Below are 251,192 nucleotides of genomic sequence, written 5' to 3' on the forward strand. Positions count from 1 at the left end.
TCAGTATTGTTCATTCGGTAATTTTACCGATTTGACATGTCATTATCTTTGCTCTCTTTTTATTTTTTTTTATTTTGTATGTGTGTGAGTATGTGCATGAGCGTGTGTATGTATGTGTGCGTGCGTGTGAGTGTGTACTCATTAGTTCACCTAACCCCATAAAAAAAAACTACCATTCACCTAAACCGAATACTTCAGAATCCAGCCAGAGTCATGAGGTTGTCAGGAGACCCGAGAAAGGATCAAAGAAAAGAAAGGAAAGTGAAATCCAGCACTGACCAGACATTACCTACTACCCACCGGGTTACCAACCAGAGTCTTTCACCAACCCCAGAAACATCTAAATTCCAACAAATTAGGGAGACCTCAAGAGACTAAAGGAGAGACTGAGGAAAGAAAGGAAGGATAGATGAAGCCGAGTGAGATTCACAGACATCAGTTTCCACCGATTTAACGACCAGAGGAAGAAGCAGATTGTGTTTGAATTTCGATAGATGCTGGTGTGGTGGATCTGGCATGCATGAAAACCTCCACCAAAGAGGGGACCCGTCGACCCCGGCCAGGACAGAGCAAACACAACCCCCCAGGGCCCCCCAGGCCACGGCAGCGCCAAGGGACAACCCCCGGAGAGCAAACCCAGGAATATATTAAATGTAATGAACATTAAACTTAATACATTCGCTTTGGATTAATTCAATTCAATCGTGTGCTACCAATTAAAACAATTTCATTAAGTTGGTCAACAATTCTCTTTTTAAACTTAATTCATTCATCCAACCATTTTCACTGAAGCAACCCCCTTCGCTCCTGGCTGTTTCTATGTATTTTGACTGATTTTGCAGGGCCCACACAATATTGTGTTCTATTGTTATGAAAAATAAAAAAAGATTAGAGTCTCTTCTTTCAGTAGGAAAAAAAATATATTTCTATCTGTTTCTGTTTTGCAGCAATTAGCATTAGAATATAGTTAAGTTTCATCATTATTCACAAATCTGTTTAAAAAACAGTGGAGGAAGAGCTTTTTGCAACATGGTAATGGTTGATCTCTTATACTGTGCTGTCACCTGCTGGCCGTTTTTGTAATAACTGCCATTGCTTCAAGCATTCCCTTCAGTTCAGAGGTTGCATCAAAGCCTTCTCTATGCTCTAGCATTAAAAAAAACAACAACAAAAAACATTCTAAAACGTATAAATACGTTTTTGGGAGCATGGTAATTAAAATTGAACGTATTTATAGGTTTTTGGGAACAAATGCCCCACAACCCTTGTGAGTACTAAGCGGTTGACAAAATGGATGGATGGATGGGAGCAAAAGAGTTAAGTTGGTTCAACAATTCTCTTTTTAGAGTGTACAGGTTGTGGCCATTTCCTCACCTTGCTGTCAGGTTGCTTCATTATCCCTCCCTCCCATGCATCTTGGGTAAAGTTAGCGATCTTCACAAACGGGCATCTTCACCTCAGGGCTGACTGGAGCTGTGTGCAAACTGCAAACGCGCTTCTATCACTTGACTGATGATTTGATCAGAGCTTTGACAGTCTGCACTGGGCTCCCATGGTAACATTTAACTGTCTGCCGTGTCTGCCGTTTGACTTGAAACACAAAACACTCGCCGGATCACTGGTTCCGTTGTTTAAATATCTCACACGGAACAAACAGCTTGTAGCAGACAGCTGTGAAACAAAACAAAATGTAGTTTGTTTCCTTTGTGAGTACATATGAGGAGCAGATGTGGTCTCGTTATCCAAAAACAGTGGCCAGGAAGCAGAAGAGAACCATAATCAAACATTAGTATGCAAAAACAGCTGCCGCATGGTGGTAGATCATAACAGTTAGAAATTTTACTTATTTTTATTATTTTTTATTTTTTATATATATATCGACTGTAAAGTTAATACAGGTTTATGTTGGTGACACTTTGACACGTTTGTTGATCATGATTCTCTCCACTGTGAGGCAGACATGTTAACCACTAACTCGCCTTGCTGACCAATTTGTAATCTAATTTAAATTAATTTACTTCTAATCTAATATTATTTGATTTCTACACCACATTTCCGCAGCTTATCCATGCTGACATTGGGCGAGAGGCAGAGTACACTGTGGACTGACCACTGAGTAGCGGTTAGCCTGTGGCTTGTGGAGAGTTTCCTCTGGTATCCTCATGTTCCGAGAACATGCATGATAGGTTCCTTAAAGATTTTAAAGCACATAAGTGTTAATATGTGTGTAGTGCACTGCAGTTCACAGTCCAGCTCCAGCCTACTCCTCCTACTACTACTCGCACCATTTTTACAAGCAATAACATTCAATGCAAGCTTCTCTTTTCTGCTGACAGCTGTCTCAGCTAGTTGCCTAACCAAAGCCTGCAAACCCCTTTTGAAAACGCTGTTTTGCCCTCGTTTTGCTGAATTAAGGAAGAGCAATATGACAGTTTGTACCGTATGTGTACAGCCATAATCTTAGTACACATTGCTACTCGTGGGCTCACTCGCATGCTTTGTGTTTGTGCTGTAGTTGTGTAAATAAGCATTAACCATTTAGATGCAAATTCATCAGCAGTGTAAGCAGAAAGTGAAGTGTCGTGCATTTATGTTTGTGTATATCAGCATGAGGCCATTCTTTGTTCCCCTCACCATATCATCAGCAGTGGAATTTGGATGCAGCACGACAGACTGGCTGGGATACCCATGAATTATGAAGATGATAGACACGAAGCTTTCCAACAAACGCTGCTAACCAACGCTGCCTTCACGATCACTGTCGTTTTTCAAATGGGGATTTTGTTCAATTACAAAAAGCTATACACTTTGTTGTCACACTTGATGGAACTGCAGATGCAACTTAATGGGACATTATGTAATATATTGTGCCATCTAGTGGTGAATTGATAATTCATTAATTTAAAAAAAAATCCACTATTAATTTCAATAATATGCAAAAAATAGATGTTCTACCACATCAATGTACATCAGAGGTGGCAAATCCATGTTAACAAAGTAAAAACCCTGGCACAGTTTGGCTTTAGCACCTGATGCTAGATAGCTAGCTCTCCAGCAGGTGAAAGAGCACCAACGGAGCTAGCTAGCTAGCTAGCACCTTGAGCTAAAGCCAAACTGTGGCAATGTTTCTAACTAGCTAGCTAGCGCTCTAGCAGTTAAACGAGCACCAATGGGGCTAGCTAGCTAGAACCTGGGGCTAAAGCCAAACTGTGGCAGGGTTTTTAGCGAGCTGGAAGCAGCAATGGAGCTTGCTAGCAAGCACCTGGGGCTAAAACCAAACTGTGGCAGGGTTTCTACTTTCTGGACCTGGATTTGCCACCTCTGATGTATGTGTTTTTAATATAGTCGTAGTAATCTCATAACTGCTAATTATATAGGTCATGCCGCACCTTACAGAAGGCTGACGTTTCACCACCGTCTTTCTGCTACAGATAATCAAAGGTGAAAAACTTTGCAAACGTAGTGAGCCTCTGGTGGTAGTGCAGCTCATGTCGGACCCAACTAGTCGACCGCCGCTTACAATACACAGCGGGGGCCTCCAGGTGTCCGTCGCTGAATGTCGTTATTCAGGCCCCCGCTGCTTGTCTCCTTCTGCTTTGCTTTCGTTAGCTTTTGCTAGCCTCTCCCGCAGGCTAGCTGCTCCAACTAGTTATTGCTAACCGCTCTTGTTTGCCGCTCGGCGCTCACTCCAAATAATAATTATAGTAATTGGTGGTAGGCTTGCCAAGTAGGCTTTCTCTGAGGCACCGTAGTGTGTGCTTGAAAATTGTTGCATTCTATTAATTAGCCACTTGATGGCACTAAATCCTACACATGTAACTTTAAAATGTTTGATTTTCCTTTTTTTGCTTGCTTGCCCCCCGCCCCTAACCTTTTACATTTTAATTAAATTATGAATTCAATAAATTCAGACACCCCACCCCCTAAAAAATGTTTGAGATAGATATAGAGATAAATATTAAATAAAATTACTGGTGTTTGAATGTAATCTGATTTCCTTCCACACAAAAAAAAACATTCAAGTTAAATTAAATAATAATTATTACCTAAAATCTAACAGTTGACTTGATTTAAATGAAGTTGTTTCCATGTTTGCCGAAGGCAATTCACTCTCACGGGCTACCATAACTCTCTGATGACATCCATTACAAAAGATGGAAATACATTTTTCAGTTTTTCTCCCTTTAAAAGCAAATAGAAGTGCACGCTATCTTATGCATCTTTTCATTAGTTGCTTTGGGGAAAACATCTCTAAACATTTGACACAGGTCTTCTGTAGTGGATCTAATTAGGCTTTGAAGTTGAACCTAATGTTTTGTCCAATGAGTGTACACTTGGGCAGGTACGTGCGGGGGTGTATGGGTGTGCCGGGGCACATGCCCTTTTGGCACTGATGTATAAATTGCCCCTTTGTCCATTTATTTATTTATCTATTATATATATATATATATATATATATATATATATATATATATATATATATATATATATATATATATATATATATATATATATATATATATATATATATATATATATATATATATATATATATATATTTATTTATTTTTTACAGTTTGTGAAAGTAGTTTTGTTGCCTTTCAAAACTGAAATTCAGCAACATAATTTACATAAAATCAATTATTATTACGTTATCCTTGGATGACGTGATACGAGACACGCCCCATTCTGCCAGGTCGCTCGCCACTACACACCTGCGGTCGGTAAATTGGTCGCTCCGTTTGTATTTACGTAGTCTCACTCACAGTAAACAAAAGCCAAGGTCATAGAATGCAGAAAACTCAAGCAAACCCAATGCCTTTATTTGGTAGATCTTGTAGCCATGATCACAGAGCATGCTGCGTGCTTGCCTAGCTTTAATTGAAATGTAGTGACACAAGTTGTAATCAGCCTCGCAACTACGATGAAGTCTGACATTTGGGCGCAGTTGGCTCTGAGGAAGCGGGGAAGATGTCGCCCTCAGTTTCATAAAGACCACGATCCTTCCCATCCACTTTCGCCGCGGCAAAAATCCCCGGTAAAACTAACGTTCCTCTTTCATTGGGACGGGCATGGAGCTTCTGCTCCAACTACTGATGCGCTTAGAGTACACAGAATATGTCGGAATTTGTAACTCTCGCTCAGAAATTTAATAAAATCTTCCTGAAGACTACAACTTTTAGCATGTACTCAATGATAGCTGAATTGAAATATACTTCAAAATATAAGTGGAAATTGCTACAGGACTTGGTTTTTATTTTAACTTTAAGAGCTCGTTTTGGGGGGTTTGCGGTGTGGTCAGAGTAAGGTCCTAATAAGAAACAGGTAGAAGTGTGTTCATAAATTAGGGGGACAACGAAGAACCCCCCCCCCCCCACACACACACACACACACAAAAAAGAAGAAGAAAAAAACAACAACAATCACAGCGTTTTATCAAAAACAAACAATGGAGCTTGCTGAGATGTGGTAGTTACAGTAATACAGAAATATTAACATCTACACCTCCAGAAAAATAGCAAAAGGTATTTTTGCTCTTACCTGAATCAAGATTAATGTAAAGTAAGACATTTTTTATGCTACTTACACTACAGGAAAATCCTAATTGTGTTATTTAAAATATAAATTTCATTTCGTTTTAATTCATGTAAATTTGTTGTTCATAAATGATTCTTCATACACAAATGTCAAAACGTTTTTATGGTAATTGGCATTGCAGACAAACAACAGTTTCATTATGTGTGATTTATTGTTTAGCCATTATTTCAATTAAGAATTTTACAATGGATGCCCCCCCCCCCCCCACACACACACACACAAACACATAAACACATCTACATAGACACCCTCTAATAATTTACTGAGTTATTAATTTACTTTAAGCACACACACCCAACCCTCCACACATGGCGGCTCGTGGTGACATGGGTTCGAACCCCCAAGTGGTAGTAGATAGTAGGGGTGTGAATTGCGTAGTGCCTGGCGATTCGATGATTAATCCCGATTTGAATCTATAAATTGATTATTTCTATTTTTTTCTTTTACTCAAATTTAGAAAATACTTATCTCTTAACAACTTGTACATGTACAATGTAAGATTTGTATGAAAATGTATTAATTTATCTGAAACTTCAGGTTTATAAGCCACTGTATTTAACAGGTTGCAGTCTGTTTCATGTTTGAACAGCACTGAAATAAAATATCAAGTCTTAATGTTCCATTAATATAACATTCTTCCATGCTGAAAGTGTGAAGCCTAACCCAAAGTAAGACATTTTGTTGAATATTTCTATTAAAAAGTGATGTTTAAAAATCGTGTGGCCGCATATCGAATCGATTCCAGAATTGCGCACTGTAATATCGCGATATATTGCCGAATTGATTTTTTTTTAACACCCCTAGTGGATAGTGAATGCACGTTATCATGTGCCCCTTTTTTTTTTTTTTGCTTTGAGCACCTGCCCCTCTAAAGGTCACTGCATGTCCCTGCACTTGGGCAACAGCTGCTCCATACATATTTGTTGGGAATGTTGTGGAGCAAAACTCACATTTAATCTCAGTGCTGCTCTATCAACTGGCGGATGAAATCTCAGTCGTCCATCTCTCACACACAACGCCATGCATGAACCATTAGCAACCGGTGTGTGTGATCTTTCTAAAAGGAGAAAAAGGCCATGTCTCCTGTCTGAATTTTTTATCCCCACCCTCTCTGTCTTTGTACAAACTGATAAATAAGCAATGAATCCTGAGGACATAAAACTGAATGGACTTGATTTTATGTCCTCCATTGCCAGAAGCGGCACATTTTCTCCCTCTTTCTTTCTTGCTCTGTGAAGCCATTCCTCTTTATGTGTTTTAAAAGCTAAATCTTTCACCATGTTCCTCTTCCTCCACTTACTCGGTGAACCGTGGTGATTGTGAACATCTCCAGCCTTCCAATGTGTGTTGGAAAAGTCTTAGCTCCTGCGTACGCGTGTGTCTTGCACACGGCACTTGACCTTTTGCTTTGTTAATCCACCAGTCCAGTGATTTAGATTTAGAGCACCGGGGCGGTGAATCAGTCTCAGAGGCAGCCTTGGAGCGTGAGATCTCTAGAGAGGCCTAGGTATAGATTAACACATGAATATATGTCAAAGTATCACTCTCCGATTATACAACATGCTTCTTCTTGGAGACAGGACTGAAGAGGGCACAGGGAGAAGGCCTGAAGCGGCAGGATGAATTTAATTGATAATTTGTTGCCATCTGGTGGTTGCATTCAAAATAACCCTTTAAATCACAACTGTATGTTAGTGGCCAATCATTTAATGTTTGTGTTAATTTTCTAAACAAGTCTGCTTGCGTCTGTTATATTTTCAATTAAGCAAGATCTTATTTCATTTTAATAAAGTTTCGCTTTTGTCGGCCGCCGTAGTTTCCAGTCACCAAAGCCCCGCCTTTTAAAATTTAACAACCAATTGCATTTTAGTATGACCACAACCCGCCAGGCGCGGACTTCCGGTTTCTGTCTGCAGTTCGGTGGCTGCTGCTACAAACACAATCTAACGTAATTTCAGTACAAATATGAATTCTGAGGAAGCGTCTGAAGATATCGGGGAACAAAATACGTCAGCTAGCCCAATTTCGACACCAGAAGGGAATGACCTAAAAAGAACACCGTTGAAAAGGTCAATTTTATTGACGTACTTGATGTACTGCCCGGTAAAAGTTGGACCGTCGTTGTCATCAACCATATAACATTTCAAAGTGCCTTTTTATTTTCAAACGCAGTGGGTTTTTTGTTTTGTTTTGCCGTGACTGGTAACTCGCTACCTAGCGTTATATTGCCGTGAATCACTTGAGAACTACAACCACAAAGTCTGCGCTCGCCTCGGAGATGCGAGGTCAAGAGTTCACGAGTTCAAATACCACGCTTTACATGTTTATTTTCTCACTATGTTTACAATTTCTTGCAGCCAATCGGGAGTTGTAAGCGAGCCGTTTTGTGTCACGTGTTTATTGAAGAATTAAACTATTATTATTATTCTGAGAGTTAAGGTTTCAGTGACAAAACAAAATGAACACTTCGTGAAAAGAAACAGAAATGGAGTGAACCGAAAATGGATGGATTATTGCACTCATTATTTTATCAAGACAATTACTTGTCGATTATTTTTCATGGTATTTTGATCAGCAGCCATAAACACGCCCACTGTAAAAACAAAAAACATTGTCCTTGTAGAACTCCTTTCTCAAAGTTGAAGAAAGTACACTCCAACTTCAAATCACCGGTAAGTACCCACCTCAAATCCAAACACATTCCTCAAATATGAATGATATTATTTTTTTGCATCACAGGGTCAAGTAATCAAGCCTTCTAAAGTGAGTCCTGAAGAAGAAGTGGAGGAGCTGGAAACGAGGAGAATGCAGCTGGATGCTGAGATTGCACAGCTGGAGTTGGAGTGAGTACAGCTGCTTTTACTCCTTCAAAATGGAGTGAGCATGTAATGCAGGCGGCTTATTTCAGTATTTATTTCGAGAAGTGATAGAAAACAATACCATGAAATTAATTTTCCATCTTCATTCTGGATAAAATAAAGTTTGTGTTTTCCCAGAGGGTACAAAGTGGAGGAGCTGGACTGTCACATTGATATGCTGCATGAGTACAACGACATCAAGGACATTGGACAGTCTCTCCTGGGCAGAATAGGTATGAAAAATGATCATATACACACCACAGATCAATACTTTGATGGATGTACTCTACCTGTAGGTATACAATAAAAAAATTATATTGTTTTTAGTACCGAAGTGTTTATCCGATTTTGTAAAGTGTCTGGATATGATTGTATTAAACCCACAAAAAATCTATATGCAGTACAGTACGCTAATTATTCAACTTGATTCCACTATTTGATTCCAACCTGTGAGGGGCGAGTTGACTTCTGGCTACATTAAAAACAAACACTACTCTGGGTTTGGGAACATTTGGGACAGCTGTTTAGACTGGAGTCATGATTAAACAGCCATCTTTTGTAAATGTCATTTTCAAAAAGGCTCATGTTAATGATAGTGACACCGCAATCTGCATGAATAATGTGAACATAAATTAAAAACAGTCTTCAGTATGGACAAACGTTTTGGGACACAAGGCTATTCATTGCACTTACAAGAAGTGAAATGAGAAAATATGTGTAGAATGAAAGAAAGCTTTAGACCGAGACATCAATATCACATACAGTATGATACATACATATAGATATATACAATACTCTATATATATACCCCCTTCCCCCCTAGTTTCTAGGAGTTCTAAGCATCAGCCTCATTATATCATTATAGGCACTGTTAGTTGGCTCAGGCTATTCTACCTCAATCTGCATCAAAGGTGAGCAGTGTTGGTATCCGGAATCTTATCAATTTCTGCGAAAAAGGCAGAAGCATTTACTTGCTGGGCCTTCTGTTACATCGCCCGTGCTGCATATTTGCCAAACTCGAGGGCGGACAGTGCTGATTATACAGAACTGTGACATGGAAAAATGTGCAAAAATCACTGTTCTGCCATTCATTAAAATTGGTTTAGATTGCAGTTCTGCAGTTAGCCAATAGAGGCCACCAAATTGTTGTTTTTATCCAGAGAATTTAAATACAGTATATAAACTCTGTTGAATATTACAAAGGTGCTTTTACTTCACCTAACACAGCACATCAAATAGCTCTTTTATAGTGTACAGTAAATGAAAATATGTTTCAAATAGTGTAAAATAAACTATTCACTGAATGTCTGTGTGTTTTTTAAGGCATAGGCATAGATGAGTCATCTGAACTCAAAGTTTTAATCAGATGATTGTGTGGTGCAATGTTTAGAAATGACAAGCTTCAAACGACTGCTCAAAAATGCGGAAGTTTGTCTAATTTAAGCCTTCCTAACTGTTAGGAAAGTTGTAATGAATCATAGCTGGGGGGGTGGGGGACTTTTTACCCACTTTTTTGCACACACTCGACAAGGTGACATCTCCACTTGAGTTCTATTTTAATTTTCACACATTTACAATTTTCTTTTTAAAGCTTGCTTCATCCACAAGTACACTGCAGTCACGTCAATAATGACTCCTTTGTAAATAGAGGTAGCATTATTTCCCCTACAGCACAATGGCCATCATTTACAACACTTTGGCACAATCACTATCTCTGTCCATCATTTACACACGAGTACAGTCTAATGCAAACACACAGAAACTTCCTCCCTTCTGACCTCGCTCATTCATTTTAAACACACGCTTTCACAAAGAGCCCACGCTTGGACGCTTGGCTTTGGCGCGCTACACGCCGTCATTCTGTGGGCGGACATGGGTGGGCAGCGTTTAGCGAGAGAATGGTGATGTGAGGAGATGCTCTGCAGTACTCGCCGGAGACAACTGTCACTTTGTCTCTCGCCGTATTCATCTGTCAGCCACGGCATTGTACATCTCTAGAGGTGCCTTTTTTTTTTTTAACCACAAACGCATGGATGTAGATAGGGATGTTTGATACCATTTTTTCCTGACTCATATTAGTATGAATACCAATACCACTAGTGCTTTTGATAAATGCCAAAAGGCAACCCCCCCCCCCCCTCTTAAATTTATATGAAATTAATGTCAATTTTCTATTCTTCTGATTTCTAGTTTTTGATTGTAATGTGGCCACAAAAGGGCCGTCACCAGTACCGGTACTTTGAAATAAGGCCTGGTATCGGCCCGATGTGATACCTAGTATTGGTACTTGCCCATCCCTAGCTGTAGATGATGATACTGAACACAGGTTAAAACCCACCGTGGCAGTAAATTACACATATCTACAACAGAATTGTCATTATCTCTAACTCTAGTTTGAGATAGCTACAATTTGATTCTGAGTAGTTATGATTCCAGATACCTGCAACTTCAGTTCGCCTATTAACTCATTCACTCCCAGCCATTTTCACTGAAGCAATGCCCTTCACTCCCAGCTGTTTTACTAGATTTTGACTGATTTTGCAAGTTCCCACAGAATATTCTGTTCTATTACAATAAAAACATGGATCAGCAGCAATTCGCATTAGAGTATAGCTAAGTTTAATCATTATTCACAAATGTATTTAGAATTGTGAGTAAATGAGCTTTTTTTCAACATGGCCCTGGTTGATCTATTTTGATTTGCCGCCACCTGCTGGCCGTTTGTGTAACAACTACCATTTCTTCAACCGTTTTTTTTGCAGTTAAGAGGCTGCATCAAAGCCTTCTGTATGCTCTAGCTTAAAAAAACAACGTATAAATACGTCTTTGGGAAACTTAAAACATTTAAAATAAAACATATTTATACTTTTTGGGGAGCAAATGAGTTAAAAGTTGATTTGCGATATCAAAAAATGGACATGTACTGTTTGTATATTAGATATAAATCATATGCGCTCATTACGTAGAATGTAGTCAAAGTAATTATTTATAGTACAGTATAAAACAAAATTGTGTAAGTAAAGCATCTTCATTTGCTTTCAACTGTGAAAACAAAATGGCGTGTGGACAAGTTTTCAGTAGCCTTGCCTATAGTCATTTAAAGCCATCGGGTTGTCAAACACACCAGACGTCAGCCTGGTCAGTGTTTTGTAGTTTGTTTTAAGAAGTTGGGGGTGGGCTATGAGTCATAGGCTGGTTTAACTCCTGCTTTTCTGTGTCTTGCAGCTGCTCTACGCGGTACCACCACACGAGACCTCTACAGCCTCTTTGGTCTGGAACTGGAGGATTGACAGTAAAAATGCCGTTTTGAAAAGTGGATCACATTGTTAGCTTTAATTTATTTAGATAATGATCTCAACAAGGCTGTATGAGAACACATTTTTATAATTTATTAAAATAAATAATATTATTTAAAATGTGTTACATCATTGTATGGTATGGGTTTTACTCTGACCAGCCAATGGTTTCGATTGACAACATCTGACAATTCAGCCACTTTAGTTCTAGTTAATTCCCAGCGTCGATAAAGCTGTGCAGACTGTACAGCCCCGTGGCAAAAAAAGTTTCTTCAGTAAATTCAATCACCAATTGAGCCCGGCCTGCTTGCCTGACATGTTTACTATAGACAGAGTTGGGTGTGTCCTTATCTGTCTTGAAACACAGTTTGTATGTTCTCTAGTGGAGCAGCACTGGCATTTTTGTGCAATGCTTTGTAAAGCCAGAATTTCCAGAAACAAAAAATATTGTTTGGTCTACTTTCAAGGATAAAGCAGCTCTTAAGTTCTTATCTTGATCTGTAGAATCGCATATCAGATCGTAGCAGATAATCACATATTAAGCTTTAAAGTTTATCTCTTTAGACTTTGTTATTGTTGAAAACACCAACAGCAACTATTGATAAGGTGCTGCAAGAATATCTGCTGACAGTAATGGGTATGAGTGCATTCTAGGCCACAAGTGGAGTGTATGCAAAGCAAATATAGCTGGTTTGTAAATAATTCTAAAATCAATCTGATTTATTTAGGTGTCAATTTTGACCTTTTTTTTGTGTCATTGCTCTTTCTGCAGTTAACCGATTCACTTATGGAAGCAACTCGTGGTAGTTAGGATCTGACATACGCAACACATGCAGTTTTGGAATTGCAAGATCAATTCCTTTGTTTTTGTTTTATAATGTAGTAACATTTGGGTTTCAGATCAAAAGAATGAATGAGATGAATTTTCAGAATTGTGGCTTTATTTCATGGTATTTGCATATAGATGTGTTAACTCATGACTCTCTCTGGGACCTAGTTTCAAAAATATTTGTATTTAGGCTCCCAAAATGTCACTACATCCAAATGCTTAGCTCCCCTCACCCTTCTCATTCTCTTACTTTATATGCAGACATGAATCGGGAAGAGGGTAGCAAAGCAAAAATACAAATAATAGTTCCTATCACAATTGTTTCAAACTTTTGCACCGTGACACTAAATGTGCGTAACCAACAACAAAAGCCAGGCACTTTTTTGCCTGTCGGCTTAGCACTGCTGTCATTGTCAGCTGAGGAGGATGGAGTAGCTAAGTGGAGAGCGTGACAAGTGACATTCATTATGGTGTATTAAAGTTGTGTTTAATGATAAACTATATTATATGTTATAAATTGCAATACAAGTGTTGAAATGGTTCATTTGTTGGTTAATAACCTTAAAGAAGCATTTAAGGACTAAATGTGGTTCAGGAAAGAGAATTTTCTTAATTTCAGAATCCACACATGCGCATTGGAGAACGCAGCGATTCTAACGCATGCGCAGTTGACAGTCCTTGTTAAACCCCCTTAACAGTTCCGCATCAAGGCCTTTTTCCACTACCGGGTACACAAATGCTGTGTGTCTCTCGTCAACGAACAGCAGCAGGCGTCGGCGACAGGCAGGCAGGCCGCGCCGCATTTTCCTTCCCGTCAAACTCCCCCCCCCTCCCAGCCGTGACGTTGACAAAAAATAGAAGGCGTCGATTGGTCGTGATCCCTGTCGATCATCGTTTATTCCCGCTGCGCTCGCGGCAAACTGCCGGTGGTGGGCAGGGCTTGTTGAGAAAACTATAAGGTCATTTGAATTACGCCAGCTAGAGGACCGCATTCGTCACAATGAAACTAGAAACCATAGCGCGAATCGTCAAAATGGACGGATGATGCTCGCCGGGTCAAAGTGGATACGCTCATTGAGGCCAATCGGAGCGGAGGCGCTGCGGTATTAACAACAAGAAGAGGGAGGGCGATCCCCGGTGCGCGTATCCGTCTTGGTGCGTCTCTTAGCGCCGCTATCGAGCTGAGCCGAGCGGCCGTGTGCGAGGCGGAGAGAAGCCGACCAGCAGGCTGGCCTGTAAGCCGATCAAGTCGCTTCGCGTCTGTGATTTCTACATTTGCACATTACATGCTGTGACCGGGCCAGGTGAGAGGCGTTTGTGTCTGTGTGTGTATGGAAGTAACAAAAGGTTGACGTCACGTGAGGATGACTGTGTGCTTGTCCTCTGTCAACCTTGTGGGCGATCAGTGCGCTAAACCCATTTGACTGAGAGCACATTCGGACGCTTCGTAGCAAACGGCACACCCGCCGTGTGTTCTTTTCACACTATTAAAACGCACAGCAGCTCCACCGAGCATCAATTCATCCATCCACCCATCCGTACAGGCCCTGAGTAAAAGTGCACATGGTACAGTGACATCCCACAACCGCAATATGATGCTACGTGCCTTTTAAATTTCCGGGTGCAACAGCAGCAGTTCTGTCGGAAACGCTTTGCTCTCGTGACTCACCTTTAAACGCTTAATGAGAGATTGTCTGTGTAGTTTGTCTAAAGTAATATCATAAGAATGCATCTTTCCACCTCGTTAGAGCCCAGTTGCTGCATCCCCCCCCCCCCCCCCCCAGCTATTACATGACTGCATCATGAAATTGAAAACTTAACGTCATCCTGAGGTGTCACTGGACACCATCCCAGCTGTCGCTACACACCTGTGACCTCAACTAAGGAAGCTCGGTTTTCATCTCCATGGTGGGGGTCACAAGCTGTTTTGTCAAATACATTGTAGATGCATGGTGCATCTGTCTGTTAAAAGGCCACTCTCCCTGTTGGTTTCGAATCACTCACTGTTTTAGAATGTGAGTGTATTTTGCTCAAACACAGCACAACAAAGAGTCTTATCTCTCATGTCACCTTTCTTCTACTGGGGTGTTTGCTCTGAGATTCTTGTCACAGCCTTGACCCTTTCACGTGCGTTTGTCATTTCAGGATGCTGCGTTTAGCGTGTTGCACAGCCCTGCTGTTCGTCTTGAGGCTGCTGATTGGCCTGCCCTGGTTCCAGGTCCTACCGGCCATCCTGATCTTCTACCTGGGTAGCGGAGGATGGCGCTTCCTGCGGATTTTCGTCAAAACTATTGGCAGAGACTTGCAGTAAGTTTTGAGATTTCTTGTGTGTTTTATCAAGTGCGCATGAGAAATCAAATTCATGAATTTAATGGGTGCCTTTAGTTTTTGTTGTGAGTCTGAGATAAAGAAATATCAGGATGAATTTGCATCTTGCTAAAAATTGAGAGGTACTGCCCTAATGTTAAATACACGCTCATCGTTTTTTGTTTTTTCTTCTTGAAGCACAAACATGCATTCACCTTCCCATCTTTGTTAAAACTATTGTCCATCTGCATCTATTTTACTCTTTCTAGACATTTTGGGATCATTATTTCCATTTCTCAATTCCACTGGTGGGGAAAATTACAATAATGTGGTTTCATCTGACGGTGGGATGCTTTCACTTTGTGGGTAACAATTCCCCTGCATTATGGGAAATGTAGTTAATGGCCTATAGCAAAAATGTTTGCCCATATGAGACATGTATCTCTTTTTTTTTTCTTCGTGCAATGTGAATAGTACAATTCGGATGTTTTTCATATCAAACCCAGGCCTCTTTCATTTGTGGTTATGAATCGGATATCACTACAACTGCAGTCTGGATGTGCGAAAAACTGGCGGACAAAGGAACAGAAAACAGTTAGTGGTGAAAAGAAGTTGCTTTAGAACTGCTAAAATATATATTTAAATATAGTATAATATGAATATAATATCAATATGGACTGACCAGTCAGTACAAGCACAAAATCCTTGTAATAACCATAAACTACTGCTACCAAACTATTACTTTAATAAAGGAAATGGACATTATGCCCTGCAGGCCCGCACTGTGAACATTGTTTATCAAAAATAATTGTAAGCAACTGTCTCATTTTGTGCAGTTTGAACACCAACACTGCACTCAAATATAGACTACTACTACTTAATGACTCAAAATAATGTTGGATGTACAAATTAAATTTAAAAAAAATACTTGAAAATTTAAAAACAAATAGTTCTAAAAGATTACATACAAATAATTGTACTAAAAAGTGAAGTGAACTTAAAACGGTACTGTATGTAACAGAGAGCTACTCGACTACTGCTTTGAGTTTTGCCTTTTATTTCATTATGGTAACACCTAAGTGGTTTAGAAAATGGATGGATGGATTAATTTTAAACTTTCACTTGTCCGAAATGATAATAGTGTATACCAGTAACATTGTAGCGGCGAGATTGCACTCGCATATCCCTGTGTGGTGATAAAACCGTTATCACACTCGTTCAATAGAGAATTAAATAGATTTTGCTGATTCATCAGTAATTACAAAATCCGGCACTCTGTCTTTTATCTGGATGTTTGCACCTTTGCTCCATATGTGAAATATCAAGTGCAATGTTTCCATTTTGCCCCTCGGACCCACCCTTTCCTTTTTCACCTGTGCTGTAACGTTTTATGGCAGGTGTTGTTATCGTCAATATATCCTAGGTAACAAATGACCTTTGGCACTCTTGTGGTTTGCGTAATGTCATCAACGTCATTATTTGGAAGCGGTTTGATTTGGTTGAACATTTTTACGATTTTGTGTTTTGATTTTTTTAATTCCAGGCTGATTTGACCACTCAATTATAGTTGCATGTGTCTTGAGTTTCAGTTGTCAGGTGCGGGGATACAATCATGAGTCAATATGTTGTGACTTTCAGCTCGTCCCATCAGAGGCCGTCACGACGAGTTACTTGCAAGATTTGTTTGGCACAGTTTTGTACGCTGAAGCCAATTGGAGGATGTCCAGCGAGATGCATTGTGGTCATCTAAAACCCTGCATTTCCTTTTGAAACCGTTCAACAGCGCGGCATCAGTACTGCTGCAAGTCAAGATGAACGTCAAACGCCACCTCCGGGAGAAGAACACGATTCCCGCCATCTTCGCCGAGACGGTGCGTCGTCACGCAGACAAAACGGCGCTAATCTTCGAAGGCACCGGCGAGACGTGGACCTTCCGGCAGTTAGACGAGTACTCCAACCAAGTGGGCAACCTGCTGCTCCAGCGTGGATTTAAAGTAAGCCACATCTATCATTGTAAACTGCCCAATCGCCCTGTGGTCTGACACTCTGCTTTATGTGTCTTCACCCTCAGGAGGGCGATGTGGTGGCCATTTTCATGGAGAACAGGTCCCAGTATGTGGGACTCTGGCTTGGCATGGCCAAGATTGGAGTGGAGGCCGCTCTCATCAACTTCAATTTGAGACTGGAGGCCTTGGTGCACTGCGTAACCATTTCCAATGCCAAAGCTGTGGTGTTTGGATCCGAGTTGACCGATGGTAAGGAGCAGTTGATGTCTATTGTATCAGGAAAGCTAGCAGACACCTACGTATGTATACGCTTTTTTAGGGGAGCATTTACAGTGTGCGCTGAGTGTTGACGTGCATTGCTGAGTGCTCTGACAGGAGACGTTAAGTAGAGCACAGAAAATGTACAGAGCTCTTATAAAATTGATGGCTTTGGAGGAGGGCCTTCTCTTCAGTATCAGCTAATAGAGCTTTTAAATGTCTCATAGATTAGATGAAAGTATGAAGTGATGAAGGGAAGGAATGTCACAATACACAACATTGTGTGTCTAAGGGGAAGTCGAGCCCCAAAAATTATTTTCAATTGTGTTGTATGTGCCTCCACTAGTCTTAAGCACGGCATTCTGATTAACACCCACCTCAGGGGGCGGCCATTTTGCCACTTGCCGTTGACTGAAAATGACATCATAGTTGCTCAGGGCTCAGAAGACAACCAATCATGGCTCACCTGTTTTCTCAAGCTGAGCCACAATTGGTCGTTATCTGAGCCCTGAGCAACTATGATGTCATTTTCAGACAAAATGGCTGCCCCCTGAGATGGATAGAAACGAGTAGATTCTACTGCTCAAGTCATATTCCACAAACACAGTATCAATCAGAATACTATGTTTACACTACTGGGGCTGCATATACTAAAAAAAAATATTTGTTGGCCTCTCTGTTAAAAGATTAAATTGCTCAGAGAACAGATGAGGAGTGCATTGAAAGATTTGGAATGGAGGGTGTGTGTACAGCTGAGATGTGCAGCAGAGCTGAATTACTGATTTGCATTAATTTGTTTTTTTAGTAAATGCAAACAGGTTTTTAACTTAAGTGCACAAAATGCAGATCACAGTTTTATTTAAATTACATTTAAAAGAGATACAAATGTCTTAATAAAATGTCTCTTGCATTCTTTGGTCAAAATATACAATTACAGTACAGGAAACTCAGCATCAACTTGTAACATTGGCAGAAATCACCTCACAAAATGATAGCAAAAAAACAAACAAAAAAAAGGTCAAGTTCATTAATTTTGCTATTTTTTGTGTGTTTTTGGGCTGCTCTTTTTTTTTCATTAAAAAAACATTTTGTCTTACATTTATGTTTAATATGTATGAAAGCCCTAATTATAAATAGCCATACATGTCTAGTATCATAACTACATGTTTGATGTTTCAAACAAACCAATCTGTGTCCAAATCGGTCAAGAATTCAAAGTTATTATGATTAACTCATAAGAGCCAAACATAGTTACCTCAAAGCAACTGATTGCGAGAGATCGCCGGTGACGCCCACTTCAAGATGGCGGCTAGGTCTATTCGTTCTCAACCCGCAGAGGCGTTCGCGTGGTTGTATATGTCTATGAGAGCGTCATTGCGCTTCTTCTACACGTTGCGCCAATGAGGCTCAGCACTGCCACTTGCTGGCAGCGGCGTGATACTTCCCTTGGCTTCACTTTGCACTATCAGTTGCTTTTCTTCCGATTTTCTGGCCGTTTAGAAAGTCAAAATATGAAAATATGTCACACACATTGATTACACGTCAACGCCTGACAGCATGTCCCTAGTAGATATGAGATATAATTGACTGAACTCTATTACAAACTAATAAATGAACAAACAACCTGTAATATGTTATCACCTTACCTGCAGTATTTTTGCTTTTAAACATCAGAGGCGGTCTTAGAGTTGAGAAACTGCAGCCCAGCATTGTAGAGTGCTCATAAATTAATCTTTTACTGCATCGTGGTGCTTTTTGGGTGGCTGCCAAATGTTAAAATAAAATAAAAAGGTGCTGATCTCAGCCTCTTTGAAGAGTGCTTTCCATTGAACCCTGGCCATGTTCATTTCTTAATGGTTGTATCTAATTTAAAAGGTAGTAGAAGGGAACACAAGAGCAAATTTGGAATAATACAAATAAGCAGTTACAGTATTTGAAATTCAGTGTCCTGCATCTGAGCTTTATATTGCAACTCATGATTGTTTTTCTCAAGTAAGATAATAAATGTGCCACGTTTCCTCCAGCTATGTCCGAGGTCCACATTTCAATGGGGAAGACGGTGCAAATGTTTTGCTCCGGAGACTGGGACCCCAAACGGGTACCGCAGGGTACCGAGTGCCTCGAGCCGCTGCTGGCCGCGGCCCCTTCGCACCTACCCAGTCGACCACAACGCTGCTTCACAGGTAGGAAGGCCGAATGTTATGTGTTAGCGGGCTGTTCTTAATTTTGCCTAAATTTAACTTTGCAATTCAGCCAATTTAAATGATACTGCCCCCACACCAAATTTGTTAGATAGAGCTAGGAAGGCTAAGCAACAACTTTTGTGGTCGATTATAACCAAAGGCACACAAAGAATTTAAAATTGATGTATGAAACATTCCCTGTCATACATAAAACATTTAACAGGAAGAGAAATAAAAACAGAAAAACGTATCTAAAGTGTTGTTATTGTTGTGACTATCTCATTTATTTACTTAATTAGAATGATTTTTTTAAATCCACAGAACAAATACGTTATATCTCTAAACATGAATAAAGAATATAAATGTACCACTCATTTACTTGCCATCTGCTCACTTAATCTCCGCATGTGTAATCAGTTATGACGACGATGCAATGGCAATAAAACTACTGACCTTCGCCCATGTTCATACTTGGTAAATAAAGGTCGTCCCCACAAAAGTGACTTGGATCAGCCACTTTAAGGTTTAAGCAGAGTCTCTTTATGTTGCATACACACATTATTGATTAAAAGATGATGAAGCACAGTCAGTTTTTTAAGGTAGTATGTCCAGTCTTCTCTGGTTTGTCAAATTTAGAGGATTATTTTCACTTGGCATCTTTTTGAATCTGGAAGGCCAAAATACTTGAAAAGCATGCTAACTCCACACAATTAAAAAACTTAGAACATGTTAAATATTGTGTTAATGACTATGTAGCGTCACCGACATACAAAAAACATTTATTGTAAGTAGAGCTGTCAAACTATGAATTTTTTAAATCAGATTAATCACATCTTGAAATTTTGATTAATCACAATTAATTGCTTAACAAACTTTTTAAGCTCTAAGCTTTTTTATCAACATTTTTCCCCGCCAAATTTGAAGAGCACCAGGTTATGTGTTAATTCTTTTGACATTTAATGTTATGAGGACGTCTTCAGCATTTTTTGATCCACTGCACACGCTCATCCATCAGTTAATAACTTGCATAATTTAAAATGGAAAAAAAATGACCCCAATATTTTGACATGAACAAATATTCTAAATGTCATAAGCAAACATGTATTAAATGTTTTACTTTAATGCATGTAATTATGTTTATTGCTCAAACACAACCTGTGCTACCTTAAACATAGCCAACTGCTTTCAGGCTAAAGGATAATCTATGGTCAAAATTAATTGCGCGATTTATCTACGTTAATTAATAATGAATGCGATATATTTTTTGTGATTAATTAATCAGTTAACGCTTTAACTTTGACAGCACTAATTGTAAGCCATTTCATGAAAAAAAAAACTAATCCATGACCTCACTCCACTGTTTTCCAGATCGCCTCTTCTACATCTACACGTCAGGAACCACCGGGATGCCTAAAGCGGCCATTGTTGTGCACAGCAGGTAAGACTTCATGTGGCCTTTCATGCGTGGAGCACCAAGAGTGATACACCAATCATAGTTTTGACTTGACTCGCATTCCTCTGGTCAAAGGTATTACCGCATGGCTGCTCTGGTGTATTATGGCTTCAGGATGACACCAGATGACGTCTTGTATGACTGCCTTCCACTCTACCACTCTGCAGGTAAACAAGCTACTATACAGTATACGTGAGGAGATACAGTACACTGTAAAAAAAATATAAAAATAAAAACAGGGCGGCTAGGGCGGCAGAAAAATACCGTACTGTGAAATAACAGAAAATTACTGTCTCACAAAAACACGTTTTTTTCCCCATAATTAAAGTATAGTTTTTAACTGTAATTTTAACGAGATTTTGCCTTATTTCAGTTTTTTGAATGTTTAATGAGAAGCATTTTCACATTTTAAATCAATTAAATTAACTAGAAAGATGGTAAGCAAACTTAGTTGGATGTTATTACTACAGTTATTTCTGGACTATAAGTCGCTACTTTTTTCACTTGCATTCGACCCTGCGGCTAATACAAAGGTGCGGCTTATCCATCAGATCACAAGGGGGCGCACTACTGTATAAAGGAAGCGCAAGAGCGTCAGGCAGAGCAAAACAAACCAAGTGAGCCCAAACACGGTAGGAGAGACAGAACGAGAGCGAGACAATTTGCGCCCTCATTATGGAAAAGAAAGTAGCGGGAACCCGGTCAGATACGCCGGTTTATACGCCGTGTGCGCTGTCCACGCAAACAGAAACCAAAGTGTGCTTAATTGTGCTTTTAGTTTAAGATCTCATCAACCTCATGTTCCAAATATGTCTCATGTGAATTTGTTGGCAGGTAACATTGTGGGAGTGGGCCAGTGTATCATCCATGGCATGAGTGTTGTCATCAGAAGGAAGTTCTCCGCCTCCCGTTTCTGGGACGACTGCGCCAAGTACAACTGCACCGTAAGCACACACATGTGATTTGTTTTATCGTCCTAATATGTATTTTATTATCATAAGCTACAGTTGCCTTCCGTCCATGTCCTTGTCCACCAGATTGTGCAGTACATAGGTGAGATTTGCCGCTACCTGCTCAACCAGCCAGTTCGGGACATGGAAAAACGGCATCGTGTGCGCATGGCGCTCGGTAACGGCCTGCGTCAGTCCATATGGGAGGAATTCATGACGCGCTACAACATTCCGCAGATAGCAGAATTCTATGGCGCAACGGAGTGCAACTGCAGTTTAGGAAACTTCGACAACAAGGTGGGCATATAAGACAATCGCTTGAGGTCTTGTGAATGGGCCCAAAAAACACAAAGCATTTAGTCAGCATGTTCTGCATATAATTGTGAACAATACAAAATAAGAAGTCAAAATGTCTAATTAATGGTCTTCCCAAAGAAATTCTATGAAAAATCAGCACAAATCTGAACACTAAACATTGAAAGGAAACTGAGCTGAGATTACTTCAGAATGTGAACAGGTTCAGGTTGTTCTGGGCTTTAGCACATGTGAAGTGGACTAGAAATGTTCTGAATCAAGTGGACCTGCAGTCTGAGTGCAAAAAGGACAAAGTCCTTGTTCTGATGGTGTCGTTTCTGTTTCGCATTAGTTGTATCAAATCATTTTAATTCAGGGGCTACTTTCACTCAAATTTGGTCTCAAGTGGGCCGGACTGCTACATTCATGACCTAATGATCTATAAATAACAACAGGTAAAAACATTTCCATTTATTTTTAGTGTGAATAATTACACGTTCATTCTGAAATATTCACATTTATATTTATCTTATTGCAGAGTAATCTGAAATGTTTTAAATGGGAAGTCAACCCTAAACATTCCTTGACAATAAGATGGTATATGTGATCTCACTAGTCTAAACGTGACATTCTGATTAATATTACATTTGTGGAATACGAGTTATGAAGCAAAATCCAGCCGTTTTTATCCATCTCAGGGGGCGGCCATTTTGCCACTTCCACTGTCAACTGAAGATGACATCACAGTTGCTCAGGTCCCAGGTAATGACCAATCACAGCTCAGCTTCAGAAAACAGGTGAGCTGTGATTGGTCGTTGCCTGAGCCCTGAGCAACTGTGATGTCATCTTTAGTCAACAGCAAGTGGCAAAATGGTCGCCTTCTTATAGTGATAAAAACTGCTGGATTTTGCTGCTTAACTCATATTCCACTAACACTTTAGACTACTGGGGCTGCAAAGAACATATTATTGTCAAGAAATTTATTTTGGGTTGACTTCCCTTTTAACAAATATTAGCGCAAAATGTTCTCATCAAATCCTAACAGGCAAGGTTCAGAATGTCATTTAAGCGGTCGTCAGTGTGTCCTCTGTGGACACAGCTAGCAACAACAGATAATTTCAGTGAAAATTTGCAGTTTGTCTTCTGTCCTCATGGGCCAGACTGGACTCCTTGGTGGGCCTGTTCTGGCCCACAGACCATAGGTTTGAAACGCCTGCTCTAAATGACTTTCATCGCCATTTTGGGCGTTGTGATGTCCTACAGGTGGGAGCGTGCGGCTTCAACAGCCAAATTCTGCCCTTCATCTACCCTATCCGACTAGTGAGGGTAGACGAAGAGACCATGGAGCTCATCCGAGGGCCCGACGGTGTCTGCATTCCCTGTAAACCCGGTGAGTGTCTTTATTATTTCTTGACGTGGTTAACTGAGACAAACACTCGTCTGCTCGGTCCTCACTTTCCAAACGTTCTTCTCGGTTTAGGCGAGCCCGGTCAGCTGGTGGGCAGGATCCTTCAGAATGACCCTCTACGCAGGTTTGATGGTTATGTCAACCAATCAGCAACCAGCAAGAAGATTGCTCAGAGTGTCTTTAAGAAGGGAGACAGCGCTTATCTATCCGGTAAGTGTGTATAGTACTGTATATGGTACCATATTGTATATTTAATGTTTCCTCCTCTCACCAGGCGACGTGTTAATCATGGATGAGTACGGCCACATGTACTTCAAGGACAGGACAGGAGACACGTTCCGCTGGAAGGGAGAGAACGTCTCCACCACAGAGGTGGAAGGGACCCTCAGCAGGCTGCTCGAGATGAAAGACGTCGTGGTCTACGGGGTGGAAGTACCTGGTAAAATGTTAAATACTCTTTCAGTGCCACTGACGGTTATAGATGTCAAAAATCCGTTTTAACTCGGCTGGCGGTGAATGAGTTAATGAGTTGGTTCAGTTCTCTTGTTCCAGTTAGCCGTCAGTACTAGCATCACATGAACCTGCCTGATAATACAGTCGATCAATCCTCTGCTTTTTGTATGTGTGTGTGTCTGTGTGTGTGTGTAATTAGGAGCAGAAGGGAAGGCTGGGATGGCCGCCATCGCTGATCCGAATCACTCCTCTGACTTGGAGAAGTTTGTGAAGGATCTGGACAAGGCTCTTCCTCCATACGCCAGGCCCGTCTTCCTCCGCTTTCTTCCAGAAGTCAACAAGACTGGTAAAAGAACTCCCCTATGAGAAGATTATATATCCCTGCACCTCAATAAACAAGAATATTGCATATTAGTTATTTATTTGAAGTGAAACTTGAATATTTGTCAGATATATTGAACTTAAAAAATGCCATAGAGTAGAGCGATTCATTCAGTTTCAAATATTGGGTTTTCGTTGCACGTTTATCATAATTGTGAAAAATTAAATCCAGCAATATTTCATTCTGTGTGCTGAATCTATAATGTATATATGTGAGTACTACAACTACTACTGAAAAGATCATTTCTCCTCAATATTCTCATTTATTGAGATACATCAAGTTTTGCAAATACGCTACTGTATGCCTCAATTTAAGCAAACTCTGGTGGTCACTGCTAGCTGACTACCCAACATCTACAATTTCATGAAAATGTATAGTAACAGGTTGATTTGTCTAATGCAAAAATGTACAGTTAAATAGGGCTGCTCGATTATGACAAAAATATTCATCACAATTTATTTGGTAATAATTGAAATCATGATTAGGACAACCATTTGTTTTTTGGTACAAAACAAGAAAATGTTTAAACATGTAAAAAAAAATATTGAGACGAATACATTTGAAACACTATAATTATGGAAATTCCTTTTGGACCAAACACAATGTACTAAATAAGTTATTTTAAAATAAAATTTAAAAAGTGCAAATATATAAATTTAAACAACTCAAAATTAGTCTTAATAATCCTTTATTTTATTTTATTTTTTTACTTTCAATTATGACGATTTTGTAATTGTTGAGTGTAATACTTGAAATTGTAATTGAATTTTGATTAATCGCACAGCCCTATGGTTAGATTACTTAACAAAATAATTAAAAAATAACAGGGAACATAAAAGCTAAAAGAAAGTAATTGCACCTGGATCTGCCGTCAGCCGATTTACTTGTTCTAAAGAAGAAGTATAAATGTGTTGAATTTGCAAAAATACAATAAACTATTATAAAATACAATATAATTGTATTTAAATGTGGAAATACAGGGCAGCATTTTATTTTAGTGATTTGCACGACTGATTCAAAGTCGAGAGGTCCTGGGTGTGAATCTAGAAAAAAAAAAGGATTTTTAATCCATCCATCCATTTTCGTAACCGCTTATCCTCACAAGGGTCGCGGGGGGCGCTGGAGCCTATCCCAGCTGGCTTCGGGAAGTAGGCGGGGTACACCCTGAACTGGTTGCCAGCCAATCGCAGGGACTTTGAATAATATTGTGCAAAATATCTAATCTTTTCTGTAAAATCTTTCATTTGAAATACTTACATGCATTTCCTGTCATCTCAGGAACGTTTAAGTTCCAGAAGACGGATCTTCGACGAGACGGCTTTGACCCCAGAGTGGTGTCAGACAGACTGTTCTTTCTGGATTCCAGCAGAGGGCGCTATGTGCGGCTGGACGAGGATTTGTATCACTCCATACTTTCAGGGAAACATAAATTGTGATAATGGAGCTTCCCTCGACATCTCCACGTGTATGTATACACACGCTCGCACACAAATGGATACGAAAATGAAGAGATGTTGTGTGATCACGATAGAAAATTGCAGGAAATGAAATAGCCACATACATTGCCACATTCCCAGATCCCTTTTTGGATTGCTCCAACACACACAGCAGTGCTCCCTTCATCCCTGCTCAAGTCCCCCCTGGCAACCCCTCAGCCTACCTCAGTACACACACACACACACACGCACACACACACACACACACACACACACACACACACACACACACACACACACACACACACACAGCAGCAGCATAAAGCCAGTAACCAGATATCTCTGGTAGCTTGAACCCAACCATCAAGTCTGTTGGCTGATGAAAGCCTGTTTTTGCTGGAAGCTGCCCGGGACCGCTCAAAGAGTACAAGGAACCACACAGACTTGAAGGATGCTGAGAAGGGTTGTGACCCAGAGACACGGTCTGTTTTCTTGTTTTTGTCTCTGGACTTTGTCTGGCGAAGAGGCACCAAGTGCACTATAAGCCAGCAGTGGCAAAAAAAAATAAAAAATAAATTGTAGCGCACGCTCTCTGCAGCCTCGCCGTGTGCGTTTCAACTTTGGCCATCACGAGACAACATCTGGAAAAGACATCAAGTGTTGAAGGTCCACTCGAGTGGAGTGCGTTACTCGTTTAAAAAAAAAAAACACCCCACAGGAGCTGAAGTGATTCAAAGCTTTCTTTTCAAATACGTTGCACCAAATATTTAGTTTGTTTACATATTTAACGAAAATGGAAATTATTTATGTTGGTCATAGCCATGAAAACATATTTTTTCTTTGACAAGCTTTATTTGAATGCAGAGTTGTCCTGCAAAAAGTGTGACTTGTTTCAGAGGGAGTAATGGAGACACACTGAAAAGAAAATAAATCATTATTATATGAACTCATTATATAAGTTGTCATTTCAAGAAACAAAAATAATTAGCTGCTTTTTGTGAATGAGGTTGCAATATTACTAGTCTTAGGACAATAAACATTCTGACTTCAATGATGGAACATTATAATGTTATTGTCAACTTCTTCTGTAACATTTCAGCTTTATCCGGCTTTTTATGATTATCCTGGTAAAATAACGTTATTTTCTCAAATACACCCATTTCCTTGTAACATTTTTGTAACTTAGTTCTCGTAAGATTACAATACTATTTGTTGTAAACTTACAACTTCTGTGTTAAGATATTGCCGTAATATTACCACATTTTTCTCATAATAATGTCTACTCTAGTAACGTAACAACTTGAATATCTTTAGTAATACCACTTTATTGTAATTATGATTTCTCTTAACATCATGACTATTCTCTTTTTGTAACATTAGGTATGTCTAATTTCTTAGAACAATTTGACCTTGTTTTAATAACGTTGTTTCTCGTAACAATATGCACCCTTAAAACTGCTGGGTCAAAAATAATCCAATTTTGGTCATACATTGGACCGACCCGCTACTTAGATCAATTTGACCCAACTTTGGGTTGAAGTTGGGTCAAATTGATCCAATTTTGTTTTGTATCAAAACAACCCAAAGTTGGATCAGTTTAACCCAACTTTGGGTTGTCAATTCGACCCAACTTAAGGTTATGTCGTTTTCATACAAGACAAAAGTGGATCAATTTGATCCAACTTCAACCCAAAGTTGGGTGAAATTGTCCCAAGTAGCGCGGGTCAGACCAATGTATGACCGAAATTGGGTTATTTTTGACCCAGCAGTTTTAAGAGTGTGACAACATTACGGTTTCATTCTTGTAACAATTGAACTGAATTCTTGTACTATTCTAGTAGCATTGCAGTTCATTTCTCTTAAGCTTCCAACTCTTATTGTAACATTCCAACACATATCAACTAAAATGAAAATATATTTTTGTTCCCTCTAAATTTCCATTATTTTGAGTGTGGCCCTAATATTCCTTTGTGAATAACTGACTTGGGCAAGAACCTTTTGTGTGTGTCTCTATTTGAAGATAAGTGAAGAAAACACAGATTTTTAGTGAACACCTTTCACTTGAGCCGAAAAAGATCCAAAGAGTTTGGTTCGAGTACGGGATACTCCAAATGTCTTTCTTTTTTGATTTTGTGTTTGCAGTGTCTGTCGTCAAAGGTTGTAAAATGAGCATTGTCAACCATTAGCAGAGCACTGTGCCTTACTGTGATCCACAGGCCCGGGAACACTCACATACAGACAAACAGTACATAATGACATGTGGTTCTCAAGGTCACTTCTGTCTTCAAACTTTTGGTCCCTTCATCTTCAATTTTAAATCTTGTGAGCACTACGTCGTGAGACTTAACCCCGATTCGATCCAACAGGCTAATGAACGAATCAGCCATGTTGTGTTTTTTTGGAACGGTTTCATTCACTGCTCCGTCCAGCCAACCTTTACATTCTTGCAACCGTAAGAAAAGAGACGAGAGCCATCTCATGTGGTTTGTTGTGGTGCATTTTGAAACTGAGGGGGGGAACACCAAGTTTACCCATCAGCTGAGTGCAACTATAGTTGTGAAATACATTTTGGTCTGCTTAACCTTCCACTGGTAAAAATAAAAAATAAAAAATATGAGTCTCTCGTGAATGTTCTTTAAAAGGGAAGTCAACCTTAAACATTCTTGACATTAATATGTTATATGTCTAAACATGACATTCTGATTAATATGAAATTTTTGGAATGTGAGTTATGCAACAAAATCCAGCTGTTTTTATCCATCTCAGGGGGCGGCCATTTTGCCACTTGTTTTTGACTGAAGATGACATCACAGTTGCTCATGGCTCAGGCAATGACCAATCACAGCTCACCTGTTTTCTGAAGCTGAGCCATGATTGGTTGTTACCGGAGACCTGAGCAACTGTGAAGTCATTGTCACTCGACAGCAAGTGGTAAAATGTTGAAATATTGATAAAAACTGCTGGATTTTGCTGCTTAACTCATATTCCACTAACACAATATCAACCGGATTACCGTATTTAGACTACTGGGGCTGCATAGAACATATTATTGTCAAGAATTTTTGCGGGGGTTGACTTCCGCTTTAAGAACAAGAAATGAAAAGACGGTGATGTATGTCGATGTTGATCTCATGGGAACACTTGAGAGTTGTTAATGATGCTTCCAAGAGTCAACTTTGACCAACAAGGGGGCGTGTGACTCAACAGCCTCACAAAAACAGCACAATGAAATAGATGGTTTCCATTTTCACTTTAAGTTTTTTTTTTTTTTTTATGATCTTAAATTATTCTTTCTGAGGAACTGTTAATTATATTTTGGTTGTTCCATCAATGTTTGTGTGTTTTCCATGTTGCGTGTTAAACTTTTGAGCTGTGTGATTTTTTTTTTTTTTTTTAATTGTAAAAGGGAGGAGGTTAATGCCTCAGTTGAAGACAATCTGCTGCAAATATAATGACATTTGTTTAATATTTCTGAAATGGTCTCAAGAGTATGGCAACTCAGACTGAAACTGCGGTAAAAGGCAAGGAGGGTGTTTAGATTTTGAGACTTGTTGGAGCAAAAGGGGCGCTATTTTCACACACAAAAATATCGTATTTAAAAGCATTTCAGATTGAAATGCTGAATCCTGATTAAAATCACTGTTTAGGGTCTGTGTTTTCCAATGCAAATGCTGAGTGAGGATTTTGGTGAAATAATGAGCAGTCAATTTAGTGTTATGAGACTTGTGGAAATATTCGGTCCTCTACTGCCCAACTGAACCTTCTTCTACATGTACACACACTGTTTAATTTTACATTTGATGGTTGGGCAGGCACTCCAGACACCAAACTATATACAAGCAATTAAAGTATTTTATTTCATAATATGTTTCAATGTGATTCCATGAGTGACTATGAATACATCTAATGATAATAATTTTGTTTCTATTGGCCTTTTAAATTATCGCAATGTGTAATATATTCACGCTTTGTTTTACATTGTTGTTATGAAATACACAAGTTAACATTATTTAAAAGTGATTTATACAATAAAGAGTTCCAGTGAAATCCATTACATTAATTTTGAAGAACTACTGTATGGCATAATATTTATGTAGCACTGTGGAGTCTCCCTCCTCCCCTCATGGCTCGAGTCAACACATCCAAACCTGATTCTTTTGCACTTGTTCTTTTCTGTTAAGTTCCTCAACAACATAAAACGCAAAAATAAGTTCGTGCACGAGTGCTTTAAATCTTCCTTTTGTTTTTTTTTTTAATTTAAAATATCACGTCCCTGCACAGGTGGCAGCTCTCGGCTCATTCAGTGTGTGTGGACTGTTAAAGAGGGGAGGTGTGCGAGGTGTGTTGTGTGTGCGCGACACACGCTGATGTCATCTTATTCGTCATATTGTTGCGTATGTGAATTTCAAGCAAATGAGAAAAGCTGTGCTGAAAAATGAAAAATCATGAATAAAAACTATTTAATTTGTTGTCTTTATAATGATGAATGATGAAAACTCATGTGTGGTTGCTAATCGTTTTGATCCTTACTGAACTGAAGTCACAGTGGCATCTTTTGTGTGACTTTGTTGTTGTTAAAGTTTCACTGAATATTAGTGAGTTTCCAAACGCAACAACATTTAGGTTCCACGTGCCTCCTAGCTTACTTTTCATAACACTAGGCTTCCTGTGTTCACTATGAAAGTGTTCCTTATTACAGCATTAACGCCCCACGTTTACTTATCAACGCTCATTTAGGGGCACACACTTCAAAAAATAAATAAATAAATATATATATAGTGACTTATTGTGTCTCACAGACTTGTATTTTGGACTCCCTCTCCATTTCGTGACGCAGAACATGCAATCGCCGCACAGCAACGTTGGAGCTGGTATCAAAACCCCTAACATAATTGACAGACCTGGACGTCCTGTGCTAATCACTCAGCCACCTAGTTTCATTACCCTGGTTAATGAATTTTTATGCTTGAAAGGCTGGCAGTAATGGTAATTAAACATTGCTTGTACAGTTATCACTTCAACTTGTATTACGGTGACCAAATGTGTTCACTATTGTAGAACATCGGTCAGCAAAATTTTGTGCTCGAGTAGAGGTACTTTTTTTCCCCATTTACATTTATATAGTAAAAATAATGAGCTAAATGAATTAAAGATAAATAATATAACCCTTTTTTTACTGGGTTCAGAATTAATATAACAGACTTTAAATAGTGTACTGTAAATAATGTGTTAGCCGTATTTTGCCCACGACCAAACTATTGAAGGAGAAGTTAAATGCGTGAGTCGTGACCCAAAATCTCGTGAAACCAAAGCGTTTGTGCTTGTGAGGTCCCCACATGAACCTCAGCTGATGCTCCAAACCACAAAGCACTGACTGATTTATTACTCCACTGAATTTATCAGAGCCAGACGCTTGTTTTGGCTCCAGTAACACTTGGCTCCCGTTTCCTGCTCCCTGTTGCTGCTCAGCCGTGATTGGCTGACCACTCGGTGGGTGGATCGCAGAGAATAAACAAATATCGCTGCAGACAGGCTTAAAGTCCACTTGGACCACACTCGCTCGGTTGACTCTCTTTGCACAGTTCGTCCACTTTAGTCCTTTTTTTCCCGGCCCCCCCTCCACGCCACCATGAGGACCGCCGTGGTGGCCGTTGTCATGGTGATGTTGTGTACATCAATGGTGCACGGTGATGTGAAGCCGCAGAGGGATTTCAACTTGCAGAGGGTACGTTCAACTTTTTTTCCTTATTTTTTTTTTTTACCTTTACGTCACCCTTTACCTCTGTTAACGCACACTTTTCATTTACTGTTTCCTAAAACCTGCAAGCGGGCTCGCTTTAAGAGAGATACTTTAGTCTAGTAGACGTGCTAGCTAAGTTAACTAACTTTTATAGCCGACTAAATATTTTTAAAATACTGAAAATTTTGTTGACTCACGTTTAAATGTCTCAAAAGCACTGTATATCTCAAATGAAAAAGAACCATACAAATCATGTTTATACTGTACACTAACAGTCACTATGAGAATTCTATTGAAAGGCTGAAATTTAGAGGATTTAGACACTTTTAAATTAAGCAATATCTATAATTGTCCAAATATATCCATTAATTTGATAAGTGGTTACTTGTAGATTAATTGAGCAACGTTTTTAAAATTTTAAACATATTTTACTTTTTTTTTTTTTTAACTTGTTTTATATCTTAAATGAGTAGAATAAAAGCATCACTAAAGGTAGCCTATAGGTTAAGATAGCGAATGAATTCACTGGCTAACTTTTGTAGAGCTGGCTAGCAAACTTGCTAACTCCCTTTAATAGCTAACTTTCACATTTTTATTATTATTATTATTATTATTATTATTATTATTATTATTATTATTATTATTATTATTATTGAGGACATTTGTTTTGCAATAATTGCTAAGAATTTGAAAAATAAATAATAAAAAATTCTCTTAAGACCACTAGGTGAATTAATAAGCTAACTAATGACTTTAATAGCTAGCTTGAGAAGTAGTTTGATCACATTTGTTTATCATTCATTGTATTCACTGCTAGGCATTGTGTCCCAATCTGGACATTGTCATTCAAACACAATAGCATTTGAAGCTTCCACGGATTTCCCAGCACTGTTGAACAGAAATCATTCTTGTCCTGTATTGCGCTGGCACAACACCTGCTTTCCTGAACACCGCAGTGCATGAAAACATTCAATTAAAAGGGAATTAAAATAGGCTTGTTAATGGAGAACCCAGAACTAAATATTAACTCTACATTTGCCGGATCCATGACAACATTCGATTCTATACAAGGTCGAGGAAAAAGCTCCCCAAAATTTAAAGCAGCTCTTTTGAACTGTGAGCTTGCGGGAATTCTGACTTCCTGGTTTTCACACATCAGCTTTGTTTCCGTTTCCTGTTTGCGACGTGTGGGCCGCGTCCCAGCTCTTGCGCTTCCACCTTTGTCCCCCTCGGTTGCGCGTTGCCATCGACGGGTGCGAGTGTGTAGTGTGTCTGTCTCAGTTGTCCGAAGCATTTCAGAGAGTTGAGACGGCCTGCGCGCTGCCGCCAATGGACGGGGGCACACGGTTGGGGGGCGCAGGGGTGGGGGAGCGAGTGTTGGAACGTGGCCATCAGTGGCTGGAAACGACACTGATGTGTGGAAGTCGGAAGACCGTGCCATCTCCCCCATTATAAAAACTGATGATGCGTACCAGAAAAACTTTGTCATGTCAGAAAAAAATGCCTTAAGTTTTTAAAGAACAGTTTTGCGTAACGTTGCCAATAGAAATATTGGTTTAAAAAATGCCTTCAAAGAGCCCATTACACTTGGGAAACACAAGCTAACTACAGTAGTCAACAAGCTAACTAGCTTCAAAAGAGCTAACTAGCTAACATGCTAATCAGCTGTAATAGCTGACTTTAAAAGCTTAACATTTTAAAAAGGTGTAAACTTATCTTTGTAATGTTCATTAACTTTAAAACAATTCATCAGTATTTTATCATAAATTCATATCATGTCAATCTGGACATTGTTTTAACATGTTTCTAATGTAATTTGAAACATATCTTTAGCACTGTTTAGGACTAATGTGTTTGCTTAGCATGTTGCTAAACTACTTTGATGATGCATATTACGTTCTTTTAGGTTGCATTTTTATCAAGCATGTTAACTCATTTGCTCCCAAAACGTATAAATACGTTCTATTTTTAATGTTTTAAGTGTCCCAAAGTATTTATACGTTGTTTTTTATGCTAGAGCATACAGAAGGCTTTGATGCAGCCTCTCAACTGCAAAGAATAGTTGATATTACACAAACGGCCAGCAGGTAGCAGCAGAGCAAAGGAAATGAACCATGGCCATGTAAAAAAAAAAAAAAAAAAACTCAATTTCTCACAATTCTAAACTGATTTGTGAATCATGATTAAACTTAGCTATATTCTAATACTAATTGCTTTAAAACGGAAACTGATAGAAGTATACTTTTTTTTCCTGATGAAAGAAGATACTTTAATGTTTCTTTTGGTAGGTTCCATGTTTTTGTAGCAATAGAATACAATATTCTGTGGGCCTTGCAAAATCTGTCAAAATCCAGTAAAACAGCCGGCAGTGAAGGGGATTGCTTCTGTGAAAATGGCTGGGAATTAATAATGAGGTTTGATGCCATTTTTGTTGTGTGTTGTTCTTGTGGTTTGATGACATTTTTTCACTATTTGCTCATTTGAGATGACTAGCTGACACTGACGAAAACTCTGCTGATACCTTAAATGACCTTGAGTGCTATCTGAAAAGATAACAGCAACATTTGAGAACAGACAGCGAGTATAAACCTGATTTATTTAATGTTGTTCACAAATGACCTTCATATAGCACTTTCACCACACTTGCATACTTTTTCAGGCAGCAAATGACTCATTGGTGTATGTGTGTTTAGTTTACAGGTAGGTGGTACCGCGTGGGCCTGGCGTACGACTCGGCGAGCTTTGTCCCATACAGAGAAAAACTGAAGGCCTCCCTCGGTGTTGTCACCGCGCAGGCAAATGGCAACGTTAACCTCACAATGTGGGATGTCACGTAAGTGTCTGTCGACTATATTGTATCTTTGAGGCAAAAGAAAAAGTGGGCAAAAGTTGGCATTAGTAGAGAGGTTTCTTTTTCTTATTTTTTTCAAATTTAATAAATGTGTACTAGGCCCGCGGGGTGTCGCAGTAAAATGTACTACTATGAGAAGACAAACATTCCTGGACAGTTCACCTACTTCAGCACACGTAAGACTCATCAATTTTACTGTAATGTTGCTGTTTTTGGATTTTTTTTATATTTACAGCTAGTCAACAAATCACTAACTTTTTTGTTTTCACAAACTTTTTTGCTAACTTTGTTGCGTTGGCATGTTTAAGAAATATTTTTCCATGTTTAGATTACATTCTGTAGAAACATTACTGTATACCAAAATTTGTAACTGCACAGCAAAACAAAATACTGCAAACGATAAACATGACAAGTGAAGCAGCGGAATTCATAAAAAACAAAATATGAGCCATAACTTTTGCGGCACAGGCCTTGTGTTCCATTGTTTTCTGTTATTGTTTTGTGGTCCATTTCTATGCTCAGGTCACAACATGGTGAAGGACATCACTGTTGTGGAGACAAACTATAGTGAATATGCACTGGTGCTCAAACACAAAGTGTTTCACAGGGAGTACACCCAAGTGGCTCTCTATGGTGAGACACACGTGCACACATTGCTGTGTCCGTAGCATCGCGATGACTGCGTTTTCTTGTAGGTCGCACTCAGAGGTTGAGAGCTGACATCATTCAGAAGTTTAAAGCCTTTGCTTTGTTGCGAGGGTTTCCGAGAGAAGCCATTCTCACCCCGCCATCAGCAGGTACGAAAATGCAGGGAGGGACATTAGAAGCTCCTTGTCGATAAGAATGGAATGGTTAGTTACAATATTTTTATGTTAATTTATATTTTTAGCTTTTTCTTTGGCTTTTGTGGGGCAGGCAGCGGTTGTAACATACACTGGAGAGTAAAATATATATATATATATTTAAAAAACATAGCGGATGAGTCATTAGATTACAATATTTTTTTTAATTATAAATTATTATTAAAAATAAATAATGTTATATCCTTACAAGAACAAAGCATTTTGTTTTTTAAACTTTTTTCTTGCTTTTGGCAGCAACCCATTTCAAAAGAAGGGACACTGAGGGAGAATGTAACGATACCCCCACATTATATTCTTAGCACAATTAATAGCTCTTTTTTTTTTATGCATGAACGCATAGGAATTATTATTATTATTTTTACAAATTCAAAAAGAACCCTTACCACCCCACTCCCTATTTTTTATTTTATTAATATTATTATTATTATTATTATTATTTTACATCATTTACTTCAAGAGAAGGGCCATAATGGAAAGAAATGCATAAATTCCAAGCAAAATCAGGGTAAAAGTTATGAGCAAAAATACTTGACTCTTAAGTAAATTAAGGGAATTTTCTTTTTTTCTTCTTCATTTTGTGCCTTTTTTTGCAAAAGGGACTCTTAAAAAAAAAAAAAAAGTTTAATTCAGAGGAAACTTAAAAAACATATTTTTATGAAAATTAGGTTTTTTGAAGCTTTGTGCAACACTTCAAGAGAAGGTTCAAACTGTAAAGAAGAAAATAATTAATGTACACAGTAGGGATGTAACGATAACGGCAATATCGTGATATCGCGATATTAAAACTGCCACAGTATATCGTTGTCGTCATGTCACGATATTAAAAGCAGCACATCTGTTAAAAAAATGTCAAGCACCCTCTGATGACTAGTTATTTTTTAGTGCAGTTTAATTTTCTGTAAGAGATGTTTTGGCCCTTCTATGTTAAAAATCCACGCTAATGAAGGAAAACGTAATATTCTTGTGAAGCGAGTCAATATGTGTACGTGCATTAGCAAGTAAGTGCCTCAATATTAAATGTTATTAGAGATTGTAGGTTGGTTATATGCATTGCTGTTATGTAGCCTACAAAAGCACAATATTGTGTTTTTTTTAGTATGAGCTCTTTTTTTTTTTACAATATTGTACCTATTTTTGTATCGCCAACCTCCCCACAATATCATGATAATTATCGCATCGTGACCTTCATATCGTGATACAGGGATGAAAAAAAAAATGAAAACGAGGAACGTAATTTTCTTCCAACAATGACTATGTCAAAGTCAATGTTCATAGTAATGTACAAATAGCTCACTAAAAACCGATAACACACACATGTAATCATGGATTACAGTTATTGCATTTATCATTACTTTTTTTTTTTCTCTCACCAACAGACAACTGCCCTCCATCGCCATCTGGATAAGTGAGTTCCTTCATAATCAACCATTTAAATACATGCGGATTTAAAGTGTATCCAGCACCTTTTGACTGTAATGTGTTACATTCTGCAGGTCTCTTGTCTCTTCTCTAATGTATTCAATTGGCCTTTTACCTGCCATCAGTGACTGTAAACGTCTGTCTCTCAATAATAACCTGACGATGAGGATGATAACATAAGAAATCTGCTGTTTTACATTTACATAAATAAATCATTTACAAATGATAACACTATCCTCTAAGCTGGGTGTGTCATTGTCTATGTACATTCCAATACTCATTAGAGAGATGAGAGTTGAGATCCCTTAAATAGCCACAAGGAGGCAGAGTTTGCTTGTGGTAGTGTCCCAATACCCAACCAGTGACGGTCAAAACCTGGAATAAAAAAAATGGGTGGGTTGGGCTGCATCAGGACTAGTCGAAAGTCACAAAAACAACAATTGTTGTTGCTTGAATATTTAACATAATGTCACCTCTTAATGAGCTTCAACAAAACAACCGTGGCATTCAAAGGGCTATGTCAAATACATTGATGGTCTGTAAACAAAACAATTATGATTTATGAATACATATTAACTATTGCAATGGGCGTATTTAAACATTGAAATATTATGTTTCTTTTAATGGCTTTATCGATTGCAACAAAAACTCAGTTGCTAAAAAAAAAAAGCGCATAAATATTCCATGTGGACCACTAGTGGTAAACGGGCTCCCTCTAGTGGTATAAAATATTTTCATTTTCTTTCTTTGTTTTCTTGGGGGGGGGGGGGGGGGGGGGGTCACCTCTAATGGACAGGACATCCGTAAAATTTAGAATTATTTAAATCTTCGAACTGTTCATAATGTTGTAATTTAAAATAATAATAATCCAGAACTGCCGTTGTCGTATTTCAGTTCATTTGCATTTAATTTTAAAGTTTGCATTCATTCTTTTAGAACAGTTTGCTTAAAATATGGATACATTTTTATTTAATTTGACAAAGTAGTTTTTAAAGTCTGGGAGGTAATTACCGGTACCACCGAAAGTATGACGCAGGGAGTTTTGAGTTTCCTGTTTCTGTTGGCCTGTGCCCGGATCCTCCACGGAAAAAGTGTAATCGCCCCTCAGGAGAACTTTAATTTGGACCAGGTGACCATATCTCAACTCTTAGTTTGATTGTTTTTGTATACAGTTCATGCTTAATGATAATGTGCTTCTTTGCAGTTCATGGGGAAATGGTATGTAGTGGCGGTTGTTTTCCGATTGTCCGCACTATATGCAAAACAAGATGGAAACCCCTATCATTATTGTGCTGGACCTGAAACCGTCTGAGCAGGGTAACATCACTTTCAGACGTAAGAACTGGGCCCCTGATCGGAAGTGTGCAAAAATGCTTGACTCCATTTTTGAAACACGTTGCTCTTATTCTGAACAAGTTACTCATTAATTGTCTTAAATAATCACATATTGATTTGTCAATTTTGCCAGAATTCTGAAGTCCATCTGTAGATGAGTGGCAGAACTTTGCTCTTTTACTTGTTTGTTTTGTCGTAGGCCGAGGCACACTTATAACACGGGTCAATGCCTCTGTGGGCTTTATGCTGAGATTTGCGCACGGAAAGACTGAGATCATGCAGAAAGTTGTTTTTCTTGCTTCTGTGCTCATCCTGGGATGGACACGGACCAGTCAGGCTTTTGCTGTCCCAGAACCTGCGTATCCTACGCAGGAGAACTTTGACCTAAGCAGGGTGAGTGGCACGTCCTTCCTCAGGGTACTTCATATTACTTAAAGGTGACAAAATACACTAATCCTCACTAATGTGCAGAATTCCTGCCACTGAGTGTCAGATATGTTTTCATTCCAGTTTTTAGGGCCTTGGCATGATGTCGCTGTGGCAAAGACATGTCCACATATGGAACACCACAGAAAGGATTCGGCAATCGGAAAGCTGGTGCTGCAGAGGGGACTCTCCGACGAAAAACTGGATATGGTCAGAACAGTGCTCAAGTCAGTATATGTGGATATATCACACACCAGCAACCTACAATCAGCTTTGTTGTCATTTTCCATATGTCACAAATACTTTTACAACATCCACAATCATTCACAAAACACAGAACCAGAACCTTTGTGTTTACAATTACAAAGGACCATTTTGACCAATAAAAACACAATAAAAAGGTTATATACAATAAATAAAATAATTGATAGGTACTGTAGATGGATAGGTAGATCAATCGACTAAACTCAGATAAATATATATGTTATCCAATCAAAATAATGTATCACAATGTTTTTACTTTGAATGCTGAAAACAACAACAAAATCCTCATATTTGATTCTCTATTTTGGAAGGAAAAAAAACACTCACTGAAAATATACACACAACATCTATATTTCCCCGCTGCAACACAGTTCAATAAAAGTCTACAAAATGGCTTTCTTTCTGAAACCGATTTTTAATTGTACCACTGTATGTGATTTATTGTGTATGCTAAGATTTTTGCATGTGTGTGTTAAGAGATGGGATCTGTAAGCAGAAAAGTGGAGACTATAATCTGACGACAACACCAGGACATTTTCGTTTCACAAGTATGCTTCTTTCTTATCATAAATAAGCCACTAAGAACCAGTGGGGGACAATATGCGAGTATAAAAGTGGTTGAAAAGGTAAACTATATTAAATGTTGATTATTACAGTAAACGTGTTGAAATGCTTAATTTGACAAATATCCTCAGGAAGGATTTTTAGGACTTTTCTCGTGGAATCTTACATTCATACTTTTGAAATCATGCTCAGCATGAATATTTCAAGTCTTTGGATGTAAATAGAGCTTTAGCATGCTAATTTAACAGATTTAAAAAGCAGGACGATGTCGGCTATATTTCATGACCCACGGTTTGTCAACATTGAAATAAAGTGCAAAGGGTCAAGGGAGCTCTGACTAATTGTTTGCCTTTGGCCTCCAAATGACCAGCTACAGCCTTGGATTGAGTCAGTCCAAGTGTGCACATTCAGGACTTGTGCATTGTAGTAATAAGTCACACTGACATTAATATCAATGTAAGGAAGCTGTGTAGCACCCTATCATGTAATAATTTCCTAAAATTGTAAGGTAATGTAATAACATTTGCATTTAACTCAATCAAAAAAATGTACTACATTATTTTACCAACAATGTAATACTTTATTGCCTTATTGGGGATTTATTACATTTTCAGGTGCCCCAACTCCCCCCAACAAAACTGATTATGTAAAATGTGTTATTTTTTAGTCCAAAGTGCTACATGATCTATTTTGAGAATTTAAAGACTGTTATATACATTCACAGCAAAAAGAGTGTTAACATTTTAGTGTTAAATGAGTTGACTTGACAACCCCCAAAGTGTATTTTTAACAGTGTCTGAATTACCGCTAAATGGACGACAGTGTTGGAGTTGACAGAGTTGATTGAAGCTCCGCCCACTTGATTATAACTGCTCTGCTTAAAGGCTTCTGAGATATGTAATGATATACTGTATATGATGTTATAATGTAAAAAGGTATGTGTTTGTAAAATCAGGATTTTGTGTTGTTATTATTTTTAAACTATAACATTATAGTTTTGATTTGTTTTGTCTTGTTTTACATTTTTGAAATGGAAATTATTACAGTACAAGCTGCTTATAGGACCCGAGACCTAACGTAGTGGGTGCCTTCGACGGAGAGCAACGTCCATGTGACAATCTTCCGTTACCCTTAAAAAAGTAACTTAGTTACTTTACTGATTACTGGAATTTGAAAGTAACTAAAGTAGGTTACAAGTTACTTTAATAGTTACATTCAGCCGACAACCCCGCTTAACATCAAAATGACACCCGGTTTTGCCACTTACGTAATTGGAAGTGTATTTTTAACAGTGTAAAGTTGTTTTTTTTAATTAAAAACAAAATAAGAGAAACTTTTTTGAGCTAAAATAATTATTTTCATTATCTAATCTTTTCGCACTTGCCTAAAAAAGAAATCAGTTAACCCACTCTAGTTCTCGGTGGCTGAAATGACTTTGACAGCCCAGTGTCTGTTTGTGTGACTATGCTTATTTTCCATGCAGGGTGGGGTGCTGAAGTGGACGCCTACGTGGTGCACACGAACTACGATGAATACGCGCTCATAATATCGATCAAGGATAGAGGACCGGGCCAGATAAGCATCGCAGTGAAGCTTTACAGTATGTGGACGCTCGTCGCGCAACATCACCTTTTTGGGCGTATCCTTAGCTGGATTGTTGCGAACTTCCCACAGGTAGGACCATGGACGTGAGGGACACGGTTCTGGATGACTTTAAAAGGCTGGTTAGAGAGCAAGGGATGAGTGACGACACCATTATCATTAAACAGAACAAAGGTATGGCACAGAGCAATAATGTTGATACTTTCCAAATGGACGTGAGTTGATAATCATTTTTTCCCCCTGAAATATCAGAATATCCCAATATGTCGGAATAGCTATCTCCATCCATTTTCTATAGTGATTTTCCTCATTACGGTCACCCCTATGACAGCTGGTTTTGGGTGTGTGCCGAGTACCCCAAAGACAGCCGAGATATGCAGCAACTCACCCACCCGCTTTTTTGCCTTACTTTTTTTTCTCTTTTTTTTTTTTTTTTACAGGTGACTGTGTTCCAGGAGAACAAGTGGAAGAGCTGGAAACAGTTATAGAGGTAAGCTAACTTTTTAATATGCTCTATGCCAGGGGTCTGCAACCTGCGGCTCTGGATTTACATATGTCTCTTTAGTCCCTCTCCTGTGGATCTCCCTCTCTCTCTCTCTTTATATATATATATATATATATTTATTTATTTATTCATTTATTTATTTATTTATTTATTTATTATTAATTAATACTTTTTTTTTACATAATAATTTTTTTTTTTTACATATTTTTTAGATTAAATAGTCTTTAAATGAATTAATGTCCACATTTTTAAGTTGTCAGAAAAAGAGAGATGAAAAAGGTTTTTAAAAATACCTAAAAAGGTCAAAAAATGTATCATAAAATGTCCAAAAAGGAAGAGAAAAAAAAATGAAAAATACCTGAAAATGTCTATGAAATTGCCAAAAATGTCAGATAATTGAATAAAAAAAGCCAGAAGAGAAAATCTTTAAAAAGTAACCATAAAATGTACAAAAAAAAGAAATCCCGAAAAGTACCATATAGTGTCTTTAGAATTGCCAGAAAAGTCAGAAAATTTATTTTAAAAAAGGCAGAAAAGAAAATGTTCAACAAACAGTCTGGAAAAATTACACTGACAAAAAAAATAAATAAATCCAAAAACGTAAGACGAAAGGTAGAAGAAAATGAATCTCAACGTATTGGATGCTACATATTTTTCTGTTCTGGTGCAGCTCTAATTAGCACTTGGGCTCTCAGTACATTAGACTTCCACTAACACACGGTTTCCTTCATCACAATATTCAAAAGTTTTGCGGCTCCAGACATATTATTTTTTCTATGCGCTATATTCAATATGCTTCTACTCAGAAACTGCTCATGTAAGCCATTTCAGCCTACATGTATGTGTAGTTCAGCATTTTTTTCTTTTTATCCCTGCCCCCTGACAACTCTTTCGTCTTCACAGCTGAAAATGTGCTAACATTGTACATGTCTGTGACACAGAGGCTGAGGAGGGACATAGCACCAACTATGGCACTGGCAGAAATGGAATTGGACGGTTCTGGTGATGACATGCTCACATTCAATGGATCGGGTAAGAGCATATATATACAGTATATATATATATATATATATATATATATATATATATATATATATATATATATATATATATATATATATATATATATATATATATATATATATATATATATATAGTCCTCAGAGTGACAAAATCGTTGTCATCCCCTCAGAGGCGTGCAGTCTGGGGCCGGAGGCGGGCCCGTGTTTTGGTATACACCATCGCTACTTCTACAACTCCAGCGCCATGAGCTGCCAGAAGTTCAATTACGGAGGCTGCCTGGGCAACAAAAATAACTTCATGAGCGAGAGGGAGTGTCTGCAAAGGTGCCGCACTGAGGGTGAGCATACACGGGGGGAAGCGAACCATGGCAGTCTGGGGAAAATCGGACTTTTACGCAGGTCCTTTTTTTCTTTTTTTGGTCCAGTCATCAAGCCAACTGTTTGGGCTGTATGTATGTTGTCATAGCAATTTATACAATAAACCAAAAAAAGACATTTAACTGATGAATTCCTTGAGCTGAGTGTTTCTGGTAAACCAAGATAGCACTGAGCATTAGCTAAAGTAATTTAAACCATCAGTTTGACTAGTGATTAAATTTGTTGTAAAAAGTTCCTTGGTGAGAATGTATTGTAGCTTCGATTTCCAGGGAAATTGTAGCGTCCTGGTTTTTAATTTCGAAAATTTGGTCAATCTAGCTAGTGGGCGCAATAATCCAACGCCCAAACTCAGCAATATATTTTGTTTTGCTTCCCATCTAAAATAAATGTACAGTAAATATTATTAATTGTAAAAAATATATATATATATTTTCATTTTCACTACGCAACATTTTTCTTATTGAAGGGGACTCAGCTGAGAGATACAGCGGCGCTATAGCGCCCTCTATTGACCATCGCCTTAGGGAGTAAGTGACATACTGTACACTAAGTAACTTACAAAAGTGATCCTCACATTTCATTTGGGAATGCAAAATGACTAGCTGTACTGAATTTGAACATTTTCACTTTGGGGTGTACTCACTTTTGTTGCCCGGCTTTTAGCTATTAATGGCAGTATTTTGAGTTGTTTTGAGGGAACAATGAATTTACACTGTTGTATAAACTGTACACTGACTACCTCTGCCAATGAACACTTAGGCCTACTGCGTTACTGTATTGTAATGATGGTTATTATGTGGCAGTTTTTTTTTTTTTATAGATGGCACTTGATTTGAATAACAAAAATGGTTGGAAAAGTAAAAATTAAAGGGAAAAATCAGTGGTACTCTTGTTATAGGCTACCCGCTCAATGGCGCCATCTTTGATCTTTATTTTATACACAAGTGATTATTATTATTTTAATTTTTTTTTAAGTATTGACATGATGCCATACGATTCCTCTCTTGCAGCGGTATGTCGTCTCCCCCTGACCGCCGTGGCGTGCACTGGTGAGGCCCCCAACTGGTCCTTCAGCTCCATCCTGGGCGAGTGCGTGCCTTACAAAGCAGACTTCTGCCAGACCAACGGCAACAAGTTCTACAGCAAGGCTGAGTGCGACGAGTACTGCGGCGTAAAAGGTAGGCAACACATTGGTATAAAAGCCACGTCAGAACACAACATTTTATTTGATATGTTTCTTTTTTTCTCTTCAACAGCTGCAAAAATCCTGGAAGAAGACTGAGGCGACATCCCAAGCGGGAAGTATCATTATTTGTTAAAGATATGCAAGCACATCTTACCAATAAAAGATTTCATCAGTCTCAGCAATTTATTTTTCTATTTGAGCCTGTCCTCAGTCTAGCTTTGTTGGATTGCAAAGATGGACGAGAAAAGTAAACTCCCTTCAATTAGTGTACTGCACATGACCAAAAGGGGGCGACATTGTTCTTCTCACCATTTTTTTCTCATGGGCTTGAAATAACCCATATCAGTGTATATGAGTAAAATCTCACAAATGCTACAAAAAAGTATATATCTTAATATAATGATCGTAACATAATGATCTCAGAAATTACTAGGTGTGAAATGTGAAATCTGTTCATTTAAACACAAAGTTGTTATTCTGTTGGTTGAATGGTATCAACACAGGTTGGGAAAAATTTGGATTTGTCATGTGACCAGTCACAGAGCAGTTTAGGGTTTCTAAAGGGATGGATGGCCTTGAACTGGGCTCCCCATGGAGGCAGGCGACAATCAAACTGATGAATGTTGTTTTTTGCAAATATTCTCACATATGGAATTTGATGCCTCCAACACGTTCCAGAAAAGCTGAGACACGGGCAACAAAAGACTGGGAAAGTTGAAAATGCTAAAATAAATAAATACAATTTTGAACCATTGCACAGATGAACAGGTTAATTGGAAACAGGTGAGTGTCATGGTTGGTATAGTTGGTATCGGCATTAACTGGAATTGATGGTTGATGGAAGTGCCCACCTTTTGCCGTGTGCTTCAGCTAAATGCTTGATAATGCGAAGTCTTGGAAAAATGCACAGACTGAGCACCGAGTGAAACAGGATTACTTCTGTCGATCGCGGTAAATACAAAAGGGCCTTCTCAATCCGTGTATTTTTGTGAGGCAAAAATGTTCAAAGATTTTTTTTTTGCCTAAATCATCATATGATGCAAATTATTTTAAAAAAAAAATCTTGAAAAATGAAAAAAAAGGACTTGGGTGATTATTTTAAGAAGGTGACGTTATACAGGTTTTGGAGCAACGTCTTTTTCAAGGACGTTCCTTCTAATTTTAGCAAGACAAAGCTGCTGCTTTGTTGTAAAAGTGTGCGGTTACTGGATTGCAGTGACGTGCGGTCAGGATAAGTTAGGTAGGCACTGCCTACCCAAGGCTGAAATAAAAGTTGAAACCGTTTGGCTCTTTCAATTTATTTTTATTATTTCTTTCATTTCAGAAAGCCTACATTACCTATAGGTTTAAAAGTGACAACATTTGCTGATTTTCATACCTCAATTAAAAATGACTCATTACTTCGTCTGGCCTGCAGGCAAAAATGCTGCAAAAATGATCCCCCTGAAGGCACACCGTTCTTGTGCTTTTCCCAGCCCTGTCCGCGTGGCGATGTGTGTCGCGCATGCGCAGTCAGTTTCCCAGTAGAAAAGTCCTTTATGCAAATAGGTAGATCGCTATGCAGCCTTTTTACATTGCTGTATTATTCCTATTTTATCAAAACAAACTTAGTGCACAGCAAAGCGGTAAGATGACGCCACTCTGGAGAATATAAAACTTTCCACGCTTTTCTTTCGAGGGAAAACAACAGCTTTTGAAGGATGGGAGACCAACGCCTTAGCTACCGGATCTTCAGCAAAGTAAGGGAATTATTCATACCATTCGCAAAGAATGGTGTGAAAGGAAAGATCTGTGGATGTGCTTCGATTTACTGGCTGTTTCACTTTACAAGGTGTTTGACATTGCTTTTGCTAGCTTGATTTTGTGATGAATTAGGCTGTTTTACAGGGAGATATTCACTTTATTACATTCTTTCTGGACGTCCGGGCGGGTTTGAAATTGCACTGCAATGTTTACTGTGGCTGGCAGACCTCACACTGGCTGTGACGGTGACCCAGAACTTTAGCTGAGTGGCAAATGTTGAGCTGCCGCACTGGAGGCGATGGGTACGAATTCCGCTTGAAGTAAAAAAACAAAAAAGACTTCAAAAGAGGGTAATGTTTTTTTGTTTTATTTTCTACCCATACATAGGATGCATATGTTAAAATAGTTTGAATGTATGGCATCTTGTATCGGAGTATCAAGTATCTCGAGGTCAGGCTCAGTGTTCTCTTTTTTTTGGAAATGAAAATATGGTTACCCTAGGATACATTGTACACTCGCCTGCCGACACAAATTTGTAATTGGTGTGTGCGTCTCAATTTGCCTGCCTCCCCAAACCTAGAGCTCACTGCACGTCACTGCTGGATTGGCGTGCCTGCAGTCCAGACCTGTCCCTTGTAAGGGTGTTGCGCATTATAAAACGTAAAAAAAACAACAATGGCGAACTGGACAGTTGAGCAACTGAAATTGTAAATCGATCAAGGATGTAAGAAAATTCCACCTACACACACATTGTGCCCAGACTCCCAACAAAATAAGATGCAATTTGTTGCTATTATTTGGCTTGTCTTAGTGATTTTGTTGCTATGTCTTTTTGTTAATTTCTTCTGTTAATAAAGTGTTTTTTCTAAAAAAATAAAAAAATCTCTCTGAAGGAGCCAGGCTTCCTGCTCTTAGTTCCCAGAGTTCCCGGCTTGTGCTGGTAGAATGCTGGGAATATCCGGAGAGGAAGGGGAAGTGACATCACAGCGTTGACCTTCCGCACCGGCCCGTATCACCTGCCGCTGCCTGGACCGCAGCTATGGCAAACACACACACACACACACACATTCACTGGAAGTAGAGAGTGACAGCTTATTGTGTGTAAGTTCCCACGGAGAGTGACAGGAAGTGATATCTTGGATTGGTCGCATGGAAACTTTCCAGTAGCTTGGAGCTGGCTAGCCACAACACACTCTGCTTGACTGTAATTTATAAAAAAAAAAAAAGAAAAGAAAAAGGGTAGCCTTCTTGTATAGTGGCCTTTTTTCCATATGCATTTCTTTGCTTTATCAGACAACAGATTAAATTAATGTGATGTGTAAAACAAAAGCCATGTCGAAAAAAAAACACCTGCATAAATAAAACAATTACATAATAAATGTGTGACGGAAAAAAAATCAACTTGAGTGTGTGATTTCATAATGTCTCAGCCAAGAAGCGTCTGCGAAAGAGCTAAGAGCGCTTTTAATTGGTGCTTTATTTTGCACCCACGGAAAAGCTTGCTTTGAGAAGAGGAGGTGCAAAATAGAAGCAGCTAATGAATGAAGCTCTTTTCTCCGCTTTGTGTGCGCGCCGCGTACGTATGCGACTCACGTACTTGCTAAACATGCTGAGCTCTGCACTATCTTCCCTCCTTGCCTGGTTTTGTTTACAACCTGTGTGTCATGTTCGGCGTTAGTGTGTCAATAAATGCCTTCCCAAGGGTATGTTTATTTGACAACCAGGAATTCTTTGAAAAAAAAAAATATATATATATATATAGCGGGGGCAACTACAAAAAACACATCACATTGAACGCATCAGTCCTGAACTTAATGCGACAACAAAATATAAAACAATATAATAGAACAAAAAAGAACATCATGTAACCCAACGTAACAAACAAATCTCTTTGCGTAACGTAACACAACATTTTGTAACACAAAATAGAGTAACAACATACTAGCCAAAGTGCTAAATTCTTTAAAATACCGTATGTATATTATACAGTAGCGATTTAAATCAGAGCAGTGATCTGCCCTACGGTATTTTCTCTCCATGCTTTCGAACCTTGACCGACTGGATGCATGAAATAGTAACTTGTAGTACCTGATTTTGCCAGAGGAAAAGCATCAAGATTAGCAGGTACGGTGGAGCACAAAAAAGGGCATGAGTCTGTGATCTAACCAAATGACCCTTCACCAAGTGACCCTGACACTCAACTCAGACTGCCTTGGACACGCATACACGAGTGACCACATATATAGTGACCCCAACGGAGGTCCCGGCACATTCCTTTTCCCCAGGTGGCAGAGAGGATCAATAACCTAATGGGCTGCACACCAATGGCCGACTATCATTGACCACCCTGCCACCCCGCCTCCCCGACACCAAACGTGGGGGAGTCTAACGCCTTGTCAGACTTCATTGTGTGACTGTGCTGTGTGTGTGTCATGTGGGACTGGTTAACTGCTGGAGCAAAGAACCAAACCAGGTTCTGAGACAGACAATATGTCTTGTATTGATCTGGACACAAAGAATTCTCAAGTGTGCAGGAATTGCTGAGAGTGTCCTATGGCAGTGGTTCGGTCCTCAACCTTTTTTGGTGACGTACCCCCTGTTTTTTTTTTTTTTTTTCAGCCAAGTACCCCCTGTTTTTTTTTTTTTTTTTTTCAGCCAAGTACCCCCTAGCCAGCGCAAAGCATTTCTGATTGGGGAAAAAACAACAACAACAAAAAAAACGTACAACCGAGTGCTGTGTCATCATTATCTCATTTATTCAACTTTGGAACTCTATTTGTATTTATGTGGTCTCTTGAACTATTTGGAAATAAAAAGATACATCTAAAAAAAAAATATATAATTATAAATGAAGATTTGTGCGCATTCAGTTTTTTTTATCAACTATTTTTTTCGACTACTTATTTGTATCAGCGACAGTACATACTACTGAACATTTCAGTAAATATGCCAGAATTAACCAAAATACAATTTTTCATCTGCATTCCAGAGACAGATCGTAACATAAAGTATCATCTTTTGGGATCATGGCTCTGTTCTCAAAAAGACATAATTAACTGAATTTTAAACAAAGTTTTCAAGTGATTGACAGGTGATTCTAGGTGGCATATGGTAAGTTGGGTCGAACCGTTCTGGTATGGTCGGAGATGCAGGGCTTTTAGGATACTGAAAATGAAAAGCCTACTGAATACAAAATTCATTTTATGAACTTCTATTTTTCTCCAATATTTACATATACTTTTTAAATACGTATATTTTAAAATCTCACGCACCAACTGGCGGGCCATCACATACCCCTATTTGAGAACCACTAGCATATAGAGTGTGACACGATGTTTTCATACCCATCGCGATCTGAGCCAACCATGGCATTTAGCTCCCCAAGAATCGAACCCTGGACATGGTGGTGAGAGAACCCAATTCTAACCACTAAACCACCAGCCACATAAGACAGGAAACACTATATTTATTTTCACACATAATCTAAATTGTTCGGTAGTTCACAACATCCACTTTACACCCATCACATTCAGCGGGATATCCTTCGTCCCCGCAACACTGCAACCTTCATGTGTGTATGCGTATTTGTATGTGTGTGTGTGTGTGCGCGCGCTACTGGTGGTAGGACAATGGGCTGCAAGGGGGCTGGCTGAATAGCACCATTGAGTGTGCTCAGCCAAACAGAAAAGCATCTTCCATCTCACTTCAAACCCCACAGTTTCACTCTGTACAAGCACGCCTTTATTCTCTGTAATTACTCCCTGACACACATGTGCGCGCGCAAACACACACACACACACACACACACACTGCATACCTTTTTATTGACATATACAGGACAATTTTTTTCCTGATTTCGTGGCAACAGATTGGAAATATCAATTTTGCGTTCCAACGTGACTGCCTCAGTGCACAAAGCAAGCCGTGATTGGATTGGAGTGAGATGCGGGAGAACCTCAGTGTTGCTAATTTATATGAAATTTTAATACATAGAAGTTATTGTTACTGACCTTTTCTGAATTTTTGCAATTTCTTGGATTTTACTTTTTATCATATCTGGGTGGGTATGAATGTTAATGTCACTTAATACACAGTAAATTTTATCGAGTACATTTTACCCTAAAAAGGGTCTATTTGGTCCCACTCTACCCAAATTTTAGTCAGTAAATTTAAGTCAAAGTGTTTTTACTGTGTATGAGAAAATGGGCCTATCCATGACAAAAAACTAGTAAAGTTGTTTTACTCAGAATTTTTAAGGACATTTTTAGAAGGAATTTTTTTTTAGTACATTTTACTAGTTTATTAAAAATATATATATTCAAAGTATTTTTTGTGAGAGAATTTGCCTAACCCATGAAAAAAACCTAGTAAAAATGTTTCACTCAGAAATTATTTTATACTTGACTCTGTTTAGAGTGGTGCCGACTAGGCTCTTTTTAGAGTAAAATGTTCTACAAAATTCACTGTGATGACAGTTTGAGCCAAAACAGAGGCGGCTGCAGCAAGATGATGAATGCGAGCATTTGCGGCCATTTTGTCTTCGCTACCAACCAACAGATGTGGATCAATGTGTTAACAACCTAATTCACGGTAAGCCCCTTTGGACAAGAGGTATTATGGTAAGCAGGTTGCCAGACGACAGCCGCGCGGGACGCAGCATCACCGGCAGGTTTGTCATCATCACACTGGGCCATTTAAAGTCGTTAGCCTACATCCAGCTCCATTGTGCTAACCCACACACTGAATCATTGTGTCACTGTGTAATCCATACGGGGGTCATTGGTGCACTGCATCATGTGACATGTCAGGACGTTAAGGTGTGCAGCAACAGGGTGATTAACTAATTACTGTAATTATAAAAAGCAATCCTTCATTCAAAATAATGAGCATGAAACAAACAACACATTTTGATCAATTGGATCACAAGCTGATGACTATATGTATAAAGTTCTGACTCCGCCCCTGACAGGATAGACTGTACATTTAAGTCAAGGGTTTAATAAACGTTTATTTTCATCCACATCAGATAAACTTTAATATAAGCTTTGTTATCATTATCATGCACAGGTAGCAATAAAACTTTATTGTTTCCTTCACCGAGGCACAATTAAGAAGGGAAATTACAGAAAAAAAATGATGCTAAAATACAATTAGAATGTGCAAAATGTACAAGAGCAACATGTACGCATGCAAAAAAAAAACATGTACACATGCACAGCCTACACTTACACACTGTGCCGCATCATGACATAGGCGGCCCCGATCCAGAAGTGTGCTAGTGTACATGTGGTTCTTTAGTCCCTGTGGCTCACTGAAGATCTCAGAAAAAGTAGAAATTAACATATATTTTTTACATAATGTATTTAAATTTTTTAAATAAAATATTATTTGAATGAATTAACAATTTGGATTTAAAAAAATAATACTTTAAATTATTATTATTATTATTTTTAAATGTCAGAGTCCAAATTTGTTAGGGTTGGGTCAGAGGCCAAAAAGTTTTTAAAAATACCTAAAAATGTCCCAAAAAAAGAGCACAAAATCAGCATAGAATGTACACAAAATTGCCCAAAAAAAAGTCAGATTTTTTTTTAAGGCAGAAACGAAAATGTTCAAAAAGTAACCATAACAACAAACAAAAAAAGAAAAGCAGAAAATTGCCATAAAATGTCTTTGGAATTACCCCCCAAAAAAGTCTGAAATTGAATTATTAATGAAAAAGCACAAAAGAAAAACATTCAAAATGTAACTATAAAATATCCACACACCAAAAAAAATGGAAAATTATCATAATGTACACAAAATTGTCAAAAGAGTCTGAAAATATATATTTTTTAAGTCAGAAGAGAAAATATTTCGTATATATATATATATATATATATAAATGTCCAAAAACAAAAGAAGAAATCCTCAAAATTACCATAAAATGTCCACACATTGCCGACAATGTCCAAAAAAGGAAGGAGATAGGCAACAAATAATATGTCAATACTGTTTCGTTCATCACAATGTTCAAAGGTTTTGTGGCTTCAGACAGAATTTGTGTTATCTATTTGGCCTAAAACGGCTCTCAAGTCAGGAAAGGATGCTGACCCCTGTTGTAGGTCACAGTAAAAGTGCCCTCTCATGGACAAGATTTTCTAGTCTGTGTGTGCGTGCACATGTGTGTTTGTCCATCTACCTTTCTGACTATCTAAATCTAAATCTATACGTACCCACCAATTGAACCCCCCCCCCAATTCGCCTCCTCCCAGCTTGCTTGCAGCAGGCCTGTGTGTTGGAATGACACGACGTGCAAAGACAAAGGAAGCAAACAGCAGGAGGTGTTTCTGTGTGTGTGTGGTGTGTGTGTATGTGCATGTCAGAGGGTTGCGGGCGAGAGGGGTTGAAGTTCCATATGGGCGACACCCACCCCACCCCACCCCACAACCCACCCTCCCTTCCCTAACAAACAGGCAGATGTCAAATGGGACATGGCTCCCCCGATGGGGCACAGGGTCACACTACACAGGCTAAATAACAGAAGAGGGAGAGAGGGATGCCTTCCTGCCAACAAGCCCTCTCACTGCTCCCTCCCCTCTTTAAAACCCACTAAAAGAGATGTACAAACATGGCTGACACCACACTACGCAACATGCCAACACATACTGCGATGCGATCCAAGTTGAGCTTCATCGATGGCCTGCGGTCTGATGAGACCAAGATACACTTATTTGGTTCAAATGGTGTAAATTAAAGTGTGTACGGCGGCAACCAGGTGAGGAGTACAAATTCAAGCGTTTCTTGCCTACGGTCAAGCGCGGTGGTGGGAGGGTCATGATCTGGGTCTGCTTCTGTGCCGCCCGCATTGAGGCGCTTACAGTTCATTGAGGGAACCATGTATGCCAACTGTGACATACTGAAAGTGCATCCTGGAAACTGGACTGCAGGGCAATATTCCAACATGACAGTGACCCCAAACACACCTCTAGAACAGGGGTCAGCAACCTTTACTGTCAAAAGAGCCATTTTAGGCCAAATAAATAATTTCATCACCCCTTTTGGACATTTTATGGTCACTTTTTAAACATTTTTAGTAGTGTTCCAGTGTATCGGTATCAGGAGAGGCCCCGATACTGCAATAAAACAGTGGTATCTACATCGGCAAGTACATACAAGTAACATGGCGATACCATTATTTCCTACGCTAATATAGGACTTTGGATGCAGCATCTTGTGACATTCACTAAGGTATGACATGTTCACTGCATGCCGCGCCAAGATATCCTATTGCCTATTCAATGCTCTGAAGCAATGGCAGGGCAGTTTTTTCATGTTGGGGAAAAAAATAACTAGGTATTGATACCGTAGCGGAATCAAAAAGAACAAAAAAACACGAATTCAAAAAAACAAAAACGTGTTCAGATTTTTTGGACAACTAAAAAAATTGATTTTTTAAATCTAAAGCATTAATTGATTTGAATAATATTTTATCTAATATATATACAGACGCTCCCCACCTTACGAACGAGTTACGTTCCGGACGATCGTTCGTAAGGTGAATTTGTTCGTAAGTTGCTTCAGTGCTATATTTTGTATTATAATTTATGTTTAAAGAGAATACGTACAGTACTGTACTACGTATGTTAGAGAGAGAGAGCGAGAGACACACACAGTATGTACATGTACGTAATAAGATAAATAAAATGAAGTTTAACTTACTTTTGGAAGATGTACTCGATGCTTAAGGAGATGATGGAGGAGGAGGAAGAGGAGGATTTTATATCATGAGAGATTCTTCGTCGTCGCTGGAATCGGCTTCAAAAGTTATTTCCTGCTTCATGGGGACCGGCGTTTCTTCCTCCTCCTCCTCGCCACGTTGCTCAGCCTCCAATGAGCTCTCACAGCGGCAATCGTCGGTATTAGCGGCGGAAAGAAGCACTACGCGCAATACAAAATCTAACTTAAAGCATTTCTTTCCGAACATTTTTCGACATACTGTACGCGCAGAAATGTTCGTATGTACCGTTGTTCGTAACTCGAAAGTTCGTAAGTAGGGGAGCGTCTGTATATATATATATATATATATATATATATATATATATATATATATATATATATATATATATCAATTTATAATTAAAAAATAATAATAATTCCACAGGGAGCCACTGAAGAGGGACCAAAAAGCCACATGTGGCTCCCCTGGTCTAAAGGCTGGTCTGGCCAAGCATGTCTCCAGACCTAAACCCTATTGAACATCTCTATGGCATCCTCAAATGGAAGGTAGAGGAGCACAATGTCTCGAATGTCCGCCATTCCTGTGGCAACCTGTGAAGCTTTCGTGAACTCCATGCAACTTGAAGCAGTGCTGAAAAAATTATTGACAATTTGGGCATTTTCACATAGGGGTGTACTCACTTTTGTTGTCAGTGGTTTAGCAATTACGTTTGTGTGTGTTGTGTAATTTATCTATGCAGGGAGATGCAACTGAACTCAAGAACAGGTGTGTGCGTGTGTAGGTATGGGGCACAGTCCAAAACAAAGCAAGGGAATGGTTACGCACACACACCGACACACACATTTGAATGGCTGCGCCCGCGGGGCAGGAATAGGGTTGCTTTACATACTGCACTTACAGCTGCCTTTACCACTGGGGTATAAAATGGATTTGAATGAGAAAGAGGGGGAACAGAGGAGGCCAGGAGGAGGGTGAAGGGCGGGGGAGGGTGTTCATGTGTGTGTGTGGGGGGGGGGGGGGGCTTCCCTTTGTGTCACAGGAGGTCTGCTGCTGCTCTGGCATGGCTATGGAGATGGAGATGGAGGGAGCGGGGTCACTCTCTCTGCCCCCCTATCTCCCCCTTTTACTATAGGCTGGCTACTCTGACCCCCCCACAACCACCCACCCCTCCCTCCCTCCAGCCGGGGCCTTCCACCCTATTAGCATAGCAGCTGCCTGATGCAAGCTTGCAGGGTGTGGGGACTGGCCAGGTTGCTGTGTGCATATGTGTGTGAGGGGGAGGGGGCGGAGGAGGTCCGCGGAGGATGGTGGGGGGGGGGGGGGGTCCAGTCAATGGCAGTCCGTCTGGCTGGTGAATAGCAGCTAAAGCAGGCCCCCACGAGCGAGACAATGGAGCTACCAGGGAGGGGGGTCGGGGTCGGGGTGCACTGGGAGGGGAGATGGGGTTCGGGGTGGGGGGGTGTAAGAATGAGGCCGTGAATGGAGCGCCTTGTCGCCAGCGCCGTGGAGAAGAGCGCAGAATGAAGTGCGAGAATGAAAGAGGAGTTCAAAAAGGAGCGTAGGGGCGAGGGAGAGACCGTCCTGACCACCTGTCTCTCTCTCTTTATGTCTTTTACTCCCCGTCTAACACCCGAGCAGACTTTGGCCGGGGTGCTGCTAGTTGGGTGGGGGACCACAGACGTGTTTTTATTTGTGTAGAGAAAGTGCACCATCAGCAAGTTCATAGTGGGCACCATCATCTTGAATCTCTGTGCTAAATATAACCACTGGAGATTACTGGACAAATAACAAACAAACAAACAAATAATTAATTGTGTAGAATATTTGACTATTAGCACACTCTCATCATTATTTTAATGCCTTTAATTCTTCTTTAAAAGGGAAGTCAACCTTAAATTTCTTGACAATAAAATGTCATATGTGACCTCACTAGTCTAAACATGACATTCTGATTAATATTACATTTGCGGAATATGAATTATGTGGAAAAATCCCGCCATTTTTGTCCATCTCAGGGGGCGGCCATTTTGCCACTTGCTATTGATTGAAGATGACATCACAGTTGCTCAGGGCTCATGCAACGACCAATCACAGCTCACCTGTTTTCTGAAGCTGACCTGTGATTGGTTGTTACCTGAGCCCTGACCAACTGTGATGTCATCTTCAGTCGACAGCAAGTGGCAAAATGGCTGCCTTCTAATATTGATCAAAATGGCTGGATTTTGCTGCTTAACTAATTACTAATTCATGGATTCAAATATTACTGTAGCATTAGGCTACTAGAGTGCATTTATGTTTTACCTTTAGCGATGGCAATTGAAAACTTTTGAGAACTGACTCCCAGTGAACTGTTTGTTTGCTTGTCTGGCCATTCTTCTTACATCACAAATGAGCCACACAAGAAGTGTATTTTGGTTCTGAACTTTTCCAACTCACCATACAATATAAACCACTATCATTCATGTTAGTTGTTTCTCAATTTGCGTTCTTGTCCTTTCTTGTGATCTTGTGAAACGTCATCAGTCGTGGCCTAAGTCATGTTCCAAATGAAAGTATTGTACCTATAAAGCATTGCCTTATACATGTATGGACTAACAATGCCGCTCACTCGCCGTTGGGAGAAGAGAAGCCACCGGCGGCCATCGTACGTTGCTATTCAATAAGTACACAGTCATTTTAGTTCTAAATACAATAGTGTTCTTAGGAAGTATGTTCTCAAGTTTGTTCTTAGACAGACCGTAAGTTCACAAGACCGTGCTCTCCATTCTTTAAGTTGAGAAATATATTTTGTGATTTTGATGTGTTGGGTATTGTCTTTGCTATGTTGCTACGCTAATATAGCGCCCGAGATGGTAACACATGCGGCTCGAAACAGTTCACTTTCAAATGTGATGTCCATTCATGTTATTTATGCCATTCATCCTCCTGATATGATCAACTAGGCTGGGTGAAGAGCCACTTCCACTTTCAAGTGACAAATAAAGTCTGGCAGTCTTAAATCTTGCATAAATTAGCAGGAGCTAACAGCGTTAGCTTCTTAGAGACACATTGATTGCTCATTAAAGTGGTGGTTATTTGGATATTTGTGTATTGAGATCTGTTTTAAATTGTGTTGAATTTTTTTTTTTAATTGTGTGTGTGTGTGTGTGTGTGGAGAGGGGGGGGGGTGCAATATGCCTCATTGGAATTAACTTTGTAAAAGCAGAATTGTTGGCGCAACTCTCATTAGATTGTGCAGTGTCACATAATGACCTGATGATGTGTAACCGAAGCTATAAGAAAGACATTCTTTGAGTTCCTCTTTGCGGCTTTCCGCTCTACTCTCGCACTACTTCACAAACCGCACGTACACGCTATCGTACTAACCGTCAGCGACTTTGAGGAAATGGCGTGAATGATCGGGACTGTTAGAAAATGAGGAATTGAGTGTTCATTTGCATGTTACACTTATCATGTGAGACGCTCAGAGCACGGCTATGAATATTTTATGAGGGGGGCCCAACAATGACATTGAAGATTATCGCACACTTGTTTGCAGCTGCTGTGACAGCATCCATCTCCTCCGGTGGCGGCACGTCGGGGCCAGCAAGGAACTGAATTATTTTTTTTCCCAACACCTTGCGTTTCACTTGGCTGTACTGCTTCCAGTTGGGGAGGTGGGTGTCAGATTTTTTTTTCCCGTCCAATCAAATTTCACTCTTTATTTGTTGCCATGTCATCTAATCTGCCCAGTATAAGGGCATTCATTACGGAAGCATGGAAAATATTTTTGACTGGGAAATATATTTATAACGTATTTGTAAGTATGTAAAGTTTGAAGGTTCTTGTAGGCTAAATGCTAAAAACTTTGCATTTTTCCCCCATAATGCCACAGGGTGTTTTTTTCACTCGGGGAAAAAGAAAGACTCCAGTTTTTGTATATTTTATTTTTATTTCCAGTTTTTCTGAACATTTTTTGCTGTTTGACCGCCATTAGTGAGTCTGCAACATGTCACTTGGAGTTCAGAGGTAAAAATAAAATAAAAATACTAAAAAAACAGAAGCAGGTGCTCTGTTTTTCCTGAATATTTTTATTTTTGTTTAAAAAAATAAATAATTTTACCTCCTTTTTTTCTGAATAATTTCTTCCCCTGATTTTCTGAATATTTTTTATGACAGAAAAAAATATATGCAGTAAGACAGAAAAATAATTTACCCCAAAAAAAATAAATAAAACAAAGCTCCCCAAAAGAATTAGTCAGGGTTTTTTTCTCGAAGTGAATGCAATACACTCTCGTAGACTTGCGCATATGCTTGTTAAAAAAAGAACAAAATAAAAGAATGGCCTTTTTTTTTTCAGCATTTGGTCTTATAGCAATATGTTTGAAAATTAATACGTTGAAACGTATATGCAATTTGAATACATTTGCACTTACTGTACTGCTTTTGTAAGTACGTTTGAACATACTTGTAGGCTAAAGGCAAAAAAAATAAAATAATATTCTATAATGACAAATGTATTGACAAGTACAAAAAAGTAAAATAAAATATATCAAGTTAAAAAAAAACTATTTTTTAGCATTTGGCCTACATTATATACTAATATGTTCGAAAATATGCATAAATAATATATGAACACATTTTAATGTATTTGCAAATATGTTCGAATGTATTTGCCAGTCAAAAATGTTTACTTCACATTTGATGTTCTATGTTTCCGTACTTCAGATTCAGTTGTGCTTTTTATTTACATATTTAATGCTTTAATCATGTTATTTGATAAATATTTAATCTGAATTGCTCCAGATGGTGTACGTAGCACAATTGTGTGCATTATATTGCGATTTTGTATACTACCGATTGTTTCTACAATTGTGACGTAACAGTGGTTGTATGAAAAATTGGTGGATTCAGCCCAGGTACCAAAAACACGGCCAACCACTTAACCCCATTTAGCTAACACCCGAAAGACGGTAAATGCAAGCTCACTCCTGTCGAACTGTTTATTTACTTTCAGCTGGTTCTTCATTCCCAGGATGCTTTGCGTTGTCTGTCTGGCATCACGCATGGGGCACATGAAGAAGCCATTAGGGGGAGGCGTATAGGAACCAGCAGCAAGCAGCAGTCGTGGGAGGCCAGCCAAGTCGCTGTGTGAACAATGGGAACCCGGCTCAACAAAAACATCCTGAGAGAGAGAGAGAGAGAGAGAGAGAGAGAGAGAGAGAGAGAGAGAGAGAGAGAGAGAGAGAGAGAGAGAGAGAGAGAGAGAGAACACTAATTTTCCTGTATTTGTGTACCTGTAGCGCAGAGAGCTGCAGGAGAAACGCAGGGTGCATGTTGAAGGTTCAACTGCAGGTCAAGTAGTTTCAAAATAGCTTGGGATGTCCTGCACTGTCCCCTGTAACACTTATGTTAAGGTCTCCTGGAGGCCCCCACGAGTTTAAAATGATTATTTAGAGGCAAGGTTCAAATCCAACCTCTGGCCTTCTCATGCGGATTTTTCATTTTCAGTTAGGGTTAGTGATGACTCAAAATGAATAAGGACAAACGCTATAGAAATAGTTTGATGTTTTCTTCTAACACTTCCACAGAGGTTATATTTTGTGGTGCAGATCAAACTCCGTACAGTACACGATGTCAAACAGAAAGCTCTCAGGTCGCAAAGTCACACGGCTGTAGAGGTAATGTTTTATTTAACCGTCAGTCAACGCCCACTCAAGTGTTGCACCACCAACAGGTTCAACGTGTAGACGGATGCTTTGTCATCTTGCCTTTTTTCCCACGGCCTTCCCCACGTCATGGAATTTGAACACTCAGGTCTCAGGTAGCCTATCACTTCCTTACTTGAGTGTTTAGTTTACTTACTTACTTGTTTGAAAACAGACATAAATGCTTTTTACGTAATAATTTGTCAAAATAGGATGAAATGAAAACATACGTTGATTGATTGATCTTGACATAAAAGAACACGAACCAGGAACATTAACGAATATGACGTAATAGATTCTGAGAAGGAAAATAGTATTCGGAGAATTCGCCACCCAAGATCTTTTTTAAGAGAGTTGTTTGATGTTGTCGGCTCTGAGAATGATTCTTGGCAAACGCGCTGTGTCTCGTGCCAGCCTTAAAACCACCAGCTTCTCGCATTCGAATATCTTCCACCTAATCAACATTTAAATACACGTGCAAATAAGGTGCATTTGTAGTTATCATAGCATGCCCAGTGATTGTTTTTGTTTTTTTCCAGTAAAAGCACTTGTCAAGTTAATCAAAGAAAAAATATTTTATTATTTGTGCCATGTTATCACAACAGATATTATATTCTAAGATTTGTTATTAAAGTGTCCAGACATCGCAGTTTATCCGAGGCAGTGCTGGTTTTAAGGATTTCGCCAGCCCTGTTGTTTTCTCACACATTTTTGCAAATCCTGTTCCGGCGTCCTGTTTTTTTGTTTGTTTGTTTGTTTGTTTTTAAATCCAGTCAGCAAGCCAATTGTTTGGGCCACGTGTATGTCAATCGCACACTTGTCATGGCAATTCATACGATTAACCAATTAAAAAGAAATGTAACTGTTAAATCGCTAGCTAAATCGTAATAGCGAAACTAGAACTACTTCATGCTTCCGTGTCTAAGAATGATGGGAAATGTAGTCCCACTAGCCTAATCCTGCGATCGTTGGTCAGACTCAACGCAAACTGAGCTTTTTTTTTGGCAGCATATTTCCAATGAGGGACCGGCGCAAGGTAAACGGCACAGGCAACTTCCAATAGCAAAAAAGTTGAATAAAGGTGAGTGCATTGTCTTATTTACAACTGTTGAACTGTCAACCAATGTAGCATTTAGCATTCCGTAAAGTAATAACACAACCAGATTGACTAGCAATTACATTTGTTCTAAATAGTTCCTGTTGAGAATTTATTGTATTTTTGATTTTCAGCATAATTGCCAAAGGATCCTGGTTTTGATTTTGAAAGTCTGGTCCCCTTAAAGTGTTCTGCAGTGGTCTATTTCCTGGTTGCCATTAGTCACCTCTTCAATAAAAATGTCCTTACCACCAGCTGAGCTGGGAGGTAAATACAGGAGAGCGTATTTGGTCATCATTGTTGATGTTGGTTAGTGTTTCTGAATCCGGCAGATGCCATTCAATGCACGGCAGTTTCCCTTAGTATGTTTTCTCACCGTGCAGTGGAAAGGCATCATTACAACTGTCTGAGAAATTCTATAATGACATGCATAACCCTGCCAAAGCTTTTCGCTGACTATTTCCTGGTTAATGGAGGATGACGGCCAGACGGGTGGTGCCCTTACGGGTCTAAGGAGTAGACTGTTCCTTTCACTTTATTTATGAAAAACGAAACAAAAAAAACTAGTACACCTAATCCAGATCCTCACTAATGACATAGTTCTGGTATGTGTGTGCGAAAAGAATTTGTCACTTGCTGCTGACTGAAGATGACATCATTGTGACTGAGGGCTCAGGCAACGACCAATCACAGCTCACCTGTTTTCTGAAGCTGAGCTGTGATTAGTTGTTACCTGAGACCTGACCAACTGTGATGCGAGGTTATTTTCGTTAACGAAGCTAAAGAAAAAAACAAAATTCAAAAAACAATTTTGTCAACGAAATTAAATAAAAACGAAAATGCTTTTTTAAAAACCAAAACTAATTGAAACTTAATTTTATGTTTACAAAAACAAACTAAAATTATAGCGAAAGTTCCTTAATTTTCGTCTTTGGTAATTAATTTAATACACGAGCCTTTGGGGTTGATTTTAAATGTGATTTTAAGTATACAGACGCTCCCCTACTTACGAACATTCGAGTTACGAACAACGGTACATACGAACATGTCTGCGCGTGTGTCGGAAAATGTCCGGAAAAGCTGTAAGTTAGATTTTGTATTGCGCGCCTTTTTCCGAGTGTAGTGCTTCTTTCCGCCGCTAATACCGACGCTTGGCGCTGTGAGAGCTCACACAGCATCCACCTTCCTCTAATTTTTATCATTAAATATCTCGTGCATCCATTATTCAATATGGTTGGTGAAAAGCGAAAGGCATCTAGTGAGAATGGTAGTGCAAAGAAGAGGCAAGCCATTTCATTTGAAATGAAAGTGGCTTTAAACATAAATTATAATACAAAATATAGCACTGAAGCAACTTACGAACGAATTCACCTTACGAACGATCGCTCGGAACGTAACTCATTCGTAAGTTGGGGAGCGTCTGTATTTATTTCGATATTAACTGGAATAAGGACGTTTGAAAGTGTGTCACACAGAAGTGACATCATCTAGCAGGAGCCAATAGAAAAGCACCTTCAGATGACGTCGCTCCTAGGCGACAATTGACTTTTGGCTCCAATGGCTCGGCTCGCCTGTTTTTTCATTTAAGTCAGCTGAAATGGAAAGCTATGTAAGAAATGTGTTACTTTTTTCATTTTGCCATGGTATTTATTAAATATTGCGCACAAGTAATGCATACAAAAATAAAAATGAAACTAATACTAAAACTAACTCAAACTAAACTAAAACTAAGCATTTTTTTTAAATAACTAAAACTAATAAAAACTAACAGAACCATCCTGAAAACTAATTAAAAAAAAACTAAATGTAAAAAACAAAACTAACCAAATTGAAAATTACAAAACTATAAAAACCCTGCTGCGATGTCATCTTCAGTCGACAGCAAGTGACAAATGGCCGCCCCCTGAGATGGACAAAAACTGCTGGATTTTGCTGCAAACTCATGTTCCACTAACGCAACATTAACCAAAATACCGTATTTAGACAAGTGGGGCTGCATAGAACATATTATAGTGAAGACATTTTTGGGGGGGGGGGGGGGTTGACTTTTTCTTTAAAACAGCAACGCTAGTGGTGGCCCAAGCCCTTCAGCTATAGCATTCCATATGATACACTATTCGCTCAAAGATTGCTCACAAATCTGTTAGTGAGCTCTTCTCCTTTGCAAAGATGTCAAGTTACTGATTAGACAGAATGCTTATTTCACCGATGTGCTTTAGGTTGCCTACAATAAAAGGCCATTGTAAAATTTGAAGTTTTATAGTGATGGGGGAAAAAAATAAAAAATCTGTATCTGGTGTGACCGGCGTTTGCCTCCAGCATCTCCTTCACATCGAGTTGATCAGCTTGTTGATTGTGGCCTTTGGAATGTTGGTACATTCCTCTTCAATGGCTGTGCAAAGTTGCCGGATATCGCCAGGAACTAAAACACGCTGTCATAATCAATGGGTGATACTGTATGCTGCAAAAGAAATGATTTCATAACAAGCCGCAAATCATTCAAACAATGAGGCTTAGTTAAGAGCAGAACCTTGATGGCGAGCACAAGGGGGTGCATGTGTGCGGGTAACATAAAACCATCTTGCAAAACACACGCAAGGGAGGGGAAGCCTTCTTTAAGCAAAGCCTACCCACAATGCACCAGGCCCTTTTATGCCAGCAGTGAAAGGATGAATGACAAAGGGAGAGAATGGCGAACTGGGCTGGGCCCGCTTGGTTGGAAGACAAGGAGGGAGGAGAGCGAAAGGAGGGTGTGTGTATGTGTGTGTAGAGGGGAGGTTCACCAACTTCAATGCAGACTGTGTATGTACTTTTGTACATGCGTGCCAAGAGAAAGATGCATACACTGAAAGTTTGGAGTTTAATGTTTTCTTTACTGGCTTGTACACAAACGTACAAAAATAATACAGCACTCATCTCCACGTGACATCACGTCATCATCACAGTGTTACAAACATTCCCAAAAAAAATCGGAAAAAGGAAAATCAGCCGTTTCCTCTTGCTTGAAAGCAACAACAAAAATGATCTGAAACACAACTTGCTCCAAAAAAAAAAAGACAAACTCAGCACTTTTTTTTCTTCACAAAAAAAAGAACAACACACTCATATCATGTACACCACTCGGCGGCTGGCTCATTACGTCATAAATGTTATGACTGGTAAGCCTGACAACCACACAACCGTGCAATTTTTTTTAATCATGTTACAATGATCTTACCATCAAATGTATTATTCCCCTTTCATAAAAAAAACAGGAAGACAGCACTTCAGAAAAGAAAGTGCTCCAAGTTTTATCATCATCATCATCAGCTTGATATATATATTTATATATATATATATATATATATATATATATATATATATATATATATATATATATATATATATATATATATATATATATATATATATATATACACACACACAAACACACACGCATAACTTCGCTGGAAAAAAAAAAGTTTCCACAGAGTAACACGCACATTTATCGCCTGGAGCGTATATTTATACAATAGTATTTTTGCTGTTTGATTATTTTTTTCTATTCAGAAAAAAATTCTTAAATGTCAGCACATAAAAAGCCAACTCCAACAGCAGTCATCAGTGCAATATTGAAACAAAAACAAAAAAATCTAAACAAAAGAAATATCAAGTTTAAGACAAGCGATGCATATTTCGTGTGTTGCCTGATACCAACCCAATCGCTTCAGTTTACTGGTGCTTGAATATTTGTGTGTGCGTGTGTTTGTTTGGGCCTCATGAGAAGCATACACTTTCAAAGAACCACACACTCTTCCCATGAAGCTGCTGTGAAGCCTTTGAAAAGAAAAAAAATAACTACGACAAAATAAAAGCAGCATTGATTCAAACGTTAGGGTGACTTTTTTCTTCTTTTTTTTTTAATGCAGCAGACAACGTTCAAGAATTTTCTTTGCGAGTCCTGCAATTGCCACAAATGGTGATTTTTAATGTGTGTGCACGTGTGTGTGTTTGTTCAAAAAGTCAGTAGTAGTAACTATTCCATCCAAAGCCAAGAGGCGCTCAAGGCTCCGTGTATTTGTGCAATTCAAACTCCCTGCATTTAAAAGCCATTCCACTTGTTGCCTTGACTGAAAATATCCCCCCCCCAATCCCCCCCAAAAAAGGAGAGATTCCAGAAAGGCACACTGATGCTTAGCTTGTCTGAGTCGGTTTGGTTGTAGTGTGAAACAAATGGTCCCAAATGAGGATGCAGTATCTTTTTGTGGGAGTGGAAGGGGGGTAAAAAACACACAACATACTGGCATAAGCACAACATGAGAATACTTTAAAAGTCGAGGTAGCTGGCAAAAGGCAACCAATCCTGATTGGAGGAACACAACGGGAGGGGAGGGGGCACACACATAGAGGGGATACCTCCACATGGGACAGTTTTTTTTTTTTTAAACTGAAGCAGCTTGAGTCACCCTCAGATCATTTTTCTCTCTCTTTTTTCAATCAAAATGTACCTTCATAAATATAACAAAAATAAAAACAACCTGCTTTCACAGTGAGGATGTTAATAGAATACTGAAATGAGTTTATAAAGTGATTCCAATCTTTCATTTTATTTGTATTTTTTTATTTTAATGTTTTACTGAAGCAGCTGTTTTTCTTTAAAATAGCAACACAATGACCATTGGTAGGCTGGCTTGAAAAAGTTGGACGCCAGCGTGGATGATGGCAGGTTGAATGTTTTGTATGTCTTCAAACAATGACAGAAACAAAGTAAAGCTATGGTGTACAGTACTTCACAACCACAATGAAGCCATTTGTTGTTATGACAGAAAAAAAGCACATCGGATAGCCATATTGCCGCTCTTTGAGTTCAAAACAATTAAATATATCTGCCTTTTCTTGCTTTGTGTGTCTTCCCTTTCCAAATATTCCAGCATCAAGTGCCCTAATTCACTTTAAATAAGTTACAATTTTAGTGGGCATTGATGAGCATTATTGAATATGGGGGGGGGGGGGGGGTATCAACAATGAGTGGAACACACCATCTATAGAAGACACATTCAAGAGGAAAGCTTTTAGGACAGGGGTGGGCAACCGACAGCTTGCGGACCCTTTCGTGGTCAGCCAAGAGTGTTTGAACAATATCCAATAATGATGATGAGTTTAGCACCACCCCTGTTTTAGTACCAACAAACCAAGTGTGTGTTATTGAATGATTCCAATGGAGCCCAATTGATGTTTGGCACATGAATGAGACAATGGAGTGGAGATTTTTGTTGTTGCCATTACATTTTTTTTTTTTTTTTTTTACCTGACACACAGCCGAGAGAGAGGAAGAAGGGAGTGAGCTATATCACCGGGCCCCAGACGAGTACTTGGCCTTGGTGATGAGGTATAGCACAATGTCCTGGTGACCTCCGAAGGCGGCGATGTGCAAGGCGCTCCAGCCTTCCCGGTTGGCGAGCCGGATGTCGGCGCCGAACTTGACCAGCAGCTTGACCAGCTCCAGGTTGCCGTCGATGACGGACTGGTGCAGCGCCGTCTGGCCCTCGGGTCCGAACGAGTTGACGTTAAACTCGCAGTTCGTCATGTTCTGCAGCAGCGAGTGCAGCTCCTTGGTGTTGCCCTTCTTCACCGCCTCCTGGAACACTCTCTGCGGGGCCGAGCATGTGGACACGTCCGCCTGGCTCATGGCTGCGTCGGAGGACGAGGAGAAGGGAGGGGAAAGGGGAAGGGGCGCCCAGTAATCCCGTCCACAAAAGCTCTCGTGCTTGGCCACGCTTGTTTGTATATCCCCGAAAAGGAGTGAAAACACGCAGATCCACAAGGTAGTTGATCCCGTGTTTTGCGTGAAGTGGCGGCGGCGACGTGGGGGTCCGTACAGTTTCCTAGCAGCGGCAGATGATGCGATATAGGGACACTTCGGATCACTCTCCCTCTTTGGTTCTCCCACGTCCGCCGTTCACGCGAGAGTCTGCCTGGAAAAGCGGGACACACGCGCGCACAAAGTCCAAACTAGATCAGACACTGCACCGCATTCCAACACATCCAAAAGCGTGCGTAATGCTTTTACGCATAGACACTTTGGGTTCCGAATGCTTCTTTCGGGCTTACCTGTGGGACGGACGGGTCTGGAACGCTGTATAAAAGAAAAACAAACAAAAAGAAAGAAAGAAACAAACAAAATAAGATACAAATCCAGCAGCGTGTGGTCCGCTTTGCTGCGTCCTCCGTGCGCTCTGGCTAGCTGGTGGCTGCGCTCTGGGGGAATATTTTACGCGTCCTTTATTTGCATGACAATAGTAGGGAGGAGGAGGGGGTAGGGGGGTGGGGTGGGGAACAAATGTGGAGGAATGGGTGAAATCCCGGCGAGGTTATAGGCTGATGCCGGCGCTGGAAGAGAGAAGGCGGGAGGGAGAGGCGTGGCCTTCTCTGACTGACCCCCCCCCCAAATGCAGTCAAACGAGCAAACATCCACTTATCTTTCTATATATCTATCCATACAACTACAGTATTAATCATTATGTTTTACGGTAGGTGGAAGTGCTGTAGAACAATCTAAAAATGTATTTATTAAACTATATGGATATATTTGCACCTAGCATTAATAATTTATGCTACTACTACCAAGTAATAATAAAAAATAAGTGGTTATGATTACTTTTCATAGGACTACGTGTCAAAGAAAATGAAAAAATACTCACTTTGCAATAACACATATAGCAAGTCACCATGACTTATTTTCATGAAATAATCATCAAACTGTCTAATGAAAGATATAACCAGGTGGTATAACAGTAATAATACTAACCACAATGATTACTTAAAATTAAAACCCATGTCAATAAAAAATGAACAATGATCTGAATGTCAAAAACTCGACATGCGAGCATTTTCCCATGATATGACGTGTTCAGGTGCTGTTGTATTCCGGCCACTTCAGCGTTTGCTCCAAATTAAAAATTCCAAGCAAACATTGAATTTCTTAATTACTTACTCACTTGTTTTTACTACAACGTTTAATGCCATTGAACATTCAAGGGGTTTTATCTAGTGTACTCGAAACCGTATGCGATGGACAAAAAGAGTGAAGCAAATGGCACCACAAATGCCCCCCAAACGCAACCCGGAAGTTTGTACCCTCATTTAGAACAACTGCCGCGCAGGAGATTAGAGCCGGCTTCTTAAATCATAAACTGCGGATATATTGCAGTTGTTTTGAAATGACTAGGCTGTGTGGGACTTGACATAACAAAAGAGCCCGCTCTACTTCCTCTTTTTTTTTTTTTTGCGAGTGAAAAGAGGTGACGCTGTGCGCGGATTGACACGCCGCTCGGCCGCCCCCACCACCGTGGGAACCGAGTGCCTTTGTGTGTGTGCGCGCGACTGACGCCTAGTGTGAGGTGGTGAGAGAATATTGTTGAAGTGTAACAAACGTATGGATGGAGGAAATGAGTGCAAACTGCAGAAGGTGCATTTGGGCCGTTTGCACCGTTTGTTTTGTGTTTCCCACACTCTGAATTGTACATTCGGTGCACATTTGCGGCTGCAGGTTTCAACCTCATTTGCCTGCCAAAAAATAAAATAAAAAAAAGAATGTACAGTATGTGAAAATTATAGATTTTCAGATTTATGATGCGACCACCAGAAAAATAAGTAAAGAACATATCTCCCATTTGCAAATTAATGTGAATTTCTTACCTGATTGTCTTGAAAAATACTTTTCTTCAGTGGGTGCGGCGACTTCGCCATGACCAAAGTAAAATAATCAGCTAAATGAATCGGCTGCTGCCACGTGCAAAACAAGAAAACCACATCATGTCTGGTATCAACAAAAAGCTCTGGGTTTTCCGCAGCATTGAAGGCTGCTTCTGATTGGTCAGAATTATTTATTGAATGCCCGATTTGAAATTGCTGCAACACTTCACAAAAAAGTAATTGAAAATTTAAAAAATCATGTTGGTATAGCCGCATGACATTTTAGGATTACAAAGGTCACGTTATCGGAAGTATGTGCTGTTAATTTCACGGGTTGTTTTAACTGCACATGAGGACAGTGGCTGATTTTTTCAGACAAGGACAGAGATGAGATCGGTAGACAAGATTGGTTTTATTTTATAAATCGGGTCTGATACCAATCCCGGCTGATCGATTGGTGCACCCCAACAATGGAAAGCGTGCATGGGCACTATTGAACTATTGCTAGTTAGGCACTGTAAAGCCTTCCTCAGTCCCCACTGCCTGAGTTGCCATGCAAGGGAGCGAAATGAATGATTTTTGTGTCCATTCATCCAAAAGAACATTTATGAGGTTCCTGTTCCTGTTCATCCAAAAAAGTCAGTCAGGACTTATCCAAGCATGCCTTTAAGGCGTGGCCAATGTGCTAAAACTAACATTAAATTTAGCTTAGGTATCAAACCGGAATGTGATTCATCAATGCATTTTTGTAGGTGCGTCTGCAGGTGTCGGTGAGCTTCCTTTTTGTTTGTTCCCACAGCTGCAAGCATTCAAAAACAAAGCTCTGACTCACTCCAATCAATGTGGTGAGAATTTTACTCAGATCTTTTTATGGCGTGTTCAGAACCAGATGCGTACTCCTTTCTGCGCCGTCGCTGACCTGCAAGAGTGCACACGCATTGTACTTCAAAAATGGAATGCAGCTCATAGTTTTTCTGTGTCAATAGGATTTGGATCTACATGTGTTTTGCTTATGTTTATGTGTGTGTTTTTCTCCCTCTCTCCTTGGCTTGGTGAATGGAGGAGAACTTGCGGAAAATCAGGAACATCTGTCCACCATCAGAACTTTGGCTTCAGTGCGTCTGGACACTTGGAAAACATTTGTGCAGACCGCAACAGCAAAATGTTTTAGCATTTCTTCCGTTGAATTCTTAGGAATAATTCTCTGGGAAGCAGCCAAAACCAGATAAACACTACTTGGAAAGTAACAAAAGAATGATTGGATTCAAACAGTTATTATGACATGATTGGGACCACTAAATCCTCCATGATGGAATCAACTTTTAGAATGATCACAGAAGTCAGTTGCCATTCTATTATTGGAGCCCTATCTCCATTCTATCACAATGTGTTGATAAACAAGGCGTGCATTTTCCAGCGTGAAGACAAAGAGCCCGGAGCTGAGGTGACGCGTTATAAACGCACGAGCCGGACAGAGCGGGGCGACTCGCTAAGCAAGGCCGAGGTTTGGCGCCGAGACGCGCGGGGAAAGACGGGGTGGGGGGGCTGGGTGTCCCGAGAGAGGGTGGAGAAGGTATGCATGTGTGCCGCCGAAAACGAGGAGACAGGAAAACTCGTAGAGGAAACGCATGTAAAAGTGTCATGTAAAAATGTCAGTTAAAAAAAACACTGACATTGGTAACAGTGACATTCTTGCTGCAGAGCCTGATGAACCCACTAGTGTGTGTGTGTATGTATGTAGAGTAAGAGAGAGAGTGAGAGAGCGGTGACGTGGTAGCAAAGAGGGAGGGCCTTCTGCATCCAATTCATTCCGGACACCACGTGTCCTCAGAGCGTGGGAAAGAGGCGAGCTTTTCTTCCCAGCAAAGAAAGAGCAAGGATCAAATAACATGGCGCTGCAGCAGAGATGGTGCTCAGCGCACAGACAGGAGTTCACTATAAAGGCAGAGCTTCTGCCGAGAGAAAGTGGCAAGTTCTGCAGAGGGTTGAGGCGAAATGAGAGAGGCGGTGTGGTTTAGTTTGAAGGCAGAGGAGCTGAGCACAAAGACATGTGGAGCTACCACCACCTGGACTAGGCACATAGGGCGTTATTTTGGAGATATAGGGTGTCAACGCATCATAATCATTTCAGATTTCCTTGATCAGTTTTTATAAACTGTTTGAAAAGTGTGGAGCTAAATGCAAAAGGGGAGGTGTCTTTGTTCAGTCATATTTATTTTAAAAATAGCACTGCGGGCAGTTATGGCAATCCATTTGTAATATGTTTGGGAAAACCTGGTCAAAGAAAATCATTCGCGCACATTTGGGAATCAGATCACTCGTAGTGATAAATTGTGGAAGTATTTATACAAAAAAAACAAAAAACAACAACATCCATTTAACCAACATTTACCAGAAACATAAAAAACAAAATAAATAAATAAATTCAGTAAAGACTCAATGCATTCAAGTGCATTGAGAAAACATCTGCTGTGAATTGGCACTATATAAATAAAATTGAATTGAATTCAAATGCATCACAAATTCCCAATGTTCAACTGGTTAATGCTCAAGAAAGTCCTAAATCACGAGTCAGTCACAAATCTCTGGCAAGTCCCGGCCTAAGTATCAAGGAACCCCAAGTTTTTGTTTTACATCTAGAGCAAGTCCAAATTCTTCAGAACAAAATGTCCCAAAACGTTTGTTGAGTTTTTGCCTCAAGAGTCAAATCAAGTTCCAAAACAACTGTCCAAAAACGGTCCGAAATTATTTGTCCAAATTGGGCAAATCCCTTGTTCTTTTTCCAGATATAAAAACAAAGTACCAAGTCATTTGATCCAAGTCTCAAGGCCCAAGAAAATCCAAAATAATCTGCCCCTAATCTCTGATATGACCCACAGTTAAATGTTGGGAGTCACAAGGTTAGTTGTAATTGTGTAGTTCTTGCAAACTACTCATAAATCACGACCACATTTTTTGGTCCCAGTCAGTTGGCATCAATTCCAATCAGTCAAGTCATTTGGTTTTACATAAATGTTTTGCTCTGGTCAATAACTTGGTCCAGTCCAGTTTTATGGCAATCCTTGTGTTTAGCTATCCAAAGTACATATTTTAGCAGTCTTTACTTTAGCATCCCTAACAGTCCGTAGCACCTAACAAGAAATCAAGTTTAGCCGTGACCCAGAAAACACACACACAATAAAAAGTATTTCAAGAAGAGTTCTCATGTCAACACAATCCAGACTATCATTGCCATCATAGTGTTAATTGCATGTCAGGTTTAGACATCATCTCCTTTGTCCTCAGCAGCTTCTAGTTAAATCCAATGTTCAAATTCCCACACAGAAGAAGCAGGTCTAATTCCACAACACCCACAAAGAAAAGATCCCCTCTATTATCCTTCAAAAGACACAATAGTTTACAAAGTCCCGACAGTTAACTGTATTGTATGGTGTAACATTACTTCTACTGACAAAGCCTCAATCTGTGGTAGCGAATCCCTTGAAGTTATGCAATTAGCAACCTGGCGTTAGGTGACGTTTAAGAGCGGTTCCTCAACGGTGTCATTCCCAATCCCACCAGCGGAAGGAAAGTATGAGAACAGTCAGTGATGTGTGATTGAAAAACACATTTACCTCAATGAGTCACAGCACAACATGACTCCGGAAATCACTTACTGTGGCTTTTTTTTAATTTTTTTTTTTAAATACGAGCCGTCAATAAAGTAAAGTGGACATCTGCCAAGCGTTAAGGATTGTTGGATTTTACGAGTGTACGAAATGCATGTGGATCTCTTAAAACCTTCAAGGGCAAACACATAAAGTCAATGAATGATTTGAGAAGAGAGAAAAAGAGGTTAGACGAAATGTGAAGGAATTCTCACCGCATGTGTTGGGTTACTCTTTCAGGTCGGAACTCCCCCCCCCCCTCACAACCCCCAAGCTGTTCATGTTACACCTGTGCAGCGTCAACCATTTTTATTTATTTAGAAAACACCAGCAGCAAGTTCATTTTCACAATGCTGTAAAATATTCATTAGAAGAAACAGATTTTTTTGGACAAATATTGAATGTACAGTTAAACGAAACTTAAAATATAACCAGAGAACTGTTATTAGAAAGCATAACAAAATGACTCGCTTTTGCTCAACATCTTAAATAAAGACAATTGAAAAATACTAGCGTTGGGTATCGGAATCGGTATTGGGGGCCAAAAAACGGTACCGGAACAACACTAAAAAATACCCTAACCCTAACTACAAAAACAGTTGGAATTAAAAGTTAAATAAAAACAAACTTAGATGTCATTTCTAATTGGATGGTTTCTTCGAGGTTTACATCTAAATTACATCATGGTAGATGAGTGACATTTCACAAGTCAAGCCGCTGGTTCACTCAATTTCAAAACGTCAACAAAAAAATGCTTGAAGAGATGTAATGAAAAATGTGCTTGCATTTAAACCCAGGCAATAAAAAAAAAAAACTTTAACAATGTAAAAAATACATTAGAAATAAGTCACTCTATTTGTGGATTGCTCGCTTTAGATTTGTATCTCTCTTACAATGGCATTTAAATATTTATTCTGTACCTTCATCTGTGATGTGCATGACCTCCTGAAACATGGACAGAACACGTCCAAAGTGAGAGCCCTCCCAGAACACCTTTCCGCACCGGGTGCAAACAAAGTAGTGCGGTACCCTGGGCACCAGGGTCGGCGGTACTGTGTGTAGCTGTATGGGTGCCCCCCCAGGAAAGCTCAGGGTCACGGGGTCCAGATCTGACAGGGAGGCCCAGTTACACTGAGGACTATACCTGGGGAGTTCAAGGTTAAGTGGCTCCTCCTCAGGTGGTGTCATTGACATACCGGTTGCCTGCAGAAATCCTACAAAAATGAAGTAAGAAGCAAATGCTTAAAGCGGAAGTCAACCTTAAACCTTTCTTGACAATACGATGGTATATGTGACCTCACTAGTCTAAACATGACATTCTGATTAATATTACATTTGTGGAATATGAGTTATGAAGCAAAATCCAGCCGTTTTTGTCACTATCAGAAGGCGACCATTTTACTACTTACTGTCGAGTGAAAATGACATCACAGTTGCTCAGGTAACAACCAATCACAGCTCACCTGTTTTCTGAAGCTGAACTGTAAGTGGTTGTTACCTGAGACCTGAGCAAGTGTGAAGTCATTTTCACTCGACAGCAAGTGACAAAATGGCCGTCTTCTGACACTGATGAAAAGAAGGAAAAAAACGTATGGATTTTGCTGCTTAACTCATATTCCAATAACACAATATTAACTAGATTGCCATATTTAGACTAGTAGGGCTGCGTAGAACATATTATTGCCAATAAATTTTTGGGGGTTGGCTTTCCCTTCAAACAAGACTATATGAACACGGATAAATACACACATAAACATTAGCATCATTTTATGCTAGCTATGAGAGCCATTTTGTGGTGTTTGACTAACCTTTCTGTTTAAGCATCCGGATCATGTCTTGTCTAGGCAGTGCCACGTACTGATCACTGTTGCACGCCTGCAAAAAAAGAAAAAGAAAAAGAAAAAGGAGACATGAATAAAACAGGAGCTATTCATAAAGGCATTATGAATTAGACACCAGTAGTAAAAAACATGCGACAATGTTTGTAATAACATTTTGACTGCTATCATTTGTCTCGATGTCATTCGCACAAAATGAAGTTGTGAAGTTTAATGGGACTGTGGTATACATGGAACAAGATCATCTTTACTTTTATTTTGCCGACATTTACAAGTGAATTGTGTAACAACTTGTACTGGTAAACTGTACCAGAAGCAGACAATTTTCCCACCTTGTTGTTTTGGTGTAAAAGGAGCAACACACAGATCAGATCTTTGAGCGTGTGTGTGCATGAGAGCATTTACGCCTCTATAACATTCACACGTCCGTGCCGTCCTGTCCTCGACGGCGGAGGACACCCATCCTCCTCGGCAGGACATTAGTGACCTCTTGTTTGCCGGCCCCTGACGTTCGAACGCACACACAGACACACACTTGTCTGTGAGCCTTCCTGACAGCATGTGAGTGCTAAAAGCCTTGTCAACACACCTGAGCTCCACCCAGCAAACAACATTCCACTTAAGTGCAGCGCTAAATCAAACCCAATACAACACATTTCACTCAAGTAAAAGTATTAGCCATGACTAGCAAGGCAGGCTTTTAACTTGGGCCTGCCGCCTACCGAGCAACGTGGCCAAAAGCGACTGAAGTGGACAATTGCGGAAAAAGATATTCACACTCACACAGCAAGCCTTCGCATACATATATATGGTCAGCTAACGTTTTGCTCTCAGCTAACGCCATGCTACCAACAAACGAATAGGAGTTATCTTGAACGCTGGACCCGAGAGACAAATTATCTTAGCGCTAGCTAGGACGAGGCTAGTAGCATTGTAGATGGATTTAAAATGGAACCAGAGACAAAAACTTTAACTTGGGCCTGCCGCCTACCGAGCAACGTGGCCAAAAGCGACTGAAGTGGACAATTGCGGAAAAAGATATTCACACTCACACAGCAAGCCTTCCCATACATATATATGGTCAGCTAACGTTTTGCTCTCAGCTAACGCCATGCTACCAACAAACGAATAGGAGTTATCTTGAACGCTGGACCTGAGAGACAAATTAGCTTAGCGCTAGCTAGGATGAGCCTAGTAGCAATGTAGATGGATTTAAAATGGAACCAGAGACAAAAACTTTAACTTGGGCCTGCCGCCTACTGAGCAACGTGGCCAAAAGCGACTGAAGTGGACAATTGCGGAAAAAGATATTCACACTCACACAGCAAGCCTTCGCATACATATATATGGTCAGCTAACGTTTTGCTCTCAGCTAACGCCATGCTACCAACAAACGAATAGGAGTTATCTTGAACGCTGGACCCGAGAGACAAATTATCTTAGCGCTAGCTAGGACGAGGCTAGTAGCATTGTAGATGGATTTAAAATGGAACCAGAGACAAAAACTTTAACTTGGGCCTGCCGCCTACCGAGCAACGTGGCCAAAAGCGACTGAAGTGGACAATTGCGGAAAAAGATATTCACACTCACACAGCAAGCCTTCCCATACATATATATGGTCAGCTAACGTTTTGCTCTCAGCTAACGCCATGCTACCAACAAACGAATAGGAGTTATCTTGAACGCTGGACCTGAGAGACAAATTAGCTTAGCGCTAGCTAGGATGAGCCTAGTAGCAATGTAGATGGATTTAAAATGGAACCAGAGACAAAAACTTTAACTTGGGCCTGCCGCCTACTGAGCAACGTGGCCAAAAGCGACTGAAGTGGACAATTGCGGAAAAAGATATTCACACTCACACAGCAAGCCTTCGCATACATATATATGGTCAGCTAACGTTTTGCTCTCAGCTAACGCCATGCTACCAACAAACGAATAGGAGTTATCTTGAACGCTGGACCCGAGAGACAAATTATCTTAGCGCTAGCTAGGACGAGGCTAGTAGCATTGTAGATGGATTTAAAATGGAACCAGAGACAAAAACTTTAACTTGGGCCTGCCGCCTACCGAGCAACGTGGCCAAAAGCGACTGAAGTGGACAATTGCGGAAAAAGATATTCACACTCACACAGCAAGCCTTCCCATACATATATATGGTCAGCTAACGTTTTGCTCTCAGCTAACGCCATGCTACCAACAAACGAATAGGAGTTATCTTGAACGCTGGACCTGAGAGACAAATTAGCTTAGCGCTAGCTAGGATGAGCCTAGTAGCAATGTAGATGGATTTAAAATGGAACCAGAGACAAAAACTTTAACTTGGGCCTGCCGCCTACTGAGCAACGTGGCCAAAAGCGACTGAAGTGGACAATTGCGGAAAAAGATATTCACACTCACACAGCAAGCCTTCGCATACATATATATGGTCAGCTAACGTTTTGCTCTCAGCTAACGCCATGCTACCAACAAACGAATAGGAGTTATCTTGAACGCTGGACCTGAGAGACAAATTAGCTTAGCGCTAGCTAGGACGAGGCTAGAAGCAATGTAGATGGATTTAAAATGGAACCGGAGACAAAAAAACTAGAGCTGTCAAATTATTATATTTTTTTAATCAGATTAATCACGTCTTAGAATTTTGATTAATCATGATTAATCACTATGCTTTTATCATCATTTTTTGCTGGCCAAATTTGAACAGCACCTGTTATGTGTTAATTCTTTCTACTTTAATGTTATCTTCCACATTTTTTTCCCTAGCACGCTCTCATCCTCCTCTTTTTCAAATCAGTTATTTACTTGCATAATTTAAAATGAAAAAAAAATGACCTCAATATTTTGACATGAACAAATATTTTGAATTTCATACTCAAACATTTATTAAATGCTTTATTTTAATGCATGTAGTCATGTTTATTGCTCAAACATAACCTACGCTACTTAAAACGTAACCATTCACTTTAGTGTTAACTTTAAGCGGATCATCTGCGGACAAAATAAATAGTGTGATTAATCTGCGTTAATACATGATAAATGCGATATGTTTTTGTGATGAATCAATGAGTTAATCTTTAACTTTGACATCACTAACAAAAACTGTTTTGTTTTGTTACACATTTTTTCAGATTGTCAGAATAAAGCAAGTAGCGTAATATTCTAAGATTCATTTACACCTAAATCTGAAATTTATGACTCACTAATTGCTTTTCCACACCCACTCAAATAAAAGGCTAAAATAGGATGAACAATAGAAAAAGGCTGTATAATATTAGCATTTATGGGTGGCAAGACAGATGAAATGCCCTCAAAGATCCTATATGGTCCACAGGCCGTTACTTCCCCGTCCGTCCCTGGCTTACGGCGAGCTGTGTTTGCCTCTGTGGAGACTGAGGTCAAGACATGGGGAGAGTGGCTAGACAGTGGAGGTGTGGGAAGAGGCTGAGGTGTCAGCTCCTGTCTTGTCTGTGGGAAATGAGGCTCATCCCTCCCGTTATTCCGCCTTCACACTCACACACACGGAAAACATGCATTTGCGCACACACCAGAAAAAATTCCACCGGCACAGACAAAACACTCGCAGTGCGTGCAAAACCGCATGCATCCAAACTGCACCGTGCACATGGATCACACATACGAGCGAGGCGGCAGCCGGAAAAACAGAGGGCTATTTGCTCAGCTCAAAAGTTTCCCAGAGTGGAGCAAGCCAGAACCTGCAGTGAACTCTCAAGGCTAAGCCACGCAACAGGCAGGCACACACGCAACCTGCATGGAAATGGTTCCGTGATTCATCAAAACACGACAAGTGCAGGTATGCTGTGAAAGCGGACGAGAAGGCACACACAGGGTGATTAGTGGTATGAACGGATTTGTGGAATGCTTTCAATGCATTCATGGTTCAGATGGAAATAAAGTGCAAAATGAATTTAGTCAAAGTGGGTGGTTTGTGTTTAAATGAATACAGATGGCAATGCTTCCATTTCACTGCCTGAGACCGGATGATTTTTTTGAATTTTTCTGTTGTTGCTGTTTTTGGCTGACCGAAGCACATGAAGACTAGACTTTCCACATCGATATATTTAACTGCTGGACTTTTTATGTGTTTCATAAAGAGCATAAGTAATGACAAAAAATGCATAGGTGACTGCACAAAGAACATTACATTATTATTGTACTGATTATACTCTGGCGTGTCTACACAGGCCAAAAAAATAAATAATAAAATCCTCAAAACATTTCCTTAAATCACCCCAAAGCAAAGCAGCTGTTTTCATACCCGCTCATGACTGTAATTTATTTTAAAATGGGAAGGTTTCTTCATTGTGTGTCCTCCAGGGTCTAATTTGAGGCAGTCTTTTAAATGCTCTCATTGACGTCAGAAATCAAAAAGCCTCACAATAAGCTTAAAAGCAACAATAGCAATGTGGTTTGCTATTGTTGTGACGTAATGCTTACACCTAACAGACAGGTATTCTGTTTTCAAAAGCATTAAAAATAGTCAGCTGACTACTTTGTCGGGTTTTCAAGTGTGATACTGAAGAAACAATGAATAATTGGCAATGGGGTAAACTTTTGGTCTCAGAAATTTGGTTTTCTCCGAGTTGGAGTTACAGCTGGATTTCCAAATATCCAATCCTTTTCTGACTTGTAATTTCTAGTTCCTAATCATAAAATGGCCACAAGAGGGCAGAGATAATGATATCGGCCTTTGTCGCAAGTATGATACCGTGAAATAGGGCTGGGTATCGGCCCGGTTAGCAATATTTTTAAAATTAGGCTTATAAATCCACATTAGGCACAAACAAATCCTCTTCTTGTTTGCAGAGGTTGGCAAAAGCTTGAAATGAGCAGCAGGATTTAAAGAGCGACAACACAAATGTACAGTGTGAGAAGGCAAGTCGCGACTCATTTGGTCCATAGCGTGTGAGCACTTTGATCGTTAGCTTTGACTTTTTGTCGCAATTGATTTACTCAAAATTGAAAATCAACACTTTTAAAATGGCACAGCGGATGCCCAGTTTGAGCCACATGGAGGATGTTTTGGTTTTTACCACAAAGCTTCACCTCATTTCAATTAGCAGGCAAAAAAATGACAGACTTGACAAGATCAAAAGGACGGCAAACTTTTCTAATTTTGGACACTTGCGACATGTCGTCTCCTTCTTTTGTTCCTTCAGTGTTTTCCAGGGAACCTCGGGCATTCTCACACTCCGTGTGGCCGTACCAGAGAAAGAATGCTCCTTGCTGGGACAACAAAGGCCATCTAAAGTGTGATACTGTGTTTCAAAGGATGAGAGGTGGTGGAAAAAAGGGGAGAGAATGGGGGATATTGGAGAGGAGGTAGCGTTAGGAGTGGCGGGGGGGATTTTTTTTCCCCCCGACGCATTCACACAGCCGACGCTGACTCCGTAGGCAGCTCCCATGGGAAAATCCTACACCAATCTAAAAAGGCGGCGCTTTTTAGGGCCCATGTAGGTCACATGGTCTGGACAGCCAATTGCATGCCGGTGATTCGATTCAAACTGCCGCAAGTCAGGTAAGGGGCAGCGTGGGAACTGGGAGAGAAGACGCACAAGTGGGGAGCAAGACACGCACCATCGTTTCCCTTTGAAAATGTTGTCTTTTCGTTCTTATTGTGACTTTGGAGTCCAGGGAAAGGTTAAGAACACTTCAATCCGCTGTCCAAGAGCGCTGCGGTCTAACGCATATATACAATATTTACGAAAAGTACATCCTTCCTCGAACAAAAAATAAAACACACATTTTACAGACTCATTGTTTTTTCCCATTGTTCCATGTCGACAGAATTCTCACATTTTTGGTTCCCTGTCATTCTGTTCGGCAGCGTTTTAATGCTCCATGGTAATGATGTATGATATGTTCTGTATTTATAAACTCTCCCTAGGTCATGCAAAGTGTGTTATACAAGATTTAGTATAAGATATAAGCTATTCAAGTAAATTTGGAAAACAGCCTTTTACGTAGACATATTACTTTCATATTGTAAATGTGAATCTAGGGTGCACTCCAAAAAAGATTTATAGCTTACATATATTAATATTTCAAAACCCACATTCCCCCCAAAAAGCTGAGCTAATTTTAGCATTTATCATTAAATACCTTCATAAATCAGTCAGCACACGTTGCGTACAGGAGTTCTTCAACTCTAGGAACTCACGAGAGTTCCTTTGAGAGGAACAACCCGCTGTGACGGAGGTTCCTCAAAAAAAACACAAGCCTTCGAGGGCTTATTTCTATTTGCGTTCACACCACCAAGAATGTTCAAGTGACACAAGCCAGCGGTTAGCATAAAGGGTATTCAATGATGTCACTTTCCCGCCGGGATAAGCCCTCCTGGGTGACTGAGGAGGAAACGGACACAAGCAGAAGTCAAGGAAATTGCTTGGATAAAAGGGAACTGAACAAACTGGTGTTCCAAAGCTGTTAGTGGTCTATGAATATTGGCATGAGGTCAATTATGGATTAGTGCATGAAACCGATTTTAAAGATAATGTACGAACAAAAGTCTTTGTTTTTTTTTCATTGAGCAGTGCTATAATGACCCGTCTTCTGAAGCTAGTAATAAATTACGCAACCATCACCAGAAGAATTTGATATTTATTATCATGGAACCTCTCAGGAAGACCACAATCTGTTCTGGGATGCTACAATTTGTTCATAATTCAAAACAAATTTTCCCACAGGAAATAATGGAAACAGAAATGTCTGTAACCATCCAAGACAAGGGTACTTTGCGGTGGACATTCTGTCTCTTGACTTTTATTGTTACTGTTGTCTTAGTCCTTTTGTACTGAATTGTCTGGAAAGAGAAGCCCATGCTGCTGGATTACAAAGTTACCCATTTTTTAATTGTCACCGCATAATGCCATAAGTTGCAACTTTCTTTGACGGCATCACAAAAAACAACAAAAAGATCATTCTTGGCTACTGATTAGTGCGGCGGGCTACTAAATTAATATGCACCTTTTAAAGAACAAATTTGCTAAAATTATGTTCAATCGTATGTTATTGTGTGTTATTAGGGCTGGGGAAAAAGATTTGGCTAGCTTGGTTAGGTCAACCACAAAAATTGGTCGACACTAAAAAAATTCTGCCTCAAAAGGAAGTGAGGGCCCTGCGATTATACCAAACAATCAAACAACCAACTGGATAATCAATAGTATAATCAACTCTAAACAGGTTAATTAGTGTGATCACTAGCTATCGTGACATTCCGTTATGTGACGACACTAATCATTTTTAAGATTTCTCACAATAACTAGGAAACTGATATATACTAATATATGCAACACTATTCTACTACTAAAATATGACTATCAAGCTCTTGCATGACGTGAAACAACTTTGGTCCGACTTGACTTGGTTTGTTTACTCACAAAAAGAACATTTAGGCACAATTTGGATTGCAAGCTAGTGAATGTTTCATGCATTAACAAATCTACTCAACAAGTAAGCATAAAACTGTATTCATTTAACTTCCTTGACTGGAAGTCTGTTGGCCCTCTTTAAAGTCAGGTCACATCTCTTTACAACTCACACTTGTCTTTAGAAGCATTTAAAAGCAGCTTCATGACCACATGTTGAAGTGACCCACATCCGATCTGGAATAGATCAGATTTCATGTGGTTTGTGCTGTTGACATCGGCCAAGAAAAAGTCACATATTGGGGGTGGAAATAAAACCTAGGACTGATTTTTATTGCAGTGGCAAGGTAGTGCCAACAACATGATAGACGCCAGGATCTGAAAAATTGTGGCGCGTTAAAGTTGTTTGAACTAAGAAAAAATACTTTGTGGTTTGGAAGTGGCCATAATCAACGCCAGACAAACTGGAAACAAACATGTATGTAAAACAGTAAACAGAAATATATTAATTTTATTGGATCCCACCGGGGAAACCAAACAGACACATTGGCATCAGTCTTTTTTTTTGCTGAGTTGTTAGGAGTTTTTTTTTTTTTAATGAATCATGTTAAAAATAAAAAAGATAAAAATAAACATTTTCCTTAACTAATTAAGTAAAAACAAAACAAAACAATGCTTTGAAAAAATATATAAAAATTTTGACTTAAGTGTGGACTGTAAAATCTAGTCAACATTCCACTAAAGCTGGAGGGAAGCTGAGGGACTGTGGTCACGTTTCCCACAGAGTCCTGAGGGGATCTGGGCAGTGTCTCAGAACCCCAAGTCTGACGTAATTAGCAGCTCTGTTAACTAACCACTACCACCTGGCGGCACCCTGAACTTGGACCACAGCAGAGCTTGTCTGGACTTGACATCACACACTCCTTCTGAATCACTCACTCGCACACAAAAAACCCACACAGGGCGCTGCATACACTACACAGATGTAAAAAATAAACATATAACTGCCTTCTCCAGCACCCGCTGATTTCATAAAAGTCATTCAGAATTTTCCCACAGGTGCATACTGTCTAGCTGTGATGCAAAAATCCTGACAAACTCTAACTTATATACTATACTGTAAAGTGTGTTAACATTTTGCTAAAATCATCAAATAATGCATATGTAATGTTAAATCATTTTATAGATATCTATTCAGGTCATAGTCAACTGGGCTATTTTTTGGTCAATTAATTTTCTTATCGGTATATGAGACTTACTTAAGATTGATATTACCAACTATTATTTAATGTAAATATTTTATATGGCGTTGATTAAGCTTCTATCAGTGTTAAGCACGCACAAACAATGTTTTAGAGGAAGTCAACCTTAAATATTTCCTGACAATAATATATGTGATTTCACTAGTCTAAAAACGACATTCTGATTAATAATACGTGTGGAATATGAGTAGCAAAATCTAGGGGGCGGCCATTTTGCCACTTGCTGTTGACTAAAGATGACATCACGGTTGCTCAGGGCTAAGGCAACGACCAATCACAGCTCACATGTTTTCTAAAGCTGAGCTGTGATTGGTTGTTACCTAAGACGTGGGCAACTGTGATGTCATTTTCACTCGACAGCAAGTGGCAAAATGGCCGCCTTGTGATACTGATAAAAACTGCTGGATCTTTGCTGCTTAATGTACAGTTTACATATTGATGGCACAGTTACTGAGCTATATGTCCAGAAAGGTCACATTACTTACCAAAATCTTCATCTACAAACAGTATATGTCAATAAATGGTATTCAAATGACATTGAAAAAAGCAGTTGGTGGGTATGCTTAACACACAGTGTTCCTTTACAAAGTGATATAGACAACTACTCGTCAGGCAGGTATGGTGTAGTATTTTATCATTTTGAAAGTTTGTAGTCAGTTTTTACTAAGTTGTTGTCTAGTAAGCATACCCTTTTTCTTTCACTCTTACCAAACATGTATCCCATTTCCAATGGTTTTCTCAAACAAGAAGATTTCATCCCTAGGCCCCTTTTATTGGAGCTCAAGGGTTACTGAAGAAGATAACAGTCTATCATAAAGAAAATAACAGTCTGCCCATCACACAAATAGCACTAATGCTTTCCCTGAGCTTGGCATAGTCAGTTAATTCTGTTTTCTCCCCACTCAACCTTCAACCCCAACGTCTTTCTCTCTCTCTCCAATTGGGCCTATGTTGTCTCTCTTGCTCTATGTCTTGCTTAGAGCTTCATCTACCCCCTTCTAGGGTTCCCTTCAATCTCCCTCGCCACTTCTCTCTGGTTGTCTCTCACCTCTAACCTCCTTCTTTCTCTGCTTCTATGAGCACTCTTTCTTCCTTCTTCAGACGCCAGATAACTGAGGCCAGTCCTAAGACAAGCAGCTCAGGAAAAACAGTGCGCTGAAAAGGTCTATTGACAATGCTGTTCGCTCAGCAATGCGTTTTGAGGGATAAAAAATGCATAAAAAAGCTGGATTAGACAACCACCCGGCCTCTATTGATGGCTAGCTTTTGGCATTATGGGTAAAAATGAAAAAACAACTAGATTAAATTTAAGGCTGGTGCCGCAAAGGGTAGCAGATGACTGACAAATCTTGGCACAAGTGGAGTAAACTCATTCCCGTGCCAACATAAGGTTGTTGATGGACCTCTTATGGCTGGTTTATAAGTAGCTTGTTAATGCTCTTTTAAATCTAGCAAATTTAAAGATACACATAATAGACAAGCTATAATCAAACAGTTTAAAAGCTCAATTTAAATTGTGGTTGTACCCTGGGATACGATGACAACACGCCAATTGAAGCAGGCCTTGTTACAACATCCACTGCTTCCCGACGTGCGCCGACATCTCTCAAACCGTCGCGACACCCACACTCATAAACTGTCAACCTGAAAACGCAAACGTCATTTGCACACAGAAACACGAAGATCGCCATGGGAGAACCACAGTCAGATTCCTTCGCTCAATATTTATCACTGCAGCCACACGGCTCCCCCCGTAGCGCGCCTCACTTTTTCTCATCTGTTCCTGATGCAGAGGCACGCAGGGAATGTTATTGTAATGTAGAGTGACTCATCCAAGACTGTAAATATTGACAATAGTGGCGGCCGCAAGCAGGGCCGCTCTGTCTTGAGGATATGGAAGGTCACCATAAGACGAGACTGGAGACATGGTGTTTGGCAGTTGCATGTGTGAATGCAACAGTAAAAGCAGTGAAGGTAGGCAGTATAAAGCTGTGGAATACCAGGGTTGTTTTATTATTTAAAACCCTTGGGGCTGTGTTCACACGCGTAGTGGTAATACCCTGACTAGGGCTGCCAAGATTAGTCGACTAGTCACAACTACCTTGACGACCAAATCCGTCAACGGCTAATAGACAATGTAACGTTTTTAAAAATGTATTTATTTACTTTTTTTTCTTTCTTTTTTTTTTTAAACTTTGTTTTCCTCTCAAAAGTTCCTCATCTCCTGCTGATCCTACTGGCCATCTGTAATCCGGGTCATTTGTGATGTTAGCAACAGAGTCTGAAAATTTGGTTACATTTCACCAAAAGTACAAACCAGCCTTTTATGGCAGCACGGCTGTGAAAGAAAAGAAAAGCATGTCGTGGCTGATGCCTGATTTCATTTCTGAAGTTTGCACGGTTGTGTCTGAAAGTTATACTTAGCACACGTTACTGTGTGTTTGATGTAACGTTGAAACAGGGTGTCATTTTGGTGATGCTAATATATTGTAGCATCTACTGTGGATGACGGAGGCATTTGTCAGTGAACTCCAGTTTATTAACAACCAAAACACAGCTACTGTTTGGCAGTCATGATGCCGAAACACAAATAATGCCTAAAAATGTTACGGTCAAAGTATTGCCTTCAATTGAAGTTGCCCAATCATTTATAAATATGTCAGGAATGCTAGCAAAAGCAAAGTTGAATGTACTACCATTTTAATTTTATTTATTTTTGATTTGCTTTAAGAATTCAAGCTGTAAGCCAATGATGATACGCAAAACATTAATACGATTTGTCAATACTCTTCTTATAATGAATGTACCCCCCCCCCCCACCCCCATAAAAATCTGAGGGGTTATGGTCCATTGTCCGCGGTCACAAATCGTTGTCTAGTTAATAAGCCTAAAGCTGATAAATATTACCGTCTATTTGTCCAAAATAATAATACTATTAATACTAAACTTGCAGGTGTGAAAACTGCCTAAAGATTTGGTGTATACATGCAGGATTTCTTCTTATTCTGGATGATAAAATAGTAACTTTTTATATACCTCCATAATGTAAATTCTCGGCTGTTTTATTTTGGTTAGTTAATAATACCTTGATTCACACGCAAGGGGGACAAAACTGACCCCCCCCCCCCCACCTACCATTTGTCTTGTGGACATCAAATATGTTATCAGGTTGAAAGCAAAGGTGCACTGGCTATGGAAAGGCGAGATAAAAGCAAATAAAAGAGGGAGGAGACATGGGGTTAAGTGGCAATAATGATGCGGGATAAGACATCAGTGGGTTTGTGTGTGCATGAGAGTTAAAACTCACATCAAAGTGTCTGAGGGAGCCTTGCCCATGTCAACAAGAGACACAAGAGGGGGACACTGTGTTAAGCGGGAGGCAGGGAGGAGGTTAAAAAGGGAGTACATATGGGGTTGACGAAGGGTGGCAGTACACGATGATGAACAAAGACTGCAGGGGAAGACAGAACGAAGCTGGAGGAGCGAAAGGAGGGTAAAGAAGAACTGGGTCGGAGGTGAGAGGTTGGGCTGTGTGGGTAAAATCAAGAGAGAGTGAGGTTTCTAGTGAAATAAATCACATTGAGTGTGAATGTAGCGGGGTAAAACCAAGAGAGGGGATGGAGAGAGTTCGTCTGTCACACACACTCTTTAATTCTACTACTCCTTCCTTCCCTCCAACGCTTCTCCCTCTCCGCAACCGGCCTCAGCAAATTCCCTAGGGCCAGGGGCAGTCCCCTTTCAGTCTCCAGTGACACAGTAATTAGAAGTGTGGGAACTGAATCCAACCCTCTTTCTGAGCCCCACACCCCTCCCCTCCCTCCCAATGCAGGCTTGCTCCCATCCTTTCACTTGTCCTTGCCCTCCAAGCAGCTTCAGGCAAGCTAGCCTTTCTCTCAACTTCCTGTGCCACCTTTGTCACCTCACCTTCATTCTTAAGCCCAAGGCCCGAACATGTAGCCAAGGAAATTTTCCCGTTTTTAAATCAGGGTTAACTATTTCAGTTCAAGCCCCAAACTTCCTCAAATGTTTCCTGCATTGCCATAACATTGACATGTAAAATGACAGTAAACAAACAAATGACAAATAACATGGAATACATCATGATCATTATTAAGATATCTTAAATTGTTTTAGTCACTGACAATTTGCTATGCAATAAAAACTGACTAGTGACCCAATTTTGCGTTCCGACCATACGTTTGTTAAATCATTTTTTTTTTTAATAACTAGTTGTCAAACTAATGTTTTAACTTCTGAAAAAAATGTTATTTGCATGTCAAGTCAAGTTTATTTACCATATATAGCCTTTAATCACAAAAGACTCTCATAGATCTTCAAAAGTCAGCAGTTTGCAGAGATCAACAACATCCCATGGTTTAAACCCCCCATCCGGGTATGGAAAACTCCCAGAAAACCCATTTGGGAAAACAGAAGAAACCTTGAGAAGGGATCACATATGGAGGGATGCCCCATTTGAGATGATAGGGCAGCAATGGATGGCGAGTGGGCAAGCACGCCATGGCGGAAAGAGGTCACAAAAATGAGTGTTTTTTTTTTTTTTGCATGTGTATGTATACTTTTTAATGTCGCTGTCAGGTGGAAACGTCCAGTGTCCAACTTTGATGGATTTCATAATGTTACAATTTTTTTTTATTACACATATTTCATTTTGTTAACCATTCTAGTGTTAAAATTAGCTTGGTCTCTTTAATGATATACAGTGTGAGTTAACTCCATATATATGGAGGTTGTTTTTTACCCCTGAAAAATAAGCATTATGGAGAGGCTGTAAGGAGAGCTATATTTCAATATCAATACATACAATATTATCAATACATGTGATGATATATCTTCTTCTTTTTTTACGTTCTCAATGACACTAAGTTAAATATGTCAATTTTAGGTCTTTATTTTTTTGGGCAGAACATGCTCATGAGATGAGTTGTGTAAACCGCGTCAGATTAACAGCCCTTAATCAATATCAGAATTTGTTCAACCAGGCTCCAACATTCAAATGTTCTGTGTGAGTAAAGCCCCGCCAAAAATCGTCTTTAAAAATCAGACTGTAATAGTGTGAACAAAGGGTAGGATTAATTTTGACCTTATATGGTAATCTAATTATAAAATAGACTGTATCGTCCATATCTAATATGATTGATGCCAATTTCATGGATGGGACTGAAAAGCGCATCACCAACTGGTAATTCAATTAAAAACATTGTATCGCAGGGTTCCTGAAATCTCGTGGGCCACCTGTGATGTCCATGGGAGCTACAAATCACACACGCTCACACACACGCACACACTGAACCCCCAACCCTCCATTCACCCCCACCATAGACCCTCCCACCCCCATCCCCACCCCCAAACCACAGAGTCCCCGATCCCTTGGAACAGAGCAACGCTGTCTCTACCGCTCTCCATCAAGCCCAGCGCCACCCCCACCCCCCATTCGCTATCTCCGCGGCGATAACCATGGGAACAGCGGCACTGTGGGAACGGGTCACCAGTTGACCAAAATAGACAGCAGGAAAATGGAGGGAAAGAAAGAAGGAAAGATAGAAAAGCCTCCCAGGATCCAGGGAGGATGCATGTAACAAGTCCATGGGATCACCCATACAGGTACTCAGGCACTGCTGTCACCTCTGGCAACAGAGGGGGACACTGAGTGGCTTGAGTTCCAGTATTAATTCTCAACTTAAGAGCGGTGGGACGTGCCGCAGGATCTGGCTCTCACACACATTTCTTACAGTGAACAAGACAGTAGCGACTCGGCACTCTTGACCGCAAAGACCCCCACACGAAGGCAACAGAAACACCCAGTAACACCCGCAACCACATTGCCCCAAAAACCACACGAGAGAACTTGAGGCAAGTCTGAAAGTTGACCTAAGTTCAGCAAAGACATGACTAAAATAGTTGGCAGTGGCAATGCGAAACTTGTGTCCTTAACGGCGATATATTTTTGTGGAAATCAAGCCGTATTGGTGTTTATTTGTGTTTGGTCCATAGGCAATGCTACTGGTCTCCAGAGAGTGTACACAAAAATACTCACATGCAAACACACTTTGATGACGCAAGATAAAATACCGGAATTAAGTTCCTATGAGAAACATAGATACCAAGCTTCCTTGGTCTGAAAAGGGAGGAGGAGGAAATGGGAAAAGATGCAAATGCGTACCATCGTCATGTTTTCGTCGTCTTCTTTTTTTTTTTTAACTGCTGCTGATCTAATTTTCCATTCCATTTACAGTACATCCTCCCTATTCCAACATAGAAGTCCAAGAAATCTACTCTTGCAAAGGTCTCTGCTTAGATATAATCCATAGAACTCTTTTCTCTATGCATGCAAAAAAAAATCTGCATAATTATTTTGTATTTAGTTTGAATGACTTTTATGTTTTATCCCATGCACCGAAGGATGTAACTAAGCATTACATTACATCTTTCTCCATGATTTATCTTTAATTTAACTCATTTCAATCACATTTTATTTCATCACTCATTTCTTCTCAAAACCAGTTCTTTTTTTATTCAGCATACTTATCCTCTCCATCTATCTCACAAAGCCCCTGCCCTTATGTGCTCGTCCAGGCTTTTCCCAGGCCAAGCAAGCCTGACCTCCCTAGAATTTTACCTCTCAGATCCCTGGGGGTGAGGGGTATCCGCCTGTGGCTATTCCCACCCGCCAAGCGCATTCACTTTAATCCGACAAAGTGTAACAGAGGACGAAGCGAAAAGGAAACCAAGCGATGCCCACGAAGGCCACGCAAAAATCTGTGTAAACCTTGTCACCCTGATTCCAAGGTTATATTTTAACACCCTTCCTCATCTGTCTTCACTATTCTCACAATACGTCTAAAATGCTAATCCTGATGGTCACTTGAGCCATCGCTTTTCTAGTCAAACAAAACTGAGGTCTTTGCAAGATAAGCCCCCCAAACGGAAAATTTTCTTCCAAAGTCTAAGATACAAACTTTCATCAAAAAAAAATAAAAAATAAAAATAAAAATAAATAAATATATATGTATATATATATATATATATATATATATATATATAACAAATAGTGTCATGTGATCCACGAAAATGTGGGGGAAAAGTATTTTAAAAGACAACGAAAAAAGTATATTTGGACGAGACGTATTCCTAAATGCTAATTAACTAGAATAGCTAATAAAAAAAATTGTAATCAAAAATGTATGTAACCATGCTGGCAATAGACAGATAATAATGAAGTTGAAGGAGGACAAAAGTGGACAAAAACTGCAAAAATGAAAGAATAAATGAAGTACAGGAAAATAAGCAGAATCACTATAGAATACTGACTTCAGGCAATCTTGTAAAGTTGTTTGCATCCACCAAAATTGATGTATCCCGCAATCTCTTAAACGTCAACCTATAATCAGGGTATTCTCTCCTAGAAGTCACATCAACAACACAACAAACAACCAAAAAATGGGTTCCTGACAACATGTTGTCAAAGTCAAAGCATAAGCAAACAAGACATGAACCGCATGATTGCATGTAGAGGAGACACGCCAAGGTATAAAAGCAAGCCAATGTGCCACACAGTCAAGATAATGATAAACCTAAACAACCGAGTTCCCTGCTGAGAAGGGCAGGAAGAGTTCCTCATCATGCAAGCTGCGTGCAGCAACGGCAGAATGAAAGCTGCGAAAGCGCTTTGCTATGCTGCACTGCCACTTGAGTGTGGGAGAATGCTCCATGCTTCACTAAACTGCAAAAGCCCAAGATCACATTTCACTATCGCAAGGGAAACCATTATACCATGACCACAAACATGGCAGCAGAATCTGGGGAGGGAAATGCTGGAACTCATCCTCTCAACCATTTTTTCAATTACATTTCATTGAGAACATTTGTTAAGATTGCAGGAAATGTTAAGAGGTACCTTTGCAAAGCATGGATGTAATATTGCGGGTTCGATTCTGGGTTTCCAGCCTTCCTTTTGCCGAGATTGCATATGCTCCCTGTGCCTACGTGTTTTTTTTTTCTTTCCGGGTACTCACTGAAAAACATGATTTGAACACTCTAAATTGTCCCTAGGTGTGATTGTGAGTGGAAACGGTTATTTGTCTATGTGTGCCCTGCGATTGGCTGGCAACCAGTTCAGGGTGTACTCTGCTGACAGTTTAAAGGAGAAGTCAACCTTAAACATTTCTTGACAATAGTATGTTATATGTGACCTAATTTTTCTAAAAATGACATTCTGATGTGTGAAATATGAGTTGCAGCAAAATCTCGCCGTTTTTATCCATCTCAGGTGGCGGTCATTTTGCCACTTGCTGTCGACTGAAGATGACATCACAATAGCTCAGGGATCAGGAAATGACCAATCACAGCTCACCTGTTTTCTGAAGTTGAGCTGTCATTGGTTGTTGCCTGAGACCTGAGCAACTGTGATGTCATTTTCACTCAACAGCAAGTGGTAAAATGGCCGACTTCTGATACTGATTAAAAAATAATAATAATAAAAAATAAATAAAAAGCTGTGTTTTTACTGCTTAATGTACAGTATAGATTCAGGGCCCACAACTTAAGTGATTTCATGTATTTATTTGTTTATTTTTACATTAGTTGGGCTTTCCAGCTAATAAAACCCCCAAAAACAGGATGTCAATTTTTTTTTAATAATGTGAAGAAATCCTCATGCATACTTTCCAGTGTTTTGCATGGGGGAAAAGATGGATGGATGGCTGGTATTTTCAAAACGATATGTCAATCTTCAATAGTTGGTTGGATTCCCTTTGCCTTAATCACTGCCAAGATGCCCCGTGCCATTGCCTGGGGGTGCTGGAAGCCCAGACTTTTTTTATGCTTGCTGTCAGCTCTTTGTTTTTGGGATGGTGGCCCTCGTTTTCCTCTTGATAGTACTGTATTACAAGAGTAAAACGAGGGCCACAATAATACTTCAGTATTATCAAGAGGAAAATGAGGGCCAACATCGAGGCAGTGGTTAAGGCAAAGGGAATCCAACCAACTATTAAAGATTGACATATCATTTTGAATATACCGTCCATCCACCCCCATGCAAACCATTGGGAAGCATGCATGGTGATTTCTTCACATTGTTCTAATTTTTGGGCATCCTGTTTTTCGTGGGTTTTATGAGCTAGAAGACTAAATAATGTAAACATAAACAAATAAATACTTTAAATCACTTAAGTTATGGGCCCTGAATCTATAATCTATGAAAGTTTGACTTTTTGCATGGAATTACAGAAATTATTCAACTTTTCGAGGGTATTCAAATTTTTTGACAAGCACCTGTACATATTGAATGGTCGCCTTCTGATATAGATAAAAACTGCTCGGTTTTGCTGCTTAACTCATATTCCACTAACGCAATATTAACCAGAATACCGTATTTAGACTAGTGGGACTGCATAGAACAAATTATTGTCAAGAATTTTATTTTTAAATTTTTTATTTTCACTTAAATTTTCCAATCAAGACTCAAAAAATGCATAAAGTCTATAAAAGAAAGATATTTGTTCAATGGCTTAGGGGCTGTTTTCCCGACAATAGCATTTTGGAGCCTGAACACATCCTCGCGTTTCAATGACTTGCTTTCATGACTAACTAAGGATGGTCATAGACTAAATTTCAACTATGGAGAAATTAAAAATTGATTGATTATTAATTAACTATATCTAATGGGATGAGAGAATCATCTACTGGATGTTCTGAGCTCACACCAGTGTTGTATTGAGCAGAATAACGCTGCAGAGCAGTTACTATATTTTTGCAGGCTGCAGATCCAACATTATCGTCCGTGCATGTAATTTAAAAAAAAAGAATCTAAAGAAAACATTTTCTGTTTTCTGTGTGGTATTGTTGGCATTACTTAACCTCAGCTTTGTTATTATGTAGCATGAAAGTGTCCCTCCCTTAGGAGACTAGAAGGGCAATCACTCACAGCAGCAGTCAGGCCATGCAGCTACTGTGCTCTGCAAAACATGAGAAACTTCCTCTTTCTGTGAGGACGTTCGAGGGGAAAGCATCAGTAAGTGGTTCCCTTTCCCCGAGCTGCGGGGGAAAATAGACCCTCTCGAGTGCCTCTCGGCTTCCCCCGCCTCCCCCGTGAACCAACAACGTGGTCGGGCGGGCAGACACACAAACACACACACACACACACACACACAGTTGTGCGCACGCTCACACACTCACATGCACAGTGTGGTTTCTCCTCAGGAGGGGAACATAAACAGGGCTGTCTGTCTGCAAGCGCACAGCTAGTTCTCATGACATCACCACCCGTCAGGAATGCACCGCTCTGCCCTGTCGAAACCCCTCTACCAGCCAGGAACTCGCACGCACCAACATACACATGCACAAAAGCACATGTCGAATGATTAATGCGCCACCACCATTTTTTTTTTCCAGGGAAATGTATAGTGTACACAACACGCACGCAAATGGCATTTGAGTTATTTTCTTCCCTCTTGCATTCCTTTTCCTCAACGTTCGTTTTAATTCATGTTCTCCACCTGTGTCCCTTCCCTTATCATTTAGCCCCATCATTCCTCACCACTTACATATGTGTGCTGTCGCCAGACCACACACACAAAAATTCATCAAGAATGACACAGGCGAAGACCCCCACCTAGGCTGAAATATCTTAAACATGTCTTTGAGTGTTGACTGCCACACACAGCAAGCTTTTTTTCAGAGAAGCACTATCTGAGTCATTGCTTGAGTTGGTAAACTTTGAACTGAAAGACATATCGCAACGCGACAGCTGATTAGCACACACACACAAAGCAAACACACGGTTTAAAGCGGCTACAATAGTAGTATCTCGTTATCAAACTCCTCCGTTTCACCTTTGCAAAAAGAGAAATAAATTCCTCAATCCTTGAATTTATCCAGACCTGCAGCAAAATGTCCTCCATCCTAAAAAGTTTTTTGTTATCCCAGTAAGTACTTTCTGTCTAATCACCAAAGCGATGTGCTACCATTCTGGTGGTTTGCCAGGTAAATGTTTGTGTTTCTGTGGTTGTGTCGGCGGGATGCTAATAGCGCCGTAAGCAATGTGAAGCATTACGTCAGACCACACAAGCAAGACGGTTTTGTTGATCAATTAGACAAATAAACAATACATGGCAATTGGCATGTTGCAGTGTGATAAAAGTAGCTGTAAAAAGTAAGCAAAGCTTTGAATGCAAACTTCTGTCATAATCACTGATTATTTTTTTTTTTTTGTTGATTGTTTTCTTTCCATTAAAATTTCATAGAAAAAAACTGTGGACAAATCTCTGTTAGCTATCAAAGGACTAGTTCAGGGGTGGGAAAACTCAGTCCTTAAGGGCCGGAGTCCTGCAGGTTTTGGATGTTTCCCTTTTCCAACACAGCTAATATATAATCAGCTCATCAGCAAGCACTGCAAAAGCCTGATAACGATCCTGTTGATTGGAATCAGCTTGCGTTGGAAGAGGAAAACCTCCAAAACCTGCAGGACTCTGGCCATCGAAGACAGACACCGTCGGAAATAAACTAACCTAACATGGACAAATGAACACTGCAATTAATTCTGTTCTTGCAGAATTACTCACCGTTTCCTTGTTGAATGTTGAAAAGCGGCGCTTCGTGCATTTGTATCTGGTAAAGATATTCATTCTTTTAAATTCTCAAGACCGAAGACGACATTTTCATCCGTTGCCTTGATTGGTCAAAACAAACATGCACAAGATGCCGCATCTTCTAATCAGCTTGAAGTATTGAAATATTGTGCAGAATGTCTCCCAAGCAAATCACCATGGAGCAGTCCCAGATTGATATTGTAGTAGTAGTAGTAACTACTATTGGTGGCTACTAGAGATGGGAAGTAACAAAGTACAAATACTTCATTACTGTACTTGAGTACTTTACTTTTTAGAAATTTGTACTTTCCTGAGTATTTCTTTTTTTGACTACTTTTTTAATTTTAACATTAGTATCTGTACTTTTTAGTTAATACATTTTCAAAACAAGGTCGTTACTTTTGTTTTTAAATGCATGAAAATTATCAAAATACTTAACCTGGATGAAAAAGCAGCCGTAAATATCTCCGCCAATCACATGACGCGTTACACACAGTACCCTGCATCCCAGCTTGTGATTGGCTCTACAATGCTATCACATGACATGCAATTGGCTAAATTAGAACAACACGTAAATATGAGGGTAATGTGCGCTGCCACTACGGAGGATAATTTGAACTTGATAAGAAGAACGCTGCAGACAGCCAGTTAACAATATGAAAGAAGATTTGATCATGTCAGCAAGGAGTGGACCAGCAATATGAGCTAGTGATATCAAAAATTCAGAAAGTCAATAAGCCGATGTATACCTATTTTTGCTCCATTAGATAATATCTTTCAAATAGATGGAGGAGGAAACATCTGGTAAAAATACTTTTCACTTCTACTCGTCAAGTACATTTCAGAGCCTGTACATTTTTTATGTTTACTTGAGTAATTATTTGAGAGACTACTTTTACCAAAGTTGTTTTTTTTACACAGTAAGTACACGTAAGTGTACTTTTCCCATCTATGGTGGCCACTTTTATAGCATGCTAAAGAAGTAATGCACCAAAAGTATTTTGCCTTCCGCCAAACTAAAGCAAGGAGCAGTAGTACGAGTGAAGCAGGGCGTGTTGGGAGAATATTTCCAAACAACAATCAAAAGTTAACCTCTATTTTCAAACTTGACAAAGCAAACAAATCACAACTGAACCCGAATGGATTTATGTAAATGCCCGAGCAGCTAATTTGCATATGCAGGTGCTATTGACAAACCACTAAGGAACAGTGGACAGATGCATAAACATATATATAGCATATTGCTTTGCCATCCCATTTATGCTGGCATACATTCTATTTTGCCTTATTTGTAAGTTTCTCAGTGCAGTTTTATTTTTAACAGAGAACTGAGGCACAACATGGTTGTGCAAAAGGGACTTTTGTGTGTATGAAAAACAAGGGAAATTACGCATTACTTCCTTGTATTGGTGCTGAGAGGAAAAGCCCTGTTGAGGCTCGCTTCTCACCTCTCTTCCTCCCTTTCCAACTCCCTCCTCCCTTTTCTGTCCCTTCCATCACTGTCCTGCTTCATCTTTCTCCTCTTACTCAACTCCCCTTACCTCCCAGCGGTAATTCCCCCTTCATATTCCGTCTTGCATCCCTACCGCCAGCTCACCTTGTCATTGTCATGGACACTTGCTTCCTTCTCACCCACTCTCCCTCCCTACCTCCTTAAACCCACTCTCAGGCTCGGTGACAGGAAGCAGCTTGGCTTTCAGACAATGGAACACATCAAAACCCGCCACCAGCCTCACCAGCTTCGCGCGCATACACACACAGACACACACACACACAGCAAGACAAACAGGACATTCCAGCTGCCGGCTGCACCGGATTCCTCGCCTCTGTTAAACTGAAATGGAGAGTGAGACTGACGGTGGGAGTGGAGAAGTGAAATAGGGCCAAGGAGGCCAGGAGTAGATGGGGAGATGGGGTTGGACGGTGAGAAATAAAGGTAATCTCAGACACTCTAAAGGAAGAGTACAGACGCTCCCCTACTTACGAACATTCGAGTTACGAACAACGGTACATACGAACATCTCTGCGCGCATGCGCGCATGTCCAAAAATTTTCGGAAAGAGATGCTGTAAGTTCGATTTTTTATTGCGCACCTTTTTCCGAGTACTGTAGTGCTTCTTTCCGCCGCTAATACCGACGCTTGGCGCTGTGAGAGCTCACCCAGCATTGGAGGCTCAGCAACGTGTCGAGGAGGAGGAAGAAGAAGAAACGCCTGTCGCTCATAGATAAAGCCATCGCACTCTTCGAGCAGCAAGACCCAAATATTGAACGTTGCACAAAGGTTGCAAATCAATTGAATGATGCCATACAGTGCTACCGCATCATTTATGATGAAAAAAGAAGAAAACTGTGCAATCGTCGTTAGATCGCTTCCTTCGGCCAGTTTCTAGTAAATCCTCCAAGGAAGATACTCATCAACCCTCATCTTCTTCTCCGCGACCCTCAACTTCTTCCTACATTGAAGTTACGGAGGAGGAAGTAACTTTTGAAGCCCATTCCAGCGACGACGAAGAACCTCTCATGATATAAAATCCTCCTCTTCCTCCTCCTCCATCAAATCCTTAAGCATCGAGTACATCTTCCAAAAGTAAGTTAAACTTCATTTTATTTATCTTATTACGTACATGTACATACTGTGTGTGTCTCTCGCTCTCTCTCTCTAACATACGTAGTACAGTACTGTACGTATTCTCTTTAAACATAAATTATAATACAAAATATAGCACTGAAGCAACTTACGAACAAATTCACCTTACGAACGATCGCTCGGAACGTAACTCGTTCGTAAGTTGGGGAGCGTCTGTAAATTGAATGTCAGCGAGTAAAGGATGCACAGTGTGCCCTCACTTTTTGCGGGTGTTATGTTCTACGCCCACCCGCCATAGGTGAATTTCCGTAACCTGGCCAGCAAGCTGAATTCTCGCGGTATTTGTTCACAAATACTACGAGAAATACATCTTGTACCGCTCCCGCTGATACGTTTGCAACCGACCTTTTTTAGGTCGGTCAGGCATTGTTTAGGGTGGGACGAAACCAAGAAGCGCTGATGGCGGGGGTGAGAAACAAACAAACCTAACAGACGAATCCACGCCGCAATTAATTCTATTCTCGCAGAAGTACTCACTGTTTCCTTGTTGAATGTTGAACAGCGAGAGGCGATTCGTGCATTTTTATCTGATAAAGATGTTCGTGCTCCCCTAAAACGAGACTGAAGATGACATTTTCATCCGTTGCCGTGATTGGTCAAAACAAACGCGCAAAAGATGCCACATCGTCCAATCAGCTCGAAGTATTGTACAGAAAGTCTCATTCCCTCATTCCCCGAACGGATCTGTCAGTGAAGTTCCAGATTGATAATCTGAAGAACTCCCTTGAGTGAATCACAATTATCAGTTTGGCTTGTGAGGTTAGAAGGTTTTTCCCCCCTATTCAATAACGCTAATACTGTCCTGTCACCTTAATGAGCTTTTCTTGCGGAGTTGCGTAAACGAGCAGCCTCTTTGAAGTTAATATTGCCTTTAATTAACTTCTCCTGCTAGTGCAATGTGCAAAGGGGTGAGGGGGGAAGAATGAGACACACACATTAAGTAACAGGGATGTTCTAAAAACAGCTCACCACTGATGGGACACTTACTTGCTAAGAATAGTTAAAAGTAAACTGTCAACTTATTTTTAACTTAAACATGTTTCTTAATTTACCAAATATTCTATATTTGGATTAAAAGTGTAATAGATTGTGTTGAATGAGAGAAAGAGCTGTTTATATTTACTCAAATATTAGAAAAAAAGACAAAAATAGCAGCATAAATAATTTTATGTGGTACTCACTATTGAAAATGGGAGGTTAAAAATCCACGTTACAGTGAATCCGCAATAAGTAAACCGCAACGTAGCGAGAGACCACTGTAGTCTGATTTTGTACCATGAGCCATTAACAACTTTACATCAGTATGCTTCAGTGAAGCAGAATACAATACTGCAGATCATAAGATAAATCAATTCTTGATGGATGAGAAATAACTCTGAAATACTGGACTGCACTCACCCCAGAGTTGGCATGTGATCAGACTTTAACCCTGACAGTAAGATTAAGAAAAAAAAAACATTTAAGAAACACATATCGTGAACACTAATCTTCTTCAAAGAAATGGAGCTCTGTTCCTATGGCGCCGATGCAACCTGAATTTGTACGTAATTTGGAAAGTAATGTAGCCTATCAGTAATTCATGCTACTGCAGTGGTAAAGTCATAAACACAGCAAATATTTCTATGGAAAAAAAAAACCTTCTAGGTCAAAAATATATATTAAAAAAATAATAAAATCAAATGAAAATCAAAAATTACAAACAACCAGTAACTGAAACTGTTTACCATTACAAAAATTATTTAATGAATGATGAATTTTTACATCATATATTTTCAAGCATAATTGAGATTGAGAAATACTTAACCAAAATCGGTCTCTAAATTTTAATATACCAGGAAATTAATTCTTAGGGTTAGGGTTAGGGTTAGGGGTAGGAGTAGGAAAGCTATTATCAGAGTACAAGTGTTACACCCGTTTTTCAGACTAATTATTATTGAGTGTGCCATTTATTAAATCATTTCCACATTACATGACAGTTCCTAAACAACAAAGTGAAAGCTACATATTAGTGGTCCACTCATGTTTGCACAGTGGGATTTTGTCCTGGTTTGGCTTCAGTCAGACACACAGACACACAGGTTTCCATCCACACACACACACACACACACACACACGCACACGCACACAGCCAAATATTTAGGTTTTCCATCTTAATGACAGCAACTGTAATAATGTACAGCATATATCAGATGTAGAAAATGACCACCCTTGTTTGTGCGCACACTTCAGCAATTTCTCAAGCCTTACGAGAGTGTGTGTGTGTGTGTGTGTAACAGGAGACGTGAAGTGCTCACCACACACAGTGGGAAATATTTGGGATGGTTTCCCTCAGAATGTTTTGGCGTGCCTATGGAATGCCCTCCCCCTCTTAACGGTCTCTAACTCCTTTTTCTTGCTCCCTGTCATCTCCTGAGAGCAGGGGCAGTGGGAAACCGGTAAAACACATTGATGTAGCCTTGGATATGCAAAGAGAATATTAATGCAGAGGTAAAAATTTTTATAAAAAAAGGTCTTGGATCTTTGTCTTAGTTTGTGAAATCGGACGGGCAACTTTTCTTCAAATAAAACTCTTGGAAAGCCTGCACTGGGGGAATTCCAGTTGCAACGCACCAGACACGTCCACGTAAAAACATTGTTGCAATAAATGTAATAATATTGGAGATTGGGGTCAAGTTGTATTTTATAATTTTTAAAAATGTGCAGAATTTCCCAAGTTAATGCATGTTAAAGAATAGATAGCTCTTAATATGAGAAGAAAAATGCGTTGAGCCGTCACCAACGTCTTACAAATGCAATTGTGCCATCTAGTGGCAGAAAAATTACCTCAACACAAATCAATATCAGCACATTACATCTTTTTAGTTTTAACTCAATTTTATGAATTATTATGAAATTACTATATAGATGACTAAAAGATGCAGCCATATTTCTATTTAACATTGTTTCCACTTTTATGTTAACAAGAGTATGAAAAATTTGTATTGTACAGTTAGTACAAATACAAAATTTCAAGGAAACAGAAATGAGACCAAAAATTACCCGGTGAAACTTGTAGCAGGCCTAAATTTGGCTCAGCAGAACTATCACATCTACTAACTACAGCAGAGGTGGGCATGTTGCCCTTCTCCAACACAGCTGATATATGATCAGCTCATCAGCAAGCTCTGCATAAGCCTGATAACGATCCTGTTGATTGGAATCAGCTTGTGTTGGAAGTGAGAAACCTCCAAAACCTGCAGGACTCCGGCCCTCGAGGACCGAGATTGCCCACGTCTGAACTACAGTATATTATTGTTCTTTTTTATGTTCTTCCTGACTTGAAAGAATTACCCTTCTTTCAAAAATGTTGCACAAAAAAAAAGCAAAACTTGCATGTTTAATCATTTCCTTCTGGCTGAAATGAGGTGGTGTTCATTGTCCAAAATTTGTACAGCAGTCAAGGCACATTTTTCCAAAAACCATTAAGTTTATGTTCTTTAAGGTGTTTGAAAATTGAGGTTTCACTAGAAGTATTATTAAGGCCTAATATCAGTTTCTGATGAAGTGGTGTCAGGAGGTCAAGGTTCATCTGCATTCACTGTTCGTTCTCAGGCTTGTGCTTCACACGGAGAGATTTATAAGGACCTTTCAAACAATACTGTGGTTTGCAGATGGCGAAATCCCTGAATTCTTTGCAATGCTGCGATGAGAGACATTGTTTGAAATTACAGTTGCATGAGCATATTTGCGGTGGTCTGGAGAAAAAAATGACAAACATGAATAAGGGTTGGATAATTCACATGTGCTCTCATATACTCGGGCAACACTATCTTAAAACATGTTGAAACCTTTCACATTCCTTTTGGTTGTCAGCTCACGGCTCTTTAGATCAAAGCACAAACAAGTTGCCTCATTCTCATTCAGCCTCCTCTTCCATGAGTGGCATCTACCTTGTACAGTAGACCCTCTCATAGCTAGCTGCTTGCCACACAATCTTTGTCATAACTAATTGGTGCTATTTTAGTCTGGCTTCATCTCTTAATTCTCATTTACTTTCACTGGTTCCCTTTTGTTTTTTCCCTCCCTGTCATCACCTCTGTTCTCATTTCTCACCCCTCCCTCCCCTTTTCCTCCCGCTAGCCCCACCGTAGGTCTGACCCCTCCCTCGCGTGGTGTGGCGGTTCCTGTTGCTCTTGTTTTCACTTCCCCAGCAGTCTGGTGCGTGGGAACCAACATCGCTGCAGCAGCAGCAACACCGTCAATGACTGACTCTCAATTCCTGTCTGTGTGTCAGCATGTGTGCGTGTGTGTGGAAAAGGTACTGAAGTGTGTGTGCGTGTGATAGTGCCAGGAAGCGTTTGTGAGTTTGGGATTTTGTGTGTGTATGCATTTGATCTCACACTAAATGTGATATGTGTTTGCTGGGTCACCGTCTATCTCACAGGCAATCTGTGCAATCTCGACATGTCTGTAAAAGGCTAGCATGGGACATCTGATGGCACTGAGTTACTGAGCGGAAGTTTATGTGCGTGCGTGCATGTGTTGCAGGAAAGTATATTGGTGTATGTGACGCATTAGTGGTAAGGATAGGATATACTGTAGCTAAATAAGGGAAGTGTAATGAAGTGTAAAGCACTGCCAACTCCACCCAGGGACCAAACCCTTTGCAAAAATTTTAAAAGGATGACATTTAAAGACAAAGGACAACGCCGAGATCTAATCGTTGTGGAAATCATAAACAGTGTATTAGTGACAATGACAACTCTGCAGTCTTCGGGACAATCTATTGATTATAAGAATTTAATTAGGTATTTCACTAACTTCAAGTAAGGACCTGAAATGGTTGACCATCGAGCAATATAAATTATGCATAATATATACAGTTCAGGCCAAAAGTTTAAACACACCTCATTCAATGTGTCAATTGCTTTATTCTCATTACTATTTACATTGTAGATTCTCACTGAAAGCATTAGAACTAAGAATGAACACATATGTAGTTATGTAAAACAGGTGAAATAACTGAAAACATGTTTCAGATCAGGGGTGTCAAACTCATATTAGCTCAAGGGCCACATGGAGGAAAATAAATCACCAAGCGGGACGGATCGGTAAAATCAATGTATACGACTTAAAAACAATTGGAGTCAATTACACGCAAATTTTCACTATTTGCGGGTTAGCCCTACATTACAGGGCTCAAATGTAATTAAATTGTTCCAAAAATAACACAAATGCAAATGGAACGCAGCAACACTTTGCCTGTATGAGTTCCGGACGTGTTGTGGCTCCCCGTTTTGTGTGTATAATGTTCCCAGAATGCATTGTGTGGCACAGTTAATAAAGTTATAAGGACGTTAATCCTTGTTATATGTGTTTATGTTACAAGTAATTTAATTTGTGACGTATTTAACACGTTTATGTCGGTCTATGATTTTTTTTTTTTAAACGTAACTTTAGGTGGTGTATAAAATAATGACATCCAGGGCAATTCCATGCACAAGTTGCATTGCTCATCTGAGGATTGCTTGTGAAATTATGAATTTATATGTTTTGATTGTGGCTATCTGATTAATTAGTCCGGCTACTAATTTTTTTTAACTTTACAAAATCATCTTGCGGGGTATCGATACTCATGCCGGTGGCCGATACCAGTATCAAAATATCAGCCGCCCTCTTGTGGCCATTTTACGATACGGAACTGGAAATTAGAGCAATAGAAAATTGCCATTAATTTCAATTAGTTTTTTAGGAAAATATTATATTGGAATAGAAAGGTCTTTCTTTAAAATTGTCTGTCATTTTTTGGGGGGAATTTTATGTAGTAGTGGTAGCTGCATTTTATATATTATCGGTGACTATTCAAGAGTTGAGTATCGGTATCGGTGTGGACAAAAAGTGGTATCCAACATCCCTACAAAAAATAATTGCGAAGCACTGAGTTAGGTTGTTAATAATGTTTGGTAAAATCATCTTTATGATAATGACAATACTCTGGGTCTGTTGTAACGTGTCTATGGGTGAATTTCCCCCATAGTATTCAAAAATTTAAATAGAGAACTATGCATAATATCCAAAGCAGTGGTGTAGTCCAGGGACTACGCGGATATACGGCGTATACCCACTTCTTTTTCAGTCATTTTTGCGTCTACCCACTTCTAAATCCTCATTTTTGCATCTACCAACTTCTGAATCCTCATTGATGCGCAGTTTTTGCGCACAATTGACCCATTCAGCTGGCCTGCACTTGTTGGTTAATTAAAGACATGAGGACTGATGCGCCAATCAGAGAATGAGTTGGGCGGGTCATGCCGAGGACTTTATTGCTAACACGTGCAGTGCCAATGCCACTCCAGTTGATTGACAGGTCACTCCGTCTCCAGATCCAAAGCATGAAAAATCCAGTATTTCATAGCCTTCATATTGCTAAAGAAATATTGCACTTACATATGAGTGCGGATCCACTGAGATTGTTTTTTTTTTCCATTGTTCACACACCTTTTTTTAGTTGCAGAATAAAATGAGTGTGACAATGTGATGCAACCACACAATTCATCATGCAAGCTCCAGTGCACACAGAAATGACAATTGTTGCTACAGTATACAGTTTCAAGTTACTCTAAAAAATTTCCATAATCATTTGATGGGCAAGCCCTCCACACACACACACACCACCTCATCTCAAACAAAAGGTACATCGGAGCAGTTTTAAGCATTCTATCGTCTTTCTAATTACTTCTTTGTATACACACAGGGTCCTTCTACCGCTTTTGCTCCTTTTTGGGATCTCTACAGTGAACACAAATTCCTATGCCTTCCAAATCTGTGTGGCCCATTGATGCACACAGACAAACATGAACCCTTTCCTGGTCGCAAACGCTTAAATCTCCTTTTCTGTCTTTTCTTGCTTATCCTTCCACTATGACATTCAAGTAGCAATGTGTGCTCATGACGGGAGAAGCCCAGAGAAACAAAAAGCTAAGGAACAAACCAATCCTGTGCTTTTCAATCAGATAACAAGGGAGCTAACTTTGCCTGGGTGGGCTGTAGCAATGCCCCAAGGGCTTGGACTTTCTATTAAACTTTGATTATTTTAGCATCATATTTAGTATTCCCAATTGAGCCTTAACACTCTAAGCACATTGTTGGTAGATTTTTACATTTTGAATAAATAGACGTAATTTCTGACAGACTTATTTTGGCACATACATCTTTTATCACGCTAGCCTGGTGAGACAAAAAGTGACAAAGTTTGTAATATACTGTATAAACTGCGGCGGTGTTACAGGTGGTATAAAACGCTAAATTATTATACAAGTTCCATTTGGCTTTCCTGTGGCCATAATATATCAAAGTGGCTTCCCTTTGACCAATAAATACTTTAACAGGAGACCATTTGGCCGCTGGTTGTTAAGCTCTTTTTTTTTTTGGCCTTGAGTGTTATGAGGCATCATCCTAACCTCCAGACAGGAAGTGGTGGTCCAGGTTTGTCTACATTTTGGGGACCTGACAAAACAGCACCATGTGGTGTATCTTGACACTTTTGGGGGGGGCACAAGGAGCAGAAGAGAACACCCAAGTTAAGTAAAAGTTTTGGAAAGATACACCCTCCCAGTCATCAGCACACATTGCACACACAGTTCTCAAAACAGCCACCCACAAAGATATCGACAGGTCAAATGCAATACATCAACTTGAAACGCATGGCGGCCAAACACTACCAAGTAACCCCCCGGTAATCAATCAATTGTAGAGAGTTTCTGTATCAAAAAAGTTGATCAACCAAAGAATTTTAATCAAATTGCTGTCATGAATGGGAAAATTAGTTAAAAATAATTATATACAGGATTGTATCTCAAAAATAGGCCCATTTTGTGACCTCAAGTACAAATATATTCTATTTGAATGTGATCCAGATAAAATGGTACACACCTTTGCAGCAGTGGCATGCAATTAATTAATTAATAATAATAATAATGCAATCGGATTTATATAGCGCTTTTCTAGACACTCAAAGACGCTTTACAATGGAATGGATACATTATTCTATTCATGCACTCAGCTGCTCTGGGGCAGGATGGCGGAAGCGTGGCTGCCAGTGTGCGCCTACGGCCCCTTCGACCACCACCAAACATTCGCACCTTCCATACACCAGTGTGAGTAGCACTGGAGGCAATGTGTGTGAAGTGCCTTGCCCAAGGACACAACGACACATGACTTGGGGAGAACAGGGATCGAACAGCCGACCTTCTGGTTACTGAATGACCGTCTCTACACCCTGAGCCACGGCCACCACAATTTAACAATTAATTAATCATTATTCTGTCATTAGTGAAAATTGTCAATAATAATAATAATAATATATTGTTTTATTCTACTGTAATTCATAATTTATATTCAGACAGTTAAAATACAATTTGTTTTAATCTCACACTAAATGTTCCCACATAATAAAACAGTAAAGGCAACAGACCTGCTGCATATAAGTTTCTTACCAAATATATTATGTTTGATAACTATGCAAAGCTCATGTTACAAAAACTTGATGAACAACTTGAACATTTTTCCTACCTGGCAGCGACTGAATACATCACAAGGAGTTGGCCGGACGTTGAAGTGTCTGAGCACTCGGACAGCTTGGTCTCTGGCCTTTTCCGAGCAGTCCAGCGCCAGACAGCGGCCTTCGCCCACCTGAGACTTCAACTGTCATGATACAAATATAGGCACCAATGAATCCAAGGAAACTGAGCATTTGTAAATAGAGTTTTGAATTTGTTTCTTACCGTCTGGTATGGTTGTCCGCATGTGAGTATAACACGGTATTCGGCTTGTGCTAACTGGACAAAAGAACACACAAGTCAATGATCAGAAACAACCTTTTTTTGGTCAGCCATGTTAACATAATACAACACATTTGGTTGTGGTTGTCATTGTGCATCTTACATATATTATAGGGCTGTCGATTATTTTGGCAATTATCCCATTGATTACTCAATTATGAATTTGGCTGATAGTTATGAACACAGATAGTTACGACACCGTCTTTTGAGCCGTGTGTCTATGGAGATGCAAAGCTCGGATGGGCAAAGGCAGTGCATTCCGTGTATGGATGGCAAGAAAACAGAAAAAAAAAGTCAGGTGGAGGGAATTATGAGTAATTCCAAATATCAGTCAGTGTTAGTCAGTTAGCATCTGAACATTATTTAGGACTATTCAGAAGCACTTAAAATGGCGGCAGGTGTGTACTGACTACCTTTTGATCTGAGTTTGAATGTGATTAGTTCATTTTAAACACAGCTAAATCCCCAATTTAAGAGGGTGTGCATACTTGCGCAACCAAATTATCTCAATTGTTTTATTTTGACTTCCCTCCCAAAAATGTATTTTTTTCCCCCAATTGAGTTGGTGGTCTTGTGGGTAAAACATGCCAGGTTTTTGTAACAGACAACAACATGAGACCAAGAGTATGTAGACTTTTTATATCCACTGGACACCTGATGGTACTGGACATTACAACTACAGGAAGCACAAATGGAAGTAATATACAGTATGTGTAGTGGGGAATAGGGTTGATCCAGAAATTACTTTTGCCTCATGAGGTACGAACAGAGCTGTGACAAAAGCGGGTTTACCTGTGTGTAAGGTATTGCGCAATGCCATGATCGAGGTGCTAAGAATAACATGTGAAACTCACCTATGCCACCCTTTTGTGTTACCATTTTATATGCTATACAGACTCACATTGTTGCTGAGACATTAGTCATGCACTGATACTGCAATTTTGATGAGATCTCAGTTTAAAAGAGGCTTGACTTGTTCATCTCAAATTAGCTTGATTGGGTTTAGGTCTGGGCTCTCAGGTTATAGGTTTCAAGAATATTAATCCATCTGAGCATAATTTAATTATTCAGCCTTAATTTTTTAGATACATGTGTAATTGCGACATTTTTGACTAACGTACCTTTGCAGCTACTCTGTGGTCATCATTATTCTCCAAAATGACCACATCGACTCCCAAACAGCGCAAGTACCTCCCGAGGCCTTGCAGCATGTTGTCACACACCACCCGCAACTGCTGGGGGGCCATAGGAGCAGGAGGGGAGTCTTCAGGGGGCTCCTTGCCACACAGGAGGCCTTTCTCAGTGTCAGAGCAGGGGGGACTGACCCATTGAGCCCCCTGACATTCCTAAATGGACAGAGACAATAATGCGATACTTAAGTGATCCCCACAGGGGGATTTTCTTTTCACTTGCAGAAGAGAGCTGGGAGGTCAAAGCACAGGGTGAGCTATACAACCAACCACCCCCGGCGCTGCTAGAGTGTCTTGGTCAAACACGCATTGTTCCCACCCGCAGGTTTGATGCCCCAACCCAGATTCTTTACTTGGGATCGTTCCATTTTGTGTCACTCACACACTCAAAGAAGTAGTAGTAGTACAAGTACTAGCACATTACTTATTCCCAGTCTGCCATGGAGGTTGCCTTCATCTTTGCGACTACGTCTACTTTTGCTGTTTATTTGTGCCCAAAAACCTTTTTATTATAGAAATCAGGGTTGAATATTAGTGTAGCTCGAAACAAGACCTATTAATAATATAAGCAACCTATTACATCTGACTTTGGTCAATGAGGTTGTGCTGGTGGTCACAATGTTGTAGCTTTAGTGTGTGTGTGTGTGTGTGTGTGTGTGTGAGAAAGAAAGGTCCAGAAGAGACCAGTTGGGAAACCCCATCCTTTATACAGCTACAGAGTATCCCTCCAGACATCTTCTGGATGTTCTTAAGCATTCTAATAGTGAGTGAATGAAAACATCAAGATGGGAGTTGCTCTATCTATTGGTGTGAATGTGTTAAAGGATATTGTGCTTGTGAGGGGGGGGAAACAAAATTGTAAGAAACAGATACTTTGTCGAGCTCGAACCTCTTTGTTGCTGGTGTGATTCATCTTCTTGTTTTTTTTATCTTTCTGCTTTTTCTCTCCATTCTTCTTTGGTTGTGTTAAAGAGATGGAGAGCAAATCGCTTGGAAGCCCAAAGTTGGTGTGGTTAGCAGAGAGCACAGAATACACATCCAACAAACAGTAAGCATCCGTCACTGAAATGGAGTGAGAGGAGGTGAATTCAATAGCAAGCAGTTAGTGAGGGAATATGCTGATTAGTCATAAAGTGACATTTGGGTGCTATTGAGTGACTCACCTGCATATCTGATTTGGCTGACACGCAGCGGCCGTTTCTTCCAGTTGGACATTTGCTCGGTCTTGTCGAGGGCCTTTCCCAGGACCTGTTGTACCAGCAGACTCAGGCCTTTCTCAGTAAAGTCCTCGCCCACCAGCACCTCCTTAGGGCCACAGTGAGCGCTGTTCACTTTGCCACACTTGATCTAAAGAGGGCGTTGTTAAAATGCAACGACTATTAGATTTACTACAGCTTGACAAATTCCCATAAAAGTGCAGACTATAAGACACAACTTTTACCCCCATGCTTTAACCCCTGCATTGAAAAAAATGATGCATCTTATTTGCAGACTTTCCCACTGCTTCTTCAGCAAATCATATTTACTGTACTTTTCTTTTCTTTTTACATTTAAGTGTCAACGCAGTTTTTAGATATTCTGTTTTATACTCATATTGATCAAGGATATTCCATATTCTGATGGTGACTTTTAATTTCCACTTATTTCTTTTGCAGCCATCAAATGGAAGAATTTATAAGCCTTCTTTGAGGTCTGCACGCTTTGAATTTACTTGCTCCACTTAAAATACCCCAAGAAATTATATATACACACCACAATTACTATATTACCTTTTGGTGTACGTTAAGAAGATCAAGCATCCCCTCTAGTTTCAATGGCTTCTCCAGAAATTGAGGCCAAGTGGACTTGAGACACTTGAGATCTCCGGCCATGCCATAACCTAATGAACACACATGCTTCTAGGAATATCTGTGCAAATCTCTCAAAATGAAACCATTTCTATCGTCGAAGTTTGTTGCTTACCCACTTTAAGGACATTTTGTTCAGAGAAAAAACATCTAATGAATGCAATGGTCTCTGGATGCTGACAAAATCCATTTGCACAGAGGTCTAATAGGAAAACGGTGTCAAAAGTCGCGAACTGTATCAGGGCAACTTGCTGAGCTGAGCTGCAGCCAAACGTGGGCTGCCACTCCATATCAACTCCTACTACCCCGCCATTCTGAAAAAAGAAAAGGTACATCATTTAATCACAATCATTCTTGATCTTCACTTGATGTTTTTTTGTCTTCACCTTAAGGAGCGTGTCACTACAACTTTGAAGGGCTTCCAGGGTGTCCACGTGCTGAACCCTCTCTTTAGAGAGGGGTGCCTGGTAGAACTTCTGATAATGAGCTTCAGATGGCATCCATTCCTCACTGTGTGCGGAACCGCATGCATACCTGAGTAGATGTGACAGAGGAATAACACATCAAAATAATGTCATTTCAGTTTGCTCCACAATGTTCACATATGCTACAAAATACTTAATTTCCCTAACATGGTTTGTATGACAAAAAAAAAAAAAAAACATTGTAAATTTTCTAAGATGGGTGTGTCGATGCCATGTTGTGTAATTTATCTAAGAGAAAGTTGAATCATTCGGATTGTGAGAAAATGGGGATGTGGTTAACCAAACAGAGTGAAAATATTCCTCTTTTTCTCCCTTTTTTTGTTTACAAAATTGGATCCGTATGTGCTCACCACAATTGGCATAACAGATACAGAGAAACCTCCCGCAAAAATTTTTCCCGTTGAGCTGGGTCATATTTGGAATTATTTGTTTCAAACATCATCAAATCCTAACTAATTGTACAATGTTTTCAATGTCATACAATATAGCCTATAAGCATAGGTTTTAGTAACTGTCACATCACATGTATGAAATGAATTAAACCACTAATAGTATGTAAAGTATAACACACATAGAAGACTACCTTTTTATCACATTATATATAAGTCTACATCATCTGTCAGTGTTCCTTCTCATGAAACAGCGGCAACAGATCGACACAAACGCATAACCGCAGCCATAGTAGATCCAATTGAAAGTCCTTAGTTCACAAAAGATAGTCGACACCGGGTGTGGATGAAAATCATAACCATGTCTTAACAGAGACAACACCTGACTACAAGTGATCAGCTCCAGTTATGTCAAGGAACAGCTTGGAATTGCTGGATAAAAGTACTTAGATGCCAAAGGTAACTATCTATCCATCCCACCATTTTTTTTTTTTACACTGCTGACGTTGATTCTTATTTAGGGTCATGCATAAGCTGGAGCCTTAACTTAACTTTGGAGTGAAAGTAATTTCAGATCACAAAGACTAAGTGCCACAATAACATATTGTAATGTCCTAAATGGTTAGGACATTTGAGGGATATTTATGCTAAAAAATAAGGTTGAATCGCAAATTTAAGGCAGTTGACTTTGGAGGTTCAATGCATTTATAATCATTTTTGGTTGACTCACTGCTGTAGCTCGGGTGATAAACTCTGCTGGGTCTCCCAAACTTTAAAGGGCAGTCTGTGCCTAGGAAGGCGATATCTCAGGGACCACTGAGCAGCTTTTTCAAGTCCGCCGTACTTCAGCAACATCTTCACCAACTGGATCTGGAGCTCAAGGTCATCTGCAACTACGGTCTGGATGTTGATGACACACACAAAACAGTCTGTTGTGGAAAGAATACTTTTGCACATGATCATAAACTTAAAGATGACACCTACCTGCACATGGTCACTCCAATTGTGCTCTGCCATGCTGTTCTAAAAAGAAAAGAGCAGGTGAAGTAATTTTTGATTGACATTTTGCAGTTAAATTAGTTTTATCCCCTATAAATAACAGCCCAAAAAAGTGTGTGTGGGAGGAGGGGGGGATTTTTGCGATTGAGCTCCTACCACCATCCTATGATAAGTGAATTTAAAATATGTTTATGCAAATAGAGCTACAGGTGATTCAATTCTCACTTACATCTACAAATCTCTTGAACATGAGGAACCGAAGCGTATCCTGTCTCCTCCTGTGCAGGGCATTGGGACACGATGCTGCGTCAACGAGAACAATATTATCTGATGAATACATAGAGAACAGTCTTTGCCAGCCTGTGAGACACGAGCACATTCACACACCTTGGTCAATGTTAAATTTCTCCGCAAGTCGGAAAACATGTTTTGTCAGTACTTTGGGCTGGATGTGAGCAAGGCTGGTTCTGGACATGGAGAGGTGAGGAAAACACCTGATGAAACACACAAATGGTGAACTTTTGTTCACATTTTCTCTTTTTTGGACTTTAAAATGTGCACCATACTTGCTCATCATGTCTTTCACTGAGAAGTTGGTGTGGCACCATGAGTCAAGCAGAGAGACCAGTTGCTGTTCCAGATGAACGTGTCCTGTAACAAAGCTCTCTGCTAACGACACCTTGTCCTGGAAGATGAGTGGGATGCATACCTGCAGAGGACATTTTGACAACAGTCAGTAAGCTAGACTTCAAATTGAAATGAAACATAGAAAACTGGGCATAAATAGTTGAATCTAGAAATGTCTGCCCACCAATCATGTATGAAATTAAACAAGCAAGTGAATATGTTATCTGCCTGTTTTTGAAAATATGTCAATATTTATGTGAATGACCAGCACTAATTAATTTAAATTTAAATTTATATAATTGCCCCTATACCAAGTTTCTTTGCCGATGAAACGACCAATTAAAGTGTGTGTACAGTGTGTATGTGTCTAAGTGACACAGGGGGAGATGGACAAACACCAGCCGACAAGACAAAAAGTGGACTGTAAATATAAAATCTAGATTTTTCCAGTCATTCCGGACGGTTGCAATTTTAATAGATTTTAATTTAATAAACCTAAAATTTATTTAAAGGTTTAATTACTTCAAAAAATATTCCTGTGCAAAATGTTCAGACAACAATAATGTATAGTGATTCTAAATCAGTTTTAACAAACTTAACATTCATAGTTTGTGATTAAATGCCACAATTAAGTAGTTGGTAGCTATTGTAAACGTGTATTGTAAACCACCCAGCCAGCATTCTGCCAAAATTACAACTCACGTACGAGAACATAAGAACTAAAAGATTTAGTACATTTTCAATTATTCTATTTTTAAAATGACAATCAATCAAATTAATTCGATTTATTGCCCAGCCCTGGTGTAAGTCTTGATCCTTGAGGTATTTTGACAAAAGTCTGTCACAGACATGCACAAATGCAGTTTTTTTAAAGGACATTTTCAAGGCTAGATTAATCAAATACAACCATGTGATGTGCGACTCACCTCCTCCATATTAAGTTCATTCTGCAAATTCAGCTTTATACTGAGAACTGCTACCTGTTAGGAAACAAAAGAGGTAAATTGATGTATTGTATAACACACTTTTTTTTTTTTTGAATTAGCATTGTGTAAGACCTTCACAAAAGTGTTGACATGCAAAACTCGCCTCTTTGTAGCATTTAAGGGCCTGCAGCTTCACGACGTGCTGTTGCAAGGTAGCTGGATCCAAAGTGGCCAGCTGGTAGATATCTATGAGACTTTCAAAAAAACTGGCCTGGGTGTCATTGAGGAGGAAAAGAGCCTGATGCTTAAGGGCTGTCGCTTGTTTCTCTGGAAGTGAAGTCAACGTAACCTGTGATGATGATAAAATGAAACATAGTCAATAAAGTTAATTAGTAAGCAGATTTATGTTGTATGGTAAGTTGTCAGTAGAAAGCAGGCTCAGTATCTATTACTGTACTTGGTATCTATTACTTTAAAGGGAAAGTCAACCCAAAAAACTGCTTTACAATAAGATGTTCTATGCAGCCCCACTAGTCAAAACATGGTATTCTGATTAAAACAGTATTTGTGGAATATGAATTAAGCAGCAAGATCCACCTGTTTTTATCCATCTTGCCACTTTATTGTGTTGTTCTTCTTTTTTTTGCGCACTCACACACATATATGGTCTCCCAGGTGGGAAGCGAATTCACGCCAACCTGCACCGAAGGCAAGTGACGGTAACCACCTGGAGCCCATCTTGCCACTTTATGTTGACTGAAAATGTCATCAAAGTTGCTCGGAGCTCAGGTAACAAACAATCAAGGCTCACTTGTTTTCTGAGTTTGTCCATTTGACATTTGCAAGGTGAGCTGATTGGGTGGTGGCTGAGCCCTGAGAAACTGTGATGTCATTTTCAGGCCACAGCAAGTGGCAAAATGGTCGCCCCCTGAAATGGAGGAAGACGGGTGGATTTTGCTGCTTTATTCATATTCCATAAATGCAATATTAATCACAATGCCATGTTTAGACTAGAGGGCGCACATAAAACATATTATTGTAACGAACATTTTGGACTTCACTTCCCCTTTGATATAAAATCTCCATGAACTAAGAAATTGCCTGCTAACATTCGAAAGGACAAACACAATTTTTTGGGTTGTTTTTGCTAGCAATTCTAGATAAAAATGCTGTGGAGGACTTTATTTTAATATTAATCAGAATACATACGTATTATTGTAAAGAACAAAGTTTTGGGTTGAATTTTTAAAAAAGAAACAAAACAATTACAACAGAAGATATACAATGGTGGTACTCAAAAGGAGCAGGAAGAAGTTCAGAGAATTTATAATAATCCTACCCCTTAATTTCCACTATTTGATTTTACAGACTTCCCTTTTAATGATAAAAATAATCTAGACAAACCTTTCTTAATGGAGCCTCAAAAATGGTCTTAAAATGTTTTATACTTGGGAAAGAAACAAAACATGTACAGAAAAATTTATATAGAGGAACATTAGAATCTCGTAGACCTGGGGATGTTTCTTTAGCCAGCTCTGGAATTCCTTGAAGATGCGGGCCCCTAAGGTGTTGCCCCGAGCCTTCTGTTTGGATGGAAAGCACTCTAGGATTGTTAGGAAGGCCTCCAAGGGATTGTCCAGCTCTGAAAATCCCTTCTGGGCTGCCAAATGGAGCTGTGGGATGAAAACACCAATGGAAGGAAGAGGGAGATGAGAAGTCAGATACAAGGGAGAAGCAAAAGTGAAGGAGACATTTTAGATTTAAAGACTGGAGTCACTATGTGCAATATTTAAATATGAAAAATTTTGCATATCCAAATATAAACTGTTGAAAGTTATAGCTTGAAAACAAGCATCCCAGTAAATGTAACGTCAGCTTTTTGCTTTTCTTTTGTTTTCCGTGATGCCGCAACTGAAGGGTACCAGTGATGGCAAAAAGAAGAAAATGTTGATTGATGGAACTTATTACTGACTTAAATGGCAAGGCATGGTTCAAGCATATACATACAGTATATATACATATTACACATAGCACGCACACACAAGCTAGGGGTCATATATATGGGGCACCTACTTAAGAATAGAAACTTTGGCTTTAGAAACTTCATTCAGGAGAAAATAATATCTGTGTGAGAATGTCTGGCGCTGCCTCCTAATTTGCCCAACAGATGTCATTCACTCAATATCCTCCTCACACAGATCTCAAGTTCATTCAGTGCAAATTCCTTCCTTCCTACTGACAGCCACTCTGGTTTCCTCATTAACACACAGAGACAGAGACACACACACACTGGTGAATTTCATTTAGGTCCAAGTTCTACATCATTCTATTGACTGCTCCTTCCTCTTCAATTGCTCCTTGTAGACAACAAAAAAGCCTCCATATTTTCACCCTTGTTAATAGTAACTCTCACCGTCTGCAGATCGTTCTCGTGCCATAGTTCAAAGAACTGCTCTCTCAGCACGGCCGGGTCAAGACCTGCGGGGATAAGACACGTAAAGTGGGGTTTCATTCTGACCCATGACCTCCTTCAACCTGTCGGAGAGCAAAAACAAATGGAGCTATAGTTGATATTCCTGACTTTTGGAGAAACCAGATACATTTTAAAACAGGTCTTAACACTAAATACAGGCCAATTGAATGAAAAACACAGTAGAAGCCCTCATTACTTTTTAAAGATGAGCAGGATTCAGCTTGTAATGTGATATACAGGATTTTTGGTCAAAACAGGCATAGCAAAGAAGCTGTGACATCAAACATTATTTCTTTAACAGGCAACCCCAAGCCCCCATAACATCAGAATAACAGCTGAGGTCCTTGGGCAGTAAAGGAACCCGACATCAGTTCTGCATTCCAATACGAATGTGCATCTTGTACGGACACATTTTGAAGGCCACAAAAGAAAATACAAAAACAAAGGGAACATCTGTAAGCACAATAACACGCTGAATGATTTTTGTCTCAGTTGTAGCTCCTTTTCTATCACTTCACCACCATACCTGCTCCCCCTACCTCCCTTCCTCCTTCCCAGGGCTCGTTTTCCTGTCCTCCGCGCCCTCCCAGCAGCAGCCTCTCTCGATTTTGTCTCGGATTTCCCCAGGAAAGGGCTATGCGCTAGTCATGGTGTAAAAAATAAAAGCCTTCCTGATGCACAGCCTGGGAACGTAGACCCTAGAAGACCTCTCCCTCCTCTGTATTCTCGCCCCTCTTTCACTGTACGTGCCTGTCTTGTGCAGCCCTATAAGTGTCAATAAGCTTAAGGAAAACGGCTTCATTGAGCTGGCCTAGACCTACGTATACCAATATAGCATTTTTCTTAAAATTGCATGAAATTAATAGCAATTTCAATTCTTATAATTTCTAGTTTCTGATCCAAAACAACCACAACCATCGCAACTACGGATACCTTAAAACAGGGGTGCTCAAGTTCTGTCCTTGAGAGCCCCTACCCAACCTGTTTTCCATGTTTCCCTCCTGCAGCACAGCTGAATCTAATAATCAGCTAATCAGCAAGCTTTGCAGAAGCCTGATAACGATCCCGATCATGAATCAGGTGTGTTAGTGGAGAGAAACATGGAAAACAGGCTGGATAGGAGCTCTCGAGGACCCAACTTGAGCATCCCTGCCTTAAAATAAGGCCGGGGATCGGCCCGTTATCCATACCTGGCATTAGTACTTGACCATCCCTAATTGAGCATTTGCAAGCTAAATGTTTTGTTTTTTTAACTAAAGGTTCCTCAGAGGTTTTCTTTTGTTTTACAATTACAAAATGCTCTCACAGACCATCTATGGTTATGTTTTTGTCATCTAGTGCAACCCAAAAATGTCTCACAAACAATAAAAGTCACACTTCCATCTCTATGAAATTCAACACACGAGCGGATCTGCCTGCTTGTTGCCAAGGAACTGCTAAAATAGAGGCAACACAAAGATCAAGTGTGTAAATGGGGCGTTTGGTGTCACTTCAGCCACCAGAACAGCTTCAGTCTGACTTGGCAGCAAGCTTCTGCGAGTGGTTGAGCCCCCCTGGAAAGATGCCATGACATTCCTTAACAAGCACTTTTGTATTTGTTGGATGTGCTGGATAAACCTTTCAACAGGTGCCATTGTAAAGCATCGAGGAGAAGATTAAGAGCACTTGTTGAATCTAAACCTTTATAAAACAATGTTTGCATATGAATTACTCCTTTGAGTTTGAGCCTCAAGAGCATGATTTTTGAGCCTATGTATAAATGATTAACATACACATGTAGTTCAGGCTTTACAATGATTGACGACACATTTACATAAATAGTATATCAACAGGGAGCCTGATAAATTTGGCTTACACAAAAAGCAACATTGCATTTTTAAATTAAAGACAGTTCTGACAACACAAGAAAAAGTACTTGTCGGTTTATGACGAATTCCGTTACTCTGGCAGACATGCTATCTATATTTGTAGGCAATTTGGATGATTAACCTATCCTAACAGGGTAGTAAAGTCATATTTACACTAGTAGATAATAATTGTATGAAAAAAACACATTAGCACTTCTAGTACATACATATAAAACTATCAAACATACACCAGCAAGGATAGTGGTGTCTGAACGGGCATTCTTGTGACATTCGTAACCTCGGTCCAAAATGTCTTACAATATGTCAGGACCATCGTACTGTACTACTGTACTGTAACAGTCATACAAACCCTTTAAATCTGGAGTCAAATGGTTCATTTCTTTCCACCAGCTGGTGAGTTTCTGTCAATCTGGGGAGAAGAAAAAAGAAAATACGCTTATTGGACAGCAACATCTCTATGAATAGTGCTCGCATTTATAGAGGAGGGAGTTCAGACTCGCAAACCTGCAATTAACACCGTCGAGAGGGTTGAGATATACAGTATGTTTGAGGGTGTTTTGAAGCCTTTTCTGCATCGTATTAACTCAAGGAAGTAGATTGAGTGGGCCAATGGCAGAGACATATTGGATGTGGCAAAGTGCAGCGATCACTCAAGATGTTTCAGTCATTTGCTGTTCAGAGATGTAACAACCGTTTTACACAGCCACATCTCATGGGACATGGACTGAACAATGACTTTTGATTGAGGATAAGCTATTAAGCGGTATAGAAAATGGATGGATGGAACTATTCTAGACAATTTGCAAATGTGGCTAATACTAAGAAGTCCCATATAGATGTAAAACTTGGCATTCCTTCTAATGAAAGCAGCCTCTAGACCAGGGGTGGGAAAACTCGGTCCTCGAGGGTACGGAGTCTTGCAGGTTTTGGATGTTTCCTTCTCCAACACAGCTGATATATGGTCAGCTCATCAGCAAGCTCTGCATAACCCTGATAACGATCCGGTTGATTGGAATCAGCTTTTGTTGGAAGAGAAAAACCTCCAAAACCTGCAGGACTCCGGCCCTCAAGGACTGAGTTTGCCCACCCCTGCTCAAGACAAAAGAAGTATTACCTATTTCACTACTGTAAATTGCCCCAACGTAACTGCTCCAATTGTTAGTTGCTTAGCTACCCCATACTATAGTTTTCCCAAACATAAAGGGCTGAGAAAGAAGTGAAAAGAAATATATTAGAACAGTGTTTGAATGAAAATATACTGTATATTTGATGATTTTACTTTATTTTTATTACTCAAGTACTAAATACATGTTATAAGCTTCAAAGAAAATAATGGAAGTAGAAAAATCTGATTAATCGCTGTTAATTAATTAGTGTAAAAAAATTGATTGCTTGATAGTACTAGTTATAATATATACAGATTCAACTTTTAGTATGTTTCATCATAGTAACAGTCTTCATTCATGCAATAGTTGCTGTAAACACTCATAAAGCCTTTAGAAATATATGTTGGTTTGGTACTTTAAACATGTATGGTATAATGAATCTTCATTTTATAAGTGGCATATCTGTTCAGTTTCCCATTCTTGTTTTGTTTTTGTTTTCACCGTTGAACTAGTACTCGGCTTTACTTTTCATGCTATTTTATTTTATTTTGGGGAAGATTTTATTTGTTTGATTGCCGTACAGTGTCCTTACTACATAGACTTTGTGTGTTGTGCTTTAGTTCAGTCTTTTTACTTGTCAGGGGTCATTGACAGAGCTGCCATACCAAATATGGCGGACGCAGTCACTGAATACAGCAACGGTTTAACTCGCTAAATGAAGCATCTATAAAAGTCTATGGGGCGGTCCACCACCTGTAATTTTAATTTATCCTCTATCGCCACCTACTGTTGAAGCTGCGGACCCTATTTACACGACGAAACCCTTTTCCACACACACACACACACAAACACACAAGAAAAACATTACAAAAAATATCACACTAAACATTGACTCCGAGGACAGTCGTAACACACAGTTAATTTCGTGCTAGCGCAACAATTAGCGTTGTAGAACAAACACCAAATCATGGTTGTATGTCTGTCGTGTAAAATGTATCCAGCTCAAACCTAGTGCTAATTCGGGTTAATACTCTTAGACGCTAGAACTATTGAGCACATCTGTCAACGACAACTAATTGTTATCCCTTTTGTTGTATTAATAACTTAAAACTCACCACATGAGCAATTTTCTCGCTGCAACATTGAGCTACTTCTACTTTTGCTTGCAGTATCACGTTTATAACTCCTCAATTTGGCTTAAGGGCAACTCATCATCTCAAATATGTTATGCCATTCTTAATACAGTGAATTATAAAGTATAAATAACACATATATAACAATTCGGTCGCAAACAATAGATATTCATTCATGAAATATGAAAGAAATGTGATGCATTAGTAGGCATATTTTACCTGCAACCCAAAAACGGGAGGAAATGTTTTTATCCGTACTTCCTGGTTTTGCAGTCACGCTTGCACAGACGATGAACTCATAATTGTCCTCTATTGGCTGAAGCTAGAAGGTAGCCATTTTACAGTGCCACTGCTACTGACAAACGTTTTTTTTGCTGAAAACACGTCACTCTTTTCGTCAATCATTCGGAGCATATTATCTAAGTATCATTAATCGTGATTTACAGAGGATAGGTTTACGATGCACAGCATTTATTGTTTTTATTTTATTTTTATATATTTTTCATGGTGCTGAGTGTTGACAACATGATGCAGTAGTACTATGCGATGCAGTATAATCAATTTATTCAAGTTAGGCGCGTTCAGCGAGTGGCAACGAAAGATGGCCGCCAGTGGCTTCACTTCTCGCTGTGATGAGTATACGACGTTGAGTCCATCATATTTTTGCGTCCGTGCACGCTTGTCAAGACCACGGAATTGACAATAATTTTATTTATTTATTCTAATAGTTTAAGACCCCATGAATTATTGTAAAGCACTTTTAAAACAAGTTTTATGTAGGTAAAACTCACGGCATTCATCATTTTAATTTAAAACATTTACATTTAGTAATAATAGTTTTGAAGGAATACAAAACAATACTTTAGCAAATTTGACATTTTAAGAATAAATAAATTAATAAATAACACTCAAAATCATATACCACGTGGTTGATGCGTCGTCGTTAAAGAGACAGTTTAGTTGCAGTAGCAGTGGCACTGGCAGTTAGTTTGTTGTTGTTCCTGACGTTGTTGTTTGCTGCTGCAGCTGCTTTATTCTATTTCCACTGACAACTCCGTCGTTGTGATGTTGTGCGTCACATCGCCGATTAGAGTAAACTCCTCCCTAGTTTATACATATTAATCCAACGGCGGAACACTGTTTGCGACAATTCTCTCACGCGGCTAGTTAGCTGCTAGTTTAGCAGCGATGGAGTGGCGAAGCAACAACGATGGACTGTCCGACAGCGAGTCCCCTGAAACGGACACATGCTGCCCCCACCAGCAGGTAGGTCGCACCAGCAAGCAGCCCAACAACCACCCGACCACTTTTAATTCAAGGGAGCTAATAGCTCGCTTAGCATGATAGCTGACACAGTCCAAACAAAGTTAAAAGTGGGTTGCACTTGCATCATGACAGCTAGCCACATGCTTATGTTTTGTATGATCGTTTGCTAACTCTCGCCTAATAATGACATTAACGGACTGTTAATATATGCTGATAACTTTATTTACGTATCTAATACCCATCTAAGTAGTGTAACTTGGAACAGTTTTCTTGTGTTGTGTACTGAGATAGTCCATTTTCCACTTGCAGTCCCGTTTAATTCCCTCGGGGCCCCTCACATTTCCCGACACTAACATCAGACTGTTAAATAAGAGTATTATTTATAGTCCGCCCCTTCTAAATAAGGCATGGATAGGAGTGGTCACCCAAAAGCTATGATGGCCCAAAATATTTTTGTGATGAGGCAGAGGTTGAAAGCCCGTGGACCAGACCTGGTGTTGATCCACATTAATTAGGATACACCGTTTTTATCAGTGATTTGGTATGGCTCAGGGTGGCAGCAATAAACAATGAGCAACAAACAGGCAGCTGTTGTATGACTGTTGAAACTAGACATAGGCATCCAGTGCTGCTCAAAAGTTTTTGAACCCTGCAGGCATGGTCAGATTTTTTGTATAAAATATTAAAATAACTTCATTAAATGTTTAGTCATATTCAATGCTGACATTGTAAATAATGGACTTGAACAAAAAGAATGATAATATTGTCATTCATTCTTGAATAAAAGTTGTTGATTTAAGAAAACCTGGATTTCATGGGTGCAAAAGTATGTGAACCTCTCACTTAATCGGACATTGCACCTCCTTTTGCAATCAGAACTTCATCCAAACACTTTCTTTAGTGACTTATCAGTCTTTCACATCTACTTTGGGGGATTTTTTGACACACTTCCTTGCAAAATGCAGCCACCAATTGAGAGAAGTTGGACGGGCGTCTAGCATAAACTGCTCGCTTCGGGTCCCGGGGGCCTCAGTATTTTGAAAGAATTTAAGTCAGGATGTTGACTGGGCACATCCAGAACATGAATCTTGTTGTTCTTCATTCATTCCTTGTCCGCTGTTACTTCGCAAAGGACGGCTTCAGGTTATGATCCAGGATTTCACAATATTTCTCTGAATTCACGATTCCCTGGATTAAGTGGAGTTGTCCAGGTCTTGAAGATGAAAAGACAGCCCAGAATTTAACATTCTCACCCTCATGCTTCACTCGAGGGTGAAGGATTTTTTAGCTTTTATGCATTGTTTACTTTTTCACCAAACATGACTGTTTTAATTGTGACCAAACAGTTCAATTTTGTACTCATCTGTCCACAGAAGGGACTTCCAAAAAGCTTCAGTGTTGTCCAGGTACTCTCTGGCAAATTTGCGATGGGCAGCTTTGACGTTTTTTTGTGAGCAGAGGCTTCTACCTAGCAAGCCTTCCATAAAAGCCTTGTCGATAGACTTTTTTTCTGATTGTTGAAGCATGCACATGTGTCCCAGATGCAGCAAAAGAGGACTGCAAATCCCTCGATGTGATGCACAGGTTGGCTTTCACCTGAATTGTCATTTTTCTTGTGGTTCTTGCTAATATTTTAAAAGGCCATCCACCTCTAGGCAGGATTGTAGTAATTTCCAGTGTTCTCTAGTTGCAGATGATCTGCTTCACAGTGGAATGATGAAGCTCACATTTTTTTAGATGACTTTATAGCTTTCCCCAGACAGATGTGCTGTCACTACCCACTTCCTGAGGTCCCCTGACATTTCTCTTCCTCTCAGCATGACTGACCTGTATGGGTTCACCTGAGTAAGACAAAAGTGACGTGGTTTTGTCTGCGTTTCAGTCAATGAGGCACAGTTTCTCTGCTAAACCTCTCATTTCATTGGTCCATTTCAGTGGTTAGTTCAGCTACCAATTTGTCCTACTTGACTGCTTGTTTTAAGCAATGCAGCTCAGGGTTCACTTACTTTTGCACCTACATGAATTGATCAAAAACTATTTTTAATTAAGTTTTGACTACATAATTGATTAAAAAATGCATTGAATTGATAAACCTACACCCGTTATTCCATATAAAATGCAATGGTTCAGATTGAACAACAACTATCAGGTTGAAACAATTGGAAAGTCCAAATTGCTTCAAGAGGTTCACAAACATTTGAGCAGCACTGTATGTTTTTTTTTCAAGGCCAATAAACAATACCAAAAAAATAGTAGTCAAAGAGGCTTATAATCGATACTCATTTTTGGTAAAAGGGAAAATATAGGCAGCAAAAAAATAATAATTACAAACCTCAATTCTTAACTTTGTTGAAATGTCTTGAAGCATATTATCTTAGCCAGTAGACATTTTTGTTTTAAAAATCTAACAAAAAGTTCAGGGAGTTCCCTGGGTAATCAGCAGGTCTTAAGAAGTTAAATGAAAGCTTCAACAATAGCTCCCCATGGTTTTCTACAGTAAATGAAGTTGCCCCAAAATTTCAAATACAAATGTCTTTGTTTTAAATGCAATCAAATACAACAAGTGCAGATTTCCCAGGGTTAGTTGTATATCTTGCAAAGTTACCTGAAAATTTTGATCCCAAAATGATAAATCGTTCAGCCTTATTCACCATTATAAGTACTAATGCTTAAAAATAAGCACCATGTGGCTCATGATGAAAAGAAGTTTGACACCCCTGATTCAGAGCGTCAACTATTATGTGCTAGCAGAGAGACATGCATGATCGAGATACTGTGTTCACTCTACCAGTCAATAATTCTGTTCCTTTTGTTTTCATCAGACCTCATCAGCACAGTTCTGTAGTGGTGCCGAGGCATCCTTATGCGAGGACCAGCCGCAGGGTTGCTCGACGACCTCCATGGTGTCCAGCTGGATGCTGGCCGAAGCCCAGGACCACCTGTGCGCTTTAAGGTTCCATGGCTCCGAATCCCTGGAGCAGGAACACGCATGGACTCGTGCGAGCCCCACGGAGCTCACACACACCGAGGAGGAATGGCTCCGCAAGGAGCGCATGCTGGGAGGTCAGGAACCCACTCGAGGACCCGTGCTCGGTGCTGACGGAAGTTGGGATGTCTTTGATAAAGTGAGTGTGGGAGAAAGAATGAATAACAACCTAATTGGCTCGTATTGTGGTAATTAGTGTGATTATTTGAAGCCGCTATTTTAGAAAATTGGTGTGAGATAGGAAACAAGCCGTGCCGCAAATAGTGTTACCGGTAATCTGCGAATTATTGACACCTAACCAAAACGGTTTGTAACTGCTATTGCTGCCACGAGATGGCAGCAAAGACTCAATGAAGCCCCTGCCCTTACTTGGTCAGAAACAAGATATTTTTATATTCAATGGGGCTTTGGTCTTAGTTTTTCAGAGAATAATGTTGGATAGGTTGCCCCAAAAATATCAGCGATTGTGTATATATGCCGAACGGCAAATATGCGGGGGTTCACAGCAGTTGCATTGTGTCGTCGGGTTTATTTTCGATGTTATCTTGGCTGCCTGTCAACAGCATCACCGTCCTCTGTCTCCACCAGAGTATCATCAATGTCCAAAATGAACCAGTAGAAGCAGAACAGTGCAAGACGTCTCTCCACAAGTCTGAGCAAGACCTTAGGCACTTTGGTGAGTGACATTCTGAATCGGAAATCAAAACGAAGAACCTTTTTTTTAAACCTCATATTAATGCTAATGTTGAAAGTTTTTAAGTATTAAATACAATTTCCTTGCCATTTTTTTATCTAGATATCTAACTCCCTAACTAACCACAGTTGATTAAAAACACCCTTTTAAAATGAATAAAATGATCCCAAATTGTGGGAAAATAACTAAGAAGAAAACTGGTTAGGGAGGCCACTAAGACATCAACAGTGACAAGTGACAACAGTCTTCATCCTATGTCTGTTTACTAGGGCTGGGTATCGATTGTAATTTCCTCAATAGATTCGATTTCGATTCACAAGAATTCAGTTCGATTCAATTTAGATTTTTCCCAATTCGATTCACTTCAATCCGATAGTGATTAATTATAGAACATTAAGTCTTCTAAAATGTCAAGGACATGATAAAAAAAAATCCACAAATGATTAAATTCCAAATGAAATTTTGCAGAGGCAGTGACTGATTAAATGATTTACTTTGTTGATAAAAGTAACACGTGTCATAATCACTTACGTGTTACACAAACATTGATATCAGCAAGGATAAGATAAAATAATTTCATAATTCAAACTCAATCATTGTAAATTTAAGTAAAAAAAGATTCAGAATTGTCTTAAAGTGCAATCAGTCAGGTCTTTCATAAATGAAAGAAAATACGTTTACATTGACACGAACAGTAAGATACAAAAAAGTTGCCTTTAAAATTCAAATTTCTTAAGAATTTATTGGAAAAGGAGATATTAAAATAACCGATTCAGGGTTTTTAAGAACTGATATTGGGCTTGAAAAGCAAAATCGATTCTATCGATTATTCAATGTTTAAAACTCAGCCCTACCATTTACTGTATCTCTCTATCAATCTATCTAATCGATCACCTTCTTTCAGGTATGTTGAGGCGATGGGATGACAGTCAACGATTCCTGGCAGAGAAGCCTCAGCTCATCTGCGACGAGACGGCCAACTATTTATATTTGTGGTGTATCACGCTACAGCAAGAAGGGGTAATGTTTCAATGATGAGCTGAATACGTGTTTTATGTTCTTATTTTGAACAATTTGTCAAGAGCAGAATAGCATCATCAGCAATCCACCATCCTGCTCAGCTTTAACCATTTTTTAAACAGCAAATGTGAATTTCCTATGACGTTCTTGTCACGTCTATGAAGTCAATTTTAATTGTCTTTTAAGGTTTCATTCACAGGTTGTTTTATTACAATAGAAACACAAAAAAGATCAGATGCAAAATAGAAGTCTCAGAGAAGGTTTTCTCACATCTCACGTGACATCATGGATGATAAAGCATATTGTTTCAGAAGACAAAAAGAAAACATTCTTTGTTGTTTCCTACAGAAAGAAGCGCTAATGGAGCAGGTGGCTCACCAAGCTGTAGCCATGCAGTTCATCCTGGAGATGGCATCTAACTCACGGCAGGACCCCAGAGGCTGCTTCAGGCAGTTTTTCCAAAAAGCCAAAGTAAGGCACCCACATGTCATGAACCACCACCCTTTCTATCAACTTATTTGTTATTGGTTGTTCTTTGGAAACATAAGAACTTTCTTTGATTACGAAATCAGGGAAATTATTGATTTTGTGTGTGTGTTTTAAACATTCATTTCAATCCATCAGTCATTGTATGCACTTTCCATGAATTTGATTTACAGTAAACTTTAATTTTAGATTTTTATTTGCTCTCTTAATTTAGGCTGAGTACGAGTATTTTTGTTTTAATGAATATGCTAATACTGTATGTCACAACAGTGGCAAATCTAGCCACGTGTTTGTACATGTGTATCTCATATATTAGAATTTCACCCCCCCAAAAAATTCATTTCGTTAGTTTATTCCAAAACTCATTTGTTTAGATTCACTGCACACAGAATGAAATATTTGATGATTTGGATTTGTTAACGCATTAATTTTGATGCTTATAGTTTACTACGAATGAAAACTTGACATCTCTCAAAATTAGAATATTACACAAGGAGTGATCAAAATGATATTTTATATAGAGATTGTTCATCTGAAAATAATTTTCCTGTTTTTAATTAATCTGTATGAGTTTTTTTTTCTTCTGATTTCCTTAGTTATCTTAATTTATTGAGCTGCACCAAATATACACAATAGTAATGATGATGACACAAAACAAGCATGTCTAAAAATATTGTCAGTGATTTTGTTTTTGTTTTTTTAAGAAAAAGTAATGTACATGCTTTTAGTTGGACAGTCAAGTGAAAATAAGAAACAAATGTTAAAAGCTGTTAAATCCTAGCTTTATTGATCTGTTTCCCAAACAAGTACATTCTTCTAATCTAAGCAACATAAAAAGTTTAGAAGAGTTAGTAACGTCTAAAATACATTTCCAATAGTCTGCACATGTTGTTTGTTGAAAGTTTTACTTTCAATTTGAAGTGATTTTTGGATCTTGTTTATGCAGCACACTACAATTGCTCTACTGGCTGCTAGCAACAGTAGAATGTTCAAATTGACCGTTTCCTTCTGTTGTGGTGCAGGAAGGACAAGACGTCTATTTGGAAGTCTTCCACACTGAGCTTGAGGCCTTCAAATACCGAGTGAGAGAACATGTGGTCAGGTGTAAAAGCATCATGTCCAACAACACAAGCCAACAGCCGAGCAACGGCACAAACTGCAGAATGGATCCCAAAGAATCCCCAAACTCTTTATTACAGGTGAGTGATTTATTTTTTTTTGTGATTGGGTTTTTCTTTGACGTCATGTCTTGCTTATAGAAACGGCATTCAAATGTTTTTAAATGTGTTTATCAAACTGGTGCATGTGAGTTGGCAAAGGCCTTGTTGATTGTCTTTGGTTTGTTGTAAGCTTGTATCCCAGCCAAATGTCTAATGTTTGGGAACACTGCACACAGAAATACACAAATAATTACTGTAATGCAGGCTTAAACGTAAGGTGGCGTCATTGTATCATATAAAAAAAAAAGTAGTAGTCATTCAGTTGGGTAATGCTTACTGTGAAATTTAAATTGTACTATGGCCGTGTCGTTTTTGTCATTGGTAGCGTTCTACTTTTGGAGGCATCCTAATTTGGTAGTTGCAAGAATTACAAATGCATGCTGGAATATATAAGGAACTGTGTACGGTAAATATAAATGGATGACAAATGACTTCTTCTCAGTCGCAGAGGCTCAAATGTACATTTTACACAGGAATAATAACAGCATGATTTTTACATTATGATGTGTAAATAATTTTTTTCTTGTTTTTAATTTTAATTATATCTTCAATGTGGGATTTAAAAAAAAACCCAACAACCTTAAATCTCACAGAAATGTCCATAGCAAAATATGTGTCTGTCTGTCTGCTGTAAACACAAATAAACTCAACTACAATATAATAGAAATAATTGAATGTAAGTAGCTCTTTTGGGTTAAAACCAAGTACAGCATATACTGCTAATCTGTCTGAATTGAAACAATTTTCCACCCTTTCTATCAAGATCATCTGAGGCCAGATTATCCAAATGTCCCTGAAAGATTATCCTGTGGAGTGGGGTGTGTAAAGTGATTTTATATATATTTTATTCCCCCAATGTACTTGGGAAAACATTATGGATCACCCATTGTAAATCCTAATGCGAGTGGTCAACATCAAGGTTGGGCAATCCACAGCCTCTGTGATTATAATGTAAAACGTGACGATAGCCGAATGGATGAGCAACTGGCTGTGTATTACGACAGGCAGACGTCTGGTTTGTGGGTGGAAACTCTTGATTGTCAGTGGAGAACATGCATGACTTTTCTTCTTCATGTGTGCGTTCTCGCACGAAAAATCTGTTAAGATGTTAAAATTCGGTGTGTGTGTGTGTTATATATGCTCAGTTGTGGACACATACCATTTGTATATGCGTCACAAGTGGGATGGTTTCTGCTAAACTCCATACCCGGATGCTTTGTTGCGAAAGCCTGTGTAAAAAGCTTCCTCCTTCCCCTTTGCTGGCCCCTCGCTGCCGGAGAGGCTTGGAAGAAAACTTATTGCGGAGGAATGTAACACATCCTGTTGGAAGTGAAGCTGGAATCTCCTGGCCCTGCCTCCTTGTCATTCTCTGTTTTCACATCGCACTCAGCATCAGAGGAGCGCCTGTCCGACAAATCCCATTGGTCGGCACATGAACTTTAAAGAGGCAGAGAGCAGTTACGTAAACGTTGATAATAATCCTTTAACAAGGCAACTGCTGCTTAATGTACCCAGGGTCTTTCTTCTCCCATGTCTCTCTGTTTGTTATTCATCTGCATGATGCTGACACTGTGGAAGGTGCCACACAAAAATAGTACAAGTACAAGAATAATGTCGTTATCTCATCTCATGACAATGAACTTAGATGATTATAATAAAATAAGTTTCTCATCAAACTTGATAACCTTACAGGAATTCTCGAGTATAAATAGTGCAAAGCAAAATATTTGTTAAAAGCAATTCTCATTGATGATTGAACAAAGTCAACAAAAGAGGTGACTCCCGTGCATGTTGTCGTTTGTTCATGCCGATGATGGTGTTGTAATGCAACGTTAGTGACATTATTCTCATAAAATATGCCGTCGTTCCCTGGTCTTATTTCAACTTTGATTTTGTAATTGTCTCCTTTTTATCATAATCATGTAACTTTTTATATATATAAAATTTAGCAACTTTCATTGTATAATGACAACTCATACAATTAGTACTTTCTCAAATGTTTTGACTTTTCCTGTGAAGTGACAGATGTTTTCGTACTAGTAAAATCTTGACTTTTAAAATATATTCATTATAAAATCTTGACTTCTCAAATCTTGTAAAAGTTTTTTTGGGGTGTTTAAATGATATTACTACAACTTATTCCCCTTAAAATATAATGGCGTTATTGTGATTAAATGACAATTTTAACTTTTTTTTGTCATTTGGCTAATTTCATAGTGTATTTTGCTTATGTATAATGACATTAATCTTAGTTCTCTAAAATTACAACTATTTGTTGTAATACCATGCCTATTGTTTAATTATAATTTTTTTCTCTTAAAACCATGACATCTTTTCTCATCAGTTACAACTTTTTATACTCATGAAGTATATTCATTTTCACAATTGCAGCTTTATTCTTGTAATTCAGACTTTATCATCCTAGTATAATGACTTTTTTCTCATATGACTTCTGGTCAACTCGCAACATTCTAATGATGTTCTGTTTTGAGTATTTCAATGAAAATCTGAAAACTTCTATTTTGGCATATTTCGCCTTTCATATTTTCAACCTTATTCTTGTGTTGCTATAACTTACTTTATTCTTGTAATTCTGCTTCATTTTGTTTTGAATGTGGGTCTAAAACCGACCAAGAGCCACTGATGTTACTAAAGTAACCCCCCCGTGTTCTACCCTCCACCAGGTGGCAGAGTACCCATCCAAGCGCTGTGTAGAAGCTGGACTGTTGATAAACACAGGGAGATGGACAAAGGACGATGAAAGTGACGATATACGCATGATGGAGACCTCTTAGGAAACGTGGCTGCCTTTCTTCCATCTTCACCTTCTCCCCATTTAGGAACACCTTGACTTTTTAAGCCCTTCTTAACGGCACCTGAGCACAACAGGAATAAAGAGCAGCGTGATTATTCGGGTCTCGAATGGGCTCGATGCCACCAGAGAAACAAGAGGTGAGTGTTGTGCTACAGTTGTGACCTGAGTCCGCTTTCTAGCCTTTTTAGTCCTCTTGAAAAAGCCAACTGGAGACGACACATAGAATTAAATTGCTAAGGTAAAACAAGTCCATCAAATTCAGTCAGCGTTGAATGAATTCTATTCAATCTGTTGTTCTGTAAGTGCAAGTCCAGCAAGTAGAAATCTTTATAGGTTGGTGAAAAAGTGACATGTTCTAAAGTATTACTGAATTTTATTATAATTTATTTAACAAGAGAAATTATTCACGTTTTTTTTTGTCAAAATAAAATAGTTACCGGTTGTTTTAGTAACATGTCTGTGACATTGTTTTTTAAAATACCCTTCAAATCAACAATTATAGGACACTTTACACACCCTAATTATTGACTTACTGAAATCAGCCCTCTCTCAAACGGGCTAATTTCGAATAACATTTCGTCCTGGCAGTATGGACCAAAACTGCCCAAATTCTAAATAAATAAATGACTGAATAAATTATTAAATGACTAAAAGTGAAAATAACAAGGGATATTAAAAAAACATAATTCCAAAATTAAATACAAATGTATTTATTTATGCACATATATTTATTTATTTTTTATTTAATTTTCGAATGATATTTATTTTTAGATCCATTTTTATTTTCACTTTTAGTCATTTATTTATTTAGTCGTTTATTTATTTAGAATTTTGGCAGTTTTAGTCCTCCATATACAAAGTCCAAGTGTGGTCATCGGTTCCTCACTTCCTCCATCCAATTATATAGACGTGGCAAAGAGGATTTTCATTTTTCCTCTCGAATGTATAGTGGCAGATGCCAAGACATGCCAATGAATGTCAGCGCTAAACACAAACAGCGTCTCATAGTGATGTGCGGCAAAGTTTGTGGCCAATACTAGCGCGGATGCTAACGCAACATGAGAGGTGTTAATGTTGAAATCCCATGCAGTGTTTCCCAACTTTTCTTTGGCCAATGCACATATTTTACATAACAAAAATATCACAGCACCAGACAGAATGCCACAAGAGGTACTGTGTATTTAGTATAGTGATAATGATAATCTTGTCTCAATTTACTAACTAATTGGACACAAAGCTTTTATTCTGTTGCATGAATGGCAGCAGATGAATATACAGGTTAATTGTACCTTCTGCCACCTAATGAAAGAGCATTTAATTGTTCTGCCTATTAGTAAATGTCACTATATAAACAAATCTACAGTATTGGTAGTAAGTAATTGTTTTTGGACCTAATAATTGAAAGTGGATCATTTACGGCACTGGTTGGTCATCACTAGAGTAGACAATACAAAAGTCAGTATAGCAAGCCAAGTTTGACACCAATGCATGTTGCTTTAATTCTTCTCTGGATTTTTAGCAAAATAAGATATTTAGTTGGTTTTTATTTCAACATCTCCAGTTGAGGTTTGACACTATGGAAAAAGGTGCAGAGATGTAAAGGGCTGAGATCTTTTAAAAGAGTGTATATTTGTATGCTGAAAGGAGCTCTTTGCATGCAAATGTGTACTGCACTTTATATTTCACTTTTTATCACACTTTACTTTTTTTTTAGTTGAAGTTCTCATCATGCCGAATGTTGAACTTTGTTTTTACAAGCAGGCTTGTGATAAGCTTTTCATTTGAACTGTGTGAAGGGTTTTTGGTGTTGCTGTTTTCACATTTGAATGACTGATTTTGGTCACTGTGCCAGTTTGCTTGCAGCTAACTATCGGCTAAATGTAATACGTTCAAGAGAATAAAGTGTTTTTTCTGCTGCAGAGTGGAATTAAATAGACCAGATGGTGCATTAAATTATATTATATGAAAAAGCCCTGCATTGTGGATTTTTTTTATCCTGATACTAGGAGTAAGTAAAGTGATATCCAGAAAACAGCACATGTTGTCCACCATTTGATATATTAACAAAAAGCAAAAATCTCAGTAAATGCTAACACATTTATATTTTTGGGGAAGAGATTATAACACAATTCATACACTAAATAGAGCATCTTCACTCTCAATTTTGTTTATATCTACTTGTATGAAGAAAAAAAAGACAGATGTCAGGTGGGCCACACTGGTTGTCTCCAACTAACCATCTTGCACAATCACGTTAACCAAGCTTGACACATTTTTTGTTCATATTTTATTCATTTGCGTTATTACACGAGGCACAATTCCATTGCAAGGCAGCTCGAAACGAAATGACACACTGGTCACAGCACAAGACAACGTATTGTGCTTGTCTAAACACAATGTACAATTTGAGAAAAAACAAATAAATGGGTTCTTGTTCTAATATTTAAAATAATCGGGGGGTCATAAAGGTGTGTTAACATCTTGGTACTACATTCAAAGGCACTGGAGTGAAAAAGTGAATTTACTGGATCAGTATCACTATGGTAGGCCATTGCACGTTCCCTTTTCATTTGTGGTAATATTTGATGAAATACAGTCCTCATGCCTAAATACATAAAACTTTTTTGTTTAGTTAAAGGAGCTTTATTTGGACTCTATGGTCCCAAAATCTAGGAGTGTTGGGTGAATAAGAATCATTTTAGAAAACATAAAACTCTCTATTGTGTCTCTATTAGTTTAAGGCACAATGTGGAATGACGAGAGCAAAATTCAACCGCCCTTAAAAGTCCCATGATACTCATGGTCATGAATGGTTTATGTATTAATAAATACGGTTGTCTAGTCTATCCATATGGAGATTTTGCTGGTAAATGTGCAGTCTCCTCCTCTGCTATGCAACTCTTTCATTGAGCACGGAGAGTTTTTTGTGAAGGAAGGTTTCAACGTGGGGCCAAATCTTGTTCGTTTCTGTGCCGGAGAAGGTCACCAGCACACCTTTACTCCTGCAACGCAAACAGAAGAAATATATTTAGCAATTAAAATAACATTTTCAACAATTAAAAATAATAATACTTAAATGATAATGTAATCATCTAATTTAAGAAAATATTGTATTGGAGGACTCTATGTACATGCTCAATGGGCCAGATTCAAGAACGTAGAGGGCCATATATAGTCCACAGGCCGCACTTGGTTTACCTTTAATTTGAAGGGTGACCTCCACAGGTTTGTTTTGCATGATTACCATAGAAACAGGATTAGAATGTACTTTCTTGTGGCAAAATACAAGCATGAAGACAATAAAGCCATCAATTATCCATCCATCCATTTGAGCCGCTTATCCATATTAAATTAAAAAAATATACGTATGCCACAAAGTCAGCAGCGTTGAGTCTGATGTGGAAAGACTTCCTTCCCAGGCGCGCCGAGTAATCCATGCGTCACGAGAGTTAATGGTGAGTAGAGATTTTTTTTAATAGACAGGTTAACTTTTTACTCTTGTATGAAGGTTAAGAATGTTACATTCACTCAACCATATCCACTTAAAACCTTCACCTACATTACTAAAGGTTGAATAATTTTAAGTATTTAATTTGCTTTTTTTCCCTTTTGTTACACTTGGATGTCAAGTATTGTAACAAGTGTAATACACAAAAGCCTTCCTCACCACATCCACTTATAGTATTTGCAATACAATTATTAACATTTTGACATTTGCATGGAGACAGTATAGGCCTTGGAAGTAGAAATACGTCGATAGAAAAATAAATCACAATAATATTTTTCTAAACTAATTTGGCTTCTTATTTTGTTTTTGCCCCACTTAGAATTTGCTATATTTCTCATTATACCAATTAAGCTCTGAAACTTTTATTTTTTGCCAGCATTTAACTTCCACGGATATAATAGAAGTACATGTTTTTAATGTATTAATATAAAAACAAGTGCTTACTGTCAGAAAAGGTTCCCTTTGTCAAAACAATTTCACATCATAAAATCACAGATAATTATCAAGTCGTCAAACTGCATGGCTCAGCGATATTCCGTATGTGCGTGTCAAACAGTAACACTGTTCCTCTGTCTGCAGCTATGTTGTTGGTTTAAGCAGTGTATGTCACTGAAGAATGCATTTAAATTATTGGATACAAATGATTAATTGCTCTAATCATGAGTGCTAAAATGTCACTTAAAATGTTTCTTTATAGTTAGGAAATGTTTTATGATGGCCACAGAATTACCATGGAACAGATTTCTATTATCAATATTTCCTTTGGGATAATTTATTTATAAATCTGAACAAACCAGAGATTTAAAAAAAAAAAAAGTGTTTAACCTCTGAGTTGCAACTGTATTGGGACACATGGGGGTTTGTAAAAGAAAATACATGGTGAGGGTTCAAGGTTCATGCATGCCAAATTCATCCAAACATGCCTTCATCTTGCTCTGTGTCCTGACACACAGTCAAGCTTCAACGGTTTGACTGAGAGCAATAATTTACTGTCTAAGTCCGCCATAAGTGATAGTGGATGTATTCTAATAGTGAGTCCACAATGTTACACAACCAGTGTTTCGTCTTAAAGAAAAAAAAAATGACTGTGCCATTTTTGGGCTTTGATAAACGGTCAAATCTGCTTCCAACAGCCTTGAGGAATGTAATTGAAGCAATCCTTTGGTGAAGCAAACACTTGTGAGGAATGTGCATGAAGGAACAAAAAAAAAAGTTTTTTCACACAGTGTGGTGTTTAAGGGGAGCAGGCTGTAGTAGTAATACAAGCAACCATCTGCCCAGTTTTACTCATTTATTTCACTGCAGAGATGCAAACTGACACTAGTGATGTAATAGCTGGACTGACATGCAACACCTCAATAACAAAATTAGAAATTAAAAAAAGTATCACGGCATCCACTAAGGAGGTTGTTTTCATCTTCATGAAGGTTTGCTTTTGTCTAAAGTTCTGATATACTGTATCCACTGATATACTTTTTCAGTTCTTAAACATTTTAAATAATGACACATCTGTATCATATACTTTAAGGATTTACTTAACTTTTCAATTTCAGTCACCAACTCTTTCTTTTGGATATCGAAATTGGAAATGTACACTATTAAGGTCCCAGATTGTTGTTAACACGAGGTGCACAGCTGTACCTGTAATATTCCAAGACGGGCTCAGTCTGGGTTTCGTAGGCTTTCAGTCTCCTCGTGACCGTATCTGGTGTGTCATCGTCCCTCTGGACCAGAAGCTCCCCTGTGACATCATCGCGACCCTGAACAACGTGTGATTAAAGGTTGAAGGTGTTGCTTGGTTGGTTAGAAGATCAAGTTACACTCATATGGAGCATTATAGCTAATTTGATTTATATCATTGCAAAGTACCGACAAACAATTCCATCATCTCTTCAAGACAAAACAATTGAGTTCTTTTAACCTTTGTACCATTGAATATATGGACAAAACTGATTTGAAGCAGATCACAATAGAAAAGATTTTAAACATTTGCCACACTTACGATCTATTGCAAAATCTCACCAGGCCAGGAAATAGATATGAAATGCTTAAGACCCAGAAATATGGCCACTTTTATTGTTTTTTTCCACATCCCTAGTGGAGATTGTTTTCTTCCGTTTGTTCTATTACACCATCACAAAATGCTCATAGTGTCATTGCAGCTCTGAGTCCCCATTTCATTTCAGCGTACGTGTGATAATTATAAGGGTTGTATTTACAGGCACTTTTGGTGGGTTGAAGTCAATGTTGTATACTCTGCCGCTGGGAAGGTGAGTCCAGCGAGAGGACAGTCTCTGTTTAATGGTGGTGAAAGGTACATTGAGATTGATGACTGTGTCCACATTGTAGACTTCATCCAGAGAGTCTGCTTGGGTGACGGTTCGAGGGAAACCTGGAGGTGAGATGAATAAAATAAAAAAATTGCATTGAATGTCAGAAAAACAATGGTTGAAAATGTCATTTTTGTCGGGCCATTTAGGTAGTTAGGAAGTGCTGGGATTAGACGGTACTAGCATTTTTTTTTAATTAATTTATTTTTTACTCTGGAACGGAAGGAATTGCCATCATGACACAAAAAAATGCTGATTTTTTGTTTTTCCACTAGTCAGTAAGCAGGCTATTTCCTGGTTCATTTAGAAAGATGTTGGACGCAAGGAAGGCCTCTACGAGTTGCATTCTGGGTAACAAGTTCTGGCCAAAAACAAAAAAACTACAAAATCTTAATGACTTCCTTTCCGCTGCTTTTTTATCCAGGGCGGCTAAAAAATTTTTTTAAAACATTACATCCGTATGAGCCTAAATATCTTCTAAGACAAACATAGCAGTCCATTTGCAATCCATTTAATGCCCTGACAATGAAATTACCTGGATGGATGAGAAAAAACACAGGCATCCGTAAGTTAAGAGGCAACTTCCTGGTTTGTGGTGGATGACATAAGAATTCTTAAGTGGTAGGAATGGTTGCATCATGACAAAAAAAAAAAAAAAAACTGCAAAATTTGTCTTTTTTCTTTTCTTTTTACATTTGACAGTTTGAAGGGCTACTTCCTGCTTCATGGAGACAGGCAGGCCTCTACCATATGCATTCTGGGAACTGTTTCATAATGACTCGAAGTCTTCTACCGCAGTTTTATCTTGTATGGTTAAGACAATTTAGCAGCAAAATCCATCAATTTTTATCCATCTCAGAAGGCGGCCATTTTGCTACTTGGTGCCATCTGAGAATGACTTCACATTGCCTAAGCCGGTTAGCAACCGTTACAGAGCAAAGAAATTAAAAAAAAAATAAAAAATCTGTCTGGAGCGGCAAAACTTTTGAACATTATGATGAATGAAACAGTGTGTTAGTGTAAGTCTAAGAGCTACTGTAATTAGAGCTGCATCATAACAGGAAACATGCTGTACCCAAAACTTTGAGATTCATTTTCTTCTACCTTTCAGCTTCCATTTTCTATTTTTTTTTTTTTTGTGTGTGTGCATGTCATTTTTTAGTTTTTCAAACATTTTTAGACTTTTCTGACTTTCTGTCAATTTTCTGACATATTTTGGGCAATTTTATGAACACGTGGTCATTTTCTGCATCGCTTGTTCCTGTTTTGGACATTTTATGGCTGCTTTTTTTTTATTTTTTTTTTAACATTTGTTTCTGCCTCTTTGCTATCAATTTTCTGACATTTGGGAATTTTTTGTGGACATTTTATGGTAATTTGGGGAATTTCTTTTATTTTTTGACATTTTATAGTTACTTTTTGAAAGTTTTGTTTTCTGATTATTATTTTTTGGAGCTATTCCAAAGACATTTTATGGTAAATTTCTGCTTTTCCTCTTCCTTTTTGGACATTTTATGGTCACTTTTTAGACATGTTTAGTTGTTTTACTTTTTCATCTTACCATTCATCTCTTTTTCTGACAACTAACAAATTTGAACATTTCATTTTTTTTTTTAATTTACTCATTCTTTTTTTTTTAAATCTAAATCATTAATTATTTTAAATAGTATTTTATCTTTAAAAAATGTATGTTTAAAAAAAAACAAACAATTTTTTTTTAGGGAGCCAAATGAGTGGGATTAAAGAGCCAGGGCCGCAGGATCCCTGGCCTAAGCGCTCAGGAAGCGACCAATCATGGCTCATTTGTTTTCTGGGTTTGGTCATGTGATGTTCGCAAGTTGTTGAGTTAATGAGGTCCTTTTGTCACATTTATATAAATTGGCACCAAACTGTAATGGGTTCTTCCACAGAAAATTTACTCAAACATCAATCAAAAACAAGTACAAGGCAGACCAATCAATACACGCGATACTTGAGAGAGTAAAGCTTTCTTACCGTCGAGCAGCCAGCTGCTCAGCTCTATCGCTCGCAGGTCCTTGAGGATGAGGCGAGACATGACGTGATCGGGCACCAGCTGACCTCGATCAATACTCGACTTGAGCACCAGTCCCAACTCTGACACAAACAAACAGGAAGGAGAAGAAAAAAGATGTCAAAATTTACTTTTCCTACTTCATTATATATTCTAAATGTCATTTGTCATGTTATGCTAAATAAAGCATGAAATGTATATAATCTGTATTTACAGTACAATATACCCCACTGCTATCTGCATCTGGAAAAATAGATTATACAGAACTGTCACATAGTACACAAACACCCATTCATCAGCTGTTTTTTTTAAAGGTCACAACACAATAGAATTCCTTCTCCACTACATTTTCTTTTGCCTCTGAAGGAGTATACCAGAAGAGGATAGGAATTTCCTCAATGACCTTGCTCCACTGCTGACAAAAAAAACAATCAGTTTTATACTACATGCATGGTGACACAGTGGACAAGGGGTTAGCACATCTGCTTCACAGAAGTAAAGTTTGATTTTGAATTTTGACTCTGCCCTTCGAATGTGAGTGTGAATAGTTGTCTATAGCATGTGCCCTGCGATTGGCTGGCAACAAGTCCAGATTCGACCCTGTTTCTCTCACCAAAAGTCAGCTGCGATAGGCTGCAGCTCACGCGTTATAACAAGGACAAGCACTATAGAAAATGAATGGATTGATACCATGTATAGGCTCAATATTCATCCATCCATTTTCTTCAATTAATCACAAAAGCGTGGGTGAAAACAATCATTCAAATATCATACAGGAAGGCCAGAGCTAAGATTTATAAAAAAAAAAAACATAACTAAAGAGCTAACAATGAGCCCAACGAGCTGCCCCTATTGAATATCATCCATCCATCTGTTTCCAACAATGCTTGCCCTCTTTAAAGGTCGTGGGTGAGCTGGAGCATATCCCAACTGACCTTGGGGGAGAAGCAGGGTACAGACAGGACGGCTCGCCAGTCAATAGTAGTGCACATATAGACAAACAACCATTCACGCTCACACGTGAACAATTTAGTTTTAAATGGACCTAACGTGTTTGTTTTTTGGCAGGGGGGGAGGAGGCCGGATTACATAGAGAAAATCCCAGATTTGAACAGATAACCTCGGAGCTGTGATGTACAGCACACAAGCACAAACACGGGCATTTATAATCACATATTAAGTTGTTGCAAGACCCTTGAGATCAATCCAACATCCATCATCATCATCCTCTGCCGCCATTGAAAGAATTTGCTATATTTGATTCATTAAACAAAAGTTATGCATGAAATAGGCTAGTTGTGTGTTTTTTTCTTTGTTGGAAAAATACAGGACAATTATATTATTGTCCCTAAAGCGATAACGGTTGAAATCCAAGGCAACCTGATGCAAGGGCAAAGATTATAACATGTTTTAACTGCTAAGTGACCCACATGAAAATGTTTTCATTAGTTTACAATCGTGCAGAAAGCGACACACTCAACGTGATCAAAATCAATGCGTGCACTGTCTTGCTTATCTTTACAGCTCTTTTAATCATTCCAGCAAGGTGATACTGAAGAGGCTTTCTTCCAAAGTCCAGTCCAGCTATATTAGGCCAAGTGTTTCCAGTGCAAACAAGAAACTACTCCCAGCAGCATAAGCTGCAAACCGGTTCGATTAGTACTACCCCGTGTATGTCCCAGATAAGCAAGGAGCGGTAGTCTTATCATCAACACAGAGCACCAACACACCCGATTTTTGTGAGCACAAATGAATGGTGATAAGGTTTCCTATTCAATTCGTGCATGAAGTACATGCTTACCAGTTTTAGCGTTGATGTTGGCCCTCAGAATATCCCCACTGGAGATGTGTTTGAGTCCAAAACTTTTGCTTATCCGCCCAGACACCGTCCCTTTTCCGGAACCCGGGGGTCCCATGATGACTGCACGAAAAATCCTCTGGAGAACCATATCGAGAATGCGGCTTTCAGTTTTTACTTGCAGAAGTAGGACTAAACTCCTCCTGGATGCTCCGTGAAGCGAAGAGTAGCTCTGTTGGCAACGCAAGTGTATGACGTCAACGGGAGGGGGCGTGGCTCGGAGACTGGACGTGCTTCATTTTAGGTAACCTGACGAAGAAGAGGTAGATCATTTCGTGATAGGAAATGATTAATGGAACCCTTATGTAATTTGTTCATGGTACGTTTTTGTATAATATTTACATATGACCAGTAATTACAATAATCGGAGAAATTATAATACATTGGAATGATGCAGTAATTCTTAAAATATAATAAACAGGAATCATTAAGAGTTTACTCACATCATATTAAAGGATTATAATAGCTTAGTTTGTCGCTGGCACGCAGGTTTTTGATTTGTTGTTTTATTATATAACGCTCCCTGCAGGGCAGAAGAGGAACCGCAAAAATAAAGCATATTTTTGTCCCTCTTACGTTTCCGTAGTCTCCTGCCGTCAGCGTCTTCCTGGAAAAACACACGTGGATTTTCACTGACAAGAGCCAAGCAGGAGAAGCGAGCCAGACACAACAACACCATCATCATGGCAAGCCACGGACTCTCCTACAATGGCTGTAATTTCTTCAGGCAGCGCCTCGTCTTGTCTACGTTGAGCGGGAAGAGGGTTAAAATCAGAAATATAAGGTCCAAAGACGACAACCCGGGGATCCGTGGTGAGTGTGTTGGGCAGCCAGAATTCATGAGGCGTCGCAGTTAGCTTCCATGCTAACGAGCTAGCTGCTACGCAGTTGGGAGTGAGTTTGGTGACGGTGACTGAGGGGGCAAAATAAGGGGCTGGAACTCTATTCCAAATGCAATAAACATACATATTTGTTACCGTTTACTAGTTTTTGAATATTGCAATTTAAAATAACTCTTCTATATATATAAAAAAAAGTTAATTTCAAATGCCGTTTAGTTACGATTCCATGCGCATGCCTTGCTATGGTATGCGAAAACTTCACAGTCACGCCTTTTTAAAATACTTGTTCTATTTCTAAAATAACTTATTCTGTTTTATTGAATGATTGCCTTTTGATTCCCACCCCCACAGATTTTGAAGCCAGTTTAATCAGACTGCTGGACAAAGTGACCAATGGCTCCAGAATAGAAATAAATCAAACAGGTGAATGTTTTTGACTGTGTTATTTACAAGTTTTGCCAGTTTCCAGGTTTCTATGACATGCCCGAAGATCTGGACAATCAATTGTTTGTATTGAGCACCTTTTTATTTATTTATTTCTAATATAAGCTTCCATTGATTTGGACTGCTTATTGGAATAGAATGGCTGCATATTTATCATGTCCAAAGGCTGCATAGTAGATCATGTCCAAAGCAAAGTGTTTGGTTTTTCAAGGATGCAATAAACATGTTTAATTCCCGCTAAGTAACAGACAAACATGAGCTGAATGAGTTTCACATTATATGATAGATTATAATTGCATAATTAAAATGTTTTGCCCATTTTTGCTCCTTTGCCAAAAAAGTCAGCTGTAATGGGTTGTTTGCATGATCCTGATAAGGAAAATCCCATTAGAGATGGTGGGCAGATGGACTGATGTAATTGTCCTGCAATTCATTCAGATATAACCCTAATTTATACAGTTCAATAAATTTAAAAAAATAATTGTTGGCTATGTTTTTTTGTTCTTTTTTTCTGATATCCAAATTTCGCCCCACTTAGATGGGTGTGACAATGAGTGGATCTTATCTTATCTTATTTTATCCCTTCAAGGAACTGTATTATTCTACCAGCCTGGCTTACTTTACGGTGGCTCTATAGAACATGACTGCAATCTGCAGCGTTCTATTGGTTACTACCTGGAGGCTCTGCTCATGCTGGCTCCCTTCATGAAGACCCCACTGAAGGCCACCCTGCGAGGCGTCACCAATGACCCCTCGGACCCAACAGTAAGATAACACACTTTACTTTTATTCAAACTATTATCACATCCTCAGCCTCTGTCATCAGTTTTGATATATCCATATGCCTGCTGTAGTTCCTCTTGTGGTCACTAAGGAGGGGCATCATTTATTTAACTGCAGAAAATACCAGGTGTCTATTGCAGTGAAACATTTGTTAGGCAGGAATATATTTTTATAATCTTTTTTTTTAATGTTTTTTTTTTTTGCATTGTTATACTAATCAAGCAATCAACTAATCATATTTCACTATAATATGATTTGCATTAAAATCATCTTATTTTATGTTTAAGGTCCTCTCCTACGTTCCAAATATTGCCACTTATTTTATAATTCAGGACCGCTGCAGAAAAATATCGCTCCAAAATACACTCTGTAGTCATTTTAGGTGTGTTATCTGATAGTTTTCAGCAGATTTTGCTCCACACACATTTAAGTCAAAAACCCGTATAAGCCTACTGACGTCAGCATCAGAAGATGAGCACATTTCCTTACGTTACACATGTTCTTGGGTTCACAAGCAGGCCTGTGATGTAGTCGTCGTTGTAGTTTGACTGGATAGGTTGGCATTGTTGCTATGGTGAAAACAGAAGTGATAACTAGCCAGTTACATACATAGTATAAGTTGTGGGAGATGGCTGTTGTCATGGCAACAGTGAATCACATCTTTCCTTGTTGCTACGACTTAACGCGTGTGTTTTGTGTAGGTTGATCTGCTGAAGTTAACAGTTCTACCTCTGATGAAGAGATTTGGCATAGAGGGCGACGGCTTTGACCTTAAGGTGATGTGTAAAACCTCATTACATATTCAAATTGAGCAACTTGAAACTAAGGCCGACTCTTTTTGTTTGTGCGCCCTCAGGTGTTAAAGAGGGGCATGGCACCCGGCGGAGGCGGTGAGGTTGTCTTCACGTGTCCCGTCCGCAAAACAATCAAGCCAGTGCAGCTTACAGACGCCGGAAAGATTAAAAGAATCCGAGGAGTAGCGTATCCTTCAGATCAACTTATTATATTTGTGCTATTTGACATATTTGTGCATTATGAGCAACCGATGGGTAATGTTTTTTTTTTTCTATTTAAGTATTCACACACACCTTCATAGCTATGCACAATTTAGAGGCCTGTCATGCATGTTTTTCAAATGTGGGAAGGAGCAGGAGTATCTGGAGACAAACATAGCGGAAGAACTTGGAAACGCCACGCAGGAAGGTTAAAGTTTGATTCGAACCCTGAACATGAGAATTGTGACACATATGTTAACTCCAAGGGCAATTATTCCCAACCACTTTGACCTTTCACATTAGTGTCTTCTGGAAATTTATATAATTTCACTTAATTGGTCAGAAAATCATACAAACAAATGTTTACCTGGTACATACAGTACAACTTAATTTAACCTTTATTTAAATAATTTGAGATTCAGTAATCATTATTTCAGCATATATTTATATTGGGACAATTTTTATTTGTTGTGTCATGAAAAAATTCTCACTGCACAAGATCACCATGCTTACCCATGCCTGTTTATCTATGAGCCTTGACGGTCTAAACACAGATATTCAGTGAGAGTTTCCCCTCAGATGGGCAACAGGATTGTGGAGTCGGCGCGGGGCGTCCTGAACCAGTTCATTCCAGACATCTACATCTACACAGACCACATGAAGGGAGCCAGCTCTGGCAAGTGAGTATCCCCGAACAATTGCTTTGCTTGGCGTTTAATAGACTAAAACTCTGTCTTGGGTTTGCAACGGTCACAACGGACGACCCTCAATTAAATAGTTTGTGCAGGAGTGCAAGAAAAAGTAAACACGCTGCACAAGAAGATGCATTTAGCTACAGCAGTAATTGATTTTTAATGCGTACTGTAACTAATTTAAATACTGCAATCGCATAGATTGGTGACAGACTACGGTGCTTTCCAACATGCACATAAATATGCATTATGTTTGTACTCTTAATGGCATACTGTAATTCCGTAAGTTTTATGACAAAACTAATTTACCAACTTCGCCACTAGATGGTGCTACAACACACTCAAACCTGCCAACTACCCAATTTGTGAAGCAGTTACATTTAAACACCACAAAGTTGCACAATTTGGAACCCAACCAAAACTCACAAAAGTTACACAAAAACAGAGTTACCCCACCCCATTTTTTCCCCCCATTTCCCTGTTTTTGTGGATGGAGATGTTATGATAAAACGGTAGTAGTGATACAAAAAAGGAAACGGGATGATGACTATATATATGAAAATGGCACTTGCCAATACAATAGCAAAGTGATGCACATGACTATAATACAGCAAGTGTTCTTTTAGTCATGAAAATCCTGGAGAACTTATGCAAAGTGAAACTGCATTTACCAAGTCTTTGAAAATGTATGGAAATTCTTAACCGCTTATTATTGTATGGAGGACCAAAAAATGCCTAAATAAATAAAAGTCAATATAAAAAGGTATAAATCAAAATATACTCCCTCTCATTTGAATAACTTTTCATAGTGGATTTCATGCTGACAGCGTCTACAGCATGAAATAAATATGACAGCAAAGCCTTTTTATTTATTGATTGATATTTAAATCTATATATTTATTTTTGTATTTATTTCCGCATTTCATTTTACATCTTTTTTTATTTTTTGAATCTCACTTTTTTTTGTTTTTAATGTTATTTATGTATGTGTGTGTATATAAACTTTTATTTATTTATTTATAGTTTTTGGGTCCACCATACCTGTTATCATAGCAGCACAATGAAAAAGAGTAAGCTGTTGTACGCACATTTCCAAAATTTTGCAAGTCTTGCAGAGAAGGTGCCGTGGGGTACATTGTGGTTGGTATTGTTGTCCTCAAAACTGTCATAACCGCTTGTTGCAGGTCACCGGGTTTTGGTCTGACACTAGTGGCAGAGACTCTTGAAGGCTGTTTCCTCAGTGCTGAGATGTCTTCCACGCCGCAGGGTCAAGGAGACCCCATTTTGCCCGAGGACCTCGGCCGCAACTGTGCCAAGCTTTTGCTGGAGGAAGTGTATCGGGTAAGTGTTGTATAATTGTTTTGTTAAAAAAAAAAAACACACACAATTTTTGTACAGCATATTGTTTTCAATTGAGCTTTTCATCCGAAAGTAAAATCACTCAAATTTGTGTTTTCAGACAACATGCCGCTAAACATTGTTTTATTTGTTAATCAAATCTGAAGTTCTAGGCAATTGTTATGCAAACTCACAAGCCCTTTTATTTGGATATCTCAACCACACCAGATGGTTGTACAGTCATATGATCTATTGGGTGTGCTTTGGAGCTGTTTCTGTACAGCATGGTGAAGTAGTCTTATGCAACAAATAGGAAGCCAATGAAGCGTTGTTGCTGTATTTTACAAAAACTAATGTTCATAAATGCTCATGCCCAGGACACACACTGCAGGTAGATATCAGCGGCACTTGGGAATGCTGATTTCAGTCTGTCCTCAGACAATATGGTATTATTTGGCTTGAATACCTGTCATCCACAGTCCGGACATGAGTCAGTTGTGGCGCAACAGTCACACTCACTGCCCTTGTTTGCTGGCATTCCCTTGTAATGACCATCTGGAATGCAGCTATGAATTTGTTTATATACAAGACTGGCATGTGGAAGGTATCTAAAGCCTTGTTTGTTTCGAAACGAGGCTAAAAGGGCATATATGGCTTATTATAAATCAGAGTTGTGAAACTCAATCGCATAGGGGGTCAAAACAAAAAGGGACCGCCATAGGCAAGTATATATAATATGAGATGAGACACTTTACACTTAAAGGCAGATTTACCCAACACTGTTAAACCAACATTTAGCCAACTAACTCGGTACTTTCGGTAAGTGGTCTTATTTGAAACCATTTCACACCACTTCCGGTGCACTACTTAGCTTAGCAAACTTGACGCTAACTTCACAATTGTCACACAGCAGCAGGTACGTTAACTCTTTGACTGCCAGACGTTTTCAGAAAAGGGATGCCGTGGGTGCCAGCCGATTTAAGCATTTTGACTGATCTTTCAAGGTCCACAGAAAATTTTGTTTGTTTCTACCTTATTCCGTTTTTCAGTAATCAACAATAGAAAATGGTTAGTTTCACCCAAATGCCTGTTTTGAAACAAAAAACGGAGAAATCAAGCTTTTTGTGAAACGATATTATTTCATGCACTCTAGTGAATTTTACACCTTTTTTTTCCCATGAATGATGCCACAAACACCTAAACAGTGCTTTACTTCTGTAAAACACTACCACCAACAATGAAAAAGTGTTTTTTGATAGCAAAATACGTTTATTTACATTCAACAGTGTAACAATTTGACAAAACAATTTGGCAAACTATTTACAAATGTGTGCAACCGTGGTACTATTTACAATTGTGTGGATGTTTCAAATACAGTTTTTCTTTTTGTAACACTCCCCTGCGTGCAAGGGGACGCAGCAGGATTTGCACAACAGATTAGTTTCACTGCGATGGCCCCTTAGCGTGCAGACACTACACTTTCTTGCTGGCTTTTTTTTCCCGGGGAATAGCAAGTATATACCGCAGTGTGTGTTTGGCCATGTTGCCATCAAGTCTACTCTCAGATCATGATACGGTGACGTTACGGTGGTGTTACGTCTGGCAGTGTCAGTGTCTTCTCCGTGATCAGACTGTACCCACTCCAACGATGAATATGCATTGGACTCGTCGTCCGATTGAACGTCCGCCTGAGCGTGCTCGGTTGTGCTCCGCGTTTTCCGGCGTTAGCATCGCTAGCCGGTGAGGCTTTATGACGTGATCATAGCCGCCGCGTCAACGCTTCCAACTTCGGCGTCAACCTCGGAGTCACCATCATCATCATCGTCGTCATCAATGTGCTCTTTAGCATTGGTCAATGCTTTTCGTCTTTGAAAAAAATGCTCAAGCGTGAGCTGCTTGCAACCGGTCGCCATTATGGCTTCCTCAGCCATTGTCCCCTCAACACTCTAGCTCCGCCTCACGTCTTCTACTGACGCCTACCCAATCTTGTCCAAAGAGAGTCATCGCTGCCATCTAGGGGCCAAAAATAGGCATTATATTAACTAGATCTGCTTGATACTTTCAGCACAGCTGGCCAAGGCTTTCCTCCACCTGTCCCCCCCCCCCCCCCCAAAAAAAAAACTTGGTGAACGTCTTTGGCGCTCCTCCGTAGGTTTTTACTAAACGTTATTTAACGTTTTTGGCAGTCAAAGAGTTAAGTAACGTCAGGTAAAACTCTTGTAACAAAATATAGCAATGTATTGGCATGCACATGAATTATATGAATAATGATACTGGTCATTGACGCAAACCACCCCTGACTGTTACAGACTCGGCTCAACGAGCCAACACATGCATGTGAACTAAACTTTTCACGCAAGAACATTATGCAAATGCCTGTAAATTAGTCAGTGCTTAAGACACTTGAATAATAGGTTAACATATTTTCAATAAATAATTTAGTGACATATTCTACAGGATTAATAGCTTTTGTGTCAGCGGTGCTTCACAACATACCAGTAGCGTTTCCAATTCTGTTTTGTTGCAGTTACAAGTAACACTTGTGACTGTGAATGTGGTTTTTTTTTGTACTGACGGTCTTAATATAGTTGTTTTATTTACTTGTGTATTAAATTACTGCTATTATTTAAAATTGTATTAAGTCTACTTTTAGAAAAACCTTTGGGGAAAGGTGACCCCTATAACAGGGCATGTGTTTGGGACAGTAATCGGTATGTGTGAACCCAGATTAATGCATTTGAGAGATCAACAAATACTGACCACTGCTGCTTTACCCGCTGACGTCTAGTATTATATCCAGTCACATCGATGCAGAGCAAGCATCTGCTGCTGTGTTCAGGATGCAGCTTTTTGGGTGACACATCCAGCGTTTTTGTTTTCACTCTTGCAGTAGCCAAGGTGACCATCACTCTATATAAACAAAAAGTAATAATGTCTCACAGCAGGGAGGAAAATAACACTCAATGTGAACATGTCGATTTTGTTCAGCAAGTGTGTGTTGAGCGCGAGTCTGCCTTGGCTTTTTATTGGAGGCATGTGAGTCCAGTTAGCTGGTCAGGGTATTGCTGATTAACTCTGAAAGAGGAATATTGTTGAATGCACCCTCTTCAGTCGCAGCAGCACACAGTCTGGAGCTGGTGTGTCTGCCCCAGAGGCTTCCAGCATGGGTGGATCTTTTTTTATATAAATGTGTTTTTGTTTTGTTTTTAAGGCAGAAGCATCTGGTAGATCAGGTCCTTCCCAAAGTGTTTATTTGAATAACTGCTTGTTATAATAACCCGACTGCAGTTGTTGAGCTGCTCATAGTTGAGAAGAAGGAAATGAGAACAAGAATATTGATTATCCAGTTGGAATTGTTGTGATTTTTTATTTTTATTTTTTTCTTTAAAAAAAAAAATTAGCAGAGTCTGTGCTTGTTTGCTCTCTGGTTAATCAGTACAGTCAGCTTGTAGTAAACCAACCACACGCCATGGACATTTTGTTTTTGGCCGCAACATCAACAATGGACAGGAGCTGATGTAAGTGGTCCTCTTGACAGATCTTATTCATTTTGGATACTTGCTTGTTTTTTGGAATATTCTCTATCAATATACTGTGAGATTGTTTATTAGTTCAATGTTAAAAAATTGTATTTTTTTTTTATATATATTTTTTGTAAATTTTATTTATCTTGCTTAGATTTGCCATTTTTGCATTGACCTCTCATTGAAGAAGAAACTGTTTTTATAGGATTGTCCTAAATTGCCTTTTGTGTGTGTGTGTGGGGGGGGGGGGGGGGGGGGGGGTTCCAAATGGCCTTGTGGTGTCAGGAGTCTCTTGAGAGACGACCATTTTTCCCCTCAATGAAACAGACGTTCTGTTTGTATTTTAAAAAAAGAAGAGGAGGATAAAAACACGTTTATGAATGTGAGAGGAGATTTGTAGCTAATATAAGCAGCACTTGATGGAAAGACACCACATTTGCAGTTGTAAAAACCACAAATGAATATTAGGATCACTCAAATGATTAAGAAAAAAACGTTAAATTGAAGAAAAATGCATTAGAAAAGAGCATAACAATTCCAATTTTTGAAAAATTTAACTGCACGATTACAGATTTATTTATTTATTTTTTACTTACAACATGCCCCCCCCCGCCCCTCCAAAAACTAATTGTTGTAATATTCTTTGGGACTTTTTAATCATGTTGTACTCTGGCTTGTATATAACATAATTATATGCACAATATAACTTTTCTTTTAAAATTAAGACTAATATTTTGGGTTGTATGGCTAGATAATTTCTGGAAATACACATTCTGCTGTAGTTCCCCCTGTGGAGACATTTTACAGGATTTGAATGAGTTGCACTTGCTTCATCAATAATTCAATGAATGCCGATCAAGATTTGCTTTTATTTTATTTCACTTTAATAATCGGGACTGACTGATTTTAGAATCAGTTTTGACCAAAGCGTTAAAATTGATGCCAAAATTGGTTTGTACAGGATATTGAATTTTCTGCATTTGTTAGCTTAGTAATATGTAGCCCAGCAAATTGTTTTGAACGGAACGCGTCTTGTGACAAATGTGACAGCGTGGAGGTCCAGTGTGGAGACGACAGGCGGGGCAAGTGTTTGCCATCCACTAGCAACTTTATACAATTAACCAAGGTGAGAGCCTGAGTCTAAAAGCATAATAAGAATGAATGTGAGCTATAAAGAGCCACCATATAATGCGTTTACAATTTTAACTTTGATTGACGCAAGTAGTTAAATAATGTATCAAAACTGTTACCATCGTGAAATCATTATTCGTGCAATGTTTTTACATTCATCGCAATGGGGGGGAAATTATATTATAATACTTTCAACTCTTAACTGTCTTTACAATTGTTTAAAAAAAAAAAAAAAAAAAAAGTTAGCCCCTTGGCTTCATTATCAAAACAAGAAACACTCACCCTTAACTTTGACAAGTGACATGCAAAGCAAGAATTACTGCTTGTGCTTGGAAGGTGAATTGTTTTACACCAAAGGGGTCACCAACGTGAGCCAAGGAACTGAGTAGCATGTAGGCTTTTTCCAACATTAGCTCACTAGTGATGGGTCGTTGTGATTTCCTAGGAATGTTATAGAAGTAATCAATTGAAAACAACATCGGCAGAGATTTATATAAATAAAGTATTGCATATTTTAGTTTTTGTTTACAAATTTTTGAGAGAAATAACATGATTATTATCTTCATGTAAATGAATATCATAGAGCAAATCTTTTTCTGCAAAACACATTACTCATTTAGCTGCTCACTGAGCTTAGGTCTCATAAGATATGCAATTATGCATGCTGGTATTTGACCCATTTTTCTTATGTGTGTGTAAATTTTCCAAAAACTTACAAACTACACAACCACGGGGTCATTTAACCCCCCACCCCCCAACGTGTTTTTGTCCAAGATTGATAAGACTTGTTGCATCGGATTTGCCCCTCTGTCACGGGTCCAAACATCTCCGCCTATGTGACGTACATTACAGAGTTGACAAACACACGGTGGTCCCTCTTTGTGTTTGCAGGGCGGCTGTGTGGATTCGTCCAATCAGAGCCTGGCACTGCTCCTGATGACCCTTGGCCAACAGGACGTGTCCAAGCTTTTACTCGGACCCCTTTCGCCGTACACGTAAGCTATTGAAACGCGCACACAGTGAAGGATAGAAGTCGTCACTTGGTTTAGTCATAAACACTTGGATGGATGCAACCGACTTCCTGTTCAGTTAATATTCAACTGTATGACACCAGGATAATCCAAAGTTCTCACGAATGAACAAAAGTGGATAATAATACTGTTAAGTAGTAATCAGTGCGGACTATATATGCATCATGAATTAGGGTTGCAAAGTAGAAAACTTTCCATGGAAATGAATGGAAAGAAAGCAGGAATTCCAATTCCGAACAGAAATTCCAATAGATTCTTATAGACATTTGACGCAATCTTTGTAGTGCTGTTATATTGTATCCGTCTTTGTGGCTTTATATTGATTCGTAACTCTTCATAGTTCATGAATATTTTATATTTATTTATTGTGGCTAGTTTGCTGCAGTAGCTGCTAGAGTGGCTCCAACTACTCCAGCCAGATTCCTTGTGTGATGCAACATGCTTGGGCAATAAATATTTTTCTGAATCTGATATAAGTGAAGGTTGGCTATTAACTCATTCACTGCCAGTGACGGCTTTAGACGTCAAAAATTCATTTGAACTATTTCTATTAGTTTAACATTTTTCCCACTTTTGTCAACAAGAGAATGAAAACCTAGATTTTTTTTTATTGTATTAGAAGAGATAGAAAATTTGTGATTAATCGTGAGTTAACTGGTGAAGTCATGCGATTAATTACAATTAAATATGGTAATCGCCTGACGCCCCTAATTCACTATTTTTTTCAAAAATAAAAGATTATTAAAAATTGGAAAAAAATTATTACAATTATTTTATTTATTTTTTCAGAAAAGATTATTAAAAAATTAGGGGTGTCAGGTGATTAAATTTTTTAATCGTAATTAATCGCATGACTTGACTAGTTAACTCACGATTAATCACACATTTTATATCTGTTGTAAATATACCCCCAAAAAATCTAGGTTTTTATACTCTTGTTAACAAAAGTGGAAAAAAAAATAAACTAATAGAAATAGTTCAAATGAATTTATGACGTCTATAGCCGCCAATGGCAGTGAATTAGTTAATAGCGAACTTATAGTCTAGGGGAAATATAATTTAGCATAAACCTAAAAACAACCAGATTTAATACATTTAGTGTTTCACTGAAAAAAAATATTAAATTTTATTTTGTCACGTGGTTCCACAAAAAATCATCTGGCTCCAGATACACTTTTTAAGTAAACGTCTACTTAAAATGTTTCTGGATCTAGATGATTTTATTGCGTGCAGCCGCTAGATGCAATAAAATTGAGTACATTCAACACACCATTTTTTCCAGTGTGCCTGACTTTGAATGCCGCATTTAAAAACATTTCAACCACTTCGCAATTCTAACATTGATTGTTAACAGTGCCAGTGAATGTCTTTATATTCTTTATGTATGTTCTCTTTTCACTGCACGGTACCCACTCGACTTGACATGTCTACTATACTCGCAATGCATTTCCATTGGTATCACACCCTTTCTAGTCATTTATTTGTGTCAGTTCATTCATTCAATTTGCATTTGGTTTTGTAACATTTGAGCATGGTACTGTATGGCTAAAATCCTTGAGAGTAAAATTGAAACTGGTGATACATTCAAAGCAACTTGGTTTTCGCATTTTTCGAGGCCAAGCGTTACTGTGCAGTGAAAAGCCACATAACGCTGGGAAAGTTTTAGGACTGAACCATGAACTGTCCATTTTCAGTTATCATGGTACCGGTGCTGTGTTGCTGTCAAGTACAGTACTATGATAACTGAAGATTGGCAGTGCCATCGCTATACACGCCTCTTCGACCTGACGCCGGATCGAAAGCTTTTTTTTCTTCACAGGAATATTAATAATAAATTACAATTTCTTGCATGCGTTATACTTCTACTGGACCAAATGTAGTCAGAATACAGGTATTGTCACTAGGGGTGTGGCGAAAAAAATCGATTCTCATTTAGTACGATTCAGAATCGTTTTTAAATGTCCCAAAATCGATTGTATTTAAATAATTTTATACTGTCTTGCCTTTGTGTGTGTGTGCCTTTATTTGGAGCGCTGTTCATGTTGTTTAGCCACCGAGGGGCAGTGTGGTTCCACGCAGTCTAATACACTGTTAAGTTGTAGCCACATTAGAGAGTAGAAGGAAAAAGTCAAGTTATTCCAATAAAATTATTTATTTTTGCGTGGAATCGTTCTTTTGAGTGATAAGTGCCGCGAGTAGCGCGCTAATTAGCATTAGCGAGTCAGACTGGAGTAGATCATTACAATTCCTTGCACAACTATAGATTGAAGCAAAAGTCATTGTCAATCAAATCTTTTTGAATCAAAAATCTTTCTTAATCTAAAATCAATTCTGAATCGCAGGCCCAAATATCGGAATCGAATCGTGAGACATTCAAAGATTCCCACCCCTAATTGTCACTAATATATATGATAATGACTGTGTTGCTGTTGATGTCTAGCACACCATACACAGCTTTCACAGTAAGATGTGGCATAAGTAAAGCTGAAGTTTAAGGTGAAAGAGAATTGTTACATAATGTGCCTGTGAATGCATCTATGCATGTGATAGAGGCAGTATCATCCTTTCATTCATCATTTGTTGGAAGTGGCCGTAAAATATCTTTTTTTAAACCTGAAAGGTACCTTTGAGAAAGTTTAGCATTTTATTGTGTTGCCATCCTCAATGTTGTCTTATTGGATCCCTTGAGCGTGCGGTATGCTTCATTTCCTAGCTAATTAATCATTTCTTTGTTCTCTCTCAACAGGATGGAGTTTCTCAGACACATAAGAGATTTTTTCCAGATAATGTTCAAAATTGAAGTTTGCAAGCCTTTAGAGGATGAACGCAAAGGGGGAGATAAAGTCCTGATGACGTGCGTCGGAGTCGGTTACAGCAACTTGAACAAAACCCTCAAATAAAACATTTTGTACATAAAATGTCTGTCTGTGGTGGTGTTTTTATTGTCTAATAACAATGAATAAGAAAATACTGTTGAGTACCAATTGTCAGTCAATGGAATATGAAATGCATTTGAATGTTTGTGGTTTGTAAGGCTTAATAACAAAATAGCTTGAATTCTATATTCTTTTCAAGTCGTCCTGGACGATTCCACTATTGGAAAAGTCCCTTCTCATTTCCCACTTGACTGCTATTTGTCATTGCAGGAATTTCGAGGGAGTTAGTCTTGGCCACACAGACGTTTCAGGGCGTCACCGTAACTGCCTGACACTTCAGACTGAGGGGGAAAAAAAAGTTAAACAGTCATCTTTTTGAAATGTTATCAATGTTATACTGTGGAATGTGTTGACCTCCAGCTTAGAGTAGAGCGAATATCCAAACAGCTTCTTGTACTCTGCTCTAATGTCAAGCAAGTCGATTTCGGCGCGGCTGACCAGTATCCGGGTCAATGTGGACTCTGTGGTGCCTAAACCCTAAAGACAAACATTTTAGAAAATAGACACATTATAATGTGATGGCACACATTTCAAAGCAAAAATCTGAATTGTTCTTTTGTTTTGGCACTTTTATCATGCGCTGTTGCATTTCAACCAACGTTGCACATTTCATCCCTTACCCCCAAAGCGACAGGCTTAACATTCCTCTCAGTGTGTCTGATGACAATGTGATAGTCCACTGTGGCGCTAAACAATGCCTTTTGGGATCTCGTGAAAGGGATTCCACTCACCTTCATGCTCTCGAAAAGTCTCTCTGCGAGGTACGCTGGCACGTTCTTCACACATTTGACTAGAGGGAACAAAATCAAATATACAAATTCACAAGAGGGCACAAGACTTATCTTGGATCTCATAAAGGACGAAACGGAACATCCTACATGTTGTGTTCCACATGCGATTCTCACCTACAGCCACCAGAAGCTCCTCCAGGTTTCCGGACATTTCCCCCTCGATGCTCTCCTGCAGAGTCTTCTTGCTTATGTTTTTGTACTCTACCAGAGCTGCGCAAATGCAATACGGAGGTTATGTTTTATGATGTGACAGTGATTCCTTTGCAGTATTTTGTGAGAGATAACCTGGTGTGCAGTGGGAAAATTGTATGAATCTTTAGTCTGTCAGTGGAAGGCAGAACAATTTAATGCACTTCCACTAGGTGGCAGTAGGTAGGTACATAATTTAACCCGTCACCTTTTGTGACTTTTTTTGGGTGGTGTAGTGCGATTTTTTTTTTTATTCTGATGTAAAATGTTAAAAAGGTAAGTGATAACCGGCTTTCAAGTGAAATGTTACAATGAACTTAAAATGGAGTACAACTTAAAGCTTTTCTAACATTTCAGTACATTCCCAAGGAAGTACATTCGTATGCCTTTCTGTGTCTCTTCGAGTCTCTCTGTTGCAATTGATGACAATTTCAAATATCCCATATTCCACTGAGAGGGCAAACATTTGCAAACACTCACAAACGAGAGTTTTTCAGGGTTCATTCAAGGTTGCAACATTTGCAAGACGTTCGCCAAATGTTTTTTATTTGTAAGTAAATTTGAAAAATTCTTTGCGACCAAAAAAAAATAATTAAAACTGTTGGCGAACATTGCGACCTTGAATGAACAATGACAAGGAATCAACATTTGCTACCTTCCTCAAACATTGGCCCCCTCAGTGGCCACTCACGACATTTATTGGTCAATTCCTGGCTGGATCAAACACCTATTGTGAATTTTGCCATTCAGCCCTAGTAGCAAGTTGTGCAAAAAGGACAAACAAAACAGTTTAACACAACCTCTAAAGGTTATCGTGCTTTTTCTATTTGTCCTGAAATTTAATCCTATAGTATTATAGGACTATCGCTAACGTTTTGGGAAAGTAAACTATAAAAACAAATAAATAAATAAATAATCAAAATCAATTACATTATGTAAAAACATGAATGAATTAAATTATTAAATATATATATATTTTTTTTAAATAATGCAGTACATCCATTGGCCTATTTTACAAATTAACACACAAGTTTACTAACTACTCACTCTGTCTTAGCTGAGGAACACTCTTGTGGCACAAGATGTCGATGAACCTGCCCTCGTCAGTTCCCCACTTCTTCTCTCCTGCCTCATACAGAGCCTGCAGGGATTCATGACAATGGGAACAAGCCCTTAGTTTGTGTATGTGTTAAAACATACCAATGACATATATAAGAGACAAGTAAGCTCATGATGTCTGTTTTGTGGGGTGAAAAAACAAGTGATTGTTATTGATATACAGTGCAGTACTTTGGCATCTGCTTTGGCTTTGGCTGCATCCACACCGGAGCTCTCGTCTCTCTTCCCCTGTGAGGATAAACCCAAGAACACAATTTATCATCGCGTTTCCTTCAAATATACACTAAACAATGATACAGTTGAACCCAAGCTTACCTCCGCCAAGATAAGCAATGCTTTGCCATAATCTCCAGACACCTCTGACTTGAGGTCATGAAGCAGCAGTTTCCCAGTTTCTATGACACACATGTTGCATCATGAACTGCAGTTACGCAATTGCTAGGTGGTGGAATCCAAAGCTATGAGGTGTAGGACGCTCACCTGCCACGTACACGTCAGACATGGCTTTGATCTGTTTGTTGGATCTCGAGGCGAAAAGTTCAGTCAACGTGCTCTCGGTGGTCCCTCCACCCTGGAAAAGAAATATAGTATTCAGCGTTCCAGAGTTGTGATTCAGGCTGTTTTGCTATGTTGACATTTAACATTTTCAATTTAGATTTTTACTGTTTTTGAATTTAGTTATAGGTATATAGATGTGATATAACTATGTGTAGTTAAATGAATAACAATGTGATAATGATTTTGTGAACTACATTTGAACCTCTTACTCCTCACCATCTCTTGAGATAAGAATGTGTATGTTTTAAAAGTTGTCAGAATCTCTTGTCATTAGTCATTTGGTCGTAAAAACTGAAGGTCCAAGGTCAAAGCCTGTCTACATCATTTCTCCGAAGCTGGTGGGGAGCGGAGATGACCATGTCAGTATCTTGTGCCTGCTTATTTTCAACACTATCTCTCTGCAAATGTAAGAGGCGGAGAGAACCTTTTCTACTAGTATAAAGACACTGGGAGTTTTCATATTTGACACACACTGGGAGCTTATCATCACTTTTCGAATGTAAGCTTTTTTCCTGTGTCTTAAGAGCTCTTAATAAATCCTTGCAAAGGAAACTTCTTCATGAGGTCTCAATTCTGATTTATTTGAACACGCAAAAGATTACACTTAATAAAGTAATCAAATAATGCCTTCAGCTTTAGTGAGCTTGCCTTCACTTGAAGCAGGTATTCCAATAATAGGGCTGAATTTGAGCATTTTTCAGTCAGCAAAAGCCTAATTGTCGGATGTCTTTAAAAAAGGAGAAGAGTTTGCAACCACAAAGTCGAAGCTAACTGTTAGCCTAGCTTCCTCTTTTTCTTCCTCTGCTGTTAGAAGAACAAACACACATGCCGATTTTTCCTTGTCATGTGTGAGGCAGCCTTACATACAAAAATAAATGTTTAAAATCTAGACAGATGCTGTGAAATGAGCATTTCACCTCACCTTGATGGCTTTGGTGACCTCATGACAGTCGTAGACAGCAGGAGATTTTACCAAGGCCACCAACAAATCCTCAAAGTCTCCGTGCGTGTCGCCCTCCAGGTCATCTATTAATGCCTGATGGCACAACTTGGCATTACCTCACCATGTACAATGTTTGCCGCACATTATTTCACACTTTTTTTAAAAAATATTTTCTGACATGCTATTATTACAACAGCCTCCAACGCAACATTTACTACATCGCAACATCCACGTACCCTTCCTGTGGCTTTCTCGTAGGCCTTAGCAATGAGCTGCCGCTGAGCGTTACTTCTTTGGGTCAGCACCTCAATCAGGGTCTTTTCCGTTGTGCCTGTAAGAGAAAACAGATACGGTACATCAATAAACACACCAAACATTTGCAAGATATGAAAAAAAGTGGCTATAATAGTAATTAATCTTACCAATGCCCTCTATTGCCTTCTTTAAAGCAGCCACATCCTCTTCCACTTTAAAATTTGCCTTGTCCTTCACAGTACCTCTTGCGTTGGACTAATAATAACAATAAACACCAACCATTAAACCAAGGGGTACGACACATACAGTATTTTATTCTGGCTGCTTAAGTATATAGATGAGCAACACTCCTGTGCGATTTGTTATTCAGTTGGCTTACTCCCCACCTCCTCTAAAATTGGCTCAAATAATGATTTATTTTTTATATATAAATAATTAGTTATTCAATTTAAATAAAATTTGTCAACTAAATAATTGTACATGTACTTTGTATACTGCATATCCTAAATATTTGTTTTAAATTATGATTCTATTAATTATAAATACAATTAAAACATGAGAAATATTTGTAAGTAATTCTCAACATAAGCTATTGTACATATGTCACTTTTTTAACTTAAATTAATTAATGTATGTATGTATTTATTTATTTATTTAAAAACAAATGTGGCACTTGATGCATTTTGAGATTTAGTGCTCTAAATACGTAAATAAATATTGAATTGAGTGATCTTACTGTCACGCTCAGTGACGATGGGGAGTCCAGCAGCAAATCCAAATCATCCTACAATAATTTAAAAAAGAAAAAGAAAAGAAAAAAAAGCATGATTTTTCACTCAATTTATTTAGTCCACCAAACAACATTGAATGCAGAATTTTCCTCAAGTACTCACCCAAAAAGACATGTTTGTGCTGGTGGATTCTAAAGTTTTGCACTACGGTGAAAGAGCAGAATGCAAGAGATCATATTTCACTCCAGTTTACCCTTGCCACCACTGATCTGTGCTTGCCACTGAATCCACTTCCGCAAACCAATTCCAAATCCAATGGAATATTCCAACAATTGTGCGTAACTCAAGATAACTTCAACGTGTGTTAGTCCTAAATCCAAAAACGTATACCGTTTACCTGTATGTTCTAAACGAGGCTAGATGCTTTTACTCATTGAAATAAAAAGTAAAGCTGACAAAATGATTTTTATCGAGCTAGAAATGAGCTTTTACCTTACCTAAATCCAAGCTTGAAATTCCAGAATGTTACACTCACTCACGCACTTTTCACGGATGTGCTAAAGGCAACGCCCATCAGAGGAAGAGTTGAGTCCACTTTTTCTTTTTTGTAGCACCCAGACAACATTTTTTTCAACGAGTAAAGGTAAGTTATCAAATGTTATATTATAAGTAATTTAAATACGTTATTTAAAAAAAATAATGTTGGTAAAAGAAAATAAGTTAAAGAAAATAAATGAATCCACGGGAAAGAAGAAACGAGGAATGAACCCTCTTTGTTTCTAATAATTTTAAACGATCTAAGAGTTGACACTTTTAAAACCATAATTGTATATAAAAACAATTTTGAATTATATCTAATAATAATATTAATATGAATAATAATAATAATAATAAGAAGAAGAAGATTTTTTGATTTTGAAAAAATACATTTATTTGCCGCTCTTATTTACATTCTTTTCATAACACACAGCTCGGCAAGAGCAATGAAATAAATAGATTTAAAAAAAAAAATGCTTTTACATCAGAACATCACTAAAACATAGCGCCTCCTCATTCACGTCGCACAGTGCCCCGTTAACAGTCCACATCTCACAAAAACTATCCAAATCTCCTGCTCTCTTGTAAAAACTAAAATCAATAAAGAGTCTGGACTTTATCAACTTTTTGCAGAAGAAGAGAGAAAGAAAGAAAGAAAGAAAGAAAGAAAGAAAGAAAGAAAGAAAGAAAGAAAGAAAGAAAGAAAGAAAGAAAGAAAGAAAGAAAGAAAGAAAGAAAGAAAGAAAGAAAGAAAGAAAGAAAGAAAGAAAGAAAGAAAGAACGAATATGCCTACTTGTGGGTGGGTCGCGGATTGGGTAGTTTCCCATGGTCTGGATGGGCGATGAAGGCATCACAGACTGTTGTTGTAAACTACGCGCGTTAGTGAGCTGTTGTGTTCTAGTGTAGTTACGGCCTAGTACAGTAACGTGAAAAACGTTCATTAAAAAAGTTGTTAGCGCCACACTTGGCCTGATTATTTTGCCAATACTACAATACATTCCTGGATTAGCCACACGAAAACGAGAAAAGTTTAAACAATTCAAGTGGTCATACAATGCCAAGTGTGACATCTAGAGGTCGATCTGTAACACAACAGTCGTGTTAAACGACATTTCATGGATACTAAAATGTTTTTATTCTACCAAGTATAAGTTGCTAATTCATGTGTTTAAGACGTAAGAAAAGTTAAACATTCCTAGATAAACATGGATGTTGTTGTTGTTATTAGTAACCTCATTTCTTGGACATTCAATTTCTTCATTAAGACAGGGAATGGCTTGTTTCATTCAAAATAAACACATTTATTGCAAAAAATGCCAATAAAGTTTGCTCATAGGTTTTACATTCTCATTTAATAGAGAATTGAAAATGGGTAGGTTCTGACTTCACATTGGCTATGAAATAAAATTACAAGGGTCCTTTTTCCATGTTGCCCAAATCTTTTAAGATCAGCCGAGATCGTTTGGCAGCAAGGTACCTAAGTGGTTTGCATATCCACCTCACGTTCTAAAAATATGCTTGTCACTGTTAGATTAAGTTGTGGAGATGTGGTAAATTATAACGAGATGAGAAAGCAATGTCAAGTCATGTCTTGTTTACACTTTCCACACAAAACTGACTGTTTCAACGGTTTGACCATCGATGTGGTGTGATGTTTTAATTTCAAATTTAACAAATGTGATGATGCCATCTATTTGCACTAATGTGTTGTTTTTAACGAAGGCTACATAAGTGTTTTTTTGTGATACATATTTATATATTGTGTATTGCTGCTGGTAACACTGAATTTCTCCACCGTGGGATAAAGGTGTATCTTATCTTATGTAGCAAGCAACCAGCTACTGCCCTTCAACCCTTTAATTTCTTATCGTCCAAGAAGTGTCATACTCTCACCCCTCCCTTGTTCCTTGGTGAATATCACATGTTCAATATGAGCAGTTCATTTGTCATCATTCGTTGTTAGAACATAACTGCATTTTAACACATTAGGCAAAGCAATGTATGCATTTGTTCTGTGACGCATTGTTATGACTTCTTTTCATTTTCAGCCCTATTTGTATTTCAATTTATGAACTAAAAGTGCATGTTTTCTTATTTGATGTATTTTTTGCTCAATTACTACATAAAAAAACACACACAAGTAATTATTTAAAACATTGTTTTTTTTTTTTTAATGCATTCCAGACCTGTACCTCCAACCACATAAACACATTCAACTGTTTAACCATCAAAACATATTAATACTCCTCTCCTTCCTCGCCGTCACCATCAACAGAATCGACTCCAACCTCCTCATAATCCTTCTCCAGAGCAGCCATGTCTTCTCTGGCCTCAGAGAACTCGCCCTCCTCCATGCCTTCGCCCACGTACCAGTGCACAAAGGCACGCTTGGCGTACATCAGATCAAACTTGTGATCGAGTCGAGCCCAGGCTTCTGCAACAGCAGTGGTGTTGCTAAGCATGCACACGGCCCTCTGGACCTTGGCCAGGTCTCCACTAGGAACCACAGTGGGTGGCTGGTAGTTAATGCCCACCTTAAACCCAGTGGGGCACCAATCCACAAACTGGATGGAACGCTTGGTTTTGATGGTGGCGATGGCAGCATTGACATCTTTGGGAACCACGTCGCCACGGTACAAAAGGCAGCACGCCATGTATTTGCCGTGACGCGGGTCACACTTCACCATCTGATTGGCCGGCTCGAAGCAGGCGTTGGTGATTTCCGACACCGACAGCTGCTCGTGATACGCCTTTTCGGCCGAAATGACCGGGGCGTAGGTAGCCAGAGGAAAGTGGATGCGAGGATATGGCACCAAGTTGGTCTGGAATTCCGTCAGATCGACATTGAGGGCACCGTCGAAACGAAGGGAAGCGGTAATGGAGGAGACAATCTGACTAATCAACCTGTTCAGGTTGGTATAAGACGGGCGCTCGATGTCAAGGTTCCTTCGGCAAATATCGTAAATGGCCTCATTATCCACCATGAAGGCACAGTCGGAGTGCTCTAAGGTGGTATGGGTGGTCAGAATAGCGTTGTAGGGCTCCACCACAGCTGTGGACACTTGGGGAGCCGGGTAGATGGAGAACTCCAACTTGGACTTCTTGCCGTAGTCTACAGACAGACGCTCCATGAGGAGTGAGGTGAAACCAGAGCCAGTTCCACCTCCGAAGCTGTGGAAAACCAGGAAGCCCTGGAGACCGGTGCACTGGTCGGCCTGAACACAAAAAGAGACGTTTTTTTTTTTTAAATTACAACTATAATGGCAACAGGTTGCCATTATAGTATAATTATAGTATTATAGTATATAATTGATGCTGAGTTTGTCTATTAATTGGCCTAATTAATTGCAATGAATGAAAAACCCATTAATCTGTTCCAGTCCCACAAAATGTTTAGGGGTAAAACAATCTATACACTATTGTAAATAATAAATGTGTATCGTATATGAAAATGGCAGAGCTCATTTTGAAAAAGACATATTTCATACTGACTGATGTTATAGCCACAAGTATCAAGTTACCGACCAGTTTGCGGGCCCTGTCCAGCACCAGGTCAATTATCTCTTTGCCAATGGTGTAGTGTCCACGGGCATAGTTGTTTGCAGCGTCCTCTTTGCCAGTGATCAGCTGCTCAGGGTGGAACAACTGGCGGTAAGACCCAGAGCGCACCTCATCTAAGAATATAGTAGAAATGAGTGAGACATAGACATAAGAAGTAACAGCTCTAAATTATGATGTATATGAAGAGTTACCGATGACTGTGGGCTCCAGGTCCACAAAAACAGCCCTGGGGACGTGTTTCCCAGCTCCAGTCTCACTGAAAAAGGTGTTGAAGGAATCATCTCCACCACCAATTGTCTTGTCACTGGGCATCTGTCCGTCCGGCTGGATCCCATGTTCCAGGCAGTATAATTCCCAGCAGGCATTGCCGATCTGGACTCCAGCCTGACCAACGTGGATGGAAATGCACTCACGCTGTGGAGCGGGGAAAGAGCATAGGCCTACATTTTAAGCATCAGCATCAGCAACAATCAAAATTATTTTATTAAATTGTGTGTCTAAGATTCCTTCCAGGCACATCATTCTTTTATGCAGCGATTGCCAAATTATTTTGATGATTTCCTGCCACACCGTCCGACAGTAAACTGCAAAGTGGGGATTACTGCAGACGCAAGATGCTAATCTAGGTCAGGCAGGTTGCAGTTTGCTCCTGCTGCCACAATGCCACATTCTCAATGATGCTCCGTGACCCGAAATTCTGCTTTACTCACCAAAAAGGACATGCTAAAAGATATTACGTACGTGTATATTAATATGAGCGTGTGCGTGTGCAAAAAGTACATTACAGGCGAAACCTTCATTCGCGGATGGGCGCCATGATGAAATAAACACTCGCCTCAAGAGAAGAAAATTCAGAAAATTCCATCACTTGTTAACCATTCAAGGGCCCAATTATTTTTCTTCGGTCTTAATTCAAGCCGAAATACATTTGACACAAAAAAGGGGCTTACCATGATGTCTCGTTGAAGATGTTGAGAGTCGTTGAAAACTAGGATGCTTCGTATGAACGTGCCCGCGCTTGTGTGCAGGATTGTAGACGTCACAAAATCTCCGCCCTCGGTTCCGAAATCGACTTTTTTTTTTACTTTCTAACTTTATTGAGGAATAGCGATCACAAACAAACGACCGATAGTTCGCTCACTTATTTTTAAATACGGTACTGGGAAAATGATCCTTACAAATAAAAAGGAATCAAACTGACCCTTAAAATTAGCCGATAATTCAGCAATCAAATGCAGGTAATATACACAATTGTGTACAATGAAGTTGTCCGCATAGTGGTTTGATTTGATAACGCTAGTCGGAGGGAAATTTGAGGTTGTGTCGAATCAACACGAATAAAACACGTGTGCGAAGTAGCCCCCTTTATACAAAGTTCCACTAGGGGTTAGAGGTTCCCATATTAGAGCTCCGAGAGTTTGAGAAAGAGTAAAACGGTAAAACATGATCACATCTCTGATCAATCGTCCTCGTCTGTTTTTAACAGATGCACGCTCATTCTCGCAATTTTTTAAAAGGAGATAGATGCTTTTAATTAATGAAATAAAAAGAAAACGGTAACAAAATACGTTACCTTAATCCGGTGACAAGGTTGATGATATCATTGGTGATATAATTCCAGAATGTGACACTCACTCACGCACTTTTTACGGATGTGGAAAAAGGCAACGCCCATCTTTTTCGTTCTTCTTTTTGGTGGCACCCAGCCCCAAAAAATGTTTCAACGAGTAACGCAATGAGGTTATAACATGCAATAACAAGTGTTGTTAAAACAAAATAAGTAAAATAAAATAAATGGATACGCAAAAAAGAAGAAATGAGGGAACTTTGTTTCTCATTTAAAATTATCTAAATGTTGACACTTTTAGTACCATAAAGTATATAAATACAATTTTGAATAATAATAATAATAATAAAATACATTCCTAGATACGGAAGTGCCTAGTTTAAAACATTCAAGGAATGGAAAGTGCGACATCTAGAGGTCAATCTGTAACAGAACAGTTGTGTGCAACGACTTTTTATGGATATTAAAATATTTTTTATTCCAAGTATGTTGCCATTAGATTAAGTTGTTAATTAATATGTTTAAGACGTAAGGAAAAGTTAAACATTCCTAGATAAACATGGGCGTTTACGTTAATAAAGGTTATCGAAATCGTCGTCATTTTGGTGATAATGACGTCACCAACACCTAAAATGTGTTCCCAAACATATTAAAACGCTTTATGTGAACACTTTTAGAAATATGACAATATAGTGTAACCCAGCCGTCAATCAGATTTTAATAAAAGTTGTATTGTTCTATCTAGCCTTATATTAAAACATTGGACATCATTTCAATTTGACAGGGCAAAAAATGCACAAACAGATGAATTAAGATTAAGTTACTGGATTGGTCTACAATATGTTAGATCATGTTTTTACATTTACTACACATATATCTGAGTTTGTCTTTGCCAAAGAGGGTTGTTACATTTTCAACCTCCACAGATAGAGATAAATTGCAAGAGGTAAAGTCAACCACAATGCAGATTTTGGGTATTACAACAGTGACATGGAGGAACGTGAACCGGGAAACTGATTTAGAGAAGCAAGATATTCCCCACCAACTGTCTTTTTAAAGGGAAAATACATGGTGGTCAAGTCAGCCGAAGTGGAATGCTGAGGGCCCTTGAGTCGTCCAAGTCAGGTGTATGACAGTCACTGATAAAAGAGCCTACATCACTGACCTCAGTGAGGTAACCTTACTTATCACCACATCATCAGTTCCAGGCTGTAGCTAGATTATACAAAGCCTGAGAAAACTCATCAACTGAGCAAGGATGAGTTTTAAGCCCTCCAAGTCAAGGTCTATGGTGCTCAAAAAGAGGAATGTAACTGATAAGCTCTAATTTAACGTGCTATGCTGTATGGAAATAACACCTTGCAGATACCATTCATTGGTCTCAATGAAGAGTTATAATGAGTAGTGACTCACAGTATGGGAAACAGCCCACTACAAAGACTTTAGGAATTGATAGTGTCAACAGCTGCCTTCGAGGTTATAACAGGAACACGAATACAGACCGAGAAGGCAGTGGATGTGGTGGAGTCAGGCCTGAAACAATAGGCTCTGGTGGGCACCTTGACAGCCAACTGAGCAGGTTTGGGCTACCACCAAGAAGACACCACCTTCTCCAAGAAGTGCGAGCATGGCTGGAAGAACAAGTAAATGGTATTTCATTTATATAGTGCTTCCCACCTTAGAAGGCCCTTAAAGTGCTTTACATTCAACTACTCATTCACCTACTGATTACTCATGACGCAGCATTAGGAGCAACTGGGTGTTCAGTATTTTGCTCAAGGATACTTCGACGTGGTCACGAGGGCATAGGATCGGACCCACAACATCTTGGTTGGGAGATGACCAGTCTACCACTGAACCACGCCGCCCCTTAAGTAACCAAGGTGGGACAGCAGTCCAAGACCACTTGGTCTACCATCAGTTAGACCAGTTAGTCATCTGCATCTCGGGGAAAGAACGAGTCTCCATCCTGCCCATTACTTACTTTGTCCCTGGTCACAGATTCACAACACCGATGATGCATTCCATGAATCCTGGAGATGTTTCTGAAATAACTATATTGCATTTGTTATTATTTTGATCTGATAAATTATTTTAAGAACCTGGTTCAGTCTCCATGAATGTTGGTGGAAACGATGTCACCAAAACGTGATGATTAAACACGGAATGGAACTTTTGTAAAAGCTCGACTGTCAGCTTCCACAAAATAAAGATTCTAATATATTTTCATGTCATCTCTGTGGACGACCAACTCTCAGCTTCACTTCATACTAAGTTGAATTCTAACATTGTTTAAAAAAATGTGAACCTGGACGATGTTAAAGGCCCAAAACAAATTCGGATGTACCATGTCACTCATAGGGGCCAAGAAGTAAGTTTGGCCAATGCAGCCTTAGCCTACGCGACAAGTTAAATAAACCAACAATTAATAAACCAAATTTTGGTGGATTTTGTATTCATTTATCACTTTCATTCGTGTGTAAAACAGAAATATGGCATTGTATGGATATGTGGTGTCAACTCGGAGTTGACAAAAACGAAGGGACCCCTTCGAGTAGAAAAGTCCACTGGGCAGCGAATGGACGAGTCAAACATTCGCAGCGAAGGAGCACAGACTAGCAAACGAGAGCTAAAGGTGGCCAGTTTATTAGACCATTTTCTCTCCGGTAAACGATGTGACAATGCGGGCCGAGAAGACGAGCTCGGCGGCGAAAGTCAGGAGCACACGACTGCCAACTTCGGTTGTTTGACAAGCGTGAAAGAGCGGCGCACGTCATGGCAACTCATCCGAGGTAGGCGCACTCAAAGGCGGCTAGCCTGCTAGCAGCGTGACGGGGAGGGGGCTGGTATCCACTCACTTGTCAATAAGTTCGTTCCTCGGGGCATTCAAAAGTGTCAAAACAAGATGTTCGCGTAGAATTTATGGAAAATAAGCTTTTTAAAAATCTGCCTCCCACCCCGTGTTGATTGAAAATCAACTTGGGAAGGTGGAATGAACAGCTGGGCTGCTCAGGTTGACTCTTTTATTATTTTTATTTTACGATTTTTTTTTTTAACGATTTGACTTAAAGTCTCAAGTGTTATTTTAGTGCATCGGGGGAAATCTTAATAATAATAATAATAATATTAATGGTAACACAAAAAACTAAATTATAAACCTGAACTTTTTGTGACAACCTGACTACGTTTGTACGGATTTGTGTTTAAAGTATACACAAAGTTAAAGTCACTTTCGAATTTAGCTGAAATGGTGGTCAACATAAACGTCTAACAAAACAACAACAACCAAACTATTACGTTAAAGTCGAAATGAGTGGAAAGGTCACCTGGTTGAGAACTCGACCATTCTAGCTTATGAGGTACTTGGTAGTCTGTCGTGTGAAGCAATGAAATTTAAGATGGGCATGCATGACGTCCAGTTTATATTTCTGCTTGGGAATGATGATGATTTTTTTTTTGTTATACGGTATTTTACATCTTTGTTCAGCGTTTATTCTAATACAATTTTTCATTTGCCGGTAAGGTTTTAAGATTTGGCTTACTGGGAACCTCTTGCTTATCAGTTGAACAGATTGACCTTTGTGACTTTTGAGGATTCATACAAAGACCAAACATGACATGCAGGGATTTTTTATTTAATTTAATTGTGTTCAAAGTATAGTTATAACGTGTGCACAAAATACTAATTTGTGGCCACGGAGTTGGTAGAGTGACGGCATAAAATGCACCTAAATTATATTAGTTTAATTCCTGGACAGTTCGTTATCAAGAAATGGTAAGGTGTTCACCCAGATGCTCAGGTTGTGACCCCCCCCCCCCCATCTCTTACATTCTTCATGAGGTATACTGTTTGTTAGTTTTTTGCTGCAAAATAGCATTTTGTGTGAATGTTATATCTATCTATATAATGTATATTATGGAAGCAATAACAAAAAAAATCTTTCCCCATATCACGTCTGGGGCTCCATAGATACATGGCCTGACATGACAAAAATAAACATTCCTGCTAACGTTGGCTCACCCTGACACTGCAGTATTATACTCCGCAGTCTCCACTTTACCGCAGCTGCCCCTCAGTCTACTTGTTTCCTTGAAGTAAATACTAGGGATGTTGTTCTAAACCTCTTTTTTTTCAGACCGAAACCACATCATACCAGTATGAGTACAGTACTTGACTTTTGTGTAATAACTGATAATGATACCAAATATTCAGTAGTGTAGTGGTCCCTGGAGAAGTGAGTACACGCTCAATTTTCACCAGTTTTTTTTTTAATAGTCCAGAAAAACGTCCTCTTTTAGAAACGGTGACATGTAAGAATTTAAAATCCGTCATTTGTACTTAACTATAAAATGATCATGACTTGTTCAGAACAGTTTGGTAACACAACCAGCCTGAAATAATGTAAAACGTATTTATCATGAGGCAAACATAAAATATGTCATAAAGAAAATCACAATATTTAGTAAACAGTGAACAAAATTGGGAATGGCTGAACGTGTGTATCTGGGCAGATTTAGAAGTGTGTATACTCAATATCGACTGAAAAAGAAGTGGGTATACTCTGTATACCTGCGTATACCCTGGACTACACCACTGCAAGTATTGATATCACATTCAATTACCCTCCTCCACCCAAAAAAGACAGAGAAGAAAGGTCTATAGATCCCAATGTAGCATTTTGTCTTAAAATTACATTAAATAATGGCAATTTTTCATTCTTCAAATTTTTAATTTCTAGTTCCTGATCGTAAAACAGTCACAAGAGAGTAATGATACTGGTATCGGCTGCCGTCGCAAATACCGATATCTTGAAATAAGGCTGGGTAACGGCCCGACACCAATGCCTGGTATTGGTTTTTGCCTATCCCTAGTAAATACAGTCACTACTGATGTGTTTAATGTGTGGCGTGTTTTCACAATTTTCCTTTACTGCATCTCTTAGAATTGTTTTCCCCCCATGGATTCCCTTATAAGCCAAATGGCAATTAAGTGTAACTAACTCTGTGTATGTGTACCACTAATGAGGTAAAATTTACACATTTTTATAGAAAATAAGCAGAAAAGCTTTAATATTATGAGAATAGTCAAATTGTTAAAGGAAAAAAGGTGGTCATTTTTGCAAGAACAAAAAAATATTTTGTCTATGACAAGTTATCAATGAGATTAAAAATATAAAATAAAAACACTATTATGATATTTACATTTGTGATTGAACGTTTACGAGCGCAACTGTAAACGTGCAAAAGCTTAACGTCGCTTAATGACACAAAAATGCTATGAATCTATGCTATGAAATATGAATACTGTATTGTCACCAAAATTCACATGCACATATCTGTTAACGTTAGCCTCAACCATCGAAAATATCAAAACAATTGCCAGTGTATTTTGGATTTTCATGGGTATTAACCCTTTTTCCTCACCATACAGTGCAGTGCGCACTGCTCATAAGTGGCATAAACTTTTAAAGCTTAATTTAAGGTTTATGGAGTGAACAAAGTCTTTGGGTAAATTTCAAACATCCAGCCTTATTCTTGCATTATTACATCTTTTATTCTGAAAAAGACCATGGTAATCTCTCCCCAAAAAATAAAAAAAATACAACACTTTGAAAAAAATTACCTTAAGTTCTGAATCCAAAAATAAGTATAAGGTATTGCCATAACCCTACTCCCCTATGCGCTAGCAGGGGAAGATGGATAATTGAGCTGAGGCTTTAAACACTGCAGATTCCCGGAGGCTCAGATGCTCCGGACACTGTTGTCTTTGGCCAGAAGCCGCACACTATCCCTCTTACACTGTCAAGTATGTGGCCATGGGCCTCTTTATGCTACAGTCGTTACTGTAGGGTCTTATGTTTGATTACTCCTTTTGGCCAGTGGTCCATTCTCATGCACCATTCCCATCCTGATTGGAAACAGATGAAAGAGGGCCCGGCCACCCGCTTTCACCGATGATGAAACTTGTTTGTTGTTCCTTGTGAGTAGACGGTGACCACCTAATGCGAGATCATAGCATAATGTGACATACAGTTAAAACCTGTTTAATATTCAAGAGTCAGTTCCAATAGGTGGAAATATACAAATACAAATAAACCATTTTTGAGCAAAAAATCCAGGCAGCCGATCTACTTCAGCACTCTTTAAAGGTGCTATGTGAATTGAGGTTTTAGCTCAAGGTGCCGTCTGTTACATATGAGTTTAAGCCCCCTCAATCACAAACTGTTGTCGTTTTAACATGCACATTCAACCACTACCGACGGACAGTGTGCCAATAAAAAAACAACAACCAAAAAACACACAAAAAAACAGGCCTTAACTTTGTTTACCGTCATTACCAGCTCACATTTAGTGAAGTTTTTCTTCTCATTGTTGACTGGTTTGATAATCTGCAGAGTGATTATTCCTACAAATCTATACTAATTTGTATATGGGCGTGGAGAGGGAGGGGTTTGGTATTCCAAAATTTCCACATTGATTGTGATGTACAAAAAGAATGTGCTTGTATCAGAGGTGGCAAATCCAGGGCCAGAAAGTAATGGTGCTTGTTTACCTGCTAGGGAGCTAGCTAGCTAGCTAGCATCAATGGCTAAAGCCAAACTGTGGCAGGGTTTTTACTTTCTGGACCTGGATTTGCCACCTCTGGCTTGGATTCACGCATACACACTTATCACTGATCTTGATTTTGTGTGTGTGTGTGTGTGTGTGTCTGTGTGCAACGTTTTCTGGATTTGGCCATACGTTGTGTTTCAGTATGAAAGCCACGCAAGCCTTTGTACATGTGGCCCAAGCCAATGACTTAAATTTGTCAGGATGTGGCACATGAAACACATGGCCAAACAAAAATTCTCCCTGTCCCAAAGCCACAATTTACAGATCATTAAATCCGAGTCAGTGTCTGGTGTGACCTATGGAATACTTGTCAGATAGCCACAATTGCTTTCAACACAAAATGGAGAAAAAAGTGTGTGTCAGGTGTGAAACTTCATAGTCCGATTCTGGTTTTCCACTAAAATAACCTCCTCCAACCCCCCGGCCATTAGTGGGTTATAGGAACCAAGCCCTGCCATGGATAGTGACAGGACTTGGTTCCTATAACTGCTTGCTGCAAGCAATAAGCTTCTGGTTGGATGTAAAACTTTACACGCCAGTCTGGCAGTTGTCATTGTCACGTCGCCACAGATTATACCTCCGAAGCTGTTGACCAACTTCAGCCTTCCCAATTACATGTTGGTGTCTTTCACACAGAGCAAACCTGGAAAAAGCCTAGTTGGTGTTTCATGACTTTTGGAAGAGTGTGCGTTGACTGCAGACTCTCCCGGGGGTGATCTTCAAACCTCTCTCCATCATTCTCTTGGCTTTCTACCAAAACTGTTCTGGCTGCAGTTGCCATGGAATTAAGCCCTTTGGGGTTGAGCAGCAATAACACGCCACTTGAAGAAGGGAATCCCCACCCCAAAATGTCGACATATGATCATGTCCCCCAAGAATATCCTCCATATAGCCTGCAGTTGTACAGCTTTATAATTAATGTCAGTAAACAACATCTGTATAAGTGTTGGGTCCCATCCTCGCCTCTTGCTATACGTCAGTCCCTCGGGTGGGTTGTAGACATAAGCACTCCCAAGACCTTCTAGGCACCTTCCCAAACAGACATTTTATTCTTTTGAATACATCCCTGTATGTCTTTACTGTATTTGTGCTCTAATATCTGTCCCTCCTGGTGATGGTCCACAGTGTATATGATGAAGAAAGGAATCGTCTCCGCCTACGAGCCTGGGAACAGAGGAACCAAGAAACCAGCCAAGCCGAAGAACTCAGCACTGACAATGTGCCACTTTTTGGGCAGCCATACAAAGTACGTATCCTCATTTACTTAACTATGTTTTCCAGATATTGTCTACCTTTTGATCGTTTGCTAATAACGCTCTAGAACACCTCAGTTGCTTTTGTTAAGGATTGTCACAATAGTTTGTTTGAGTTCTACCAAGCTTTTAATGTAATTGAATTCTTTTAATGATATAATTAGACAACTGTGCAAGGGACACTCATTGTCGAAATTAACTCACATCAGTGCAGACTCTGGCCACAAAGCGTGTTGAATCCCTCGAAAGACTTGTTTCAGTTTTTTTTTTTGGGATCTTTGATGTCGATAACATTGCCAACGCCTGGCAATGCTGGGCTAACCCATTTCAATGCTAAACATATTGTAATTGTTTGTTTACAGTGTTACCACACTATGTCACTGTATATTGTTTGTATTACTCATGCTTTTTTTAAATGTGAGGAGTTTTTCACAGTATACTTTCTGTAATGACCTTGCATGTGGAAAAGGAGATTAGGGCTGGGTTTTAAAAAAAATCTAATAATCAATATCGAATTGTTTTTCCTTTTTGAGCCTGATATTGATCTATAAAACCATGAATTGATTATTTAAATATCTCCTTTTCCCCATAAATTCATAAGAAAATATGAATTTTAAAACCCTTTTTTTCCTCTTTTTTTTTTTTTTTTTTTTTTTTACTATCTTAGTGTTTTTTGAAATGAAATGTTCACATGAATTGAAAAATATTTTCTTACATTCATGAAAGACCTGACTTATGGACTTAAAGACAATTAAGAATCTTTTAAATTTATATTTACAATTATTGAATTGGAATTTGCAATTATTGAAATTAGAATTATGCCAAATTTTCCAAAATCATCTTTGCTGATGTCAATGTTTGTATAACACTTCGGGATTATAACACGTGTTACTTTCATTAACCATTTGCTCCCTAAAACGTATGAATTCGTTCGATTTTAAATGCTTTAAGTGTCCCAAAAAACGTATTTATACATTTGTTTATGTTTTTTTTTATGCTAGAGCATACAGGCTTTGATGCAGCCTCTCAACTGTAGAGAACGGTTGAGGAAATGGTAGTTATTACAAAAACGGCCAGCATGTGGCAGCAGTTGAAAAAAGCTCATTTACCCACAGTTCTATGCAGATTTGTGAATAATGATGAAACTTAGCTATATTCTAATGCTAATTGCTGCAAAACGGAAACAGATAGAAATATACCTGTACTTTTTTTTCGTGATGAAAGAAGAGACTCTAATCTTTCTTTTGGTAGGTTATAGCAATAGAACACAATATTCTGTGGGCCTTACAAAATCAGTCAAAATCCAGTAAAACAGCCGGGAGTGAACGGGATTACTTCAGTGAAAATGGCTGGGAGTGAATGAATTAAAAAACTAAATCATTTAACCGGTTACTGCCTTTGCAAAATGTAATGACTTGAAATGACTCTGGGAAATAGAAATCGAACTGAACTATTGTGAATCAAAATTAAATCGATTGAAGAAATTAGAATCGATACCCAGCTCTACAAACAATTGCTGAAGTACTTTTCAACCTTTTATTGAATGCCGGGAGAACAGTAAAAACTCATATGCATGCAGGAGCTGCTGTCTGCCACAGTGCTCATGCCCAGACACTCGTACAAAGACTTGCCAAAGTCAGATGGCCTCTTGAAGGCACATACCATTCTGAAGCAGCAGGTTGCTGACCTGTGATAAATGCGTGTTACCATACTACCATCCGTCATTGGCGGTTTTACAGCGCCTTTTAGTCCCTTAGTTGAAAAATATCAAATTGGTCACTTACAGTAAGAATACTAAACCACACTGCCGAAAATCAGACTGGCCAATCACAGCACATTACATAGTGACCCAAAATGAAATGTTTTCCCTTTTGCTTTATAGACAAACAAAGGTGATGAGCTTTCCAACAGGATCCAGCGAATGCTGGGCAGCTACGAAGATGTGAATAATCCTACAGAGCCTGCAAACTTCACACAGTCTGATCAAGGGCAGCCAAGCTCCAGTTGTCCCTGCAAACTTCCCATCCAAGACCCGGCCCATCACGTATCCGGCCAAAACTGCCAAAGTAAGAGTTCCCCCTTTCAGACGATGAGGGACATCCCCACTTCTTCCCCAAACCACAATGGAAGCTCACATACCATGCCAAAGGCTACAATGGATCATCAGAAGAAGGTTGAAGCTTTGTCGGATCTCAGAGCAAATGCTAGCAGTCCTCAGGAAAGGTCTGCTCAGCCTCTGGACGTCAAGCCGATACCTTTCCTTCATTCCAGTGAGGCCAAATGTTCTAAAGACGCCTTTGATTCACGTCAGGATTCCATAGAACCCCTCGCTGCCGTTGTGGCGGATGTTTCTGTGTTTAACCTCAGGCAGTCGCCTGCGGACACTTCCCTGCATCAGGCCGGCAAAAGCAGCAACCCCCTCTTGCAGAGCTTGCCACCGCTGTCCTCGGCCAAGCAAGCCAGTGTTGCCATGATGCAGAAGCCCACGGCGTACGTGAGGCCTATGGACGGTCAGGACCAGCTGCTCAACGGCTCCCCAGAGTTGAAACCTTCGCCTGAGCCACATCTACCTCTGCAGGAGATTCACAAGGCTGACCATACAAAGGTAAAAATGATGCCCCAGTATCTGGAGGTGAGAACTAAAATACGAAATGGTACCAACATTTGTTTCATGGTTACAGATTGTCTGCAATGAAGTAGTTTAATGTTTGTAGATTGTCTGCTACACTTCTGGCTACTGACTGTTAGTTTAATTTTGACTTCTTGTAAAAAACAACAACAATGGAATTCTCTTTTGATGGAAATGATGGTTGACTTTTAATTCTAAAGTTCACAAAGTCACAGCTGACAAAGTAACATACACTCCAAAAGTACAAGACAGCACCCGTCGAAAATTGTTTTGCTTCCCCACTCAATCACACCTGTCCGCTAGTGGAACCCCAATTAAGTACTACCTGGCCACCTGCCCATGGCTCGGGTGAATAAACAAAAACACATTGCCCACTAGTGGTTGGAGGTAAAAACAAGTTTAACTTTAGGAGGATGACTTATCTCTTATGGTTTCCACCAGACACAAATATAAGAAGAATCTCTCTCTGAAATGTTTTGAACTCCATTTTCCACGTCAGTGAAGTATTGAGCAGATTAACAATGCCAAGAGGAGTTGCACCATTGCAAGGATTTCGCTCAACTTCCCGTGTCATTTTGTCATCTTTTGACGGCAAACTATTTGAGAAAGGTTGCAGCCAAGTAGTGTAATCACACACGACTGACAACATTTCCAGCAATTTAAAAATAAAAATAAAACATGATTAACTGCTTTAATGTGCTGTGGAACAACAACGTAGCTTTGTTCCCAATTGATATAAGCGGAGTGTAATGTATCTCAAAGGCGGTGCAGGCACAACACCCAGGAGAGGCCTTTACAACAATGAGGAATGTTTCAAGTTGACTCACTCACACAGTTTATCTTAGCACTTTAGGACTATTGTTTCGCACATACCGGTAATGGTTTTGCGTCCTCATGAGTTGTAGTGGTGTAGTCTAGCTTCAAGATATTTCTTTAGTCAGGTTTTAACCCTCAAGGTATTTTAACTGTCACCTTCCTCATTACTTCTCTCAGCATATTTGATGTTCATATTTTTACACTTTAAATGGATCTATTTTCAAACTACTTCCATCTGAAATATCATCCAATCATTTCACTAGCAAGGCAGGCGTTTCTCGCAAACATTTCGTGGCATTATATGAATGGAAAAAAATTAATGGTAGCTGCATGATGGTCAGAAAATGTAAAGTCCTCAAAACCTTCAACTGCACAAGTTGGAGATATTAAATAAAAATAACTGGTTTAGTTGTGTTTGGGCTTCATGTTGAAATCATAAATTTTCTAAGTAAGCTCTTCCAACTTTTTTGTAGACAAAGACAAATGAAGCCGTGTGTGTGGAAGACATCTTGAAGGTATATTTTACTTTGTTAGTATGGTTAAGTCGTTTTTAAACGTGTTTCCGCCCACCGCATTCTTTGCTAAAGCCTCATCATTATACATTGAAAAATGTATTTCTTATTTTTAATGTGTCTGTAGGAAATGACTCACTCCTGGCCGCCCCTCCTGACAGACATACACATCCCCAAATCTAATGCAGCCCCAACAAAGGTAACACTGTTCATCTGGTTGGTTTGTGTGCTGTTACGGATGCCAACCTGATGTTTTGTACAACTTTGGAGACACATCTTCCGCTCCTCGAAATTCCAATTTGTATGACCTTTAGCCTTTTGACTGTCTGTATGTGTGTGTGTCCCCTCACAGGAAGCAGAACAAGACTCTTCATGTCCAGGAGGACAACGTGAGTCAACAAAGCACCCTTGAATCAGTCGAGAGCAGTAGAATAACATAGTTAATATTTAATGCATTATGGATTATGCAAAGTATAAACTGCCATCTGTAACTGGTACACATTATTAATTCTTTAAGGGAATTAACATTAAAATATAGAAAACTCTGTAGATGAAGTAATTTTGAAAATAATAATAATAAAATATGGATGGTCTTCAATGCTAACCGAAGGATTTTGAATTGGATGCGAGACTGGACCTGGAGCCAGTGGAGCTGGTGGAGGACAGGGGTGATGTGTTGGGTGGAGGGAGTTCGAGTTATGATGCGGGCAGCTGAAGTCTGGACCAACTGGAGTTTATGGAGGTATTTGTGAGGGAAGCTGAAAAGGAGAGAATTACAGTAATCGAGACGGGACTTAACAAGACAGTGGACCAGGATTGCGGCAGTGTGGGGGGTCGGGGAAATAATCAGAAATATAATAACAAAATAAAAAATCTACTACATAAAAATCTCTGTACATGAGATAATATTAGATGGAGCCAAATGCAGATGATTAAATTAAATTTACCACAACGGAACATAATCATTTTTACTATTACAGCTAAATTTCATATTTAATACAGTTGTTCATCGAATTTGGATATTAACAAGTCTTCATTTGACATAGTAATGGCCTATTTCATACCAATGAAACTATACACAAATGCACAGTTTTTCTGATCTTTAAAATTTGAAATTTAAAGTTCAGTACTCTCATCTTAAACCCCATTAGCTCACCAGTGATTGTCTTTATTTTATTTGCCTGGTTTTAATTAACACTTAAGCAAAACAATTTCAAATGTCTGTGCAGCTGGTGTGAGATTTTGTTGTAGGGTGCGAGGCAGGCAAACATTGTAGATGCACCTAAAAAAAAAAAAAAAAAAAAAAAATATATATATATATATATATATATATATATATATATATTAGAGGCCTCTCGGGTTCATTTATTGCACTTGAAAGAATGCACATTTTTATTGTTATTTGACAAATTTCTGCTTTTCTTCCCCCAGAAAGCCACAATCGTTCTCCTGAAGATCCTTGCCATCTAGACGTGCAACGCTCCAAACTATTGTGAGTGCTAAATTTGTCTTTACACAAGTATGACCAAAAATGGCTCTGAATATGTGTGAGTGGCAAGCGTTTGATTGAACTCACGTGAACCCAAAGAATAATCCTTCATTTTCAAAATAATGTCCTGCTGTGATTCAATCAAGCTGGCCCCTTGGTGACTACAATTCTCAGTAGTTAGGCGAGATGAATGAAATGGTCTGGAAACCAATTTGTCTTTTGGGTTTCTTTATATTTGAAGCTTCTAAAACAGAGCAGCCTACAAGATTGTGGTCTTTGAGAGAGTGCGCAGCAAGAATCATGGGACGATTCTTTATGCTGCCTGGTTCGGGTTTTGGGAGGTGAAAGGGAAGGTCAACCAGACAGGAAAGCAAGCAGTCTGTTCCGAAATTACCATAGAAGCAATATTCACATATAGTGCAGCCAAACTGACAGATCCAATCAGTGAAGAGCAGACATGGCTTCTTAAAAGCGGGACGTATTTGTGGAAAAGAAGTAAACACACGGATGTACATATAATATATAATATTCATATGTAAGTCCGTGAGTAAACAGTAGCGGTGGGCGAATACAAAGTAAATTCAACATGGCTACTCGAAGAGAGACAGTTGTGAATGACTTGGGTCCTTGTTGCGGTTAAAAACGCATAAAATTGCTAAAAGTTGTGTTTCTCAGTGAATTTTTCAGATAGGTTTCAACTCTCCCAAAAAGGAAACAAAAAAAATATAAATACAGAAATTTCTGGACTACAAGGCGCACCTGACTATAAGCCGCAATAGCTAAATTTGGGGAATACTACACATATAAACCGCACCCGACTGTAAGTCGCAGGTCTTTTTAATGTTACCGCACCGGGTTCCCGCTACTTTCTTTTCCATAATGAGGGTGCAAAATTTCTCTCTCTCGTTCTGTCTCTCCTACTGTATTTGGGCTCACTTGGTTTGGTTTGCTCTGCCTGACGCGCTTGCGCTTCCTTGATAGTGCGCCCTCTTGTGATGGGATGGATAAACCGCACCTTTGTATATGCCGCAGGGTTGAATGCAAGTGAAAAAAAGTAGCGGCTTTTAGTCCAGAAATTACTGTATGTGAATTTGAGAACCGGTGCAAGGGTTTACTGTACTCGTATTATAAAAGCCAGACAGTCTTTTATTTCCATTGGTGCAGTATTTTTGGTTCCATGGTTATCATCACATCATGCTTTGTTTTAGTTTGCACAAAGATACTCATTCCAGCGGCATGGAGTCGGCAAACTCCAGTGACTCTGACAGCAGCTCCAGATCTGATTCAGATGGTGACAGCGTCACCGATGAGCTTTGTGGACTGACGGCGAGCTGCAAAACTGAGGCAAGCATAGACCCATAGCTCGATTAATTGCCAAATGTAAATAAATTACTCATCTCAAGTAAATGCCTCCCTTTTTCACAGAAAAAAATGCTTTGAATACCATTTAATGACATCTGATATGGAGTTAACAAAAAAAATTAAATTATCTGATGCTTGATTTCAATATATGTTTGACCATTCATTACCAGCGGCGTATTACAAAAAAAATCTCGTTTAAGAATACAGACATTCAATCCCAGGTAGGCCTGCAGGTTTTTATAGGAGTTTTTGAAAGAGTAAATTACAAATGTAATCTAAAATGCATACTATAGTGTAAAAAAAAAAAAAAAAGTACAAAAATAAAATGCATGTAGAATTTGATTGAAATGCATACTGTATTGTAATTTCAAAAAATCCCAAATGAAAATATTTGTAGAATTTGGCTGATAATATAATTTAGTGTAAAAAAGAAAAGAAAAATATATGTAGATTGTCATTAGAATGCATTTTAATTGAAAAGAAAAAAACTCAAAATAAAAATAAAATGTTGAATTTGATTGAAATGCATATTTTAAAAATATTTTTTTTAAATGCAAAATTATAATCATATATATACAACTCGATTGAAATGTGAAAATTATAATAAACGTAAAATAATAATGAATCAATGAAATGTCCTTGCACAGCTGCCGATTGTCAGGTGCTGGTGGGCAGCAGGAACTCATGCAATAATACAAGGACAAAGGAATCATCCGACACACTGGCAGAGACTTTGCTTTAATTGAGATAAAAAAAATTAAACAAATTAATGTCTATGTCAGTGTGCTTTTTCCTTGTAAAATATAAATGATTGAGTACTTGATTGAAGTGCACACTACATTGCAAAGAAACATATATAAATATTTTAAAAAATGACATTACTGTATGATGTAGAATTTTATTAAAATGCATATTTTATTGTAAATGATGAAATGCTGTATCTGGGGGAAACCAGACAGACTTTACGCTACAGCTCACACAAATTCTGGTGGTGTAGCGAATGAAGTTTCTTGGTGAGTTTATATTTTGCTGAATTGCAATTGCATCTTTCTCTAGCCTGATGCTGCGTCAGCGAGTGGTGACTGGCAGTTGGGCAAATGGATCCGGTCCAATCATCAGAACTCTGGCAACGAGAGCCAAGGTGGTGTTAACATCGTCTGCAAGAACCTTGCTCAAAAATTGCAGCGCGGCTCTGAACACCTTACTGTGGAGGCAACCCAGTCAACTGAGCATGGCGGAAACCCTCCAAAAGTGCAGCTTTGCAGCGAGACTTCTCAGGAAAGCTCTCTGAACGGTGGTTCTTTGAAACACAAACGACCAAAGGACTGTGCGAAATCTGAGGATGTTTTAGTGGCCAAAGCATCTACTTTTTCAGACCGACCAAAAGTCAAAATGAAAACAGAATACTCAAAGAATGCGACCAGTGACTCTAAAAGTGAAAGGACTTTTAAATCAGATGGCGCGCAAAAGACTGAATCCAGGCTGGAGGTGGTCCACCGGGATGCTAGGTGTGCGTCCTGTCCTCACCACTGCTCTTGCCATATTCCTACACCCACACCACCGATCAAAATCAACAGCAGCAAAACCGACATGGAAGTCGTCCAAGAGGCCAAAACCATTCCCAAAGCAGAGTCCTCCACAACACACAAGTCCTGCAAAAAGGCAGTCCCTAAATCTTCTCAGGACATCCACACCAAGCCTGCTGGATGCCTACTGGTAAAGATCGACCTCAATCTGCTGTCAAGAATCCCTCAGCCAACACCCGTGAATGCAGAGACCCGAAAACACCCCAAGGCCAGCAAGAAGACGCTCCCTCAAACTGTGAGCTTTAGTAAACGCACACTACTCATTATAAGCTAAAATAAGTTTTGAATAAAATTTCAGGATGGACCTATAATAGTCTACCTCAAGGGTGAGCAACTTGCAGCTCCTTGATTAACCCTTCCACCCACAAATATTTATTTTTTAATTTTTTAAACAAACCCAAACTTAAAAAAAAAAAAAAACTTAACACTGATATACATTCAATACATGTTTTCCATGGGGAAAAATGGGGAACAAATCCTGGAAAAATCGATAGCACTGATGAAAATTTGTCCCCCAGTTGCCCATCCCTGCTCTACCTGTACAGGTGACCTTAATTTGACCTTCTATAAGCTTGTCCAACTTTTCAATGTTTCAGTGCTTTTTGCACAACTTGCTCTTCTCTTGTTGGCATGCCTTTGTTTGCCGTATGGTGTAGTTGCTTGATATTGCCATACAGGTGAAGCTCATACTACTGGAGAAAAATTCCTTTTGTATTTTTACATACTAATGACAATTCTGTTTTTAACCCTGGAGAACCCACGGGGTCAAATTTGGACCCTATAAATTCTGCTACTCAAATAACAAAGACCTTTTATTTTTTTTAAAGTTTTTTTTTACAAATTTAACTTCAAAAGTCCAGAGTGCCACTTCTGCCCCCTGCATGGGGCCATCTAGTGGATGAATATTGCACTTACATGAGCCAGAGTGGTGGTGACAAGATGGCCGGCAACATGCTGTTTTGTTGAGCTGGAAATCAATCCAAACAAAACCATCTTCTCAGCAAACCATCAGATGGTAAAATTGTGTTTTTTTTTTTGTTAATCTATTTCATATCATGTTGCAGAATGCCTAGGAGTAGGTTTTATATATATTTTTTGATAAATTAGCAACTCTGAGCTAGTTCAAAAAAAAGGGTTAAAATCGAAAAAACATATTTTGGTGTTCAGTGAACTTATAGCAGTCATTTAATGTATAATTCATAATTTTCCAAAGAAGAAAGGGGTTCTTGGGTTCTTCAGGGTTAATAAGGAGTTGAACAGCAAAATTCACAATAGGTGTTTGACCTTTGAATTGACCAATACTTTTCCTGTTTCAATTTTAACTGGTATTTAAACAGTCCTCTTCATCATGCTGTTCGCATTTCGACATTATGAGCCCAAGACGAAAACCTAACAATTGATCAACATACTGCATCTCACAATTATGAGGCTTCAAACATGATGTTCTCAGATGGATATGGGCACTGATCCGGGTGTCATCAGTGGGTTGCAACTGAGAGACTGGAAGAGTCATAAAGGCATAGAAGCGGATGTCCTTAGAAATGTATTGGTGGATTCACAAGTACTAAAATAATGAACAGTTACGTACAAAAGTTCAGAGAAGGTCAAATTTAAGTTAATTGGAAAAGGTTTTAGTGCATTTAAGGTTCATCCTATATCACCCAAAACCCAATATCACATGTTTTTGGGGAGTAGTGTACATGCACCTGTCAAGTGTACTATTTGTGTTTAAACTTGTGAATGGCAACTTCCAGGTGGAGATGGATGACAAGATTCTTCCCAGAAAGAAGCCAAAGCTGGAGAAAAAGATGACATCATCCAAAAAGGATTCTTCTGTCAAAGTGGAGTAGGTTCCACGAAAGGAAAAATTCCCAACAAATGGTTCAGTGCAGTTTAGTTCAGGTTGCCGCGGTGATGGGACAGTTTGGAGCAGTACGGTGATCTTGAGGGATGGCAACAACTGCTGGCCAACCAAAGCCGGCTTTTTCCTAGCTCATGTTCTTTGTGTAAGGTGCCAACCATGATGCGACAGAGTGGTTGAACTTATCCTGAATTCTTTGGGGGGACATAACAGTAGAGGTGTAACCAAGGCGGATAAACAACGTGGGAGGCATTTATTTTACTCAAATTGCTGATCCATCTCACGAATGTGGATGACCGTGTCTATGAACTGAGATAATTAAGTTGTTACCACTTTTTTAAACTTTGATGAGAAAAGACAGACCTCTTAAGTGAACCATTTGCTTGGTGGCTCATTAAAACGGCGTGTTTGTGTTCCTGTGTATGGTAACTCTTTGATCTTGTCACCCTTAAAGGGTTTGCAGCACCCAAGCAGATGAGCAGCAGCAGCAGCAGAAGAAGCCCAAAGAAATGCTGGTACACTTGCAGAAGCCCCCAAAAGACCCCGGTAAAGACTCGAAGGTGCACAAAGGATCTCGTGAGGAACCTCACAAGGATGCCCCCAAGAGCAAAGACTCCTCCAAGCAAAAGAGCAGACGTGCAAAGAACACGCATGCGGAGAAGGTAACTCCGTTAGTTTAGTAGGTCTCAAACTTGGAGTCGTAACTTCAGGGATCCACAAATTAATTAGCAATAAATGATGTTGGAAAATGTCACCAGTAAGTAACACCCTCAATTAGGGAATGTAGTGGTTAACCAAGTATTCTTTTTGGCCTCCATTTTGGAATGCCAAAAGAAGAAGCAGTCGTCATCCTTGCGGCCCAGCAGGGAAGCCGAGACCTCCAGACCCTTGCTCAGGACTGAGGACAGGTGAGATTAAACATACAAAAAGTTTTGGGTCATCTTTAGTAATCCAGTGACTTCCTGCAGGGAATATCCAGTGAAGCACTACATCAAGGAGGCCAAACGACTGAAGCACAAAGCAGATGCCGAGGTCTGACACTAATTTCTTTCCTTGTCACTTTTTTTTTTTTTCAATAACCATAGTGCCTGGTAGGAGGATAAAATAAAATTTTAGCCAACCATCCGGATGACCACATACTATAGCTTTTTCTACAGGCTCCATTTATTCATGTTGGTTTAGGAAGAAAAAAGTTATTCTGACTTCATTAACTAAGCCACCACAGACAACTATACCACATATTGGTTGCTTAGCTTAGCATTTTGGTTCACAAGCTAACAACATAGCATTATTTTACAGATAATAAATTTAAAATGGCTATGCAGACGCCCACTTAGCTTTTTCCAGCTTCTATATTTATCTGGCTTAGTTTTGGCAAAGGAAAAATAACGATGCACATTTCTAGCCTTATTAGCACTGTGAATAGTAACTCTGATTTTGCAGATGACCCATAGCTTTAGTAGTAGGCTGTAGCCCATGGCTGCAGGCTGACCTTAAAAGTCTTTGGTGTACTTCCTCTTTTAGTCGGACAAGCGCAGCAAAGCTTTCAACTACTTGGACGCTGCCATGTTTTTTGTGGAAAGCGGCATCGCCATGGAGAAGGACCTGCGGATTTCCATGTCTTCCTACACTATGTTTGCCGAGACGGTGGAGCTCCTGAAGTGAGAGCGCGAGTATCTTGCAATACAATGAAACCTTCTTTTTTTTTCCCCACTGTAATGTGTTCCAGACTCACACATGAGTGACCACATACAAACTTTTGTTTTACTGTACACCTTTGGGCCTTGATTGATTGATTGGTTTGTTTATTTATTTTAATCTCTCTTATAAACTTATCTTTCACAGGTTTGTGCTGAAGCTTAAAAGCTTAGCGGACACGCCTGCTCACCCCTCAGAGAAGGACTTTGTAGCATTATGGTAACAGTCAATATTGATCAAAAAGCCTTGTTTCCACCAAGCAGCATCACTCTGCCACTTTTTACTAATTACTATTAACTGGTTACCGTACTGGTTGGAATGGTTCGTCAACACCACGTTGTTGTAATATTTGCAGATACGCGACTCAAAATATTCTCTAAAATTACTCTCTATTGAGACGAGTTAACTGATTGCCTGGTGGAAATATGCTTTGGAGATGCACATTTCCAGTAATGCGTGGGGCTAATATCGAATAATCGATATTGAATCGATTTTCCTTTTCGAGCCTGATATCAATTCATAAAACCATGAATCAGTTATTTTAATATCTTTTTTTCTCCATAAATTCATAAGAAAATAGAATTTTAAAAGTATCTTGCTGTTTTCTTGAAATTTATTGTTCTCATGAATTTAAAATTATGTTCTTACATTTATGAAAGACATAACTTATTGCACTTTAAGACAATTCAGAATGATTTAAATTTATATGAACAACTATTGAATTAAAATGATGATAATATTTTCATCTCACCCTTGCTGATGTCAATGTTTGTGTAACACTTACTTTCTTTAATAAACTAAATCTTTTAACCAGTTACTGACCCCGCCAAATTTTATTTGGAATTTGTTTGTGGAGTTTTTGTCATGTCCTGGATACTTAAGAATAATTGATCTTCCATAATTAATCAATATCGTATTTAATTGACGTGAATGGAATCGGAAAAATCGAATCGAATTGAAGTGAATGGAATCAAATGGAACTGAACTGTTGTGAATCGAAATCGAAACGATTGAGGAAATTAGAATCGATACCTAGCCCTAGTAATAAGTACTTTGAGCTTTTGTACTGATGAAGGTTGAACCTCTTCCTCATGGTGTGTTACAGTCTGAAGTGCCAGTCTCTCCTGCAGATGGCGATGTTTCGCCACAAGTACAAAATTGCGCTCAAGTCCTCCAAGACGCTCGCCGACCACTTCGACGTCAGTATTTCTCATCTCATTGTGATTTCATTAACTTTTCGCCAGCCTTAAAATGGATTGAAATTATCTTCCAGAATCTCACACTTGAGTCGTCCGTCGGTGCCACAAAGTAAGTCACTATCATGTCGCAACACGGCGCTGTCACACCTTTGCTACCTGTCGAATCTTCCTCGCAGGGGTCCCAACACGCCATCCCCTATGGCCAGCATCCCGTCCCCAGCCTGTGGTGGTGGCAGCACTGTGGTTGTTCCCGTCGCTGTGGCGCAAATGGCGCTCTCCTATGTCAACATCACTACGTTGTTCCTGAACGCTCATGAACTGTGGGAGCAGGCGGACCACATGGCAGGCAAAGGCAGCGGTAGGGTGGTGCTCATTTCGGAAAAAAAAAATAAATTCTGGGAGGTTAATTTGCCCCCCAAGGACATTTAAACATATTTATCCATGTTGGAATCCTAGTGTGAGAGGTTAGAACCACTCTTTCTATTAACTCATTCACTCGCAGCCATTTCCACTGAAGAAATCCCCTTTGCGCTCGGCTATTTTACTGGATTTTGAATAGAATATTGTGTTCTATTGCTATAAAAACATGGAACCTACCAAAAGAAAGATTAGTCTCTTCTTTCATCCGGACAAAAAGTATATTTGTATCTGTTTCTGTTTTGCAGCAATTAGCATTAGAATATAGCAAAGTTTCATCAATATTCACAGTCCTGGTGAAAACACATGTCAAAAAGAGCTTGCTGCAACATGGCCCTGACTGATCTCTTATACTCTGCTGCCACCTGCTGGCCGTTTTTTGTAATAACTACAATTGCTTTAAGCCACCTCTTCAAGGTGCATCAAAGCCTTCTGTATGCTCTTCTATAACCCCCCCAATAAAAAAAACTTATAAATACTTTTTGGGGAGTGAAGGACAAAGTATTAAAAAACATATTTACACGTTTTTGGGTTTGAATAAGTTCAGCAACTCCATTTTTCTTTGAAGGTCTTGTGGCAGAGCTGGATGCCGTGGTCGGCCCCCTGAGCCTGGCTTCGAGCGTGACCTCTATGGTGCGCTACACCCAACAGGGCGTGGCATGGCTGCGACTGGACAGCAAAAAACACCAAATGAATGTTCGCTGAAGGTACCTGAAGTCTATGATCTGATCACGGTATGTGGGCCACGGAAGACAGTCTAGCAATGTAGTTAATGTGGATTAGCCACTGAGTTTGGCAAAAAAAAAATTGCACTTATCAAAAAAGCAGGGTGGAATGCCCTGTCATGAGGCCAAGTTGTACAGTTGCTTTAGAAATCAGGCGCATGGATTGATCACCACAACTTTTGTTTATTTGGTTATCTGCGTTTTCTTATGCAGTGTTCCCCTCCCTATTAGTGATATCCTAATTGTGAATTCGCCTATTCTGACAATCTCTGAAAAAGTTGTCTATTGGCGGTTTTGTGGTCTTTTTTTTAAACACCTGTGCATAAGATGGTGGCAAAGCTCTGTGTAATAGAAAAGTGCTGCTTTGGCGCCCTGTTGTGGCATCCTGCGGCCGCTTAACTATTTTAAAGTAAGGTGGAGGAGCTTCTATGAGATTTCCAAAACAATGTCTGATAGAAAAGTAGTGCTTTGGTGCCATATTGTTGCATTTGTAGGTAATTATTAAATCACAAACAATAAACATTGTTGTAAACTTCAGCTCGCCCTCGCGCATCGCGACCTTACACTCGACAGCCGGCCCGGAAAAGGTACAAAGAAAGCTGGCTTGGATGCAAGTGTAAGGGGATACTTTAATACTATGTGGTAATAAAAATTTTAGTCACTTACGACTGCCCAACCCAGTATTTAAGCCATGCTGAGAATAGTAAAAATCTGCCGTAATTTCCTGCAGCTGCCAACAGATGGCACCAAAGATCAACTTTGGTCTATCGAATAGAAACTCCTCCCGTCACTTCAATATACAGTAGATCATTGACACCACGATGGCCGGAGTTGGAGCCAAAGCATTACTTTCCGATTAGTGACTTGGCTCAGTTTTGTGGCATTTCAGAAGGAGCACAAAACCAGATAGCTTAAAAAATCCAAAAGGCGGGAGGACGCTGTAATGACACCATTCGCTCAGAGAGACCTCAAGTTAGTTTGTTTTTTCACTGTTGTCCTGCTCAATTAATGGCATCATTGTGAAGAGCAAGCACAAGTTAAAGTGCCTTTATCCTCTTGGCGTTCTCTTAGTGATGAGGACTATTTAATCACATTCATTTTCTAATTTATTGTTGTATCTTTTTTGTACAAGATGTGCACTTTTCTTAGAGCAGTTTGCATGAAGAAACTGTCTCAATCCAGAGGCAGGTTTGTCACTTTTGTTTTTTTAGACACACTGGCAGGTAAAAGAAAACGAATTTCTTACACACAGCACCAAGTGCTAACCTTCGCTTGATGAAAATGTTTAATTCTGAAAATGTTTGTTTATGGCAAAGGAAGAGTTTGTTTGGACCTGCCCATTAAAAAAAAAATCACAAGTTAAGCACCCCACTTGGTTTTGATTGTCAATTCAGTTAGTGTGTGTGTGTGTGTGTGTGTGTGTGTGTGTCGTTAAACAATGAAAGCAAAGAATAATAATTGAATAATTCACCTCCCCAGAAAAGTTATGAACAAAAACAACTGTACATGAAAGCGTCAGCATAGCCCTCTGGGATTATCTCATCTCCCATCGGTTTACTTTTTTTTTTTTTTTTTCTTGGCCTCGTCCAACCTGCAGCAGGTGACTCTGCAATGGATTTACATTTCCTGGTCCGTTGATAATCATCGTGAAGATGTACTGGAATGTTAGAATGTTTTTTTCATTTTGTGGAGTGTGTGGAGGTTTTCTGTTTCAGTGTTCAGAGAAAAATAAACACTGGAAATCACTTTGTTGTTTACTTTTATTTTTATTTTTTCCCCCCCAAAACAAATTAATACAGTTCGTTTAGGTTTTATGTACAGTCAATTAGCAACAATAGGATCATGGGTTACAAGTCCAATTGTACAGTGACAGCTGCGGTTGTTGCTTATTCTTTGCCATCATCTTGTATTCTATTTTAGCTCTTCGACACAACATGGAAAACTAAGGTGATGCAAGTCAAGGTCCTGCTTTTTTCTCGATTACAAAAAAAGTGTGAGATGGATATTTGTCACACTTTCAAAGTTACGTGTCCATAAAGTTGGGGTTGCTGAATGCAGGCTGCAACAGAAAAGGGAAATATTAGTGTTTCTTCATCTACCAAAAAAAAATGCAAGTTTTCGGGAATCGATAACTCACAATGTCGATGTTAGTGGTGGTCCGCGTTGGGAAGCTAAGCCTCAGGCTGTTCAACTTGTAGCCTCGCACGCTGAACACGTAGAAGAGCAGTCCGGCTATCAGGCTGACAAGAACTACGGTTGCAGCGACGACGCCTACTATCACGCCTCTATCTACAAGATAAGCGGCAAAAATCCATGAGAATTGAAATGGTAGACACAATTTTATCATATGGCTCTTTTTTTTTGGGGTCAGTTGAGATTGATGAGACCTTGACTTTTACAAGCTTAATTTGTTCCGTGACCAAGCTCGTATAACTCAATTTACTCCAGCTATCAAATACATTTTCTTCATTGAAACAAATTTAAATGTCATGAATCTGTTTTCTTGTATATTAAAGAAAGAAAAACAGCACTGTATTGCATAAAACATAAAAGAATGTAAAAAAATAAATTAAAAAAAGGTGGTTTTATAAAGTGTCAAAATTTGTGAGGCATTCGGATATAAAAATACAAACCCAAAATAGAATAGTACAGTACTTAAATTTTGACATTAACAGAAACATTTGTGTACCAAGCTTTCAATTATGCTTTCATCAATTCCACACTGTTCAACAACATGATCCCCGGGGGGGAACAATATTTAATAAAAGGTCGAATTCATTGTTGCTGGTTAATTTTTTTATCTGTTTTTTTTTATTAAAGCATTTGGTCTTAACGTTATATTTAATGCTATGAAAGCCACAATTGTAAAATCACCCACGTCTGATGTTATAACTGCATGTCTGATGTTTCCAACAATCCAATCCATGTCAGTAAAGAATTTGACGAGTTATGATTAATTGTTTGGAGCCAAACAACAGTTGCCTCAATATATGTGATTGGAAGAGATCACAGGGGACTCTCAGTTCAAGATGGCGGCTAGGTCTGCACATCCTCAACCAGCCCAGTCTTAAATCTAGTGGTTATGTATTACCTGTGGCCTTATTCTACGCATTGCACCATTGGAGTGCAGCACTGCCACAGACAGGAAGTGTGGCAAGGTACCATCTGCATATTAACCGACCAGCATTCTCTTTGGCTGCAATGCAACGTGGGATTCCAGTTAAGGTAAGCCACTTTAAACCAAAAAGAGAAACCTTGCCGTTGTTAGAAATGGAAGTTTTGAATCCAACTGCAACTCGTTTGCTGCTGTTAACACGAGCGTGCACTGCTTCATTTTATTTAATTTTTTTGGGAATCCCCATTATTTGTGCCAGTGCGCTTTCTAAAATACACCCACAGGAAATTATATTGTGACGAACAAATTCTACTCTGGTAAGCCAGTGTCACACTCACTGTCAACATTTGGACCGTCTGTGGGGAAAATGGGGTTTCCACCATCATCGGTTGTGTAGTCTGATGGCAAAAAGACAACAAAGACCAGTTTGAGTGTTTGTCAGGAAGAACTTACTGGTAATTATACTTTTGACCTGTCGGAATGCTTACATTGTCTGTGCCGGCACACGAAGCCTCTTTTCTGCAGGCAGTTGTTGTCATTCCAATGTCCATCGGGGTACATCTCCACGCAGTTCTCCTCGGCCATTTGGCCTGGGTGAAAAGCTTCATTGGGCTCACCGGGAGCCCAGTTGAGGAAGCCCAGAGGCGTCTTGTCCGTCCAGCCCCAGCCGACTGGAAACGTACAAGAAAAAAATATTTTTAACTTTTTACGTGTTTATGCCAGCATGTTTTGACTGCATAAAATGTGGGAACACATTTTGTTGGCAGAAAAGTATTTTTTCATTGTGCCAAGTTATCAGGGTTGTATAAGGTGACAGTAAGAAAACTAACAAAAAATTTGCATTTCAGAGACAAATTTTACTTGAATCGGTCCTTTCACTTTTACAGGAACCTTTTTTTTTTTTAAAGCAACTATCTGTACTTCTACTTAAGTACAGAATGTAAACGCTTTGCCACCTTTGAAAATAAGCATGCATTCGAGCTACTCAAGACACAAATGGCAACTCGGTTGGCTCACAGTTGCGGTCCCTGGTGAGGCCGATCCAGAGGTTGTGATATTTGGTGTGGTTGAGATTCTTGATAAACTCCAACTCCGCCCGGCTGTGGAAGGACGCAAGCTCGGCCCTAGCTTCTTGGCAGTAATGTCTCGAGTCGGGCCAGGTGAATCCTTTCTTCTCGTTGTAAACCCAGTAACAGTAGCGACCGTATGGAATCCAGAATGGGAAGCACTTCCCGTCACCGGGGGCGGGAGTCACAGGTGGTTTTTCTGCGGAATATTGAGATGATTTGGTGAAACTTGATGGCTCTATGCAAAGATTCCTGATTAGAGGCAAAACGGTCGATACCAGAGGAGATCTTGCAGATGTAGGGTTTGGCTTGGTCGCACTTGGTGTCATTCCAGGTGCCGTGAAACAATGGCGAGCCGCGCATGCTGACACAACCCTCGTCCTTCAGGTTGTCGGGTTCTCCAGGACCCCACTGAGTGAAGAATACTGGCCAGCCATCAGTCCAGGCGAAGGAGCCATCGTCCTGCAGGATAAGATCACATGAGGCTGGAGTTTTATGGGAAAACAGTTATTGTGATCAAAGAACTCTTATGTGCTACTTTTGACTGCCTATTTGTGGTTCCGAGTGAAGCATCACCTTGAGCTTCAGTCCGATCCAGGCATCAGCTATTCCCTGCAAGATCACCCCGGCGACAAAGGCCTGGTCGTAGCTCGTGTCGATGCTAACCAAGTTGGCACCCTGCTGCTCACAAACATTCTGAGCTGAAGCCCAGGTCGCTGGCTCCTCCACTAGCTTGTAGCAGTTCAGGTACCAGGATATGTAGCCGGCGGGACAGGGGCTGCTTGTCGGTGGGGGTGGCGCAATATTGATTGCTGAGGTAGAAGCCGAAGAACAGAGAGTAAGTTTGATGTCTCCTACCGGTCAGCAGTATGTTGAAGCTGTCCAAATACACTTAAGTGACCCTGTGTTTGGGACTACTACTTACATTTTTTCCTGAAGCAGACAAAACTCTGCTCTTTATGACAAGCATCGTCGTTCCACTTGCCGCTCTCGAGTACGCTGTGAGTCACGGCCACGCAGTGTTCCTGGTGACAAAAGTAGAATTTTGTGAGTCCAAAGTGTCGCTGTGATGACGGTCGGAGTGGTGCATTCTTACCGCCCCCCCTGCGTTGTTGGGCTCTTTGCCGTTCCAGTTGGTGTAGAGGACTGGGCTCACACCGTCACTCCAGGCATACTGATTCTCCACTAGGATGTCAGACAAGCCAATCCACGTCGGAAGCTCCATGTCTTTCAGGTAACTGGACACAAAGTCTAAGAAGAGATGGGGATTTTTTTTTTTTAGCATGGAGCCACCATCGTAAAATTCTCAGTCATTCCCCTGCTGACCATTTTCATACTGGTTGTCGATAACGGCCAGCTCTCCTCCTTGGTCTTTGCACCAACTCCGTGCGTACGTCCAGTTGGCTTTAATTTCAGTTTTCTTTCCCTTGAATAGGAAACACTTATCTTTGAAACGCAGCCATCCTAAATAGAGGGAAGATAAGAGACTATTAATGCATTCACTTCTTTAAAACAGCCCATCCAGAACAAAGCTACAAAACATTACCGGCAGGGCAGTATCCCTCCCAGGGTTGAGTTGGGGGAGGAGGAGTGTGGTCAGTTCCGGGAAACTTCTTGCAGACGTAACCAGCTACGGCTCGACCGCAATTTACGTCGTTCCAACCACCTTGAGCATGCCAGGGTTTAGAAACATCAGCTGTAGGATACGTCTGCCAACATTCCGACAAGAGGAACTCCAGTACCTTGATGTCTGTTCATCTGAACACATTGTTCCTCCCCGTTGGCATTGTTGGGCTCGCCCGGACTCCAGTGAGTGTACGAGACAGGGGAATTGTCTTGCCACCTGCATGAATTAACAATAAAGAACTTGGAATTCTTGAATCCATCAAGTGACACATTTTATGTCGACACTAAAAGATGACACACATACGTATATTGTCCACCAGTGATCCCCAACATCCTCAGCCCAATCCAAGCAGCAGAAACCAGACCCGTTCCCACCTGGAGGAGGGTCGAAACAAATCACAGAGGATCAGCCATTTCACCTTGGAGATAAAAATGTACATTGTCCTTTAAAGAGCTGAGGAGAAAGTCCTACCATGCTGTTGACATACGCCTGTTCCTCCTGATTGAGGATGGAGACGAGCCTGGCTTTCTCAACCCAACAGCGGTGGTTAGCCGTGTGGGCGTCCACGATATCCGTGTCATTGTAGTAGTAGCAGATATTGTCGTTCTTCCTCCAGCCCGGGTTGCTGCCACAATCGGGAGCTGCACAAGGACACATGAGGAGACAGTAAAAAATTGTGTCCAAAAGCAAAGTTGAATAACCAGGGGGGTTTGTTTACCTGGTACTGGCGGTGGGGGCACCGGAGGCAGGATGGGGTTCTGTCCTTTGGCGATCATGCATATCCAGTCTTGGTGGGCATCGCAGTTGAGATCATTCCACCAGGAGTAGGTTCCGTTGGTGCTGCTAACCATCTCCACGCACTCCTCACGACTCTCGTGGTTGTTTGGCTCACCCGGACCCCAGTTGGTATGCGAGAGTGGTGAACCATCACTCCAGGAATAGCCTAAGATTAGTTACGTAGAAGTCTTTCTTTGGATCATGGTTTCCTGGGACCTCCACCTTGTACGCACCTCCTTCTGTGGGGTTGCTCCTGAGGCCAATCCACTTGCTGCTTCCTTTGCTGTAGAATGACAGGAACTCCTCCTCCTCCTGACTGTGGATACTGACCAGATTGGCACCTCTTGCCACACAGTCTTCATGTGCAGCTCCCCAGCTCTTCTTCAGGGACCAGTCCACATTGTGAAAGAACTGCAAGACATCAAAACCTTATCAAACAAATGCTCATGGGACATAACTTGTAACCAACTGATTAATCAACCAAAGTGCAAGGGGACTAATTTAAATGTTTGTGTAGGGTATGAAAACCATACCCTGTAACAATTCCTGAAATGAGGCGTAGAGGTCCAGCTCTTAACACAGTCCTGTGTAGGAGGAGAGGTTGGGGCTTGGGTGGGCGGGATGATGTCTGAACGGGGTTTCTCACAGATAAAGGCAAATTTCTCTGAGCACTGCTTGTCATCCCAGAAGCCGCCAACTTGACCGGTCGTCATGGCCACGCAAGTGCCATCCCCGTTATCTGATGACATTCGACCACGGATATCAACTGATGTCATGTTACTTTGTGTGTACTTCATTGGAGGATCAGTTCTGTACCTGGCTGGTTTCTGTCCCAGTGAGTGAAAGTGAGTGGATAGCCGTTGTCCCAGATATATTGCACCCCTCCGCCAGTACCCCCTTTAGCTCGCAGCCCAATCCACCACAAACCTCCTTTTCCTGACAGCACCACTGTAAAATGTGCTTGCTCGTATCTGCAATGAAACATTTTTTGAAGAAAGTCATTCTCTAAATTGGAGTTTCCAAAATAACTGATGCGTTACTTTTCCACACCCTTTCATGGTGTTGGCAAGACACATTGGAGTTTACTGATTGGTCGATGGAGAATTGACTTGAATAGAGACTTCTTCCAACGTAAATTGTGAGAATCTGATCTCTAACCATTTTTTGTTGCACTCACATATCTCCAATGTGCAGCAAAAATCCTTCCTGCTCTTTGCAGAAAGCCTTAGCGTCCAACCAGCTTCGGCCCATCTCCTCCATCCAGTAGCAACCGTACCCGTACGTCTCCCAGCCCTGACACATAACACCCAGGTGATGTACTACTTTGTTACAGTACAGTATTCGGTAAAAATAGTAGTGGATGTTTGCCTGTCCTACCTGCGGGCAGCCGGCCACAGTGGGTTTCACTGAGGGAAGCTGGTAATGCGCCTTTGGCATTTTACACATGAAGCTGTTGAGTTCCGTGCAGGACACATCCTTCCATCTGCCAGTCTGAAAGAAAAATTTAGTCGATTTCAATAGATTTGGCAGGTGGTGTTAATATAGTGGCGGTTGAGTGCATCATTGCTCTGTCATCACACCTGGTATGACATCTCCACACAATCCTCATTGAAACCGTCGTGGTTGCTGGGTTCTCCTGGAGCCCAATAGGTGAAGGTGACAATGTGGTGGTCTGACCATACAAACATGCCAGAAACTACTAGGTCGTTCAGTCCTGTCCACATGTCACTAGTGGCTGCAGAGGACCAACAGGAACAAATTTCTCATTTCACTTCTCAGATATTCCACTTTTTTTAAAATTCTGACTGGGACCATTAGGCGTTTAAATGGTGTTGCTCACCAAGGTACAGGTAACTTTCCAGCCAGCTCTGCTCCGTCATGGAGCGGATGGACACGAGTTCAGCACCGAGACTCCTACAGCTGTCTTGAGCATCGGCCCATGTCTTTTTGTCCTCGAACGGTTTGTAACAGAACTCTCCAAATTCGTACCAGTCGGGTCCTGAACATCTCAGTTCTGAAGGGCAGACTCTATGTGAGTGTAGCAGTCTTGAACAGTGATTTTTGCAACATAAAAAAAAATGGAGTACACTTACCTCCATCAGCAAAAGTATAAGACAAAGGATATTCGCCGTCAAATCTGCAGATATTAAAGCAATAATTAGATCAGTTTCTTACTTAAAATACATTTTCTGACTTTTGTGGCTATTCCAATGACATTTTTTCTCTTCTAAATTCTCTACCTTTCTTCTTTTTGTTTTGGGACATGTTATGGTTATTTTTCTGAACATTTTCTTTTTTGTCTTTTTTAAACAAAATTTTCTGACTTTTTTAGGGCAATTTTGTGTGCAATATATGGCAATTTTTCAGCTTTTTCTCTTCCTTTTTTATGGTCACTTTTTCATCTACCTTTTGTCTCTTTCTGGCAATTTACAAATTTGGATTATTTTTAATATTTAATTATTCTTTAAAAAAAATCTGAATCATTAATTTAAATATTTTTTTAATCTAAAAATTACAAATATGTTATATATATATACAGTATATATATACTTTTTTCTTTTTTTTTTGAGATCCACAGGAGTGGAACTAAAGATCCACAAATGACTCCAGAGCCCCAGGTTGCAGACCCCTGTCATAGCCACTCACTGTCTCGAGGTAATCCCATTCCTGGTGGAGCCAGCATAGAAGTTTTGTCCTGGAGCTTTTAGTAAAGTACAATCTCCTCCAACTTCATTCAGAATGACGCCAGTGTGGATAGCGGCTGCACAGATGTTTGAGTCCTGTCCCAAGCGCACCAGAAAGTCTTGGTCAAAGATAAACTTAACTGGCAATTATTACAGTCACAGACCGCTCGATAGACTGATGTTCCATAGACACTGTAGCTGGATTTGCCGCAACCTGCTGGACAGTGGACCCTGAACATGACATGGGTTGTGTCAGTGAAGGATGGGGGATATGACCACTGAAAACATCAAGTCTGACTCACGTCATTTTATCGTTGTTGAAGTTAGGCTTGCTGGCACAGGTGATTGCATCTATTGGATGCAAGATTTACACCAGTGCAGGTTTTTATTCTCACAGTACTGATAGAGGAGTGTCTTACTTACAGTTAGGCGTGCATCCTAAGACCTCAAAGCGAAGGCCGACTTGACCACTGTACTCCAGCGGCAGAATACGGATGTATTGAGCAGAAACAGGCGTGCCTAGCAGCTGAGTATCAGCAGTGTTTCTGTCTGTTGAGCCAGGCAAAAACTAGAAATGGAACAACTCAGTTTGCATTTCATGACTACTGGATGACAGGGTTGGAGTAAAAATAATTGCTCTTCCGCTCACCTGTCCATCAGCTGTGTAGTCAGTCCAGGACCTCCCGTCAATACTATGTTGCATCTTAAACTTGGTAACCCAGTGGTCACTGTTCGGACACCCCTGTAGCACGATCCCTGTCACCTTTCTTTTCTGGTCAAGGTTTACCTGGATCCAGCTGCCGGTAGCTGCATGAGAGTAACATCAGATTGTCCGTGACACCCAATTACCACTGTGTACGTAAAAGACCGATTATTGTACACTTTGTACATACGATTTCCTGACGGCTTCCAACAGGAGTTTCCATTCAGACGGGCTTTGTTGGGGGTAAAGCTGCTCATGGAGGAGGAGGCTGAAAGCTGGGAGTGTGTGATGTTCTTGTCCTCGATACCCACGCCGTGAAGACACACTGAGAACAGCCCATAATCATTGTTGTCAGGCTACTCCTATTATTTCAAACGCATATTCAGCTTTCTGAATAAATATATATCAAACGAGGAAGGATAGTCAAAGCACTTAATGAATGTTTGACCTTCAGCCCCTAGCTACTTACTTTCATAGTTTCTGGGGATTAAGTAGTGATGGACAAATGAAACTTCATGAAGCACTTGTGATATTTTTTTGACTCCTCTAGATGGCACTCAATTTCATCAATTTCCATCCTTTATCTTTAAACCAAGAGCACTCTGTAGAGAAGTAAAAATATATTGCAAGTGCTTCATGAAGCATCATGAAGCTTCATTTTCCCATCACTAGGATTAAGTTGTCTTTTCCATTTTCTTTGGTGTTTCAAATGGACCACGTATTTATTTAAAATGTGAAGCCCACCTTTCTGTTCACAGCTGTAGACTATCTCAAGGTATTTGGAGACAGCAGGGCAGGGGTCTGTCTCAGCGTGGGCGTAGGCAAAGCAGAAGGGACGGTTGTCGCACGCTTTTCTGTAGTAAGGAAGGATACCGTCCACTGTGCAGTTCCCTGCAAGTGATACCGGTTACCAAGATTTCCATGAGCACACTGAACACATGTGGATTAACATAAAATGTCTACGGATCAAAGGCAACAATTGTGGATTTTGGGGTTTACCGTTTGACCCTCCTAGATGTGGACAGACGTCACCATTCTTTCGTCCGTAGAAAGCCGACTGGATGTTAATGACGCTTTCTTGCGGACAGTGAAGCACAGCGGATGATTCCTGGCAAACGATTGCCGTCATGAAGCCTGCGAGAGCATGACTGCATTATTTTGTCGCACATCTTCTTAAGGCATAACTTAAAGGCGACATACCGTCGTGAGGGGGTGGCGGTTCCGGTGTCTTTCCTGCGAAAGGAAACCCAAAGATTCAGATTGATGTCAACACTACAGTAACAATTGGATCATCACTCTTACCTCTTCGCTTGCAGATGTACCCTCTCTTGTGCTCACAGTTATCGTCATTCCAGTAGCCGTTGTTAATGATTATGGAAAGACAATCTTCACCAAAGTAGTCATCGGGATTACCTGTAAGGAGACGGTAACCTCCAGAGGTCAGCACTGTAATTCCCATCCTTGTCATTTATAAGCATCACCAAGGTTTTAGATGCACCTGCACTCCAGCGTATGTATCTGAACGGCGACCCGTCACTCCACTGCCAGCCGCCTTCAGTGATGGAGTCATGGCCACCCATCCACATGGAGATCCCGGTCGGGCTCACCTGGATCACACCTACATAGGATTAGAATGTGGGGAGGTTCCCGAAGTACCCGGAGAAAACCCACGTTAAGTTAAGAGGAGAACATGCAAATTTGACACTAGAAGGTCAGAGATGAAATGAACGATACAGGAACAAAAAAGTATGCTTGTTGTACCTTGTATGAAGGCCTGTTCAAAGGGGTCCGTGATGCTGACTAAGTCTCCTCCCTGGTTGACGCAGTCTGCTCGTGCCTCAGCCCAGGTCCTTGTGGACAGCTCGTTGAACAGGTAGCAAAAGTCATTAAAGGGGTCCGCCATCCACGAGCCACATTTTTCATTCCAGCCTGCGAACGAATCCGGCTCTTTACAAACATCTTGTACAAATGTGTGAGAGGAATGTACACTGTGGTGCGTGTCATCCACCTGGTCCGGATGTTGGCGGCTGGGGAGGAGGCCCTTGACCTTTGGCTGCAGGGGTGCGATGGGTATAACATTTGAGTCCACATTAGAAGACATGCAAAGTTAGAGTTGATGAGTTTTGTACCTTTTTTGCAGATGAATTCGTTGGTGGCTGTACATAAGTCGTCATTGAGTTTTCCTGCTTCTGAGTGGTTTGGCCCTCGTAGGTGAACGCAGTCCTCGTTGTCCTGCCAGTTGTCCGGCTGGTTTGGTCCCCACGGGAGGAGGTCCTGTGCATAATTTTTGCTTAAAATGCCGGGTTTTTTTTTTTCCTGGTATGACTTATTTTTTTGTAACAATTCAACTATTTTCTCAACACAATATTTGTAGTATTACAACATTTTTATGGTAAATTTGATATTGCGTATTTTTTGTAATAAAATTGTTTTAGTATTATAATTTAATTCTCTTAAAACTACAGCTTTATTCTTGTATTTCAAACCACCCCCCCCCCCCGTCTTTTATTTCCTGTCAAAAATTTTTTTTTAAAAATGCTATTTTATTTTTTTACATCTTTTTTTGAGACTACCATAAATAGCACTTACTGGAGCTGTTCCATCAGTATACACAAACTGATTTTCAATCTTGATGTCATTGAGTCCCACCCACGCTTGTCCTGGCATGTGCGCTTCAGAAAAGATGATAACATCAGATTTTGCAGAACAGAAGCTAAAACTTCAATATTTTTTTTAATATAAACATATTGTCGGATAATTCCTGACGCTGCCATTAATCCCCAAGTGGCAGTTAATGGAAGAGCTCACCAATCAAGAAGCTGAGCTCTTCCTGTGAGTGGAAGCTGACCAGGTGACCTTGTTGCATGACGCAGTAAGTCTCTGCGTCCTGCCATGTTTTCACCAGCTCCCCCTCGAAATGGTAGCAGAAATCACCATACAGCAAATAGCCAGGGTCGCAGTGGGAAGCTAAAGAGAAAAAATCATTACAAACATTGAAGGTGGGAAAAAAACGCATCAGTGAGACTCACTTGGCGCTGGAGTTGGTTTGGGAGTTTGTCCTCCGGTCATCTCACAAATGTAACCATGCTTTTTGAAGCAGCTGCTTGTTTCCCATTTTCCTTCATAATTTCCTTTTTGGGGTCAACAAGCACCTGTTGGTGTGATAGGATAGCTTACGTGTGTCATTGTAAGGATAAAACGCATACCTGTGAAGATCTGTCCACAGTCCCAGATATTTGCAGTGTTTCTAGGCCAACCGGGTCCATAGTTTGTGTAGTTAACTTTTGTTTTGTCCACCCATTGGAATGTCCCATCCTGGTCCTTATCTGGGGCACCAATGATATCAATGAATTGTATATACTGTACATTTGTGCCCTCCGTAGTCGGTAAAGTGACCATTTGTCCCCAGGACTGAAACTAGCCAGACTTGCTCGACTTTGAAAATCACCCAAAACCTACAATATTTGGGGTCTTAAATTTGGAAGTGTTCACTATCCATCACCCAAAAAGTGGCTGGGTGGGGGAAAAAAAGCGAATAGCATACCCGATAAACCAATCCAGATGTCAGGAATATCCACTTGGTGAAAGTCGGGAAGTTTTCCATTGATGAAGAATTGTTCTTCTTTGCTGCAGTAAATGGAAGAAAAAAAATCAAAAGTTGTGCAGATCAAACAAAGACCCCAAAATAGTTTTGGTTAAAATATGGTAAAGTCAATAGGCCTGCCTAAGACTGTTGCAAGTCCTCCACAAATATTATTGCATTTGTTGCATACTAAAAACACAATAGTTCCATTCTGAATCTAGAACATACTTGTTTATGACGAGCAGGTGAGCTCCTTCATTGGCGCATGTGCTGAAGGCCTCGTACCAGGTGGTCAGCAGGTCGGAGTTGCTGACTAGCCAATAGCAGCTTCCGGAGAAACTTTGCCATCCGGCAGGGCAGATGGCTGCAGTACAATTCTATGATTGCGCTTTTCTTATTTTAAATGACAGATAACGATGACGTTGCTTACTGTTCACCGGCCGTTTGCACATGTACGGACGCTCGTATCGGCACAGGTGCGACTTCCACTTGCCAAACTCATCGGACACATCTTTGATGATCGCCGCACAGGAGCCCACTTCGCTGTTGCTGTCGGGAAAAATCGTGTAGACACATTCTAACAATCAGGCTGAATTTGAATATTTTCCCTCCTTTGGAGGAGCGGTGTGACTTAGTGGTCGTCTCACAACTCAGAGGTTGCGGGTTCGATCCTATGCCATTGTGACCACGTCGAAGTATCCTTGAGCAAGATACTGAACCCTTAATTGCTCCTGATGCTGTCATCATGAGGTGAATGAGTAGTTATGAAGGCATTGTAAGGTGGAAAAGCACTTTACAAATGAAGTACCGTTTGTCTCCTTTGGTCAATCAGCAAATGTCTGATTGGCAGATGTCTCTGGGTAAGACTGATTTTAGTTCACATAAATACATCCAATAATCGGGTTGAATCTGAGAATTTTTCTACGCTTTTGTTTAAAGTCAGCAAAAGGTTCCCACTTCCAATGGTGGTTACAGAAGATTGTAAACTGATGATGCAACAGGGTGACTTTCTTACATTGTGGGTTCATCCGTGGCCCAGTTGGTGTAGTTGACTGGCAGAGCGTCGGACCAGTTCATGTCTATGCTTCCCTCCTCAAGATGGCACGAGATCTTATTGCATTTCTGCGGAAACCAATCCTGGTTCTCAATCCAATACCTTTTACACTTGTCACAGTTACAAACGGTTTTGGCCTTACCAGATTGGAAAGTCCGATCCAGAGGTCAATCCGGTAAGGATCCAGCCTCCCGGTCACGTATATCTCCTCCCGTGCGGAGGTGATGGAGACGAGGTCTCCGCCCTCCAAGACACAGTCGTGACGAGCCGCCGACCAGCTCTTGGCGGTTCCCAACTTCATCTTGTAGCAGTTGGTGCTATACTGGTGCCACCCGTTGGTCAGATCACACTGTGGCACCGGATTGGCTTAGAACACATTTCGGGGCATTGTTGTGTTAGGTTGTATTTTTGTATAGGGTTAATTCCAATGTGAAAGTGGTGGTGGGTTAGTCCACAATGAAAGCCCAGCTACCAAATGCCTGGTCTGCCACTGCATTTTAGGGATTAGGATGACAATAGTCCTTTGCACACGAGTGGTATAATCCAAGGCATGATGCCAAAGTTTTTATTATTGCGCCTCAGAGGAGCATGGCAACAAGTTTGATCACTCGCCATGAAATTCTCATAACTAAGATATAGAAGATCTAGCTTGACTGAAGTCCTGGGTATCGATTCTAATTTCCTCAATCAATTTAATTTGGATTCACAACAGTTCAGTTCGATTTGATTTCTATTTTCCCCGCTTTGATTCATTTCAATCCGATATTGATTAGTTATGGAACATCAATTTGTTTTAAATATCGAGGACGTGATGAAAAAATTCCCAAAACATTAAATTACAAATTAAATTTTGCAAAGGCATTAATCGTTTCAATGACTTAGTTTATGAACTCATTCACTCCAAGCCATTTTCACTGAAGCAATCCCCTTCGCTCCCAGCTGTTTGACTGATTTTGCAAGGCCCACAAAATATTCTGTTCTGTTGCTATAATAACATGGAACCTACCAAAAGAAAGATTAGAGTCTTTTCTTTCATCAGAAAAAAAGTATATTTGTATCTGTTTCCGTTTTGCAGCCATTAGCATTAAAATATAGCTAAGTTTCATCATTATTCAGAATCCTGTTGAAAACACTGGCAAAAAGTGCTTGTTGTAACATGGCCCTGGCTGATCTCTTTTACTCTACTGCCACCTGCTGGTCGTTTTTTGTTGTTGTAATAACGACCATTGCTTTAAACCGCCTCTTCATGTCAGAAGCTGCATCAAAGCGTTCTGTTTTTTTTTTTTCTTGCATACATAAAAAAAACGTATTAATATGTTTTGGGGAGCGAAGGACAAAGTATTAAAAAACGTATTTACATGTTTTGCGGTTTGAATGAGTTAAAATAGCATTATTAGAACCTTTCCTTAAAGTATTTCTGGGTCATCTCACTTGGCTAGGAAAGGTTCTAAGAATAATTTTAGCGAATCGGAGAGCCTGTTCTCTTTCTAGCAATAGCTTAGCATGGCAGCTGTATCGTAACGGGACGCAGACAACAAGGGAGTGTGGCCTCACAGTTGGCGTGCTTGCAGATGAATTTCCTCTCGACCTCGCAGTTCTCATCATTCCAGCGACCCGAGCTGCCGCCCACCACTTGACCACAGTCTTCACCTGGCTCATCGCCCCAGTTGTCAGGCTGACCTGGCATCCAGTACCTGGGGAAAAAAACAACCAAATACTTATTTTTTTGTGCTGGGCATATACGTCCCGATTGGGATTATATGTCAAATCTGGATTTTTTTTCTCGTAATGTATTAAAGGATCTTTACACAATTTATCACTTTTTTTTCTTTTTTTTTTTTACATGTGACTGCCACCTCTGGTCCAAAGCGTAACTGCAACATCTGTGTCAGGCTCGTTCATGCTGCGCCTGTGAGAGTACGTGCACGAATTTAAAGCGACAGCCGCAACGAAGACATGACTTCAAATGGGGCAAGAAAAACTCCGCCCCTCCCTTCCCCAAAGAAACTGAGGAGTGTGAGGGTTCGCACATGAGGGTTCACACACTCTACCATAAAGGGAAGATAAAAGCTGATAGATGCAGTCAGAGTAAAACAGTCAGGACTCTTCGTACTCATCTGGGCACCGGTGGAACATGAATGATGTAGAAAAAGCTTTAATATTACATTTTTAAACACCTTTAAATATCTTTTAAATCAGAATTTTTACCCCCCAAAAAACTGGGCATGGCAAGCTTGCGACTATATTAGCGGCAGTAATTATTGAACCCAATAAAATCTACCTAGCAAAAAAAGGACCAGGAAGGAAAATCTGAGCAATTCTATTGGTCCTTTTTGCCGCACCTGTGAGTTGGCTAAAATTTTGAACTCTTCCTTATTAGTACATACGATATGTATTGTAAGAAAGGACTTCCATCTGTCCACTCCCACACTCCCTCGATGATTTTGTCAGTCAGGCCGATCCAGAAGATCTCCGTGCCGATTTGCGTTCTCACCCACAACTACAAAAAAAAAATCACGTGACAATTAGTGAAGAACAAATGACTTGGCACCAGAAGTGCTACTCACTCTCTGAACTTAAGTAAGACCTTTTTTTTTTTTTTACAGATAGGCCTATGCCAGATACATGCATCCAGATACCGTACAATTCTATAAGAACAGTAACAAAATATATTTTATACGTTTATTTCACACTGCTTAGCAATTGCTTGTAGCGCCTCACCCTCTCGTGAATGTCCTGAATACTCATCAGGTTGCTGTCGTGTGATAAACAGAAGGCGTTCGCATCCCACCACGTCTTTGTGTCACTGGAGAAGTAGTAACATTTGTGCTCGTTCTCCCGCCAGCCTGCCGGACACTCGCACTGCACTAGAAATACAACACAAACACGACCAACTGAACTTAGAACTTAGAAAAATAGGAAGATTATTTATTAAAAGTAATTTTATAACTTTTAACTTGATTTTGTGTGTGGGTGTGAAGGTTCTTGAGAACTAGAAGATCTTGGTTCACAAGAACCCTCACTTCCACTTCCAAATAGATAATCGAACTTGTTGAAAATCTCAAAGTTATTACAATCACTTGTTGAAATTGTTACTCGTGTACAGTACAAAGGGAGGTTTAATGATTTTTGTTGAATTGTATAAATTGTAAAAGTCTCATGACTCGAAAGCCTCACGTTAAAGGTTGGATAATGGTTAACATATTTTACACACTTGACTATTACATCACATGATGTTGATCATCATTCGCTAAAGACGTACCAACATTTTGTGAATCAAGAAAAATAAAAACTACAAATGGCATCTGCTTCTTTCAGAATGTTTTTCCCCCAAGAAAAAAATAACACAACCATCGAGAATAAAATGTGACTTTATTTTAGACAATCACGTCAGCTTTCTATCTAAAAAAATAAAATTACAAGAACATTTTTGACAAAAGGAAAAAAGTATTTGAGAATTTCCCTATGACGAGTAAAATGTGGGTGAGAAAGGAAACCTCCAAATCATAATGTACCATCAAAAAAAAGATGTATCTTTTTAACAAACAAACCAATTATACATTAAAAAATATACTGTATAATTTGACTTATTTTTGCAACAAGAAAAAAGGATGTCATTTAAGTTTTTTTTGTTGAAAGAACCTCAAAGTTATGTTTTGAATTTAAAATAGAGTGGGAAAAAAGGCAAACCATAAAATTATTATTATTTTTACTTCTGACCCCCCAAAATGTAATTAAAAAAGAATCTCGTTTTAGTATGCCACTATCATTTATCTTTCGTAAAAACAAAACAACACTTTCCGTTCAATATGAGGGAAAACATTGGCATCGGAGAGTGATGTATTTTTAATCGAAGACGATTAACACTAAACATCACAACAAAAAACTCACCACAAGTAAGAGTGGCAAAGCTGACCAGCAACAGCTCAAATGATCTTCTTGCTCTACTCTTCATCTTTTACTTGTTTTCGTTGCCGTCCTTTATGCTCACATTGGTCGCATACTGCAGCAGCTTCTTCTTCTGAACTTGATGTGCAATTTGTCTGAGTGCTATCAATCATCTCATCTTCTCACGCACAAGTGAGTCCACGAGTCCAAAGAGTGCGAAGCAGTAAAGCACGCGCCCGTACCAGCTTGTGATGAACTGCCAGAGTTTTTTTTTTTAAGTCTTAATTGTGTGGTCAACATACGACAATGGCTGATATTTTATTTGTTCCACTTCATAAAGTCTAGTGGAGGTTTTTATAACAAGCACATGTCTTTGTATCAATAAACGTGGTCACTTTGTAACTTTATTTCACCACATATACAACATAGTGAAAAAAAAGATAGATAATTTTTGTGCCACACTTTGGGCAAGGGGACTGGACTGGTCGCCAGACGGTCGCTGGACACACATAGACATCTATTAACAGATGAAGAATTGAAGATATTGCCTGTAGGGACGTCAAGCGAACGAACTACTAACCCATCAGTGACATCTTCAGTTCAATGTGATTATGTGAATGACAGGCTGGTTTTATGGGCGATGAAATGTCAATTTACATAAAAAAGGGGGTTCTACTTTAACTTAAAATAAATAAATAATACTACTCACCTCCACCCCCACAAAAACTTTTCCCAATTATTTCAGTATTGACTTTTTTCTAGGATATTTTTTCTTTTTTTTCCTTCCCATTTCTTTTGCTGAAACATAACAAAACTCACATATTTAAAACAAGCAATTTTCTCATAATTTCTTGGGGAAAAAAATCTCACAAAAAGCCTGAAAAAAAATATATTTGAGAAATACTTTCATAAAAATGAAAAAAATAATAATGCTATGTTATAACTTTTTAAAACTTAAGAAATACTTTTTTTTTTTAAATAAAAAAATACTTCATACTTTTGTTTGGCACACAGACAACAGACTTCCATAACATTCCCAAATTTATTGAACCAATAACAACAAAAGTACAGCACAACCTAAAAGAAACAAAACAACTTACATATTCAGGTTCAACTGTTTACCAGTGCCTTATAGATTGTGCAGTTTTACCAAACAAGTAGCCAGCAGTGCGGCTGGGACAAACTGTGAAGTATACAACTATTCTATTTCTCTTGGAAAATTCTAGCACAACAAAAGTTTATAAGACTAATAACAGCAAAGATACAGCTATATTTGTATATTACAAAAGCGTCCATAATATATTAAAATATATATGCATCTTTATATATCGGGACTGTCTGCAAGGAACATTGTGTGTGATTTAGCTTCTGACAGTCCAGCTATCATAACAAAACACAGAAAACACACAAAAGCATTCCCTGACACCTTTAAATGCACATATGTACAACATGGTAATCAGCTTCAATAAAAAAAAAACTAAAAAAAACTTTTGTCAGCCATGATTGTTCAAGCGTGATTAGGTTTGTTGCACTTAATATTCTGTTGCATTCACTGACCCTCGGACACAAGGCATGTGAACTTCCTCGAAAATGAGAACATTGACGCAAGCATGTGAAGAGATCATTTGACACTGGCCTTGACACTTTTTTTGTTTCTAGCTAGTTTCCCTTCAAAAATAGAATGTAAAGAATTTTTTAAATACATATTACATTTATGAAAATTAATACAAATGATGAGAAAATATTGTGAGCATTAGTTGGTGAAATGTTATTGGGCTTTTTATAAACATCCTCTGAGGTCATACATGTTTTTTGAATTGACTTTTCATTAAGCCACACCCCTGTAAACACAGACTGGCCAATCACAGCAGTTCAATAGTTCTGGGCTCTGGATAAAGCTATATGATCGGCCTCAAGTCAAACTTCAGTCACTCAACAAAAAAAAGAAAAAAGAAAAAAAAGGTGCACCTATTCCTGTTTCATGTTCTATGAAACAATGCTATGCTGCTGTTAGCTTGTTACCCATAATTCTAATGCTACGCCATCAACGTGAGGCTTTATTACTTAGTAAAGGACAATTGTGGATCAAATGCGCTAACACTTGTCGTAGAACGAACAAAATGGACGACATGGAAGGACGATGACGGGAAAGACCACCAGGAATTGTGCGTTTCCGGCTCGCCGTCACATGCAGTTTACGACGTTGCTGGATCCCTGGTCGATATCTCTGATCTGGCTCACGTGCGACGAGCACACGGCCACGCCCGCTCCGGCTCGGCAGTGCGACACGGAGCCCACCAGCTCCCACCTGAAAGGGGGGGGGCGTGGCGTTACGCGTCCGTTACATCCAATCACCGCTGAAACCCCGAATGCCTCTCACCTGTTCATGCGTGGCTCGAAGGCCTCCACCGTGTTCAAGTAGATGTTGCCGTTGTGCCCGCCCACTGCGAACACGCGGCTCATCACCGTGGCGACGCCCACGCCGCCGCGTGGGGTGGTCATCTCCGACACGTATTCCCAGCGGTTGGTTCGCGGGTCGAAACGCTCCACGGAGCTCAGCGGCGAGTTGTCGTCGAAACCACCTGGAGCACACAAGCAAGGGAGTTTAAAAAGGTTCGACGAGGGTGCAAGGATAGGCTCCAGATCACATGCTATCATCACCCTTAAGCGCTTCACACTTTATACAACTATTTCCAGAGAGTATTACAAAATACAACCGCTCAAATGTCACATTTTCTGTAACAACATAAAATGGTCACAGGTGACCACATTCCAAACAGGGTTATATAATAGTTCAGGATTTTTTTTATCATAAAGTTTTGTTCAGATTTTTTATTTAGACTGTTTAAATTAGTTTTAGAGTGGGTTTGTTAGTTTTCTTTTTCTTTGTCATCTCATTCTTTGTCATCTCATTTTGAAGATCGGCCAATTCAGAGTCCCGATCTGATACTGCAGCATTTTTTAAATTATTATTATTACTAAGCAAAACTAACCCAAGACCTTTTATATGGTAAGTGGAGCAGTCGTTAAACTAAGTAAAACATTTAAAACCTTTTTTTTTTTTATGAGTTACTCAAAGGGCTGTGATTAACCAGTATATTCATTTTTCACAAGAGCTTTATTTTTGAGAAGCTGCTGTAGTTGTTTTTAAATAATACTACTTAACACAAATTGATGGGCTAACCTAAAGCGAAAAAATTCTTGCTTTTTATGGCACAAACGTAACAAACTATTTCCCTCAAAATTTGTGTGTGTATTATGAAAATAACCTCATATGTTAATCCGAGTCCTAGTGTTAATTTTATCCACCATTTTTAAATCTAGTCTCAATTTTAGTCTGGTTTCAATCACGCTTGTTAGTTTTTATCATAGTTGGTCAACCTCATCCCGTTTTTATTTAGTCAACAAAAACTGTCAACGTTTTAGTATAGTTTTAGTCAGGATAATTATTTTACCCCTGTTTATTTTTTTCTCAGCAGATTATGTTAAACATTTTGGATCTCAAACAATTTCACATAAAATTTTCTCTTATCTTTTTGATGAAAAACAACTTGACACACAATTACAGTATGTAAGTGGCTACTATGGTTCGATGCTGTGAGCTAGTAAATTAGCCGGCATTAGTTAGCGGTTGGATTAAAATGGATTACGCTATAACTATAATTGATTATTATAATTTTTTTTTTACTTTTTACCGTGAACCCATCTCCTGTCTGTCCCATGTGTTTGTGCATGTTGCACTCGCTAGCTGCAGTTTTGAAAGGGGGGGGGGGGGGTCACATTGACAGATAAGCAAGATTTTACAAAATCATATAATTTTCATCTCGTTTTTGTTCCCAAACTAAAATGTCCAGATTTTAGTCCAGTTATTATTAAGTGAATTACATTTTCGTCTCGTCTTTGAGTCGACGAAAATTCATACTGATTTAGTCCCAGTTATTGTTTATTAATGAGTCTAGTTTTAGTCCGGTGAAAAATGTGTGTTGACGAAATTATTTTTGTTTAGTTTTCATTGAAGAAATTAACACTACAGAGTCCTGATTGGGAGACAATCAACGTCCGATTCCGAGTCAGCAACCATGTGATCACGTAATCGGATTGGGACATCTCTTTTTTTTTGTTACAATTATAATTTTATAAACGTAAAACATTGTTTCAGTTAGTTTTCATTTTTAAAAGCCCTCTCATTTTTATTTTTTAAATATTTTTTCAACACATCATCTTGATATTGCGCCATTTACCGACGACGTAGAGGCATCCGTTGAGCTTGCTGACCCCGTTCCCGGCGCGCCGCTGGCCCATCTCGTTGACTTCGGTCCACTTGTTGAGATGCGGGTCGAATCGCTCCACGCTTGACAGCGACGCCCTGCCGTCGTTGCCGCCCACCGCGTACACGAAAGTCTGGCAGCGGGAAGACAAAGCGGTAAAGAGGAGGATGGAGCGCGCACGTATCCATGTTTGCCGTCTTACCCCCAACGCCACGGAGCCCACGCCTCCTCTGGGCATGTTCATGTGGGCCACGGCACTCCAGCAGTTGCTCTCAATGTCGTAACGTTCCACGTCGTCGAAGCACGAGTTGTCGTCCAGACCGCCGATAGCGTAGATGGGCCCGCCCAGCGCGGCCAGGGCGATACCCCTCCTGTACAAATAAATACAGGTGCATCTCAGTAGATTCGTATATGGTAGAAATTAGGACAGAACAATTTTGAAAAATAAATCTAATTGCGATTTTTGTTTTTACTACTATTTGAGAAACCACATGCATTCATGTTAGTTACACATATAAAGAACAATATGGAGAAACCCCTCAAACTTAAACAAAACAACCTAACTAAGCTAGTGTCTCCTTTCAAAACTCCAAACCACAAGGGGGCAGCACATGCCTAAGGAGACAACTTCCTGAGAATGAGCTGAAAATCTCAAAGCAACATTTTTAAATTATATTCTCACCATCACATATGTATAAAATTAACTAACTTAGCATTTAGCATGATTACAAACAACTGACGGCAGGCAAGTACCTCTTGGTGTTCATGGAGGCTTTCATCATCCACTTGTTGGTGAGGGGATCAAACACCTCCATGTTACCCAGGTGCTCGTTCCCATCGTGTCCACCCACGGCGTAAACCTTCCCTGTGTAAACACCCAAAAATGACAAATTAAGACATGGAAAATGTCTTAATTAGTAGTAATTATATCGACACACAAAATGTCTTTCAGCTTCTATTGAAACTTTTACCTCCTACAGAAATGACACCGACGTGCCGCCGTCTGCTGTTCATCTCAGGGCCCTGAAACCAGCTGTTCTTACTAATGGAGTAGCACTCGATGCTGCGAAACGGGTCACCAGAACCCCCACGACCTCCCACGCAGAACAGAACCCCTACGGAAACAAAGACGTTACTTTGAGAAGTGGTCCAAAAAGAAAAAAAATGATACACAGAGGAGCGCGGCAACCACCTGCAGTGTGTTTTCGGGGCACGGTTCGAACCGAGTACTCGAAGTCGGGCACGAGCTTGTTGCTGAGGTGCAGGTGGTAATTGCGGGCCTCGTCCATCAGGTCGCGGCAGCTCAGGTTGCCTTTGATCATCTCGTCCTTGGCCACTGTGCCGGTCAGGAAGTCCACGGGGAGCAGCGGCAGGCGCACCTGGAGAACAAACGTGGCAATGAGTCATCATAAAACAATAAGCACACAAATAATTGGCACACAAATCTAACTAAACCTATGGTTAAAAAAATTTATTACAGTAATATTGCGTTTGTGGAATATAAATGGAAGCAGCAAAATCCATCATTTTTTATCCATCTCAGGGGGCGGCCATTTTGTTACTTGCTGTCGACTGAAAATGACATTACACTTTCTCAGGTCTCAGGGAATAGTGGGGACCAGGCGCATTTTGTTTCTTAATTCATATTCTACAAATGCAATAATAATCAGAATGCTCTGTTTAGACTAGTGGGGGTGCATAGTAAGGCTAGGTATTGCCAACAACCTCACGATACGTATCACGATACATATGCATCCCAATATGTGATCTTCAAGGCGATACATATCCCAATATTTTACTTTAATTTAATTTACTTGCATTTAGTATTAAAAATTAAAATGATAGCTCAGTTACATTTTGGGAGCAACTTCCCTTTTGATCGTGTAAAAAGTTTTGATGATTTAAGTTCAATTCAATTTTGTAATAAGACAGATCTTACACTCGCACACGGGTGTGTAAACTTTTTTACAATCACTCCAAGTCCTAAATGAGGCTAACCTGAGAGAAGATGTGGTCCAGCCAGGCGTGGTGATGCTGCGGGTTGGCTTTGAGCCACTTGACGGCCGCCTTGTACACCTGCGTCTCCGAGTGGATGTTGAGCTCGCTGGAGGCCAGCAGCGTGCGCAGGTGTTGCGGCGACACGCACGTGAAATCCTCGCACTCCACCACCTCGCTGAAGTGCTCGCAGGCGTAGCGGTCGGCCATGTCCATCAGGTCCACGCGGTTGTGGCTCTCGGCAAAGGTGCGCACCGCCAAGCAGTTGGTGGGGTGGAAGTGGGCCTTCATGTACTCGCAGCACGCCCGCGCCACCAGCTCCACCTGAGAATTATGATTTATTCACTACAAATAATGCATCTTTGTTCAACTATTAATGCCAACAATGTAGCTGTATAGTGAAATGGAGTACATTTAAAGGTTCTTCCACTAGGTGGCAGAAGATCAAATTCACCACTGTATCACTGCTGCCATTTTGAAAACAGTAAGTCACATCTTCCTGTGTGTATATCAGCTTAGTGTTCAACTATAGCCTCTACTGATTACCTATGTTAACTTACCTGAAGGATGCAGGCAGCATAAAGCAGAGGCTGAACGTTGTCTACGGTCAGCGTGAGCTTGGAGGAGTAGGCGAAGTGGACCAGATCCTGAATGGCATCGCCATCAAAGTCCTTGATCTCAATCAGTTTTTGCTTGGCCTCTGTCATTTCAGACAGAAACATGGCCCTGAGGGATGAACAGATTGCTTCACTAGGTTTTTTTTTTTTTTTAAATACAAATGTCTGTAAATGTTGAACAAGTGTGCACACCTGAAGTAGGGGATAACACAGGCCAACACAAGCTTGTGACATGGTATCAGCCGGCTGCCGACCTACATATAAAAACAAGTTCATTGCACGATGTCACCACCATCGTCTGGTGATTGATGTGCTGTAGAGCACATACACAATGTGTCAAACATTTAATAAGGAAAATAAATCATTGAGTGCTGATTATGACACGATTAAATATGTTGGAAAAGAAGACTTTTTTTTAACAACATTAGTAAACGTCTATAAAAATGTGAACTTTTATATTTTATGAATCCATGTATAATACTGTGGGATGATTTTGGATCATTGTTTAATGTAAAAAAAAAAAAAGTGTTGTATTTACGGGATTTTAAGACAGGCTTTAAAGCCAAAGTCTAGTCTAACAATTTTTTTGTAATATGTTGTATGTGCGCCCACGCGTCTAAATCACAATGCTGATTAATAGAAATCTTAGAAAAACTTTCCGCTAGTTTGGACTGTAGGATACCTTTATCTCCAAACTTGTGTTTGCTAGGTGACCTAACAACAACGGACTTACCTCATAAACAATTTCAATCTACACTTGTAGCCCTTACTATCGTTAAAAAAACAATTCTTGTTAACTGGAAAAATAAACAAACTTAAATAATCAAAATAAATCACATTTTAATGGAAAAAATATCTGCCTCAAATAAAAACCAAATATCAAAATTTATAGAAACATGGTCTACGTATATAGAATTTTTTAACCTAATTCTGGTTACTTAATTCTGTCTTGTTAGCGAGAGCCACTACATCGTGATAACTTACATTGATGTTTCTGCATTTGGCAATTTATTATTATATTATATTATTAGTATGGGATTTTTTTTTAATGGGCTTTAGGTGAACTGATGAATACACACACGCACACACATACTCACCCACATACAAAAAAAAAATATATATATATATATGTGTGTATGTGTATATATATTTAAAAAAAAAACATTCATTAAATGTTTTTAATTTATTTGTTTTAAAAAAAAAAAAAAAAAAAAGGAGAGCAATGATGATGTCAAATCGAATGAACAATACTGAGCTCTCCTGAAAAAAAAAAGAAAAAAAAATGCTGATTAATATTGAATTTGCGCCATTTTGCCCTGTACTGCCACCTCTCAAATGAAATTGACGTCATAGTGCCCATGGGCTCAGTTTGCGATCAGAATTTTAATCACAATACCGTGTTGAGACAAATAGAGACACATAGAACATAACATTTTTGACTTGACTTCCACTTTAAATCGCAATAAGGCACTTGGACTTTCCGTGTATATTCAGCCTGAAATGTTTCAACCAAATCTGACCTTAAGTGTGACGTCACAAAGCTCTCCCACTTCATAGAAATGTCTCAGCGAGTTGTGGAAGTCCTTCCACGCCTCGTGGGCCTCGAACACAAAGGAGCCGTCCGACTCGCAGTTAACTTTTGACGGCTTGGCGGGGTTGGTGGCAGCGGTGGCGGCAACAGGGCGCTTCTCCTTGGTCTTGGGCTGCTTGGCATGCTCCGGCACCATGTCCCCTGGCGCCATGGCAGACTTATAGGACACAACACCTGGACAGGAAAGACGTGTTCAAGGACATAAAGTCATATCCTAACGCAGTGGTGTCCAAACTCTGTCCTAGTCCTGCAGGTTTTGAAAGTTTCTCTTCAACACAGCTGAAGCTCATCAGCAAGCTCTGCATAAGCACTATAACAATCTTGTTGATTGGAACAGGTGCGTTGGAGCAAGGAAACATCCAAAACTTATGAATTGAATTTGTTCCATGACCAAGCTCGTAACTCAAAACTGGCACTGCCAGATGTACTTTGTTGCTGCTCTGCATGCTAGTAAACATGCTGCATGCTACATACAAAATGCAAACCTTACCCCCCCCAAAAAAATACAAATAAAAAAACAATGTTTGATCATTACGCTACAATAATAAATAAATAAATTCTCTTATTGAGGTTGCATTTGAGGAAGAAAAACAATCCCCACAATGTTAAAATATTACTGAAGTAATCCTGAAAAAAACCCACACAAAAACGTTTTGTGAGCAATGCAGATATATTTTTATAGCAAATAACCTCCCACAAGCATCAACAAAAGCAGATTATCTGGCTGGGGATATTCCCTGCCATCTGAGCAAGTTTGGTCAGTATCACCCCCCTTTTATTTTCACTTCCTTTTTGCTCAACCTGGCTGCAAGCGAAAGTTGTAGGAAAAAAGTCAATTTCCTAAGAGACAATGTTTGCAAACTGAACAAAAAAAATCCAGCACTACAAAAGAAGGCTGAAAAAAATCCTACCTGTGGGGGTCGGTGGTAATCAGACCAGTCGGCTCTTGGGCTGACTAGATAACACGAGCATGAAGCAAAATGGGGGTGGGTGGGGGGCTACTGGCACAGCTCCGCCCACACACTTTATAGATAGATGATGCACTGTCTTCCTTTCTGAGCTGAATACACCCGAGTATCGATGCAGCCTCATCGTCAGTCTGCTCAGGTTTAGTCACGATATTTAAAAAAAAAAGAAAAATGATTCGCAGCTTGGTTTCACTTCAGTTAAGACAGCTTGAGCGGAAAATAAAGCACAAATCGGTTGGGATTTAAAGATGAAAACAGCCTCAGACTATGTTGTATTATTTATTACGGAGAAGAAGAAAAAAAGACACTGGTGAATTATTTAACAGCAGCAGAACTCAACCTCAAAATCTTGCACAAAAGAGCTACCTTTATTTCAATAACCAATCTTATACACATTTGAAGGCAAGAGCACAAATACCAAACAGGGACCATATCTGGTCTGTCATGAGCCTTCAGTTGGAATCTTTATCTCCCTCACAACCTAAACTGATTCAGGTAAAGTTAAAGATTATAGGAAAATTATACAGCAAAGTAGTGTCATTTTCCATCATACACACACAACTACACTAATTAACTGTGTTATATCCACAGATGGGTAAATTACCTGTTACACTCACTTAAAGGGGAAGTCAAGTTTTTAAAAATCCTTTAAAATAATATGTTCTATGTGGACCCACTAGTCTGAACACACCAATCTAGTTAATATTGCATTTATGGATTTGAGTTGAGCATCAAAATCTACCACCTTTTATTTATCTCATGGGGCGGCCATTTTGCTACTTCCTGTCGACTGAAAAGGACATCACAGCTGCTCTGGGCTCAGGTAATAAACAATCACGGCTCAGCTTGCAAATGTCACATGACCAAACTCAAAATGTAGCCAAACTTGCACACAGTGCGCTATGCTTTAACTTTCCCACAAACTCTGTCACACGTTGACAGTATTATTGCCTTATTTTAGGTTCAGCTCAACGGTCTCCAAAACTCACAGTGCAACCAAAGAAATACATTTTGTGATTTTTACTGATTCTAGTACATCGATGTAAAATTGTTGTCAAACTCAATAGGTAATGAAGGAATTTGTATTTACAATGCAACGTGTAAACTTCACAAGATATTAATCTAGGCTTGTTGACCGTAGTTTGCTGTAATAGAAACTTGTGGTTTACTAACTTCATTTAGAAAGAAAAAAAAAGGCACTCCGCCCACACTCCATTCCTCAATGTATCTAATGTTCATTTTGGGTGTAAATGTACATTCTACATTATTTGATTGAGAAGCCATGCGAGCAACCAGTTACAGCCATAGATCATGTTTGGTGGGGAAAAAAACACGCTAGGAAACTATTTGCTAATCTTGCTTGCTCGACTACATTAAAAAAAGAAGTTTGCTCTCGATGCATTTAAGAGATACACCCCACTGACTCGTTGTAGGCCATCTAAGTTAACACATCTTTGAGCTGGCACAGATCACGTCAACACTCAAGAAGACTGGTTTCTTAATGTCCCTCAAGTTACCACATAAAGGTTTTCAACGTTACTGTAGAACACACACAATTACGTCAAATAGAAACAATATACATACACACACAAACAATGACTGACATCCTTTAAGCCATCTTGGTACTAACAGGAACCGTTAGCTTTTTAGCTAGCATTAGCACAAGAGCTAATCTGGTCTGACAGCTCGAGGACAAAAAACGAAAACGTAACGACAAACACTACACTAGCAAAACATATGAGCAGTAAACGATAGCTAATTGGCTCAAAAATGCAAAACAAGTCATTTCGGGTTACCTCATATCGTAAGAATGGTGGAAACGCCGGCTTTTTCCCCACGAGAAACGTTAGTTCCTATCTGCACGTTTGTTGTGATTTCACCCGGTGCACCCTGGGTAATGTAGTTTTAGTTTTACTACCCGTCGAACACAGAGTGGCACTTTCGTGTCACTGCACTTTCGCCAAATTGTGCTTCGATTTAAAGCCATTTTAGAAGTTCAGATCTTTGTTTGTCTTAAACCATGTATTGTTGCTCCATGTACCTTGATATTGTAGTTTTATCTCTATCTGATTACTTTGCCAGTGACAACGATGACTTGTAATCAATTGCATGATCAGATTTATAATGTTTACACATAATAAAAACACATTTGATGGACATTAGGTAGTAATTTCACAACCAAATATGATTTATATCATAAAAATTGGCATTGATAAAAATAATGACACATTTATACGGCATCCGACATGATTTGATGTGGTCAGAGGTCCAAGGTGACGATCTTTCCATTTACTACTTGTGTTGCTTCTTCCTTTTTAGGAGTGCATCCCGAAGAGCAATCTGCATTAAAAAAAAAATATATCGATATAAATAAACAGTATCTGTACAAAGAATGAAAACACACCTTTTCTACACAGTCCTCTCACCTGTTTCTCCCTGAAGGAACGTTTGCCTTTGGATCGAACGTCGTTGCTGTACCTCATCATCATGAAGTTCTTTTTGCGCCTCTTCTCTTTGTTGCTGGTGCTGGCGTGAGGATTTAACTTGGTCCTCTTCTTCACAAACTCCTTACGGTCCGTTCGGCCCGCCTACAGGCCGAAAGCGAAACATACGGTGAAACTTGTGTGTGAAGAAATGGGAATAGAAGTGAGTCTTTGTTTTTCAAACCATTGCTACTGCCAGGCGTGATTCCTTGTCAGCTTTTGGTTTCTTATGGAGCTTCTCAATGTCTCTCAGGGTTAGCAGCTCCCCTCTGGAAAATGAATAAAACATATGACACAGAAGTGTCGCTGTTTGAATCCTGGCTTTGGCCTAATTTGCTCCCAGTAGGCCTGGCAGAACCTTGTATGGCAGCAGCCGCCTACTGGTGTATGAATGGGTTGAATGTGAGGCATTGTGAAGTGATTTGGGCACCGTATGCTGTGTATACAGCTCAGTTAACATAAAAAAGTACAAAAATAAAAGTCATTATTAAAAACATCCATAGATTGGGAATGGCCCACTGTTCCATGTTCTAACCTTGTGTGGTCTTCGTCGTCGATGTCCGCCGCTTTCCTCTTCTTCCCTGGTGCGGCGTTGACCTCCTTGGCCATCTGGGCCAGTCTGATCTTCTTGAAGTCATCTTGCGTGAGGAGCCGGCTGCTGCTTACAGCCGCCGCTTTGGCTTCCCGCTCTTCAGCTGGTAAACCCTTCAGCTTTTCAGCCTTACACAATCACAGAAGGGCGTTAAATCGCTTTCAATCATTTTTACAGACTGTCCTTAAACCTACCACTTCTGTCATGTCTTCATCGGATGAATGGTGGATGTCCACCCACTCCCCATCTTCATCCTCGTCGCTCACACTGGCGCTCTCCCAGCCGTCTGCTAAGACAGGTGTCGTGGTATTGTTTATTAGCCTAATCAATTGAGTACAGATGACTGCTTAACTCATTCACTGCCATTGACGGCTATAGATGTAAAAAAATCATTTAAACTATTTCTATTAGTTTATTTTTTCCCCACTTTTTCTAACAAGAGTATGAAAACCTAGAAACAAAATTATTGTAAATTTAGAACAGAGATAAAATTTGTGATTAATCGTTTACAAGTGAAGTCATGTGATAATTACAATTAAAAAAATGTAATCGCCTGACGGGCGTAATAAAAAAAAAGGGCAATTTAATCGAAATTAATCGAATGATAATTTCATAACTATTATAAATGTGCAATTTAAAAATATATAGGTTTTCATAAAAAATGAAATTAAATGAAAAACAGTTTAAACTAATAGTTCACATGAATTTTTGACGTCCATAGTCATCAATGGCAGTGAATGAATTAATAATGACGAATGGTCTGCTCACCTTCTTCGTCCTCTTTAACTTCCTCCTCTGCTTCCAGCACCTCCGCTCCAGGGATGTAGTCTTTAGCTCCCAGCTCGCCGTAGTCCTTCACCCGGGCCTCCAACGACGCCACTGTGGGCCTTCCCTGCACACAAATGTCTGCATTTAAGAGGCTTCTACAAACATAGTATTGATACTCAGTCATTAATCATTTCAAGGATTAGTAACAGATTGGACCAATGAATCTTAATGCTTAAGACATCTTAGTTGATGATTTGCTTCCAACTCTACAACCCTTTTACGTCTCTGTGCACAATGATGAACTAACCTTTAACTCCATCTAACACCTTTGGGAATTTTTTTTTTTTTTTTTAGAACAAGCTCTGAAGACCTCTGACTCCAAAAAATTGTCAGAATTTGTGACAATTTTTTTACACTCCAAAATCTTGTTGAAGTTGTCCTATTAACATGGCAGTGACCCAATTTAAGGACAAAGTCAACTTTGGAGACTAACAGAGCCAAGACATCACCCGTGCGTAAAACCCCTTTGACACTGTCTATAAAGCTGTTGTCTCACCTTTGTTACATGTTGCTGTTCTGATTAAAGGCACACACACATGGAATGGGGTATGAAATCAACCCTTGAATTTCCCAGCTTGTGAGGTCGTAGTACAAGTTAGAGCCTGTAAAATCTGTTGTGTCACCGTTTTACGTATTGTTGTTCTGTAGAATAGACAGTGACCTCCCACTACAGTGTGGTCCCACATTTCGAGGGCCCACTACATTGCGTTCCCCCACCATACCTACCTGCATAGTCATTACTTTTAATAATTTTTTACAGCTTTTTATGTTAACATAAATACAGCATTGTTCTGAAAACATAAATGCTGCTTAAGATACAGTAATGTCAATATGTATAGAAAATAAAACACATTAAAACATTCTAACTGGATTTGAATTCTCTTGGACTCTGACAAATACTCTCGGTTCGAACACTTCATTTTGTTTTCAATGCCACAATGACTGGAGAAAAATACTGGCAATTGTCTGAAGCTGAAGCGTGTGAGAGAAGTTTAAAAATAAAAAATAAAAAAGTTTCACTACTGTGTATTTCTTCTTTAGGAACAGCTTTTAAACTTTTATTTAGGTACAATTTTTATTTGACTTTTGCAATGCTGTGTATTGTTTATTGAGTTCTTTAGTTGTTATTTTTTGCTGTTGAGTATAATGGTTTTATTCCTAAAAACTATATTTTTTATTTTATTAATTCAGATACAAAATTGATGTACAAACATAAAAAAATTAACAAAACTAACAACTGTGCAGGCAACATTTTGTGAGCTTCTCTAAATCAAGATAGCGGGCCAAACTTAAAAACAAATTTTTTTTCCAAAAAAATCATAACATTTTTAATACTTTGTCCTTCACTCCCAAAAACGTGTTTACACTCCCAAAAACGTATTTACACGTTTTTAAATATTTTTCCTTTTTATACAAGATCATACAGAAGGCTTTGATGCTGCTTCTGACATGAAGAGGTGGCTTAAAGCAATGGTAGTTATTACAAAAAAACAGCCAGCAGGTGGCAGCAGAGTATAAGAGATCGGCCAGGTTCATGTTTGCAACAAGGTCTTTTTGTCAGTGTTTTCACCAAGGAGTGTGAATATTGATGAAACTTAGCTATATTCTAATGCTAATTTCTGCAAAACGGATACAAGTATACGTTTTTTCCTGATGAAACAAGAGGCTCTAATCTTTCAAAAATCAAATCAAGATCAAAATCAGTCAAAATCCAGTAAAACAGCCGGGAGCATATGGTTAAAAAAAAATTCTGAGCGTTTAAAAAGTTGTCTAATAGTGTCTGAAGCTGAAGTGTGTTTCTTCTCATTTGTGTACTAGCAGATAATGCTTTTCAGTGCATGTTGTGCTCACCCTGTCCTTTTTGTGCAGCATTTGTGGGTTGAGATTCCTAAAAAGCTGGATGAGACCTTTGGAAGACATCATCACATCTGGAAAATAAAAGGCACACGCTGTCAATAAATGGGACGACGACGACGACGACGATAATGACATAAGACCTCACTCTTGTCTTTGTGGGTCTTGTACTGGGCCAGGTCCTGCAGCAGGTCCTCACTGATTGAAAGAGGACAACGGGCCACTACCTCTTTGATGGCGTTGATCCTGAAATGACATTATGATCTATTAAAGTATCTTTTTCTTTGACGTTTAACCCTAGAAATGTTGTCGGCTTCTCACCCCACAGTCATGACCTCGCCAGAGTTTCGATCTGTAACAAAGTTGTTGGCGATGGTGCGTATCACCGACTCGATGATCTGCGTGTGTTTGCAGGGGTGTTAGCATGAATGTTAGCCACTTTCCAACTCATTCAATTCATTTTAGGAGCGTACCTCGGGCGGGACGAGCTGGTGGGAAGACTGCGCGGCGCACAGGAGGATCTTTGTCACCTCTGCAAGATGTAACAGTAATAAGATGTGATTTTTTTTAAACAACTTGGACCACTATCTTCCACAAACAGTACACCAAATAATTTTAAATAATTATTTAAAAACATATGTCATAAATATCAAAATAATAACAAAATGATTTATTATTATAATATATAATTGTTTCTATGCTTTTTGACTATTTACACCACAACCCGAGGCTGTATTCCTGTTATTATCCTGTTATATTTCTGTAAATTATGACAACAAAATTCTAACAACAATTACACATGTTCAGACAATATGAGTACCGTATTTTTTTCTACTTTGCATTGTAGCATTTAACATCTCCTTGTAGGATTATAATAAGTATAATGTTTTTTTTAACCCCTTTACAAGATGGAAATGTATTTCAGTTTTTTTTAAAGGCTAGAATACATCTAAAAATATATGTAATATAATACAACACTTCCGTTTTTTTTACATGCGCTTCAGATTATAGAATTTACCTGCAAAAAAAAAAATAATATACAGTAGTTCCGTAACCGTTCAAGTTCGTAAATCAATTTACTCTTATGTCAAATCAGTTATCCCCATTGAAATGAATTGAAATGCCATTAATTGGTTCCCAACCCCCACAGTAACTATTTGCGTTTTGGCTGGGTGCCTTTTAGGAGCGTGGCTTAGTTGATGATGTCGGGAGCTGGATCGGGGTAAATGTCCGTGCTCAAGTTGCAGCCTACAGCAGCTTCTTGTGAGTGTTCTCAATTTGTACACGTATTTAGCAGTTTGTTCCATTAGAAAGCAGCTAAAAGTGCACTGGCGACCATGGCTCTCCTTGCCAACAAAATATGAGGGCATTCGAGTACTTTAATTACTCCTTTTTTCTTTTTTAACTTCAGACTTCAATTGAGTGAGCTCGGTTTATTAGATTGATCTCTAGGAACGGCAACTGTGAAATCACGTTGATTAGACAGCCTTGGAAAAGTAGTTTGATGGCTCTAGCTGCAGCCGCTAGCACCGTTAAAATGCTAACACTGTAGACTCCCTAAACACTGGCAACGGGCACCGTGAAATACAATGTCAGCGTAATTAAGTCTTCTTTTAGTGCCCTTAATTGGCGATTGAACGTGATTTCAGGACGAAGTTGTTTTGTTGACTTTTGTCGCCATAGTTTATGCCGGCTATATGAACGGCAGACACACATTCCGCAAGACGAGTCAAGTCATCCATTGCGCCGCGACAGGCAAAACGCTCCGGAGAAAAACTTCAAAATAAAAGCATTTATTGGCATTGCACTCTACATATTACTTGGTATGGGAAGGTTTATTTTGAAGTTGGCCTTCAATCCGCATTGGCGGCGTTTTGACAGACGTGTCAAATATTCTTCACAATGTAAACTCTTTACTTCACTGGATTTGCCCAAAAAAAACAACAACAACAACTCTACTCTGCCTCTGATTAGCTAGTGGCTCTTATGCCGGAAATCCGGTACTGTGCCGGAGCACTTTAAGCCCTGCGAACAGAGACGGCGACGCATCTAAAGCTGGCTTGTACATGAAATTTTGTCTTGTAAGTCAAAGCAAAAAATGAATAAGTGGACAAAGTTTAAGTAAAGGTAGCACTATATATATTTTCAACTCCGCTACCTGACAGGGAAAAAATTGCAACTAAATGCAAACATTTTTAAATTTGATAATATACAGTATAATTCTGCTTACCTCTTTGGTGTGGTTGAAGGAACCTCTGGATGAATGGATAATAATTAAACAGGAAGAGCTGAAAAAAAAAATAGATATGTGAGTTTTTAATTTGGTGATTCTTCATGAAGTCAATGTCAGAATGTCGTACTTCGTGGATCCCGACCAGTCTGGAAATGAGCTCCATCATCATGATCTTGACCTCAAAGCGATCTTTGGAGTTTTCCAGCTGCTTCAAGAGCTTCTCTGAGAAGTCTGCCAAACATTTCTGGGTTATAGATGACAAGCCAGATGCTGAATGGTGACAAGAGAGCCTACCTTGAGGATCGTGAATGAGGTGAATAGCGGAAAAGTTGAACACCTCGGCTTTCTTCTTCTTCTTATGTTTCTGCACGCAAGATGTAAATGTAAAAAAAGATATACAACAAACATAACAGGAAATTCAAATTGAAGATCACATGGGAATTACCTTAAGGACTTTCATTGCTTTTTCCATCTTTTTCTTGTTTTTGGAAGTTTTCCTCCCTGTGTTGAATCTTACCATCAAGTCACGTGCTGTTGGTCCCTCTGCCTGCAAGATAATGAGGAAAAAACATGACACAGTTAAGTAAAGTCACAAATACAATCTGTCCATGGATGCTGCAAATAGCTGCAAATGCATTTGTTGCAAACAGTGACTTATTTTGGATAGTGCGCAAAAAAAAGTTGCACAAATGACTTAAAAGTGAGGTTTGTATGAAACTTTGGGTCATATGCCAAATTAAAAATCAATACAATCGATGCCAATACTTGCCTCTGATTCTGAGTCGCTGCCCTCGTTCTCTTCATCTGTGCCCAAGAAAAACTTTAGTGCGGCCACCAGGATCTACCCGGCAACAAAGAAATGTGAGACTTTGTTTCCCACAACTAAATAAGAAATACAAATCAAGGTTGGCAAAACACACCTTTGTCACACTGGAGAAGCACGCCGTGGTGATGACGTTGACCGTTTTAGTGTCATTCCTGTAAGGACATCAGCTTTAATGATGCCTTGAGATAGGAGTTCATTTTTTTCCAATTGAAAAAGGTCAGAATTGCCTCTGGTTTCAGGTCACTCGTATCTCAAGGGACAACTGTCAACTTTAAATGATTCATTCAAGAAAAAGAAAAAAACGCACCAAATGTTCCTCTTGTACAGTTCTACCATCACATCTAAGGAGATCTTGGCTGCAATGGGGTTGCGGTCTCTCAGCATGGTGTACATGAAGTTCTGCAATGACTACGACACACAAGAAAAATGTAATATATTTAAGACATTCATAAATAAATGTGCGGTAAATGGCAGAAGTGAGTCATTCTCTTACCGAGTTCACCTTGTTGTTTTTGTGCTTGGCGTTGATGTTTTTGATGTCAGTCACAATGTGCATGTATAACGTCTGTAAAAACAAAAAGCACATTTTAAATTAATTGTACTTTGTGTAGCTGCCTTTTTATTGCAGTTTTTTTCTCTGCAAACCTTGCGGAGCAGCTTGTCATGACATCGCAGCAGCTCAAAGAAAAGCTCCAGCAGGCTGGTGGGGTCGATCAGGTCTTTGTTTCTCAAGAGAATCAAAGCCTTGCAGAAGGTCTGAACACAACGCCAAAGAATAATTCATTCAATTTTACACTTCAATAGAATATTAATTGTTCCCAAAGAGTAGATGTGTCTCTGAGTATTGTTGTATGCACTAACTGAATATATTGATGCAGTGTGTGTGTTTAAGTAACAGTAAAGTTGGCTGAAATGGAGACATGGATTCCAAAAATGACATGCTCACCATTCTTAAGTCTGGCTCCACGACTGTGTGGTGACTAAGTAACAACTCAGTCAGTTCTTGAGGAAAAGTAGACAAATGTTGCAGGTAACAGTGGCCCACCTGATTGACAAGTCAAAGGCCATTTAAAAAAAAGTCAACTTCCAAAAAAAAAGGCTCATTTCGATTGAAATCTGAAGTTACCTGAGCAAGGAACATGACAAGCTCCGCCAACTCCTTGTTGGGTTTATTAGGCTGAAGTTTAAAGATCTGCACATTGGACTGGTAGTGTCTGTACTGCTGCAAAAACTACCCAAGCCACAGTGACAACACTTCATGTTAACAATTTAAATGTTCACCACAATAAAAACGCGTGCTAGCTTTAGCATTGGTAGCTTCTAAACACTCACCTCGTCCACGTAAGACTGCGGGTCTCTCTTAATTAGATTCTGCAGTTGCGGCAAATTATTCGGCAACTTGTTGTTTTGTCGTCCTGACATGGCGAGGATTTATGAGCTATAATCACGCAAGCACGGCAATTCACAATAGTTCTCACAAGGTAAGCGTGGCAAGTGTGCGCGCCGCCATTACTGTGTTGTCATTTGCCTGAGGAGTGACGACACGTCCGCTACAGTGTTCAAGGTAGACATGATCATGAAACGTTGAAAAATTAAAATATATGCTTAGGAACTAAGCATAACAAGACGTATTGTTTGTAACGTCTGCGATTTATAGTAAATATGAATATATAGTTTACGAATATTTAATTTGTCATTTAGAATTTGTCACAAAATGAAACGCTGTGGTATTTCTGCGTAATTTCAAATAAATAGAGATCCCTCAAAAGAACCAACCCCATTAGATCTAATTAGGGTGCTTTTAAAATAAATAAATACATTATTATTTCAGTCACTATCCTCGTGTGGTCAGATGCAAAAAGGCAATGTATGATGAAGAGCAGAACAGGGTGGAGAGTGCACACGACGCCTCGAGAAATTAGCCTTTTTTGCGAACCATGTGCATAGAAGGGTTCAAACAAACCTTCATAAAGTTTAAGATAGCCATCTTTTTGACATGATATGATCATCGATGCTTGTCAAAGGTTTTGTTCTTCTTGGGTGAGCAATGAAGATTAAGAGAACTACGGTTTCCGATGCCCTTTATGGTTGTTGTGACGTCAAATTCCTGTCGTCCAATCAGTTAATGAGCTTGTCTTCTCGCTGTGCCTTCCCGGACTGACCAATCAGCTCTGACGTGTCTGGAGCAGTTTGCTATAAAAGCCGCTCGCGGTGAGGCCGTAGTCGGAGTTTGAAACATTCGTCGACCGTTTCTAAAATGGCGAGAACGAAACAAACAGCCCGTAAGTCTACCGGCGGCAAAGCTCCTAGGAAGCAGCTGGCCACCAAGGCAGCCCCGCAAGAGCGCCCCAGCCACCGGCGGCGTCAAGAAGCCTCACCGTTACAGGCCCGGTACCGTGGCCCTCCGTGAGATCCGTCGCTACCAGAAGTCCACCGAGCTGCTTATCCGCAAGCTGCCCTTCCAGCGCCTGGTCAGGGAAATCGCTCAGGACTTCAAGACCGACTTGCGCTTCCAGAGCTCGGCCGTCATGGCTCTGCAGGAGGCCAGCGAGGCTTACTTGGTGGGTCTGTTTGAGGACACCAACTTGTGCGCTATCCACGCCAAGAGGGTCACCATCATGCCCAAAGACATCCAGCTGGCACGTCGGATCCGTGGAGAGAGAGCTTAAGCTTTTACAGTCACACGACAACGGCTCTTTTAAGAGCCACCACATTCGCAACTAAATGAGAAATTTCTGTTCATTTCACTTTCTTGAGTGGCAGTTTTCTATCAGCATCGTAACATGCCAATAATCATTCGGTTAGCTGTCTTCCACGTAATGAGAAAATACACAATTCGTAAGGAAGTGGGAACAATCTTGATTGAGCTGAAAATGCAAGATTTCTAGAATCTAGGCTATACATTTCAAATGTTATACCAGGACACAGTACAGTATTCAATATGCAAATAAAAAAATATTTTTGGCACTACACCGTCCATTTTGTAGAGTAAATGTTAGTCTAAGGCAATTTTTACTCTGTAAAAGACTATTCATCCCCCAGTCTGAACGGAGTAAAATTTACACTTGGAAGAAAGTAAAATTTAATGATTAATTGTACTGTACTCCAAACGATAATATATATATTTTTTTGATGAGAACATGAATTCCTTACACACATTTTACAGATTAGAATAGGATTTGCTCTATTAAGATGAACAAGCAAATTATCTTCATATTTTTCCCTCAAGATAAGAGTAAAAGGTTACTCATGCAGAATAAATATTTAAATCCGTCTGTCCGTCTTCTTCCGCTTATCCGGGGTCGGGTCGCGGGGGCAGCAGCTTTAGCAGGGAAGCCCAGACTTCCCTCTCCCCAGCCACTTCAGCCAGCTCCTCTGACGGGACCCCAAGGCGTTCCCAGGACAGCCGAGAGACATAGTCTCTCCAGCGTGTCCTGGGTCAATAGGACTCCTTCTTCAGCTTGAGGCAACCCTTACCGCTGGTGTCCACCAAATATTTAAATCATTAAGTGTTTTTTACTCAGATATGAAAATTGTACTCTAGTAAATTCAGATTTTTACTTTAAGTACATGTCACTCTATTTGCATTTTTACAAATCCATTCAAAATTACCCATAAGGACAAAGAACAGATTAATAACTTAAAACTTTTATTAAGGTCAAAATAATACTTAATCAAATATTTACAATGTTCAGTTTTGTTGAATTACTTTCAGCAGTGTGGAATGATGAATAAATCATAATCATCATATGACATATCAAATGCTTTGCAAAATGAAAAGGTAGTTTTTAAAAAATATATTTTTTGTTTTCCTTATGTGCTCATTGTGCCTTTACAAAAAAGTATGTTCTTTTCAAGTTGCCTAATTGTTGTATAATTCATATTGTTGTTGGTTTGAACTTGCACTACTTTTATGTGACTTTTGCATTGCTGAAAGTGCACATTGTTCAACAAAGCATTAAAAAAAGAGAAGGTCTTTGACATCTACTACAAGAGGTCTATCTGTTGTGCATACAACTTTGAAAGCATGCAAATGTTCATTAAGACAAAATGCATTTTAAGACAATCGTGAACAAAAATCGGCATTTCAAAACTCAACACACCACTATAAGTTATTATTTATTTCCTAATAGTTCGAGAGACCACTACACAAATTAAGCTCCAGTTTAATAAATCAGACAATAAAATAAATGGATTATTTTGTTTTGGCATTTGTTATTTGAGCGTGAATATCAGTTTGAAGAGTTGTATGTTTGTAAAATTTTCCATTTCATCGCTAAGCGTCAAGAGTTTTTCCAGTCAGTCATTCACAAATTTGAAATGAGCACAAAAACATTGTATAAACCGGATATAATTCTCAATTCGTTTCATCATTAAAGATCTAATTTTTCATTTGAATCACCATTGAAAACTACTACTCTCACTAGCTAACTTGCTTCTCTTAACCGAAGCCGCATGAGTCAATCTTTGACCACAAAATGAACAGGCTGTGTTTTTGTGTTTGCACTATTTCCTTCTGAAGAGAATATTTGAACACACATTGAGCAGGTATACTGCTACTTTCCACTGTGTGCGCTTCTTATGTGATGGCTTAAATTTCCTTTCTGAGAGAAAATTTGACCACAGAAAGAGCAGGCAAAAGGTTTCTCTCCAGTGTGTGTTTTTGTGTGTGTCATTAAATTCCCTTTGGTAGAGAATTGTTTATCGCAAAAAAAGCAGGCAAAAGGTTTTTCTCCGGTGTGTGTTCTTATGTGTGCATCCAAATTCCCTTTTGTAGAGAATTGCTGATTGCAAAATATGCAGACAAAAGGTTTCTCACCGGTGTGTGTTCTTATGTGTGTTTTCAAATTCCCGTTTGTAGAGAATTGTTGATCACAAAATGAGCAGGAAAAAGGTTTCTCACCAGTGTGTGTTCTTATGTGTGTGTTCAAATTCCCTTTTGTAGAAAATTGTTGCTTGCAAAACGAGCAGGAAAAAGGTATCTCGCCAGTGTGTTTTCTTATGTGCGTTTTCAAATTCCCTTTCGTTGAGAATCGTTGGTCACAAAAAGAGCACAAAAAAGGTTTCTCACCAGTGTGTGTCCTTGTGTGTGTTGTTAAGTTTGCCTTCTGAGAGAATCTTTTCCCACAATCGACGCATGCAAAAGGTGTCTCTCGAATGTGCACTGTAATATGTGTTTTCAAAAGAGACTGGGAGACAAAGGTATGACACGTCATATCGCCATCAGACTGTTCATCATCAGTTTCAGGAAAGTGTGACGTCGTCGTGTCACCGCTATGTAATACTGAAGCGAAGAGGCTATCTGCTTGCGATCCTCCACATGGTTCTCGATAAACCTCTGTTGTCATGCGTTGACTCGAGCAAATGCCTGGAGGCTTCGCCGAAAGGTCGCCAGTCAATGGCAACTTTGTGAAATTGTCCTCCTCGTGAAGGGGCGTCAAGTCCTCCTCATCGTTGTCAGGGAACTCTGGCACCTGATGCGCAGGATGAAGACAGTTTTCACTGACATCTGCAGGACACAAGAAGACAAAAGACACGTTTTGGTAAAATTAAGTGAAGTTGTGTATTCTTGTTTGTATACACACGGAAAAAAATGTTGGTACCGCTCTGTTGAAGAGAAAAACCCACAGTGGCCACAGAAAATTCTTGAATATGACTAAATAATTAATAAGAATTTAATGAAAATTAAGGGGATATAAAAAGTTGATATTTTGTCCATAACTAATTTGATCTTTTTTATGTACAATTGATATCTTTAAAAACACATTTTGGCATTTGCTGCTGGATGAAAATGACGTGGGCTCAGGTTATAACCAATCAGGGCTTACCCTTTTTTTGGGTTTGGTCAAGTGACGTGGCAAACTGAGCCATGATTGGTCGTTACCTGAGCATCTGTGATGTAATTTTCAGTCGACAGCAAGCAACAAAATTTGTTTTTAAAGGTATTAATTGTACAAGAAAAATAATGAAGTTGTCTAATTATGGACAAAATATTAACTTTTTATAGCTGAAAATGGCTCAATGAGTCAAGCATCTCCTTCAACAATGAAATTTAATGATTTTGAATTGTGGTTCAACAGAATATATATATATATTTTTTAAATAAACCTGCCAAATGTCTAAAATTTTTGTGTATAGGTTTTTTATGAATTTGTGACTTTTATTGTTTTTTTTTGGGGGGTGCAAAATCCACATTTTTCACAGGAGATTGGGCATCTGACATAAGTGACAGACACAGCATAATAGTTTTTTTTCCCCAGACCGTTACCTGTAGGAGCACTCTAGTAGTCACTGATACCGATACCAAGTACGGATACTACTAGTACTTTTGATGCATACAACCCCCCTAAAAAAGACCTATAAAACCTAATGTTGCATTTTTCCTTAAAATTGCCTGAAATTGATGCCAATGTCCTAATCTTTCAATTACTAATTTATAGTTACTGATTGCAAAGTGCTCACAAGAGGGCGATGCCTTGAAATAAGGCCATGTATCTGCCCGATAGATACCTGTATTTCTTAGTATTAGCTTAAATAAAAATGGTCCTATTGTTTCAACGACGACTAATAAACAACCTACCATTGTGTTGTCCACATATGAAGCAGTGTGTGTGGCTCTAGCAGCCACAATGCAAGCGTTTACGTACAGTAGTACAGTTATTGGGCCATATTGACAAACGTTTTGCTAGATGTGTTTTTAGTGGTCAAGATGACAATTTGAGAGTGGGTGGCTTGCAATTAGTGTGTTGCTACTGTATTGCACACATGTCTGGAAAATAAAGTTCCTTTGATTCTTTGTTGCTTTATAATAAAGTTCTTAAACAGTCAAATAAGGTAGGCCATCTGTAAAAAAGAAAAGAAAAGCAGAAACAAAATACTGCTTCATTCAGAGTGTCAAAAAAAACAAACACAGGTAGATATCATGTCTAGCTCCATTCACCATCAACGCCACAGACTTTCTCAGAAGTTGGTGGGTGCTTTAGTCCAAGTCTGGGAGGAGATGCCTCAGGAGACCATCCACCTGTAGCATGCCCAGGCGTTATAGGGAGGTCATAGAGGCACGTGGTGGCCAAACACACACTACTGAGCTTCAATTTGACTTGATATAAGTCATCAAACATAAAATAATCAAAGTTGGATCAGATGGTAGTGTTTTTTTTGTTGTTTTTTTTTACTTCAAGTTTGAGCATGACTGCAAATATTTCCTTCATTCATATCTAAGGATATGTTTGAGCCCGTGACGAAGCACCTTCGGGGCGACCGGTCTACCTACTACACCTGCGCAGAATTTGTACTTGAAGCTCTCGCGCGACTCACGGCAAAATAACGCGAGGTGGCGACTTGCCGGTCACGGCAACACAACCACTGTGAATGGGGAAAAAAGGCAAAAATGTTTACTCTCTTGTACGTCATACATTAAAAAAAAAAATGATGCGGAAAACACATTTTTAAACTGCCAAAGCGCATTTAAACTGAGTTGGTGTGACATTACCATTGACACACAAAATGGCGTCACGAATATGAGCGGAACCGTATCTAGAGATAGTGCACATTTTTGGACGTTAATAATGTTGTAGTAAACGTAACGACATACAGTGCCCGGAAGATGATTATATTTAAATAGTAATAATAAACACGACAACATGCCGGGTTGGAAATATTAAGCACTGACTAAACAAGTTGGTTAACAAGGGGAACAAACCTGTTCTAACTCGAGGCTTCTTGAAAACAGCGTCCAGATGTCGAGGTTTCCGCTCGTCCTCATCTTTTTTTGTTCCACTTAGTCTCTCGTTATACTCTACATTCGTTCTTGTGCGCATTTTTTTCCCACACGAAGCGACGTTGGTGTCCTTCGTTAGCGGTTAGCAAGCTAATTTAAGCAAAGGCGATTCAAGTTGCACCGTGACGAGTTACCGGAAACGATTATTTAAAGATGTGTTTTTTTTTTCAATATAGTACTAGGCGTACTTTATCGAGGCTTATAGTAAATTCAGTTAGTGATGGGTCAAATCAAATTTGTGCTAGGCTTTGAAAAGTGCGTCGACCGACCCGGATGGAAAACGCTTATCTTCTTCTACTATTTTATATGTAGTTTACTTGGCGGTTGGTAAACTTACATTTGGTGCATTGCCGCCATCTACTGGACTGGGGTGTTGAGCAATAGAAAAGCAGCAAATAAGAAATAGATACTGTGTACAGGTATAATATTTTTAAAACAAACAAACAAAAACATTCATCTTTATTAACTACTTTACTGATTCTGAATTTTTGATGCAGCTCCAAGAGCATTTTCAACGCTGTATTCAAGTTGGATTTTCGTTATCAAATACATTTAAAATCAGTTATTCCGTCGACTCATTGAATAATTTATTTAGAATCAGTTTTTTGCAAAATCTTTTCCAATTCTTGTTTAATAACTAGACGTTGTTCATTTGGTATTGTTTGTTGACCAGGCAAAACAATTAAGCAATATCGCAGACAGGAAGTGATCTACTCACCAACCTTTTTGAGCATTTGCTCTGTTATGGGAGGGAACAAAGCTACTTCTTGACTACTGATCAATGTGAACAAAGGGCTATTGTTTGATTGTTCTTCTTCGAGCATGGTAGTAAAACTGAACAAGATCTGAGGGTGAATCCCTCTGTCGTTGTCATACGCAGCCGACAGTGAGATTCACTCCGAGGACGAGGACACGTCCAGCAAGAAGAGAAAAAAACGCTCTTTGACGTAGCCACTGATCAAGAATAAGAGTTGGACCTAGAGGTCTGCCACGCACTCTCTTGCCCTCTCTCACTGGCTCACATTATGTGTATGTAGACGTAGAGGCCACCCACCATGTCATGCCACGTTCTTATGGTAACTTACCAGGAAAGTTTATTTTTTCTTAATTGCTCAACTGTCTAGTTTGTTAGTGTGTGCATTTGCAAAATGTGTTTTTACAACAAATGTTTCTCTTGGCTTCTAAAGAAATCACTTGACACGATGTTTGTAGTACTTAACCCCACCCCCTTTTTTTTTGTTACGTAATAAAATAAAAATAAAACCTTTGGTTTGTGTGGTCTTCCTTCTGCCTTCTCTAATGCAAATACCAGCAAAAATGAGCTATTTGCATTTCCTGCCTCTTCAGACTCCTCATCATCAAGCATCAGTTTGTCGATGTTGTTGCTACCATCTCAGCCTCACAAGCCAAACTCATTCTCCAACAAAAACTAAAGAGAATGTGAGAGAGCTTGCTGGTGAAATTACTTCTGTATCATTTCAAACAGGACCACGCTCACAGGACATTTGCGGTGATTAAGATGGGTACACTTTTATTTTTAATGTAGTTAAAGTTGTAGTTAAAGTTAAAAAAAAACTTTCTTAATGGAAAGAAGAAACAAGAGGTCCCCAAATTTAATTGTTATATTTATAAAAGTGCCATTATCACATTAAGTATAAAGTTATAATTAAATTGTTATATATAGGGAAGGTTAAAACTAGTAGCAAGGTGTTAAAATGGTTAATACACCTATTTATGTTTGTTCAAATGTTATATATATATATATATATATATATATATATATATATATATATATATATATATATATATATATATATATATATATATATATATATATATATACACATGTATCTGTTGTCAACTATGTGCAATAAATAAAATTATGATTAGATAAGTAAGTTCAATCGAGTAAAATACAGATAGTGTAAAAATCGAGTTATGTATTGTAGCAAACCTTGTGGGTGAGTCGCCGTTTGGGTAGTTTCCGACGGTCTGGACGGGCCTTGAAGGCATCACAGACTGTTGATTGAGTCTGGCGTAGTTCGTAGTCTGTTATTTAACTGTTCATTAAAAAGAGCTATTAGCTCCACTCTTTCCCTGATTATTTCGTCAACGTTACGTCTGCAGATGCCATATGTCAGAGCCATTTGTAAACTTTTGCACTCCTGTACAGTAGGTGGCGGTATGCACCACAAATGTAATGCTAGTAAATTGAAAGAGAAGTGACAAAGCGACACGTCCGTCCGCTTTTGAGTTGAATTCTTCCTCAATTAGCACTGAACGTTCTGAAGAATCGACACAGGACGCCCCTTACGTCTTTGGTGGACTAAAACAGCATTTGTTAAATCTTCGTTCCCACTGAAACCCGTCTCGGTGCACGTTGGAGCTTCGCTGCCTGTCGTCGCAGCCTAGCTTAGCTCGTAGTTTAGCTTACTAGCCGCTAACAAATGAGACGCGTTTGTGAGTGACACATCTGCAGAGATCAAGTGAGCGCTGTGATTGTCGTATGAGAGTGTGTACAAGAATGACAGGAGAGTACGAGGAAGAACTTTGTGGAACAAAACAGAAGAATAAACAACGACAAGCACTGGACGCAGTTTTGAAGAAGACTCGAGTTGGGTTACACACAGCAGGTTTGTTCACTTACTCATGTATAGGACATACGTTCTAACGAAAACGCGTTCCCGTGTTTATTTACAGACACCTTGTGTCGTTACATTTCATATAACATGATTAACACGTCAGTTCTGATCGTATTTCTTCATGGGTTTGAGTGTGTAGGACGCATTTCTGAAAACTGTATCTGAAAAGGTTGCGGGCAATACGATCAAAATGTCATGCCTTGTTTAGAAAAATGCAAAGAAGATTTCCGCCTCGTTTTGTTCCCCTAGCGTAGATGCTTGTAATCTGGGTTGATAATGGCCATGATTTTTTTTTCATTTAATTATTTAAAAGGGATAATGCACATCGATGAATACTGGTACAATACCTGCATAAATGTGTCAGTTAGCATACAGCTAATTTACATTCATGGTCCTTTGACTTTGAATTAACAAAACATAGACGAGTCAGACGACATACCAACAAGTACGAAAATTATGCAATTCACACTTTCACAATCAGCATTGTAAAGTGTCAAGTGATTTAAATCATAATAGGGGGTCTCGTCTAGATTCAGTCTGGATAACCAGGGCTCTAGCCTAACTTTTTGCACTGGTTGAACCAGCACTAAAGTCAGGTGCACCAAAAATTTCAACCACACCACATTCAATGCTGCAGTTTTACAGGTTTAAGTTTAATATAAAAAAAAAAGCCTTCTATATTTTAGACTTTATTATACTGGTAAATGTTGATGAAAAATCTGTAGTGCTGTCACTAACGACTTTTTTTTAAAACTCCAGTTGCCTATCGATTATTCTATCGATTAATCGACTAATCCCCCCCCCCCCCCAATAAAAAAAACATACATTTTTTTATTTAAATTTTTGTTTCTAAGTCCACTAAGGTTGAACACGAGTTAAATTTAGTGGATATAAATACTCCTTGTTCCGTATCTCCTGCACACATATGCACATATTACACAAACACCAACAAAATTACCTTATGCTAAACTATTAACAATCGTGATTACCATTAGCCCTGAATAAACTCAATTCACTTTTCCTGAAAATCACTTCATAGTCCAACATATGAAAAATTCAATTTGATCAAACTATTAATGCACTTAAACAGAGCTTTATCTTCATCATATGTTTACTAAGCTTGACGTATTCGCTTGTCTCGTTCAAAAATTTTGGGTTGTCGAAGCCTACAATGGCCATTGATGCAGCAACCTAACGGTACCGCACACGCGCACAGAAAGGTTTTTCAAATACAGTAAGTAATTTACTCTATGCTCCAGGATTCCACGTCGTCACCCTGATGTATTTCTTTGGTTTGATCCCATTCAAATCCATAAACGTCACAAAGTGACTTTGTTTATACCGCCAGCGTCCATGTTTTGTTTGCAAACTCCCTTGCGTCTGTTGTTAAGTGCATTGTAGCCAACTGGGTCAATTTGGCTCGGTTTTTGCACATTTGGTGGCAATGCTGGATGGCCGAGCCTGCACGTAGGAGTGGAAGAAAAAAAACAACTCGGCGGACTCGCTTATCGGGAGGAGTTTTGCTTAACATAGTAGATACCGTCTTACTGTTGCTGGCGCATGTAGGGCCACCCGCCATCTTACGTGTGTCTGGCCGGCCCCAATAAATTCATTAGAGCTCTTTTATTTATATAGAGATTTTGACGGCGATTGTTTTGTTACAAACAAGACATGTAGCGATGCTAATTTTCCCCCTTTTCAGTCTAAAGACACACAAACAAACCCTAAGAAGCATCTTAGTAGTGGTGAATGACGGTCGGAGTCCGTCAGCAATAAGTGTCCATGCGGAAAGACGAAATATTGTTTTCGGGCTTCTCGGCAACTTACGGTTGCCGCAAATATGTAAAAAAAAAAACACCCAAAAAAACATTAAAATAGCTTTGAGATAAAAAAGCATAGAAAAATATTTTATTAACATATCCCCAAATAAATGATCAATAAAATAAAATAATTAATAATTAGAAAATGAAAAATAAATTATTAATGCTTGATAATTATTGGCAATTATCGACCAATTTGACATCATACAGATAAACCAGATAATAAAGAAATCCGCCGATAACAATAGACATGCCACGTTGATCCATCTTTTGTGGTTGTGGCTCAAGGTGTGCCCTACTCCTCAACCCCTCCCCTCTCCTTTGGTAGTTTCGCATATTTGTGACATCATAATGCACGCGACCTCGTGTTCACAGAAGTTGCATCATGGCGACATAGCAGTCGCCAGTGTGGGCTTTCTTTTCTGTGTCTTCCCAAAATGTTACCCTCGCAGTTTTTTGTTGCATTTTTACAACAGGACTTTTTTTTTTTGGGCAAAATCGAAATGATTTACTGGTTGTCTTTGAAGCAGAAATATCAATAAAATTCAGCTTCATGGTGTTTTACACCACTGTTTTTCAGCTCGGTCCTTGAGTACCCCCTATCCAGCCTGTTTTCCATGTCTCTCTTAGCCAACACACCTGACGATCGTTATCAGGCTTCATGCAGAGCTTGCTGACTAGCTAATCGTTTGAAACACCTGCGCTGGCTGTGGGAGACATGGAAAACAGGATGGATAGGGGTACTTGAGGACCGCGATTAAGAACCATTGCTTTACACATCAATGTATTTGTACGTTAGACTTATAGTAGGACTTGAAAGTATATTTGTATTCAAGTCTATTTTGCAAACAATTATCGGCTTACATATCGGTTATCGACATCGGCACTTTGTAAACTATTGGTTTATCGATATCGGTTGAAAGTAGAATTATCGCGCATCCCTAAAATAAATAAGACTTTTTCACATGCAAATAAATGATAACTAACACAAATGGTTAACTATACAAGTAATCAAAGAGCATGTTTCGCTCCGCTAACACAGCTGATTCATGATCAGGATCGTTATCAGGCTTCTGCAAAAGTTGCTGATGAGCTGATCATTAGATTCAGCTGCGCTGAAGGAGGGAGACCTGGAAAACTGGCTGGATAGTGGCTCTCGAGGACTGAACTTGGCCACCCCTGTACTAAACACACGGTCTGAGGCACAAAGTTGAAGCAGCAATACACAGGTACTTTAAGATAACCGTGAGCCCGCAGCTAATCGCGGCAGCCAACAACTGCACTGCTATGGAGCCACAACACTGACAATAAGATTTGGTATTTGGAAAAAAAAAAGCTGAATTGACATTGAAACAAGTATTGGCATTGTAAAATGTTGTATTGAAAAATGAAATACAGACATAAAAAAAAACTTGATTTTCTTTAAGCATATATTCTTTTGTATTATGATGTCTTTTTCAATGCCAATCTGCAGATTTTTTTTACATTCTCTTTTTTTCGAGTGTCACAGGTTTTCAGTTTCACTTCTTTTTTTTCGTTTCAACTTATTTTCAGTGTTTTAATGTGGAGGGCGGGGTTGGGGGCGGGCTTTGAGCGTGAGAATGCCTTTCAGCTTTTCAGGAGAGGAAAGAGGAGAGTGCGCCCTCTGTTGGCTAAAGGAAATACTCATGGATACAAGTTTACTAGGAACTCCTAAACCGCCTGTAAGCCACAAGGTTATATGTGGTTATATATGTTACTTGTGGCGTTTAAACCACCATGTTTGAAATTACTTTATGCATCATGTCATGCTAATTTAGCTAACGTGCTAACTGGTTTACTACAGAAACATTAACACTGACGCCACAAGGTGATATGTAGAAAAAACAAAGATTTACAGGCGGTTTCGGAGTTCCTGGTAAACTTGTACCGCGAGTATTGCCTTTAGGGAACAGAAGGTCGCTCTCCTGCTGAAAAACTGGAAGGCGTTCTCGCGCTCAAAGCCCCTCTCCCAGCCACAACACCGTCCCCACATTAAAACATTGCCAATAAGTTGAAACCGAAAAAAAGAGTTGAAACTGAAAACCTGTGACACTCGGGAAAAAAAGAGTGTAAAAAATCTGCAGATTGGCATTGAAAAATACATCATATTACAAAAAATAAATGCTTAAGGAAATACAACCTTTTCCAATGCCAATACTTGTTTCAATGTCAATGCAGCTTTTTCCACAATGACAATTTTTTTTCCCCAATACCAAATCTTATTACACTGCTAGTAGAGTGCGCGTGGCTGACACCATGATACCATCTATCGATAGTATTGATACCATGACAAAGTATAGTAGTATCGTATCCAGATAGGACGTGTTAGTATCGATACTTTTGACAACCCTACTTTCTAATGCCATGCACTTGGAGCATTTTTTTCCCCAGGGACCCAGAGCAAGGTAATTTTGAGAACATTTATTGTCCAGATATCAAAAGTTAAAATTTAAACCCGGGACTCTATTGCGACGGCAATATGAAAATATATATTAACACATATTTTATACTATATTAATAATAGTGGTGAGCCAAAAAATTGATTCAATGGGCCAGAATTAGTGAATACATGTCATATTTTCATTCTCTTTACCTGCCAGACGCGCCAACGCCAACGGCACCAACCATGTCCGTTCCATTTGCCGTCAAAAGCAATCTCGAGGATGGTATGGATGTTCAATATGTTCAACTAGTGTGCTCCATGTGTCTACCAGAAAAAACAACAGGTGTGTGAGTTCGTGCAAAAAGTAGATCTCCCCCGTCTCACGCTCTGACAGTTCAAAGGACAAGAAGAACAGCTGATTTATCACCTGTGCTGACAAACCACACCCATACTACGTGACAAACATCCCATTTGCCAATCACCAATCAATTCACCAGAAAATACTTAATCTATATATATATCCAGTGTGTGCCACAAAGCTGGCACCCACACGCAAAACAAGCGCTGGCCCGGCCTGCGCTTGTTCTCGCGGATGCCGGTGGAGAAAGGACACTTTCTCCCGCGTACAGCCCGCGGCGGCAGGTCCCTCACACCGCCGACCGAATGAATGCTGAAGTTTTAAGCACATTACCAAGTGGAGAGGAAATGAAACTAACCAGTAGCGCCGATAGCAGCGAGTGGTTGTTCCAGGTCCATGGTGAACATATTAGCTAATAGCTAGTAGACGACACTCTTGTTCATCTCTTTTTTGAGTTGCCTCTAAACTTTGGTGGTGCAATGCTGCTCCCCGTCTGGGATTAGCAGATCAACATATGGCTGGCTACTTGTAATGCAGACGCGCTTGCATGGCAGATGCGCTGTAAGGCAATGTATGGTATCAATTAAGTATCGCGATACCACTTAATTGATCGATATTTTGGATCGTGTGAACAAGTATTGCGATATATTGCCAAACAATATTTTGTACTAAAAATGCAGCCGAAAACGTAAATGTGAGAACATTTTGATGTTGGATTTAGTTTCTACATAAATGCAATGTTCCAAGTTCCTTAATTCTGTGACAGCAGCTTGGAAGTTCTCATGTTTCATATTGAAGTATGTTTCAATTGTCTTAAAATCGCAGAAAGGATAAAACATCAGGGTAACAGTGTTGGATCATATTTGACTTAAATTTGATTCCACAAGTGGACATGTTGTGATAGTAATAAATCAGACATGAATTTGATTGTTTTGTGCCAATCCTTAATTGCCGTAGCCATGAAATGAAAATATCAAGGTCTAATTTTGACAATTGTTTTTCACTCCTCGCTCGTAGTCGCTCGGTTGCTCTCTCGTTTGTCTCCTCAATGGGATCCAGGAGGTCACAAATCAAAAAAAGATTTGGCTAATGTGCGCTTGTCTTCTTGTGTCTTGCAGACGTCAGCGTTGGTCTTAGTCTGTCTTCCTCAGATGCTCCATCGGAGTATCCTCAAATTACAGGGGAAATGGAGGAAGACTTTCTTCACATTAAAGAGGAAGTGGAGGATAACATGCCCCTCCAAATCAAAGAGGAGGAGGAACAATTCCTGCACATTAAAGAGGAAGAGCAGGATGGTGATATTATCAAGGTCCGACTGATTGATGTCCCTTTGAAGATTGAAGATGAATGTCCAAGTGAGGAGAGCAGAGCGGACCATCCAAGTTCAAGTCAACATATGACAGCAGAAAGTGGAGGATCACAAGCAGACAGACTCATAGCTCCACTATCAGATAGTAACAACACATCCTCACACTCTGATGATGATGATGATAATGACAGTGATGATGAACAGTCCGAAGGTGATGTGACATATCAGACTGACGACAAACTCTGGAAATGTTCTCAGTGTGGGAAAACATTTGGTAATGAGTGCCTTTTGCAAAGTCATATGAATAGCCACAGTGGTGAGAAACCTTTTGCCTGTTCAGTCTGTGGTCAAACATTCTCTCGTAAACACTCTCTGACAACACACTCAAGAAAGCACACTGGAGAAAAACCTTTTGCCTGCTCAGTTTGTGGTCAAACATTCTCTCGTAGACATGTTTTGACAGTCCACAAAAGAACGCACACTGGAGAGAAGCCCTTTGCCTGCTCAGTTTGTGGTCAAACATTCTCTGTTAATGGGAGTTTGCAGAGACACATGAGAACACATAATGGGGAGCAACCCTTTTCCTGCTCAGTTTGTGGTCAAGGATTCCCTGAAAAGGAACAATTAGGAATGCACAAAAGAACCCACACTGGCGAAAAATGTTTAACGTGCTCACTTTGTGGTCAAAGATTCACTCAGAGGGGAGCCTTAATATGTCACATAAGAACACACACTGGAGAGAAACCTTTTGTCTGTTCAGTTTGTGGCCAAAAATTCTCTCATAAGCGAAACCTAAGAAGCCATGTGAGAACCCACACTGGAGATAAACCTTTTGTCTGCTTAGTTTGTGGTCAAACGTTCTCTCGCAAACAAGCTCTGACAACACACTCGAGAAAGCACACTGGAGAGAAACCGTTTGCCTGCTCGGTTTGTGGTCAAAGATTTTCCCGCAGACATGTTTTGACAGCGCACACAAGAACACACAGTGGAGAGAAACCTTTTGCCTGTTCAGTTTGTGGTCAAACATTCTCTAAAAAGGGATCCATTAATAGTCACATGAGAACACACACTGGTGAGAAACCTTTTGCTTGCTCAGTTTGTGGCCAAAGTTTCTCTCTGAAGGGAAATTTAACAAGTCACACAAGAACACACACCGGTGAGAAACCTTTTGCCTGCTCAGTTTGTGGCAAAAGATTTTCTCAGAAGGCAACCTTAACGTGTCACACTAGAACACATACTGGAGATAAGCCTTATGCCTGCTCAGACTGTGGTCAAAGTTTCTACCAGAAGGGTAACTATAAGAGACACAAGTGTGTTGGTGACAGTAGAGGTGATAAACAAAACGTCGAATGAAAATGTAGATATATGTCAGGTCATTGAATTGATAGCAACTGTTGTGGTTCTGGAAGACATTTCACATATCATCTTAGCAGGCTTCAGCAGTTCGTGTACAGAGGCTTGATAGGACAGCTCGAATCTCAGGCGACAACTGTGTAGCCTGTGTGCATGTGAAGCATTAACATTTTCATATTCTATCTACTTTCTTGTATTTGATCTGTCTTCTTGTATTCTGTGCACTCAAATTTTATGAATTAGCTCTTGTGTTAAAACCTTTAAAATAATGTCTCTTTTGCCCAACGTTTTATGTGCATATCAAGTAAGTACATGATTAATTGAAATAGACCGTGAAGAAACTTTGATTCTTTGCAATAAGACTGAAAAGTGTGTTATCATCTCTTCAAACAGTGAAAGTAACACTTCTCTCTATTGGTACTGTATGTATAACATAGAAACATTTAAGGTGGGGTCTTTAGTTTTGTCCGTTTGTGTTTGTAAACAACTCATTCAAAACTGACTCCTCCCATGGCTCAACCCCGACTCTTCTCGTCGACATTGCGCCTGCCTTCAGCGACACGCCCCCCACTCTGTGCTTGGCTGGAGGGGTAAACGCAGACTTTCCGCCCACAAACGTCCCTCTTATGACAAAACACAACAAAATGGCAAAATACAGGCTGGGGTGGTGGTGCATGATGACAAAATTACCCCCACACATTAACAGAAGCCCAGAGGTGTTGATTGAGAAGGACTACATGTGTACACATCCAGTGTTTAAGAAGTGTTTATTTCTGAGTGAAAACTAAAGACTTCACCTTTAACAAATGGAATGCAAATAAATAAATGACTGAATATGGAACACAACTGTGATTCATCATACTCGCATGCTAGGGCATTACAGTAGTTTAATCTGGTACACAAATAATGATTCTTCAAATCTTGAAAATTGTTTATCTGTTACAGACCCCAGACAAGAAGATATCAGGCTTTTAACAGTTTTGGTTATTTTTTTTTAGGGAGTTTGCAACCCGAGTCCCCAAGTGACATCACACATTGCCCTGATGAAGATTCTGTAAAAAAATAAATGCTACGAAACCAAGTGACAAACTTGCAGTGTTGAACACAACCAGAGGCGGCTTGTAAACAGCGTCCAGCAGTTGACGTTGTCACTCGTTCTCCTCTTGTGCTCCACAAAGTTCCTCTTCGTACTTGACTTTGGTTCTTGTGTACATTTTCACGCTCAACTTTGATTCTGTTGATTGAAAACAAACATGTCTCCTTTGATAGCGGCTAGCAAGCTAAAATAAGATAAACTCATCTAAGCAAGGCGGAGAAATTTCGACGAGCAACCGAGACAAGTTCTACCGGACACAAAATATAATAATTAGGTTTGACTTCAAGTACAGCTGGAAGCCCAGTGTCGAGGTTTGAGTACGTTGAGTTCAATTTTGTTGTGAAGCACGCCACGGAGGAGGCGGGACTTTTCAGAGAGAGATTACCGTATTAACCTGAGTCCTTTCATATTGGTCTGGTCAGGTCTTGTGGATGATATTAAGAAAATTTGGCTCTTGCCTAATTGTTATTTGAAAACAAATAAAATTAAAGAAGTTTAATTTTAAATAATTCTTTGTGTTTACCTTACTAAAGCTTATATTGTAAAAAGGTTTAAGAAAAACATTGACATTGTATGCTGTAGCTTCTGCTGTGAGTGACTCTCCAGAGACTACGGTTCATTTATTTTGGCAATGCCAACGAGCGGACATTTTCTGGTCTAGACTGTGTTATTTTATAAGATCTTATAATGACAAATATTTTGTTTAATTTTGGAAGAATATTATTTTTGATTTTGGTGAAAGAAATGGAAAAGCAAAGCAAATGTGTTTTTGGTTGATTTATTATTCAGGCAAAATTTCACTTACATAAATGTAAATTTATGGGAAGTAAACCATATTTTTTGGCTTTCACTAACTTTATATTTTGTCAATTAGATATTGAAAGAAAAAAAATCGATGATGACTATTTCTTCTTGTGTTGAGTGTAATATATATATAGTATAATTTTATTGGACATGTTTTGTTAGTTACCCCCTTAGCGTTTTTTTTAAATGTTCATGTGTTGAAAGGTACTTGTTTATTGTACATGATTTTTTATTGTTAGTTGAAATTATTGAATAAAGTTTTTTGTTTTTTTTTAAGAGGCGGGACTTCTGGGTTCCAGCACTGTTTCCGGTTGCTGTTTGCGACATGTGGGCTGCGTCCCGTTGCTTGCGCTTCTGCCCTTGTGTCTCTCGGTTGCGCGTTCCCGTAGATGGGTCATCCCAGGAAACGTTTCTCTGCATACGATCTTATACATTTACAGTATCGAAATTGGAGAAGATTTGAGACAGTACTTAGTAGAAACAGCATGATTTATGATGTTTAAGATTTGTTAAACATTAACATGAGGAATTCAGACATTTTACAACTTACCTTAAATACATGTATAAATTAAATGTTTAATGATGTTTACAGGAGGAAACTTATATATTGTTATTAAGGAATTATACCTGTAATTTAACAAAAAATGCCTCTGCCAAATCTAATAGTGAGGTCTAAGGAACTGAGCAATTGTGTTAAACGGAGATTGTGCAGAACTCTATATCCTTTATCTTTTATGAATTTTGAAATTAGCATTTGTATGGAGTTAAATGATAGCATCTATAGTATAGTATAGTATAGCATCTTATACATGCATTGGACTAGATTTTTGATCATATAAAGTAGTTTGTGGAGACCTATTTTTATTTATGAATTTGAGTCGGCCCAATCACTGGGTGGAAAAGTCTCGCCTCGGCTCGGCAAGGCTGTTGAAATTACAAATTGCCTGATCGCATGCCGAGCAATCCCAGCGCCTGCGGTGAAATGTTCATAAATAAATACTTCAGTCGTGATGCGATAAATGTGTTGACATCATGTTTATTTTGTTTTCACTTTTTACCTGTGCAGATTCCCATTCAGCCGTCCACAGATACTTACACTATGGATGGTCAACATGAGGCGAGATAAGTGAACACCAACACGTAGGTCAGTTCTTTGCAGTGACCACTTCGATGCAAAGTGCTTCGAACAAACTGGCCAAACAACACGTCTCAAGGAAGATGCAGTTCCCACAATTTTCCAGTTTCCAAAGCATTTGCAAAAGGTAGCATTACAGTCATCTTGTTCGTTGAGAATTGAATTTTGAAATCAAATTATCATCTGGATAAAGTTAGGGACCAAATCTGAAACAGATCATTTTGCTTTAAATCAGAATAACTCAAGAATGGCTGAATAGATTTTCATGAAAATTGCAGGATATCTCTACCATACGGAAAGAAAGAATTTATATTATATTCGGGTTGTGAGGTCAAAGGTCACTGAACAGGTTAAATTGGCGATATGTTAGATTTGGCTACTAAATAGGCGGAGAGCGGCTCCCTCCGAGTGATTCTCTAGTTATTATTATTACATATATGTATACATGTAGTTTCCTGTATGGCTAAAATTATTTAAATAATGTAACAATATCCCCTCCCATCACCCTTCCACGCTTTGCTCTCTAGATAACAAAACCCTCCAGAAAACCCACAAAGTTCCTTTAACTTTGCACAACCAACATTAGATGAGTCTGCTGAGAGGCAGCAAACATGAGCACAGCCACCCAAGATACGCTAAGCGTAAGTAAGTGGTATCTAGGAAACGACTTGAAGAAGCTGAAAAAGGGTGTCTTCAAAGTGGCACATACCTGTTCACTTGTCATAGATATTGCACCCCTTATACTGTAAGAAAGTAATGAAGAATAAAAGGAGATGGATGAAATACAAGAAAGTACCGGGAGATAGAACACAAGAATCAGTGTTTCCTCTACATTCATCTAGGAGTGGTGGCTTGTCGTTCCTAAATCCACTCCTTCAAATATATATATTTTTCAAATAAATCTTTTTTTAAATTATCATTGTTGTTGAACACTAAAATGCATATAACTATCTTGCTCAGTATGAAAACTTACGTGCTCGTGCATATGTTACACGGACGAGAGTGATGGTCCAAGTCATCTGCCGTGCAACATATTTACTTTTTTTTCTTCTTCCGCTATAGGCCTGTCAAAGCACAATAATACAAGTTATACGGCGTTCACGGTGCGCAAACGATGTATTGCGTCATCATCTACTAACTCGTTTTCTTCGATAGGCCATCATTCATAAACCGCTGATACACAAGGTTCTAAACAACCTCTGCTGGCGAAAACCTAAATTGCACTTTGATATCAAGTCGACATAACTGTAGTTCTTTCAGTAGTTAAATTTTACCATAGTAGCACACAGCATTTGCATGACGCTAGTGTTTCGCACAGAGTACATCACCCTTGTTTGCATATTTAAAGAACTTTATTTAATTACACATCATTACAAGACAAGGTAAAAAAATACCAAATCAAAAATCAAGCAAAGTGGTTCACACACAGAAACAGCTTTAACTGTCATTCAAAATCACACAGATGTCTCATAATCCAGGATTTTACGAAAGTAATGGTGTGCCTCCTTAATTTTTTTCCTTTTCTCAAATGGCAGAGAATCTGCCTGACCACAGTGTTGCTGTCTATTAATTCAATTTTTTTATGCACATAGCACACCTGGTCTTCCATAGTTCTACACAAACAACAGTTATCATAGTTTTGACATAATCCTTTTTGTTAGTGAGGTATATTATTTTTCTATCAGGCCATACATAATAGTAGTTTATATTAATTTTGAGACCAATATTATTCATGGCTCCCCAGACCTACTGAGCTTTATAACATTCTTTTAGTAATTGCCGTTGTGTTTCATTCCTCTGAAAAAATCAATCAATCAAAGCATAACATGACCATGACACCATTGACCTAACGGGAAGCTTGCCTACCGCAATCAACCAACTTGAGTCCTTCATCCCTCCGGAATGTTTGTATGGTTTTGATTTAACATGCGTTAAACCACTTCAGTCCATTGACCATCATCCAAAAACTTTTTTTTTTTTCACCCCATTACATAATTTTTTTGTTTGGAAGAATCATTTTACATGTTAAACCATTCCAATATTGTGAAATAAAAACTCCCAAAATCAATTTGTAAGCATGACCCTGTCTGGCTCTTCCCCTCCTCTTTTTCCAAAGGGCCAGGTTACCAGTCCAGGGGATATTCCTGGAAATGGCTAAGTGAATGTTTTTAACAAAATCGACCTAAAGTCTGGAGGCAAGTTCTACCCATCCCAGGCCTCCAAACTCCCATCCTTTAAACAAGAAATTGCATTTGAATGAACGTATTTATTTGAAAGGGACAATGCACATTTAATCAACATTTTACAATGTAAATGTGCCCAAGTTAGCTCAGTTGAGCTAATTTTCATTGGCAGTTCCATGGGCGGATGTAAGAGCCAGCCTAAAATGAGTCATTAAAAGATCACAAATCAATTTCCAACAATATATAATATTACATGTGTACATTTCCTGTACAGTTGATAGTGCTAACTAATCAGATGTTACTTTTAGTGTCGTTCCTCATACTAAATTTACACATATCTTACTCATTTGAACAATTGTTATATGGTCTAGAGCAGAGGTGTCAAACGTATGGCCCGTGGGCCGAATCATGGCCAATCATACCTCAGTTTGTTGACGGTGAGCCGTGATTGGTCGTCGCCTATTTCCTCAGCACAGGTGATGTCATCTTCAGTCGACAGCAAGTGGGAAAATTTGTTTTTAAAGGTCTTAAATATTCATGAAAAATAGTCTCTCCAGCGTGTCCTGGATCATCTCCGGGGCCTCCCGCCGGTGGAACATGCCCCGGAACGCCTCTCCAAGGAGGCGTCCAGGAGGCATCCGAACCAGATGCCCGAGCCACCTCAAATGGCTCCTCTCCACACGGAGGAGTAGCGGCTCGACCCTGAGTCCCTCCCGGATGACCGAGCTTCTCACCCAATCTCTAAGGGAGAGCCCGGACACCCTGCGGCGGAAACTCATTTCTGCCGCTTGTATCCGGGATCTTATTCAGTCAAGTATACATTTATAGAAGAGCTTTAATAGTAACTAACAGTTATACAAAGAAATTATTAATAATAAAAGTATAGAGAGAGGAGATAAAAGGTATACAATAAATTGCTTTTAGGTTGAAACAATTCTACTCACTCAGGTACAAGGTAAAATATTCCAACCCAAAGTTAGAATCCCAAAAGAACGTAATACAAAATAAATCCTGATGGAAAGGGTTCACAAAACTCAGTTAATCCAAAAGTAAGGGCGAAATAACTTTAAAGTGAAATAGTCCTTTTTAGGTGGATAGTCGAGTGATCAATTCGCCTAGTAATTGCAAGTCAATCCAATAGAACAAAAAATGGATTCCAATCCTCAGCATCCAACACTAAATGCAAAAAAGGCATAAATTGTCTTCTGTCAAAACATCCTTACAACCTGTTGGTCTCTGTGTGGAGAGGGAAAGAGCATTGAACTCTCATGGCGTCAGCTTTTACAGTGTGTTCACAAGTTGTTGTTTTTTAATTCAACTTTTCCGTGTCAAACTTGAGTGAGTACATCCACTTTGCTCAAAGGGACTTTTTAGTCATATAATTTCCTGCCAGTTTGTTGGCACCTTTGTGTCAGCTTCCTTTGCTGTTAAGTGCTATTGTTCGTCATTTGTCATCTATTTATTAGTCATCCACCCTTCCACTTATTCACTAAAAGTTTTACATCGTTTGTAATACAATAAAGCATTGTCCAATACATCATTTATAAATACATGTCATTACGTTCATCTTACAAGTAATGGTAGATCCTAACACATGAAACTTTTTGTGAGAATAAGTTCATGGGCTCTCAATTTATCTACACAAACCTACTCCTGAGTACATAACATGGGGCTAAGCATAATGGTGTATGCAAGCAAATGTCAAGCTGACATGACTATGTGGGGCTGTGTAAACCCAGGCTAATGTAAGGCATCTGGTTTAATCTAATTTAACCTACAACTTTATCTATTAACACAAGACTAACAATAACGTGGGGCTTGCTTAACCTAAACATTATATAAACTGTATAAATCAAATTATACCAATCTACATCAAGTGTGGCGAGCTCTAGTGGTTAAATTTGGAATCGCCCCTTTCCTTGGACTTCAACCCATAACACAATATACATTAAACAATTACATCACTTCATTCGACAAGAACATGGCGTATCTGTTACTTACATCATAATCCATTCATCATTGTGACACGTTGCAACATGACATCTCCCTGTGGCACACCTGTCCTTACGCCACTCGACACTTTCCTCGATGTTGTATGCCAAAATTAGATCATGCTTCATTGATCACTGCTACCCTCAACAGCACACTTGTGAGTTTTTGCTCTATCCAGACGTGAGAATCTTTCACCACAAAATGAGCAGGTAAATGGTTTCTCACCAGTGTGGCTTATTTTGTGTCTTAATAAGTTTGCCTTCTTGGAGAAACATTGTCCACAATCTAAGCAGGCAAACGGTTTCTCACCAGTGTGGGTTCTCGTGTGCGTTTTTAAGTTTGAATTGTGTGTGAATTTTTTACCACAAACTAAACAGGCAAAAGATTTCACACTAGTGTGGGCTCTCACATGTAGATTTAAGTGCTCCTTCAGAGTGAATTTTTGCCCACAAACTGAGGCGGCAAAAGGTTTCTCATCTGTGTGGGTTCTTGTGTGCATTTCTAAGCTTGCATTCTTAGCAAATTTTTGCCCACAAACTGAGCAAGCAAAAGGTTTCTCACCAGTGTGGATTCTTGTGTGTTTTTTTAAGTATGCCTTCTGAGCAAATTTTTGCCCACAAAGTGAGCAGGCAAAAGGTTTCTCACTGGTGTGGGTTCTTGTGTGTTTTCTTAAGTCTGAATTGTTAGTGAATTTGTGACCACAAACCGAGCAAGCAAAAGGTTTTTCACCAGTGTGCATTCTTGTGTGCATTTTTAAATTTTCATTGCTAGCAAATTTTTGACCACAAACCAAGCAGGCAAAAGGTTTCTCGCCAGTGTGGGTTCTTGTGTGTTTTTTTAAGTTTCCAGTGTGTATGAATTTTTTACCACAAACTGAGCAGGCAAAAGGTTTCTCACCAGTGTGCGTTCTTGTATGTTTTTTCAAGTCTGAATTAGTAGTGAATTTGTGACCACAAACGGAGCAGGCATACGGTTTCTCACCAGTGTGGGTTCTTTTGTGCATTTTTAAGTTTTCACTGTGAGTGAATTTGTGACCACAAACTGAGCAGGCAAAAGGTTTCTCACCAGTGTGGGTTCTTGTGTGTTTTTTTAAGTCTGAATTGTTAGTGAATTTGTGACCGCAAACCGAGCAGGCGAAAGGTTTTTCACCAGTGTGGGTTCTTGTGTGTATTTTTAAGTTTTCATTGCGAGTGAATTTTAGACCACAAACAGAGCATGCAAAATGTTTCTCACCAGTGTGGGTTCTTGTGTGCATTTTTAAGCTTTCATTGCGAGTGAATTTTTTACCACAAACTGAGCAGGCATAAGGTTTCTCTCCAGTGTGGACAATCATATGTCTTTTCAATTTAGACTTGTAGTAAAATGTTTTTCCACATTGAGAACATTTCCAACGTTTGATGTCAGTGTGACATGTCATATCACCTTCAGACTGCTCATCGTCATCAGTATGAGACGTGTTGTCACCATCTGACATTGGAGCCAACCAGCTGTCTGCTTGTGAAGCTCCACAGTGCTCGCCATCAATTTCTGTTGTCATGTGTTGACTTGAGCTGCAGCTTGGAGGCTCCGCCCTTGTGTTTTCTTCATAATGACCTTCTTCAGTCTTCAAATGGACACCACTCAAGGGAAAGTCTGTGAAATCCTCCTCCTCTTTCATGCATGGAGGCAGGTTCTCTTTTTTTATGTTGGGAGGCTGCAGCTGCTGCTCTTCTTTAACTTGAAGAGGCTCCAATTCCTCTTTAACGCCAGGGAACTCTGGCTCCTGCGGCTTGGAATGAAGATATTTTTCACCAATTTCTGTGGGACACAAGACGCATGTGGTTTAGTAAAGTCAGTCTATTGTGTATTTTATATTTAAGATTATCATATGAACCACATGAGCGAAAGAATAGCAGAGGTGGTAAATGCTAATGTCCGTATTTTGTTACAGAAATCACTGTCCTGTAACACTTCCGGATATATATATATATTTTTATTTTATTTTAAAATCTAGCATTTTGAAAACCTTATCATCCTTTCCATACTTCCAGGTCAAATTTGACAATAATACAAAAAAAAAATAATCACAATTTACACAGGTCTCTTCAACATCGTATTGCTTTGAGATCATAGCAAACACATCAAAGAGGTTTTCACAATCTCATTGGCTTTTCAATATGTCAATCATTACGAAGCTTGGCTGTGGCTGGCTCAAGCATCGCACGAGGGACCTTTTATGCACATACTGCTCATTGGCTTTTGTATCCCATAACAGACAAAAGCCTTTGTGTAGTAGATCAAGTGAGGTGTCATTCACCTTGTCAAGCCTCCAGTTTGTTATTCTACATTGCCGGAGGGGGCTACCTGTGCGCGATAACTGAAACGACCAGCAATAATGGCTGTATATTGTGCTTAATTTGCAGTTTGCAGCAACATAACGTGGCTTTATGATGTTGCAGTGTGCTTACGAACGACGCTTGTGTTTTATAAAGAAATGTCTGGCAACCAGCATATCAATGTTTTGAGAATTTCATTGGCTTTTCAATACGTCAATCACCAAGGAACTTTGTACACACATGTTGTTCATTGGCTTTTGTGTGTCTTGTGACTGACAAAACACCTGTGTATTGGATGGAGTGAGGTGTCAATCAGAAGCCAAGTCTCCAGCATTGGTTTGGGAGCTTTGCAAAGCCAAACCGTGCGCGCTACCTAGAACGACGACCCAGAATGGCTGGATAATGGATATTGGGCATTTTCCAGCAACAAATAACATGGCTTTATGGATGTAAGGCTATTTAACCATAATTGCTTATAGACGTTTGTGAGTAACACAAATGCACATTTAGGTCGATGCGCGGTCGCAACGTGGCCTACACCGCGCTAGCACTTAGCTGTTAGCATGGCATGTATATATATATATATATATACATATATATATACATATATATATATATATATATACATATATATATACATATATATATATATATACATACATATATATATATATATATATATATATATATATATATATACACATACATATATATATATATATATATACATATATATATATATATATATATATATATATATATATATATATACATACATATATATATATATATGTATATATATATATATATATATATATACATACGTATATATATATATATATATATATATATATATATATATATATATATATATATATATATATATATATATATATATATATATATATATATATGTATTAGGGGTGTGAATTGCCTAGTACCTGGCGATTGGATTCGTATCACAATTCATAGGTCACGATTCAATACCGATTAAACCCGATGCGAATCTATAAATTGATTATTGCGATTTTTTTAAACTCAAATTTAGAAAATACTAATCAGTGAACTTGTACATGGACACTGTAAAATTAGTATGAAAATTGATTGATTTATCTGAAAATTCAGGCTTATAACTCAGCCACTGCATTTAACAAACAGGTTACAGTCTGTTTCATGTTTGAACAGCACTGAAATAAAATATTAAGGCTTAATGTTCCATTAATATAACATTATTCCATGCTTAATGTGTGAATCCTAACCCTAAGCAAGATGTTTTGTTAAATATTCCCATAAAAAAATTATGTTTGAAAATCGATTCGGCCGCATATCGAATTGATTTGAGAATTGCGTGCTGTAATATCGCAATATATTGCCGAATCAATTTTTTCTAACACCCCTAATATATATATATATACATATATACAACCAGTTCAGGGTGTACCCTGCCCAATGCCCGAAGCCAGCTGGGATAGGCTCCAGCGCCCCTTGTGAGGACAAGCAGTTAAGAAAATGGATGGATATATATATCTATAAATCCCTCAGTGATACTTTTTCTTGTCTTGTAGATTATGCCCTCTGGTGTGTTGCATTGTGAAGATAAAGGCATCTTTAAAACAAAAAATAGAATTAAATAAAAATCTTCTCTTGTGTCTCTGACCAGGACTATGACTGATTATGTGGGCGTGGTTCCCAGGTCCCTGTGACTGTCTGCGATCTTTGGAACACGACAAAAAAATAAATGGATTTATTGCCAGGTTGACAAAGAGAATGAATATTATGCAATTTTGTGATTGTGTTTAAAAATGGTTGTTTAAATAATCTCTAAAGTTGCCTTAAATGTATGAAAATGCACACATTGTTCCATAAACATATTACACAACTATTACTAATGTACAAACGCTTAATAGTTGCTAAGTCTAGAGAAAGTGAGACAGAAGAAGAACAGAACAGGGATGATTTTTTGGTAGAATGGGAGGACAATGCTATTGTCCCGCAGTAGCCTGATGGTGCTCAGTCTGTGATAGTGGATGCTGAGGGGCTGCATGCCCGTACAGCTATTATGGAGTTTTAAAACACATCAGTGTAAATGAATTAATGTTTGTTTGCATGACCGGTTTTTCAAAAATAACCAAAATTAAAAAGAAAACATTGAGCATTGCAAGTTTTTATTTGTGTGAAAAAACAGAACAATGAAAACAGTGACTTGAAAACAAAAGCATTTATTACTATATTTGGCTCATTGTGTCCACAAATCTGTTTAAGACTGCCAAAAAGCCCATTTGGAACTCTCTGTCCTGCCTTCTGTTTTGTTTAATCAGCTCCCGATCCAGCTGTTGATCCTCCTTGCGCTCCTGGCGTCTGATCTCGAGGTCCTCCTTGCGCAAGCTGCATTTCTTCTAAGAACATCACCCTTGTGGCCTCCCCCTCTTTTCATCAAATTGGTGCAGGTATTCGAAAAATAGGTGGTGGTGGTCCCGTTTCCGCTTACCTACAGTATAGGCATATAAATGTACAATGAGTGACATAAAAATAAAAATAAAAGTGTGTCCTTCAAATTAAGTGAATTTGGGTTGAACGTTTAATTGAATTTCAACCAATTGCAATATTATAGAAACTAGGGCTGGGTATCGATACTAATGTCCTAAATGAATTTGACTTTGATTCACAAAAGTTAAATTCCAAATTGATTGCAGTATTTTTTTCAATTCAATTTAATAGATTAATATACATATCCATGGACCATCAATTCTTAAATACCAAAGACTCCACAATCAATAAATTCCGAATAAAATTATGCAGAGGCAGGATCTGCTGAAATGATTTTAGTTTATTTTTGTTCATGACGGTAGCGTGGCTATAATCATCAGCAAGGATAA

The 251,192-nt window shown here is 39.3% G+C and overlaps 19 protein-coding genes across 35 annotated transcripts in view; 9 read left to right on the forward strand and 10 right to left on the reverse strand.

The window, feature by feature from the left end:
- Window positions 1-7,487: 7,487 nt before the first annotated feature.
- On the forward strand, window positions 7,488-11,879 carry swi5 (SWI5 homologous recombination repair protein). Its single transcript, XM_077542280.1, has 5 exons — window positions 7,488-7,667; window positions 8,222-8,270; window positions 8,338-8,441; window positions 8,595-8,689; window positions 11,682-11,879. The coding sequence occupies exons 1-5, from the start codon at window positions 7,564-7,566 to the stop codon at window positions 11,744-11,746; spliced, it is 417 nt and encodes a 138-aa protein (XP_077398406.1). The 5' UTR covers window positions 7,488-7,563; the 3' UTR covers window positions 11,747-11,879.
- Window positions 11,880-13,234: 1,355 nt separating this feature from the next.
- Window positions 13,235-30,191, forward strand: slc27a4 (solute carrier family 27 member 4). Of its 2 annotated transcripts, none has more exons than XM_077542279.1 (14): window positions 13,235-13,816; window positions 14,727-14,888; window positions 16,672-16,882; window positions 16,960-17,143; window positions 19,177-19,335; window positions 20,704-20,773; window positions 20,864-20,955; window positions 21,623-21,732; window positions 21,826-22,035; window positions 23,296-23,422; window positions 23,513-23,650; window positions 23,715-23,879; window positions 24,093-24,239; window positions 25,554-30,191. In XM_077542279.1, the coding sequence occupies exons 2-14, from the start codon at window positions 14,728-14,730 to the stop codon at window positions 25,709-25,711; spliced, it is 1,932 nt and encodes a 643-aa protein (XP_077398405.1). In that variant the 5' UTR covers window positions 13,235-13,816; window position 14,727; the 3' UTR covers window positions 25,712-30,191. The 2 variants fall into 2 exon arrangements, with proteins under 2 accessions (XP_077398405.1, XP_077398404.1); XM_077542278.1 differs by having other exon boundaries at window positions 13,237-13,885.
- Window positions 30,192-31,237: 1,046 nt separating this feature from the next.
- Window positions 31,238-36,818, forward strand: ptgdsa (prostaglandin D2 synthase a). The gene is made up of 7 exons (XM_077542251.1): window positions 31,238-31,436; window positions 34,145-34,284; window positions 34,402-34,478; window positions 34,825-34,935; window positions 34,998-35,099; window positions 36,542-36,570; window positions 36,659-36,818. The coding sequence occupies exons 1-6, from the start codon at window positions 31,341-31,343 to the stop codon at window positions 36,568-36,570; spliced, it is 555 nt and encodes a 184-aa protein (XP_077398377.1). The 5' UTR covers window positions 31,238-31,340; the 3' UTR covers window positions 36,659-36,818.
- A 1,019-nt stretch (window positions 36,819-37,837) lies between these two features.
- On the forward strand, window positions 37,838-44,048 carry ambp (alpha-1-microglobulin/bikunin precursor). The gene is made up of 11 exons (XM_077542639.1): window positions 37,838-37,919; window positions 38,119-38,312; window positions 38,430-38,572; window positions 39,087-39,157; window positions 40,657-40,773; window positions 40,848-40,949; window positions 41,216-41,265; window positions 42,222-42,312; window positions 42,473-42,640; window positions 43,691-43,858; window positions 43,937-44,048. The coding sequence occupies exons 1-11, from the start codon at window positions 37,841-37,843 to the stop codon at window positions 43,960-43,962; spliced, it is 1,209 nt and encodes a 402-aa protein (XP_077398765.1). The 5' UTR covers window positions 37,838-37,840; the 3' UTR covers window positions 43,963-44,048.
- A 19,444-nt stretch (window positions 44,049-63,492) lies between these two features.
- Window positions 63,493-66,367, reverse strand: nrarpa (NOTCH regulated ankyrin repeat protein a). 2 transcript variants are annotated; one of them, XM_077585305.1, is made up of 2 exons: window positions 66,203-66,367; window positions 63,493-66,062 (listed from the first exon to the last, which is right to left on the reverse strand). In XM_077585305.1, exon 2 carries the CDS (start codon window positions 65,778-65,780, stop codon window positions 65,442-65,444), a length of 339 nt encoding a protein of 112 aa, XP_077441431.1. In that variant the 5' UTR covers window positions 65,781-66,062; window positions 66,203-66,367; the 3' UTR covers window positions 63,493-65,441. The 2 variants fall into 2 exon arrangements, with proteins under 2 accessions (XP_077441431.1, XP_077441430.1); XM_077585304.1 differs by having other exon boundaries at window positions 63,493-66,066.
- A 5,360-nt stretch (window positions 66,368-71,727) lies between these two features.
- On the reverse strand, window positions 71,728-118,275 carry exd3 (exonuclease 3'-5' domain containing 3). 4 transcript variants are annotated; one of them, XM_077543125.1, is made up of 21 exons: window positions 118,250-118,275; window positions 116,141-116,200; window positions 113,864-113,928; window positions 112,962-113,123; window positions 111,614-111,799; window positions 111,451-111,504; window positions 110,464-110,606; window positions 110,285-110,391; window positions 110,127-110,200; window positions 109,883-109,921; window positions 109,629-109,798; window positions 108,411-108,558; window positions 108,140-108,338; window positions 107,947-108,056; window positions 107,341-107,524; window positions 107,067-107,239; window positions 106,109-106,333; window positions 104,931-104,984; window positions 104,719-104,850; window positions 73,242-73,308; window positions 71,728-72,647 (listed from the first exon to the last, which is right to left on the reverse strand). In XM_077543125.1, exons 2-21 carry the CDS (start codon window positions 116,166-116,168, stop codon window positions 72,343-72,345), a joined length of 2,625 nt encoding a protein of 874 aa, XP_077399251.1. In that variant the 5' UTR covers window positions 116,169-116,200; window positions 118,250-118,275; the 3' UTR covers window positions 71,728-72,342. The 4 variants fall into 4 exon arrangements, with proteins under 4 accessions (XP_077399251.1, XP_077399250.1, XP_077399248.1 ...); XM_077543124.1 differs by lacking the exon at window positions 118,250-118,275 and adding an exon at window positions 118,013-118,083; XM_077543122.1 differs by lacking the exon at window positions 118,250-118,275 and adding an exon at window positions 118,013-118,060 and having other exon boundaries at window positions 113,864-113,985.
- Window positions 118,276-118,949: 674 nt separating this feature from the next.
- On the forward strand, window positions 118,950-128,969 carry cdc37l1 (cell division cycle 37-like 1). Its single transcript, XM_077543111.1, has 7 exons — window positions 118,950-119,296; window positions 122,119-122,421; window positions 122,871-122,958; window positions 123,881-123,996; window positions 124,345-124,467; window positions 125,505-125,681; window positions 128,387-128,969. The coding sequence occupies exons 1-7, from the start codon at window positions 119,219-119,221 to the stop codon at window positions 128,495-128,497; spliced, it is 996 nt and encodes a 331-aa protein (XP_077399237.1). The 5' UTR covers window positions 118,950-119,218; the 3' UTR covers window positions 128,498-128,969.
- A 1,818-nt stretch (window positions 128,970-130,787) lies between these two features.
- On the reverse strand, window positions 130,788-138,964 carry ak3 (adenylate kinase 3). The gene is made up of 6 exons (XM_077585334.1): window positions 138,822-138,964; window positions 138,189-138,494; window positions 136,351-136,470; window positions 134,245-134,417; window positions 133,667-133,785; window positions 130,788-131,519 (listed from the first exon to the last, which is right to left on the reverse strand). The coding sequence occupies exons 2-6, from the start codon at window positions 138,334-138,336 to the stop codon at window positions 131,408-131,410; spliced, it is 672 nt and encodes a 223-aa protein (XP_077441460.1). The 5' UTR covers window positions 138,337-138,494; window positions 138,822-138,964; the 3' UTR covers window positions 130,788-131,407.
- On the forward strand, window positions 138,422-151,943 carry rcl1 (RNA terminal phosphate cyclase-like 1). Its single transcript, XM_077585329.1, has 10 exons — window positions 138,422-138,489; window positions 138,832-139,058; window positions 139,439-139,510; window positions 140,121-140,296; window positions 141,016-141,090; window positions 141,171-141,295; window positions 141,864-141,989; window positions 143,186-143,342; window positions 148,886-148,989; window positions 151,772-151,943. Exons 1-10 carry the CDS (start codon window positions 138,437-138,439, stop codon window positions 151,923-151,925), a joined length of 1,269 nt encoding a protein of 422 aa, XP_077441455.1. The 5' UTR covers window positions 138,422-138,436; the 3' UTR covers window positions 151,926-151,943.
- A 4-nt stretch (window positions 151,944-151,947) lies between these two features.
- Window positions 151,948-157,948, reverse strand: anxa3b (annexin A3b). Of its 4 annotated transcripts, none has more exons than XM_077585333.1 (14): window positions 157,879-157,948; window positions 156,710-156,751; window positions 156,553-156,600; window positions 155,984-156,071; window positions 155,798-155,892; window positions 155,541-155,654; window positions 154,541-154,631; window positions 154,376-154,455; window positions 154,232-154,288; window positions 153,989-154,082; window positions 152,867-152,962; window positions 152,693-152,751; window positions 152,316-152,438; window positions 151,948-152,242 (listed from the first exon to the last, which is right to left on the reverse strand). In XM_077585333.1, the coding sequence occupies exons 2-14, from the start codon at window positions 156,719-156,721 to the stop codon at window positions 152,186-152,188; spliced, it is 1,014 nt and encodes a 337-aa protein (XP_077441459.1). In that variant the 5' UTR covers window positions 156,722-156,751; window positions 157,879-157,948; the 3' UTR covers window positions 151,948-152,185. The 4 variants fall into 4 exon arrangements, with proteins under 4 accessions (XP_077441459.1, XP_077441456.1, XP_077441458.1 ...); XM_077585330.1 differs by lacking the exon at window positions 157,879-157,948 and adding an exon at window positions 157,045-157,115; XM_077585332.1 differs by lacking the exon at window positions 157,879-157,948 and adding an exon at window positions 157,045-157,108 and having other exon boundaries at window positions 156,710-156,917.
- Window positions 157,949-159,226: 1,278 nt separating this feature from the next.
- LOC144063614 (tubulin alpha chain-like) lies at window positions 159,227-162,319 on the reverse strand. Of its 2 annotated transcripts, none has more exons than XM_077585328.1 (4): window positions 162,220-162,319; window positions 160,838-161,060; window positions 160,611-160,759; window positions 159,227-160,300 (listed from the first exon to the last, which is right to left on the reverse strand). In XM_077585328.1, the coding sequence occupies exons 2-4, from the start codon at window positions 160,956-160,958 to the stop codon at window positions 159,323-159,325; spliced, it is 1,248 nt and encodes a 415-aa protein (XP_077441454.1). In that variant the 5' UTR covers window positions 160,959-161,060; window positions 162,220-162,319; the 3' UTR covers window positions 159,227-159,322. The 2 variants fall into 2 exon arrangements, with proteins under 2 accessions (XP_077441454.1, XP_077441453.1); XM_077585327.1 differs by lacking the exon at window positions 162,220-162,319 and adding an exon at window positions 161,597-161,979.
- Window positions 162,320-164,793: 2,474 nt separating this feature from the next.
- aff1 (AF4/FMR2 family, member 1) lies at window positions 164,794-185,740 on the forward strand. Its single transcript, XM_077585567.1, has 19 exons — window positions 164,794-165,005; window positions 169,951-170,071; window positions 171,961-172,683; window positions 173,997-174,038; window positions 174,163-174,234; window positions 174,388-174,424; window positions 175,467-175,527; window positions 176,733-176,868; window positions 177,943-178,707; window positions 180,227-180,318; window positions 180,788-180,995; window positions 181,168-181,241; window positions 181,302-181,365; window positions 181,858-181,994; window positions 182,179-182,250; window positions 183,137-183,230; window positions 183,305-183,339; window positions 183,407-183,588; window positions 184,216-185,740. The coding sequence occupies exons 1-19, from the start codon at window positions 164,989-164,991 to the stop codon at window positions 184,350-184,352; spliced, it is 3,069 nt and encodes a 1,022-aa protein (XP_077441693.1). The 5' UTR covers window positions 164,794-164,988; the 3' UTR covers window positions 184,353-185,740.
- A 422-nt stretch (window positions 185,741-186,162) lies between these two features.
- On the reverse strand, window positions 186,163-202,937 carry LOC144034204 (uncharacterized). Its single transcript, XM_077542787.1, has 50 exons — window positions 202,874-202,937; window positions 201,704-201,849; window positions 201,370-201,482; window positions 200,537-200,676; window positions 199,125-199,348; window positions 198,944-199,050; window positions 198,359-198,477; window positions 198,157-198,292; window positions 197,890-197,972; window positions 197,552-197,671; window positions 197,375-197,476; window positions 197,154-197,312; window positions 196,935-197,017; window positions 196,475-196,619; window positions 196,354-196,398; window positions 196,107-196,274; window positions 195,844-195,963; window positions 195,648-195,758; window positions 195,546-195,578; window positions 195,345-195,479; window positions 195,090-195,236; window positions 194,536-194,670; window positions 194,292-194,449; window positions 194,066-194,210; window positions 193,945-193,993; window positions 193,807-193,873; window positions 193,605-193,738; window positions 193,052-193,095; window positions 192,799-192,972; window positions 192,539-192,693; window positions 192,336-192,449; window positions 192,136-192,251; window positions 191,775-191,929; window positions 191,492-191,697; window positions 191,192-191,369; window positions 190,900-191,124; window positions 190,653-190,822; window positions 190,485-190,555; window positions 190,297-190,397; window positions 190,101-190,220; window positions 189,881-190,018; window positions 189,651-189,805; window positions 189,480-189,579; window positions 189,131-189,366; window positions 188,833-189,016; window positions 188,505-188,753; window positions 187,976-188,158; window positions 187,826-187,885; window positions 186,510-186,661; window positions 186,163-186,431 (listed from the first exon to the last, which is right to left on the reverse strand). Exons 1-50 carry the CDS (start codon window positions 202,935-202,937, stop codon window positions 186,396-186,398), a joined length of 6,510 nt encoding a protein of 2,169 aa, XP_077398913.1. The 3' UTR covers window positions 186,163-186,395.
- A 961-nt stretch (window positions 202,938-203,898) lies between these two features.
- klhl8 (kelch-like family member 8) lies at window positions 203,899-214,260 on the reverse strand. 2 transcript variants are annotated; one of them, XM_077585580.1, is made up of 12 exons: window positions 214,106-214,260; window positions 211,271-211,515; window positions 209,943-210,004; window positions 209,694-209,859; window positions 209,137-209,457; window positions 208,331-208,517; window positions 208,110-208,253; window positions 207,892-208,003; window positions 207,341-207,509; window positions 207,112-207,271; window positions 205,251-205,452; window positions 203,899-205,178 (listed from the first exon to the last, which is right to left on the reverse strand). In XM_077585580.1, exons 2-12 carry the CDS (start codon window positions 211,490-211,492, stop codon window positions 205,055-205,057), a joined length of 1,869 nt encoding a protein of 622 aa, XP_077441706.1. In that variant the 5' UTR covers window positions 211,493-211,515; window positions 214,106-214,260; the 3' UTR covers window positions 203,899-205,054. The 2 variants fall into 2 exon arrangements, with proteins under 2 accessions (XP_077441706.1, XP_077441707.1); XM_077585581.1 differs by having other exon boundaries at window positions 212,253-214,260.
- Window positions 214,261-214,410: 150 nt separating this feature from the next.
- Window positions 214,411-223,223, reverse strand: sdad1 (SDA1 domain containing 1). Of its 4 annotated transcripts, none has more exons than XM_077585572.1 (23): window positions 223,089-223,223; window positions 222,458-222,563; window positions 222,252-222,356; window positions 222,072-222,170; window positions 221,771-221,881; window positions 221,619-221,690; window positions 221,433-221,533; window positions 221,220-221,277; window positions 221,065-221,140; window positions 220,745-220,842; window positions 220,594-220,663; window positions 220,427-220,530; window positions 220,297-220,354; window positions 218,540-218,598; window positions 218,388-218,464; window positions 218,215-218,312; window positions 218,064-218,140; window positions 216,153-216,276; window positions 215,579-215,673; window positions 215,328-215,512; window positions 214,977-215,061; window positions 214,736-214,897; window positions 214,411-214,649 (listed from the first exon to the last, which is right to left on the reverse strand). In XM_077585572.1, the coding sequence occupies exons 2-23, from the start codon at window positions 222,545-222,547 to the stop codon at window positions 214,602-214,604; spliced, it is 2,052 nt and encodes a 683-aa protein (XP_077441698.1). In that variant the 5' UTR covers window positions 222,548-222,563; window positions 223,089-223,223; the 3' UTR covers window positions 214,411-214,601. The 4 variants fall into 4 exon arrangements, with proteins under 4 accessions (XP_077441698.1, XP_077441696.1, XP_077441695.1 ...); XM_077585570.1 differs by having other exon boundaries at window positions 215,579-215,670; window positions 222,458-222,540; window positions 223,089-223,170; XM_077585569.1 differs by having other exon boundaries at window positions 222,458-222,540; window positions 223,089-223,170.
- Window positions 223,224-223,382: 159 nt separating this feature from the next.
- LOC144063761 (histone H3-like) lies at window positions 223,383-224,873 on the forward strand. The gene is given in 2 exon segments (XM_077585598.1): window positions 223,383-223,460; window positions 223,462-224,873. Coding segments are annotated over 2 exon segments (411 nt in total). The 3' UTR covers window positions 223,795-224,873.
- Window positions 224,758-229,183, reverse strand: LOC144063755 (uncharacterized). 2 transcript variants are annotated; one of them, XM_077585594.1, is made up of 2 exons: window positions 228,828-229,183; window positions 224,758-226,634 (listed from the first exon to the last, which is right to left on the reverse strand). In XM_077585594.1, the coding sequence occupies exons 1-2, from the start codon at window positions 228,943-228,945 to the stop codon at window positions 225,682-225,684; spliced, it is 1,071 nt and encodes a 356-aa protein (XP_077441720.1). In that variant the 5' UTR covers window positions 228,946-229,183; the 3' UTR covers window positions 224,758-225,681. The 2 variants fall into 2 exon arrangements, with proteins under 2 accessions (XP_077441720.1, XP_077441719.1); XM_077585593.1 differs by lacking the exon at window positions 228,828-229,183 and adding an exon at window positions 228,066-228,778.
- A 1,916-nt stretch (window positions 229,184-231,099) lies between these two features.
- LOC144063745 (uncharacterized) lies at window positions 231,100-241,281 on the forward strand. The gene is made up of 2 exons (XM_077585583.1): window positions 231,100-231,538; window positions 237,248-241,281. Exons 1-2 carry the CDS (start codon window positions 231,412-231,414, stop codon window positions 238,789-238,791), a joined length of 1,671 nt encoding a protein of 556 aa, XP_077441709.1. The 5' UTR covers window positions 231,100-231,411; the 3' UTR covers window positions 238,792-241,281.
- Window positions 241,282-242,799: 1,518 nt separating this feature from the next.
- The window catches only part of LOC144063740 (uncharacterized), a 13,902-nt gene continuing 5,509 nt past the window's right edge, over window positions 242,800-251,192 (reverse strand). The window contains exons 3-4 of one of the 3 annotated variants that reach the window (XM_077585574.1): window positions 247,424-247,798; window positions 242,800-242,890 (exon numbers count right to left, since the gene is read on the reverse strand). In XM_077585574.1, coding sequence (XP_077441700.1) covers window positions 242,883-242,890; window positions 247,424-247,798 — 383 coding nt within the window. In that variant the 3' untranslated portion in view covers window positions 242,800-242,882. Of the gene's footprint in view, window positions 242,891-244,830; window positions 247,799-250,464; window positions 250,805-251,192 lie in introns of those variants that run through there. The other 2 variants (XM_077585573.1, XM_077585577.1) reach the window with 2 other exon arrangements.

The sequence above is a fragment of the Vanacampus margaritifer genome, chromosome 14 (genome assembly GCF_051991255.1).
Source record: "Vanacampus margaritifer isolate UIUO_Vmar chromosome 14, RoL_Vmar_1.0, whole genome shotgun sequence".
In the NCBI taxonomy this organism is placed as follows: Eukaryota; Metazoa; Chordata; class Actinopteri; order Syngnathiformes; family Syngnathidae; genus Vanacampus; species Vanacampus margaritifer.

Excerpts from the sequence above, each read along its gene's own strand:
- swi5 (XM_077542280.1), top strand. The coding sequence starts at position 7,564 with ATGAATTCTGAGGAAGCGTCTGAAGATATCGGGGAACAAAATACGTCA. Across the intron at positions 7,668-8,221 it reads AAAAGAACACCGTTGAAAAG|AACTCCTTTCTCAAAGTTGA; the intron begins GTCAATTTTATT and ends TTGTCCTTGTAG. Across the intron at positions 8,442-8,594 it reads ATTGCACAGCTGGAGTTGGA|AGGGTACAAAGTGGAGGAGC; the intron begins GTGAGTACAGCT and ends GTGTTTTCCCAG.
- slc27a4 (XM_077542279.1), top strand. The coding sequence starts at position 14,728 with ATGCTGCGTTTAGCGTGTTGCACAGCCCTGCTGTTCGTCTTGAGGCTG. Across the intron at positions 14,889-16,671 it reads ACTATTGGCAGAGACTTGCA|CGCGGCATCAGTACTGCTGC; the intron begins GTAAGTTTTGAG and ends ACCGTTCAACAG. Across the intron at positions 24,240-25,553 it reads TCCAGAAGTCAACAAGACTG|GAACGTTTAAGTTCCAGAAG; the intron begins GTAAAAGAACTC and ends CTGTCATCTCAG.
- ptgdsa (XM_077542251.1), top strand. The coding sequence starts at position 31,341 with ATGAGGACCGCCGTGGTGGCCGTTGTCATGGTGATGTTGTGTACATCA. Across the intron at positions 34,285-34,401 it reads CTCACAATGTGGGATGTCAC|GCCCGCGGGGTGTCGCAGTA; the intron begins GTAAGTGTCTGT and ends AATGTGTACTAG. Across the intron at positions 34,936-34,997 it reads CACCCAAGTGGCTCTCTATG|GTCGCACTCAGAGGTTGAGA; the intron begins GTGAGACACACG and ends GTTTTCTTGTAG.
- ambp (XM_077542639.1), top strand. The coding sequence starts at position 37,841 with ATGCAAAACAAGATGGAAACCCCTATCATTATTGTGCTGGACCTGAAA. Across the intron at positions 38,313-38,429 it reads AGAACTTTGACCTAAGCAGG|TTTTTAGGGCCTTGGCATGA; the intron begins GTGAGTGGCACG and ends TTTTCATTCCAG. Across the intron at positions 41,266-42,221 it reads AGCTGGAAACAGTTATAGAG|AGGCTGAGGAGGGACATAGC; the intron begins GTAAGCTAACTT and ends TCTGTGACACAG.
- nrarpa (XM_077585305.1), bottom strand. The coding sequence starts at position 65,780 with ATGAGCCAGGCGGACGTGTCCACATGCTCGGCCCCGCAGAGAGTGTTC.
- exd3 (XM_077543122.1), bottom strand. The coding sequence starts at position 113,962 with ATGAAACCCCACTTTACGTGTCTTATCCCCGCAGGTCTTGACCCGGCC. Across the intron at positions 73,309-104,718 it reads ATGTATTCAGTCGCTGCCAG|GCGTGCAACAGTGATCAGTA; the intron begins GTAGGAAAAATG and ends CTTTTTTTGCAG. Across the intron at positions 72,648-73,241 it reads CCGGATGCTTAAACAGAAAG|GATTTCTGCAGGCAACCGGT; the intron begins GTTAGTCAAACA and ends TCATTTTTGTAG.
- cdc37l1 (XM_077543111.1), top strand. The coding sequence starts at position 119,219 with ATGGAGTGGCGAAGCAACAACGATGGACTGTCCGACAGCGAGTCCCCT. Across the intron at positions 122,959-123,880 it reads GCAAGACCTTAGGCACTTTG|GTATGTTGAGGCGATGGGAT; the intron begins GTGAGTGACATT and ends ACCTTCTTTCAG. Across the intron at positions 125,682-128,386 it reads CCCCAAACTCTTTATTACAG|GTGGCAGAGTACCCATCCAA; the intron begins GTGAGTGATTTA and ends ACCCTCCACCAG.
- ak3 (XM_077585334.1), bottom strand. The coding sequence starts at position 138,336 with ATGGTTCTCCAGAGGATTTTTCGTGCAGTCATCATGGGACCCCCGGGT. Across the intron at positions 133,786-134,244 it reads TCAACCCACCAAAAGTGCCT|GGTCGCGATGATGTCACAGG; the intron begins GTAAATACAACC and ends CACGTTGTTCAG. Across the intron at positions 131,520-133,666 it reads CCCGTCTTGGAATATTACAG|GAGTAAAGGTGTGCTGGTGA; the intron begins GTACAGCTGTGC and ends TTTGCGTTGCAG.
- rcl1 (XM_077585329.1), top strand. The coding sequence starts at position 138,437 with ATGACGTCAACGGGAGGGGGCGTGGCTCGGAGACTGGACGTGCTTCAT. Across the intron at positions 140,297-141,015 it reads ATGACCCCTCGGACCCAACA|GTTGATCTGCTGAAGTTAAC; the intron begins GTAAGATAACAC and ends TGTTTTGTGTAG. Across the intron at positions 148,990-151,771 it reads GGACCCCTTTCGCCGTACAC|GATGGAGTTTCTCAGACACA; the intron begins GTAAGCTATTGA and ends CTCTCTCAACAG.
- anxa3b (XM_077585333.1), bottom strand. Across the intron at positions 155,893-155,983 it reads GAAGGCAATAGAGGGCATTG|GCACAACGGAAAAGACCCTG; the intron begins GTAAGATTAATT and ends TTTCTCTTACAG. Across the intron at positions 155,655-155,797 it reads ACGAGAAAGCCACAGGAAGG|GCATTAATAGATGACCTGGA; the intron begins GTACGTGGATGT and ends TTGTGCCATCAG.
- LOC144063614 (XM_077585327.1), bottom strand. Across the intron at positions 160,760-160,837 it reads CCTGGAGCCCACAGTCATCG|ATGAGGTGCGCTCTGGGTCT; the intron begins GTAACTCTTCAT and ends CTATATTCTTAG. Across the intron at positions 160,301-160,610 it reads TGGACAGGGCCCGCAAACTG|GCCGACCAGTGCACCGGTCT; the intron begins GTCGGTAACTTG and ends TTTTGTGTTCAG.
- aff1 (XM_077585567.1), top strand. Across the intron at positions 174,235-174,387 it reads CTAATGCAGCCCCAACAAAG|GAAGCAGAACAAGACTCTTC; the intron begins GTAACACTGTTC and ends GTCCCCTCACAG. Across the intron at positions 181,242-181,301 it reads TTGCTCAGGACTGAGGACAG|GGAATATCCAGTGAAGCACT; the intron begins GTGAGATTAAAC and ends GACTTCCTGCAG.
- LOC144034204 (XM_077542787.1), bottom strand. The coding sequence starts at position 202,937 with ATGAAGAGTAGAGCAAGAAGATCATTTGAGCTGTTGCTGGTCAGCTTT. Across the intron at positions 192,694-192,798 it reads GGAAAGTTACCTGTACCTTG|CCACTAGTGACATGTGGACA; the intron begins GTGAGCAACACC and ends GGTCCTCTGCAG. Across the intron at positions 187,886-187,975 it reads CGTGTGCCGGCACAGACAAT|ACTACACAACCGATGATGGT; the intron begins GTAAGCATTCCG and ends TTTTGCCATCAG.
- klhl8 (XM_077585580.1), bottom strand. The coding sequence starts at position 211,492 with ATGGCGCCAGGGGACATGGTGCCGGAGCATGCCAAGCAGCCCAAGACC. Across the intron at positions 209,860-209,942 it reads TGTGTTATCCCCTACTTCAG|GGCCATGTTTCTGTCTGAAA; the intron begins GTGTGCACACTT and ends TTCATCCCTCAG. Across the intron at positions 208,004-208,109 it reads CGGTGTCATTTCTGTAGGAG|GGAAGGTTTACGCCGTGGGT; the intron begins GTAAAAGTTTCA and ends GTGTTTACACAG.
- sdad1 (XM_077585569.1), bottom strand. The coding sequence starts at position 223,134 with ATGATCATATCATGTCAAAAAGATGGCTATCTTAAACTTTATGAAG. Across the intron at positions 221,278-221,432 it reads CTGTACAAGAGGAACATTTG|GAATGACACTAAAACGGTCA; the intron begins GTGCGTTTTTTT and ends ATGTCCTTACAG. Across the intron at positions 220,843-221,064 it reads CGACTCAGAATCAGAGGCAA|AGGGACCAACAGCACGTGAC; the intron begins GTATTGGCATCG and ends TCTTGCAGGCAG.
- LOC144063755 (XM_077585593.1), bottom strand. The coding sequence starts at position 228,246 with ATGTTTGATGACTTATATCAAGTCAAATTGAAGCTCAGTAGTGTGTGT. Across the intron at positions 226,635-228,065 it reads GAAAGTCTGTGGCGTTGATG|ATGTCAGTGAAAACTGTCTT; the intron begins GTGAATGGAGCT and ends TGTGTCCTGCAG.
- LOC144063745 (XM_077585583.1), top strand. The coding sequence starts at position 231,412 with ATGAGAGTGTGTACAAGAATGACAGGAGAGTACGAGGAAGAACTTTGT. Across the intron at positions 231,539-237,247 it reads AGTTGGGTTACACACAGCAG|ACGTCAGCGTTGGTCTTAGT; the intron begins GTTTGTTCACTT and ends TGTGTCTTGCAG.